At 47.4% G+C, this 288358-nt stretch overlaps 3 protein-coding genes, 1 non-coding gene and 1 pseudogene across 4 annotated transcripts; 3 read left to right on the top strand and 2 right to left on the bottom strand.

Moving 5' to 3' along the window:
* Positions 1-29788: 29788 nt before the first annotated feature.
* Positions 29789-103955, bottom strand: Hsd17b2 (hydroxysteroid 17-beta dehydrogenase 2). The gene is made up of 5 exons (XM_027933292.2): positions 103691-103955; positions 67773-67985; positions 62542-62727; positions 34009-34146; positions 29789-30132 (listed from the first exon to the last, which is right to left on the bottom strand). The coding sequence occupies exons 1-5, from the start codon at positions 103953-103955 to the stop codon at positions 29789-29791; spliced, it is 1146 nt and encodes a 381-aa protein (XP_027789093.2).
* On the top strand, positions 39014-39081 carry Trnav-cac (transfer RNA valine (anticodon CAC)). The gene has a single exon. It is a non-coding gene; the product is annotated as a tRNA-Val (tRNA).
* Positions 103956-128226: 24271 nt separating the features above from the next.
* Positions 128227-138783, top strand: Sdr42e1 (short chain dehydrogenase/reductase family 42E, member 1). The gene is made up of 3 exons (XM_027933153.2): positions 128227-128306; positions 135278-135371; positions 135821-138783. The coding sequence occupies exons 2-3, from the start codon at positions 135304-135306 to the stop codon at positions 136929-136931; spliced, it is 1179 nt and encodes a 392-aa protein (XP_027788954.2). The 5' UTR covers positions 128227-128306; positions 135278-135303; the 3' UTR covers positions 136932-138783.
* A 15021-nt stretch (positions 138784-153804) lies between these two features.
* Positions 153805-278050, bottom strand: Plcg2 (phospholipase C gamma 2). Its single transcript, XM_027933125.2, has 33 exons — positions 277995-278050; positions 273341-273579; positions 231949-232092; positions 228785-228878; positions 227824-227871; positions 218627-218711; positions 217166-217249; positions 210592-210635; positions 208802-208874; positions 205280-205381; positions 204420-204538; positions 203293-203378; positions 201828-201948; positions 198601-198769; positions 195985-196089; positions 194915-195004; positions 194225-194400; positions 193934-194134; positions 192944-193066; positions 190566-190746; positions 189139-189210; positions 185678-185787; positions 182886-182982; positions 181571-181637; positions 179745-179902; positions 176212-176314; positions 174850-175059; positions 172916-173061; positions 171998-172112; positions 171050-171217; positions 166970-167058; positions 154926-155110; positions 153805-154142 (listed from the first exon to the last, which is right to left on the bottom strand). The coding sequence occupies exons 2-33, from the start codon at positions 273534-273536 to the stop codon at positions 154100-154102; spliced, it is 3804 nt and encodes a 1267-aa protein (XP_027788926.1). The 5' UTR covers positions 273537-273579; positions 277995-278050; the 3' UTR covers positions 153805-154099.
* Positions 225035-225412, top strand: LOC114090838 (succinate dehydrogenase assembly factor 3, mitochondrial pseudogene; annotated as a pseudogene).
* Positions 278051-288358: the final 10308 nt, after the last annotated feature.

Here is a 288358-nt window from a genome sequence, read left to right as displayed (position 1 = left end):
TGTCCAGTAACAGAATTTTAATGGAAATAACAATAACCTCAAAGAAGAGTGTGACCTTTAGACCATTACATTTTAGGACACCCACCACATAGGAACCCTGAAAAGATGAGGGAGGTGAAACAGAATGTGTGGGTGTGAATAAGTTTACTAACTGCTGCCTGGGACCAACAGTTACAGAAACAAGTTACTGCCTCAGTTGCACACTGTGTGTGTGCTGATTTCCTCTCTTCCCCTTTATATAAGCTTGGATTCAATTTGCTGTTTAGTCTGTGACTACGTTTTAACTAACTGAGGAGATGAGTGTGACTCCCAGAAACTGATCTACTGGACATTCTTGTCTCATTTGGGAGAAAAGGTGAAGATCTCTTTTATAAAAGGATGTTTGCGATTTATTAAATAAAAATAAAGAGATGCTTCTCTTGCTGCAGGAAGATTAATTATGTTAAGCATTTTGTGTGCAGAGGCTGAATGGCCCACCATGGGCTCTAGCAGATAGTAAGCGATTGCTTCTCAGGTTCCAACTCACCCTCGATGCTGTCATCTTAGCTATCTGTGGGGTACTGGTTCCAGGGCTTCTGGTGGGTTCCAGAATCCAAGGATACTTGAGTCCTTGGCATAAAATGGTATAGTATTTGCATAGGACTTGCACATCGTCTCATGTGCTTTAAGTCATCCTTAGGTTACTTACAATACCAAATACAATTAAATGTTAAGTGACTAATAGTTATGCTGTATCATTTCTATGTGTTGTCCACATGTTCAGTACAGTAGCAAATATTTTTCCTGAATATGTTTGATCCACAGTTGTTTGAATTCATAGATGCAGAACCCACAAATAAAAGCAGACTGTACTCAGCATCTGGGATCTTCCAGTGGAGGCCCAGAAGGAGGTGGTAAAGCTAGAGGAAGAGGGAGGACTTGGTCCATCCTGTCTGCTTCCTTTTTCCTTCCTCCTCCTTCAACATGCTCAAAACTCCTTCACCCTGCAGAGGCCTGTGTGCTGGTGACAGTAATCAACACCAGTTTACAGTGTTACCAAGTCTGTGTCACCAGGAGCATCGGTGTTCCCAGCACTTGCTGGAGCAGCCCGTAGCTCCATCCAGGACCAGCACTGGCACCAACCAACCCCCAGTGTTCCCTCCTCACACATCTGTCGTTGCTGAGTCACAGGCTCCAGCTCAACTCCAAGGCACTGGTACTGATGAGCAAGGCACTGAGGAGCAGCAACTCATCAGACATCTGAATGGCAGCTGTCAGGCCCCCTCCAACTTCTACACTCAACAATTCCACCTCTCCCTTCGGGTGGCAGCTTCCTGCAGGACACCTTAGTGCCTCATTATCCATTCTTTGTATTGATTTCCTCTGTTAAAATAAGAACAGTGTTCCTCAATATGTATCCTAAAGAATCAAAGTCAGTATAATATACCTTTGCACACATGCCCAAGCTTGTCCAACCAAATTTTGGAGCCAGCTAGGTGTCCATCAGCAGAGGAATGGATGAAGAAAATGTAGTTATGTATGCACAATGGAGTTTTATTCAGTTATGAAGAACAAAATTATGTCATTTGCAGGGAAATGGATGGAACTGGAGAGTATTTTGTTAAACAAATTAAGCCAGACTTAGAAAGTCAAGGGTCATATGTGGAAGCCAAAGAGGCTAACATAAGAGTGTGGGGGAGATCTCATGAAAATAGAAGGGATACCAGTAGGGTAAAGGAAGAGGATTGGGGGAAGGGAGGAGGGAAGGGGAGAGGAGGATATAAAGTTTATCAAATTATGTGCATGTACAAATATGCCATGGTGAAACCCACTGTTCTGCATAATTCTTATGCACCAACTATTTTTTTAAAAGGGTGTTGAAGGAGTTAAGGCAAAATACGGTAAGCCATAAAGATTATTTTGGGAGCCATGTCCTTTTCATGTCAAGGCTGGATAATAGCCTTGACCACCAGGGAGTGGTAATTCGGGCTGCAATGAACATGAACTGTCAAACCCTGAAGGAGCGCTTACCTTCCACTAGCTTCTACATTTCCCGCATGTCTCCTAGTGGCATGCCTGGCACTTAGGATCCTGGCACTTCCGATCCTAGTCCAGATCTTTACTGCCCTTCATTCCTGCATGCATTGATTGTTCTTTGCCTAAAAAGCATGTAAGCATCATGATCTGGCCATTCCTTCAGACTTCATTTTCTTGTGAAGATCTGACATACATGCAAAATGAAAACTCTTACACTCTTGTTAATCAGCCTTTGCAATAAATTCCAGTCATGGAACCCTACACAAGAACTACAAGAATTAAGGGATCTTTCTTTCCCTACAGTGTTTGGGATTTTTTTTTCCCTCTCCTGATTTGGTCTCAACCAATATACATTCATCCTAAAGTAATATTTTCATATCATGGGTTTGGTGGACTTAAAATGCTTATTTCTCTAGTTCACATTCAAGTTCCTTACTATGAAAGTAAAAATGTCCATTCAACTTCAACTTCCTGTTGATCAGACTGCCCAATCGTTCATTCTGTCTCCTTAGTTGTTAAGCTACTGTCCTCTAGAGGAGAGACTATATCTTACTCTTTGTTGTTTGCCCCAGGGCCTAACAAGGAATATGTTAAATCATCCCAACTGCTATTCATTCATTTATTCATTCAATAAAGAAACATTTATTGAATAAATAAATGAATGAATAGCAGTTGGGATGATTTGGAAGCCAATTAGCACACAAAGCCTATTTACATGACCATGCTGTGCAAACAAATGGAGACCAACCAAATGAGAAAAGCAAAGGCTATTTATTCTGAGCTTGCTGTAGGAAAGGAGCAAGCACCTCCACTTGCATTTGGTCAGAACCTCAAAAGCAGGCTGAGGAGCAAGAACAGTCAGGTGTGCCCTGGTTGGAGGCTGTTGGCCTGAGGAAGGTACAGGCTGGTGATTAGGAATGGGGACACCCTATTTGATTGATTAGAGATTCATATTTGGCTGTCTCTAAGTTGGTCCTAAATGGAAAGCAGGGGCAAAGATTAGGGAAACTGTCAGTTAAATCCTGGCCAAAGGCTTGTAGCACTTGTTTAGCTTCTAAGATTGCCACAGAGATAGCCACCTGGCTTCCTGCAGGTCTGACTTATGAGCAGAGTGGCTGCCTACGTTGTTGTAGATGAGGGCTTGCTTTCTTAAGCAAGTTGCTTGCAGGTTGTGGGTCAAAACTCCATTTGTACCTATGGTTTGTTCTTTATCCATTTGTAACCTCAGTCTCTCAATGCTCAGGTTTATTTCTATTCACAGTATAAAATACAATCATTTGATCATATCTTTATGGAAATCTGCACCCAACTTCATAGGAAGATGCCATTAGTGGATCAGAGATGCTTTCAGTTCCAGGAGGTGTCTGTTCTAAAGGCAGGTAGGTGATTGACACCACAGAGACGAGGCCATCAAATCGAGTGACTAAAACCCTTTGCCATCACAGATCTGGAGAAGAACACTGTATACTGTGAGGAACAAGTGCATGGAGTACTACATACATAGCACACATTAAGGGCGTCTGAGTAGCAGGCCACTCCCCTCGTGCTAGGAGCGTGAGTGGCAGGCCACTTACCCCGAAGCCACAGCCCTGGGTGTGAGGCCAGGTGTTGCAGTCCCTGCGTTTGCTCCATGGCCCATTCCTTGAGTGGTCACTGCAAGGACAGTTAGCAGAAATTGCATTGGTGGCTGCCTGTAATCTGCTTAGCTCCCGCCTGAGTATATATACATGGTAACTACGCAATAAAATCAGACCTGCTTCCTGCTTGGTCTCCGGAGGTCTTGATTAGTGACTCTGCAGCCACACTCTCCTCTACCCTGTTCCGTGGACCTCCTCGCTGGACTAGAGACAGTCCACGCAGCATACCACAGGCTAATGGATACAAAATTCAGTTTTGCAGCTAATCATGCTTCACTCACACTTCACAAACACCTTTGTGGATTAACCCTCCCAGAGTGGAATATTTGGAGAGGGAGAGAAGATGTAGTCATAATGGCACTATCAAGAAAATTCCCCGGAGAACTTGTGCCATGAGCCATGGGTTGCATGTGGGTCACCGAGCATGGAAGCCTCATGGATAGGGACATCTGGTGTCTGGGAATGGCCAGTGGACATTTCCTCTGGTCAATGCCCAGGGACAATGTGAATCTCTTCCCGCTCTGCCAGGACCCACACAGCAACAGCACCCATCAATGAGATGGGTGTGACCTGCCAAGATGTCAATCAACCCGCTGACAGACTCTTTCAGAATCATATTGTTCTATCAGTTATTTTTAAAAAATTCTTTTTTATAAATTGACTTTTTACAGATAGTTTTGGTTAAATTCACCCTAACAATCAGTTTCAGACACAAATTGATTATTTTTACAAATAGGATATTCTCAATATTAGTGATTCCAAAAGAAATATTATGTGTGTGAATCTTTGGTAACAAAAAAAAAATTTGAAAAAGCTATTATTTAACAAGGTCTCAACTGGCACATGACTGCTTGTCATCACGTCCTTATGCAGGTTGTTTCCTGTGAAATATCATCGTATGTGAAAGAAGAGATTGTGGCCCCACTCTGGTTCCAATCCCAAGTTCTTCAGACTGTGCTTTGCAAAAAATTGATGTTAAACCGATAATAGTAAATTGAATGCAAAACGTTTCCTATTTACCCAACCTCATATAAGTATTTTCAGAGACTCTCTTCTATGAATTCATTAAATAAATATTGGACTCCTCAAAGGCTTTGCATACTTCACTGTTTACCAAGGTAATGCTCTATCTAAAAGCGTCAATTCACAAACTCAAAATCTTCAGTCATTCAAGGCTCAGGAGTAATAGAGTAGAATGTCAGTGTTTTTCCCAGGAGACCAGTGATCAGAATCAGGACATTCTTAGTCTGGGACATACTGTTCCCTTCTGACTGAATCCTATATTCGACTCCTCTGTGAGACAGAGATGCAAGGCCTCTGAGACTGGTTATTCCCAGAAACTACCTTCAGAGTTTGCCTTATCTGATGAGGTCAGGCTGGGGAAATGCCCAGGCAGAAAGATAAAAGTGACAAATGGCATCTTTTGGCTGCTTGTGGGAAAACGCAAGAGAAGGAGAGGAATAGCAGAAGAAACTGTTTTATTTTATATCAAAATTTAAAGAAAATCTGAGAGTAGCCTTTCTAGGAAGCAAAGGTCCTCAAAATAAGAAAATGCAAAGATGAAATCTAGAATATCATCAGAAAAAATTTGGTCCTGAGTGAGCCCTTAAGACTGTTTTCTGAGAGATCAGAAAAATGTAAGGGTGTGCTTCTCGGCTGCTCCTTGCTGTATTAGAGTCCAACCATCTTAAGGCATTGTTGCTAAGTGTTGGGTAAATTCGCTACTTGGCAAGAAGTAACTGCAACACTAACTCCCAAATGTTTACCATCTTAGGGAAATGATCGTGGGCTCATGTCTCCCTACCTACTTCATTTGCATTTCTCTGACTGCTAGTAGGTTTGAGAAGCTTTTTGTGAATCCCCATTCTGTGAGGTGGGTGACAGGGTTTGGAGGAAAGAAAACATTTCTCCAAATTAGCCAGGATAAATCAGCAATTTGAGATATACTACAGTGCAGATGTTAAAAGAAAGAATTTCCAAAGGGAAAATATCCCACAACACCAGATTACTGGAGGGCTCACCCTTGGACTAGATAGTGGTAACACTGTAGATGAATTGAGAACAATTACTCAATAGACGATGGCCACCATGCCCTTGATTCTGAGGAAGCTGGCTTCTGGATTTTTGGAAATTATAATCCAAAATGGCCAAATATACAGGTGTGAGGTTGCTCTTGTCATCTCCAGTGAAAGTGGCAGAAGCAGCTAAGCACCTCCAGCAGGAATCCGACAGGAAACCAGTAGATCAGAATTCTTACTAAAAGCAGGTGAGGTTGCAGTCTTTCAGCTTCATATGAGGCTGGCACTTGAAGTGTTAGGGCTGGGGACACGAAGGCTTGAGAACGCCCTCCAGCACCTATGGGTTGGCAGCCCATCATTTTCAAACCAGGAATTGGATATTTTCAATGTTTAAACCTGGAGTGAAAGAGGAAAACTAAGAAGTCTCCCTGAGCTTCCATTTCATAGATAAAGAGATTAAATAAACCAAGAGGGCCACAAAACAAATGCCAGCAATTTCAGCCATGGAAAGAAGTAATAATTATGAAGCTAAGAAAAGCTCTCCCTGAATATGAATTATGCATGTTGGAAGCTTATTGGTTTTAATACTCAAAGTGTTGGAATTAGTACTGTCTTCTTCCAAAAATTCTAATTTGGATTAAATCAACTCAGTATAAAAATTTGAATATACACTAACTCACTCTTCATTTCTTTGATGAAGAATAAATATTTTCATTGCTAAAAAAAAAAAAAAAAAAAAAGGAGGAGGAAGAATCTTTCTTACTGAATTTTCTGGAGAAAGGAGGCCAAGGGAGAGACTGGCTTCGAGTTGAAGGTTTTAGCAATGTCAGGAGCCCTGTAAAATGTTAGGGCCAAATCTTCACCTTAAGCCTCTTTTGTGGATCTGCCAAACAAATAAAATAATTGTTGCTGTTTTTAGTCAGTGTGGAGTTACAATTTACAATTATACATTATATATATTATATATATATAATATAATTATATATTACAATAAGATGCACCTTTCTTCCTCCTCCTTCCCCTCCTCCTCCTCCTTCTCCTTCTTCTTCTTATGCTCTTCCTCTTCCCCCTCCTCCTCCCCCTCTTCTTTTCCCTCCTCCTCCTCCTGATACTCCTTCTTCTCCTTCTTCTTCCAGCAGGGATCTCACTGTGTTGTTTCGTGAATTGGCAGACTCAAGTGATTCTTCTGCCCCAGTCTCCCAAGTAGCTGGTATCTGGGAACACGGGCATGTATCACTATACCTGGCTCAAGAAGGACCTATTTTCAGTCTGCTGGGCCCTATTTAAATACCTGATACAAAGATCATAAGAAATGGCTTTTTCCAAAGTTGTGGAAGAGCACTTGGCCTGGACACAGCCCGATGGGAGTGCTTGAAACTTAACTTCTCAGAAGAGCCCCCAGCTAATGGCTGAACACAGCTGGTGTCAAAATGCCCATCACTACTCAAAGGAGAGTTTTGCACTATTTTGTAGAATTTCCAGGGCCCAGGCTGCAAGTTCCCTTAGTACTGACCTGACTCATAAGGCAGCTTATTGGCTGCTTTCCCTTCTGACTCCAAGTTTGTCCTGCACCTCCAAAATAAACTGCTGGCACTTGAACCCTCATCTGAGGGTCTGCTTTTGAAGAACTGCAAATTAAGGGACAAACTGATCCAGACATTTGAGCAATTGTTATTGATAATTAAAGGCTAGGCAGACAGATATAGACCAATAGATGAAAGCATGGATGGATGGGTGGGTGGGTAGATACAGAATGAATGAATGGATGGATGAAGATTGGATGGATAGATAGGTGGATGGGTGGATGGGTGGATGTATGTATGTATGGATGGATGGGTAATGGATATATGAATGATTTTTAATGGTTTTATTTGTCAATGGACATTTATTTATATGCAGTACTGAGAATCGAACAGGTGCCTCACATACAAGGCAACCCCTCTGCCCCTGAGCCACAACCCCAGCCCCATGAATGATTATTGAATGGACGAATGGATGATTAGCTGGGTTATGAATGGATGGATGAAGATTTGATAGGTGGCTAGGTGGATGGTGGATAGATAGTGCATAAGTGGTTATTATTGAATGGATGGATTGTGGATGGTACATGAAATTTAAAAAAAGGAATAATTGTAAAGAATAAGCCTTGCAGACATTTTTATCTGGCAATTTCATATTGATTAAATTCACATTTTGTTACTTGCATGTTTAAATATTGTTTTTGGTGGGCACAGTAGCATGTACCTATAATCCCAGGGGGTTGGGAGGCTGAGGCAGGAAGATTTCAAGTTCAAGGCCAGCCTGAGCAAACTAGCAAGAACCTAAGCAACTCATTGAGATCCTATCTCAAAATAAAACATAAAAAAGGGTTGTGGATGTGGCTCATTGATTAAGCACCCTGAGTTAAATCTCAAAATAAATAAGTATAAATAAAAATAAAAATTACTTTTAATTTCTTTCAAAGATTTTTGTTGTAGAAAATTTCAACCCTATAAATAGCAGACAGATTAGTGTTTTTCTTGAATAATTCAGCCTTATAAATTTCAATCCTATAAAAAGGTAGACAGATTAGTTTCATAAATTTCCATATACCCATTCTCTTTTTTAATATTTATTTTTTAGTTACAGTCAGACACAATACCTTTATTTTATTTTTTTTTAATTTGTTGCTGAGGATTGAACCCAGGGCCTTGCACATGCTAGGTGAGTGCTCTACAGCTGAGCCAGGACTCCAGCCCTCCATATACCCATTCTCTAGGTCAAAAATTATCTACTCATAGCCATCTTGTTTCCCATTGTCACTCTGTGTACCCACCCTTCTCTATATTATTCTGAATCAAATCCCAGAAATCAGAAAATTCAATCTCAAAATGTCATAATATATATATATATATATATATATATATATATATATATATATACATATATAAAAGATAAGGGTTTTTAAAAGAACAATCAGTATAATTATCACATCTAAAGTAATTAATAATTCCTTCATGTCACACAATATCCCATTATAATTTTCTTATTATTTAATAATGCTTTATTTATTTTTTTATTATTATTGTTAGTTGTTCAAAACATTACAAAGCTCTTGACATATCATATTTCATACATTTGATTCAAGTGGATTATGAACTCCCATTTTTACCCCGTATACAGATTGCAGAATCACATCGGTTACACATCCACGTTTTTACATACTGCCATACTAGTGTCTGTTGTATTCTGCTGCCTTTCCTATCCTCTACTATCCCCCCTCCCCTCCCCTCCCATCTTCTCTCTCTACCCCATCTACTGTAATTCATTTCTCTCTCTTGTTTTTTTTTTCCTTTCCTTTCCCCTCACTTCCTCTTATATGTAATTTTGTATAACAATGAGGGTTTCCTTCCATTTCCATGCAATTTCTCTTCTCTCTCCCTTTCCCTCCTACCTCTGGTCCCTGTTTAATGGTAATCTTCTTCTCATGCTCTTCCTCCCTGCTCTGTTCTTAGTTGCCCTCCTTATATCAAAGAAGACATTTGGCATTTGTTTTTTAGGGATTGGCTAGCTTCACTTAGCATAATCTGCTCTAGTGCCATCCATTTCCCTGCAAATGCCATGATTTTGTCATTTTTTTAGTGGTGAGTAATACTCCATTGTGTATAAATGCCACATTTTTTAATCCATTCATCTATTGAAGGGCATCTAGGTTGGTTCCACATTCTAGCTATTGTAAATTGTGCTGCTATGAACATCGATGTAGCTGTATCTCTATAATACGCTCTTTTAAGGTCTTTGGGGAATAGTCCGAGAAGGGGAATAGCTGGGTCAAATGGTGGTTCCGTTCCCAGCTTTCCGAGGAATCTCCATACTGCTTTCCAAATTGGCCGCACCAATTTGCAGTCCCACCAGCAATGCACAAGTGTACTCTTTTCCCCACATCCTCGCCAGCACTTGTTGTTGTTTGACTTCATAATGGCTGCCAATCTTACTGGAGTGAGATGGTATCTTAGGGAGGTTTTAATTTGCATTTCTTTGACTGCTAGATATGGTGAGCATTTTTTCATGTACTTGTTGATTGATTGTATGTCCTCCTCTGAGAAGTGTCTGTTCAGGTCCTTGGCCCATTTGTTGATTGGGTTATTTGTTTCCTTATTGTTTAATTTTTTGAGTTCTCTGTATACTCTGGATATTAGGGCTCTATCTGAAGTGTGAGGGGTAAAAATTTGTTCCCAGGATGTAGGCTCCCTATTTACCTCTCTTATTGTTTCTCTTGCTGAGAAAAAACTTTTTAGTTTGAGTAAGTCCCATTTGTTGATTCTTGTTTTTAACTCTTGTGCTATGGGTGTCTTTTAAGGAATTTGGAGCCTGAACCCACAATATGTAGATTAGAGCCAACTTTTTCTTCTATCAGACGCAGAGTCTCTGTTTTTGCTATCAAGCTCCTTGATCCATTTTGAGTTAACTTTTGTGCATGGTGAGAGAAAGAGATTCAGATTCATTTTGTTGCATATGGATTTCCAGTTTTCCCAGCACCATTTGTTGAAGATGCTATCCTTTCTCCATTGCATGCTTTTAGCACCTTTGTCAAATATAACATAGTTGTAATTTTGTGGATTGGTCTCTGTGTCCTCTATTCTGTACCATTGGTCCACCTGCCTGTTTTGGTACCAGTACCATGCTGTTTTTGTTACTATTGCTCTGTAGTATAGTTTGAAGTCTGGTATCAATATACCGCCTGTTTCACTCTTCCTGCTTAGAATTGCTTTTGCTATTCTGGGTCTTTTATTTTTCCAGATGAATTTCATGATTGCTTTATCTATTTCTACAAGAAATGCCTTTGGGATTTTGATTGGCATTGCATTAAACCTATAGAGTACTTTTGGTGAATATTGCCATTTTGATGATGTTAGTTCTGCCTATCCATGAACAGGGTATATTTTTCCATCTTCTAAGATTTTCTTCTATTTCTCTCTTTAGGGTTCTGTAGTTTTCATTGTATAAATCTTTCACCTCTTTTGTTAGGTTGATTCCCAAGTATTTTATTTTTTTTGAGGATATTGTGAATGGGGTGGTTGTCCTCATTTCCATTTCAGAAGATTTGTCACTGATGTATAGGAATGCCTTTGATTTATGCGTGTTGATTTTATATCCTGCCACTTTGCTGAATTCATTTATTAGCTCTAGTAGTTTCTTTGTAGAACTTTTTGGGTCTGCTAGGTATAGGATCATTTCATCCACAAATAGTGATAATTTAAGTTCTTCTTTTCCTATCTTTATGCCTTTAATATTTTTTGTCTGTCTAATTGCTCTGGCCGGTATTTCGAGAACTATATTGAATAGAAGTGGTGAGAGAGGGCATCCCTGTCTTGTTCCAATAATGCTTTATTTTTAAAGTTTAAATCATAATTCCAAATAAAGTCTCTATATTGTGACTGTAAATATTTCTTTTAGGACTCTTTTAATCTATAGGCTCCTGCTTCATCTCTTTTTCTTGCAATGCATTTCTTGAATAATTACCTGTTGTATTTTAATTTAACCAAAATTGGCCAAATCTAATGCAAATTATATTTTTGCCTCCTATGAGTCATGCAATTTATAACCCCGGGGTTAAGCAAGCACCTTAACATGGTTTCTTATAGTCTGCAGGCTAATGTTGGAGACTTTATTTATATTGTGGAAAGCATTCTCAGAATGTAAATGCTTGGAAGCTGTGGAAACAGACATAAGTATGTGAAAGTAACACCAAGGGTTCTAAGAAGCTGGACAAAAAAAGAGAGAGAGAAAGACAGCAGTAAATGCCAAGTTACTTCATAAATTGGGAAGTCTATCAGGTCACTTCTCTGCTTAAAATGTGTCTGTGGGTTTCCATTACACCATGAACTCACAATTCCTTGCTGGCCCTGTGTGACAGGGCCTGCCCTTGAAATCACATCCACAAGCTCCCCGCTTCCTCCCAAGGCCACAGTCACAGGCCTTCTCTCCAAGCCCCTGCTGCACCAGGACAGCACCCAGGCTGTTTTCTCTGACTCAAACCACCCCTGCTCATGGTGGAGGCCCAAACACATGCCGAATAACACTCACGTTTAAAAACCACAGCGCCTAATCAGAAAGCAACAGACAAAATATTCCAGGGGCCACTGGGAACTTAGCCCCAGTAGAAAGCAGAAATCAAAATGCATGGCCCTTGTGAAGATCTGGACAAGTTAAATTCTTCAGGAACCAGACCTTAGAAATGGAACAGCTCCTGATTTGGGGTCATTTGGGTATACAATTCTGGGCTGAAATTTGCTTTTAAAAATAGAGACAAACAAGAATTCCTCTTCACAGTCCCTCCCTGAAAGAAGTGTTAGAGAGTGGACTTGATAAAATAGAGTGTGTAAGACTAGAAACATTAGTAAGGACATAAAATGGCAAATATTGGTTCAAAAATCTAAATACACATTGACTGCAAATTGTGTAATTACTTGGAAAATGTAATTATTCACTACTTGTAAGTAGTTTAATGACCTGGTTTTTAAATAATTCTAGGAAACAAGTTGCATGGAGAATGGGAGGGGAACATTTTGAGGAAAACCAAATTGCGCCAGGGTCTGCATATTATTTACCAGGAGACTAAAAATGTAAACTTATGTAGGTATTATTTTAAATATGTATACATTATGTGTACATGGTATATTTTTGAGAAAACACCAAAGGAGTTGAAATAAAATATGTTAAGTTAAAAATAAGAAGTCAAAGAAAGCTCATCCAATAAAAGATAGAAATAGATCTGTGGTCCAAGTCTGTCGGACCACTTCCCTAGCATGCACACAGCCCCAGGCTCCATCCCCAACACACAGAGAGAAAAATAAATAAGCAAAAAGCATATGGCCTTGGCATAGGGTAGAAATAGAAGAGTCCAGAGACAGACCCACATCTACATAGTCAGTGATTTCTTTACAAAGACATCACAGCAATTTCACAGGGACAAGACTTGCCAGCAAATGGTACAGGAGCAAAGGGACATCCTTATGGGAGAAAGTGACCCTTGACCCCTATTCCCACCTGGGCGTGCGATGCACATATGTGAATATTTTTCAAAACTCATGGAGCCATATGCTTAAGGTTAAATAATTACTCAATTTTTAAATCTTTTTTAGAAATGGTTATATCTGATTCCTCTCATTCTTTGTTCTCAGCCTAAATGATATTTCCTCAGAGGAAGGCCCCGTACCCTGTTCAGGGAAGTAAGATTTTAGACCTCAGCTCTTTACCCATTTAACTTAGAGATCCAACCCAAAATATTCATTGAAGATATAGATCTTATAACATTGCTATCACACAAGCACAGAGACTTTTGAAAGTCTCCAATTCCATAGATTTCTATGGTCAAAGATTCTCTCCTTTATCAACTTTTTATTGAACTACAGTGCAAAACTGAAAATTATGCAAACCACACTCTGAGACCCAATAAATTTTCAAACAGCAAACACACCTAGTAACCAACATCTATATTAGGGACAGAACATGACCCGCCTTCCAGAGGCCCCCTGGAGCCTGCTTTCAGTCTTGAGGCACACCCCCCACCAAAGTAACCACTGCGCCAGCTTCCAAGAGCATGCATCAGGCTTGGACTATTTTCCAAGCTTAAATAAATGGAATTATACATAATTTCATTTTTGGCATCTAACTTCTTTCATTCAAAATTCCATTTGTGAGCTTCAGCAGTGTTCTGCATTGTGTGGATATAGCTGACTCCTTTGCATTGCTGCAGAGTATTCCATTGTATGAATACAGCACTGTTTATTCATTCTGCTGTGGACTGACATTTCTGTTGTTTCCAGGTTGGGATTATCTCAAGCAGGACTGCTGTGAACACTTTCCAATGTCTTCAGGCACCCGTAAGTGTGCACTTTTGTTGAGCATATGCCTAAAAAAAAACTAATGGCTTATAAAATATGGGTATTTTCAGCTTTAGCAGATCCTCCCAGTAGTTTTTCAAAGTGGTTGTTATAAACTCAATTGTATTCCCCCCAAATCCATGTGTTAAAGTCCTCAGCCCTAGGACCTCTGAGTGGGATTGTATTTGGAGACAGTGTCTTTAAAGTTAGTAGGGTCATTAGGGTGGGCTCTCATCCAATATGTCTTTTTAAGAAGAGGAAATGTGGACGCAGACACAGGGAGGACCACATGAGGAGACAGCCATCTAAAAGCCAAGGAGAGGGGAGTCAGAAGAAGTCAATCCTGCTGACACCTTGACGTGGGCTTCCAGCATCCAAAAGGGTGAGGAAATAAATGTCTATTGTTTATCCCACCGGCCTGTGGTGCTTGTAGGTGCTTGACAGCCTGGATGACTAATGCGGTGATTGTGTCAAATTGTCCCATCAATGACGCACGGCCATTCAGGCTGCTGCACGCTCTCACCAACGTGGAATCACCTGCTTTATTCTTTCAGCCATACTGGTGTTCAGAAGTGATTTCGTATTGTGTCGCAGTTTGCACTTTCCTGAGGACGGGGGAGTGGAGCCGTTTTACTATCCATGTGGATATGTGAAGGCCTGGGGCCCCTTTCTTCCTGGCCCCAGCAGCTTCAGCTTTCTGGATTCCACAGACTTCACCTTGAATAAGGCACAACATTCAACAGCCAAGACTCTTCCTCCTCATGGCTCTGAACCCGCCTCCACCCACCACGCTGAGCTTCTCTTGGCTTACTCACTGAATGCTGCCCGTTTCCTCCCGCCACCTCCAGTGCCTTCCTCCATCCAGCCTCCCCGGGCTTCCCACCTCCGTCTCCTCATATTCCACTGGGGATGCTCGGCCAGCCTGTCTCAGGCAAGACGTCAAGGAGAGCAAGGTAAGAGGTAAGGAGTCACTCCCGGCCGCCCTGCCTTCTGGGTGTTCCATCGGAGTCTGTGGGCTTGTTGGGCTCCTGCTACTCAGGATCCAGAACCATGTCTGGTTCCCCCAGAGGTGAAGGCCTCACCAGGGTGTGGAATGCAAGCTGGATGCCACCCTTTCTTCTTTACTTGCTGCTTCCACATTCCCCGGAGTTTGCCAGATGAATGACAGAAACTTCCTGGAGAGCACAAAGCTCAGCAAGGCCTGCATACAGTTTGGTAAATTGCCCACTTCCCAACACACCCTGCCAAGGCTAAGAGGGCCCGCAATCCAGCCTGCCCTCCCTACCACTCTGTGCATTCTCAGAACTCAATTTCACTGATTTGTAGACGGCATCATATGGGCTAGCTTCTACCCAGAAACAGCCTGGGGACGGCAGGAAGACACACTTGCTTTGCCTGATTTAGAAGCCCCACAACACTCAGCAGCCTAGAAGGTTGCTTGTGGCCTTACAGGTTTCTCTGAGGAGTGAAACCAGTCAGCCTAAAGACAGGGACCAGTTTTCAGTGAGACCCATTAACTGTTCAGTGAGCTAAACGATGTGAAATTAGCCCCGGTCCTTGCCCAGTAAATTCCATTCACTCAGCTTTGGTTAGAGCTGCCCTGTCTCCCTGTTGGGCTCTGCACCTGGCCTGTCCTCAGGTGTTTCAAAACCAATTACCAGATAAAATTGATTCCACAGCCTGTCACCTCAAACCAGAACACAGGCTCTTACAAGTGGTCCAGAGCCTTGGACCCGGTGCTGACTCTGCGGTTTGAAGCTGACCTACGATCAGGACTGAATGGAACTGCGTGTCCTCCACAGGTTTCAGACTGGGACTGCAGAAAGTCGAGCAGCAGCAGGCGTTTGAGTGAGGCACTTGCGCAGCCTGAAAATTCCCAGCAGTTATTCGCGAAAGCCTGGCATCCCTCTTTCACCTCCTGGGCCAGTTGCCAAGGGTTTCATCTTCTATTGGCATCTTTTCAGAAGTACCAGCGGTGGTTGGCTTGGTGGGTGGAATACATATATATTTAAGAACCGGCCCTCCCTATCCTTGCCCTGGTGGGAAACAACTAAAACCGGGAACCCTGGTGATTAGGTACATAAAGCTTCCTGAGTCCTCAGCTTAATAGCACTGACCACGAGTTTCAAAGGACTGTATTAAACAGCTAGCTACTTGTTTATTTTCAACTTATTTCTCTTCCCCATTATAACGTCAACTCCGAGGACAGCAGAAATGCATCTTTCATGACCCCGGACATGCCCCCAGTGCCTAGCACAGCACCATGCCCCACACTGGGTCATCTCACCTATGAGATGCAGAAGTCCCAGGCCTCCAGGAGATAGAGATCAAAAAACATGGGCTGCATGGGAGAAGACTCTGGTAATGCAGTGGGTGAGAGATGAAAGAGAAGACCTAAGGAGGGGGCTGAAGAAGATTCCCTCCTGCTTCAGGGCCAGGTGGGTGAAGGGAAAGCTAGGACCTGGCTTGATATCTGTGCCCCAGATCAGATCAGAGAAGGCAGAACCACCAGGAGTCCCAAAGTAGAGACATTTGAGCTCCAAATAGGGAGCATGGGATATATAATACATGGAACATGTGATGAAATTATGACATGCTTCTTGCCTTAGAGTCTACTTTGCCTGGTATTGGTATAGCTATGTCATTTGTGTTAGTCAGTTTTCCATCACTGTAACGAATACCTGACATAATTACCTTATACAGAGAAAAGGTTTGTTTGGGCTCATGGTTTTGGAGGTTCTGGTCCATGACTGATTGCCCCTGTTGCTTTGAACCTGTGACAAGAGAGCACATCTTGGCAGAAATGGATGGCAGGGCAAAACCAATGACCTCTTGACCAGGAAGTAAGAAAGAAAGGCCCCTTTGAGGGGGCATGCCCCCAGTAATCTAAAGGCTTCCGTCAAGGCCCCATGTCTAAGGGTTCCACCATCTCCTGATGGTGTCACACTGGGAACCATGCCTTTAACACCTAGATGGCTAGGAGATATTTAAGACCTAAACCATAGCACCAACTTTCTTTTGACTAGTGTTTTCATGGTGAATTCTTTTAAAAATCATCTCACCTTTGATCTTGGACTGTTTCTCTGATTGGCACTCTTTGGTTTTCACATTAGCCCTGTGGGGTCTGAGGATAGTACAGTTGTCCCTCAGCATCAGTGAGGGATTGGTTCCAGGAACCCCCATGGCTACCAAAATCCAGAGACACTCAAGTCTTATATAAAACGGGGTGGTATTTACATATTCTCTGCACAAGGTCTCTCATATGCTTTAAATCATCTCTCGATGGCTTGAAATACCTAATGCAGTGTACGCTTTATGAACAGTCATAGCATACTGTATAGGAATAACGGCAAGGAAAAAGTCCGTACATGTCCAGTACAGAAGCAGTCTCTTCTCGGGTATTTTCCGTCTGCGTTGGTTGAATCCCTGGATGTGGAGCCTCAGATACTGGGGCCCACTGTCTTCCTACCACCCAGTGACTTCTGGGAGGGGGGGCGACTCCTTTGTTCTGCAGCTGCTGCCCCCTCCCCTGCAGCTGCTTCATCACAGGCTATCTAAGTGGGCTGTCCCCCATCTCTCAACAAGGTGGGGATCGCTCTCTCACCTATGAGATGCAGAAGTCCCAGGCCTCCAGGAGATAGAGATGGCTTACGGTGTTCTCGCTTCCATCATGAGAAGAAAACTGCATTGTTCCCTTTTGTCATTCCATTGAGGACAAGAATGATGACCCTGAATTATTGTTCTTGTACCTTATTTGAAACACTAATGAACTATCTCTTCTCCAATTTTTCAAAGAAATATAAATGTCGAGTGTAATTTTCGAACAGGGGATTTTGACAATTTAAACACTCCGTAGCTCTAAGGAAGAATGTTTCTAGAAGGGCATTTGCATACTGCTTGACTTTTCTCTCTTCCTGCAGATGGACAGGGTTTTATGGGAATGGGCACACAGGCCTTGACAATTTAGAATTTCTTAAATGAGGAAATTCTCCCACTTAGGAAATTGATTACATGTAATTCCAGGTCTCCTGTTCCTTCTGGAAAAGAGACTTCCTGACAGCGGCCAATGGACTTCGGTGAAGCTAGGCCCATAGTCGGTGTCAAGTGGATACCCAGGAATGAATGATGATTTCCTCTCCTCTTGAGCCAGTGTTCCTGTTCTCTGATTACCACAGACCCATTTGCTTCATGGATCATACACCTCTATAAGGTCACTAGCAACACCCAATATCACTAGGATCAAAATGCCCCGCTCCCTTCCTGGTTTATCACCCATTTAGCACAGAACTCTATAATGAGAACAACCTATCAGCATGAGACGCAGTGTTCTGAAGCCACGTCTCTTGTCTTTGAAATCCTGACTTGGGAAGAGCAAGTGAACACCCATCTTTGATAGAAAAGACATGGCTTCCCTAGACCCCCTGCCTTCTCTCCATGAAAGCTAATGTTTCTTCAGGTCTTTCCTCATGTCTAAGCAGCATCTTTAACTAAGCCACTGTAAGCACCAGCCAGTCATGGAGAAGCTGTCTGAAGGTCAAAGCCCATCCACTGTGGTCTCTTAGGAATGGGTGGCAAATCAATTTCCTCCCTGGCACCAGTTCTCATAGACTGTCAGTGGGTATGTGGAACACAATGCCGAGAAAGAGTCCGAGGCCATATCAAGGTTGGTAGAAGAGTGTCCTGAACACTTAGCAAATCCTATCCTGATTATCATTATGAAAAATCATCAAGAATTTGGAACGAAGACGAAAGAAAGATATTCTTGGTATTTTTGTGTGCTCTGACATTGTGTAAAAGCCCGTGTAAGGACCACCTGGCTGAGGAAGTGACTAGGTTTGCCTATTGACTCAGCTCTGTAAAGGTAGATATTAATATGGAGAAAACTGTCAGAATATAGATTATTTTTGTCCAGTTGGGGATGCAAATGATTTCTGATCACTAGAGAATATAGCCCCAATTGCTCCATACCACCTTCACCAATTTTACATGTAATTTAGCAATCTGATTCTAGCATCCTTTTTCTGAAAGAATGCTGTATTTTTTAAAATATTGTTTTAGTTGTTGATAGAGCTTTATTTTATTTATTTATATGTGGTGCTGAGAATCAAACCCAGTGCCTCACACATACCTGGCAAGTGCACTACCACTGAGCCACAGGCCCAGCCCAAGAGCACTGTATTTTATATGCCAATTTCTCATCTCCTCTCTGAGACCACTTTGCCATCTCGCTGGTTCTCTCATTAACGAGGTAAATGAAACTGTGATGTGTGCTAATTGAGTATTTGTACAAGATTTTAACATTTTTCTGAAAATTATTCCCTGATATGATGGAAGGAGGCAGGTGAGGGCACAGAGGTTGTGAGTTTTTTTGTCCCATGCCTGAGTCCATAGGAAGAGAGAATGTGTGGTCCCCAGGCTTGCATCCTGCAGCTCACCCCTGCAGCCAAGGAGCCTCCCCCAGGTGGGGATATGTATTTCAGCATGGTCAGCTTGGACCACCTGCTTGTTTAGTGATAAGAAGACCATGTTGCCTTTCAAAATCACAGAAAACTTTAGTGATCGGATGAAACCCCACCAACAATACGTAAGGACATAATTTCCACCTCAAGCCCAACTCCAAGAAGTGAGCTAACATAAAACTTCACACGGTCCAAAGCCTGCTCCACATCTCAACATCTTTTCTAATGCTCTCATGTCTGAGCTTCCCTCCCATCATTACTATAGCACCCCAAAATTAGCTGCGTAGAATGATAATAACAGATGCCTGTCATGTTCCTACTATTTACCAGGTTCAGTTCTGAATAGTTAAGCTATTTAATACTATAGCTGCTCCGTAGGCAAAGCACCATTCATGATCTTCCTCCCCACTGCACTGTCAGGTTCTGAGATATCCCCAAGATCTCATAGCTCAGCAATGCAACTGTAACTTGAACCCAGGAAACTGGCTCCAAGGAGAGCTCCTTCTAAATTTTTGAAGTGGAACACACAGCTTAAAAGTTCAATTCTAGTATTCATTAGCTATGTGACTTTGGGAAAATTAACTTCATATGCCTGTTGTCTTACCTAAAAATGGAGCTGGTAGTATCACCTACTTCATGGGGTTGGTGTAAGCAATGAATGGGTAGCAGAATTCCTGGTACAGAGGAAGACATAAATGATTTGTTAACTTAAAAAAAAAAAAAAAGACTATGGAAATTTTTACCAAGAGTGTAAGATGTGAGCTTCCTTGTTTGTTCATAAAAGAAGAAAACGTGGCCGTGGGGATTTTGAGCAGGAGGTGGCGTGTGAGCACAGGGTGTGTTCATGAAGGACTCCCCTGTGCCCTTGCAGGAGGAGGAGCATTCGCGAATCAGTGACCAAAGTCCACTTGGATTCAGGTGCTCCTAAAGTCATGGCCGCAGATCCAGAGCCTCCAACCTCAGCCTAGAAAGGACACACTAAGGTGACCTCGTCCTCCTCCAGAAAAGAGAGAAGAGCATGACCACTGTTGCTACCACGTCCATCAAGCCCCTGTCAAATGCCAGGTGCTGGCTAAAGCCTTGGCATCGCCATCAGCCAGTCTTCGCGACAACGTCACGAGATTATCATTACCACTGCCCTGTTTTTAGAGTAGAAAGAAACACTTTTTTAAATCCATGAGGTGCAGAGAAATTAGGCAGATTATTTAAGGTCACCTAGTGGTGGAGCAGCTGGCCCAAGATTGGAACCCAATTCTCTGTGTCTTTGTTCTTGCTGCTGTTGTGACAGTTGCCTTCCTAGGGTGACTGCTACTCTTTTAAAATGAAAAGATCTGAAATAAGGCCATCCATTGTCCTGCTGAGATGCTCTTTAAGTCATTTCTCTAGCTTAGCTTTCCACAGGTGGTCATCTCTTGATGAAAACTAAAGCTGAAGGGAAACTGCACCCCAACACTCTGGTCCCTGGTCCCAGGAGGACACCAGCAGGGCAAGAAGAAGCAGAGTTACAACCTACCTCTGGCCCTCAGCCCAGCTTAATATACATATGCATATTTCTTGGCTTGGGTTCTGTAAGAATGATCCCTTCTATAAATTTTAACACTTTTATGGGTTTAGGAAAGGCAGATTAGCTTTCCTCCAAATTTGACCAAGCTGCAAATAAATTCATTTTTCTTTTTATATCATTATTCTCTTATTCCAGATGAAGATAGATGACTAAATCCATCTTGTTGGGACCCCTAGAGCCAAGTCTCTGGCCAAGGACCCAGGTAACACTATAACAAGTTACCATAGACTGGGTGGCTTAAACAACAGAAACTTGTTTCCCAATGTCTAGAAGCCAGGAAGTCCAAGATCAGGGTGCCAGTGGATCTGCCGTCTGGTGAGGCCCCATGTCCTGCTCACAGGCACCTGCCTTTTCTCTGCATTCCCACATGGGAGAGAGAGAGAAAGGAGTGCTCCACTCTCTTTTCTTGCAAAGACTCCATCCTCTCCAGCCTATCTCTGAAGGGCTGGATACCAACACATGAATTTGGGGAGGACAATCCAGTCCATAGACTGCATACTTCCAAGCCCCTTACCATACTGTTTTACTTCTCTGTCACCAACCGTGAATGTTAGGAGCTGTGCCAACCAGGATTCAAAACACTTCAGAAAAACAACTGAGAAGCAGGGGTGGGAGACAGCAGTCTTTGACCTTAAAGCGAGGTGGAGGGAGATCCCTAGAGTCTATCCAGTTCTGCACCCCCTGTCTAAGCCCCCCGAGGAAGTGCCCCCTCTATCACCCAGCTCCTCTCCCTCTTCTCCAAGCTACTTAGGTCAAACCTTAGTCTCTCTCTTATATGACACCCTCAGGCTTCTTTCTGGGGGAGGCTTCTTGAGGACTGGGAGTTATAAAGATGTTTCTCAGTGGAAACTAAAAAAGAGAGACAGGAATCCAGGGCCTGCCTGAGGCTCCATTCCACCAAGTGCCAGAGAGAAACAGACAGAGAGGGAGAAGGGGGGGGGGGGGAGGGAGGGCGCACTACTGGAACAGTAGCAAGAGGAACACACCTACCATACCTCTCATCACAGGTAGGGGCTTCCGGGAGGGTGTATCCTTCTTGGAGTCATTCACCCCGAGGACTCATAAAGGTGTGGGGCTGCCCGTTAGGAGTGGGACTTTGGAAACTATAGTGAGGGTGATGATGATGATGATGGTGATGATGATGACCAACCAGAATGTCAAGCTTGCAGGGAGAGGAACTGAGTTCCAGCTCTCTTTTATCAAATTGGGAGCTATTTGAATGCATGTGGGTAACATAGTCAAAGCCAGGCTGGAGGATCAGGCCTGAAAATTTGGATTTGCAGGACCACTTGTTTCTAAAGAGCCAAGAATTGGGGGAGCACGCCTGTCATTTTGGGAGGGTGCCACACCACCCTTGATATCCTTGAGTCACCATTCCCTGCCTAGGAGGGTCAGATGCCAGAATCTGAGATGCTGAAAATGTGGGAGAAGCAGGATTTAGACCCTGTGGCATCTATCCTTGGAGGAAGGGCATTGCTTTCCACCAGATCTCACTCGAATAGAAAGGTAAGCGGATGCTGGGCCACACCTCCCCTTCCAAATACAAGATCCAGCAGTAAATGGAAATGACATGCGTTGACCCAGCCCTTTTACAAGTTTTCTGGTTTATTTTGCTATTTGTCATGGGTATTCAAGATGAAAATGCACATTTTGCTTTCATCAGTGAAATTGTCTTGCCCAAACATTTAAGTTTTTCCTGAAAACCATACCAAGTCTAAAGCACAGCATATTTAGGACATTGTTAGGGTTTGAATATGAAATGACCCCCAGAATCTCCTGTTAGGGCAGACAGTGAAAGAATGAGATTATGAGAACTGTCATCATTGATCTATTTGATGCATTCACAATTTGAATGGACTACTAGCTCCTAACTGTAGGCAGGTGGGGCATGGCTGGAGGAGGTGGGTCATGGGGGCATGCCCTGAGGGTTTATCTTTTATCCCTGGTTTGACCATGTGTCCCCTATGTCCTGTCTACTATGAGGTGAGCAGCTTTCCTCTGGCGAACCCTTCTGCCATTAACAAACAATTTAGAACATTTGCCATGCATTTGCTTGTTGATTTTCCTGATTTACATGGTAGGCTTGGATTCTCACTTGAGTCATCTCTATATTTTGCAAGACAGTAAATAAGTTTTATGACGATTGAGGACAGGATAGCTTATCACACTAGACACAATGTACCTTACACTTTTATCCTGGCCAAGGGTGATTCTGATGATCTGTAATTTCCAGTGACCCACTAAAATCTTTGGTTTCCACTGTGGACTCAGCAAGATTTTTGTTTCACCTTGCTACAGGGGGACTGAGCTGTCAGACTTTGGGGATGAGGCTCCAGAATAAATGTTATCAGAAAAGTTGCCGTTTTATAGGGGAGGACTGATGAACAGCAGCGTCACCCACCCTTACCTCCTTCTCTTTTTTGGTCGCTAGTTTCATCGCTTTCTTTCTCCCTTAGGACACTGATGTATTGCCCATTTTCTCTGTCAAGCCTTATCTTATTTCTCATTCTTCACTGGACTGTCCTGAAAGTATGTGTTTATCAGGTCTCAATTCTGTTACAAGATAAAAACCCTACTTGAAATGATTTAAAGGAAATTTATTGGCTCACACAACTTGGAAATCAATCCAAAGGGCACCTCTTCAGGTATGGCTACAGCAAGGAGCTCCAAATACACCACCACACCTTGCCTCTCCTTCGTGGTTGTACTGTGTTCTCTATTCTGGCTTCATTCTCTACCAGATTCTCCTCTTGGTGTGTCCTGGAAGATTTGTTTTAACCTGGACAATGCAACTCAAAAGCTGAAAATGACATCCTTTCTTCCTTTCATCCAATCCTCCCACAAAAATTCTTCGATTAGTCCTTCTTAGGTCTTGTGCCCACTCTTGAATTAATCACAGAAGCCAAAGATGTAGACTGATTGGCTGACATGAGTCAAATGCCCATCCCTGTGGTAGGAGGTAGGGTCCTTTGAAAGAGTCTCACCAAAATACCAGAAAGAAGGAATGCAAGACAGGCAAAAGAATAAGCAGCATCACACTCCAAACATATTGAGATCCCTCTATCCACAGTCTTCAAAGTCGTCCTCCAATCTGCCCACCTTCCTTGTGCTTCCTGTGTCTTGGTGTAGAATTTTAAGTTGGGCATTGCACTAAACCTTTGTTTTGCTTTAAACAAGAGGCATCCCCCAAAAACCTCAGGTGTGAGATAATGCAAGAAAGTTTAGAGGTGAAATGATTGGAGTGTGAGAGACTGAACCGAAGCAATGCATCAATCCACTTGAATGGATTAACTGGGTGGTAACTGTTGGCAGAATGTGGCTGGAGGAGGTGAGTCACTGAGAGCAGGTCTTTGGGTCGGGGGGTAGGGGGTTGTCCCTGGTGAACAGAGTTGTTTCCTATTGCCCCTGTCCTGAGCTGTTTTCTTCCACCGTGTCCTGGAGGGGGATAATGGCCTACAAGACAAATCATACTAGAGCAAGGATCCAGAGATTCTAAGCCCCTGAGTGGAGCACTATGTGTGAGCTGGTTCAGGGACATTCAGTTGTACTGAAACGTCTCCCAAAGTCGGTGTGTTAAAGGCTTGGTTCCCGGTTTGGTGCTATTAGGAGGTGACCGGGTACTTAAGAGGTGGGGTATAATAGGAGGTCTTCATATTATTGGGTGTGTGCCCTCAAAGGGAATTCTGGGACCCTGGTTTCTTTTTCCTCTTTCACTTCTCTGCCGTGAGGTGAGAGAGTTTGCTCCGACATGTTTCCGCCATAATTTGCTTCCTGAAAACACAACAGGCCCACCTGAGCATGGGTTAGGCCTTCCAAGACTCTGCGCCACAGTAAACCTTTTCTCTGCATAAGCTGATCATCTCAGGCATGTGTTGCAATAACAGGAGTTCCACTGACAGGCTGGGCAAGAGTTGTCACCATCCTCTCAGCGCTTTTGGCATGGAATTCAAGTCCTCATTCTCAGAACTGAAGCATCAGAATGGCTTTCTAGAACGTGGCCTATCACAGTATAATGATGAAATGCAGTGTCCTACTGCAATAATACAATTAAGCTAACTTGTACACTTTTTAACCAGCTCCCGATATTGAAATCAACCATATTTTTGCTGTGTGCTTTTCCTATTCCTCCTTACTACCCTGATTCTGTTGTGAGAATGGCCCATTTCCCTGCCAACAGCATTGGGAAAATCCAGAAAGGGAAGAGACAAAGAGGAGCGGGCAGGAGTTGCATGGGTTCAAATACAAATCACCTTCATCCAGTCCTTGCCCAGGACAGCAGAGCTGGGTGGGGGTCATTTTTGCTAGTAGTCCTGTTGTTATGTCACCTTTTCATCTTCCAAGACTGTGACAATGTACTGGCGGCTCCCCACTGCTTTTAGCTGTTACTAGTCTCTCACAGTAAAACCAAGGACCTCAACTGCTGCCTAGACATGGTCAAGGCATGAAGCTTTTTCTATGTAACACTTCTGTTTTCTGAGAAACTGTATGTGCTATTCTAAAAATAAAATATAATTGAAACTTTGTTAAAACTTTCAGGTTACTTAGTCCCTTCTGGTTTAAAACAAGGTCCTCTAGATTAAATGGGGTTGATTCAGGATTCTTTCCACTTCTCTTTTTCCAATTCTTCCCTCCAGGATCTAGGTGTCTAGCCTGCTGTACTTTATTTGTCTCATCCTCCAGTTGAGATTTCACCTCTTACTTTAGCCCCAGCTCAGCGCTGCCCACCCAGTGGCCTCTGTGACAGCCTCCCCCTACTACCCCACAGGTATCCTGATTCTTAATGCCAAGCTCTCTTCCTTACTGTCTTTAGGAATCAGCAACTTTTCCAGACCCCTCCGTTCCCACTCAGTCAAGGGGGTTATAATGGGTGCTATGGTCTGAATGTTTGCATCCCCACAAATATGTATGTTGAAATCCTCAAAGTGGGATTTGAGGATGAAGAGGTAGGGCCCATGGCAGGTGGTCAAGTCAGCCCTACAAAGGTGGCATTGACACCTTTATCCCAGAGGCCTGACAGAGCTTAATCATCCCTTCCTTTGCAAGGACCCATAAAAGGTGCTATCTATGAGGAATGGACTCTCATCACACACCAAATCTGCTAGCCTTGATCTTAGCCTTCACAGCCACCAGAACCCAGGAAAATGAATTTCTAGGGTTAGAAGCCATCTCGTCTACAGCATTTCATCACAACAGCTAAACAGACTAAGACACCTGGGACGCAGGGAGAGGTCATCAGTCTCTCTCTGGCTAAACAGGCCACTCTGTGGTCTACTGTCCTGAGAGGAGACATGGGAGCTATCTTGCAGGGGATCAGACAGGAGCTTCTCTGATCCGGGACTCTCAGACCTGCCTGGATCTCTGTTCAGAACCTTCTCCCTGTGCTTCAGAGAGTTTTCAAGGTCTGGGAAGCTGCAGAACAGAAATAGGCCCCACTCATGGCCCTGCTCTCTGGATATCTTTAGCTCTCTCTCTACTTCTTCCAAGAACTTTCCCCCTTTCCTCTGTAGCCTGATCACGTATCCAGCAAACTACTACCCTGTGGCTTAGAGTCATGTCTCTAACTGTGGGTGTGCGTCACCTGGAGGGCTCCTTGCAGCACAAGCTGCTGGCCTACTACCAGAGCTCCTGGTTCATTAGGTGTAGAACAAGGATCCTTCACCAAGATCACGGCTTGCTGATACCCAGTCCCACAAACATGCTACCTTGTCTGACAAAAGAGGCTTTGCAGATGTGGCTAAGTTAAGAATTTTTTTGTTCCCTGAATTAAGAATCTTGATTTGAGACTACCCAGGATTATCTGGGTGGGTCCAGAGTAACCAGAAGAGTTCTTATAAAAGGGAAGCAGGAGGATCAGCATTAAGAGTGTGATAATGAAAACAGAGGCCAGAGCGATGCAGCCACAAGCACAGGCTTGCAGGACTTCGGAAGCTGGAAATGGCAACAAATGGATTCCCCATAGAACCTCCAGAAGGGACACGGCTTTGCTGACCACTTAATTTTGCCTTCAGAAATATAAGGGAGTATATTTATGTTGGGTTAAGATACTAGATGTTAAAAAAAAAAAAAGATGCTAGGTGTTGTAGCAGCCACAGCAACCTCATACCAGACTAGGGTGGCTCCAGACAATCTGCATCTCTAACAGGTTCTGAGGTCAAGAGGATGCTTCAGGTCCAAGGACCACACTTTGAGAGCCACTGGCTTTTGGTAAAATACACAATCTTCAGTTTTCTCCTAAATTTTGGACTGCAAGTTACACATATCTTTTGCTCTCTCAACAGCACCTGAATCATGCAACTAGCAGCTTTGGCTTTGACAACACATATCTCCAGAAAGTGCCTATTATGGTTACTGACACATCTTGATTTTTTTTCACCTGTTCTGCCTGGAAGCAATGATGGAGAACACTGGACAGTCAACATGGCCGGCCATTAAGATGTACTGTTCGTGTTTCAAAAAATATTTGTTATACCATTTTGACATTATTTTCAGAGTGTTGTCATTTAATCTCCTTCCAGAAGATCTGTATGAAAAATAAAAAAGGGCCTCCATGTTCTAGACATGAAACAGGACAAAGGGAGGTCTGCAGTGAACAAGGTGTCCTGGTACTCTCTGGGGAGCCTCTGCTTACAGCTTGCCTCTTTGCCACATCCAGCTGAACTTGTCACACCTCTATCAGTATCTGATATTGCACCCTTCAATCAGCCAGGTTCCTCTGGGTAATCATTCTGGCTTTTCCAGACTGGGATACTCAAGGGGCCTAAACCAGTCATCTTCTTGCCTTGGGTCTGCAAAGAGGGCTCTGGGTCCCTGCTTGAGAAGAGTCTCCATCCAATTATAACCAGGGCTTCTGGTAGAAGAAGGAAGAGAAGGTACACAGAGCCCTGTTGATTTGCAATGAATGCAGCACCTTGGATACAGTAGTTATGGAATATCAATGCACAGTGAGAAAGATGTTGGGCATCACCCCTGCCATTTCCTCTCGCTCTTCCTTTGCCCCATCTTTCTCTGTCTCTCTCCTCCTCCTCTCTCAGCGGGCAGTGGAGCTCCTCCTGGGTATGAATTTCAGCTTGCTGTTCACTAGCTGTGTGACAATGAACTTCCCTGGTCTTTCATAGCCCTACCTATTAAATAGGGGTCAAGACCCCTTCCTCAGTTCTGGAACGAGACCTGGAGGATAGAGCACAAGCATGCCTCATTTTATTGAGCTCTCCTTCACTGCACTTCACGGAAATTGCATTTTTAGGAATTGAAGGTTGGTGGCCACCCCGTGTCAATCAAATCTATGGGTTGCGCTCACTTTGTGTCTCTGCATCACATTGTGGAAATTCTAGCAATATTTCAAACTTTTTTTTATCACTATTATATCTTGTTATGATCTGTGATATTTGATGTTGCCATTGTCATCGGTTTGGGGCACCACAGGCCGTGCCCACACACAGCGAACTGACAAATGTCGCCTGAGCTCTGACTGCTCTACTGGCTGGCTATTTCCCGCATCTCCTTTCCTCGGGCCTCCCTACTCCTCGACACACAGCAGCATGGAAATGAGACCAAGCAACAGCCTATGATGACTTCTCAGTGTCAAAGTGAGAGGAAGAGTCCCAGGTCACTCCCTTTAAATCAAAAGCTAGGAATGGTTAAGCTCAGCAAGAAGGCCCGGGGAAAGCTGAGGCAGGCTGGAAGCCAGGCCTCTTGTGTCAAGTTGGGATGCAAAAGAAAAGTGCTTGAAGGAAGTGAAAAGTGCCACATGACTGATAAGAAAGCAGAAAGGCCTACTGCTGGGCTAGAGAAAGTTTCAGTGGCCTGGACAGAGGGTAGCACCAGCCATGGTGCTCCCTTAAGCCAGAGCCTAAGCCAGAGCCAGCTCTCTCATTCCAGGAAGATGGAGGGAGGTGAGGGAGCTGCAGGAAAGGCTGGAGCTAACAGAGGTTGGCTCCTGGGGTTTAAGGGAAGAAGCCATCTCCACAGCTGCACTCTGTACTCAGTGTGGACGAAACAGCTTTTCCTTGGAAGAAGATGCCATCTAGGACTTTCACAGCTAAAGGGAAAAGCTTCAGAGGACAGGCTGACTCTCTTGTTAGGGCTAATGTAGCTGGTGATCTTAAGTTGAAGCCACTGTTCATTTACCCTCCCAGAACCCCTATGCCCTTTAAGCAGGTTACTAAACCAACTGGGCCCGTGCTCAGTAAATGGAATAACAAAGTCTGAGGACACATGTATTCACAATGTGGTTTACTGGGAAATTTTTATGTCTGCTGTTGAGAACTACTGATCGGGGGAAAAAAAGGTTCATTTCAAAATATCACCACTCATTGACAGTGCACCTGGCCACCCAAGGGCATGTACAAAGACATTAATGTTGATTTCCTGCTGGTGGATGCAGCATTCATTCTGCAGCTCACGGATCAAGGAGTAATTTTAATGTTCAAGCCATATTATTTAAGAAATACATTTTGTAAGGCTGTGGCTGCCATGGATAGTGATTCTTCTAAAGGACGTGGATAAACCTCCTGGAAAAGATTCACCATTGAAGGTGACATTAAGGACATTCTTGGTTCATAGGAGGAGGTCAAAATATCAACATGAACAGGAGTTTGGAAGAAGTTGCTGCCAATGCCCATGGATGACTTCGAGGGGTTCAAGAATTCAGTGGCAGAAGAAACTGCAGATGTGAAAAATAGAGAACTAAGATTAGAAAAAGCCTGAAGAGGTGACAGAATTGCCACCATCTCACTGTCTTAAGAAACTGCCACCAGCATCCCAACTTCCAGCAGTCACCACCCTGATCAGGCAGTAGCCAGCAACGTAGAGGCAAGACCATCCAAGGCCAGAAAGGACTTTCTTTGACTTGCCCAAGGCTCAGGTGATTGGTAATTTTTTTAAGCAATAAATATTTCTAACTAAGGTAAGGACTTTTTATACATCAAGCTCTTGCACACATAATAAACTAAGTATGGGGCAAACATAACTTTGACATCCACTGGGAAACCAAAACCCTCGTGTGACTTGCTTTATTGCTGCATTCACTTTACTGAGTGTCTGAAACCCATCCGCAGTTATCTCTGAGGTAGCCTGTATCCGAAACAATCCAGGGCATGGCAGGTACCAGGTGTTCTCTGCGGGGTTGTTTCTCGCCAACTCCAAGCCCACCAACACACTTGGAGGGCATGGAAAGCAGGAAATGGCTTTAATGGGAAGCGCACAGTTTTGCTTTCATTCTGCCCTTGTTCTACTTAGGCGTGCTTAGAGCTCTGGGCATGCCCTTTCTTTGGGTATTTTGTTTTTTCTCAAAATAATCAAGGAAGCTGGTAGGGAAAAAGAAAGCAATATTGAGAAACAGGGAAGTCAGTTTCCCGGGTGCATAAAAGGCAGAGGGGCTCTTGGCGGAGACAGCATGCTCCACGTCGCGGATCACCGGGGTGATGTCCGAGGTGGAGAAGATTCCTATCCCACGGAGGAAATTCTTCTGCTGGAGGATGTAATCCCGGCCGTAGTCCTCCTGCAGCTCTGGGGGCAGGTGGTCCAGGATAACCTTCTCTTTCTGGTCCCAGCTCTCACTTGTGCCCGCTATATCTGGGACACAAGAAGAAAGGGAGGGTCAGGGGCCAGGACCTGGCTGAGCCGGGGAAGCAGCTGCGTGTAGAATTGGCCTCTGTCAGGAAGGACGGGAGGACCGACATGCACAAAAGCCATTCCAAATAGTGCTTCCTAAGGGCGTTCGTTGTTGTTGTTGTTGAATGTATATATTTTAGTCGTAGTGAACTCAATATCTGTATTTTATTTTTATGTGGTACTCAGGAGCGAGCCCAGCGCCTCTCGCGTGCTAGGCGAGAGCTCTGTCCCTGAGCCTCAACCTCAGCCGCTCTGGTTGGCTTTTAACCAACATACAGAGCACTCGTGATTGGGTTTTTGCAAACTTGATAATCCGCAGAATCAGCGACCAGACCAAGAGTAGAACAGGACCCGACTCGAGGTCTGTCCTTCAGTCCTCGGTCCCTTCCCAGCGGCTACTGTCCCCACGGACAGGCAGGTTCATTTTGCCTGGGTTTGAACCCTGTATAAATGCAGTCCAGTAGACGGCCACAAGGATGTGTGTCGTTTCTACTTCACACTCTTACAAAAAACAGCTGACACGAACATTCTAGCACATGTCTTTGGTGACTACTACATATAATATGTCTACAAGATAACATATATTACATATAACCTATTTTTGTCAGTATACCTGCACCTATGTAGTATACATATATAATTTGTTAAATACAGAAGTAACACCTATCTCTAGTTAAAAATATACAACTTAAAATATCATATCTCTATATATTTTTAAATGCAGATTAAATTTAATGTTAATATAACTTAAATGTGGATTTAAGTTTTAACATAAGTTACATATGATTAAGTATAAATGTATTTTTAATATAGAGACAATGACAGCTTGTTATATAAAAATTAAATAATATATATTTACTCTAAAATATAACATCAATGCCTGCTTATTTTATGATAAGGTGACTAACAGGAAGAGGTATATATTTTTAAATTGAAAGAAGGACCTGAACTCAGACACTGCACCTGGGGGGATCTGGTTGCTGCTCCTCCATCACATGGTGTGCCAAATACCCGCTCTGGGGCATAGTACTCCTAGCTCCCTCACCTGGAGAATTATGTCAATCAAAACTATGCCTTATATATTTTATAAAAAATATAAGATGGGAGTTCAAAGGCTCCCAACAGGAAGAAATGATAACTATTTAAGAAGTCGGAAATGCTAATTACCCTGATTTGCTCATTACACATCATATACACATATTGTATTATCACACTGTACCCCACAAATATGCACAATTGTTATATGCTTATTAAAAAATAAAACATATATAGAAAAGGTGGAAGTACAAATTGGAACAACATTTTAGGAAACAATTTGCCCATCAAACTGAACCTAGATAAAGTTTTGATCTAGCAGTTGTGATCACTCCTGGGCATATATCACAGGAGAATTCATGTATACCAAAGCCCCAGTTTATGTACCAGAAAGTCCAGAGATGCAGTGTCCACAATCTAGAACTGACCCAAATATCTCATCAACAATAGAAAATTTGTTGTGGCATAATCACAGAATATGCAATAAAAACAAATGAGCCACAGCTACACCCCACATAGATGAGGTGTAAAATCACAGTATTGAGTGACAGAAGGATATATGCATATTCATTCTATTCAAAGCTCAAAAACTAGTAAACCAAACTCTGTTGTTTGAGGGTACCTGGGTGGATGTAATTCTGTAAAGAAAAGCAAACAAATAACCATTAAAAGGTGCAAGAGAGTGGTTACCTCCTGGGTAACCACTTCTGGGTGCTAATGGTCTTTTATTTTTTTTTATCTTAGCATTAAGTATATGAATGTTCATAATAACTGGTTAAACTATACATGTTTGTCTGCCTTTTTCCTATATATGAGATATATTTCCCCATTTAAACAATAAGATCAGCTATACCAGGAATATGTAGTGGGTGAGAAGTGGGTAGCCCATGCCTGATAAGAGCAGATCCCTAGAAATATTAGGTATAATTGTTTTGCTGAATCCCTGAAAGTACAATTTACCTGCAGGGCTGTTCTCTGGTCCAAATGGAGTCTTATATCTGTGTGCCAGAATTTTTCCTGGGATTATGCAACAAACTTTAAATCGTCCTGCCAGGTGGCAAGACCCAGTCTATCATCTCCCTCCTCCACTAGCTCCAGCTGGCTTCCCTCTCTCTGTAATACCCTTTCCCTCCCAGGCCCATTGTCTGGAACACCTGGTTTCATCCTTGACCAACTCCCATTCTCCACCAACTCCCCTCAATTCTCCTCCCTCCCATGGCGTCCCCAAGTTGCAAACCCCTCCCAATGCTTCATCTTCTTTCCACGTCTACCAGCTGCTCCTTCCTCTCAACCTAGATGGCCAATGTTCTTTTCTCTCCACTCTTCCTAGAACAGCCCTCTGGGTGTCTTGAGCAACCCCCATAAGCTATGAAGTTCCCAGCTGCTAAGTGCTTCAAGCCAAAAGTCCATTCTTTCTTTTCAGAATTTATCTTTAGGCTAATATTCGAAGCTTTAGGGCTTATTCTTGTTGTGTTAGTAGAGCTTCCTAATATTTGGTCTTTAGTTACAGATACATTTTACATCTTCACTGAAATTACCGATTAAAATTTTGATGACCCAAAAAAGGACTGGGCCTTGAGGTGGTCTGTCTCTGCTCAGAGTTCAGAAGTTCCAGGAGGAGAGAGGTGAGAATGAAAATCTCCAGGAGTCAGGGGAGGCGGGTCTTTTTCTTTAGGAGGAGAATAACTGTTTTCCAAACACAAAGAAGTTGGAGGAATGAAACCATTTTAGCCAATGAGAATGGGGAATTAATGAATGTTACCAACATATCCACTCAGACTTCTATGGGAAAATAAGTTCTAAATCTAAATCAACAAACCTGATAAGAGGTTCATGGATAACATATTGGAAGAGAGGTTTGGGTGGTGTAGGGAAAACGATCAAAGTTGGTCAAAGTCAGTCAAGACAGTTCTTAGCCGTTTTCTCACAGGTCAAACAAAACTCAGCCCCCAGGAAGCAGGTGTGAGTCCTAGGAAGGCCCTGTTCCAAGGGACACCTGGTTTCATATCCGCATGGCCTCTGCTTGCTTATAGCTTTTACGCTAACTCCAGCTGTCCAGGGAAGGAAGCAGAGAAACAACCCTATGTGAAGGAGCTTGGTACTTACCTCTCGAGTCTTAGGTGAAACCACTCATTCTGAACTCTTTGGTAGACATGGAGAGCTACAGCATGTTGGTCACACGATAACTCTGCCAAAACCCCTGCACTAAGAGACTTGGCCACCCTCTAACATAGCTTCCAGCAAGCCCTGTCCCTCAGATGACACCAGTTCCTCACTAAAATGCCTGCCTGAGGAGCCTCCAGGCTTCCAGGAAAACTATTTGATGGGTTCCTGGATCCACTTTCTTGGAGCATTTGAAAAGGTCTTTTAAGTATGAATCTGTATCTCTTGAACTCAGAAATACCTCCCTCAAGGACCTGAGAGCCATTTCTTTGAAATGGAATCACCTAGGAGGCTGAAGCTTCAGCCTCCCAGCCTCTTTGGGAGTATTGAATCCTACCTTCATTCCATTCACAGTGCCCAGCTCTTTGTACTTTACCACTTGTCTGACTCTACTGAGCCCTGCTTTCCACCCCCTTCCATCTTCCCTTCAACACACCCAAATGCCATCTGCACACATCAGAATGGAGTTTAGCTGTCATTACTACTGAGTAATATATGTTTTCACCACTTTAACTAATACCTGGCTGTGTTTATCTTTGACAACCCCAAGGTGTTCAACTCATGCCCTATCAGGCCCAGAGGACCCTCGGGCTTCCTTCCACATTGAACATCACAGGGCTCTCAGGCTCAGGCACCTACTTGTTCGGAAGCCTCCAGGTTGGATGACAGAGACTTTTACTCCCCACTTGGAAAGCTCTTGTCTCATAACTGATGAGAACATGGTGAGAGCTGCCTTCGATGAGCTGTAAGCTGCCAACTGTTGCATTGGGAACACTCCTGTGGGAGTAATGGGAGAAAAAAAAATCAAATATGATGCGTCTATTCATTCATCCAATAAATATTAAATCAGCACCTAACTGCAGGCCAAGCCTCATCACAGGATTAGTGCTCTTTTATGAAGTCCCACAAGATGGTTCACTCTCTCTCCACCACGTGAGAACACAATGAAAAGAGAGTATCTGCAAGTCAGGAAGAGGCCCTCACCAGACCCTGACCACACTGGCACCTTGACCTCACTTCCAGCATCCAGAACTGTGAGCAATGAATTTCTGTTGTTTATGCCACCCAGCCTACGGTATTTTGATATGGCAGACTGAACAGACTCATATCCAGGATGGGGAGGAATAAGAGCGATTAGGAAGGGGACAGGGATGCTTTGGGCAGAGGATACACCCATACGCTGCTTTGACTGTGGTGATGGTGTCATGGGTATAGACACTTAAAAACTTATCAAACTGTACACGTTAAATATGATCAGTTCAATGTATTCCCATTGCATTGCCCCAATTTAAAAAAGAAAGGGGAGGAGGAGGAGGAAGAGAAGCCACTGTACTTCAAAAGCCCATGGACATCCCAGCAAAAGCTAGAGAGGGTATTTTATTCATCCTCACATAATCAGGACATTTGTACAATATTCAGAAGCGGAAGGAGGAACTCCAGTGTTCCTGGCTTCTATGTTCCCACACCTCCTGGTTCTGCCAGTCTTCCCATCCTCCAGTGATTCTTACCAAATCAAATATGGAGTTTGTATGTGTGTGCATGTGTGTTTTCTCCTGACTATAGCATCTTGCAATTGATACTTTTTCCTTGCAGAGTTTCTTGTCCTTCCTCAGTTAGAGATGCTACATCCATAGGAGAAGAGCTTCTTAGTATTGAAGTCTCTTGCCTTAAGTTCTACCTCCATTCAAAAGTTAAATTTTGCAGAATGAATATTTGAATCCCTAAAACACAGCTCATACTCGCGTCTGACATTGATTAAGGCTCATTGGTTAAGGCTGACCTACATCCTTACCTCATACTCTGCCCTAGGTGGGATGGATGCTTGTTCATCTGTAGGCTTTCAGGTGCTCTAGCTAGACACCCAGAAAAAAACTGGGTTCAGCATTTGCTCTGTGACTCAGGATTCAAGCAGTGAGAGTACTGCTTCTCATAACGTGTGTGAAACAGGGAATTCACTGAAATTCAATATTGGACAATTAAAGTCTCCTAGAGACTCAAAGCTTCAGGGACATTGAAAAAAAGAAGAAGAAAGAATACTCTGAAGGCAAGCCAATTAGAATGGTGGCAGCAAACTGGTTCATCAGAAAGGGGAGGTATAACACAAACAGAGAAACACAGTGGACAAATTTGGCATGGAAAAATCCACAGAATAAAAAAGCTCCCGAACTTAACTAATTTAGAGGCTGCACATCAAACTGGTATTTGAAAAGTGACCTGGGTTTCTCAATTGGCAGATGGAGAGCTGAGGTGGGCGCCATCTTGAGGAGGCCACGCAGCAGCCTGCTCCTGTGGGAACCCAGGAGATCATAGCATACATTGCATTCTTCCCTGGAAAGGGCCTACTGTGTGGCCTAGGGTGTACTTAGCAGAATGTAAGAAACAGTACAGAGAAGATTTTATCCAGGTTTTCCAAGTCAGAGATACAGTAGGAGTGCAATTTGCTTTCCCTTTGAGTCTGGAAGTTCACGTGACCAGCTGAAGAGGGCCAGGAAACAGAATAGGTGGGCATGAACACTCAGGGACTAAGCCTGGGAGTGCCATGTCCATGGCAGCAGGGTGTGAGAGACCTGTGGAGGGCTGGCTCCACTGCCCTGAGAGTAGAATTCTTGGGAAGCTCCTGAGATCCAGATTCCCAGCAGAGATCAGCATCTGCTTGGCCCAGAGATATTTTGATCTGATCTTTCTTTTTTTTTTTTCTTTTTCTTTTCTTTTCCTTCTTTTTTTCTTAACAATCCTAATTGGCTTCATTTTTAATTTTAAAATCAGGTAACACTTCATTCCATAAAACAGAATCAGTTTTCCTATGAGCCAAGCACTCATCAAAAATAATTTGATGAGTTAACATCAGATTATTTATTTTGCTTGCACAAAATAAGGACAAGGGAGCTTCACTGTTTCACCAGTTGAGAATGGCTGTTCTCCCTCCAATCCAGATTTCTCTTGGAGGACCAGATGTGTCAGCTTGGTTTGATTGACTCCATGTTGTTGTTGTTTTTCCCTGGAATATTGTCTCTGTTGAAAAACTGGCTTCACAAAGAAGGTGGCAACAGGAAAATTTCAGAATCCAAAGCTTAAAAATAAGTCTTGGGCAGTGGGGGGTTATTTTCTGTCTCTGGGAGGGATCATCCCTCCCATGTCTGAGGCCTGGGGACAGAGGCAAAGTCCCCAGCCGCCCATCCAGAAGATGTCACTCTCAGTAGTGTCAGGTGTCCTGACCTGTGCTCACCCAGGATGATGGTGGGTAAAGAGCAACAGGTCACAGGGGCCCCCTGACCCTCTAGGAGACAGCTCTCCCTGGGCAGACCCCGGGGCTGAGGGTCAGCGGCCAGGGGAGAATCATGTCAACGATTGTCCCTGCTGTGGTCCCTGAGGTCCTGGGGCAGGGATGCAGGAGGCAGCCAGTGTCACAAGACGTCCCTGTCCCCAGCCAGGCCAGGCGCCTGGCTAAGCGAGGAGAAAGACGGTGTCCCTCCTCAGGGCCTGGCCCCTGCGCCTGGTCTCACTTCCTCCCCAGCACTGCCTGGAAGAGGAGGAAGTGACACCCAGGGGAAGGCCGGGAAGTGAGGCCACCGTCACATTCAAGTTCAGGGTGTGACAGCTCAGTCTGCCCCCAACAGGCCCCATAATCAGCTCCCCTTCATGGGCCACGTCCCTTCTGAGGGTCATGCCCTACCCTCTATAGGCACAAGGACCCAGAAGTTCCAGGGACACGTCCATGTTTAGGCCCTCAGATCCGCAAGTTCCTCAGACATCCATGTTTAGGCTCCCGGATCCGGATCCGGAAGTTCCTCAGGTGCACATCCATGTTTAGGCCGAAGCATCCAGAAGTGCCTCAGATGCACGTTCATGTTTAGGCTCTAAGATCTGGAAGTTCCTCAGGTGTCCATATTTATGCCTACAGATCCGGAGGTTTCTCAGGTGCACATCCATTTTTAGGCCTACGGATCCAGAGGTTTCTCAGGTGCACATCCATGTTTAGGTCCCCGGATCCGGAAGTTCCTTGGGTGCATGTCCATGTTTAAGCCCCCCGGATCCAGAAGTTCCTCAAGCATTGTTTAGGTTCTAGGATCCGGAAGTGCCTCAGGTGTCCACGTTTAGGCCCCCAGATCCGGAAGTTCCTCAGGCGTCCATATTTAGGCCCACGGATCCGGAGGTTCCTCAGGTGCACGTCCATGTTTAGGCCCCCGGATCTGGAATTTCCTTAGTTGCACGTCCATATTTAGGCTGTAGGATCCTGAAGTTCCTTTGGTGCACGTCCATGTTGAGACTCTAGGATCCAGAAGTTCCTCAGGTGTCCATGTTTAGGCCCCCGGATCCGGAAGTTCCTCAGGCATCCATGTTTAGGCTCTAGGATCCGGAAGTTCCTCAGGCGTCCATGTTTAGGCCCCTTGATCTGATCTTTCCAGAGAAGATACCACCCAACAAACTCCTCAAGTCCCAGAACTCTGCAGCAGCCCAAGCCTTTTTCCCTGTGCATTAATCTGGTCTGCGCAGACAAAACTCCCAGCAATGGTACTACTTTATACTGGTGAGAGCTACTTCAACCAGCTTCAGTTTTAGGTCACTCCAGTTTGGCAGTTTGGTAAATGATACAAAAAGAGGATGGGGTTACTAACAAACTCTCCCCCCACCACCCTCCACAGCCCAAGAAGAAACAAAGAAGGACAGCCGGGCATAGGCAGTGACCATCCATCCTCATCAACAACTTTGACCACCTCACTGGAGACAATTCTTATATTTTTCATTAAGATTGTGTGTGTGTGTGTGTGTGTGTGTTTGTGTGTGTGTGTGTGTGTGTTCTTGCTGTGCTGGTTAGTTTGCAGATATATATACATATACATTTTTGTTTCTTTTTCTCATTTTAAATATTTTTTCACAATAGTTAAAAAATTTTTTCTTGTCTTTTAAGAATTAGGGGTTTTCTAAAATTTACTTTGGTTGGGTTTGGTTTTTGTTTCTTTATTTCTCTTTTTCACTTACTCTACTTTATTCTCCCATTAACAGTCAAATCTCTTCCCTCCCTTTGTGTTTTATTCTGTTTAACACCTCCTTCTTTATAACCATCATTGGCTACATCTCTTCTGCATTCTCTCTGTTTACATTTTGACCATTATGAGTATTCTTTATCTTCCTATCACATTTTCTTTTCTCTCAATGAACAGTATTTTTAGCATCTTTTAAAACTATTTGGTTGATAGAACTCCTGCCTCTACCATTCACATTGTTGCAGTTACTAATACTGTGGATTGCACAGTTAAAACCTGCTTTAATGCCAAATCTAGTTCATGGTTATTTATTGTTTTGCTGTTGGCAATTGTTTTGCTGTTGGTTATTTATTGTTTTGCTGTCCCCAACATTTCTGTTTGTGGTAGTTAACATTATAGATGTCATAATAGGCACTAGGTATTTATTTTAATTCTGTACATTGTATTGGTTGCTATTGTTCATTTCCCTCTTTTCAGTGAGATTCTGGGAATATACAGGGACACTACAAATTCACAGGGTACAGACTCAACTATAGAACTAAACCCAGTTAGATACAGCACACCTTGCAACTCACAGATTAACCATACTCAAAGTTAAGTAAAACTTTAATACAGAGCTGTATTAAAGTTTAATACATGCTGTATTAATACTTTAATAATATAGCTCAGTTGGTAGAGCGTTTGCCTCACATGCATAAGGCCCTGGGTTCAATTCCCAGCATCAAAAACAAACAAACGAAAACTTTAATACAAAGAATAGATGAAGCAAAAATTCCAAACTAATGACCTGGTCAAAGTAAGAATGGTTAGCAAATAACATTAGGTTCCATTCATGAACATCCACTTTTACAACAAAAACAGAAAAAATTAACACAAAGGCTGTGAATACCACATACAAGGGGTCTCAATCTAGATTATTCTAGGACACTTTGGCAGGAAAATATTGTGCTAAAAATATCCATTCATAAAAGTAGAAGAGAAATACATCCTAAAAGATGCATAAAACCCAACTCAAGAATCGAAAGATGTGAAAACAAGGTAATACAATGCCTCCTAAATTTCATAATTCACCAGCAACTGACTTCAAATATATTGAAATGAATGAAATATCAGATAAGGAATTTAAAGAATGATTTTCAAATTACCAATAAATTCCAAGACAATACAGAAAACAACTAAATGAATTAAAGAGATCAGTACAGGGTATAAAGAAATATTCAATAACAGATAAAACTATTGAAAAAGAACCAAACAGAAACCTTGTAGTTGAAATGTATACTAAATCAAATAAAATGCTCAGTTGAAAGTCTCTCTAATAGAGTAAGCCATGCTGAAGACAGAATCACAGAGCTGGAAGACAAAGTTTTGGGCCTTGAAAATTCAGACAGTATTTTTAAAAAATAAAGAAGTAATCATGATAGGAATATATAAGAACAACATTAAGAGACCAAGTTTAAGAATCATTGGAATTAAAGATGGATATGAGATGCATGCTAATGGCATGAATAATCTCTTCAGGGAAATAAAAACAGAAAACTTTCCAAACTTTGAGAATGAAATGGACATTTGGATACAGGGGACATTCAGACCCCAAATAGATAATATTGGAAAAAAAACTCTCATGACACATTACAATTAAAATACCTAACAAAGAGAACAATAATAGAATTTTATTTTATTTTATTTTAAATTTTTTAGTTGTTGATGGATATTTATTTTATTTATTTGTACGTGGTGCTGAGAATTGAACCCAGTGCCTCATGCATGGTAGGCAAGCGTGCTACCACTGAGCCACAACCCCAGCCCCCAATAATAGAATTTTAAAAGACTCAAGAGAAAAAAATGTCAGGTCAGGTCACAATTGGAATGGTATGTCCCAAACCCTAAAAGAAAATAAGTCAACAAGACCACCATATGCAGTAAACCTATCTGCCAGAATTAAAGTAGTAATAAAAACTCTCCAAGATAAGCAAAAAACTAAATAGAATTCAAAAATACTAAGCCAGCACTACATAAAATATGTAAAGAAATATTGCACAGAGAAGAATCAAAAACAAACCCCAGAGCTCAAAATTGTACAAATCTTAATTAAAGAGTACTTAAGCAAATGAGAAACAGGACCAAATAATGGACAATAAAATATATAGGAATAAATTTAACCAGGGAGGTGAAAGACCTCCACAATGAAAACTATAGAACACTAAAAAAGAAGTTGAAGAAGACACAAGAAAATGGAAAGACCTTCCATGTTCATGGATAAGCAGAATAAATATTGTTAAAATGGCCAATATTTCAAAAGCAATAAAAAGATTAAATGCAATTCCCATCAAAATACCAATGTTCTTCACACAACTAGATAAAATAGTCCTAAAATTCATTTGGCAGAATAAAAGACCCAGAGAAGCCAAAACAATTCCAAGCCAAAAAAATAAATAAATAATGCTGGAGGTATCACAAATCTGACTTCAAGTTATACTACAGAGCTATAGTAACAAAAACTGCATAATACTGGCATAAAAACAGATACATAGACCAATGGAAGACACAGAGACAAACCCACGCATTTTATAGCCAAGTGTTCCTTGACAAATAGGTTGAAAACATGCATTGGAGAAAAGACAGCCTTTTTAACAAATGATCCTGGGAAATATAGGTTATCCATATGTAGAATGAAACTAGGGCTGGGGCTGGGGCTCAGTAGTAGAGTGCTCACCTAGCACATGCAACACCCTGGGTTCAATCCTCAGCACCACATAAAAATAAATAAATAAAATAAAGGTATTGTGTCCAACTACAACTTAAAAATAAATATTTAAAAAAGTTTTTTAAAAGAATGAAACTAGACCCTTATCTCTCACCCTGAACAAAATTCTACTCTGCTGAGAGCCACAGCCCAGTTAGAATGGCCCCTGGCATTTTGCCAGAAGTAATGGTTGAGAGGCGAGCCATTAAGATGATGATATTAAGTTAAGCTGTCTATAATTGCTGTGACTGGATGATGCTGGATTGAAACAGGTTGTGTATTCAATTGTATATTAGACCTTTACTATCCGCCTCCATCGCCGGCTACTTAGCAGTTCCCGTTGAGTTCTCGAGGGGTTCGAGAGTGAGTGTGCACACAGCCTGGTGGTGTTCCAGGAGAGCTGGGGGGGGGGGGGGGAAGTTCCGGTTGGTGTGTGGTGTGCCTGGAAGGGCCGCGTGGGTGGTGTTCGCAGAGTTTGGAAATAAAGTTCATTCCTGCTTGAGTGGCTCGTGATTTGTGCCCAGCCAGACTGCGGCACTACCCAAAATGGATCAAAGACCTAGGGATTAGATCAAAAAACTATGCATCACCAAGAAGAAAATACTCCAGTGTATAATCACAGGCAACAACTTTCTCAATAGGGCCCCTAAAGCTCAGAAAAAATTCCAAGAGTTAGTATATGGGATGGCATCAAATTAAAAAGTTTCTGCACAGCAAAGGAAACAATTAAGAATGTAAGGAATGAATCTATATAACTAGAGAAAAGCTTTGCTAACTACTCTTCGGACAAAGGATTAATATACATAATGTATACAGAACTCGAAAACCTTAACACCAAAATAAACAAATAACTGAATTAATAAATGGACAAATGAAGTAAATACTTTTCAAAAGAAAAATATATGAATATATATATATTATATGAAAAAAATATTCAACATTGTTAGCAATTAGGGAAATGCAAATCAAAACTACACTGAGATTTCATCTCACTCCTGGTAGGGTGGCAGTTATCAAGAATACAAATAGTAATAAATGCTGGATAGGATGTGGACAAAAAGATTTTTACACTGTTCAGAATATAAACTTGTACAACCACTATGAAAATCAGTATATCAGTAAATCAGTTCTATTCCTCAAAAGTTTAGGAAGAGAAATTCCACATGACCCAGTTATACCACTCCTCAGTATTTATCCTAAAGAACTGAAATAAGTTCCAGGTATTATAAAGCATGCCAATAATCCCAGCAACTCTGAGGCAGGGGATTGCAAATATGAGGTCAGCAACTTAGCAAGACACTGTCTCAAAATAAAGAGTAAAAAAAAACAAAAACTGGGGATGTGGCTCAGTGGTAAAGCACCCCTGAGTTCAACCCTTGTGGGAGGCCAACCTTATGGGTGACTGAGTTACACTCCCCAGCTGGGTGCTGAGGTGCTCAGTCACAGAAATGGGTGTGTCTTGCTACAGCCCCATGGGTGAAGCTATGCTTACCTGTTCCTTTGTAATATAACCTCTTGCCCTGTTTAGGATAGAATCTTCCATGGAAGTGCCTTGTGTGTGTCCCCTCCTCTTACTGTGCCCTTGGGTGTGGCCTACCCAGGTGTCAGTCAACCTGCTGACAGTGGACATCATGAAGATAGACTCAGCCTCCTGAAACCTGACCCCTTGCCTCATTTGAATAGCTTCTCCTCAATAAAAGGGGTCAGCACGTGCTCTCGCTCTCTCTCTTTCTGCAGACCCTTAAGGTCAGAGGAGCCATCACAGCAACCCCAAAGAAAAAGGTATTTGTGTCTCTTGTGTGGTTATTTCGTGCAGCCCAGTTAGCCCAGTTTAATTAGAGTGACCTCTGAGCCTTTTAGTCGCGAGAACAGAAACCCAGCAAACCCTCACTACCAAAAAAATTAAAAATAAAAATCAGCATACTATAGTGGTACATGCAGACCCATGTGTATAGCAGCACAATTCACAATTGGAACCAGCTATAGAACCAGCATTGGTGTCTGTCAATGGGTGAATGGATAATGAAAATGAGATCTATATGCACAATGAAGTTTATCCAGTCATAAAATAAAAGTCCTCTGCAGGAAAAATGGGTGGAACTTGAAAACATTATGCTAAGGGAAATAAGTCAAACACAGAAACTCACAGGTCATATGTTTTCTCTCATATGCTGGAGCTAAAGAAGAAAAAGGAAAAGAAAGATAGGAGTGACTCTCAGGAAAAAAATAATTTAAAAAAATACCGGAAAAAAAACTGAAATCCTATCTACCCATAGAGGGAGCAGGAATCTCAAAGACATGGTGGATTGCTTAGGTCTATTTTTTAAATGTAATCTGAGTGGGGACATTGATCATTTCCAGGTACTTAACAAAACCATATCTTGAATTGGGGATTGAGGCTCAATTGTGTGAAAGTCACACAGCATAATAATAAATAACTTGGAATGATAAAATTATATGGAACCATACATAAACACATATGCGTACATACACATACATGTAGAAGAAAAACTGGGTAAATGTGAAGAAAATTGGTGAATTTTATCAATACCAGTATGCTAATAATATCATACTATAATTGGGGGCATTGGGATATGATATGTAAAGGATACACAAGATCTCTCTTATTCTTGACAGCTTCAGGCAAATCTACAATGATCTCACTAAAACTTTCAATTCAAAAATGAAAAAGTGCATTAAAGTACAGATACTGTGCTAGTAATCTTTCCACCACTACAAGAAAACACCCGAGAAAGTCAACTTAAAGAAGAAAGACTTATTTCGGCTCACATTCCTGAAGGTTCGGTCAGTGGTCACTTGGCTGAATTGCTGTGGGTTTGTGGTGAGGCAGAGCATTGGGGCAGAGAGGATGTAATGGAGAACAGCTGCTCACCTCATGGCAGCCAGGAAGCAGAGGAAGAAAGAGGAAGTGGCTGGGGAGAAGACACACCCTTCCAGGGCACACCCCAGGGACCTATTTCCTCCAGTAGCCCACCTCCTACAGTTTCCATCACCTCCCAATGACGCCATCAGCTCCGATCCCATCAATAAGGATACAGCCCTCATTATCCAATCACCTCCCCAAAGCCCCACCTCTGACAGTTGCTGCATGGGGGACCAAGCTCTCAACACATGAGCCTTCGGGATACATTTCAGATCCAAACCAAAACAGAGAGCCAGCCTAGTTCATGTCAAATGCCACCATTATTCTTACATTATTATGAATGCTTTAGTCTGATCACAGAACTTCCTTTTGGGGCATGGCTCATCTTGATAAGAAGGATATCCGTCAAAGGTTTTGTCCGGCTCATCTAGAAAGAGATGCTGACCAGTCATAATACCCCATTGCCTAGCACGGAAATTGAGTCTATAAAAGGAGAAGAGCGTTTTCAGAGAAGGGTCAAAGTAGTTCTGGAAGGAAGGGGGAACTTGACTCTAGAGCAGTGGACTCCTTGGCTCATATGACAGAAAAGAATTTCAGCATGAGCCAAATAGAGTCATAGAAGTTTATTTAGGAAAATAGGTATACATTTAAGGAAGAATGTGGGCCATCTCAAGAGTAGCAGACATACTTTGGGGTCCTGGATTTTCTTTTAAAGGACACTTGGTGAGAGGTGGGTATGGGAAGGGTATGATATCAACCTGGTGATCTCAAGATGGTTCATGTTGTCTGATCAATTGCAGGATCCTAGGTTGGTGTGGTCTTCACCTGATCAACAGATAATGCTGGAAATTCTATGTTTCTCTTTGCTTAATCTACTTGTTGGGAGGTTCATTAACAGTTTCCATGGAGATTTACAGACTGACAAGATTTTGAGACTGATATGATAGGTCTGGGAGAGAGACTGGCATAGGAAGTGAGATGCCTAGAAAGGTATGTAGAATTTATGAAAAAAAATGTATTTCCTTGTCCTTCCTGTGTCTCTTTTCTACCTGTACTTTCTGATCTCTTCTATCCTACCTCAGCTTGGGGTGGGCACATGACCCACAGTGAGCCAGAGTCCTTTAGGGAGAACTGATATGTATGATGGAGAAAAGATGGTTGGAATATTTTTTCCTGGCTTCTTCAGTACATTGTCACACCATCTTTGGAGGAAGACTGGATTCTTAGGGGGCTGCTTTTGCTACGGGAGAAGGTAAGCTGAGAAATCAAGGTAGAAGGGGGTCAGAGTGGGGGAAATTATGACAACTTCGTCCTGAAGCCTGGTCTCAGCCAAATGGTAAGCTAGTAACTTCTTCCATTTTTGGTTTAAGCTAATTTGAGGTTTGATCCTGTCACTTACAAACAAAGAGCCCCAAGGCTTAACTGATGTAATTTAAATAGAACATCTGGCATCAAAAATCTCTCATTAAACTGGTTCCCTTCCGGCCAAACAGATAACGAGCTGACTTTTATTTAGGTGAATTTTAGTTTACAAAATCTTTGCATAAAAAATCTAATCACTTCCTTCTATTATTGGCAAGAGAAACCAAAGACATTACATTATTATTGAATTGTGTAGTAACCACAGTCTAGGGGATTGATCTGTGTTTTCACTGCTTGGTGAGTTTACAGGTGACAGAGGTTGCCCAGCCAGGAGGCAGGCAAGCAGAGGGCAGTGGTCAAGATCTGGATTCTAGAGCCAACACTGCCTGGGCTCAAATCACAGCTCTGGCATTAGCCACCTGTTCTCAGGAAAGTGACTTTGTTGTTTATGTGACTCTGCCATTTAATCTGCAAATTAAGAATAATGATGATACAGGCATCAGAGGGTTGTCGTAAAGTTTCAATAAATTAATAGGTCAGAAGAGTGCCTGGCAGAAAGTGGGCCCCATGTCAGGGCTTCCCATTGTTAGTGCTACTCTGTTCCTCACAATCCAACCTTGACAGCCCAGGCTCTGTGTGCCCAGGGTTTCTTAGCAGGACAGGCGCCCTTGCTCCAGCGTCTCTGGGATCACATCCTGTGTGGGTGGTTAAGACCCACCTCAACCTGAGTCACCCTCTGCATTTAAAACCTTGAAACCCAGTCCAAGTGACTCTTTTGAACTCCAAAACTTAAAGTACCACATTAGGGTTTTGGTCACATATTTCTGAACGTGCGCTTTCCTGGTGATGTTCCACCTTTTTGATGAGGAGAGTGCTAGTTTGAATGTGTCCCCCAAAAGCATGTGCTGCAAATTTAATCCTCTGTTCAACAGTGTCGGGGGGCTGGGGCCTGATGAGAGCCGACTGGGCCAGGACACTGAGCCATCATGTCGGGAGGAGTTTGTCACAGAAGAAAGTGTGCAGCCCCCCTCTACTCCCTCCCTCTCTCTCCTTCTTTTGCCCTTTTACCTCCTGCCAAAGAAGGCACTTGCCGGATGCCAGCCCCTCAGTCTTAGACTTTTCAGCCTGTGGAACCACAAGCCAATGAGTTTCTGTTCATTATGAATCATCTAGTCTCAGGTATTCAGTTACATCAGCACAAGAGGGACAGTGAGTCTGACATGTGGAGTAATATAAGAGTACATTACATCCCACAGTGTCATCTGAAAAACACGTTTTGGACCAAACATTCAAAACCTATTTGTTTATTGTGTTATGTTGAACCCTGTGAAATTGCCATTAGACCTCTTACTCACAAAAATGGCCTATTGTAGGGTCCAACTCCACAGACTCAAGCTCATGGGTGCTGTCATTGATGCCAATGATCCCTGATGGTGTAAGATGAAATGAACACAAGTGTACCAGCCTCAACAGCCCAGGACCAGATGGATTTTCAGCCGAGTTCTACAAGACTTTCAAAGAAGAATTAACTCCTCAAAGTATTCCATAAAGTAGAAAAGGAAGAAATCCTTCCAAACTCATTCTTTGAGGCTAATATCAACCTAATACAAAAGCCAGATAAAGACACATCAAGGAAAGAAAACTTCAGACCAATATCCCTGATGAACATAGATGCAAAAATTCCCAATAAAATTTTGGCAAATAACATACAAAAATATATTTAAAAAGATAGTGCACCACGATCAAGGGGGGTTTAACATACGGAAATCAATAAATGTAATTCATCATGTTAATAAGACTTAAAAACAAGAATCATATGATCATCTCAATAGATGCAGAAAAAGCATGTGACAAAATACAGCACACTTTCATGTTCAAAACACCAGGAAAAACTAGGGATAGTAGGAACATACCTCAACATTGTAAAAGCTATATATGCTAGCATCATTCTAAATGGAGAAAAATTGAAAGCCTTCCCACCTAAAACTGGAACAAGACAAGGATGTCCTCTTCCACCACTTCTATTCAACATCATGCTTGAAACTCTAGCCAGAGCAATTAGACAAAAGAAAGAAATTAAAGGGATACAAATAGGTAAAGAAGAACTCAAACTATCACTATTTGCCGATGACATGATTGTTTATCTAAAGATCAAAAAAAGTCCACCAGAAAACTTCTAGAACTAACAAACGAATTCAGCAAAGTAGCAGGATATAAAATCAACACCCATAAATCAAACTTATTCTTATACATTAGCAATGAATCCACTGAAAGACAAATTAGGAAAACTACTCCATTCACAAATAAAAAAAACCTGGGAATTGACCTAACAAAAGAGGTGAAAGATCTCTACAATGAAAACTACAGAACACTAATGAAAGAAATTGAAGAAAACCTCAGAAGATGGAAATGTCTCCCATGCTCCTGGATAGGCAGAATTAATATTGTCAAAATGGCCATACTCCCAAAAGCATTATACAGATTTAATGCAATTCCTATTAAAATCCCAATGACATTATTCATAAAAATAGAAAAAGCAGTCATGAAATTTATTTGGAAAAATAAGAGACCCAGAATAGCTAAAGCAACCCTTAGCAAGAAAAGTAAAGCAGGAGGCATCACAATACCAGGCCTTAAAGTATACTACAGAGCTATAGTAACGAAAACAGCTGGTATTGGCACCAAAATAGACTTGTTTCATTTTAATTTTTACTTAACTGTGGGAATATGGGATCTACCCCCTGAACAGAATTTCAAGCATATGATAGGATTAACAAAAGGCATAATGTCATTCAGGAGAGCAGCAGAAGCAGTTCATCTTGCATTACTGGAGCACTTTGAGAGACCTGCTATTGGTGAACAGAATGCCCCTTATTATGAATCGAAGGCTTGCATTCCCCCAAAATTCATATGTTGAAGCCCGAGCCCTAGTGTAGCTGTATTCGCCCTAGTGTAGCTGTATTCGCCCTAGGGTAGCTGTATTCAAAGATGGGGCCTCTAAGGGAGTCATGAAGGTTAAATGAGATCAGGATGGGGGGCTAATCGGATAGGTTAGTGTCCTTTTAAGAATCAGAAGTATTTGCGTGCTTGTGTGCTCTCTCTCTCTCTCTCTCTCTCTCTCTCTCTCTCTCTCTCTCTCACTAGCTGTGTGACAATGAATTTCCCTGGTCTTTTATCTCCCTACCTATTAAATAGGGGTCAAGACCCCTCCCTCAGTTCTGGAATGAGACCTGGAGGACAGAACACAGGCATGCCTCATTTTAGTGTGTGTGTGTGTATACTCCTTTCTCTCCATCCTCCTTCCCTGCCTCCTTGCACATGCACACACACACACACACACACACACACACCAAGGAAAGACCATGTGAGGACAGAAAGAGAAAACAGTCATTTACAAACCAGGAAGAATATCCTCACCAGAAACCCACACCTTGATCCATGGCTTCCAGCCTTCAAAACTGTGAGAAAGCAGTTTTCTGTTGTTGTTGCAGCCCTCAATCTAAGGTGTCTCATTATGGTAGCCCAAGCAGACAAATTCACCTGTCAACAGCAGGACTTGTTTTAACCAACCCCCTACAGCCCTTCCGAGACCTAGTTGGCCAACCTGTGCGACCACTAATGTCATCCCCCTCACCTTTTCTGCCTCTAGGAGCACTCAGTGAATTAGTTCCTTGACCTGTGTTACCTGCCTGGAGAGTGAATAAATCCAGAATTCACTTTGTTGACGACATGAGTGGTCATTGTCCTTCCTTTACATTGTGGTATGTTATCACTAGGATAAAAATAGGGCACCTGAAGTTACCATTTAGGAACTTACAAAAGACTTGAGATGCTCTCTCTTTCCCCGAGATTGGATTCAAAGCCAGTCTTTGGCTCCCTTGGTGTAGCACAAGCCAAAGTTAGCAATGTTCCCTGAAGTTCTACCAGCCGAAGGTCTTGACTTCAGCTGAGATTTCACAGCACCTCAGAAACTCCACAGACCCACAATAAGCAGCAACTCCATAGTGATCCCTCTTTTTACAACAGGAAGCTAAGAGAAAGGGCTTTGCAAGTCAATACCCAACTAACACAGCAGGGGGCAGAAATCTTTCAGCCCTTCAGCCCCAGGCTGTATCCATCAAGAAAGGGGACCAAGGTGCTGAGCCCATGGTGCTCAGGAGAACACCATAAGGGCTTTCAAGCAGCTTCTGCCTTCTCCAAAGTCAAGTAGACAACTCAAGGCAACAAAGTTTGCTCTGCATGGCACTTTTCCAATCTGAAGAATACAAACCAGTTCCATAACCTAAAGAGAGGCAGGTCTGCGAATTTCTATTAGGCTCGAGGAGCAGAAACTTAAAATTGCATCTGGTGGTTTCCTTATAATATGACAGTCTCTGGGACTTTGACAAGCTGCTGAGTATCACAAAGTTAGGACCTTGTCACTCAAAGTGTGAATGAGAGCCTCTTGCAGCAGCAGTATCTAGGAATCTATAGGAAATCCTCAGGTCCCACTCTAAACCGTTGAGTCAGAAATTCTTGGGGCCCAGAAACTTTTATGGTGGTAAAATTCACCACTTTAATTCTCAGATATACAATTCAGTATGCAAATTAGTGGCATTTGATACATTCAGAATTGTGCAGCCATCACCTCTATCCATCAAGAATATTTTCACAGGGAGATCCAACATGGCGGCGGGCACGGAGAGATCAAGTCTCTGACCTCTTCAGCTGCGCGGGCATAGGGAGTCGTAAACCATATAAATGCTGTTTGCTCAGGATCACTAGGCAATGCTGAGCTGACGTGGATCTGGGGCGAACAGTCTGGGCCTCTCAGAACACACACCGAGCCCGGATCAGCTGAATTCAAGCTCCCGTTCGCCTGCGTCTCGCAGCCAAACCGCTGTGACTCAGCACTAAACGATCCCTCTGAAACAACTGGTTGGCCCTTCTGAACCTGCGGAGGTTAATACCAACTGAGCCTTCATAGGCAGTGGCCACAAGATTGAGAAGGGGCTTGGGAGAGCCAGTCAGGACCCACCCGTTGCATTGGTCACCCGGCAAAGGGAATGAACTGTCGCCATTCGCATGGGATACCACCATGGCAGAGAACTGACATCACCAGAATGTGGCAGAGGAGTTAACTTCATTGAAACCAGCAGCGACAGGTGTGTAATCCCCTAGCCCTTCCTCTCCACACAGCGGGGAAACCTTAAGGGCCCCTCCCAGCTCTCCCGTGAGCACGATAGTCAGACCTAGGGAATCAGGAGTGGCGCAGGACCCGCGGCATGGAACCCCCGGCTACCGCTCCCATCAGTGCTGACAACTGAGGTCTCTTGCACCAGCTACTGGAGGCGTGGCTACCGGAGGGCAAGCAAAATTCGCTGAGGGTTCTCAGCCCCAAGCTCCACAAACTTAGGGTCTGAGGGAATGGCAAACGGGGAGAGTGTGCCCAGTCGTTCAAGAAAATAGGGCTCCTGGGAGCAGCAGATCTGGCGTGTAGCCAGTATTGTGGTGAGCGTCACCGGTGAGCGGGGCCTGGCTTGAGGAAAAGTGGGGAAGTGACTAGACACAAGAGAAGGCCCTAGGCACTCAGGATTGGAGACCCGCCCAGTCTGGAAGGAGGAGCTGCTGCACAGTGATTGGTTCCCACATATTGAGAGGAGAAGCTTGGCCCAGTGGGCACAGCTCCACCTACTGGAAGAGAAGTTAATCAAACTCTAAGACTGCATTTATTAATTTTTTTTTAATTTGGGTTTTTTTTTTATTTTCATTTTTTTATTTTTTAAATTTTTTATTATTTTTTTAATTTTAATTTTTATTTTTTTATTATTTTTTAAATTTTTTTATTTCCTATTTTTTTATTTTGTCTTTTCATTTCTTTTCAATTTCCTTATTCTCCCTTCCTTGAATTCTACCTGCTTACTCTCATTCTCTTTAGTGACTTCTTCCCTTCCCTTCTAATACCTTTCCTCCCAAGCATCAAATAAATTTATAGGAGTAAACAGTAACTCAGCAGTCAAACAGAACAAGAAGTAACATAAGCAGCATGAAAAAGCAAGGAAGAAAAGGAGTACAAACAATGCAGGACAGCCTAAGTATTCAGGAGGACCTAGAGGCATCAGAAAAATGGCCAAATAAAGAACTCAAGGAATAACTTAGACAGATGGAATGGAATCTTAAAGAGGATACGAGACAGCAAATTCAAACAGTGAAAGAACACATTGAAAATGAATTACATAAACAGATAAAAGAAGCAAATAAGCATCTTTATCAGGAGACAGAGATTATAAAAAAATCAAACAATAATTCTAGAAATGAAGGAAACTATAAACCAAACTAAAAACTCAAATGAGAGTATTACTAACAGAGTGGAGCAAGTAGAAGCCAGAACGTCAGATAATGAAGACAAAATATATCATCTTGAAAAGAGTCTAGCCAACTCAGAAAGGCTGGTAAAAAATCACGAGAAAAACATCCAAGAGATATGGGATAACATAAAAAAAACAAACTTAAGAGTCATTGGGATAGAGGAAGGTATACAGGTTCAAACCAAGGAAATGAGCAACCTGCTGAATGAAATATTATAGAAAACTTTCCAGAAATAAAAAAGGAAACGGATATACAAATTGTCGATGCATACAGGACACCGAGCATACAAAATCACAGTAGACCAACGCCAAGACACATTGTTATGAAGATATCCAATATACAGAACAAAGAGAAAATATTAAAAGCTACAAGAGAAAGGAGGCAGATTACATTCAGGGGTGAACCAATAAGGTTAACAACGGACTTTTCATCACAGATGCTGAAAGCGAGAAGATCCTGGAACAACATATTTCAAACACTGAAAGACAATGATGCCAACCAAGAATTTTGTATCCAGCAAAATTAAGCTTCAGGTACAACAATGAAATAAAAATCTTTCATGATAAACAAAAGTTAAAAGAATTGGCAGCCAGAAAACCAGCACTGCAAAGCATCTTGAGCAAAACACTACACAAGGAAGAAATGAAAAACAATAACCAAAACCAACAGTGGGAAGTACCTCAGTAAAAACAGAGGGCGGGGGGAAAGCTAATCATGGAGAAACAAACCAAATTTAAAAAAAAAAAAGATAAATAATCAAACATGGCTGGAATTACAAACCATATATCAATACTAACTCTAAACATTAATGGCTTAAACTCTCCAATAAAGCGACATAGGCTGGTAACATAGATTAAAAAAACAAATCCAACAATATGCTGCCTCCAGGAGACACATCTGATTGGAAGAGACATACACAGGCTAAAGGTGAAAGGTTGGGAAAAAATATACCACGCACATGGTCCTCGTAAGCAAGCAGGGGTGGCCATCCTCATATCGAATAAAATCGACTTCAAGACTAAGTTAATCAAAAGGGATAAGGAAGGACATTATATACTGTTAAAAGGAACCATTCACCAACAAGACATAACAATTATCAATATTTATGCACCAAATAAGGGTGCTGCGACATTCATAAAACAAACTCTAACTCAAGTTCAAGAATCAAATAGACCACAACACAATAATTATGAGTGACTTCAACACACCTCTCTCACCATTGGACAGATCCTCCAAACAAAAGTTGAATAAAGAAACTATAGAACTCAATATCGCAATCAATAACCTAGACTTAACTGACATATATAGAATATATCAACCATCATCAAGTGGATATACTTTTTTCTCAGTAGCACATGGATCCTTCTCAAAAATAGACCATATATTATGCCATAGGGCAACCCTCAGTAAATATAAAGGGATGGAGATAATACCATGCATTTTATCTGATCATAATGGAATGAAACTGGAAATCAATGATAAAAGAAGGAAGGAAAAATCCTACATCACATGGAAAATGAACAATATGTTACTGAATGATCAATGGGTTACAGAAGACATAAAGGAGGAAATAAAAAAATTCTTAGAGATAAATGAAAATACAGACACAACATATTGGAATCTATGGGACACAATGAAAGCAGTTTTAAGAGGGTAATTCATCGCCTGGAGGTCACTCCTCAAAAAAAGAAAAAACCAACAAATAAATGAGCTCACACTTCATCTCAAAGCCCTAGAAAAGGAAGAGCAAAACAACAGCAAATGTAGCAGAAGGCAAGAAATAATTAAAATCAGAGCAGAAATCAACGAAATTGAAACAAAAGAAACTATTGAAAAAATTGACAAAAATAAAAGTTGGTTCTTTGAAAAAATAAATAAGATCGACAGACCCTTAGCCATGCTAACGAAGAGAAGAAGAGAGAGAACTCAAATTACTAACATACGGGATGAAAAAGGCAATATCACAATGGATGCTACAGAAATACAGAAGACAATTAGAAATTATTTTGAAAACCTATATTCCAATGAAATAGAAGATAGTGAAGACATTGATAAATTTCTTAAGTCATATGATTTGCCCAGACTGAGTCAGGAGGATACACACAATTTGAACAGACCAATATCAATGGATGAAATAGAAGAAGCAATCAAAAGACTACCAACCAAGAAAAGCCCAGGACCAGATGGGAATACAGCGGAGTTTTACAAAACCTTTAAAGAAGAATTAATACCAATACTTTTCAAGTTATTTCAGGAAATAGAAAAAGAGGGAGCTCTTCCAAATTCATTCTATGAGGCCAACATCACCCTGATTCTGAAACCAGACAAAGACACCTCAAAGAAAGAAAACTACAGACCAATATCTCTAATGAACCTAGATGCAAAAATCCTCAATAAAATTCTGGCGAATCGGATACAAAAACACATCAAAAAAATTGTGCACCATGATCAAGTAGGATTCATCCCTGGGATGCAAGTATGGTTCAATATATGGAAATCAATAAATGTTATTCACCACATCAATATACTCAAAGATAAGAACCATATGATCATCTCGATGCAGAAAAAGCATTCGACAAAGTACAGCATCCCTTTATGTTCAAAACATTAGAAAAACTAGGGATAACAGGAACTTACCTCAACATTGTAAAAGCTATCTATACTAAACCTCAGGCTAGCATCATTCTGAATGGAGAAATATTGAAGGCATTCCCTCTACAATCTGGAACAAGACAGGGATGCCCTCTATCACCACTTCTATTCAATATAGTTCTCGAAACACTGGCCAGAGCAATTAGACAGAAGAAAGAAATTAAAGGCATAAAAATACGAAAAGAAGAACTTAAATTATCAGTATTTGCGGATGACATGATTCTATACCTAAAAGACCCAAAAGGGTCTACAAAAAAACTACTAGAACTAATAAATGAATTCAGCAAAGTGGCAGGATATAAAATCAACACGCATAAATCAAAGGCATTTCTGTATATCAGCGACAAAACTTCTGAAACGAAATGAGGAAAAACACCCCATTCATAATATCCTCAAAAAAAATAAAATACTTGGGAATCAACCTAACAAAAGAGGTGAAAGATTTATACAATGAAAACTACAGAACCCTAAAGAGAGAAATAGAAGAAGATCTTAGAAGATGGAAAAATATACCCTGTTCATGGATAGGCAGAACTAACATCATCAAAATGGCGATATTACCAAAAGTTCTCTATAGGTTTAATGCAATGCCAATCAAAATCCCAATGGCATTTCTTGTAGAAATAGATAAAGCAATCATGAAATTCATCTGGAAAAATTAAAGACCCAGAATAGCAAAAACAATGCTAAGCAGGAAGTGTGAATCAGGCGGTATAGCGATACCAGACTTCAAACTATACTACAGAGCAATAGTAACAAAAACAGCATGGTACTGGTACCAAAACAGGCGGGTGGACCAGTGGTACAGAATAGAGGACACAGAGACCAATCCACAAAACTACAACTATCTTATATTTGATAAAGGGGCTAAAAGCATGCAATGGAGGAAGGATAGCATCTTCAACAAATGGTGCTGGGAAAACTGGAAATCCATATGCAACAAAATGAAACTGAATCCCCTTCTCTTGCCATGCACAAAAGTTAACTCAAAATGGATCAAGGAGCTTGATATCAAATCAGAGACTCTGCGTATGATAGAAGAAAAAGTTGGCTCCGATCTACATATTGTGGGGTCGGGCTCCAAATTCCTTAATAGGACACCCATTGCATAAGAGTTAATAACAAGAATCAACAAATGGGACTTACTTAAACTAAAAAGTTTTTTCTCTGCAAGAGAAACAATAAGAGAGGTAAATAGGGAGCCTACATCATGGGAACAAATTTTTACTCCTCACACTTCAGATAGAGCCTTAATATCCAGAGTATACAAAGAACTCAAAAAATTAAACAATAAGATAACAAATAACCCAATCAACAAATGGGCCAAGGACCTGAACAGACACTTCTCAGAGGAGGACATACAATCAATCAACAAGTACATGAAAAAAATGCTCACCATCTCTAGCAGTCAGAGAAATGCAAATCAAAAACCACCCTAAGATACTATCTCACTCCAGTAAGATTGGCAGCCATTATGAAGTCAAACAACAACAAGTGCTGGAGAGGATGTGGGGAAAAGGGTACACTTGTACATTGCTGGTGGGACTGCAAATTGGTGCGGCCAATTTGGAAAGCACTATGGAGATTCCTGGGAAAGCTGGGAATGGAACCACCATTTGACCCAGCTATTGCCCTTCTCGGACTATTCCCTGAAGACCTTAAAAGAGCGTACTACAGGGATACTGCCACATCGATGTTCATAGCAGCACAATTCACAATAGCTAGACTGTGGAACCAACACAGATGCCCTTCAATAGATGAATGGATAAAAAAAATGTGGCATTTATACACAATGGAGTATTACTCTGCAATAAAAAATGACAAAATCATGGAATTTGCAGGGAAATGGATGGCATTAGAGCAGATTATGCTAAGTGAAGCTAGCCAATCCCTAAAAAACAAATGCCAAATGTCTTCTTTGATATAATGAGAGAAACTAAGAACAGAGCAGGGATGAAAAGCAGGAGGAAAAGATTAACATTAAACAGAGACATGAGGTGGGAGGGAAAGGGAGAGAAAAGGGAAATTGCATGGAAATGGAAGGAGACCCTCATTGTTATACAAAATTATATATAAGAGATTGTGAGGGGAATGGGGAAAAAAAAACAAGGAGAGAAATGAATTACAGTAGACGGGGTAGAGAGAGAAGATGGGAGGGGAGGGGAGGGGAGGGGGGATAGTAGAGGATAGGAAAGGTAGCAGAATACAACTGTTACTAATATGGCATTATGTAAAAATGTGGATGTGTAACCGATGTGATTCTGCAATCTGTATTTGGGGTAAAAATGAGAGTTCATAACCCACTTGAATCTAATGTATGAAATATGATATGTCAAGAGCTTTGTAATGTTTTGAACAACCAATTAAAAAAAAAGAATATTTTCACCACCTCCAAAGGAAACCAGATACTTATTAATACCTATTAAACAGTCACTGCACTGGCAAACACCAATTCTGCTTTCTGTCTCTATGGGTGTGCCTGCTCTGGATATTTCATATAAAGGGAATCACACAGTAGGTGGCCTTGTGTGTGGTTTCTTTCACTCAGCGTCATGTTTTTAAGGTCCATCCATACCATAGCGTGAATCAGTATTTCACTCCTTTTTGAGGCTGAATGATATTCCATTGCATGGGTACGCCATGTTTTATTTATCCAATGATTCACTGGACGTTCGGGTTGTTTTACCCTTGGCTATTGTGAGTAATGCTGCTCTGCAGAGCCCTTCCTGTTCATCTGTTTTCTGTTCTCTCGGGTATACACCTACAGGTTGCATTGATGGGCCACACGGTCCTTCTGTCTACCTTATGAAGATCTGTCAGATGCTTTCCACAGCAGCTTCACCAGCAGAGTTTGAGGGTTCCAGTTTCTGCACGTCCTCACCAGACTGTGTTGTGTTCTGTTTTGTTGTGTATAGCCATCTTAGTGGGCACATTAGTTTACTGTGGCTTTCAATTCCAGACATTGTGTTTGTAGAAGCCCACCTGGTGATTCTCATGCAGCTAAAGCTTAAAAGAGTGGCCCACAGATGAGCAGCATTAACATCACTCAGACTTCTGTGCTAGTGCACAGAAATGCAGAGTCTTGGGCTCCACCCAGAACAACTCGGTCAGATTCTACATTTTGACAGGTGAGTCCCTCAAACATTTGTATGTTTGAGAAGCACTGATGTAGGAGATATCCCTAAACCGCCAACCCTTCCCAATCATCATTTTAATAGAACAGAGTTAGGGTTGTTTTTTTTTTAATGCCCCTGCTTGTCTGATAGGGTCTTCTTTGATGGCCTGGAAAAGCAGGAAGGATGTAGAACTTGGGGCAAAACAGAGACCCCCAGTTTCACACCCTGACTCCATCACCTTCCCGCTATTTGAATCTGGGCTAGCAGAGTTCTCAATCTCTGCATCCTGCAGGTGTTAGAAGTGCACGACTTTAGACATGTAAACACCTAACACCCCAGCGTGGACAGCATGGAAGCGCCACTCAGCCTCACTCTACCCACTGCCCACTGCCCCACAGCCCTGGACAGTGTCGGGGAGGTAAGTAAGCTGGGAGTCCAGCTGACTGATTTTCCAAAAGATTCCCTTGAGGCAGCAAGCTGGCAAGAAGTCTAGGAATGACCCCACGGCCAACCTTAGGCTGAGTTAAATTAAACCTTGAACTCTACTGTATCCCTTGAATATATGGACTTGTAGGGATATCTAAGGCTGCTTCATTTGGTGTAAGGTGATTTTTATCAGCTCGAGATGGTGGGAAAAGATTATTGTAACTGAGAGGTCCCTTTTATAGGGTGGAGATACGATGGGATGTGGTTTGTCCCCCAGAGGTGCATGTGCTAGAAGCTTGGTCCCCAGTGTGTGGGTGTTGAAGTGGTGAAAACTGAAGAGTGGGCCTAGAGAAAGGCAGTTAGGAAACTGGGGCTCCATCCTCACCCCACAGGAGAAGACTGGGCTTTGGGACTGGCTTAGTCCCTCCAAGTATGGGTTGCTATAGAACAAGTTTGGCCATCTTGGACCACTCTTGCACACATGCCCCTTAAGCCCATGGCCATTTCCCTTTCTGCTTCTCCGCCATGTTGTGAGGCTGCCAAGGGTGCCCCTTGCCAAACACTGGCCTCATGATGTTTGGACCTTTCAGCCACCAAAATAAACTCTTTATGAAAAGTGCCTAGCTTGGGTTCTGTGTTATAGCAACACCAACAGACTGAGATGGACACTTTCAATTTATCACTGACTGTGTTCATCTTCAGAGCCTGCAATGCATTTAAACCAACAGCTGAGACCATAGGTTCTCAACTGGGGTGGATTTTACCCCCCACCCTGGGGGGGTCATGTGGCAACAGCTGAAGATTTGTCACCATGGGGGTGGAAAGTGGTACTAGGATCTAGTGGGAGAAGGACATGGACACTGCCAAACACCACCCCCACTACAGGACAACCCCCCACCGAAAGAATCATCCTCTCCCCAAAATGTCAAGAGCACACAGGATGAGAAACACTGCCCCAGATGCCCTAGATGCCCTAGCACCCTTGAAAAATGCTCCCAGGTGTTACCTCACACCCACTTAAAAGATGATAAAATAGAGTCAAGACAAAACAGAGGGCCTGCCCCAGGTCACCCAGCTGATTCAGCAGAGCGCAATGCAAATCAGGACCAACTCAAAATCCCTGCGGCCTGAGACACTTCAGAAGCATCTGCCTTCTCATTGAAGCTCCGCATGCAAATGTGTAGGAGTGGCTACTCTGTTATTTCCCAAGAGGAAAACAGGCAGAGAAAGCTCCTAGGCCTCAGGAACAGGAAGATTATCCAACTGCCTTACCAGGATGGGGGTTAAAGAGCATAATCCTGGTGTGGGAGGGACGATGACTATATTATTACAGGGGAAAGTCTCCTGGAGCAGGCACGGCCCCATCCTGAAGGAGTGGCCTGTTGGGGTTGCCCACTCCTCATATGAGGAACCACGCTAAGAACTTCAGGTGGATTATTTTATTGAAGCCTCAGAACACCTCTGTGCGGTCAGCACTCTGGTTTCCTCCACTTCGTGGGGAGAAAAATGGGAGCTTAGAAAGGCCACAGGAGGATGGGTTCTGGGAGTGTCACCCGATTAGGAGGTGGAGAGGAGCACCCCGCCCCGCAGGGGCCCAACCCTGACAGAGAGGAAGCGATTGAGAAATTGATAAGGAATCATCCCTGGACTGGGGCCTTGGGTAGAGGGAGGGGCCCAGAGAGGGAAGGGCCAGCAGGGAGGAGGAGGAAGGAAAGCAGGAGGGGGGGGGGGGGTGAAGAAAGGAGAGGGGCGTGGGGAGTTCACGGGGATGGCCTCCTGTCTGAGATGCAGACAGGAAGTGAGTATAGCAGGAACTGAACTCTGGCCGGCAAACACCACTTGTAACAAGGGTCCTTTCTCCTCCTGTGCACACTCTTGCTCCTGAGGAAGGCAGAGCCCGCCCGTGGGGGGGGGGGGGGTTGTTTACTGAGCAGCTTAGAGTAGGTGGATGAATATGCTGGGCATTGGGAGGGGGTAGAGAAAGAGCTGGAAAGAGGAAAAGGAAAGGGACCATCAAGATTTGGAAGCATGGGGAAGGGGAGGTGACCCAAGGGAGGTGGCCAGCAACTGAAGACCACAGGGCATTTGCACCAAAATGTGTTGTGAGCCATGGGATGTAACCTCTACTCCCTCTTTCCACAGAGTTTTTAAAATAGAATCTTATTTTATTTGGGCTTTGCCTTTGGGGGTGCAATAAAGAGCTGAGTGTTAATTCAACATGGTGTAAGAACTCTCCAGAAAGTGCTAGGAGTCTCTCCTTGTGTTCCTCATCTGTGAGGGTGTTAGGGACTGCACTGGGGCCCCACCTCCACCTAGAAAAATTTGTAAGTTGAACCCTGGCCCTTAGTGTCTTAAGTGTGACTGTATTTGGAGATAGGACTAGTGGTAATTCAGTTTAAATAGGACCACAGTTCAGTAGGGCTGGCATCCTTGCAAGGAGAGGAAGAGACCCCTGGGATGCAAACACACAGACTGTCTACATGAGGAGGTGGCCATCCACAAGCCAGCAAGGGAGGCCGCAGGAGAAACCCTGATCTTGGACTTCAACTTCCAGAACTGCGAGAAAAGAAACATCCGTTGCTAACATACCTACATTTTCTCCCGGAAGCCCTGACAGACTAACACAGAGCTCCAAGTGTTAGCGTCAATTTTCAGAGCTGTGTTTCTGTCTGCTCACGAGCTCCCTGCCCTGCTGGGCACACAATCCTCCACGTCTCGACTGATCTGCTGGTATGTTGGGTGATTTCTAAGTCCTATCAACGTGATCATTTCTAGAGCTTCTCTGGGGCAGGGATTCAAAGGCGGACATGATGAAGGAAGACTTTGTACACTTCAGGGACACACAAGGAGGAACAAAACAAAAAGGCTCCCAGCTCTGAACCATGAAAAACCGGAGGAAGCCTGGACCGCAGGCTCCACAGCCTGAGAGCAAGACCGGCTTCAGCCATGTTGGCTTGGTGCTGATCCCCAAGAAATGGAATAGTGAGGTCAGGTGTCAAGAGTTTGCATAACCCTGGAGTGAGAATAGATGTGAGATGTGTGACTTATTTTAACACTCAAGGTTACTATTTGAAAGGAATACAAGAAATCAGAGAAAGAATTTCTGGCTTGAAAAGAGTGTTCAAGCCACGCTGGTGACACCCAAAAGGGCGACCTCTGTCCTGCAAGCCCTTCACTCACCCATCTTCCATTTCCTGCTCACTCACCCGTCTGCATTTCTTTCTTTATTAATTGAGCTGGTGCTACCAGACACTGGGCCCACGGCACCCATCCTGCATGTTGGAGATAACTAACATGAAACCTTTCAAATGAGTGAGCCGCTCAAAGTGGGGAACAAGGTAGAGAGAAAAGGAAAAAAACATCCTAGTTAATGTGCCAAGAAGGCCATGAGCAATCATTTCAGTAAATATTTGTTAAATGAGTGAGGCAAGGTGTACTTGAGACTTTGCCAGAAGTACCAGATTGTACCAGGGAGCTGCGAGAGGTGAAGCTTCCACAGAGGTCAAACACATCAAGGCCAAGTTCAGAACAAAGTCAAGGGTAAAATGCTGCTAGGTCATGGTGGGGGAGAGGGGTTCCCTTCAGAATTCATTTGCTTCCTCCAAGTAACAGAAATTGGAAAAAATTTAGGAGTGGTCATATAAGTTAAAATATAACACTGGTTGCTCCTAACCCCACTGGAATCTGTCTCTCTCGCCCACTCCCCATCTTTCCTTCCCTCCCCCTCTCCCTTCTTCTGCCTCAGGTCAACCAATGACACCAACCAAAGACATACACCACAGTGAGATTCAAGGGAGTGACTGAGTTAGGAGACAGGATGCAGAATGTGACGGACAGCGATGATTGTCTCAGAAATACAAATGCCCTACAAAAAAAGAAATTCTTCTAGAACCTTTGTTTATATTGCAAAATGCAGGTCCACTCCTCCCAAACCAAACAAAGAAAAGAAATTACACAAGTTGGACGCAGGTAGGGTTGCAGGCAGGGTGCTGGAGTCCACAGGGCAACCCAGTGACTTCCCTCTCACCCACCCCGTCACTGGAGAGAGCTTGTGGGCGCTCCCCAAAGCTGAGGAAGGATCTGAGGGACCATTTGAAAATGTCTGTTCTAGAAGGAAGCCTATGACATGCCAGGCATGGGTGTTGTTTATGGAAAGGGAGAAGATGAAGCCTTTGAATGACTGAGAAAGTCATCAAATGTCACATCCTGACCCAGCTGTGCCCGTCTGCATGACACCAGTGATCCTGGGTTCAACAATGGTGGGCAACATGGGGGTACCAACAGGACCAACAGAGGGAAGGATTTACTCCCAGCTTGCAGAGAGCTGCAGCAGCATGCTGAGTGCACAGCGGGTTGGACACAGGCTTCCTGCCACACGGGTGTCACCTGTGATGTGGGATTTCCTGTCCCAATCCAGGAAAGCCTTGGTTATTGCAGCATGAAGATACTTAAGAAATCTAAAATCCCCAGTAATGAATAGATTAATTAAAAAGTGGACAAGAGTTTGTGCATGAAAGGATTTGAAAGGAGAGAAAGGTCTCATTGTTGTTAAGATCAGCTGGGGATATTCAAACTGACTAATCCTGACCCAGCCCTGTCCGTGTCTGCCCTGCTTGCAACAGGCATCCATGACCATGTGTGACGAGGCTGACTCACCTCCCATGCTGCTGATATTCACCAGCCTCCCCTTGGATTTCCTGAGAAGAGGCAAAAACGTCTTGGTGACTTCTACGGCTCCGAAGAAGTTCACAGCCATGCAGGATTTGTAGTCGGCCATGGGAATGAGCTCCCCGTCCATAGGGAAGCCAAGGATCCCAGCATTGTTGATCACGGCCCACAGTCCTGGGGGCAGAAAGGAGCAGCTGTGAGGAGGGGCAGGACAGGAGAGCTCTGGAGACCCGCATGTCAAAGGACCAACAGTCTCCACGAGTAACCAAAACCACCCACCATAGGGTGCTGTGTGCAGAATCAATCTGTGAAATATCAAAAAGGGGGGGGGTACTTTGTGGGTCTTTCTTTTTGCCTGGAAGTCCTTGCCTGCACTCAGGAAACTGGCTATGTTTCAAATATGGGAAGGGGCACAAGCAGAGGGTAAGAATACCTTTGCCTGGCTTTGAAGTTCAAGAGCTTCCGCCATTTCCCCCTGGAAGGAGTGGGAGAAGACAGTAGGATGTCTTTGCAACCATGTAGGATGAAATTAGAGCCTGTCTTCTCTCATCCTTGATCTGGTAATGATTCCCTAGTTCAGGGAAACAGAAAAAACTAGATGGGAAGAACAAAGACCTGGGATAATTATGGGTCGCTTTTAGGGTTTTGAGCCCTATACTCTGCCTGCACCAGCCTGAACACCCAGACGTGTATCAGAACCACCAGAAAGGTTCCCACACACTGCTGGCACTGCCTTCAGAGACTCTGAGTCAGGGTGTTTGGGGCAGGGCCTGAGAATCTGCATCTCTAACATGTTCCCTAGTGCTGCAAGTCCAGACCACCCATGGACAACCACTGCACAAACAGTGGTTTTCAACCCTCACTGCACATTGGAATCCTGTGTGGAGCTTTGGTAAATCCCAGTGCTCAGGACTCGTCCCAGCCCAGTTGTTCAGAAACTCTGGGGTGGGAAAGACTCAGAACCCAGGTATGAGGAGTTTCTAAAATTCCCCAAGGTTCAAGTAAGCTTGGGAACTACTCTCTAAATGATAGGAAAGAGGGAACCCGTGGGGTTCTTTGGGGGTTTTTTCTTTTCGTTTTTTCAGAGGGGGTGAGGGGAACAGGAACAGAGGTAAAGATCTGGGAGAAGCAGAGATGCTAAGATTTGATAGAGCATGGTGGGAGATGTCCCCAAGGTATGGTCCCCACCCAGCAACATCAACTGAGAACTTGTTAGAAATGCAAACTTTTGAACTTCACTCTGACCCACTGGATCAGAAACATTGGATCAGGAAGTGTTGCTGAGCTCAGTATCTGTGATACAACTTGCCCTCCATGATCCTGAGGAACACCAGGGGGTGAGGACCCATGATGAGGAGCCAAACAGGTCTCAGGTAGGAAGGACAGCACCGGCCCTACTGGTGACTGTCTGATGGCAATAAGGAGGTGATGCCAGCCAAACTGCATGAGGACTACATGTAGCAGGGACCTCTCAGCAGGGACCAACTGAAAACCCCAGTCATTTCAACACTACCCCAGGGGAATGAGACCTAGCTCAAAGGGGCCCATACTGTTTTTGCCACATGGCAGAAAGATGGCTCTAAGCATAAATTGAGTTATAGAAAATAAAATCGCATTTCTTGCACACCAGTTTGACCTGAATTTGCACACAATGGTGATGGTGAGTACTAAATGAGAGGGTGCCTGGCACATAGGAAGAGCTCAACAGCTATTAGGTGACAAGTGGGAGGATGTCACCTTCATAGAAAGTGCTAGTTTCAGCCTACCCAGCCAGATGCACACCTCTGGCCAGTCCACACAGAGCCTGATAATGTCCTAGACTAGACGCTGGGAAAGTAAACATTTCATCTTTGCAGGCCCTGCTGCCCTAACTCCGCTGTTACAACAGGAGCAAGGGCAGCACAGGCCACGTGATCCAGAGTGGCTCTGCTCCGGTGAGAATTTGCACATGGTCATTGACATTGAATACTATATAATTTCCATGTGTGTTCTTCTGATTTCTTTTAATTGCTTAAATTAAAAGAAGAAGCCATTCTTAGCTCATAGGCCACACAAGAACGGGGTGTCAGACCTAGATAACCTTCTTTAAATAACGAAGTTAAAGAGGTGGAGAACAGATTTGCAATTGCCAGGGGTTTAGGGATAACATATACAGCAGCACCAGAACTTTTTCTTCTATCTACCTGAGTTTTGGTACCTGTTAACTGCTATAGAATTCTAAGCTGGCCACTAAGCCCACTATACCTGTGGAACTTAATAACAGCTTAACCATAATTAATATTAGTTAACAATTAGCAGTCTGATAACACTGAGTCAATAACATGCTTTGTAGGAATACAGCACCTACTGGTCTGTCTCCAGGTCCCCAGTGGTTCTTTGACAAATAAAATCCTTGGTCATGGTAAAGCCCTGTCCCTCTGCTCCTGTTCATCTTTGACTTGGGATATGGAAGTTAGAGAGACCCCAAGGAGAACAGATGGAAGGTGTCCTGGCCATCCTGTTCCAGAGGAGGGATGCTGGCCACAAAATAGCCGGTGCTCACACCATGGAGACCAGTCCCCTTCCTGCCTAGACACTGGGATTTCCATTCTCCAGGTGCTCAGTACTGTCCTTCTGGGCCTCACAAAAGGGTTCTGAATTGAACTTGACCTTGAATAAGAAGCCATGGAGCCAGACTCATGAGAGGGATGAGCCCAACCCATGCCACAGCAAGACTCTAGGCCAAGAACCCTGCCTCTCTGCTAAATGACTGCCAAGGCTACACCTGCTGAAAATTAATCCTTAGTGACCAACAACTTAGTTTTTCTCTTTTCATTTCAGGTTTTAGATGTTTACTTAGGATTTACTGCTCTGAATGTTGAGTGAGTGGAAATACAAGCTTTTTACTAAGCCTGTGCCTTGTGCCAGGGACCCTTCTAAGTGTTCTCTGCATAATAGTTAATCCCTTGAGAACAAACCAAGGCAGTCACCATTATCTCTTTATTCTAGGAATGCTTGCTGAAAAGGGGTTGTAAACCGGAAGTGCCAGAGGCCTCCATGGGAAACCTCCAACTGAAGCCAACATAGGAGAGAGCAGAACTAAGAAATGGATACTGGATCCAGCCATGCCTGAAATCAACAAGCCTTTTCAATTATATAAGCAACATATACATCTTACAACTCCATCCATCTTTCTTTTTGCTTTAGCAATTTTGAATTAGGTTACGTCACTTGTAACAGAAAGAATCCTGGCACATATATGGTTCTTGTTCTCAAGGAACATAATGGTGGGGAGTGGGAGATGGGCAGATACTTACAATAGTGCAGTACAAGAGGTGTAAGCAAGATATAATGAAGAAGTGTCTGGAAGAAGAAGCAAATAATGAGAGTTGAGTTACCAGGAAGGTCATGCAAGAGATGTCACGTGTGCACTGGTCTCCTACAAGAGCAGAGTCGACCACGAAGACGCTGTTGAACCAAGGCAATGAACGGTCTTAGGGAAAGGGAGTGGAGGTGAGGGGTCAAGTCAAGCAGGAGGAAGCTGGGTGTGCAGAGGTGGGAATTATACATCCTGTTCTGGAAACACTTCAGAATTTATTACATAGACAAGCAGGTATTGCAGATTAAGGATTTGGCAGGGGCCCTTATCCTGAAAGTCCTTTTAATCCTCATGATGGTGTTTCAGTTCTGTTTGGTGACAGATAGGAAGCCACTGAAGCAGCCAGTGAACCACTGAGAAGGCAAATGTCCATCCCCAGTCCTGGCTCGTGGGTGGAACTGAGCCCGCAGAGGCTCTTTATGTCAAAGGGTTTTTAGGATCATACATGTGGTAAATATTACTCTCCATTTGGAAAGTGGTGGGGAAGGGAAGACGGGTTGCAGGGAGGTCACTGGGGACTCAGGCGGAGATGGCGGGGGTCTGAAATAAGCTGCCACTTCTAGGAGATGGTGGGAAGCAGCTGGACCATAAGTGTCTAGGAGGCGGAACTGATAAGGAGTCAACAAGATGCAAGATCAAGGGAAGCTGGAGGTCACAGTGACCCCTGGATTGCTGGCTTCAGTGATTGATTAGGTGGCAGTACCAGCATCTGAGCTGCGAAACGTGGGACGGCACGTTGATTTGCAGACTGGCACCAAGGGAAAAAGACAACCAGGTCCGTTTTTGACAAGTTGAAGTGGAAGCTTTGAGATATATGGGAAATGTCTGGTGGACAGTTTTCTCTGTGTGTAGATCTGGATGTGGAGAAAAAGAGCCCAGTTGTCCACACAGCTCTGGAAGCCAGTGGCATAAATCAGTGTTTCTCCACCCTCACCAAACTCTGGCATCACCCAGGGACCCTTAAAACCACTGACAGCTGAGGTGCTCCCCAAAGGACACTGATGATTTGACTGGATTTTAGGGTGGGAGAATCCAGGCAGGGCAGACCCCAGGACTGTGGGATCTATGATGTCATAGGGCATGGGAGTTTGGAAGGAGCCCACCCTTGGTTAATTCTCTGCTATCACCATCCTAAATTCTCAACCATTTCTTAAACAAGGGCCCCCCCATTTTCATTTTGCAGCAGGTCCTGCGGGTTATGTGTTCCATCCTGGACCCAAGACTGGTAGTTTCAACCCCCCACAGGTAGTCACAATGTGAGTAGGAAGCTGCGGGTGGAGTCTCGGAGGCACTCGCATTTGCTGGGGAGAAGAGAAAGACGCTCATCCAGGAGAAGCAGAAAGGGTGATTAGAGAGCTGGGAGGAAAGCAGGATCTCCTCCTCTAAGTGCCAGAGAGGAGTTCAGGTGTTGGACTTGAGATCAACACTGACGACCTTGGTCGGGTCAGTTAGAGAGGCATGCAAGAGTCCACTATCACTTGGACATGAAGTAAAATGCAAGGGTGACGGGTTGCAGAGAGCTTGCCGTGAAGGAGAGAGAAAAGAGCAGAGGATAATGGAGGCCCGTGCCGTGTCTTCTGCTAAGCTGGGGAGCCTGGTGCATTTAATACTGCTGGCCCTGAGGAGGAGGAGATGGGGAGCTGAGAGTGACTGAGAGGAACTCAGAGGGAAAGGGGCAGAGACTTCTGCAAGTGCCCCAGGACAGGGCCTGTGTCTGAGTCATTCCTAACATCCGAGTGTCCACAGAGGCCACAGCGTGCGTGCGATAGGGCGCAGTGCAGATGTTCTCAGAACCAGAAAGAGAGCCGGGTGTTGGTGAGGCAGGCACGGGCAACCAAGGGCTCAGGCAGTTTGGCAATACCTTTGTCCTGCACCTTTTCTACGACTTTGCTGTGAGCATCTTTGATCTGCTGCGGGTTGGTGACATCCATCTGCAGCACCGAGAGGCGCTTGGAGCAGGATCTTCGCAATTCCTCTGCTCCCGAGCCCTTTTCATCCAAAACCCCGGCAAATACCGTGAAGCCCAGCTTGTCCAGATGCTTGGCCAAACCATGGCCGAACCCAGAGTCACCACCTGCAAAGGGCCAAAGCAAGACAGCATGAGCACAAACCAAAGCGGCAGGAGAGATGACGGAACAGGGAGAGACTCGCGTGCTGTTCAGGGACGGCCAGGCTCTCTGAAGAGGGGATGTCCTGGGAAGTTTGCTAAGCAGGGAAATGGGTGGAAAAGTCAAGGCAGACAACTTCCTCATGTAATGAAAGGGAGGTCGTGTAGACTTGGGTGTGGAAGGAGTAGACGGACATAGGGACAATGAGCAAGATTGGGGAGACGGTGGAGCTGGATTGGCTGGTGGCCAAAGAAGAGAGTACAGAGAAAACCAGCAGCATGTTGTAGCATTTTCTATTTTTGCTCTAAGTACTTATTTTTCTTGTGTAATTCCATTCTTCAAAGGTCATGCTGATAAGAATGGCGACTAGCCAGCCCTGCAAGGGCAGGGGAGGACGTGAGAGAGAGGCCAGCCTGCCTAGCATCTGCAGACACTGCCTGAGAGAGAGCAGCCCGGACAGAAGGCCATAAGCACACTGTTCTGCGAGGACACAGGGTAACATAAAAGGGGAAGATGTGTCCGTTCTCTCAGAAGCCGAGATGGCGGTTTACCCAGTCCCATTAGGAAGATATTGTGGACCCTAGGAAAAATGTCTCCCACCCACAAGTACAAGATACAGATATCTAAAATTTTAAAGTTGAAGAGAGCGTGGACATGAAATCCCTGAGCATAAGAAAAGGGTGACAATTAGTTATCCCAGAATAACAAACATGTAACAATTAGTTTGTCTCTACAGTTGTAACAGTGAGAAAAATGTTTACATCGGCTATGTCATGTGACCTTTCCTGCAAGCCTTGAGGGGGTCCCTCTTGTCAGTACTTGGGGACTGTAGTCAGGTATCCTCCCCATACCTGTGGCCCGAAAGGATATGAATTGACCTGAAGGTAACGTGGAGCCAGGATTGCAGCCAGTCCACGCCCCTCTGGGGAAGCCAGGTGTTCGCTGCCACTGCCTCTCTGTTCTGCTTCCCACCCTACCCTCTGCTGCATCATTGGCACAGCTGGACATATGGAGGCTCCTGGTTCCCCTCAAGTGGTGTGTGATCTCAGGACACTAACTAGCATGTTCCCTCTGCACCAAGAGAACAGTTCTGCATTACAGAGACAGCTGGCCCAGCTCTCTGCAGCACCTACTGACCTCTGCACGCGGACAGGCTCCTCCACCCATTCAGGCTGCCAACCACAAAGGTACACCAACTGTCCACTTGTACCCAGGCCCAGCCTTCTGTCATCTGCTGCTAACTTTGAAGAGAAGCATGAACTCTGCCCTTTCTTCTTCTCGTCTGGCCTTTGTGCCCCACTCGCAGGTGAGGTCAGTGCCTTTCGTTGTGTGCCCCCGCCCACAATGCCAGGGCTGCCCCTCCCCCACAGGGATCCTCGGGCTCACCAGTGTCCTGTGCAACTCCACCACTGGATGAGGGCTGACCGAGCCAGGGCGACCAGCTTTCCCCACTCAGCACTGTGGAACTGTGACTTGAATGTGCTCCTGCTAAGATTCAGATCTATGTAATGGTGGTAAGAGGTGGAAAACCTTAACAGGCCACAAGGGCACCTCCTCTCATGAATGGGAATAGGTTCCCAAATCAAAGGCCTTGAGGAGAGAGCACATCCTGCCTTCTGCCATGTGAGGAAGCAGCAAGAAGACTCCACTCGACCCCAGATGCCAGTACCATGACCTTGGACTCCCAGCCTCCAGGACTGTAAGAAACTCCTGTTCTTTAGACATCACCCAGTGGGTGGTGTCCTGTTACAACAGCACCAGTGGCCTAAGGCTGTCCAGGAGGACAGGAATCTCACAAGCCGGCTGGGCAGCGACCACCCCTTCCATTGTGAACGCACACGAGGCATTGCTGCGTTTTTCTGAAGCATGGTAACAGGCAAAGCCACAAATAGAGTCTCACGTCCCGTGGTATCCACAGAAGTAGGGCAGTAGACTTCTGGCTCATGACTGCACCCAGCTTGGGATGAACCTCAGGTGACCTCCATCACACGCAGGCTTAGAGACACCCCACATCCTGATTATAACCCCGGCTTCTTTCTCAAATTAGTTTCAGTGTCTTGCCTGAACCCCACCTTTTTTCCTTATTATAGACTCTAACACTTGCCTCTTGGCAGTTCCTCAGAAGGCTAAACACAGAGCCCCAGAGGACCCAGCGATCCACTCCTAGGGTACACCCAAGAGAAGCACAAGAGGTACACAGTGCCCATGGCTACGCTCTTCACAAGAGCCCAGAAGAGGAAAGTAAGCCACGCCTGTCGCCCGGAACGGATCAACAGAACGTGGTCTTTGCCTACGATGGTTTATTCATGATGGAAAAAAAGGAGTGACACGGGCTGTCACAAAGAGGGACCTGGAAGCAAGAAGCCAGGTGGCAGGGACAAGAGCCAAGAACAGCTGTTTTCACCTTGACCCCATTTTCTCTTAGTGTAGAGTGACTTGGCAGGTGGTGTCCAAGGCAGTGCCTTTGACCATCTTCATGAGTCTGAGATCTTAGGAAATTTCCTAGGGCGAGCCTGGCACAGAGCAGGTGCTAGACGCAAACCGCGCAGAATCACAACAAACGCAATTCAAGTCCTTTGATCCCCGAGAACAGCGAGGGTTAAGAAATCCTCCACCCCCGAGTTCTGGGAAGGGCTCACATGAAGGGTTCTCCTCTCCCTGCGGGATTTAGATATGACTCAGAGCGCCCTTGTTCTAGACCAGAGCTGCCAGACTCCTCATCTGTCACCTAGTAAGAGATTAGCTGAGCTGCTCGTTCCCACTGATCAACTGCAGCTAAATATCTCTTAACCTAAGGATTCTCTCCTCCTCCTCAGGTCCTGGCCCACCTTCAGCCTGAGCCAGAAGGCCACCCCCTTTCCACAGCCCCTCCTGATCTTGCAGCTCCAGTTATCTGGACTCCCAGCGCCCAGTCCTTCTGGACTTGTTTATTCCTCCCTATGAAAGCAGACTCCTTTTGCCTGATCCTTGAGATGTTTTGCAGATCACAGGGTCATAGCATGGCCCGTCCCATAGGCTCCTGCAGTAATCCTCAGGCATAAAGTTTCTCCTAACTACCCATGATCTGTTTTGATCTGGAGGAGAATGAATGGACCCAGAGTTTACAAGAGACCATCTGCTTGTGCTCAGCTGTGTGGGTGCAAGCCGACTCCACATCCCTGCTGATGCCATCCGTCCTACCTCCCTGCCTGAGCTTCCTTATTTGCAAAACAGGTTTAATAATAGAACCTGTATCGTTAATATCTGTGAAGTGCCTAACAGCATCTCTGGAGTGATTACTCTATAGGTCTGTTTTTAAAAAACTGTCATCCTTCCTGCTTTTCAGGACTTTGAATAGACAATGTTAGGAAATGGAGAGTTTTTCCCCATGATGGTCTGCTGAGCGTCCTGATTAAAAATAAGACTGCCTGGCTGCCTCTGCACCTTGGGAGACAAAATGGCACCTTGTGGAGCCTCCCCCTCCTGTGGGAAAGTGGGGTCCTCACAGCATTCCCCACTCCCACCTAGGTCAACTGAGGAGGTCACAGAGACAGAGGGCTTCACACAAGGCCTGGCATGTCAGCAGTAGCAGTGACCAGCCTGCTGACTCCAACCCCAAGTCACTTCTGATGTGCAGGGTTGGAGATCAGGCTGGGCTGAGGTGGGCAACCCTGAAGCTGTGCGGGTATCAGGGGACCTTGGGAAAGTCTGTGGCCAAGAGCCCCTCTCCATTGAGATAAGCTTTATGTACTCTGGAAATCCTGAGGACAGAGATGCCCATGTGAGAGAGCAGAGGATGCCCCAGGAGATGCACAGCTGCTGCTGGTGAAGTAGTCATTCCTAGAATGGTTGACGCACTTCCTGCATGCCAGCCAGCCTGGCAGAGGCCCACTCCCTGAACGCTCCAGCCACCTCGGGACAAGTAAAGCTATTATGACCAGAGGAGGAAACTGAGGAACAGAATGTTCCATCTCTTGGCCAGGACACAGCAGAGGTAGTCTAGACCCAGACATGGCTTAGGATCAGAACACCTGGGGTAGAAATTATTAAAATCCTTCACGACCCAGTAGGTGGTCAATAAGAGCATGTGTTGAATGAATGAGCATTTTAGAGGTCTCTGGAAGGTGAGTGCCTCAGAACAAAGAAGGTCCTTTTTCACCAGGCTGAGGATACCTGATGCATAAAGTGCTCAACAAATCAACTAATGTTTGTGGAGTCAGATGCCTCTCCTAAGAGAGGGCAGAAAACCGCTGAGGCTGGTTTTAGCTGTGCCCTTTGAGACCATTCTCTCTCTAGCGGGCTGGAGACCCATCAACTTAGAGCAAGCAATGAGCCTAGAGTCTGGTCTGTGCACTACTGGAGTAAATCTGAAATCGCACTTGATCTTTAAAGTATTGATAAAGTCTTGATTGATGTGCAAAATGGAAACATTGTGAATCATCTTGAATATGTAAGAGTTCACAATTGTACAGTTTCTAAGTGTGTTTGTGCTCCTGCCACCGGGGTGCTCTGTGTGGGCTGGGGAACTCCTCAGTCAGGTCTTCCAGGGGGCAGGCTGTGAATAACGCAGGTTGGGGACTTCTTCAGGCCACACGCACCCTACCTACCGAGAGGGATGGGTGAAGGGATGTGAAGGCTCATTGACAAAAGTGGGGGCCCTTCCAGAGAGAAAGAAGAAGGGAGAGGAATTAAAGATCTGTGAAAGGTATCTAGTCTCTGACGCGTCGTATAAGTAATGAAACCTCCTGGTCAACAAGACCAATGGAAGAGGCATTGTCCATGTCCTCAACAATCTTGCATTGTTTTCATAATTTTCCCCTTTTTTTTCTGGTCTTTTTCGCCGTACAGGTAGTTCTTTAACAGGATTATAGCACACATAAAATTTGCCAGCTAATTTTTAAATTAATACTATATAAAGCAGTTTTACATATTTTACATAGTCTTCAGAATCCTAAATTTTTATTGGTAGATAAAAATTTCTGTATTAAAATGTGGCCTGGAAGAAATGGTGAAAGTCCACATTCTAGAGCCAGCAGACTTGGGTTCAAATAATTCTGCCACTTACCAGCTGTGTGCCTTCAGCAAGTCACGGGGCCTTTCTGTGCATTTGTTTTCTCATCTGTAAGATGAGTGCTGCAAAGGACCTGCTGAGGACCTGCTCAGAGAGTTGTTAGGATTAAATGATTCAATATATTAAGATAATTAGAATAATGCCCAGCACACAGCAACTGCAAACTTGGTGCTTATTCACTGAAGAGTAAATTTTTTTTCTTTAACCCATGCTGCACTTTCATTGGCTACTTCTAGTTTCTAGAACAAAAAGGGTTTCAGTTTGATTCTCCCTGCAGAAGATTGTCACGGCTATCAGAACCACAGCAATGAATCAGCCAAAGACACGGCTCTGTCCCAGAGTTCCTTTGAGCCCCTCCTGTGCCAGTGACATCTCCAACCCACAGCAGCCCCACGCAGAGCCCCTCAGGGGCCTGCTGCTTCAGAGGCTCTAGACTCCTTCTCATAGTGAAGTCCACTTCTAGCAGGGGACAGCTAGAAATTGAAGACCTACTGTGTTTCGGGAAGAGGACATGGTCTGAATATGTGTTCCATTTGGCCCACACAAGGTTACTTTGTAAAAATGTGAACCAAGACTCAAAAGCAGGAGAATTTTCACCTGCAAAATCCAAAACAACAGCTTCTCTTGATCAAGCAGGCCCATCTCACTGGGGACTCACAAGCTGAGGCTCGGAGCCCCAGTGGCACCCCCTCAGATGGGAGCAAGGCTCCCCACGTGACCTGCCCTGCCTGGGGCCCTGAGCTGAGACTGTGACATACATTGTCCCACTTACAAAGTTCACTTAGATCAGGAATTGTTTATCTGGTTGGAAGCCTGTGGGAGAGAAAAGCCTTTCCCCTCCCTTGAAACCAAGGCTTGGGCAATCCATCCATTACCACCTCATGTTGACATTGCCTGGGCACCATAAAATGGCTAAGGTACGATAAGCTGGCAGGTAAATAAAACAAAACTAGTGCATTTTAGACTTCCCTGAGGCCCCAAAGGGCTCAACTTCTAAATTAGGAAGAATAAACGGTTGGCCCCCCACCTCCCTTGTTGGAAGCACTCCTAAGAGATCCCTTCTGCTGGGTGGAGAGACCCTGGAAAATAGCTTGCTCCTTCATGTTTCATCTCTAATGGAAACGAGTATATTTTCCACGGAACATAACCTCCGGGAGCGACGGTCCCATAATCTGTCCCTCTGTTAACACGGGCAACTGAGACGCAGAGAGAATCCTTGTTCAAGGCTACCCGGGGGATACCTAGGGTCAGCCCTCAAACCCAGAGGCACTCTTTCTGAAGTTGTTCTTTTACTGCTGGGATTCATCATCTCTGTGAGCTCCGGGTGGGTGAGGGCAGGCATGAGCAAACTGGGGACCAGTGATGGCCACTCCCTTCACAGTGGGTGGACGCTGGGCACCACTGCGACCGCGCAGACTCCCTACCACTGCTCTCCCAGCAGGGGAACTGCAATGGGTTTGTGCTCAGTGGTGTGTGAAGAAATGCCTCTAAGCCTTGCCAAAAAAATAAGCAGCCAAAGTGGGCCAGCTGGATTTGAGCAAATGATGGTGCTACGGTTTGGATCTAGGATGTCCCCAAAAGCCCATGTGACAAAGGCTTAGCCCCAGTCCATAGTGCTCTCGGGAGATAGGGAGAACTTTAAGAGGCGAGGCCTCAGGAGAGGGCTTCTGGTCATCAAAGGGGATCGTAGGACCCTACCCCTTCCTCTGCCCCTCTCATTCCCATCCATGAAGTGAACGGTTTGCTCTGCCATGAGCTCTTGTCATGATGGCCTGCCAGAGGCACAAAGCAATGGGGCCAGTCATGGGCTGAATCCTCCAAAACTGAGCCAGATCCACTCCTCTTTATAAACTGATTGTCTCAGGTATTTGGTTACAGTCATGGAAAGCTGACTCATGGAAATGGATACTCAAGACACAATTCAACCTCTCCTGAAACCCACCTGCTGCTCTACTCTCACCTGTTCAATTCAATGCTGCTCATGCCCAATGCTTCACCTTCTGAAACTCCTTGTTCTACACATCCGCGATCACAGTGACTTCCCACATGGGCTTCTCACCTACATCCTTCCATCATTCCTTAATCTTTTAATTTTTGAAAATTTTTTCTTAGAAAAGAGAATTGTACAAAGAACTATACACCCATCTTCCAGCCACAGAATCATCAACATTGTCTTACCCATTATCAACACTTTCTCTCTTTCGGCAGTATCTTCTGTTATTCAACACCTGGTTTTATGGAGATGTAATTCACCTATCATACAATTCACCCACTTAAAGTATACAGTCCAACAGCTCTTAGATGACCACAGAGTTATGCACACATTGCCACAATTTGAGAACATTATCATGGTATAAAATAGAAACTCCAAAACCATTGTTGTCATCCCCATTTCTCCCCCTCCCGACACCTATCCTTTCTCTCTCCCTTCCTACTCCCAGAATCATGTGTTGACTTTCCTTTTTGCCTATTCTGGACTGTTGCCATAATTTAATAAATCCCACACTTAATATCATAAGTGTTACCTATAAACCTGTCAACCTGTTAATATATTCCACTCATAGATGAGGCCATTCTAAAATGTAGTATCATTGCAAACCTGGTCAAATCAACACTTCTTTAAGATCATCTCACACCCAAAATGTACTCAAAATTTCTTCTTATGTTTTCCAAACATATTTTCTCAAGATCAAACCAGGTCTACCCATTGTATCTGGTTTTCACACCTCTGAAGCCTCTTTTAGAACAGCCAATGGTGCATCAGAGATCTATTCTTCCAGATCCTTTCTTTTTTAATGACAATATTCATCCATTCAATTTTTTTCATATGAGCCTATTAAATTTTTCTCAAATTTATATTTGTAAAGAAAACTGGAATCCAGTTGTCTCTGGGATTGAGGGACTGGTTCCAGTATCCTTGCAGATACCAAAATCTGTGGATGCTTAAGTCCATATATAAAATGGCATTGTATTTGCATATATCAAATACACATCCTCCCATATATTTGAATCATCTCTCGATGACTTACAAAACCTAATACAATGCAAAGGCTTTGGAAATTGTCAGACTATATTGTTCAGTAAAGCAGCAGAGGAAAAAAGTCTGCACATGTTCAGTACACATGTAATTTTTTTTCAAGTATCTTTGACCTCCCAAAGCTCAAGTCTACAACTATGAACCTACAAGTTCAGAGAGCCAGCTGTACAGATATGACTTTAATTCAACATTCAGCTTGGATCAGATCACCATGAAAACCCACACTGACTTAGGACCCAGGTGGAGTGACACAGACTTGTAGAAATGGCAGGGAAGGTAGGCACTGAGGACATTCACCCAACTAAGGGAACTAAGCCCAGTGGGTGTGGGAGCCTGATGTTTAAGTGTGAAATTTCATGCCTGTGATCGCAAGGTAACATAGGTCTTTCCCTGTGCTTTTTAAAGAGCAATTTTAGAGTTACAGAAAAATCAGGAATGTAGTATTTGAGAGCTTTCATATTCTTGGCCTATGGATTCCCTTATTAATATCTTCCACCAGTATGTTGCATTTTCTACAACTAATGTCAACACAGTATCATTAACTAAATTCCACATTTTATTAAGATTTCAGTACTTTTTACCTAATGTCCTTTTTCAGCTCAGTGTCCCATCCAGGACCCTCCTTATATTTAATCATCCGGACTCCTTAGGCTCCTCTGAGCTGTGACAGTTTCTCAGACTTTTCCTTGTGCTCAATCACCTGAAGGAGCCATGTGTGTCAGGTTTCTCCTCACTCTTTCCCACTTGCCGCCTGACACCCTTGGAAAGGAGGTCACTGGGTGCAGCACACATTTCAGGACTGAGTGGTCCTTATTTCCCTTAGGGCAGAGGAGCTACATCAATTATCTGCAATTCTGCATAGAAGATTTTTGTTCTCACTTATTAATTCAGTCAGTCACTTATTTATATCAGTATGGATTCATGAATATTTATTTTATACTTTGGGAGAAAATCCAATACTATTTTATTTTAGTGCCCAAATTTTTTCAGCTTTAGCCATTTAGAGCTTTTTTTTTTTCTGTTAGCACCTATCTTTCCCCCATTTTACAGATAAGGAAATGAAGCTTCAGGAAGCATATAAAAAGTTGCCAATGTCACTCAGCTAACAAGAGAAGAAGTTCTATTTGAATCCACCGCCACAAGATTCTAAAGCATGAGTTTGTTCTTCCTACCCTAACCATACTCTATCTAAATATAGTCAACCTCTGCAAATAAACCACCAGTGTGTATTCACCTGATAGAGACATTTAGGCAGTAACATTGAAACCACCATTATTGAGAAACTTCCTTCGTTATTTAAAAACTTTTCACTAAAGTAAATATACACAAAGAAAAGTGCCCTAAAAACATAAGTGTACAGATTACTGAATATCCAAAGTGAACCTACTCATGCAACCAGCCCCCAGATCAAGAAACAGAATATAACAGACTCACCAGAAATCTTCCCGTGCCTCATTTCCCATCATCCCCAACCCCCAATGATCCTATCCTGACTTCTAAAAGCGTAAATCAGTTTTGACCATTTTTTGCTTTAAATAAATGGATGCATGCATTAGCCCTCTCTGTGGCTGGATTCTTTTGCTCATTTTCCCATGTCTTCAAGCTGTTTGGTTGGTGGAATTTTTTTTTAAAGGTTCCAACCATATATTTACAAGAAAGGTTACAAGCAAAGTAACACTTGTAAAAACATGCTAAGTAACTGCATAAAAATAGAACAGTACTATAGGAAGAGTAAATTTACTTAAGATTAAAATAACCAGAAGGGAAAACTACTTAGAGATATGGCCCATTATCCCAAGGTGGCTTAGTTCCCCTTCGCTATTCTTATCTAGAGTCTTATTTCCCAAGGTCAGCCTTATTATTGTCCCTGAGAGACGTTCACACAAGAAGCCTGCTTCCTGACTGACAGGGTGCCATTCTTACCAGCACATGGTCAAAAACTTACTCAGCTGCCTCTAACATATAATGTTACAAAATGTTGCTTGCCAAATTTGACTAAAATACTGCTCATAAATCCAGAAGATCTATGATTTACATATGTCTGCATTTTCTGTCTCACTAATAATCACTGCCTCAGACCTGATGTCTCACACCAGGGATGGCAAACCCTTGGCTTCATGCCGCAATTCATTCTCACGTGGCCATGGATATTGTTGAATGAATGCACCGTCCTCTTGGCATCTCCTCGGCCCAGCACGTCTCACCAATGAGAAGGAATCTATTTACCAGCTCTCTCTACTCACGCCCAAAACATTGGAGTAATTTTCTACTTGGCTTCTGGCTTTCCCTGCATCATTTTTAGGCTTCTCACTTTTATCACATCTCTCTCCTACTTATGAACCTACTCTGGCTCCCACTTGCCCGATAGGTAGTAGACAAGGTACCCTGCCTAAGTTTCAATAACATCTGTAATTTGCCTACATCCTGTCAAGCTTTCCATATTCCCCAACCTCAGAATTTACTTTTGTTCCAGTTGGCTGGCTCCTTCACCATCTCACCCAAGTCCTGTATATCCCATGCTGTGTGTTCCCACCTGCCCTTCTAATCATTTATACAACCCATTCTTCCAATGTCATTTTATGAAGCACCTATTATGTGCTATGCTCTTTTCTAGATCATGGGGGCATAGAAAAACATAAAACCATCCAGGTCCCCACTCCATAGAGCCTGCGATGTAGAGGAAGATGGGTGAATCCTAAAAAACAAACAAATGCATATGGTATATCATGATGATGAGCATCTGAAGCAGCACAGTGACTGTGGATGTCATTTCCTGCATATCACACTCTGTGTAGGGGTCAGAGAGGACACCTCTGAGAGCATCACAGTTGAACAGTTACTCCAGGGAAAAGCTTACCAGGCACAGTGCAAAGCAGGTGCAAAGGCCCTCAGACAGGAACATAATTATCAGAGGAAGCCAAAAAGGTCATTTTAGCCAGAGCAGAGTGAGGGAGAGAACAGAGGGAGGTAAATCTGAGCAGTAGCTCAAGACTAGTTAACGTGGGACTTTTAGATCAGTGGCTCTCTCCTTACAATTACCCCCATGCGCCATCCCAGGTGACATCTGACAATGTCTAGCAAAATTGGTTATCACAACTGGGACATGCTACTGGCTTCTAGTGTTAGGGACACTGCTGAACATTGCACAGTGCATGGGACCATCCCTGCAACAAAGAACCATCTGACCTCAAGAGTTAACAGCACCCAGGTTGAGAAGCCCTGCCTTATGTCCTGCCCAAGACTGTGGGTTTCATTGTAAAATGAATTGAAATGCCATCAGAAAGTGTCCAACAAAGGAGGGACCCCAACTGACTTGGGTTTTAAAAGGATCAGTTTAGACACGGTGGAGTGAATCATAACTTAAATAATAGTATCAAAGGCCACTATTTACTGAGCACTCACTGTATTTGAAGCACTAGACTGATGACCAAGCCCCAAGACGTCTCGGCATTTCCTTCATCATTTCTACCACCACCTAATGTTATATTAAATGTTGGTCCATTAATTTTTATATGTTTGCAGTAGACACCAAGCTCCATGAGCCCAAGAACTTTGCCCTGCAGTTCAATCTCCAGCACCCACTGCCTCGCATACTAGGTGCCCTCTATTTATAGCTCGCAGGGTTGATCCCCAGTTCAGACAAGGGAACCAAGTTTCGGTGTCTGTGACCTGAACCAGGGCTATGAGCAATTAAGTTTCCCTCCTATTCCCAGGACAACAATCTCCCTGAAAAGGAAGTCTCCTAGTGGATAATATTCTGGGTGAGTTTTCTAAGTAGTTATTGCTGCACCTTGCTACTCTCTACCTGTAAGAATTCGTTTATTCATTTATCAAATGTGCCCTCCGGTGCTTGGCACTGGGATACACTCATGAGGAGGAAGGTGTCACCCTCCCTTACTCTTCAGCTCAGCCTGAGATTGAAAAACTATCATAGAACAAACAGGTGGCTTAAACAACCAAGTCCATTCTCCCACAGTCGTAAGCCAAAGTCTGAAACCAGGTGCCAGCATGGCCGCATTCTGGTAAGGGCTCTCAGCCTGCAGATGGCCACTTCCTCCCTATGCCCTCCCATGGTGGAGGGAGGGAGAGGAAGAGCAAGTGTGCTTCGTGTGTCTGTCTCCTCATCAGAGCAGTAACCCTATCATGAATCCCCTCCCAAGAGGCTCGTCTCCTAAGGCCATCACATGAGGGGCTTGGGCTTCGACCTATGAATGGGGCAGGGGGGACATACAGTTCCATCCACAGCATTGTCCTCCAAAGCTTCCCGTCCAGTGCTGGATGCAGACGCCACACACACGACAGGAACAGTGAACTCTGCCTGTGACAAGTGCCAAGAGGAACTAAAATGAGCCCTGGGAGGAATGATTGGGGTGGAGCTGGCCACAGAAAACCCTCCCGAGGGAGCACCTTGCAACAGCAACCCCTCAGCAAAACAGCTGGTTCACAATGAGTATATTGACAGATTGTGGAGGTGATACACTGATACACTTCATTAAATAAAAGGTATTGCTAAAATTATGTTCACCTATTTCTCTTTCTACTTTTTAAAATATGACTATCTGAAAAATTTAAGTTGTGGCTTGTGAGCACTCTCTCTGTCTCTGCCTCTCTCTCTCTCTCTCTCTCTCTCTCTCTCTCTATATATATATATATATATATATATATATATATATATGAGCTTGGGAACTGTCAAGCAGGCTGGGAGGGCCGTGGGTTGTCACATGGGGCTCTAGCACACGATATCTCCACCTCCTGGGTACGGCGCCATCTGAGTCCCTGATTATCAGCAACAACTGCTGAGTTAAATAAAAAATAACAAACTTCTACCTACCTATGGTTATACATATCTATATCTATATATCTGTATCTATATATATATATATAGATACAGATATATAGATATAGATATGTATATATATATATATATATATATATATAGAGAGAGAGAGAGAGAGAGAGAGAGAGAATGACACCCCCAAAGAGATTAGGTGGGATGGGCAGGGATAGAAGGCAACCCACCAGGAGTAGAGAAGGTGAGTTGGTAGAAATGGCTAGGTGGCATTTTAAGAATAGGGCAGGCTGTGCCAGGTACGGGGCTCTCTCCTGTAATCCCAGCTACCTGAGAGGCTGAGACAGAAGGATCCTAAGTTTGACCACCTTGGGTAACTTAGCAAGACCCTGTCTCAAAATAAAAAGGGACTGCGATGAGCTCAATGGTAGAGCACTTCTGGAATCAATCCCCAGTACTGCAGAAAACAAAGTTAAAATTAAAATAATAAAAAGAAATAATATAGGCTGTTTATGGGTTTCTTTTGATAAAAGCTGTAATTGGTAGTTATGGTTGTATAACTTGTGATTCTATTTTTAAAAAATTACTGAACTGTACTCTGTGAAGGGTGAGTTTCGTATGTCAAGTACATCCCAATAAAAAGTAAGATAAGAAAGGAACGGGCAGTCTAATTTTAAAATCCCTGATATGCAAGAGGAGCCCTGAATTCTCCAGTCAGTCACCCCCGTCTGATCTAATGCAGCTTTTCTTTATCTCCTTTTAAATGTGCAGGTTGAGGGTGAGTAATTAAGGGACGGGCTCTGGCATGTTTGGGGTGATAACGGGAGAGGACACAAGAGTTCACCTTCAGGAGCAATCAGAGCCAGAGGTGGCCTGCAAAGGTGAGCTTGGGAACTGTCAAACAGGCTGGGAGGGCCATGGGTTGTCACATGGGGCTCAAGCACACGATATCTCCACCTCCTGGGTACGGCACCATCTGAGTCCCTGATTATCAGCCACAACTGTTGAGTTAAATCAAAAATAACAAACTTCTACCTACGGTTATGCATCCATGTTAGAACTTCCTCATGTGATGCAAAAGGGGACACTCTACCCTTCTGCCACCCCACATCTAGTGTTGTGTTGTTATCCAGGAGCAACCGGAGATGAAGCTTTCTCTCTAGACTTTGCACAGTCTCCTCTGTGCAAAGTCTCACAGTTAATTTAGAACATCTTTAGACCCCAGCCATCACCAAGTTGTCTCCACTGGCTTCTCTGCCCCACAATGGGCTGGGTGCTGCAGGTAGATAAGGAGCCAGGTGAACCCAGCACCTGGCCAAGGGGCTTGCATCCAGGAGAGGACTCAGAGTCCACAGCCAGCACCTTTTTCTAATCCTGCAAAATTTATCATTGGTTATGCCAGCATTTCTTGTTTTAGTTTTCCATTTCTGCTATTTGTTTTGAATTCAGAAGAATGAAAAACTGGTGGTACTTCAGTGGTCTCTTTGCTGTAGTCTCTGCCCAAGAGGTCTACTGAAGGTAAATTGTCTAGAATGCTTGCCTCTCCCAATCTTCCTTCCTCGAAGACTTTTGGTTTGGCTTCTTTTCCCTGTGGTTCAGGAAAGATGGCTTTTATCACAGACTCCCAGATGCGCTTGGATGTGTTGTTACTCTGCACCTGCCACACTGTGCCACTGGGAAAAGGATTTCTTACAAAGCATTTTAAGTTTAATGACTTATGACGAGTTGCCACTCCAAGAAATATTGAGACCCAGAAGTCACGACCACGGCCCATCAACCCAGCGCTAGCAAACCATTCAGGTCATCAGGAAATAACCATAGAATTGGCATCTCCTAGAAGTGTGGCGGTCACCTTTTGCTTTTGTTGCTGTACCAGGATCGACCGTAAAGGAAAGACAAATGGGGTGATTTAGGAAAGCTTAACAAGGAACAAGGGAAGAGTCAAACCTCTAGGCAAGTACAAGTCCAGATCCACTCTCCAAGGTCTGCAGGGGCAAAAGAAGGAATTAGTTCCTGGAATCCAGAAACACTGAACCTTCAGGCAAGGGACACAGGAAGCCCATAGTGACCTTGTAGGTTGGCACCAGGGGGAACTAAACACTGTGATTTCTTATTCCTGCCTTTCTACAACCTCCAGACCATGCTGTGGGCAGGTGTCAGACACAGTGAAGAAGATGGCAGAGGAGGCGGGTTCTGTGTGGATCACCCATAGCCAACACATCGGCTCAGACTCCACATCCCGCCCTTTTTTTTCCTGGTATTGCAGACGCCATCTTGTGTAGGGGAATGTTATGAGTTGAATTGTGTCTTCCAAAAAGAAATGTTGGAAGTCCTGGCCCAGGTCCTGCAGGAAATGACCTTATTTGGGGACAGAGTTGCTTCAGATGTAATTAGTTGAGAGCATAATGCACAAGAGTGGGACCTTCATCCAGTAAGACTGGTGTCCTTATTGAAGAAGAAGAAGGAGGAGGAGGAGGAGGAGGAGGATAATTTGGGCACAGACACAGAGGGAAGACAGCCATGTGATAAGGGAGATGCAGCCACTAGTCAAAGATGACCTGGGTGCCCAGAAACTGGAAAATGCAGGAAGGAGCCTCTCCCAGAGACTTCAGACACCATATGGCCCTTCCAATAGCTTAATCTAGAGGTCTGGCCTCCAGAACTGTGAGATACTAAATTTCTGTTGTTATAAGTTTGTGGTACAGGTTGAACATTCCTAATCTGAAAATCCAAAATCTGAACTGCTTCAAAATCCAAAAATTTTTGAGAACCGACATGATAATATAAGTGGGAAATTTCACACCTGACCTCCATGTGACAGACAGCAGTCAAAACGGACACAAGTTGTATGACTTTACCTTCAGGCCACCTGCACCCAGTATATATAGGAAACATAAATTAATATATAGACTTGGGTCCCACCCCCAAGATATTTCCCTATGTACATGCAAATACTCCAGAATCTGAAACCTTCTAGTCCCAAGCATTTTGAATAAGGGATACTCAACCTGTACTTTGTGACTTCAGCCCTAGGAGGTAAAGTTACCTTTTCCTCCTACATGTGGCCTTGGATGACAGTCAACCCCACCCAAGCTAAAGAAAGGGGTGCTTTTCTCCCTCAATTATCAATTTTGATCATTAAAAAATTTGAGATGTAGGCAAGGCCTCAATTTGGATCCCAGCTTTATCACTTAGTGACCCAGTGGGACTGGGGTGACTTGGTCTAAGGAAAAGCTTGCCCTGGGGGCTGTGCCTCCTTGACTCAATTTCCAAACATCTAGAAGTGCCTTCAGAGGGAGCAAAGGAGCATCCCACTGTGGACAAACTGGAACTCACTGGCGACTTACACGTGGGAACCCCTCTTGAGCACCACTTTGGAAACATGAAGATAACTTTATTCTGGCCAAGGAGGAGCCGCTGGGTATTACTGCCACACTCAATTCCCAGGAGTGTCAGAGATGCTCAGTCAATATGATTGTTAAATTCACTATTTGCAAAGGATGTGGCATAAGGAAAGAGAGAGAAGTCCCGAGATGCTGGCCTACCTTCCCAGTTCACTGCAAGAAGCCAGAATCCCAACGTGAAGAACAGAGAGGAGTGTGGCCTCCCCAGTTCTTCAGTCCAACCTGGGAGGACCTGGATTGGTTCCTTTTCTCAGGACCAGCCCCTGTGGAAATTGTTTTAGCAGACTGTTAAGTCATGGATACAACTTGGCTCCTGGCCATGCTGCACTGAGGCCATCTCCTGAGCATCTACCATGTGCTTGGCTCTGTATGAAGTACAAGCATTCAGTGAGAACCTGACCCTGGCAATGGTGGACCCTGGAGACCTGTGCCAGATTCTAAGGGCACATGGAGGAGCATCTAAACCACAATGGGCCCAGGAGTTAGCAGGGAAAAAGACCACACAGAGCATCCCCAATCTGCAGATGAGTAAACTAAGACTCTGAGATGTCAGTTAAGCTGCAGTAGAAGGCAGAGCGGTGAAGCTGGAACTCAGTGACTTCAAAGTCCACATTCTTTCTGCTGCACTAGAACACCACCCCGCAGAGTTGCGTCCGTGGGCAGCGTTCCCACATGCTCCTACGTCCATTCTCCCAGAGCTGCACTTGTTAGTTCACTTTTCTAAGTATATGCTGTATATGAAGGAGCTGTATTCAATGCTGGTATCACAGAACTGAGTGAGAGTCAAGGTAGTCTAGAGGGGCTGGGGCACAGATCTTAACAGCTAATTATAGATGTAATTTCAAGGCAAGAAAAAGGTTATGAAAGTAACAAACAGGACTTGGGGATTGAGAAAAACAGCTGGACTCTTAAAACCTAGAGACCAACGAACACCTGTTCTAAAAGGTAATGCTTAAGCCAGTAGTTAGCAGCAATTTGGGGCATTTGGCAGTGTCTGGAGACCTTTCTGTCATCACAACTGGGGAGTGGGATGCTACTGGCATCCAGTGAGGAGAGGTTGGGGAAGCTGCCAAATACACCCCAGAGCCCAGAACAGCCCCAGCAACACAGAACTCTCCAGCCCGGCACATCAATGGTGCCAAGGCTGGGGGACCTGGGTTTAGACTAAAGTGTGCAGGTGGTAAAGAAGCCAGCCCTCTAAAGGATGGAGGAGCACTCCAGTGCAAGGAACAGCATGAGGCATGGCTGGAAAACCATGCTTCAAGTTCAGGAGGATGTGGAGGGATGTGACAGGAGGGGCCAGACCACACACAGCCTCAGTCTTGTACAAAAGTTGCCCTTTTCATTCCCCGTAGTGGAAAACCTTTGAAAGGTCGTAAGTGACCAAAGGACACTCTGGCTGCTCTACAGAGAAGGAGGGGGGAAGGGCCAAAAGCAGAATCCCAGAGGCCAAAGTGCGGCCCTGAAGAAATGAAGGTAGATTTGACCAGCACTGAATCTTGAGATTCAGGTCACTCCACAGTGCTGGCTGATACAGCCCACCAAGGGCCAGGTAAGAGAGGGATCAAGAACTCAGCCTCAGACTGTACAGTGTGAGCCACCCAATGAAATTGGGCACAAAGGGTGCTGGAAAGAGCAATCGTTTATGCAAAGTTATGAGCTGTAGTTTGTTCTCTGTATAGGGCTACATCAACTTCACCTGGTATGGGGGCTTTCAAAGAAACACCAATGCCCAGGCACACAGCTTAGATCAGGTTAGCCTGAGCTCCAGGAGTAGGTCCAAAGCCTCAGTGTGCTTTAAAAGCCCCCTGGTGATTCAAATGCACAGTGCTATTGACATCCATCTTCCAGCCTTGAGAAACTGTCCCAAGGTGGAGAGCTCTGTTCATGGCAGCCCCTAAGCGGGCTGAGAAGCCTCACCTTTGTGCATTACCAAAGGAACTCTCTCTCTTTTGTGTCTATTTACAATTCTGTCTCTGCTGCTTCTGTGGGTGGCTGAATTCTATCTGTCAAAACAATGAGCTGCAGGTAGTCTCGGGTGTTCTTGGTTACCTGCAGTTCCAGACCTTTGGTTCTGAGACTCTCTTGTTTATAGCAATGTCGGTCACCTGGTGACGCCCTGGGGCTGATTCCTCTCTTCCATCCTCTGAGAGACAGAATATTTGCATTTTCCCTTGTGAACTTTCTTTCCAAACAACTCCTAGCACCCTGTGCCACTGTGTACTCAAAGCAGAAGATAAAGCAAACCTGGCCTGTTCTTCAAGGTCCAGTCCAATCTCCATTTCCTGTTATTATTGGGAAACCAACATGTGACTTTCTTTGTACCTGGTGCTTGGGGGTACCACGATCCATGTGAATGTCATGGTCCTGGGTCTAGGGAGCTCACCGTGTAGGTCAAGGTGTCTCAACCTGAGAGCTATTGACAGTTGACGTGGGGTAATTAATGCTTTGTGGTGGAGGCTGTCCTGGGCATTGTGGGGTAAACATCCTGGCCTCAGCACAAGATGCTGGTTCCCATGCCTCCCAATGTTGCAACCAAAATTACCTCCAGACATTGCCAAATGTTCCCCTAGGAGAGCAAAGTGTCCCCATAAAGATTTAGTGCTCAAGGGGGAAGACAACAGCAAATAAATACTTACTCATAGAAAATGCTGATGAAGGTAATGAACTGGCATAAACAGGAGAGAGATAATTGAACTTGGCATGAACAGAGAGATAAGAGCTCAACTCAAGAGGCTCTGTTCCAGCCCAGAACATAGCTGGTATTATCTCCTTAATGTTGCTTCCTCTGACGGCCTTATTGCTTTTCTCCATCTCATTTGATTGTTTGCTATGCAGCCAGGTATAATACTGAACATTCACCCAGCTCTATTTCATTTTATTCTCATAACTATCCAATGACCACAACTGGCACCACAAATGATTGAAGTTTTTTTTTTTTTTTTTTTCTTGGTACTGGGGATTGAATTCAGTTGTGCTTTACCACTGAGCTATATCTCCAGCCCTATTCTATTTTTTTTATTTTGAGACAGAGTCTCAGTAAGTTTCCCAGGCTGACCTCCAACTTGTGATCCTCCTAACTCTGCCTCCCAAGTAGCTGGGGTTATAGGCATAGACCCCTATGCACAACTTGTGGATTTTATATATAAGTAAATTTCCCTTATAATCAATAGCTGAGAGGTTTTTCAAGATGGCAGAGCAGAGAAGGTCGCTTTCTTGGCTGCTCCCTGATGTGAAGCCAAGAAAGCAGGCACGCAGCTTCTCAGCAAAGTGGGTAAACAAACAAAAAAAGTTGGGGAGGACGACTTTACTGGAATTTAAAACTGGACATACAAAAGAGATCATGGCTCAAGAGGTTGGATATGATAAAATAAGGAAGAAATCTCCAGCAGCACAGCCGCTGCTTATTACAGGTGTGCAGCACCATGCTGGGCTGATCATACCGTTTCTGTTTATTGTGATAATTAACACTGTAGATGTCATAGTAAAAACTATTTTGTTTAATGCTGCATGTTTTTTGCATTGGTTGTTATTATTATTTGCCTCCCCCTAAACAGTGAGGTCCTGGAAACCTTCAGGTACAATAAAAGTCCACAGGGTAGAAACTCTACCACCGCAGATCCATACTGTTAGATGGGTAGACACACAAACAACATGAAAAATCAAGAAAACAAATCACCCTAAGCAAATCCATGTACTCCAATAAGGAATTCATTGACACCACAGTAGAAAAAATGTCAGAGAAGGAGTTTAGAATATACATAGTTAAACTGATCTGCAAAGATCAGTATAAGAGCAGTATAAGGAGTGAAATCAGAGAGAAATTCGGGAAGTTAAAGATTAATTCAATAAGGAGATCGAGATTCTGAAAAAAAAACAGAAGCCTAGAAATAAAGGGATCAATTAACCAAATTAAAAATTCAAATGAAAGCATCACCAACAGATTAGATCACTTGGAAGACAGAGTTTCATGCAATGAAGACAAAATTTATATTATTGAAAACAAAGTTGACCATGGAGAAAAAAAATCTTAAGAGACCATGAACAGAACTTCCAAGAAATACAGGATAAACTAAAAAGTCCAAATTTAAGATTTATTGGGCTAGATAAAGGCTCAGAGATACAAATGAAAGGAATGTACAATCTTTTCAATGAAATAATATCTGAAAATTTCCCAAATCTAAATAATGAAATGGACAATCAAATACAGGAGGCTTACAGGACCCCAAATATACAAAACTATAGCAGACCCACACCAAGTCACATTATTATGAAAATGCCTAACATATAGAATGAAGATAAACTTTTAAAGGCTGCCAGAGAAAAAAGACAGGTACCATTTAGAGGAAAACCAATCCAGATCTCAGTTGATCCCTCAACTCAGACCATCAAAGCTAGGAGGTCTCAGAACAACATACCAAGCTCTGAAAGAAAATATGTGCCAACCAAGAATACTATATCCAGCAAAACTAATTTTCAAAATTGATGATGAAATAAAAACCTTCCATGATGAACAAAAGTTAAAAGAATTCACAAATAGAACGCATGCATTACAAAACATACTCAATGAGATATTCCATGACGAAGAAATGAAAAATAAAAGTGAAAACCAGCAAAGGGAGGAAGAACAGTGAATCAATGAAGAAACTAATTCAAATCAAAAACCAGAAATAAGTCAAAATAACTGGTAATAAAAATCTTATCTCAATAACAACATTGAATGTAAATGGCCTAAACTCATCAATAAAAAGACACAGACTGGCAGATTGGATTAAAAACAAGACCCAACAAAATGCTATCTCCAAGAGACTCACCTCATAGGCAAAGACATCCATAGATTGAAAATAAAAGGATGGGGAAAAAACATATCACTCACATGGATCTCATAAACATGCAGGGGTTTCTATTCTCCTATCAGATAAAGTGGACTTCAAGCCAAAGTTAATCAGAAGGGACAAAGAACAACCTTTCATGCTGCTTAAGGGAATTTTATATCAATAAGACATAACAATTGTAAATATTTATACCCCAAACAATGGAGCATCTATGTACATCAAACAAACACTTCTCAATTTCAAGAAGCAAATAGACCATAACACAATAATACTGGGTAACTTTAACACACCTCTATCACCAACTGGATAGATCCTCCAAATAAAAACTAAATAAAGGGGGCTGGGGATGTGGCTCAAGTGGTAGCACGCTCACCTGGCATGCATGTGGCCCGGGTTCGATCCTCAGTACCTCATATAAACAAAGATGTTGTGTCCGCCAAAAACTGAAAAATAAATATTAAAAAAATTCTCTCTCTCTCTCTTCCTCTCTCTCTCTCTCTCTCTCTCTGTCTCTCTCTCTCTCTCTCTGTGTCTTTAAAAAAAAACTAAAAAAGAAGCTATAGAACTAAAAACTACAATTAGTAATTTAGACTTAACAGACATATATAGAATATTTAACCCATCAATGACTGAGTATACTTTCTTCTCAGCAGCACATGGATCCTTCTCTAAAATAGACCATAGCTTAGACCACAAAGCAGCTCTTAGCAAATACAAAAAAAAAAATAGATATAATACCTTGCATCCTATCAGATCATAATGGAATGAAATTAAAAATCAATGATAAATTTTTTTAAAAAGGTACTTAATACCTGGGATAATATGCTATTGAATGATGAATGGATAGCAGAAGAAATTAGGGATGAAATAAAAAATATTTAGAGGAAAATGAGAAAAGTAACATATCAAAATCTCTGTGACACTATGAAGGCAGTGCTAAGAGGAGAGTTCATTGCATTGAGTTCACTCATTAAAAGAATAGAAAGTCAACAAATAAATAACCTAACATTACATCTCAAAGCCCTAGAAAAAGAAGAAACCAACACCAAAAGCAGTAGAAGACAAGACAGGAAATAATTAAAATCAGAGCTGAAATCAATGAAATCGAAACAAAAGAAACAATCCAAAAAATCGACAAAACAAAAAGTTAGTTCTCTGAAAAAAATCAATAAAATTGTTAAACCCTCAGCCAACTTAACAAAGAGAAAGAGAGAAAACACAAATTACTAAAATTTACGACAAAAAAAGGAAATATCACAACAGATGCTATTGAAATACAGATGATAATCAGAACCTATCTTGAAAATTTATACTGTAATAAAGTAGAAAATCTTGAAGACATCGACAAATTTCTAGAGTTATATGGCCTACCCAAATTGAGTCAGAAGGACATAGAAAATTGAAACAGTTTAATTTCAAGCAACAAAACTAAAGACGCCATCAAAATCCTACCCAGAACACAAAGCTCAGGACCAGACAGGTTCTCCGCTGAGTTACAACCAATAGCTTTTCACTGTAAACTAAGTAGGGCAAAAGTTGAGACACCCTTGGCTTCTACTTTTTCTTTTATCTTCTACATCATTAAGTATCACAATCTTTTTTTACTTGGTCAATGTCTTCTTTGTTGAGTTCTTTTGTGTTTGTCAACTTTTTGACACTGCGACTGAAACATTTGACAGGAACAATTTAAAAGAGGAGAAGTTTATTCTGGACTCACAGTTTCAGAAGTTCAGTTCCTGGTCTGTCAACACCATTGTTCTGGGTCCCAGATAAGACAGAAGGGCATGGCAGAGGGAAGCAGTTCAGCTCATGGCAGCCAGGAAGCAGAGGACCCAAGGACAAGATATATAATCCCCAAGAGCATGTTCCTGGTTACTTAATTCCTCCAGCCACATCACACCTACCTATAGTTACCAGCCAGTAATTCATTCACATTATTAATCCATCATGTGCCTAACCCACTGATTATTACAGCTCTCAGAATCTGATCATTTCACCTCTAGACATTCCCACATTGACTAACATGAGCTCTGTGCAGGATACCTCATCTCCAAACCATAATACCTTTCTTTGGACCTCCAAATCACTCCAGATTTTCTCCTTTCCCCAATTTTTTTCTTTTGATGTTACTGTGTTATTGTTCCCTACTGCTGATCTACACCGTGCTCCTTCCCTTTTCTACTGGTGTTCCAAAACTTCAGCATTGCCCAGTAACATCTTCTACTCACCAGCTTTGCACTGGGCCAACCTTCCTATACCCTTCACTAGACCAATTCTGTTGTGGGATGCAGAAGTAGTTTCTCACCCCATCAGTCTCTGCTTCCAGTCAGATGCTGTTTATAACTCTCTCCCTTGGAACTTTCCTCTTCCTTGGAACACTATCCCACCTTCCACCTCCTAGCCTGTAAACATAGGTGGACTCGGCTGCCTCGTTCCTTGTCCTAATCTCTGTCTATACTCTATGCTCAGATGTCCTTTTAGCTTCCTGGGCTTTATTGGTCCTACCCATGTGGAAGACTTAGCCTAATTTTATCTCCTATCCTGGGCTCTTTCTTAAATTTTAGTCTGACTTCTCCATTTTCATCTGAACATCTCCATATGAATAGAAGAACGATGGCCTGTCAAATCCAACACCTCTCAAACAAAAGACATTGCCTTTCTCCAAAGTCAGCTCCTTCCTCTGGCTGTCTCAAGAACTTCTCTTCCTCTTTGTGGTAAAAATCGTTCTCTGCATTTCTTTCTTGGAGCATCCCTTCCTAGAGCCTGTTGTGGACGCCATCCACAACAGGGGTCAGTGCCTCCTCTCATGGAGCTGTAGTCCACCTGTCAAGCCAGACGTTCAAAAGAAGGATTACAAGAGGCATTGAGGGAGTTGCGATGGGGAACTGCAATGGTCAGTGGGTCTCTCCTCTGCTAGGTCTAGTGAGCAGCAAGTCCTGTGATTCTCCCATGATAAAGTCCCTCCAACCCGCTGACTACTCCCCCAACTCATGGCCTCTGCCCAGCCACCTCTTACCTCCTCTCACTTCTGCCCATTTCTCTGAATTGTCACATGTTACACTGCCTTGTAATGTCCTGGTTTCTTCCCCATCCCCCCCCCACTACATTATAAGCTTATGAAATATAGTGGATGCTTGCCATTTGCCACTGTATTCTCAGTACCTGTCACAGAGTGCTCAATAAATATGGGTAAAATTGGGAGGGCATGGATTCTAAGCCCTTTTTGGAGTTCTTGTTTCTTTTTAAGCCCTCCTCTGCAGAGTTCCCTTCTCGGGCTCTTCCTGAAGCTTCACCTCAACAGCACGCCATGAAGGTTCTGAAATAAGAATCTTGAGGGAGCCAAGTCACAACAGCACAGCGGGGGATATTTGAAAAACAGTGATTGGCAGATGAGTAATGAGAAGGCTCCTCGCACAGGGCACATGTGGCTTCTCCTAGAGAACTGCTGGCCCTGCTAGTGGAGGGGGACATGCTTCACCTAGCTGCTGCGTCTTCAGTGTCCTCTGGTGCTGTTGAGAGGAGCCTTTCTGGAGGACCCAGCTCTCCTTTCATTGCCAAAAATCAGCTTTGCTACAGGACCCAGGGTCTGAATGCAGAATCCCAGATTCCTGAGGCCCTTGGCAGTCACCATCCTATCCCTTCAGAAGTGCACACACTTGTCCTCTGCCTGACTGCACTGCTTATTTTATTTCCATGAGCTAAAAGAGAGATGGCATACAGTGCACTTGGATCCCAGCACTGTCACTTACTTATTCCTTACGTGATCATAGTTATGTAAACTCTGAAAATCCTCAACGTCTCCTTCTTTGCAAGGGGTTAATAACAGAAATCATCTCATTGACATCTTGATCATGGTCATTTTAGCATATGAGTATTGGTCATATTGTGTCCATTGGCTCTTCTTTTTGTATAGTTAAAGCTTTAAAAATTATCTTATAAGCTCTTTGGGAGAATTAAAGGAAGCTTGATGTGGAAAATGCTCATCACCATACAAGGGAAGCCTTGGTGACACCACTGTCCTTGCCTGGAGGGTCTTGTGGTACTGAGATTGAAACAGAGCCCTTTTAAAGTTAAAAGCAAATTTCCTGATAACTGATTTTCTGCATCTGGAGTTTCCTCATGTTGAGAACAGAAACTGAGAAATGATTCTCTGACCCAGATGGGCACCAAAGAAACTGCACTGCGGTGTCTTCTCTCACTGTCACATCCTATTGGAATCTGCATGTGTCTTCCTCCTGGCTTCTGTTTCTGTGATTTGTAGTCGTGTCTGTAGGATTGGTGGGAAGACAGACTAGCTGCCTTTTCCCAGTTTGGGCAATCCAAATGGCATTAAGTGCACTTTTCCTTTTTTATATTATTTATTTTGCAGGTGGTGATCAAATCTAGTCAACCAAAAACAAAACAGTGTCCTTGTCTTGGCTGCTGGAAATAAAATTCTTTACTCTGTTCGTTGGTTTGTTTGTGTCATCTTTGCCCACTAGAAGTCAGCTTCATGAGGACAGGTCCTTATCTGTCTCTCCCCCCATTGTATGGCAAGTGTACACAGCAGGCAATCCACAGACGGTCATTCAAAACAACTGCACACCCTGCTCCTCTCCAGCACCCTCCAGCCCAGCCTGAGAGGGAATGTCCTGTCATGGGGAGCTGGGATCCCAGAGGAAAAGAAACAGGTGACCATTTTGCCTAGATCAAAGGTTTGTGCAATCCAGTGCCTCCCTTGGAACCAAAAAGACAACTCAGAGTAAGGGATCAGGGCTGAGAAGATTCAGAGGAGGAAACACGGGAGGCTGGAGTGGTCACAGAGGGATGCTCTCAGATGAGGTCCGGGTTAAAAGGGAAAGAACCAAGTGTCGACACAGCACACAGCCAAGGGACCAGATGCTGGAGAAGCCCTGTCCACAAGCAGGAAAAGCATCTGTAAGTGAAAACCTAAATAATACTTGGGCCTGAGGGGGAAAGTTAGCTGCAAAAAGAGGGTGTGCCAGCCAAAAATGGCCAGAATGCAAAAGAACACAGGAGTGGGCCGCCTCCTAAGGCCCAAGAGGCCTCATCTAGAATACATAAAAGGTGGAATTGCTGAACTCCTCCGGTTGCCCTTTGGTCTCTTTGTCAAGGGGATGGCTAGACAGGAAGAGATAAGAAAAGGATTAAAGACTTTATTGTTGCATGAATCATTCACTATGTTCAGTCGGTGACACAACAATCTTACTTAACCCTTAGAAGAGGTAGCAGCCATGATTCCCATCATATAATGAGAGAAATCAACTTCAAAGAGATGGAGCAGATTGCTCTAGAGCCCAGCCCTGGTGAGTGGTCTCTGGCTTCACCTAGATATCATATAACTTAAGACAGAAGCTTGAGGTGTGTGGGAGGGGTGGCTGTGGGCCAGCAGTCCAGCCCTGACTCCATGTGTGTTTGCAGTCATGCTTCCCTGGCCGTTCTCACACAAGCTGCAGTTTAGACATAGGGTCCTCCACCCAGAGTTGATTTTCTGAGCCCAAATCGAGGAAGGAACACTTCTTCCCCACTTCTTATGTTTCCTGCTGTATGGGGGGACATTATCAGTGTGACACTTTTAGCTGCTGTGGCTCCTCCCTCTCTGCTCCCTGAGGAGATGGAGTAAAGTAGCTGATTGGTGAGTTTGACAGAAAGATCTGGACCAAACACTCAGACTTGTGCAAAAGTCTTTCTTTCTCCGGCAGAGAACCAAAAGGACAACTCAAAGCCAACAGTGAGGGCTGGGAAGTAGAGAGGAAACCCAGGAGGCCAGAGTGTCCCTCGGAGGCTCTCCTCTCGGCCTCATGGTCTGCAAGGTGACCATGCTGAGCTACCGTGAGCACCGCCAGAGACTCTCCAACCCTGCCTTGACCAGCTGCGCCTTTGTCACTACAGCAATGCTGCTTCCCCCAGGAAGTTTCAATCAGCAACAAAGGTGACATCTGATCATTGCCTGTTCCTCCCGCCTTCTCATAGTGCGGGACTCACTGGGGAGATGGGAGTCGTGAATTCGCCCCACCAAACTAAGCAGTGACATCCAGTGAAGAACTCCCTTTAGTTCTGATTTAATTCATCTCACTGGCACTACGTTAACCCTGAGTCAACATCTCAGAGGAGTCAAGAAACAGGAGTTGGGCCAGAAGAAACCCAAGAGAATGGTGAAAGTTCTGAAAACTGGTCCATGGGAGAAATGGTGAGAAGAAGAAGAATATTTAGTTCAAGGAAGATTTTGGCTATGGTAGGATGCAGTCCGTCTTCACATGCTTCAAGAATAGCCAGGCAAAGGAGTATTCGACTTAGGCTATGTGATTTCCAAGGGCAGAACTAAGTCCCAGGAAGAACCGGCTCATTAGAAGGAAGATGTTTACAACTGTTCTCGTTGTATACAAACAGAACGATTTCCCTCAATAGGCAGTGAGCTCCCTGTCACTAGGGCTATTCAAACAACCTCACTCCGTTAAATGGAATGATCCCCAAGAGGACATTCTGGTGTTGGGAGTTGGCCAGTTTAAAATAAAGTTCATCTGAGCTTTTTTAAACCACATGGTAGCAGAATGAGATGTTCTTGCCTCCTCCCCATTTTCTCTCCCCAGGATCACAACTGGCCTATAACAAGGAGAGTGGGCCAATTGCCAATGTCCATACTCTGCCTGGGAGGCAGAATACAAGCCTGCACCAAGCTCATCACAGTGGTTGGGGGAGGCTGTGGAAGCCTCAGCCCACAGGATCCAGGGGAAAATATTTGGCTCAAGAACACCTTGACCCTCCCATGACCCTTCCTTGAAGGAGTCTGCAGTAAGCCTAAGAAGAAAGAAGCCCTGACAGCAAATCCATGGATTCTACCGGAAGAGAATCAAGTGATGTAAAGATATGCAGTCATGGGAGCAAGAGAAGATTTCATTCTCTTCCTGCTCCTCTCTAAAGAATTTAAAGAAAGCAACGCAGAGCTTGCAGCCTGACATCTGGCCATGAGGATATGTTTTGTTGGCCCAATGGGATTGTTTAAAATATAAGAAGGAAATAATTACCACCTTTTTTAAATAGGAGATTTTTACACACAGAAGTCCACAATTTCCGGCTTCTCATGAAGAATCACAAAAATCTAGCCAGCTGGCAATACTTGGCGGGAGGTGAGAAGCAGCTGCCTTCTGTGGTCAGGGGCCATATCCTCCAGTTTGTGTGGGACTCGCCACCCTGTACCCACTCCTAGATACTGAGGCCAAGTATCGAGGTATCAGTTGCCATTTTCTGCAGTCAGTTCTGTCTCTATCCTGTGTTGCTATGGGAACAGAAAAAACTCACCTTGCTCAGGAGACAGGTAGTGTTTCTTACACTCCTCCTGGCTCACCACCCTTCATCCTCTCCCCAGCGTCTGGGTGTCAGGACCAGTTGACATCCCTGGGTGTCTGGTTTACAGCTTCAAACACTGATGCTACCTTCGGAATGGAGCTACAGGGGCGGCAGGTGAAACTGTGGGGGCATCATGGGAGCAAAGAAAAAGAGAGAGGCCAGAGGCAGACAGGCGCTGCCAGGGGCCATCTGAGACAGTCTGTCTTGGCTGGGCAGGGAAAAGTCAATGTGTTTGACCCCATCTTCTGCCATGTGTGTCCTGGGAAGCTGATGGTGACTGAATGGAAATTTCTCCTGGTCATCGGGGTTTTACATTCCCCTATGATGACCTCTCAGGTCACTATCTGTTATTTAGACACAGCCTTTATGTGGTTTATTCTAGAGGCTTCTCTAAAACTTCAAATGGGAAAAGGTGTGGGTGTTGGGTGGGAGTATCCTGAGTGACCACCCCCCCCCAGTCTCATACCCCACGGTCCGCTGCAACCCCACACACTCTCATTCTTCCCTTTCCAGAGCTGGAGCCTCCTTCGGGACTCTCATCAGCATCCCCACCCTGTCCTCTGAGAAGAGTGGCCAGCTCCAGATGGCCCTGCATATATGTTATCTCAAGTACACTATCCTGGGGACAACCCCAATGGGATCGGTATATCAGGACTGCCCCATTTTACAGGTGAGGACATCGAGATTCAGACAGGTTAATTAACTTTCTTCTGGCAGAAAGCTATTAATTGGCAAGGCAGGAGCTGGCTGCCCGATCACTCTCCTAAGCACATGATTTTAACCCCACTGCCTCCCCCCGTGAAGGACGAGGCTGGGCCTGCAGCCAGGATCACTGATGCATGTGTGTTATGACTTTGTTTCAAGAAAATAGCAGAGTTTGGGTTTTGTTTTCAGTCCTCCTGTTGGTGATGCCAAGGTTTGCTTTGACTCTGTTGGCCACAGAAGCCCTATAGATGTGACTCCGAAAGACAAGTTTCAACAAATTCCCAGGTCCCTCTCTGATACTTCAATTCACCTGTCACACCTTGGTCCCATAAAAAAATAAACAAATAACTTGGGTTTCATTCCCTCAAAGGCCATGTTGGGCACTGACTGGCTCAAATTGAAATGTATCCTACGCAGTCCCTGGACCTTGAGTTCTCTGACATAAAGAATATGCTATGAAAGAGCCACAATAACTCCTCTTCTTGAGCTTGGGATTTGTTCTCTGATGGAGGCATGTCTTTTACACATCCTTTCCTTGACACGTAGTCCAGGGGATTTGGCAGTGCTGATTCAGAGAAAGATCTGAGCATGGCCACGGGTCAGGGCAGGCCAGGCCAGGGGGTACCAAAGTAGTATATGTAGTGGGTCTTGTGTTAAAAAGAGGTTGTCACTTTGTGATGATGGGGCATGGACAGAAGCCCCATGTGACCCCAGATCACCCAAACAGGACACGATCTCCTCCTGGAACTGGCTGAGCCACTGGCCTGTCCACCTTATTGTTGCACTGGTCTTGCCTCAGAATCTTCACCCTACCATGTCCTAACACAAACATCAACACTCCCTGGTCTAACTTAAGCCCCCACCCCGAGGGCCCAGCGTGGAACACCAAAATCAGGAAGGCAGGGGTGGGGCACAGGAGCCACCTGGGAAGGGTTCGTCTTTAGGAGCATAAAGCATGAAATCTGTGGGGCAACAGAGGTCCAGACACTGACATGAACAAGAGGACAGGCAGCCGTGGCCAGGAGGCTGTAAACAAGATACCCTTTGATAATTTTCAAGACCAAGACAAAGCAAAGAAGAACAACCAAGACTCTATTACAATAGTTCAAATGAGAAGTGACAAGACCTCAGACACAGGGAGTGGCAGTAGGGATTGAGAGGAGAAGAGAGAGTCCAGAGGGAATGAAAGGCCATGAAGCATGAGCAAGCAACTGGTTGGACGGGACAGGAGAGCAGAAGGAGCTCTCGAGTTCCGAGTGGTAGATTAATAGGAGGATTAATAGGGGGCAACTGTGAACCTTCTGACTTGGGCAGGCGGGGGTCGGCAAGGGACCCATCGGCTGAGCAGAGAGTGCAGAGACATGGCAGGACTCAGCAGAAAGTTGGAGTGCAGGCTGGGGCATGTTGACTCTGGGACCTTCAGGTGGTGGCTTTCAGGAAGCTGTGGATAAGCATCCAGAGAGCAGGAGACAAGTCTGGGCGAGACAGAGAGATGTGAGCACCACCAGAACACAGACGGTAGCAGAAGTCCTCCATGCAAACATGATGGCTACAGGACAGTATGAGAAGTGTAGGTGGCACCTACAGGACAATGCAGAGAACTGGGGTACAGGGAGTGCTGGCACCTGGAGGGGAGACAGAGTTAGATGAGCCTGTGAAGAAATCAGCAAAAAGTGAAGTTGGAGCTGGAGTGTGACTTGGCCACACAGCACGTGCTTAGCATGCACAAGGCCCCGGGTTCCATCCCCAGAACGTGCAGCATCCTGGAGGCAAAGCAGGCCAGGCCCTGGAGGAAATAGGGTCGGCAGTGCTGGAGCCGGAGTCAAGCTCTGGTGACCCTGGAGGGCAGCTTCAGCAGCTGTCCCGCTCGCTCGGGCCACGTGCTGGGTCAGTAGGAGCCCACTCAGAACCAAGTAACACAAAGCCCTGTGCGGAGCAAGCCATCAACTAGGTGGCTGGAGAACAATAGGGCCCCCCCAGAGCCCTGCCATGTCACACTGCCCTTTCTGTACAGGTGACACCAGCAAAAAGAGCCAGCAGAGATAAATGCTGAACCCGTGGGCAAATTGGGACAGTCCTATTGTGTCCAGCCAATGACCAGAAAAGGGGGGGAGGACATTTCTTCAGCATGACTCACTATACATGGCTCACTCATTCTCATCGTCTTGAGTCCACTGTGCCTCGAGTCTGAGAAGGGGGACGTGGACATAGAAGAGATCCCGTCCCTGCCCTCAGGCAGCTTACAATACAGTTGGACGGATTTTCATCCCATGGGAATATCCCCCCATCAAAACTCCTCATCCGCAATGCCCGGTGAAATCACCACTGGCGCTTTTTCAAAACGACCTGAGTGTAACAATCATTTCCATGCTTCCCTGGAGACGGTTAAATTCAAACTGCATGATAAGAGAGGGATGTGGCTCAGTGCCCAGCATGTGCAAGGCGCTGGGTTCAATTCTCCAACACGGCCAAACATAAATAATCTGATAAAGATTCTAGACTCTCCCAGGCCCGCGTTGCCTCCCTAACAGCAAGGTGCCGCAACATCCCTTCCCTTAGGGGCCACCTTCACGGCGCCACTCCTGCTTCTCCAGCCTCCACCCCCAAACCTAGCAACTTCTACTTCTGTGTTTCCACCTGTCAGTGACATTCTTCTTGAGCCACCTTCACTGCCCTCAAACTCATTCTGAAGTCACACTTACCATAAGACATCTCTCAAACTGTCACCCTCTTCAGACATCACTATCCCTCTCCATGATACCCTCCTCTCATCATCCCTCCGATGCGTCTCCTGCATTGTTCAACTGTCAAGTTCTGGGCAAAGCAGAGTCATGTGCACATGGTGGGTGTTCAGTGTTTGCTTGCAGATTGAATGTGTATGTTCCGGTAGCCTCACGGTCTACTGCCAACTGTGGCTACAGCCCTGGTGGTCGAAAGGATGGCTTTGGGAACAGGTGGGTCAGAAATCCAATAACCCAAAATTGAGTATCAAAGACCACAGACTAGTAACAGCTGTGTAGCATATGATGCCTGAGGCCCCTGCCACTTTCACCAAAGCCTGCTGCTCCCTTTCCCCCAGCAGCCCCAGGATGTAAGAGCCCGCCGCCAGTGCCACAGGGAGCCAGAAGTGGGCACTCCCAGGGACTGGTGGGCCACAAGATGGGCAGCCCTTAACTAATGGTTGGCAGATGTGATGCGACTACTCCGTGACCCTAATGGGGTAGCTCTGATGTGAAACCCACAGAGCCCCACACTCACCTGGGCTGAAGGCCTCACTTGGCATCTTCCTCGTCCCGGTCCATCTTCCTTAGAAAAACCTCACCATCACCACCAAAAAAAAAAAGTCTTTCACACCAGGCCGCTCACCTCTTGCCCTGCCCCGGGGAGCAGGGTTGGAGGAGCACAGTCTAAGGCAAGGTGGATGAGGCTTCTGCCCACACCTGCCTAACCATGCTGTGCTTGAGATGTGCTTGCAATCACTCTGCTCCGCTCTTCGTTAATGTTACCGCCATTTAAAAAGTCAAATGACCATTGTAGTTCCAGGAACCTTGGAGACAAATCCATTCAAAACACTCTCCGCAGGCTTATTTCTTCTTCTTACTATAATTATATTGTCTCTGAAGTGAAAGAGCTTTGAACATCATAGCGAAATAAAATAAAAGACTCAAAGGGAGAAAAAGGGATTTTTTGAACTTGTCTTTATAATTGTCCTTTACCTGGGTTGATAATTAAATAGAAACTAAAATGAATTTGACCAGTTTAATGTTCTCTCTCTTAAACGTTTTTATGATACAAGTCATACGATGACGGTAGAGAAATCTGAAATCCGGGGTGGGGAAACATCTCAATACTCTAACCATTTACAAACTATTTTCTTGGTACTATGCCTCCCTGCTCTCTGCCCTTTACAAACTACTTCCTTCCAGCTGTTCCCGCGGCGTTTCACCCAGGCACCTTTTGCTCAAACACTTGGCTCTCTGGTGTGTTTTCCTGCAGCCTGGACCGTTCTCCATGCTGTAACACAGTCCTCGTGGTTGTCAACATCAATGGCTGCATGTTGTCACACCGTGAGGATGTGCAATAGACTGTTAACATTTTGGTTGCTTTTGATATTTCACTATTTTAAATAAGACTGTGCTGAAGAAGGCACTTTGTTTTGCATCTATTCTTTCTCGATTTCAAGTATGTGTGTTTGTTTTGTTTCTGGGCTGTGCTGGGGATCGGATCGAGCCATGGTCTTGCAAGTGCTGGACAAGCACTTCACCGCTGAGTAACATCCCAGCCCCCAGATGATATCTTTAAGAGAATTTTCAAGATTTGAATTATCAGGTAAAAGAATGCTTAAGCCTCTTTATGTTCACTGTGACATCTTCCACCACCCCATCCCACCAAAATGCATACCAACTCACAACACAAGCTAGCTTGAAAACAAGATGATTCCAACTCAGGGTGGTTTCTCAGATTTTAAAATGAGTTCTATCTAACTAAAGGAATTTGTTTGAAGTTTCTTCATTTAGTGCAAAGGGTACAAGTCCTCTCTAGCATGACACTTAGACTGTAACTTTCTTGAAAACCATAAGGAACCTGATTGTGACATTCCAGGTCCTCAAGTACACACAGCTCTCTTCCTAATTCCAAATTTTCTAATTGCTGAGAATTTTATTTAGAAATTAGTCAGGGGACTTGAAGTGCTTAATTGATTCAGTTATTTTACTGGACAATGAACACAAAAATTTCAAAGGCTGTCATGTGCTCCTAGATTGGGTATGGGTTTCATTGGGTATGGTGCTACGTGTTCTAAAGCACAGGATGAAAAAATGTTGACAAGATAAGCAAGCAAGAGTGGATTCCTATTTTCTCAGTTGCCCTAAAGTTGGCCTGAGTTTGTCATAAGATTAAATTTTTCCATTTTTGAACCATGGAAGCGGTATCCCAAATGGGATTCCCCAGGAATGATTGGACCTGTAGGAAAGACACACCTTGAGTGGCAACCATGGCATTGCTAGTTGTTTTGAAGCATGCTTAATTGTTCTGTCTTCTTCCATGCAACTGGAAAAGCACAAACAATAAATTTGACCTGGAATTATTTGGGTGCCCACTATTCTACATAGAACAGAACTGTACTCCAGCTCCCCCTCCCCCACCACCCATTGGCCATCTGAGATTCTAGTGATAAAGTGAAAGACCCAACAGCCTCCCAGACACAGACCCCCTGGTGAGACCAGAGTCCTGTAGATAAATGTCCCATGGATTGGCTGAATTGCCTACTTTTGACTTTTCTTCCCTTAATCTAAAGAAGCTCATCTTCTGTTACACTTCAAAACTCCAACAAGAACCAACTTGCATTTCATGAGAGAATTTTGTCATTGGGTTAAAGTAAAAAGCAAAACAAAAAAATGTCACTTTAGAATCTGTTTCTCAATGACTGTCACCCCACTGACTTTCTTTAACCACAACCAATGCTGGCCTCCACCCCAGCAGGGCACAGGAGGGGGTGATCACCTCCCAGCACCTCCCAGAGATTCTGCAGCTGATGGCCTTTCTGCATCTTGCCAGAACTTCCTGGGTTAGGATAACTCTGGGTAATCCTAAACAAAGCTCTATCCAAGCTACAACTTTGCGACCAAACAAGCCAGTTTTACAAGTCAAAGGAATTTAATTTGGTCTCACACTTGCAGTGAAATAAAACACAAAAGAAGAGAAAAGCTGGCAGCTTTGCTAATGAGCAGCTAGCTTTCTGGACACACTGCCAACTTAGTCTAATTAAATAGCATTAGCAGTCTAATGACACACTTAAAGAGGAAAAGTTCAGACAGGATGCAGGGTTCTTGACAGCAGCAGGGCAAACCTCAAAGTCTCCTGCACAGGTGAGTCCCCAGAGACACAGCAAGGTACAGGGGAGCCTGGCTCTGCAAGCTTTCCTAGGGAAGAAGACCAGGCACAGAACCTAAAGAAGTCCAAGTGCAAGGAAACCTGAAATATTGCAGTTTTGAATTTATTAATTCTTATTCCTGAAAAACTAACAAAAATATTGGTAAAGTGACTTCACCTTCACTTTCTCTCTTACCACCAGCCCCTTCCAGTTCACCTCCTGAAGAAAGTGCACCAAAAATGTATGGGAACCACAGATAAAATTGGCACATTATGTGCATGTATGAATATACGCCAGTGAATTCCACTTTGATGTCTGTCTATAGTGCACCAATTTTAAATACAACAAATTAATAGAAGGAAGACCAATAAAGTAGAGAAAGGGGACCAAGGGAAGGGAAAGGCCAAGTACTGGAAATTGAAATGGAGCAAATTATATGACATGCTTGTATGAATATGTCAAAATGTACCCTACTATTACATGTAACTATAATGCAGCAAGAAAAATATGCAAAAAGGAAAAAAAGAAAGAAAGAAAAACACTTGGGTCTGTGCTCTGATTTAGTCCATGCCAAATATATTACACTTAAGCCAAATTTGACAAAGTCCTGCAAAGGCAGTGCCTCCACTTACCTGTCACCAGGACGGCCTTTTGATCCACAGGTAACAACTCTTGGCTCGGTGAGCGCATATACAAGAGGAAACATGACAGGGAGAAAAGAAACAAGATCCAGAAGAGGGACAGTCTGAGCAGGCAAATCCCTCCCCAGAGGGCTGAGAGGCAGACCGCTTGGCTTCCCAGCTGCCCAGGGCTCTTGTATTTGCAAAGAGCTATGCCTCCCACACCTGCAGTGACAGCCAGGCACAGCCACACTGCCTCTGAGAAAGGCATGCTCATTCTCCACGACTCACTTCACTTTCACGCACTCAGGGACAGCAAGCCTAGTGGGCAAAGGCTAGCAGGAGGCAGCTGGGGTTATATGAATGGAGAGGAGAGAAAGGGGGCGGACACAGGCCCAGCACCCTTTGAATGAGCATGGATTAAGTGTAATCACCCAGACACATATTCCCACTGGCTAATTTAAACCCGTGTGCATTGCAATATAAATACCAGGGCCCTTCCTCTTTGATCAGGCCCCCCTCCCGCCCTTCTGTGCACACAAAACACACACACACCCACACACACACACACACACACCCCACGCTCTCCCAGAGACAAACATGCACATTTGATTATTTTAATGATGGTTCCACCTCTGGAAAGATGATTAGTTGGATAATAATTGACAGACTTGGAACCGAACAGAAACTAACAAGCCCTCCGGTTCACAGGGGCATAGTCTCTTATCCTTTGAGAGCTCACAGTGAGTCAGTCTCCGAGTCCTTTTTCTGACTCAGGAGCGTGTACGTGTGTATGTGCGCGCAGCGCGTGTGTGTGTAAACCCAAGCAGTCAGTGAGATTTGGAAGGTGGATCGTGGTCGGGGGAGGCAACCCTGATCTGGCCCATGTCCACGGGACTCCTGCCTCTGATAACTCAAGAGGCTTCAGGGCTGGACGGAGGAGAGGGGATCCAGAGGAAGAGAGTCCTCAGTCTTACCAGAGGGGAGATATGCCAGGGAGAAATGAGAACAATGACAACAGAACTGAGCACAGTCAGCACTGGTGCTTCATTGTGACAGGGCTGTGTTCAGCTACTCCACTCATTCATCCTCTTTATTGAGAGGCTCCTATGCCACGCTCTGTTCCCGGCAGGAGGGCTCAACAGTCAACATGCTCAGTCTCTCTGAATACAAAAGCCTTATAACAGATTCTGTTATTGTAGTAGTTTTGGAAGAAGCTAGAGCACAGAGAGATCAAGAGATATACCCAAGATCACACAGCCTTGGAGCCAATCAGCCTCATCTCAGCACTTTAAAGCCTTAACTATTCCACTGCCCACTTTGGGTTAGAAATGGAACATAATCAGCAGGTTCACAAGCTTGCTCTTTCCTGCTGCTGCCTCATCTGCACTTTAGGAAATACTTTAAGGTAGAAATCAACACACTCAGTTTTTAAAAGAGAAAATTCAGTCTGGAGAGGCTAAGCCACACTGAGCCAAGACTGGTGAATCCAGACCCATATCCACATTTCAATAGCTCAAAAGGCATGATGTGGCTGCCACTGCATGCAGGTCACAGCGCAAGGCTGATGGCCCCAGGGGGAGCTGCTCCCCTGGACAAGGTGGGCCTTGACCTTGCCACTTTCCTGGGAAGGGTTTAGAATTCTAATAAAGTCCTGGTGTTGGGGAGCCTGAGAGACAGAAGAGCTCGCACTCGGAGTTCAGATTGCCAGAATGAAAAGCCAGACCTCGCTCCCGGCTCATTAACCAGGTAGTCTTGTGGGGGTCACTTCATCCTGTGGTCTCATTCTACCTGGAATACTAGAAAGAGCCTCTCAAATGCTAGTGGTTTGCTTTTTACAAATAAGAAAAAAAAAACATCAAGAGGAGGTCATGTAGTGTCCAGTAGAACACAGTGAATGGTCCTGACCATGGGCTCCTCCAGGAGTGGCGGGGAGAAGCCAGGTGCTGCGGCTGCCGTGGGGGAGGCAAGGTTGGCGCAGGGTCGAATCCAGCCGCACATGATGTGAGAAGACAGCTCAGAGGCCAGGTCGACCTGGTTTAGGCTACCTCAAGACCCAAGGGAGAGGGGTGGGAAGCAGCAGCCTGAGAGCTACACCTGCTGGGAGCTGTGTGATCTTAGAACCCTCGGGAGGTGGCAACTCACATCTGCCCTCCCAGCTTCGTGGGTACCATGGTAGGAAGGTTTTGCCAACTCCAAGCCAGAAAGCTTCAGCCTAAGGATCTGGGATTCTCTTTGGCTAGCCTTGGACTCTCCCTCTCTCCCCCCACAGACCCCACTTCTGCTGTTGACTGTGCCACCGAGGGTCGGGGCACCTTTCACAGGTCTTGTGCCCTCACGAGCCAGGAGGATTCTGTTGTCAGATCCAATGGACAAATGCCTTCCCTCATGGACATGCCAGACAAGTCGCAGCCCTTTACAGGGGGCTTTGGCACTTTGTCAGCGACCCCCACATCTGGGCTGGGCCAAACATACCTGTGTAGGTCTTCTGACAGGTGCCCACCCACCTGAGACCAGGTGACTCTTCTCTGGGAGGCAGCCACGTGGCTCTCCGGCTGGAAGCCCAGTCCTACAGCAGCCCTCATGCGATGTGGAAGCCTAGATGAGGGTGTCCCTGACCCTGCTGAGTTGGAAACCTGGCTCCACCACTTGCTGGCTGTGAGGCATTGGGCAAGTTAACTGCCCTCGCTGAGCCTCAGTTTCCCCATCTGTCAAAGCGGGGTGGAGAGAAGTCCTGCTCCCTGTGGTTGTTCACAAAGCAAACCACACAGTTCCTGCAGGGCTCCTGGCATAGACAGGCAGTCATCAAGGGAAGCCACTTTCCTCATTGTCAGCAGAGCTTAGAAGTTAAAAGAAGCTGGAGTTAGAAGAAGCCAATCTCTTCCCTAGTCACGAGTTCTCCATTCCATCCACCCCTCAGCTCATCCCCTTGGGTCCTTCAGACTTCCGCTTGATGTCACCTCTTCACCTCCCACCCGGAGCATCTTCTGTGCCCACACCTGATCCAGCTGCTTCGTGACACTTAGCCCAAAGTACAATTACGGACTCCATTAGTTCATTTAAGGAAAGCTCTCTGTCTCTTCTTCTAGACAGTGGACTTCCTGAGGGCGGGGACCTTGTCTCAATTGTCCTCATTGTTGTTTTCCCTCCGCTCTTCTCTTCTCGATGCCTCTCCTGGTGCCTGGTACACTTGGGTACCAAATCATAAGTGGCCTCAGGGAGGAGCGAGTCTCTACTGAGTGCCTTCTAGGTGTCTGGCTCCGCACCAGCCGGGGTGGAATTCAGTAGGGAACCATAGGGACCCAGCTCCTGACCTGCAGAGCCAATGACCAGAGCTCTCGGGAGGCTGCCGTGGTGGGGTGAAAAGGAAGGCTCTCTACCAACTGGGGGGCAGGTGGAATTGCAGCATTTCCAGGCTGACAACTCTCCCGACCCCTTCTGAGCCCTGAATTCCTCGTCCATCTGAGAGCTGCTCTGGTCTGGATGAAGACTCCTCCACCCAGCTGGTGGAAGCCTGTCTTCTTTTTGTCCCCATCATTTTGTCCTGGAGCTAGATCCTCAAGGACATCCGTGCTTGGCTGGTGCCCTGTGCCTGGCAAGCCTGAGTGCAGCTTTCCAAGAAAGAGAACAATTGGATGAATTATTGCTATTGACGCCAGTGTGTTGGTGTGCTAGGTCCTTCTGCCAGAGAGGGGGCGGGGGGGCCTCTTTGAAAACAAGACAGTCTTACCAAAGGCAAGGATTTCTCAATCTGGGCAAAAGAAAATAAAATTAAAATATTGCTGAGAATCCTCAAATGTACACTTTCTTAGAATAAGTGACTCAAGTTTAGACTGGAATTTGAAGAAGTAACTTCCCATCTCGAGTGGGGAATAACATGCCCACCAAGTGGTCATCCTCACTATTGCCTGAGAACAGGCCCTTCACTGCCCCTGCAGGCTACGTATTTAGGTCCCCAAGGAACAGGGTGACACAACATTCCCCTCTAGGCTCAACTCAACCTTGGCCTTTGTCTTCCTTTCCCACTTGGAGACACACAGAGGATGGCTGGTTCTATTGTTCTCAGGTATTTGAAGACTGCTCTCATGTCTTCTCCAGGCTGATGGTCCCTGGTTCTCTCAAATATCCCTTGCACACAGTAGAATATGTCTTACCTTGTGCTAAATTCCTGAAACAGCCACATTTTTTAATAGTTCAAACATTCTTTTAAAAATTATGTTGTTGCAATAACTGAAGAATATTTTGATATGGTGCGTGTGTAGCATGGCACCATTCAGCAAGCAGAGAACAGCCACATGTTGGTGTTAAAGTTCAAGACACGAACAGATCGGTACAGGTCATAACCGATAATCTCAGGGACATTGGGGAGATGTTGCCAGTGATGCACATTATTATTGGTTTCATTGAATGCTTGGGTAATAATTAATATTTTAAGTATATAATTGTAATTGAGCAAATATTAAGCATTTCTTTCATACAGTGAGAGGGACAACCACAAATGCAGTGAACAACCAGAAATTGGAGCTGGATCAAGTCTTTTTTTCCCCCCTGTTCTTGCAACACTATGTAGTGAAGATGTCTAAACCCCACAATTATCATTAATTCCAATCTCATTTATCGTAGGACATAATTCACGTTTCTTTAGCAGCATGACCCTTCATAGAATGGCAGCTATCCAACTGCTAATTCCCCCTGAAAGACTGGACCCAGAACTGGACACAATAATTTTAGGACAGTGCAAACATCACAGAATAGAATCAGATTATCACATCCCCATCCTGAAGCTATGTTTTCCTTTATACGTCCAAAGAATCATTTGCCCTTTTGACAGTAGTGCCCTATTGGCTCCATAATAGGAGTTTATCAAATAAAATTCCAGATTTTGTAGGTATTTTTGTGTCATTTTAACTTTTTGTTATAAACTATAATACATGTGAAGAATTGTCCAAAACATAAATCTAAATAAATTTCCATGAGTCCATACTAATATAAATAAGTAAGGGGGGGGGGCGCAGAGAGAACTTTATAAAATTCCAACATGACAATCTTCTTCTCAGCCAGATTGACTTATTTACATTTAATGCAAATATTGATGTGTTTCATTTAAATCTGTCTGGCCTAATTTCTAAGTCTCTGATTCATTTCCATTTCATTTTTATGCAGCATGAGAGATAAGGGTCCAGTTTTCCCAGCACCATTTGTTAAAAAGGCTATCTTCTCTTCAACATATATTTTTGGCACCTTTGTTAAGTAGCGGGTGGCTGTAGGCATGTGGATTTTTCTCTGTGTCTGGTATTCTGTTCCACTGGTCTTCGGGTCTATTTGGTGCCAATACATAGGCTGGGTTTGTTGTACAATTCTGTAGTATGATTTCAGGTCAGTTATTGTGATGCCTCCTGCTTCGCTTTGCTTGCTTAGTATTGCTTTGGCTATTCTAGGTCTCTTATTCTTCTGAATGAATTTAAGAATTGCTTTTCTAGTTTTGTGAAGAATGTCATTAGTATTTTGATGGGGATGGCATTGAATCTGTATATTGCTTTTGGCACTATGGCCATATTGACTATATTAATTCTTTGGTAGTTGTTTTATTTCAGCATTTTGATGGCTTTGAGGAGATCTTTTTAAAAATGTTTTTTCAGGCTCTGTTCAATAAACTTTCAGCAAGAATGTTGATCCCAATTACCTTGTCTGCCATCCCCAGAAGCAAAGTTCTGAAGTCTTTTTTTAATATCTTGTGGTAAGGATCAACTCCCTCTATTCTTAAGACATTTTATTTGACTCAAAGTGGAAACCTTCTAGATTTCATTCTATTAAGACGAGGTCCACTGTTCTACCCTTTCAGCACCATGTCACTAGAACTAGAACTCTCAACCTTCTCTTCCATAGCATTTTCTATGTATTTAAGATACTTAATAAAACATTAGTCCACTGAATATCTATGAGAGTTCCTACTATGTGCCAGGAACTACTCTAGTACTGAGAACATAGTGATGAATAAAATAGACAAGGTTCCTACACTCACAGAGCTTAAATTCTAGGCAGAGAAACAGACCAATAGGTTGGCAATTCTAGCTATGAGAGACAGACCACAGGCCACCTTTTTCCAAGTTGAATTAATCACGTTTCTTTATCTTACCAAATATGAGACCTGAGTGACCTTGTCAAAACCCTGGTTGAAATGCAAAGTCACTGTTTTTATGCATCCTTCTTATCAGTACAGTCATTCTATCAAAATGCAGAAGCAGGCTAACCTGATCACTTATTTATTTATTGACTGTGTTAATACCTAATGACTGCCCTTTCCTTTTCTAAGATTATGGGAGCTGATGCTGATGGTGTCCCTGCTCCTGCAGCCTGATCTATAAAACCCTTGGCACAGAACCGAGGGCACTGCGTCACTCGTCCAGCCAGTCACCCCTGGACAGATCACCGTGAGGGAGAGGGGCACCATGAGGGACAGGGGTGCTCCCTACCAGCGTCACCACGGCACTCTTCCTGGGGCAGTCTCTGGTCTCTTGTAAGCCTTCCCAGTAAATCCTAGGTCTCACTTACTGGCTCCGGGCACTTTCTCTGGGCTTTCGGCAACCCACCTCACTGCCCTGGCACGATGGCACTGTGGATGTGGCAGCGACATTTATGATTTTCAGTTTCTAGGTTATAAACCTCTTCCTGCATATTCTTCTTGGAAATCCTTGATGTGATTCTGACTAACAATTTCCCAGGGCTTTAACGAAATAATTGGACTTCAACTAAACAAAGGAACCGCCTGGCTCAGCAGTTCCCACAGCACATGGAGGCCCTGCTGCTGTGTAAGGGCTGTCTGCTGAAGTGGGTGAAGGGCAGGGGATGGGGCCGTACAGAGCCCTGGGCAAGAACGGCCTGAGCACACGACCCCTCCGTCTGCTCAGGGACGCCCCTCGGCCACATCTGCACCTGGTCAGCCCTTTCTCCTGGAGCTGTACGTTCACTTGTCTCCAAACTTTTAAAGACGGGGACCCTTTCATGCAAATAAAATCGTTCAGTGAAACGCAATGAAGGGCAGGGGAGAAGTCTAGCTGATCTGGTTTAAGCCCGAGATGCAAGCGCCAATGTTCTAGACTATTCCCTCACCACAAGGCAGGCCCAAGGCACATCCCCAGGGCATATAATCAGATGGTCACCAATTTAATCCAAACTTGGAGTTTGCGGTGAAGCACCCAAGGAACAGGAAGGGGACAATACCTGACTTCACTCAGAGAGGAAAGCATATCAGAATTTGGTGCATAACTGGGGCTTTTGCTCTGGTGTGTGTCTGTGTACACAAGTGTGTCTCTCAGAAAGAGTGTATATGCATGTGTTTGTGCATGTGCACTTGTGTATGTGGGGGAGTATATGTGTGTATGTGTGTCTGTGGGCTGAGGGGAGTAAGTGTGAGGAGTTTCTTTTTTTTTATACTGAAACTTTTTTAGAATATTTTTTATAGTAGATGAACACAAAGCCTTTATTTTATTTTTATGTGGTGCTGAGGATTGAACTCAGTACCTCACACGTGTTAGGCAAGCGCTCTACCAATTGAGCTATAACCCCAGCTGAGGGTATTTCTTTATGTGTATGTGTGTGCATGTGCATATTATAGATCTAGAGATAGAGACACAAAGTATGTGGCATAGGTGTTTGTTTGTGCATGTGAACACATGTAGGGTGTGTGTCTGTAGCTGTATGTGTGGAGGATACGGACAGAGTGTCTATATATATGTGCACATATGTGTGCAAGCATGTGTATACATAGGTAGGGGTGTGTGTGCATGTGTCCCTGCATCTGTGTTTAGGGTATGTGTGTGCGTGTATGTGTTTGTGCACATGCATGAGCTGCCAGTGAGTCAACGGTCAGTCTGCCTCCAAGGCAGAGGCCTTCTCACACCTCCTGTGGGAGGCCCGTGCATTCCCAGCTGCTCAGCATATCCTTGGGCTCTGCGCTCTTCAACCAGGGATAACATTAGCCATTCTCCCTCATCCTGTGCATCTGAGATTAATGCTGGTCAAATGTTTAGTACAAAATCTGGTCCAGGGTTTTCATTCAATAATGTATAACTTCAGGAATTTCATTCTTACGGTAAGTCAGAACATCTCCACTTGCATTTCTTTCTTTCCTTCTTCCTTCCTTCCTACATTCCGTCCTTCTTTATTTCCCTCCTTTCTTTCTCTCTCTTTTTTTTTTCCTTCTTCTGGCAGTGCTAGGGGTCACACCCAGGGCCTCGTGCATGCTGGGCAAGCGCTCCACCACTGAGCAACACCTGGGTCCACTGACCTGGCTCTCCTTGACCTCACATCTGACCTTGTTATCTACAGAGACCGCACACAAGCCAACTTTGCTTTCATGTCCATAAATCCATGACTTCAACAGCAGGGTGAGTTGGGACAACAGCTGGGGTTAAACAGTAGCAGACTTACCTAATAACTGGCTTTTAGTGGTCAATTATTTACTGTGTTCATTCCAGGCCAGCCACTCTTCCAGCATCTCCTTGCTCAGGTGTGTGAGGACGTCCTCTTGCAAATGTGTCCTTGCCTCTCACACACTGAACGGGAACAATGGCATCACTGGAAGGCCAGCATGAGAGTCTCCCGAGTTCTATGCTGGCTCATCCCCTTGGAGAACGGCAAGGGTTCTCTGTACAGCTCTGCTTCCTAGGAACCCATGAAGAGATCCTCGTGTATAAACATCTTGCTGCCCACGTGTCCATCTATTTCTCTCTCTCCCCACTTTTGCCCTCCCCTTTAAATTACTTGAATTTCAATCTACTCTCTCCACTCCCTTTCTTGGCAAGGACCTGAGTGTAAGAAATCCACCCTGAATAGAAGGAGGTGAAAGCGTGAACCCCTGCTGTCACAGAGGGCAGGTGTCAGCCAGACACAGCTCCCTCTACACTGGCTGGCCAGCCACTCCGGGGTCACCGTCTGGAGGAACAGTAAAGATATTGACAGCACAACCTGTAGACATGCTTTGTAGAGAGTGCCCACTTCTCCCCGGTCCATGGAGAGATGATGATCAACAATAAAGACAATATACTTCATTTCCACCAGATTGAACGCTCGTTATTATAAGGACTGTCCTTCAGGGCACATAGCTTTCCTTTTCTTTTTGGCATGAAAATACCTTTCAGTGTGTGAAGTCATGGTGGCGACAAAGATCATGGCTTAGTGGCTGCTCAGCTTTGGAGCTTGGCAAAATTAAAAGTGGACACACCTAACCAGGCACAGTGATCCAGGCCCTGTAATTTCCAGCTACTCGAGAGGCTGAGGCAGGAGGATTGCAAGTTGGAGGCCAGCTTGGGCAACTTAGCAAAGCCCATCATCCCTAAAGAGAAAAACAGTTGACACAACTCCATGGCTTCTTAAATTTTGATCTGAAACGTTACCACTATTCAAAAGGCAAAGACACGGGCACCCCACGGACACACAACAGGGTGGGTTTGAGTCGAACAAATGTGGGCTAGAATTCCAACTCTGTTACTTAACTGACTGTGAGGTTGGCACCCTCTGAGGAGCTCCAACCTGTCCTCAATAACAGATGATAATATGTACCTCAGATGGGTTATGGTGGGGGGGCTGGGTAAGTCACCTGGCATACCACAGTCTTCAGCGGCAGCCACAGTCACAGGAATCTTTTTAGTCCCAACAAAAGCCCCTGGACTGTACTTCTTTCTGTTGTCTGCCCCACCCCCTTGGCTTTTTCAAGTTGAGAAATAATTTTGTGGCAACTAACGCAGAACTTCAGCACTGCTTTTCTCCTGGGGTCAGGGCTCCAGGCCATAGCTGCATAGGAAACGCATTTGCATCTGTACCTCCAGAAGGGAGATTAAACCTGGGATGACTCTATTAGAAAGAAGACATTTCAGAATTGGAAAGCACAGCTGAATACCAAAAGTAAATTACGCCATAAGCCAGATGTTCCAAGAACTTCTTTTCCATTTTTTTTTTTCGCCTCAAGGAAAAGTTTTAGTTCATAAAGAAAACAATGAGCAGAAATTGCGATCACAAAACAGCAATTCATGGTTCATGGTTATTTAAAATGAGCCCATTTGAAAATAATCAAAGATGTGCACAATGATTTATAAAGAGAGTTGTTCATTTCAGTGGTATTTATCACATGTACAATGTAGCCCACATGGCTTTCTATAAAGGATTCGTTATATAAATTACGATACTTTCATTTGATGAACTGCTATCTGGTCTCTAAAAAAAAAATGTGTTGTTGAAGAATATTTTATGATTTTTTTTAAAAAGTTTGCAATATTTTTAAAGCAAGAAGAGCAGGTTATAAAGTAGAATAAATGGTCTAATCATATTTTACATCATTATAACCCAGATATCAATCAGAACCTCCTAAAACTTGGGATCCAAATAAAACTGGCTCAAATTCCCCATCCCATGGCCTTGGAAAGGCTTGCCAAGATTTTTTTCAAGTTCTTGGAGACCCACCTTGGCAGTGTCCCTTCCACCTTTTCAGTCACCACCTCCTCCACCATTTAGACTTCAACGTGCAACTCAACCTCTCTCACCTGAGGGCAGAAGAGAAGTCACAGCCCTAAAGTCAAACTTACTGACATTCCTCCCACCTTTGATGCCTGCGAGTTGGAGTGAGATACATAATAAAGCAGAGGAAGAGTTTGTAGCACTATAGTGGCATGAACAGTGACACCCCCACACACACACACTAAAACACACCCATGCCCTAACTCCAGGATCCTGTGAGCGTGGTCCTATTAGGAAAAAAATGGATCTTTGCAGGTGTAATTAAGAAAAGACTCTCCAGATGAGCTCCTCTTGGATCAGAGTGGACTCATCCAATGACGCATATCTTTATAAAAGACAAAAGAGAAGACAGATAGGATTCAGGGCAAAGGCCAACTGAAGACAGGTAGAGATTAGGTGCCACACCCAGTCAGTGGGGCTTAGTTATAGAAGCCCAAACTATGACACTGTCTATCAGAAATGAGTGGTTTTCATGAGAGTCCCGTTCACGTGCCCGTTGGAACTGAAGCCACCATAAGCTGAAAGAGGCAAGAAAAGAGCTTCCTCCAGAGAACATGGCCCTCCCCACATGCTGACCTCAGGCTTTTGGCCTCCAGAACTTGTGAGAGAGCACACTGCTGTTGTTTAAGTCACCCGGGGAATTTATTATGGCAGCCCTGAAAACCAACACCGTCACCATCAACTGCGAAGATGACACTATGAGGTCCTTCATCTCCTCCTGCCACAGCGGAGTTCCACTCCCCTCACGGATGCCTCCTCGATGGCCTGAGGGTCCTGTGTGTTTGCTTCCTCCTCTTGTCCCCTCCTACACGGTCCTTCTCCCCGACTGCCGCGTTCCTGAGGGACGTCTCTCGCAGTCTCTCCATCTCAGGGAGGACAGCTCCATCCTGATTCAGACACTGAAACCCATGAGCTGCTCTTGACTCAACCCACACCCAGGCCACCTTGCTGGCTCTGCCTGACCACTCCCACCCCCTCTGATGCAGCCGACCTGAGCCGAGTCCTCTTGGCCTGCGGCCTGCATCCTGCAGTGGCCCCCACCAGGTCCCTCCACCACCCTCGCCCCACCGTCCATTCTCCCCTCAGCCCTGGAGAGAGGCTTTTCTATCCTTGGTCCTGTCTTCCCCAGCATCTGCTGAAAACCTGGCAAAGGCTCTCATTTCACCCAGAGTAAAAGCCAAAATCCTTAGGCCCCTCTAGCTCTTGGGCCACATCTACGACTTCTGTCCCTCATTTACTCCATTCTAGTCAAAAGGGACTCAGCCACTTCTCAAACCCACACACACACCCTCCCACCTTGGACCTTCCCTGCAGTGGTCCCCTCCGCCTGGACACGCTGTCCACTGGCCTGATTCCCCCGTGTCCTGTAATTCCTGGCTGGAGGAGCCCTGCTCAGGACACCCTTCCCCACTTAACAAGCTCCCACTCTTCTCATGAGGATTAATTAACCTATGAACACATGGCAACAACAAACTTCATGCTCCGTCTGTCTGTGTGCCATGGATTGAACGTTTGTGTCCCCCAAAATTCATGAGTTGAAGTCAGAACCCCCAACGTGATGGCACTTGGAGGTGAGCCTCTGGGAGGTAACTCGGCATGCGTGTAGAGCCCTCATGGATGGCATTAGTGCCCAGGGAAGAGTCCCAGGGGGCTGGCGGTCCACAGGGTAGACCAGGGCTCTCCACAGAACCACTGGCACCCTGTCCTCCAAGGTCCAGACTCCAGGACTGTGGAAAGTAAAATCCTGTGGCTTAGAAGCCACCCAGTCAGTGGGGCTTAGTTATAGAAGCCCAAACTATGACACTGTCTATCAGAAATAAGTGGTTTTCATGAGAGTCCCGTTCACATGCCTGTTTGAACTGAAATAAAGAATCATGTTTTTCCCAACAGCTGACTGTTAAATATGATTGGACCATATAACTCCAAAAAATTTCAAATACTCTGAGTTGGCAATCTACAAATCATGGCTTTGCTAATTGTATGTTGACTATTTTCCATAAGATCAATGGATCAATTCTTCAGTTATAAAATTGTTTTAAAATAAATTTAAGACACATAAAATCAAAGCATTTTGTCAAAACTACTGCATTCACAATGTTGTATTTGTACAGTTTTGATTTTCCCAACTCTGAGAACATGTAGTTAAACAAGATGCTGTTAACTAAGAGAATGACAGGTATGACTATCATTTGATTTGGGTTTAAATTCACTTTGGTCTTCTTTCCAGAAACTGAGATGCATTGAGTTATACATTCTTTTCTGATAATATTGTTTCCTATTCTCAGCTTTCAGAAAAATTGAAGAAGGACCTAACCTAGTTGTCAATTGATCGTTAAATTTCATTTGGGATATATAACTCAAAAGAAATTTTTAAAATTGAGTATCCCACCTATTCCTAATTTACTAAGAATCTTTATCATAAAGATGTTGAATTTTGTCAAATATTTGTTCTCCATCTATGAATATGATCATATAGTTTCTCTTCATCTATAAACATTGTGAAATATATTGATGGGTTTGAGAAATACTAGGTAACTTTGCTATCTATATCTGGTTGTATTCCTATCTACCAAACTCTGCAAATGAGACTTCTCGGAGATTCATATATAAAAATAAAAATATAGTAATAGAATTCATGCTGAACTTATTTATTTACTTCCATAAAAATAAATAGCAAAAATAACACTCATGATGACCCTATCTGAGACTATTAGTAAAAAACATGCAGTCATGAATACGTGAACAAATTGGGGTGGGGAGTTTTAAAATTGGGATGGGGAGTTCCTACTCTTTATATTTAATAATTATATTTGTAATATTATTTTATTTGTTGCATATGACTTAACAGAAATTTGAGACTGAATACCTATGGTCACAGGGCATAAAAACTAAACATACATAACACACACACACACACACACACACACACAATTACAGAGAAATAGGAAGAGGAGCTAATAAGAAATAAGTAAGGAATATTTTGCATGAAAGTCTTTAAAAGCAGTAGACTAGAAATGTGGGTATAAGAAGATATATATAAAATTTTCAACTGCTAAAAAAAGACCCTTCTTATAATGTGTCTTATAATGTTGTAAGATGCTGAAAATATTAACTGTCAAGCTATTTATATTCTTCAAGATATAATTAAAATGTGATATAATAGTTTATCTGGTACCCCAAAAAATAGTTTATCCTAAAATGTCATCATTTATAATATGCTAGTTATCCCATTCTTTACAACTATTTGGACATTAGCCAAAATTTTGAGACATTGGCTTTAAAATGTGCCAGGAAGAATATAATATTTTAAATTCCCTTTAGGGATAATGAACAAAAGTGTTTGATTTAAAATATCTAAAAGCAAGCTATTCCATTGTGTTACTGTTTTCTGTCACTATAATGAAATGCCTGAAGCAATTAACTTATAAAGAGAAAAGGTTTATTTTGGCTTACAATTCTGGAGGTTCCAATTCAAGCTCAAGTGACCCCATTGCTTTGGGTCTCTGTCAAGGGCAGTACATTATGGCCCAGGGGGATTCTGTGATAGAGAAATGTGTCAGGAAGCCAAGCGACTGATGGTATTCTTTCAAGGGCACACAACCAATGACCTAAGAACCTTCCACTAGGCTGCCCCTCCTGAAGATCCCATCATCTCTCCATAGTTGCTACTCTGGGGATCAAGCCTTTAATACATGGACCTTGGGAGGCTGGCCATACTCAGACCATAACACCCACTTATTGGCAAAAAATTCAATGCAGTATTTTTGTAAGTAAGCAAATAGAGTCATCCTAGCCGACTGTGCCCTGGCTTGTCATTCAAGTTCCCTTCCAAAGGAGATAAGAAACTTTCCCAATGTATCAACCAAATGTGCCCTGACTCATGTGGGGCAAATGGCTATGGGAGGTGGAGACTGGATGTTCTTCACCACATGATCAACGAGGGCACCTGAAAGGGTCCTGGTTTACCTGCCTCCCCTCTCACCGCGGTTCTCTCCTCTGTGACCCAGCCTCAGGGAAATACTCCTGGGCCCCTGACATCCCAGTTCCATCATACTTTGTGCCCCTTGCTGCTCCCTCCCCATCCCTTCTGCTCACTCCCTTTTCCCTCCTAGACTCAACTTATACACCACCTCCAAAAGGAAGCCATCTATTATCCCTCCACAGGTCCTAGGGTTAGGACCTCCTTCCGTTCCCGATGCCCACCACCCAGGTTCTCTGCATTATGACATCCTATACTTATGGCAGATCAGTTTCAAAAATGCAGTGAGAAAACAGTTTCTGTGGTATGTTTCCAGGAAGGCTAACTCCCAGGCTGGGTGAAGGTGGGGTCCAGGAAGCGCATGTTTAAGACACACCCGGGTGATCTGTTCCAAGTGGCACAATGAACACCTCTTGAGAAATTTTATTGTTATGTAATTGCTTGTTTATTTGTCTGAGCCCACACTAGCCTCTGAACTCTTTGAAGAATCAGAATGTCTTGTTGATTATCATCTCTTTTACAGTCTTAAAACACTCCCTGGCACATAGGAGACACTCAATAAACGCTTGTTGAATGTATGAAAAAAACGAATTAATTAACTGGCCAGTGCTTCCATTCTCCTCTCTCTCTCTCTCTCTCTCTCTCTCTCTCTCTCTCTCTCTCTCTCATATCAAGGCTTACATTAACCCAAGTCAACTAAACTAGCATGTTCTTTGGTTGGATTTGAGCTACATTCACTGAGGTTAGTCAGGTTTACCCTTATGGATCAGAAGCTATGTGCATCTCGGATAGTATAAAATCCAAACCACCCTAACTTTCACCAATGATTCTTTTTCGTCGACACCAACTTGCATTGTCTAGCATCCTTAGTGTGCAATAAAAGTTTGAGAGCTCTTGCCCAAGCAGCCTGTAAACTCTGTTTATGTGCCATAGCTTGTGTAACCACCTCCCTCAATTCAGTGCAAAAAGGAGCCAGGTGCCAGGTGGGTGGCAAACGGCTGGATGCTTGTGTGGAACCCAGGAGAACTTACAGAATCTAGGGTGGAGCCATGCACCACGCCTTGGCATCTGCAGGGGAGATTCTGGAATGACTTTCCTCCCTACTTCGCTCCTCCCAACCTCCCACCACCTCTCCACTGGCTCCAGTGTCCCGGGGATCACTCAGTGGGGATGCCCACAGGCAGTCCAGCAACCTTTCCACGGCTGTCCCAAGGCCCTGAAGTCCCTGGTGTCCCTTTGTTTCTCACACCCTCCCCTGCCTTGGCCCAACTGTCATCCTGCTTTCTGACCCAAGGCTCTGTCTCAACTTCGGCTCATTCTATAGGACTCAGGGGAGTGGTTCAGGGGAAGGTATCTCTGCACCCTGGGAGTGGGAGTGAGAAACTGATGTGACTCCATTTTTTAAAATAAATAAATAACAGCAGCTTTTACCTCAAGGCCTGTCCTAAGGAAGGAAACGTGACCCTTGTCCTTGGAAAAACCCACAGAGCCTTTCTAGGCACATACCCACCCTGCTGAGTTGTTTGTCTGCAAATAACAGGAGAGATCTGCGGTGCCAGGTGACCCTGACTCAGTCAAGCTAGGTGAGGACCCATAGCAACCCCCCCAGCAACCCCAATCAGCATGAGACAGGGAAAATACCTGGGATGCCAGATGACCCCCCTAGTAGTTTAGGGTGGTTGATAACATGTTGGGAAACCATGTAATTTAGCACGTACACCCCCCATGGCTTAAACCAATCAGTTCAAAGGAATCCTCCTCTTGTACTAACCAATCACCCCTACCCAACTTGTTCCCGCCAGTGAATGTGCTAATCCATGTTAAGAGTTGTTGTTTGATTTTCCCGAGGTATGGAATGATTTGCTGTGTGATGTTGTGACGCATAGTGTATCCCCCCAAAACCTATAAAATCTCACTGAACAAAGGACTCACTCCCTGGGACCACTGTGTCGGAAACAGTTGTGGTCCAGGCTCAAGCTTGCAATAGACTTGTGTGATTGCATCGGATTTGGCTCCTGGAGGTTTACTGGGGTCCCACGAATCTGGCATTATAGGAGAAAGGCGTGGAAGGCAGCACAGTGGTTTGGCCCCAGGATGGATTGTCCAAGAGGTTCTCAAGCCCTACAGGCCATGGAGATGAACTTTCTGACACTCTGGGGTGGGACTCTGGTTAGGAGTCCATCAGGAAATCAGGCAGCTGACAGAGAGAATGGACAGAGAGAAAGAGTCCAAGAGGCTTTGCAGAGTCAGATTAAACTAACCTGGAAATGAAAGAAAAGAAGAGAGTGTCAAAAGAGTCCACCAATGCCGGGTGTCGCTGCAGTAAGGAATCCACCCTGACATCAGTCAAGATAAACCCGATCCCCTCCATGACCACCGTCCAGCTGCAAGTTCACATACATCTGGGGGTCATCAGCCTCGGGTTCAGAGGTGAAAGAAACTAAGGGGGTTGAAATGTTCTTTCAGGGAAAGGATGTAGATGTTGAAAGGGGAAAGGCTGGAGGTTGATTCTGGGGCTTTCCCCAGGGAGGAGCTAGAAAAGGAGTCAGAGGAAGGAAATGAAGACGGAAAGTCTCAAAAAGTGGTCGGTTTCCATTTGTCTTCTATAACTGAATCCCTAACAAAACATCTGTGCTAGAATCACAGGGAGCATCACATACTGAGCCATGGGACCCTCAGCGCTGCCCCTAGCTCTGCAGAAGCATCTGAATACTTCCACCTTGCTCCCCAGGAAACACCACCTGAACGTCCTTACACACAGGGGCGAGGAACTGAAAGGAACAGCGTCCCGCACTGCACCACCTACTAATATTATATTGTGCGACCGCGATCTCTGGGGAAGAAAAAAACACGTGGGTATGCCGCGGGTTAGGCAAATACCCACTAAATATTGATGCAGGCATAATTAGAATGACTAAAATAAACCTGGCATAAAATTATCCTCCCAGTCAGAGGAGAGACAAAATGAAGTAATTTGGTCATGAAAATTAATACAAGTTGACTCTCAATTTTCATTGCAGCTAATTGGAAACCACTTATTATTATTCAAACTTCGCTTTTGCCTCCTGCCTGGTACTTTTTTTTTTTTTCCTCCTTGCTCTGAGAATGAGGAAGGTGAGACGGAGGCCTCAGGGGCAAAGTCAGGATATTAAGATAGTGGAGCAAAGAGAGACATGCTTATTTTTCTAAGGTGGTGGCTTCCAAAGTTTCACCCATGCTAATTTTGCCATTCCACACACACCTCTGTGGGCATGGCCCAGGAGATATGCCATCCTGTCCTCTCCTATTCAAACATTAAAATTAGAATGAGATTGACACCATTATAGGTGTGATCGCTTGAATGACAGCTTTATTGTGATATAATTCATATATATATTATATGTTATCTATTCATTACAGCGTTGATCAGTGGCTCTCAGTATTCAGAGTTGTGCAGCTGCCTTTACATTTCATCACTCCAAAAAGAAACCCTGATCCCATCAGCAATAACGATTCACTCCCAGTTTCACCGCCAACTGCCAGCAACCACCCATCACTTTCCGTCTCTATGGATTTGCCTATTATGGACATTTCCTCTAAATGAAATCATGTATTCGAAGGCCTTTGTGTCTGGCCTCTGAAAATGGCTGATGAAAATATCAGCATGATGTTTTCATGCTTCGCCCACATGGTAGCACACACCAGTATCTCTCTGCTTCTTACAGCCGAATCATTCATTCACGGGATATAACAGACTTAATCCGTTTGTTCATCTGTTAATAAACAATAGGGTCCTTTCCACCTTGGAGCTCTTACGATAATGCTGATATGACTGTTCCTATACAAGTTTTACCCACATAACCTTGAACCTGATCTGTGTTGAGGGCAGCTCACCCGCCCAGGGGGGTCTGTGTGGAGTGTGGGCACCCTCTGCTGCAGCTCAGGACTTCAGTGTGCGGAGACAGATCCACGTCTCCCCTGCTCTCACGCCAAAGTCCAGGCTTCTGGTCTTGCTTTACTTCCTCCAAGTTAAGAGATTAGAAAGGGCCCATCTTCCATGACTCTGGATGAAGTACTAGACTCTAAGTAAGACACTGGTTACATAACTCGGGGCTTATCCCAACCATCCTGTTGGAAACCCACGACCCCTAGCGTGTGGCTCCCTGGAGGAAACACTTGGAGGGGTAGCAGGAGTCCCTTGGCGGATATGGAGATAGTTGTCAGCTATTGTCACTCTAAAAGCTCTCAGGAGGTTTATTCTCAGAAAGAGGATAGGGTAGTCTGAATGTTTATGCCCCACCCCTAAATTTGTGTGTCGAAATCCTTGCCCCCAGGGTGATGGTATTGGGCATTGGGCCTCTGGGATTATTTAGCAAAGCCTCATAGACAGAATTAATGCTCATGAAAGAAAAGGCCAGAAAGCTAGCTCATGCTGCTTCCTCCACGTGAGACAGACCCAGCAAGAAGCCAATGTCTGTGACACAGGAGGATGTGTCACCAAGAGGGTGGCGCATGAGGATCCAGGCTACACCCTCGCCCTCCCAGAGGCTTCCTCCATCTTGCTTTGGCTTATGGGACAGTTCCAGCGGGTGGACAAGGTCTTCCTTTTCAGATTAATCATGACACATACTGTACAAAATAGTGCCTCCTCCAACCCCCATGACGAGACACCCAGCACCTCTCCATGCCCCAAGCCCAGTCCTGACTCCATGCCTTTGCCCCATTACTTCCACCCAAATTTCCCTTGCCTCTCTTCTCCCTGGGCAAACTCCTCCAGTGCTGCAGGACTCACCTCACATGACACTTCCTCAATAGACATTTAAAGAGCTGTGCCCAAGAAAACCACCTCAATGGGAGGCAATGGAGAGGGGCTGGTAGGGCGACCCTCGAGGGCACAGCACTGTGGGATTACCATGTGTAGCAGGTACTATGGGTGCCCCGTGGCCTTCCCCTCAACCCTCCCCTGCATGCCAACACAGCTTCCAGATGCCAGCCAGCAGCTGTGTTCTTGTGTGTTGCTTTCTCATGGGGTGACTGGTAATGACAACAAATGAATTCACCTCCCACACATACACCCTCAACAATAACAAGTCAACACTGCCCATGCTGCGACATGAATGGAGAGAGCAGCCTCATCCCGCAGGTAGGACAACTCCCCAGAAAGGGGTCACACTGCACTCTAGAGCTTCCCTGGGGGGTGGGAGGTGGGGAGGACAATGCTCTTTTCCTTACTAATGCTGGCTGCCTTCCCCTCCCTGTCTCACTTCCCCGCTCCTCCTGGTATTTCCTTGGATCACCTCCCAAATAAGCTACTTGCACTTGAATTCTCTCAAGGTCTGTCTCCAGGGAGACTCAAACTAAGACACAGTGGTAATCTCTTGCAATCCAATCACACCAGGACTTCTCGCAGGGACTCCTGAGATACTCGCTCCTTCCTGAGGGAAATGTCCCTCCTATAAGAGAGACGTTTGTGCTTTGTGCTTCGTTGTCTAAGAAGGTTCAGAAGATGCAGGGCAGGAGTGCATGTTTCCTGGGGAATGCAGACATTATGGAATGAGTATATTTTATATTCAGGTGGCTGCAGAGCATCAGGAGCAGGTGGTGGAACCTGCGCTGGATGAGTCACAACCACTGCAGCCATTGTTCCTGGGACTATCTAACCTCTTGCTGCATTCTCCCAGCACTTAACAAGATACTTGGTACACAGCAGGTGTCCAATACATGCTGACTATCTTCAGTAAAGACAAGATTTGCAGACCAGTGCACACAATACATTTCAGGATCTTTGCCTTTGGACACATCATTCTTCTTTTGTTATTTTTTTATTTGTTTTAATTAATTATACATGATACTAGAAAGCATTCTCTCTTGGCATATGTTTTACTATGTTGCATTTACATAAAGGTTAAACTACGGAACAAAAAAACCAAATCCTCAAAATATAGTAGCTTAATACACAAACCTACACGTGATAAAATCATCAAGACTAAACACATACACATGCATACACACACACACACACACACACACAAGTGGGTACAAGTAAAAAAGAAAATCTAAATAAGATCTGTAGGTTGTACCAATGTCAATATCTTGGTCATGGTATTTTTTCAAACTATTATCATTAGGGGAAAGTGAGTGAAGTGTATGTATGTAGGAGTTCTCTGCATTGTTTCTTAAAATGGCATGAGGATCTACAAGTATCTCAAAATTTCAATTAAAAATATATAAGGCCATAAATAAGAGTACAGGTAATCTAGATTTGTGAGCCTAGTGAAACAGCTCCACTTCATAAGGTCATTCAGGGATCTAGGTTCCTTCTTCCTGTGTCCAACATCAGACCCAAACCTTGACATTAGCCTAGTGAAAGTGATTTCTAATTTCTGGCCTCCAGAACTATAAGAGAATAAATGTGTGTGGTTTTAAGCCACCCAGTTTGAAGTAACTTGTTACAGTTGCATTAGGAAACTGATACACCATCCCAGAGTGGATCAAAATTCAGTTTCAGTCAGTCAGAATGTATCATCTCCAGCTACAATGATCAGTTAAGAGGTAGTCACATGGCTCATGGACTGCCCAATCACAGTCTTCCCTGGGAGTTTTACTGGAACATTCTGAAGGATTTGGAGAATAAGGAAGTTGTTGACTTTGGCTACCACAGGGAGAGGCACACAGCAGCAGCTTGGAACTGAGAGGTGGAGACAGAGAGCTCTGATGAAGTTTGAGACCCTGCAACTAGATCCATCTTTTGAGCTTCCAGTTACTGGAGCCAATTATTCATACCTTTGACTTTCCTGTATCAGAGTGAATTTCTGATTTGCAGTTCAAATATACCAAATTAATCTTGTTGTGGATCCATGTTCCTAAATTCCTAAAATCACTAAAACAGCAGACAATCCTCAGCATATCAGGGAGTCCACTGTGTCCCCTCTAGGAATGGTCCAAAGGCTTGAGCCCTGTTCAGCCAGCCCTTTCCCAGTTTTAATCAGCACTACTGAAACACTCAGATTCATCAGTACTGAGAAAGGCATGCATACTAACAAAAAGATATTTCAAAAGCTTTTGAAAGAAAAAAGAAAAACCATTGACCCAAATAGGATGCTTGATAATTCTTAATAAGTGCTATAAAACCTTATAAAAGAATGTTAAGATGCTTAATTGCCAAATAAATGAAATATAAACATTCATTATATTACTTGGATAGTTCCTTAATATGTGGTGGGAAAACATTTCATCAAATGCACTGTAAGTAATAAATGCTTGTTGCCTTTTCCAAAACAAATCAATTATTGAAATCATTAACCACCATTTAAATGTAACTTGAATTTTTTTCTATTTATTCCCCTTTTAATTATTTCTTGTTATTGAGTAAAAATAGGTAGATCCAGGAGATAGCACAGAATAGAAAGAGTGTGGAGTGTAGAAGAACTTGGAGCCAGAAGCTCCAATTAATAACCAACCCTGTCATTAATTAGTTCTGTGGCCTGGACCAAGTCATTTAACCTCACTTGCTTCCAGGGGTCATCTGGGACTATCATAAGGACCTTCTTACCCACTCCAGAGAGCCACAGTAGTACTACTACTAGGTCACAGCACCTCTAAGGCAGTGCTTCTCAGACTTTATTGTGCATAGGAATTACCTGCAAATTCTACTAAAATGCAATGTATAGAGTTGGTCAGATTCAAGACCCAACATTTCTAATAAATTTCCAAGGGATGGTGATGTTACTGGGGCACACTCTTAAGTAACAAGCCTTTGGGGTGTCTGCCAAGCACATGACGATTACCTTTCTTGAGAAATCACCTCAGTTTATAGTGGAAAGGCACTAATAGTTGTTTGTACACCCCCGAGTTGTAGCTGACTATAGTAGAGATGATTCTGACCCAAGCTGGGCCAAAAGAAGGCCTCACCTGCAGACATGAAGTTTTGAACAGGAACAACCAGAGACATGACATTTATTTACCTGCTCATTTATTCAGCAATTTGAAAAAAAAAAAAAATGTCTCTGTCCAGACACTCTTGTAGGCAGTGGAGATGCCCCATCAATAAAGCAGTCTCTGCTCTCTGGGAGCTTTCACTCTCGCAATGTGCAAGATAATTTCAGATGGGCTAGGTGCTACAAAGGGACTGAAGAATTTCAAAACTTCAATCAGAGTTTTCAAATCCAAACTCGTACATGCCCCCGCGAGGCAAGCCTGGAGTCGACGTGTTGAAGATGATGACGGTACAGCAGGCGAAGGAGGCCTGGGTCCTTGAGTGACTGTATGGAGCACAGCCCTCAGTTCTTCCCTGCAGACCCAGTTAAACTGCAGTGAGAGTCAGAGTCACACTTACTGCACAAAACTACTGAGATTGCAGGGCTTCCTGTTACAGAAGCTAACCATGCTTACCAAAAAGTAAATACAGTTGTTCCACCCTTTCTGAGACTCTACAAATTGCACTTTTTAAAATTATGTTAGCTGGAGTTACTCTCTACTACTTGAAATCTTAGATCCTCAGCATCACTATCTGAGAGAATTTGATGAAATAGTAAGTGTGAATGTACTTTGTTACAAACAAAATGTTGTATCCCTATAAGGAAGTCTGACAGCATAGTTGTGTGGGGTTTTTTTTCTGAAATGCACCCATTGTCTGAAATTTTTAAAGGGGGGAAACAAAATTAGATAAGCAATGACATAAGTTCACACTGAAGTCAAGTTCTTTATCTAGTCATTTCTAGCCTAGATATTACACTTTTACAAAATCAACTCACTAAATTGCAGCTGAAACTAAGAAAGCAATTATACAGTTTATAATTTTCCTTCAAAAATAAGTGTTTATATTTGGAAAGAGTCCTGGGTGTCACAGACTATTAACACTTAACTTCACCATTTCTCATGTTTATCAACACACACTAAATCACTAGCCCCCTTGGAGGATCCCGGGGAATCTATCCTCTGTGCTGCATCCTCATTTTCTTCTTTGTCTGCTGGTCCCCAGAGCATCTAGCTGGTTTCCCACCCCCTAATAACCTTCCTCTTCTCTTCTAATCTTTCTATATAAGCCACAGCAAAGCCATCCCTTCAAACCACCCGGGAACCATCTTAACTCAGTCGCTCAAAACTTACAACTGGATCAAGCTGAGGACCAGACAGGCAGGAAAGTCAAGGTCTTATCAGAAGGGTCAATGTCTCTCTCCATTTTCTTCACCTGGCCCTCATTAATTTTGATTTCCCAGGGCTTCTTTGCCCTTGTGACTTCATTTGTGTTCTTAGTGAAAACTGAGCAATAAATGGCATAATTCATATGAGCCTCTTTGTGTCTAAATGTGGGAACAGTGCAAAAGCAGCCCAGGGAGTCAACACCTCCAACCTCTGAACCCACCAAAATGATATCCTCCCAGCCAGGGGTCCATGTGTGGGGAGGGCAGGAGGAGCGTCCACTGAGCCGCTTTCCATAGTTCCCCACTCCTGATGGGGGAGAACTTTGCGTGAGAATGTCCGCCTTCCTTTCCTCGTGGCTTTTAAGTCCTGGGTCCCTTCAGCAACAAAGTCTTGGCATCATCGCCTGTTCAATGACCAGAACAAGTGGAGCTGGAAAAACAGGGAAACCAGGGACATGGGAAAATGTAAGAACACACAGAGATGTGGACACTGAGATAACAGACTTTAAAGGACACATGGAAAGTAACTATTCAGTCATCAGTGGAGCTCATCCCTCACTCATCCATCCTCCACCCATCTATCCATCCAGCCATCAACCAGCCATCCACTGCCCATCCACCTCCCCAGAGCAATACTACTGAGCTGAGCGCCTTCTATCAGCCCTGTACTCAGCACTGGGGATACACAAAGACAGAGGGAAGTCAAAAGACAGAAATTGCAGGTGGGAAAAGGAGTAGAGGTGACCCTCAAAGGACTCTTGCGACACGGGAACGTACGGGCTGGGAAGGTCGTGGAGATCATGGCCTGAACCTGCGCCCCAGCCTAGGTGAAGGTGGACAAGACACCTGCGCATCATAGAGAGGCCGACACCTCCAGGCTTCCTAGAGAGGCCCGGAAGTGGCTTCTGGAGGCCGGTCCGACGGCTCCGGCGCCCGGCGTGGGCTGCGGGCGGAGCGGGAGGCGCGGACCGTCCATCCTCGCGCAGTTCTCGCCGCGTAGCTGTCCCCCGCCGCCGTGAGTGGGCCAGGGTCGGGAGGGCGGCCCTCGGGGATCCGGCCTGGGCCGGGTGGGCAGAGCCCCCGGGGCGAGGGGCGCGGCCCTCCTCTGGTTCTGATTCCAGAAGCGGCTGGCTCGGCTTCACAGTGTCGCCTGGGCCTCCGCGGCGACCACGCCCAGGGCTCCCTACCTTGCCTAGCCCGACTCTGCCCCGTCCTCCCGTTTCATCGCACTTTGGGGGAAGCCTTGCCTTCTCTCTGCCAGATGATCGGAGTCCCCATCTAAGGAGGCAGTGTGAGGTTCCCGTTTAACCTGAGTTACTTACTGTAAAAAAAAAAAAAAAAAAAAGTGTTGGAGTCAAGTAAAACCTAGCAGGCGAGTCATAGTACCGGGCAGGTAGGGCAGGCCTTATAGAGGTCAGATGATGCCCCAGGTGAGCAGGGCCTCCTCCCAACCCTAATGTGAGGCCTTGCTCCTCGGCCAGACCCTGCTGCAAGCCCTGGATCCTCACCTCTTAGGACCTGTGTGATTTGTGGGCAAGATCCTCCACCGATGAGCTGAAGGTTATCTCTGAACGAAGTTTGTCTCTGAAAAGCTGGTGCTAATACTAGAACTATCTCCAGATTGCCCTCAAGCATAAATTGTGGCCCTCTAAAGCACCTAGCCCACCATGAATTAAAAATGTAGCCATGGTTGCTGTTGTTTTTAATCAAAGAGGTATAATGAGTTGCCCGGGGTCACACCGGGAGCTGGTGGAAGAGCCAAGATTTCCTGATTTCCAACCTAGGAATCTCAACCCTGCATCACTAGTCTCTGCCTCATGGGAGGAGATGGGAAGCTCTTTCTTTCCCCTCCAGGAATTGCAGGGCTCCTGAGGTGTTGTAGAATGCCCTCACTGTGAAAACACATATGGACTCAGGTCAGCAGGGACTCTGTCCCCAAAGCTTCAGGTCAGGGCTCTGCCCAGCCCCAGCTGTTGCTTTGGTTGTGACATGAACCAGGCAGTCAGATGCACCTGGGTTCCAATGGTATGTGGAGCCCTGTTCTACCATTTACTAGGGTGGGACTTGAGGTCACTCTGTATCTCTGAGCCTCCAATTTCTCATCTGTAAAATGGGATCCACAAATTAGTACTCATCTTGGGCATCAAGTGAAATCATTTGTGGACAAGAGTGTAGCACAGGCCTAGCACAGTAAGTGCCTAAGTGAATGGCAGGCTATACTACTTAGATGTGTTAAAGTGGCGGACACACTGACCTTGGGGGAGGACTTCTCTGTACTTGCTCTCCCTTGCAGATGTGGCAGATGGGGACATGTGGAAAGCCTGCTGGTTCATCCCATTTACATTACTGGGTCTACAGTCTGCCATATATTCCCTGTCCCCACAGATACCCCTGCAAAAGTGCTTCTGTGCTCACATGGAGCTTGAATGGAAGTTTGGGAAACATCGGTTATAAAATTATGTACCTCCTTTTCTCATCAGCTTTGTGAAGAATGGCAAGAACCTTTTGTGCAACAGTTATCTGAGTAAAGAGGTTCACATAGCTAGCTGTACAAGAAGATTTGATATAGGTATAAGGTGATGACAATGAATTAAAGAGAGCTGCCCGGCCACCCTCACTTACATTCAGAGTGGTGTGCACAAATACCACATGTCATGAGTACACCAATTTTTCTCTTAATGCTGTGCTGTCAGTTAAATTGCCTCCCAAATATGTTTGGCCTTTTAGGTGTTATACTTCCCATTCCCTTTCATCTGTATCTGGTTTCTATCCTTAATCTACTGTGTCTTCGTTGCTTTGGTGGCAATGCCCCAAGCATTGTGTTCCTGAATGCACAGAGATGCACCAGGACCGAAGAACATAATCCAAGGTTTTCCTGCTGTCCGTCTTGCTAAATTCCTGCACTTTCCTCACCTTTCTCTTCTGACCCTCCTAATCAGGTCAGTTATATAAGTTCTTGCTTCAGATCATTCTGGAACTAGTTGGAAGGTAATGAAGAGAAGCATCAATAGATCTGGCAAATTTCTGAAGCATTAATAATCTGTAATTGCACATTAAACACAAATAGATGAATTTCACCTCCTGCATGGAGTCTGAACAGCTCCATCTCATAAACCCTGTAGCTTCAACATGTTTTCCAGGTCTCAACACACATGAACACAGGTCTGTGCAAAAATTTAAGACACCTAATCACAGGGTCACACCACCTGGAGGTGTTTTTATCTTCGTTACAGTGAGTATAATACTTTTTGTTTTTATGAACTGGTCAACTTCCCTCTGATCCATCCTACTGCTGAAGGGCTAATGGTGCCTTGGTTTCTACATGGCTCTGAGCTAGGAGTGAGAGCATTGTGCTTTTTTTTTTTAATTTTTTTTTTTTAGTCGTAGATGAACACAATACATTTATTTTATTCATTTATTATGTGGTACTGAGGATCAATCCCAGTGCCCCACATGTGCTAGGCAAGCGCTGTTCCACCAAGCATTGTGCTCTGAATGCACAGAGATGCATCAGGACCGAAGAACCGTGCACATAATCCAAGGTTCTTACTACTGATCCTTAGCATTTAATTAGGTCTTTGTAAATCTAAAGTACTCACGGTCATCTTTTATTAGTTTCTTCTCCTAACTTCCCTGTGAGATGTCAACTTTATTACCCTCACTTTGCCTTGGCATTATCAAAAGGTCAGGCAGGCAAATTTTAAATTTCATTTTTTCCTTGTTTGTAATTAAGATTCCTTTTTCTTGATCATGTGCTTAACTTTAACCTGTTTCTGCTAAAATGACAGCTGAGGTCAAAAGTGACCCTCCCCCACCCCAACAGGAAAGCAATTACTGAACAAAGCCACATTTTGGAAGAGCCTTCAAGCAGTTGCCATTAAAAGGCAGGTCTGAGTGCATGGCCCTAGAAAGAATCAGATGAAAACTAATTAATAAAACTGGCTGAATAAAAACTATGGACACTCTTTTTCTCCCCTCTGGCTTGTCATTCATGAGACTTTAGGGGATCTGAAAAACATGTTTGCTGAGATTGTTTTTGCTTGTGGATGTGAGAACCAGGAAGGAGGAGGTGGCTCCCTATGGTTCCATGAGGGCTGGTAACCCGAGAAAGTGTCACTGATCTAGAGGATAAGCTGCTTTTCCTGCTGTCTGTCTTGCTAAATTCCTGCACTTGTCTCACCTTTCTCTTCTGACCCTCCTAATCAGGTCAGTTATGCAAGTTCTTGCTTCAGATCATTCTGGAACTAGTTGGAAGGTAATGAGGAGAAGCATCAATAGACCTGGCAAATTTCTGAACCATTAATAATCTGTAATTGCACATTCTTGACTTGCTTAACATACACATAAGCCATGACTGACCTGTGGTCTGTAGCTGGGCTGGAATGAGTAATTTTAAAAACAACAAGTGATTAGAAGTATTTTTGTTGGAATTTTAAAAACTGGATTCTTAGAAGCCTTATCCATTTCTGGATCCCTTATGGTGGAATTCGTGTAGAGACATTAATAATATCTGTAACTTATTTGACATCCTGTTAGCCAGATACAGCTTTCCCAAAACCCTATGTTCCATTTAACCCTGTCACCTTCCTCTGGCTTCTCCCAGCCTCTGCCTGTCACAGTGTCATTCAATGCCTTGCCACCTGTCACCTTTCACCCAAGGTTAGTCCTCACTGTGAACACTCCAAGTTAGGTCTTCACCAGCCTGTTTCCAGCCTCTCCCTCCTGAAGGAAAGGCTCATTCCTCAGTGGAGGACCAAGGTGATCCTACTGTTCCCTGCCCTCAACCTACAGAATAGGGTTCAGATCCCCAAAAGGGGACGCAGAGCTGTCTCTAGGGTTGACCCAAGGCTGTTCTTCCACCCTGGAGTACAGCTAGGTGCTGGCTTCAGTTTGTACCCATCTACTGGTTGCCCAACACAGCCTTCCCTGTGGCTCATCCTAACCCTAACACCTTGTCTTTCAGATGTTTACAAAAGCCTCTCTCCATTAATTTCAGGACCCCTATTTTATTGAGCCTTGTGTCTTTTTCATTTCATAACTGTACTTTTTAGGAGGTTAAATGAAAACGGCAACATTAAATGATATACTTAACAATGACTGTTGGACACTGCAGGGCCTTGCGTAATTTGTGCTCATAATTTGTATAGTTTTACTCAACTGGATGTAATTTATGGTGTTCAGAATCATCCATAAATTCAGAAAATATTTGTTGAGCATCTTCTAGGCTCTGGGAGGGACATCCCAGTGGAAAAGACTGCCGCAGTCTGGCTGGGCACAAATCACGAGCCACTGAAGCAGGAACAAACTTTATTTTTTTAAACTGCAGGAAAACACTTCACACAGCTCCCGGGGAATCCTCCCGAACGCCACGAGGCTTGTCCAGGAACCCCCAGCCGGAAATATCTCTCCCGGAAAATCCCTCCTCCTGCACTTCCCCAACCAATGGGAACTCTCGGGGAATCCCTGGAAATCCCCACGAGAACTCCAAAATAGTGCGAGAACTCAAAAGTTGAGGCAGAGGCGGATAGTAATGCCTCGCCTGTCAATCAATACTGTTGGCAAAATGCCAGGGGCCATACAGACTCGGCCGTGGCTCTCAGCAAAAGACAGGCCTCTGTTCTCATGGAACTTACATTCCATGGGAAGGAGAGCAGTATATTTCTCTATAGTGAAACGTGCCATGAAGGAAATAGCAGCATTTACAGCAAGGGGGACCTCTGTTAGATGGCATGACCAGGAGCCTCTTTGAGGAAGTGACACTTGAGCAGACCTTAGTATCAAGAAAGCTGCAGCCAGGCAAGGACCTGGAAGAGCTGTGTGTCACACTAAGGTGAGAACAGGAAGCACTACTGAGCTTGGCATCCTTAAGGAGAGGAAAGAGAGTCCATGGGGTTGGAGCACAGAGTACCTCGGTGGAGGAAGGGCAGCTGGGCCCAGATCATGGAGGTGAAAGTCGGAAGTCTGGATTGAAATCTCAGTAATTGACACCTACTGTGTTTGTAAATAGCATGTGTAATGAAGTCATGTGACTCTGTTAATAGCAGAATTGACTACATTTGGTTTTATTGGTACTCAGAATCCAAATTGGAGCATTCTGCACTCAGAAATGGGAAACAGTATGGCTCAGAGGCAGAGGGGTTCCCTGGCATGTGAGGCCCAGGGCTGCAGCAGCAAGGAATCGGGTGGGCAGTGGACTGTTGAACATACCAGAGGTGGGCTGAGGCAGGCAGACAGGCAGGCAGTGGACTGTTGGGTATAACAGTGGTGGGCTAGGGCAGGCAGAAAGGCGGGCAGTGGACTGTTGGGTATACCAGTGGTGGGCTGGGGCAGGCAGACAGGCAGGCAGTGGACTGTTGGGTATACCAGTGGTGGGCTGGGGCGTTAATCTATGAACTTTCTTACAACTGTGGCAAATGCGAGTGGAAATTTGTGGCCCAAACACCATCCTCCACACCATTTTGCTCAGTTTCCCTAATATTTCTTCTCTCTTTTTCTGCATACCCTCAAGCTACTGAAACTGCCACTCAGTGAACCCTGTCTTCAGTGTCACACCAACTGATGCTGCATGAATGATCTGATTAGCCTCATGGGCAATCTGAGATACTCTGACAGGTCTCCAGAAGAACTTGTGAAACTTCATAACTCTGTGCATTTGAGAGATCTGATCATGGTGTATGGGAATGTCATAGATGTCAAATCCCCAAAATTTAGAGCTTGAAGAAAAGGAAATCTGAGAAATGGCCCCTGTAGAACACTCATGCTGAGTCAGACTTGCCAGGTGTTTTGAGGGGGCATTTTGTCCTCACCTCATTCAGATCTCGTAACCCTGGAAGCTTATCCTCAGCTGTACATCTGGATAAAGCAGCAGGCTCAGAGTTCACTAACTGGTCCAAGGCCACACAACTGGATATGTCCTCATTCAAAGTCCATGTTTTCCGGGTTAGGTCATGGACTTCTGGGGCGAGCCTTCTAGTGGTTATGACTCCAGGTCAGCTTGAGAAATTTATTTAAGTTCCTTGTTCAAGGACACTTACAGGTGCAGTGGCTGCAGTTATGGACACCCCCACTGGGACTGGGCAGGGATTGGGCCCTTGGTTGCTTGCCATGCCTCTGACTTTGGAGTGTGCACGTGTGTTCAGCGTTTATTCCCAGAGCCTTTGAGGACTATGTGCCTCCGGTTCTGTTCCCTCCCTATGTGGAAGGAGCTGGGTAGCCCCTTTTTTGTTTTTGCCAAAAGGGAGTCTTAGAGTCTTGAGAGGATTTTGCAGGGGACATAGATGAGGGGGAAAGAAAAGCAGGACCCCAAAGGCATTGAGCACTGAAGCACTTTCAGGATTTCTGAGTGGGAATGTACTTTGCTACATAAAGGAGGTTTTTTCCTCATTTTTTTAAATAAATGTAGGACTAAAGCCGTATTAAGCAAACCTTGCAGCAGTATGCCATTTTAAACAAAAGATGTCTGGAAGCTTTCTTTAGAGTTCTATCTTTTGATTTTCTGGTGCATGGGGGAGAAGTGCTTCTTCCTTCCAAATTTGAATGAATTCTTTTCAAAAAGACTCTAACCTTTCCCAAGAATTAACATCATGCCTTTCATTTGAAAAGTGCTTTGTGGACCTCAAAGCACCCCCAGTGTGTTATCCTCTTTCTCCTTCATATTGGCCTTGTCAGGTAGGCGGGCAGATGTTACTGTCCCATGTTCTATGTAAAGAAATTTGAAGCCAAAATGTGGAGAGAGGGGGTGGCTATTGTCACATACCTATGACTAGCACCCAGATCTGAGAGTCTCACGCTACTAGATTATACTGCCTGTTAGGTTTTCTGGTTTTGTTTATTTGTTTCAGTGCTGAGGATCAAACCCAGAGCCTTGAGCATACTAGGCAGGCACTCTACCACGGAGTACAGGCCCAGCCCCTTTTTGTTCTTTTAACTCTAGGGTGAACCGTATTTGCATTTGGGTCATAATAATTTTCATACTTATTCTTTTAGGTCCAGTTACCTTTTGACTGCCACATATGGACTCCCGGAGATCTCCAGAGGAAACTGTCCTCATTACAGGAGGGAGTGGCTATTTTGGCTTTCGGTCAGTTCATGTACAAAATATGTGTGTTGAATTACCTTACTGGTACTTGTTGAAAACAGTGTGGCTTTCGATTCTGACATTAACACTGTGTAGACTTTTGGCCATTCACGTGTGTTAAACCAGAAATGAACCAATTGCCTATTGCTGGACGTTGAAATTGAGAACCACAGGCATGTCCCGTTTCAGGAAAAATTCTTTATAAAGCCAGTAAATGGAGGAGCATGACATCACCAAAAACAATTTAAGAAATAGCTATTCTTTCACAGCTGTGTCATTGTAATTTGAGTAGATGAGAGGATTCTCACTTTTTAAATTTTAAATAAATAAGAAATAACAAAGAACGTGTGAAAGTGAGGCACTCAGGATGAGTCAAGAAGACTTGGATCGGCCACCTTGACTGATACAGCACAAGGAGGACTTGATCTAACTCTTAATTCTTCTCATTTCAGCCTCGGCTGTGCTCTGAACCAGAAGGGAGTCCATGTGATTCTGTTTGACATCCATAGGCCTGCTCAAGACATTCCAGAAGGAATCAGGTTCATATGTGGAGACATCCGCCACCTCTCTGAGGTGGAGAAAGCCTTCCAGGGCGTGGATGTGGTGTGTGTGTTCCATGTTGCTTCTTACGGTATGTCAGGGCGCGAACAGCTAAACCAAACCCTGATCGAAGAAGTCAACGTGGGTGGAACCGACAACCTCCTCCGTGCCTGCCAGAGGAGAGGGGTGCCCAGATTCGTTTACACCAGCACCTTCAATGTTGTCTTCGGAGGTCAAGTCATCAGAAATGGGGACGAGTCTCTGCCATACCTGCCTCTTCACCTGCACCCTGATCACTACTCTCGAACCAAATCTATTGCAGAGAAGAAGGTGCTGGAGGCAAACGGTTCCATCCTGGAAAGAGTCGATGGTGTCCTAAGAACCTGTGCTTTGAGGCCAGCCGGCATTTATGGGCCTGGAGAGCAAAGGCACCTTCCCAGGATAGTGAGTTACATTGAGAGGGGCCTCTTCAGGTTTGTGTACGGGGACCCCAGGAGCCTAGTGGAGTTCGTCCACGTGGATAACTTGGTGCAGGCCCACATTCTGGCCTCAGAGGCACTGAAGGCTGACAAGGGCCACATTGCCTCTGGGCAGTCCTACTTCATCTCAGATGGCCAACCTGTGAACAACTTCGAGTTCTTCCGACCCCTGGTTGAGGGTCTGGGCTACACCTTCCCCTCTACCCGCCTGCCATTGACCCTCATCTACTGCTTTGCTTTCCTGACAGAGCTGATCCACTTCATCTTGGGTCGATTGTACAACTTCCAGCCCTTCCTCACCCGCACTGAAGTGTATAAAACTGGTGTCACTCATTACTTTAGCTTAGAGAAAGCCAGGCAAGAGCTGGGTTATGAGCCCCAGCCCTTTGACCTACAGGAAGTGGTGGAGTGGTTTAAGGCCCGGGGTCATGGCAAAAGTCCTGGAAGCAGAGACTCCAAGTGTCTTATTTGGGGTGGTCTGCTGGCCTTCCTCTTGGTTATGTCCATGCTCACCTGGCTGCCCTCTCTGACTCTGTCAGCGTGAAGGGAGAGCCGGAAACACAGAGCGGCTCACATGTGGTGGGATGGGTTCGGGAACTGGTTTTGGGATGTACAGTGTTCTCTTTGGCCAGGTTTGGGCGCTTCAGATTATGATTTGAGAACAGGGTCTTGGACTAAATATTTCCATCCTCCTCACACTGATGCTGCTGAGAGAAGAGAAGAGGCAGAGGTGAGCTAGGAGTGTGGCTTCTGGTGTCCCTGCATCCTAGATGGGTGCAGTGCAAGGCCTGGAGCCGCAGAGAGAGGCGGCATGGCTGGGAATGTTATACTGGAGTACATCAAAGGCCAAACATGCACTTCCTTCTGTTTCATACTTTCTGCAGTTACCTGAAATAGACTAAAATTCTGACTGATGTGGGAATGCAAAACACTCACGGACTTGAAAAAAGTGAAAAATACCAAAATAGGCCAGAATCTTAACAGACTTCCCCTTAGGATGGCCACTGCTACAGGGAGGCAGCAGCCAGCACAGCCGAGTCAGGGCACTGCCCCTTTGTGCCCACGTGGTCATGTGGGTGTTTAGACTAGCAGACTTCTATCCTGCCTCACTGGATTCTTTTAAGGATTAAATTAAACAAAGATACAAAACACACACATAAGCCATTATTTTTATAGAGTTGATACTGAACATTCCTTATGAGAGTTTTCTTTCTCAGAATGTCATCTCTAGAGGGCTATTGTTAGTGAACTTTCTGGAATGTCTGTGGGTGTGCATTCAGAGCCTGCAGCAGTATATGCTCAGTGTTTATACAGTTCTGGCCTCCCAGGATAGACTGAAGTTTAGCAAACAGCTCAAAATCTGATGATTAAGGAAGATGATCAAGCTGATGATGCTATCTTTAATTCTAAAATGTAGCATGGCTTAGTGTAGCATGATTCAACCAATGGCTTTCTCACTGGGGAGAACTTTGGCTCTCTGAAGGCCATGTTCAAGGAGGAACAATGTCAGCCTTCTCTGTCCACCCATGGGGACTACCACGGAAGATGTTCAAGTTATATGGTTGCCTAGGAACCAGAGTAGGAAGCGGACAGAGTCTCCCTGTGCCAGGCTCTCGCCCCCAGGAGGGACAGTACTAAAGCCCGGGAGTTTCCATCACTGTGGACAGTTATACTAGACTTCCTCTGGGAGTGGTTAAGAATACAAACAGATGAACAGCCTTTGGGGAATGCTGCCCAAAGGATTTGGAGGAAGCCTTGGACTTAGTGTCAGAAGACCTGCACTGGGAATGTTGTATGGCCTTAACCAAGTATCTGAGCCATTTAGAACTTGGAGATGAGACCACGCATTGCCCTTTTATAAACCAACCCCCCACACCTCACAGGGTTTGCTATGAGCCTAAAATAACATGTGGTGAAAGTACTGTTAATAAATTGCAGCATAGATGTGAGGTGGTGGTCATCATTGTTTCCAGGATCATGTTGCTTGAGTCTTATATCACAAGGAAGTGCTTGCTTTAGTCTTGAGAAACTTCAGTGAACACCACAGCATGTCTAAGGCTCAGGGCGCCCTGGGGCAGGTTTCTCTGCCCTCTGCACAGTCACAGGCTCGAGTGAACAGCACCTCCACAGGACGGGGTGCTGATTCACAGGCAAGCCCAGGAGAGCATTCCATTGTCTTTGAGAGGCAGCACCAACTTTCAAAACATGCTTTCCGTGACACCCTTCAAAAGAGTCAGAGGTGCGTCTAAGTTTTCTCAGACCAAGCACTCGGAGGAGAGTGAGGCCCTCATTGGTTGGTTTGGGGAGTTTTCCCCTCATTAATTACATAAGTGAAATTCATGATCGGTGTTTGTAAAGTTCATGCTCAGTGTTTATAAAGTTCTGGCCTGTTGTCAGCCTGGTGTTTTAGCTTATTTTATTGCTGTGACCAAGAGACCTGACAAGAACAATTAGAGGAGGAAAAGTTCATCAAGGTTCATGGTTTCAGAGGTCTCAGTTCACAGACAGCCAACTTCATTGCCCTGGGCCCAAGAGGAGGCAGAACATGTGGCGAAGGGCATGACAGAGGACAGCAGCTCAGGACATGGCAATCAGAAAGCAGAGAGAGTTGTCCACTCACCAAAGGCTCACCCTCAGTGACCCATCTCCTCCAGCCACACCCTACCACCCTACAGTCACCACCTGGTTAATCCCTGTCAGGAGATTAACACAGTGATTGGATTAAAACTCCCATAACTCAATCATTTCACCTCTAAACTTTCTTGCATTGTCTCACACATGAGCTTCTGGGGGACACCTCATATCAAAACCCTAACACCTAGCCTGCGACCCGCCTGGGCATTCTACAGCACTGACATCATTGTCTACTCCCTCCTTGAAGCATAGTTTATTTGTGTTTCAAAACACAGCTCTCCCCTTCAGTTATCTATTATTACATAACAAGTTACCATGCCCTTCAGTTTCTGTGGACAGGAATTTGGTGCCACTTGGCTGGTAGCGCTTCCTTAGGGTCTGCCACGAGGGTCATCTCATGAGGTTGCCTGACAGTTTTACTGAAGCTAGGGGACCCACTCCAGGATGGTCTGTCCCTGTGACTGTTGGCAGGAGGCCCCCCTTCCCATCCTAATGAGACAGTATCTGGTCTCCCCTCCAAAGGCGATCCAAGAGGGCGAGGTGGAAGCCACACTTTCATGCCTGGCCTCAGACATCACACATCCTCACTCCACAGTGTATTGGTCACATGGATCAATCCCATGCTGTGTGGGAGGGACGTACACAAAGGTATGAATACCACAAGGTGGGGACTGCCAGGGTCCCCAAGGAGGCTGGGCTCTTGGCCCCGCCAGGCCCTCCTCCTGTTTCCAGGAAAGGTGGCCCACCTTGCCCGCTACCTGGCTTCCTCAGCCTGCTTTCTGCCCCTGGGATTTCAGAGGTCTGAAGACGCTGCAAGGTTTTGTGCTGGGTCTCTTCCAGTCCAAGCTGGCAGTGTCACTGCAAATATAATTACTCGGAGCATTTTCTGTTTCCCACGAGTCCTATCGCAGTTCACCCCAACTCACAAAAGCTTCACCCACAGACCTCTTTGAGCTTCTGTTGGGACTACTGAGGGACATGCTCAGTCAGAGACTTACTGGATTACTAACAACTTTCGCTTCTGAAAAGCCTTATCAAGCTCGCTGTCTGAGTGGTCCTCTCAGGAGCCCCCTCAGGCCTTTCTGAGGTCTTAAAAGATTCCATAGCCACAAACTCAGCCCTGCACTGTCATTTCCACAATGCCATGCCTTACGCAGGCCTGATGGGTTTGAGAGGGAACTGCATGAGGCCATGACATCAGGAGGCCAATGTGGAGCCTGCCTGCCTCACTCCGAGCTTGCTTCCTTCCTCTGAGGGCAGTTACTCTTCTGGCACAGAGGTAACTTGTTTTCTCTAGCCAACCCACACTAGGACTGTGTTAACTAAGTCAAGCCTAAAGGAGGTCGAGTCCGTAGCTGAGGTTGGGACTACTGAGGGACAGTGAGTTCAGGGAAGGGAGGAACGTGAGCATCTCAGATGGAAGCTGATGGCTTTACAGGACCTACCCTGCTTCCTTCTTAGCTCAGGAGATGTGCAATTAAGGAATTCCATCCATTCTAGGGCTTCCAGCTGCCTTCCCCTGCCCTCGGCTTGGACGGGCTCACCAAAACCTGCGCAGAGGGAGAGGGGTCTGGAGGGCCTGTCAGGAAATCTAGTCAGATTCCCTCAGTGCTGGTCACAGGGGCAAAAGGCACTGCACTGTGAACAGTAGCAGTTACAGTAAGACCAAAGAACCATATATCATACAATACAATTAACCACTGCCCAGCAATTAGAACAATGAAATTATGATGATTATATTTCAATTAAAAAGTAGAAATTTTTGAAAATTTTAATAAATTTGAAATTTATTCTAGCACCAGTTTACCTAGGGAGGACATTTTTCAAGCCCAGGGTCCAGGCCAGGGCTGTGTTCCAGAGGAATCACCAAACAGTGTTGCTCAGTCAGGGACTTACTGGATTACTAACAACCAGCAGGTGCCTCCTGCCCTACATGCCTTTCCAAACCCCTGTCCACCCAGCCTCACAGACATAGGGGCCAGGCAGCCTGCAGATTTTGCTTGTGGCCTCAGCACCCTGTGCACCCAGGGCCATGGGGTGAATGGCACCCCCATTGGGTGCCCCTGGAAGCCAACATCACACTTATGTCTAATTAAAGCCCTGTTTACTAGCATCCCCTGCTTTGGCAGTGATACTCCACACTCATTTTTGATGAGGAAAAACCCATGTCCGCCCTTCTTTTCCCCGAGAAAGAAATGGAGCTGCCCTCCAGGTGTAGCCAATCAGGACACCCATCATCCTGCCCGTAGTCATTGGGCCCACGTGGGCCAGCCAGCGTGCTCCAACCTCTCTCCCCACCCACTTAAAAAGGACTTGCTGCTGGGGTGGCTTTGTTGGGAGGATCAGCGTTTGCTGCTCCCATGATTCTCCTACCCTGATGGAGAGGACTGAGCTCTGGTGACAGTGTTTGGGCTTCTGGAGCCTCCGTGTCAAGAGAGTAAAGAAGTAGAAGCAGAAGGTCCCGGCTGACATCACTGCAGCTACTTCCCCACGGTCATCCCGCCATGTGAGTCACGGAACATTTTCTTTTCTGCTTGAGGTGCTTTGAGTTGGGTTTTTCTCCAGGAATTGGTAAAGTCCTGGCTTAGGGTCTCCACGGTCCATAAGCCCCTTGGCACGAGGGAGGTCACCTTGCAAAGGCGGTCCCTCTCTGCTGGTCTCTGTGCTCCCTTCCTGATAAAAGGGACCTTCTTTTCTCCTCTGGTTAACTGAACATTTGCTTGAGTTTTTCTTCCAGAATCAGATTAATTTTCTTTCTTGTAATCATGTTTATTTGAATCTTGTATATTTAAACCATGAATATTTGGGCTCAACACATCTTTAAGCAGTCTATTTCAAACTCTCTTATTCCATAAGAAAATTAACAAAGTGACTTCTTCCCAGAATGCAGACACCTCATTTTTATGTGTGTTTTGTCTGCTCTCATATCCAGAGATCACAGAATATCCTTCATGTGCCCAATAAATGCAGTTGACTAGGTGGATGAGTCTATCCACCAGGGCTCTTATCTGATATTACAGTTGATTTCCTAATTATCCTTTTCCTTTAAACCTGTGGCTCTTCCTAATAAATACATTTAAGGTTCAAGTTAAAAATACAGGCTCCAGAGAGCTGACATCCACATTAAAAGGCAGACAAGGAGGCTCTGGTATTGGTCCTCTACTGTAACAACCAGAAAACTAGGAGAAGGACAGTAACTAAATTCATGATTTAAAAGCTCTTTATGTATATCTTACTATAAAGAAAAAAAAGATACTCAGACTTCAAACTCTTCCCCTGGCTGTTCTGATTTGGAAAATCTGTGTTGACTGGGAATCCACACTCCAGGTGCTTTTTATCTTCCCACAGTGAAAAATGCTGCCAGATACCAAACACGTGCTCCTTTGCAAAACGCTCAGTACGAGCCTCTTGCATGGCTTTTCCCTTTAGAGTGCATTGCTATAGCAGGTGCTGAGTGTTTGAAGGGGGAGAAGGACCTTAGATTCAAGTGACCTCCCTCCTGCCAGCTTTTTATGCAGGGCCTGAATGTCTCTCTTACCTGAGAAGCAAGCCTTATCCCTATGCTAACTTTTCCAGCCATCCCAGAGCCCTCATCCTTTGACCAAAGGGATTTGTTTTTTAAGAGAAAGAGAAAGAGAGAGTTTTAATATTTATTTTTTAGTTTTCGGCGGACACAATATCTTTGTTTGTATGTGGTGCTGAGGATCGAACCCGGGCCGCACGCATGCCAGGCGAGCACGCTACCGCTTGAGCCACATCCCCAGCCCCGCTTTTTTTTTTTTTTTAAACCCATCTGGTCAAATCTGGCTATCTAATATTTCAGCACAGTCAGTCATTGGCTAAGGAAACTCTAATCAGAAATGGCTAGTCAGTGGAACATCTCTAAGCCGAATATACAGATTGATAGAATGTTATCCTCCTATAATTTAGAACCCATATACACCAGGAAAAATACCTTTGTCGTTGAACTCGAGTCATCAAGTCATTATGACTGAGGCCACATCTAGAAAGAAATTATAAGTAGCAAAGTAATTGGGACAAGTGTCTTTAAACCATAAGGAATTTGTCTGCAATAATTTACAACTAAATAACAAGTCTCTAAGTAATGAGACTAGTTAAAGCAGGCCAATAATTTAAAAAACTCTATATTACTAAAATATAGGATTTTAATCCTAGAAAGTATTATAGGTATCTTTTTTTCCAATGGAGACTTGTTACAGATCTAAAAGAAAAAAAAAATATATACACACACACACACACGTATATGTACACATACATTCACACACACACAAAAAAATGTCTTTTTAATGTTGTAAGAATGTGTCTTCTTGTGCTCCTAACAGTCCCTTAGAGTTAGCATCTTGAATAGCCAACAGGGGTCATTTTGAAATATTGACCAGTTTCAAGAGGAAGTCTTGCTAATGCTGGGACACTGGGTTCTTGGCACAGGGGATTTTTCTCTACATGCTCAGCTTGAGGGTAATGGTAGGTAGTAACCTGTCACCCCAGTCAGCTAAATTACTCAGGTGACTCAGATCATTCTTCATAGTTAATTGTTGCTGTTTGTTGAGAGCTTGCTCTTTGTGACATTCTCTATATTTCTTGGAACCATTTAGTTTTCTCCATATTTTAAGAGATAGGTACATTATAATCTCTAGTTTACACAGGAGGAAACTGAGGCTTGGGGAGATACCTTGCCCAAGGTTATCCAAAGTCACCTAGCTAGCAAGTGACCAAAGTTTGGATTTGAACCAGGCGAAAATGACTCCTAAGGCCAAACTCTCAACTATGGTGTATGAGGTGGCTTTATTGTTTTAGCCAAACATCATTCAAAGCCAAATGTCACACAAACTGCATTGGTAATTAAAATAAGCTGCTGTAAAAGATGAGTAACTATCAACAGTAACTTTTGCTCTACAAACTCATCCTAAGTTATATCAACAAAGCATTATTTTACTGTGTGTTCAGGGGGTGACAGTCACTGAAATTCGTTTGTTCTGTGAGGAGTATGGCATGTTGGAGCCCTGGGGCATCTCGGAAGACCTCCCCCAAGAACACTTGGTTTTATGCCTAATCACATTCTGACACTGGTGTATTGTACATGTTCTAATCTTCCTAAATCAGATTCATGGGAGCAGAGTCCAGGTGTGACTGGGGGCTGGTATTGCCTCCTCTGCAGTCTCTTACACCATTCTCAATGTGGAGCACAAGCCTACTAGAAAAATCTGCCACAGTGCTGGCTGGCTGGCTGGCTGGCTGGCTGGTGGTCGTACCAGGGCTGTGACCCGCCCAGCGGGGACATGTGGGACACCAGGCCAGCATCCAGGCCACCCGCCGACTCGCACCCTAATGTCACACGTGCCTTACTCCTGTCAGGCCAGGGCACAGCGTGTTGGGAGTCCACTGGAAGCAGCCTGTCTCGTTGGTTGTGAAGTGGGGTGGTCAGGTTTTAATTCATGACTGCAGCGTTTTTTAAAAGTTAGAGGTCAGAAGTATGTGTTCCTAGAATGGAGACAAGATGTAAACAGTCTTATCCTGTAGGCTTTTTATTCAATTGTGTAAAAACCATGAATCAGGTACTGTATTTTAGTTAAATATTGCTTTAATTGCAACAAAACAGCTTTTGTGGCTGTGAAATGAAACCTGTAAATAAGAGGAAGAGCTTAAGCCATCCTGACTGAGCAGTTTTAACTGCAGGCTCTAAAATGTGTCGAGGAGTGGAGAGAATATTCTGGAAGCTAACTGTTTACCACAGAGACAAAGCGTTTGAAAACAAAACTGTACTTGGGTGACTCACGGAGTGTGCAGTTGCAGTGACGTGGTCACGGACACGTTCCGTTTCAGGTCTTTGCATTCAGGGTTACACGGTCTGTTCATTCACTCAGAGGTCCCTGTCTGTCCTACTCCTTGAAATCAGAGTCCCGTGTGTGTCCATGCTAAGGATTCAGCTGGTGCAGAGCGTGGCAGTGCAACAGGGGGCCCGTTGACGGCGTCGGGTGCCTCTGACAGGAGCGTCCCTGAGCAGTGGAGCTCTGTGTGCGCTGACCCAGGTGCTGGGACATGGCCGGGCCCTGGAGGCAGTGGTGACCAACAGGGGCGTCTGGCAGGCTACAGTGGTGAGGCTAGCCTTAGGCGTTTAGATTTTTCTTTTTTTTATAATAGGGAAGATTCAGCCATCACTGGGGTATTTTAGAATCCCAGGACATCAGAGTGAAATTATCAGTTGTCAGATTCAGTTGTCAGTGTTTGCTTTAACATCTGAAAAATATTCTATTCTACGTCTCTTCAGACCATTGGGTGCTATGGGTGAGGCCATGTGCTCCTCTGCCATGGCCCCCCAGGAAGCTGTCCTTCTGTTGAATACTGTACCTTCGCTCGCTCTCAATTCGAGTGGACTGTGCTTTAGTGTATTTATAAATGATGGATTCAGTTCCTGAAATTAAACTTTTTATTTGCGGTTTTCAAAAAAAAAGAAAAGAAAAATCTGCCAGAGGAAAGGAAATGCAAAGTCCAACTCGCAAAGCTGCCCTAAAATGCTTAAATTCTCCCCGTAAGAAGTGAACTTCTTCCAGATGCTTGAGAGAGACACTGTCTCTGAGCCCTGGGACACCTTGGGCTTTCACTCCACCTTCCTTTGGTGGTGGTGGTCATTTGCTTGCTTGCAGGTCCTTGGGCCTCTCTAGGATCCATCTCTTATTTGCAAAGTGACTGAGAGAAAATGGCCCCCATCTGTGGAGTGGAGATAATACATTCCCTGCTCATCTCCTGGGGGAACTGTGTGGATTAAATGGCACAAAGGCTTTTTGTGACCTGCAAGGCATGGTGCACATGGATCCTTAATTAAGAAAGGCTCCTCTGGGAGAGGCGGCAGGGTGTGGAGGGGGAGCTGGTGGTTCACAGCAATGGATGCAAGGCCAGCTAGCTGAGGGTGAGACGGTGAAGCGGGGCGTTCAGTGAGCAGCTGGCCGCAGAGGCTGCGGTGTGAATGAGAAGAGCTCGTTCTCGGTGGCTGTACAGACAACATGGTGCTAATGAAAGCTCTCATTGATCGCTGCTCTGCAGCAGGTGCTGGCTTGTTTACCATGGCTTTAAATACATCAATGCAAACATGTTTGGGGCTGTAAACTGAAAATGGGAACTTACTTTCTTTTTTATTTTTTGATGTGGCAGAGATCATACTGGAGGAAAAATGGTCATTTGTGTCTTTCTGCTCACCATGGTGTGTCTTGGTTTTAAATCACCCAGCACTAGAAAGTCAACCCCAAATAACATGTTGGTCAAACTCTTACTTCTATACACTTGGAGTACATTTTTAATATTTAAAAATCTAATGACAGGTCATAACTGAGCATATTTATAGAGTACAGTCTGATATCTTAACACACGTGTACAATGTATAATGATCAGATCAGGGTAACTGGCAGATCCATCACCTCAAACATTAATCATTTCTTTGTGCTAGGAACATATTAAATGTTCTCCATTAGCTATTTTGAAATACACAAGTAAATATTGACAACCATGGTCACTGTCCTATGCCATCAATGTCAGAATCTGTTTCTCCTATCCAACACCACTCTTTTTAAAAATTTTTTTGTCTTAATTAGTTACACGTGACAGTAGAATGCATTTATGCACTTTCATATATCATACATAGATGGGATATGATTCCTCATTTTTCTGAGTGTACATGTTTCAGAATCATATTGGTCATACAGTCACATATATACATAAAGTAATAATGTCTGTCTTATTCTACTATCTTTCCTATCCCCACATCCCCTCCCCTTCCTTCCTATCACTTCCCTCTATCTAAGGTAACACTATTCTTCTCTAGTGCCTTCCTCCTTATTGTGAATTAGCATCCGCATATTAGAGAAAACATTCAGCCTTTGGTTTTGTGTGATTGGCTTATTTCACTTAGCATGATATGCTCCAACTCCAACCATTTGTTGGAAAATGCCATAAATTCATTATATACCACATTTTCTTTATCCATTCATCTATTGAGGGACACCTAGGTTGGTTCCATAGTCTGGCTATTATGAATTGAGCTGCTATGAACATTGACATGGCTGCATTACTGTAATATGCTGATTTTAAGTCCTTTGGGTGTAAACCAAAGAGTGGGATAGCTGGGTCAAATGGTCCACACCCCCCTTGTACTTGTTAACCATCCTCCCTGCATTCCATCTCCCCCTACCAGCTTCTAGTAACCACTGGTGTGTGTGTATGTGAGTGTGTGTGTGTGTGTGTGTGTGTGGTTCATTTGCAGTACTGGGGATAGAACCCAGGCCCTCGTATGCATGCTAGGCAAGTACTCTCCCACTAGTCACACCCCTAGTCACACCTCTTTTTCTTTTTTATTTGAGACAGGGTCTGGCTAGGTTGCCTGGGCTGGCCTCGAAATTGAGATCCTCCTGCTTTAGTCTCCCAAGTAGCCAGGATCACAGGCATAAGCCACCACTCCAGCTTTCAGTAGCCACTAATCTTCTCTCTACTTCTAGGAGATCAACATGCTTAGCTTCCAACTATGAGTGTGTCTGACTTATGTCAGTTAACATAATGTTCCCCAGTTCTACCACGTGGCCACAAACGACAGGATTCCACCCTTTATGGCTGAACACACTCCCATTGTATATGTGTACATGACATTCTCTTTCTCCGTTCACCATGGACACCTAGAGAACGCCTCTTTTCAATTCGTGAACATAGATTTAAAAGTGACTAAGTAAAGTGTGTGAACACCTCCTTACAGAAGGCTGAAACCCTGCAGATACGTCCAAGACCCCTTTGCAGCATCCCAAGTTTGTTGTGTATGTTTCTGTAAAAAGCAGGGCCACTAGGCTCCTGTCTCCCATGCCCCTGCCCTGTTGCCCTCTGCTACTTCCGTATCCCGTTCAGTTGTCCATCGCAATGACCTGCCTGTATGGTGTGACACTCCTCTCTGCTGACATAAGGTGTGACCCTGGGTCCCAATTTTCCCAGGACAGTTCTATTTTATGCCTGTAGTCTTATCCTAGTTTTTAATAATGTCCCTTTTCACTCTCAAATGGGTCCCCTTTATATAATAAATTATATTGTCACTCTGTGTGGAAGATAGACCCTCAATTCTTTACGTATTTGTACTTTTTTCTATAATCTGTGTACTAGAAGTTATTGTAAACTGGCTTTGAGGAAGTTTTATTTTGTGCATACACAGTAGAACACAGGGTGAAATCTCAAAGTCTAGATTAGAGCTCTTTGGGGGTTTTTCCTATTTTGAACAGCAGTACTATGAACACTCTGGTACACATCTTTTTGTGCACATATATGTGCACACATATAGGCACATTCATATTAGGCATATGTTTAGGAGCAGAGTTGCTGGGTCTTAAATGGGTACATGTTTAACTTCAGTAGAGGGTCTGTGGATTTTGTACCAATTTACCTCACAACCAGTGTGTTCCATATTCTTGCCCCCATTTGCTATCCAGCTTTTAAATTTTCAACACGCCAGTAAGAATATAGCAGCCTCTCGTGGTTTCATATTGTATTGCCTTGTGAATAATGAACACCTTCTCTGCTTCCCAGCCATCAGGATGCACTCTTGCAAGGGGCTACTCATGAAGTATGCCCACTTTTTCCCTACTGGATTTCTGTCATTGACTTGGAAAGATGGAGTCATGCTTTGACTGAAGTCTGTTTGTTGTCTGGTATATTATTGCAAGTGCCTCCTTCCACTTTCCCATTTGCCTTCTGATTTATGCCCTTTGATACACACAGCCTGAACTTTGGTGGTCAAACTCAGCAGTCTTCCTAGGGTTAGGTTTTGCTGTTCTGTTTGAGCAGCCTTCACCTACTTCAAGGTTTGATGACCTTGAAACATTGCCTTTCTTTCCATTTTGGCCTATAATCTACTGGGCTAAACCTGTATATGTGGTGTGAGGCAAGTGTTAGATTTCAAGTCATGGATGATACTAAAATAATTTGCTTAGTGGATACCAAACTGGCAAGATCAGTGGTCAGTGTCCACAAGGCAATGCATAACTGAGTCTCCAGTCACAATTTGCATTTCTGCAGACAGGAATCAATTGAGTTACTTAATGAGAGGTGTAGAGACCCTACAGAACCAGGCCCTGGCAGCCTGTGTATGCATTGTGTACCTTGTTCTTTCAATTCTCCTTTGCTCCAGCTGGAATGTTTTATGGGTCCCCTTGAGGATTAGTGAGTTAAACAGAATTTTTGACATATGTTCCTTTTGTATCTTTCAGAGTTATGGCTGCATCATTTTTTTTTCCCCAAATGATCAAGCCACTACTCTAATTTCCTCTCTACTTGTTACTGCTCCATCTCCTAATGCAGGTTTGGCATAGGCCTTTCTGAAGTCTTGGGGTGGGGTGACTGATCGCTGGTGGTGGGGGCCAGGGTAGAACAGTCATGGGACATACAACAGGGCTTCTGTGCACCAGGGACTGACAGCCCCAGTGACACCCATCACTGTTCTGAGAAATCCACTTACACCGACCTCAGTGCTCCTTCTAGCCCTACACATTCTTCCAAAGCAGATAAATTGAAGAGTCACATATTCATTGTATATCTGAGTTTTGCCCCCAAAAAGACCTGTAACCTAGAAAATGTGATAAATAGAATAGGAAATAATGTTTTTAAAAGAATTATAACTATAACTATCTGAATCATTCCATTGTTTCATTAGGGAGTGTAAAAATCAAATAGCAGTTTAAAACAAGAGTTCTGGACAGATTACTGTATTCATTCAGGCCAAATTTTTATTTTTTTAAATGTGATACAACCATTTAATTTTCACAAGAACCATAGCCAACATCTGTGTGACTCATTCACATAATCCTTTATATACACAGACAAGCACATATATTTATATAAAAAAATAAATTAAGCTTTAACAAGGAATTGAGTTTACAACTGCAGCTGTGTAAAGCCTAGTGAAAAGTAAGAAAGTGGAAATTTCTGAAAAAAATGGGATCGCTGTGTGATCTGGCTCTTCAAGAAAATATTTTGATCAACTAAAAACCTAGAACAAATCACTGAGTATTTTTTTGTAGTTGTGGATGGACAGAATGCCTTTATTTTGTTTATTTTTATGTGGTGCTAAGGATCAAACCCAGTGCCTCACCCGTGTTAGGCAAGCGCTCTGCCACTGAGCTCCAGCCCCAGCCCTAGCCCCTCATTGAGTAATCTTAAATGTCAATTTTTTAAATTCTGCATACTCCTGAATCTAATTAACTTTCTGTTGGCTAGAGTACCACATATAGGCACATTCATATTAGGCATATATTTTTGCTCCCAAAAAGTTAAATGTCACACAAGTTAAACGCTGAGTGACATTCCTTTTAAAGTAAAAAGCATCAGGGCCCTTTGTAGCCATCCTTGCTTCCAAATACAACTCGTCACTTAGTGGCCCTGGATCAGTGATCTTAAAATGTCATGCTCCGATATCTCTTAAATTGACATCTAAAATTTTTCCTCACAAACAGTTGCAAGGATGTAAATGCTGGCATATTGTAGTACAGTATGTTCAAATAAAACCACTAAATCCTTTTTCAAATTTAGCCAAGAGGCTCTAAATATAAAAGTTATTTGACAGACACTCCTTCTTTCAAAAATGACATGAACAGGCGATTTTTAATAGGAAATCCACATTTCCTTTTATATCCTGAATGTGTAGTTTTATACCTCTTCCCCCTCGAAATTTTAGCCTAATTACATAGGGCTTTTATATTGTTTAATTTTATTTTTAATAAAATTACATAATATCATATAATCATAAGGCCCTAGGCTTTTTAAAAAATGCCTTCTGGATGGAGCTTGATTAGCAAACACGGAGTACAAATTTTACATGAATTATTAAACATAGTAAAATTTCATTGGAAATGTATTAATGGAGATTGATTATTAATTGGAAATGATGAGGGCCTTCTCCTCCAATTATTTTATCTACCTGTGAATTAATGTTTTCAGAATGAGCCAAGGTGCGGATGCCCTTTCTCCCTGTTACATGTGGAAGCTGTGATGACCCTTCTCACACAGATGAGGAACCGGAGCGGAGGAAGTTTTGTGATAGCAGTATCCAAGTTCTTCCGTCTCCTCTCACAGGCACATGTCCAAAGACAGAAATTTCTTGAGTGTCTCATCCATTTTGTGAAAGCAAAGAATTAGGCACTTCCCAGACCTTTGTAAAAGGTCTGCACCCTGTTTAGACCAAACATCCATATTTTGAATTCTCTACCTTGGGTCCTGGTCTCCAGTAGATAGGAAATGAGGGAAACTTGTTTTCTTTTGCAAGATTAAAAAGGGCATCATCTAAAGGTAGATGACTCTTAGGAACAAGTGCAATAGGAGATGAGGATCTGAAAACAGATACCTGAAAGGCTCTTTGCCGCAGGGGTAAGGCTGGCCTGCCATGGCATGGGTGGCTCAAAGGTCACTGGCCTTGGTTTGGTGGCTTGAGGTTAAATTTTTAACCAGGTCAGAAAACATGTAAATTACTAGATTTTGTTGTCTAGCTTCCTTCTTAATAGACCATCAGATCCTCAGATGTTTCCTATGTACACTGATCTCTCAGCCACTGCTTGGCCAAAGGATTCTGAGATTGAATTGGGGAACATGATTCTGGACACCCCTCTTACCTCTTGCATATCTAAGTCTCACCATGGGGAAATTTAGCTTTGTACAACCTAAGTTTCCCAAACTTAACAACCCAACCAACCTCCTCCATTTATTTTTTTTTTTCCATGTAGTAATCAATATTCCCAATAGCACATGTAAGGAATTGGCAAACAAGTCATGTGACACCCATGCACTGGCAGCAGGGGCCCATAGGGCTGCTGCCATCTGTCGGAATGTTGCATCACCCTGCAATATAGCCAGTGGTTTAAGTCGCATGGTGAGCCATCTCAGCTAGATGACTGGGCTTTGTGGCATCCAGACTCTGGGAAGAAACATGATATCATCTATTTCTTTCCTGAGAATTCACTTGGTCCCTGACATTATCAAAAACCAATCAATGCATGACCCTATTAAGGGAAGGACAGAAGAGCCAAAGCAAGTACTCTCTAAAGGTGGGCTCTCACTGGAGCACCAGGAGGAGGAGACGGGTTCTTCCCAGCATCGCTGTGATGGCCCCTGCCTGCCTTTCCCACAGGGTCAGCTGGGCAAGTCTCCACACAGCAGCAGGCAAAGACAAGCCTCACTTCTTCAAGCTTCGGTCTTTCTGCTACTTCTCCATATCTTTGATACAGTAGCCAAAATGATACAGTAGTCAAAAGTCTGTTTTAAGTGAAAGGAGATGTGGGCTTGGAATTTGGCTTAATACAGAGTGATGTGGGAGCTTCTGGGTAGGGTAATGATATGGCTAAAAGGGACTGGGGTACTTGTCACGCTCGTGGGGTAGGCACCAGTAGCTGCCTGGCCACCAGCCAGCGGGGCACTGGCTGGACAGTGTGAAACTTCCTTCCCCATGGCACTTCAGCTCCTTGCCTTTCTTGAAAGTCGCTTTGAACGGTGACTGTTATGAGGACTTCTGATGCTGACTGCCACACAAAGCGGCAACTCACAGAGCAATAAATAATGTCCCACGGTAAGAGCCCCCGACACCCCACCGCCGGCGACAGACTGCTGTTCCTGGCTTTGGGGAAGGTAATTGCCTCTTCCAGGAGCTCACGGATGGATATAGGTCCATGAGACCAGTAACCACAGATATTTCTCATGGTCAAAACTGTCACTGTGCTTGGCATATGGAGGTGCTCAGTAAGTTTTTGCGGACTCGAGGGAGAGTGCCTTTAGGTCAGACAGGGCCTGACTTGCTTGCCAACAATACATGCACACTGAGCCCGACATTTTGTATAACCGGGGGAGGATTGAATGGGTTTCTAGGACCAAATTCCACCCAACCAAAGCACCAGTTTACTGCTAACTAGTTCCTCTACACCGCACTTGTTTTTCATATGTAAACCTGTTTCCTCAAGTTTCAAGTCACTCTAACTTGTGACTCTAGTGACCCAGCATGATCCTCTCCTTTAAAAGGCTTACTAAGTCATTGAAATTGAGCTCAGGATGCAGAGCCACATGTGTAATCATGATGGAGGTGCCTTCCCCTGCTGGGAGAAGCTGCATCTGCAGTTTTCTACAACACTCTAGTGCTCAATCCCTGAGAGTTTAGCTCACTGCTCCAGAAACTGAACAACCCAGAGACATTCCCCCACAAATTCAACTTTTGTCCTCTTTAAACCAGCAACTGACCTTGTCTGAGGACCCAGGGCTTTCCCAGCTGCTGCCAGTCAGCGCCACAGAGCCTGGGCGTGAGGAGTGGCAGAGACTCCCAGCAGGCAGAAGAGGGGTGGGAGGAGCCTCCACAGAACCTGAGCTCTGAAAGCCTTCTTAAAACAGAGGCCCCAAGATTCCCACCCCCAGTAACTCTATTGACAAAGCAAGCCTCTGCCATTAATTAGAAATTGTCCTAATGAACAAAAGCCATCACCCAGCTCTTTCCTGGGGCCTGTGGTGGTCCATGCAGGCAGTTGCCCATGGTAGGGAATGTGCACTGAGCTGGGTACTCACAGGGCAGGCTTCTCTGTGGAACCCAATGGCCTTAATTGTGGAATCATCTGCTTTTTAGTTAAAATTCTTTTCAGAATCTAATTAATTAGTTTCTTACATTTCTGATTCATCTTCTGTGGAAGTCAATTACCTGGGTCATTAGTAGAATCTTGTCCACCAGAAAAGAAATCCTATTCATGGTATAGGTCATGCATAGAAGGCTTAACTGACCAAGATTTTTTGTTGCTTTTATTCAATGAGGTTTGGAATATAAGACACCAAAAATGAGCACATTTGGGCAATTCTCTATAGAGAATATAAGTTAAAAAAAAAAAAGTTGTCCTAGTGAGGAAAAATTAGCAGGAAATCACCCCAACTCATGCCAGCTAGGGCTTCTTCAGAAACGTCATCTTGAAGGCAGACTTGGAGACGGGACAATGTCACAGATTAGCCTCTTCCCAGGAACCAAACAGCACGTTTTCCTACATGCACACACAGATACCCCCACACGTACACTCACATCTAGGAGTAAAACTTGCTGTTACTGACTCTCTTCTCTCTCAACCTGAAAGAAAAGAGATTGTGCTGTCATTAGCAGTTATGATATAATCTCTGCGCTGAGCTCCAAGTCATTTCTCCATCCATACATTTGTAGTCATTCCTGGCTGGATGGTTCAGGGCTGGGAGTCAGGGGGGGCCCCAGGCTCCTGGCAAGACCCTGAAACTCAGATCCACCTCCTTCTTGGTAAAATGGCGTAAGAGCTGTGCTGTAGGCTGGCCAAATGGTTCAGTGAGCCTCTGCGGTGAGGAGTGCAGAACTGTGCTGAGGTTGTCGGAGTCATTTTTAGTTGCTCAGTCACTATCTGGCACACTGGAAGCCACCTGTCAAGTCTAGCTAGCTCTCCGCCATCACGTGCCTGGGGAACAACAAGAGCCTCCCCTGGGAGGATTCTGCCCTGATCTTGAATCACAGGACTAGCCCATTCTTGGGAAGTCAGTAGGACTCCTCTGGAGTCTGTAGTTATTGGGGTGGCAGAGGTCGCTCAGTGGTACGGCCCTTGCCTTAGCATAGTAGCATGCGCAAGGTCCTGAATTCAGTCCCCAGCATCATAAAAAATTAAAAGTTAATGATCATCATTTATTTCCACTATTATTGAAATGTCTGGAAAACAGTTCTATCTAGGGAAGTGTCAGGTGCTTGAGGTCTTCCTGTAAGTTCATCTACAGAGCAAGAGAATTAGAACGAGGGTAACAAAGAATTCCTAGAGAAGCCATGTGGGGGGCTCTCCAGAAGCCTGGCCTGGATACCCGATGTCACTGCCCAGACGCCCAGGATCTGCTAACCTACCTCCGGTTGCACTTCTCCTGGTACAGTTGGAGCTGGTTCTCATTGACATTGAACTCCTTGATGAGGGCATCACGGTTGGCACTGCGCAGGTTCTGGTGCGTGTCGTACAGAAAGAGCTGGTTGTTCAGCTCTTCTTGCCGCCTCCGCAGCTGGCGACAGGAGGAGTAAAGTTCCTCTTCACTCTCCTGGGGGCAGGGACGAGAATCACCTTGAGTTTGTGAAATGACCACATCTTCCAAACCAACACATGGGACATGGGTCTAATGCATGTGCCCAGGCAGAGGCTTTGCAAATGGAACTATCAGAGATAAAGTTCACAGTTAGTCATTACGTGTTCTACAGAAGCTAGCCCTTTTGCAAAGTCCCTGGATCCCACGTCTTAATCTAAGATGCTTTTTCCTTGGTCTGCATCACCTCCCGGCTTTTATCTAAGAGCAAAGGTCAAGCAGCTACTGGCTTAACTAAGGAAAGAGCAGCACAATGTGAGGATAGGCAGGAAGCAGATAATTTAAGATTTTATAAGGACCTTAACGGGGCTGGGGTTGTGGCTCAGTGGTAGAGTGCTTGCCTAGCATGCGTGAGGCACTGGGTTCGATCCCTGGCACCACCACATAAAAATAAAAATAAATAAAATAAAGGTATTGTGTCCTCTACAACTTAAAATAAAAAGGCACAGTAATAGGTTCCACCTGGAAAATATCATGCTAAAAGATGACATATTGTAAGATGCCATTTATGTGAAATCTCCAGAACAGGTAAATCCATACAGCAGAAAGTATATTAATGGTAACCAGGGGAGGGGTAAGTGGTAACAGCCAATTAGCACAAAATTTCTTTTAGGGGTGATGAAATGTTCTAAAATTGGTTGTGGTGATGGTTGTACAACTTTGGATATGCTAAAAACATTGTGTGCCTTAAATGGGTGAGTGTGTGATAAATGAGTTTTATCTCAACAAAGCTGTTATCTCCCTCCCCACTCCTGAAAAAAAGCCAAGGGACCGTAGACTACACCCCCAGGGATAGGCAAGTGGCTCAGTTCTAGGCATCACCGATGTGTTATTCCTCACCATCATCTCCCAGTAGTGACCCCAGCCATGCCAATTAAAAGCATCCACAGGATTTTTGCTGGTGTTCTTAGTATAAAATTTTCCTGGGACTGGCTGAAAGAATGGTGGATGTACCCAGTTCCTAGTGATCTCAATTCAGTCCCTTTGCCGTAATGTAGAGAAAGTTGAAATGAGGCCAGGAGAGGGGCAAACGGAGCTGCAGGGTGAGCACTAGGGTGCAGCCATGACTGGCACAAGTCCCGCCCCTGAGCCTTGCCACCCAGGGAGCCCACAAATTCCCGCCAATGTGCTTGTGGGGTGGGGGGAAAAGAAATGCTTCGCCACCTGTGATTTTTTGAAAGGTCACTGACCAGTGTATGCAGGCTGGCTACTCCAGAGGTCAGTCTAGTGACCACTACTCCCCTACTAGTGGACTACTTTATGAGAGACTCCAGGGCTACAAAATTGTGGATCAATATACATTCTGGGCTGCTCTTGTCATTTGTCTTTACAAAAAGCACAGACTCTGAGGATACCTGTCTCTGCAAATCTTTCCACTTTAATGACCTCCAAAGAGTCGCAGAACATACACACAATGGAATTCTACTCAGTCACAAAGAATGAAATTATGTCATTTGCAGGTAATGGATGGCACTGGAGAAAATCACACTAAGTGAAATAAGCCAGACTCGGTCAAGGGTCAAATGTTTTCTGTCATCCACAGAAACGAGAGCGGCAGAAGGAATAAGAAAGGGGGGTCTTATGAAAACAGAAAGGAGATCAGCAGAGTGGAGGCAGGGAACCAAGGGGAAGGGAGGAGGGAAGAGGAAGGGAGAAGATTAGAGCAGGAAGTTGACCAAATTTTGCTATATGTATATAGGAATATATCACAACGCATTCCCCACTTTTGTACATAACTATAATGCACCAATTTAAAACAATCAACAAACAAAAGGAAGACCAACAGTGTAGAGCAAGGGGTAGGAAAGGGCAAGTGCTGGGAATTGAAATGGAGCCAATTATGCTATATGCAATTATGAATGTCAAAATGAGACCCACTGCCAGCTGTGTCCACTATTATGTATAATTATGATGCATGAATAAAACCATAAAAAAAAGCCACCATGGACATCCCCCAAGGGAACTGTGAGAAGGGAGAGATGACCACCCCATCAAGAGAGTGTTGCCCACCCTGCACCCCTCCCAGCCATTCCCCTCTTCCCCCATAGACGTTTTTAATAACCATTTCCTAGTTTTCTTTTGAGTCTGTTTGACATATTTTTCAGTTTTTTGCTTTTCCAAGTCCCTAGTTAGAAAATACTTTGGTACTAAGTTCTACCTGGCCCTTGATGCAATCTTAGAGTATTTCCTTTTTTTTATCTTTAGCAGGAGGAAAAACATGAAGAAAATTCCCCCCACTGTGCTGCCTTCTCTTGTTTTATATTGAAATTATAAATTGTACAGAAAGGCTGCAGCAGTGGTACAGTTCTCAGATACTGCAGCATCAACCTCTTGCACAACCACAGTTAGGAAGGTCACGATTGATAAACGGACGCTGGTGCGTCACTGCTGAGCTGCAGACTTTACTGAATGCCCTGTTGCCATTCCGAACTCCCGTGCTGTACTCGGCGCCTTGGTCCCCCTAGTCTGTGAGGTTTCTGCGGTCCTCTCTGATGTTTTATGGTGGTGGTGTGTAGTGTTCCATAATGCAGGTGGCTGGTGTGTCCTCGCGATCTGTCTGAGGCTCTTGGTTCTGGGTAATAATGTCACATCAGGAAGGGCATGGATGTGCAGTCACATGTGGCACTAATGTGGATCATCTGGTTCTGATGATCTCTTCTCATTCATTCATGGACAGGTGGATATTGACCCTGTGCGTTCTAATCCAGGCCGATCATTACTTGCTTGCTCACATTGTTCCAGCTTTGGTAACTGGAGCTCTTTCCAGTTGGCTCCTCTGCCCACTTGAAGTGCCCACATCCTTTTTTCAGCACTTATTTATTGATGTTCCATGTTCATTTTACCCCAGCCCTGTAACTAATCACTTGTCCGAGGAGTGTTGATTTCTTTTATTGGGGGATTATATTTAGAAAGCAATATCTAGGTGCGTAGGTGTGCTCATTGCTAGTAGGACATCAGTGGTTCTGGGCTCCCTCAGCAGACAGAGCAAGGATATACACTTATCTAACTTATAAAACACACATTTATTTCTGCAGCTACCTCCCACCTTTCTCAACACATAATTGGTTGGAACCAGTCATCAGTATAAGCTCACAAACATCCATTTTGGAAGGACTGGTATACATTTCTACTTGTCCCGAGGTGGTTTTATCTTTCAGTAAGATTTTATACTTGACCTTATATAAATGCAATCTTTCCTATTTAAATTTCTTATTTAAATTACTGCTAAATGAGGAACTGTTTCTGTCAATGTCATGAACAGAATTTCCCATATGTCCCTGTCTGCTGCCCTACATTTCTACATGTTAGTTCCAGAATAGAGAAGTGATTAGATTTAATAAATGCGAGACAAATATATATCAGACTCCCTTTTATCTTTCTTTCCACAATCTATGCTAATTATTTGGCCAGATACAGTTGTGGCATTTAGTGACTTTTGCTGTTTTTCTCAATTTGTTGCCAACTGTGCCAATGGTAAACTATCCTTGAATTCCTGGAAAAAATTCCACTTAGATTTAATATATTGTGCTTCTGTAAGAAGCTGAAGGTGAAGTTTGGGGTTTGCCAATGCATTTTAGTCACAAGTGACACTGACCTGTGGCCATGGCGGGTGGATGGAGCACTGGAGTCCCATCCACCTCTGGTTTTGATTTGAAAGTTGTGGAACTCAAGACAACTGCAGCATTTCTGAATTGCTGGTGGCTTCTATGGAGTCAAACTGGAATTATATTCTTGGGTTTCAGAATTCAGTTAAAAAGCCATGTAGACCTAAACTCTGTTTTACCCAATAGGTATTTTAATACCCTTCAAGTGACTCCTGTAGGACTTTGTCTCTAACCTGGCTACTACTTCTCAGAACAATTTTAGCCCACTGATACACTTTAAGACAACTGCCAATTTGCTCTGGTTTGAGGTTTGGTCTCCTTTCCAATGCCCATTCCAGTGTGATTTTTGCTCTTACTTTGTTCCCATATAAAATAAGCAAAGAGCTGTTTTAAATGGTCTTTCTGGTAAACCATCATTAATTTTTTCTGTTCTTCTCCTTTTGTGTTTCACTTAATTAGCTTTCATTTTTGTTTCCTATTGGTGTTTTAAAAGTTCTTTAAGATGAATATTTAGGGCATGCATATGTAGTACTTATCCTGTGAGGTTTTAAGGCAAGAATTTTTCCCTTCAAAATACAGGTAAATCTAAGAGACTGTGGGTTTGATTCCAGACCACTACAACTGAGCAGGTCATGTGAAGTTTGCATATTAAAGTTACACTCACACCACCCTGCAGTCTGTTGAATGTGCCATAGCCTAATAGCCAAAAATCAGCATGCATATCAATTTAAAAATACCTCATTGCTAAAAACCACTACCAGTCACCTGAGCCTTCCGTAAGTCATAATCTTTCTAAGGGTTTTTCCATGACCTTGATGGCTGCTGATGGATTGGGTGGTGGCTGCAAAGGGTTGGAGTGGCTAGGGGAAAAAATAACAAAGTTTGCCACACTGATTGATTCTTTCAGAAACGATTTATTCACAGCACCTTCATTAGAAGGAGACTCCACGTCAAGAAACCACTTTCTTTGCTCACCCATTTATAAAAGTCCCCCCCCCCCACTTTTAGTTCTCTTGTTTATATCTAAAGTTCCACTAAAGTTCTGAACCCCTTTAAGTCATTCATGAGGGTTCGGATCAACTTCTTCCAAATGCCTGTTGATGTCGATCCTTTGACCTCTCCTCCCCATGGATCACAAATGTTCTTGACGTCGCCCAGAATGGCAAGTCCTTTCCAAAAGGTTTTCTGTTTTCTTTACCCACATCCACCTGAAGAGTCATTATCCAAGGGAGCCACAGACTTAAAGATGTATTTCTTAAATAACAAGCCTCGAACATCAAAACTACTGCTCTATCCACGGGCTGCCGAATGGATGCCCATCCACCAGCAGGAAATCGATATTGATGTCTTCGTACATGCCCACTCCAGCCCTGGGGTGGCCAGGTGCACTGTGGACAAGTGGTGATATTTTGAAATGAACCTTTTTTTCCTGAGCAGTAGGTCTCAACAGTGGGCTTCAGCTCTCCAGCAAGCCATGTTGTAAACATGCGTGCCGTCATCCAGGCTTTGTTGTTCCCTTTACCCCAAGGCGGGGTCCGTTTAGCATGATCCTTGAGAGCCTAGGATTTTCAGAGTGGTAAATGAGCCGAGGCTTCCACTTAGTCACAAGCTGCATCAGCCCTAACAAGAGTCAACCTGTCTCTTGAAGCCAGGTGCTGACTTCTCTGTGGAACTCCTAAATGCCGCCATCTTCCAGTAGAAGCCTATTTCATCTGTATCAAAAGGCTGCTATCGGGTGATCTCAGCTATCTCTACTGCGGCTCCTATCTCAGCACTTGCTGCTGAACTTCCCACTTTCAGGTAATGGAGATGGCTGCTGAGGGTGTAGCTCAGTAAAAGAGTTGTTGCCCAACATGGGTGAAGCCCTGGGTTCAATCCCCAGCACAGCAAAAACAGAAAAATGACTTTGGAGACAGCTTCTTCCCTTAAACCCCAGGAGGCAACCTCTGCTAGCTCCAGCCTTTCTTGCAGCTCCCTCACCTCCCTCCACCTTCCTGGAATTGCAGAGAGCACCGGGGCTAGTGCTATCCTCTGTCCAGGCCACTGAACCTTTATCAGTCTCGTGGCACTTTTCACTTCCTTCAAGAACTTTTCTTTTGTGTCACAACTTGTCTATTGGCACGAGAGGCCTGGCTACAGGCCCACCTCAGCTTTCCCTGTGCCTTCCTTGCTGAGCTTAACCATTCCTAGCTTTTGATTTAAAGGGAGTGACCTGTGACTCTTACTCTCACTTGGACACAGGGAGGCCATCATAGGGTTATCACTGTGTCTCAGGGAATATGGAGGCTGTAGGAGGTGGGAGAGCAGCAGTCAGAACACTCACAACATCAATCAAGCTGGCTAAATGGTTGCAGCTGTGATGCCCCCAAGCCATTACAACAGTAGCATCAAAGATCACTGTAATAGATAGGAGAATGATGGAAATGTCTGAAATTGGAGAATTACCAAAATGTGACAGTGACACAAAGTCAGCATGTGCTGTTGGGAAAGGGCCCCATGTAGCTTCAGATTATAAACATCGCACCATCTGCCACGTACAGGAAAACAGTACACCTGTACAGTCGGGGATAAATGTGTTATTGCATTCTGGGTAATTTGTTTAGATTGGTTATTTAGGAAATTCTTATTTTCAAATATTTTGCATTTTCAGCATCTTTTTATCTGCCAAATAATGACTTATAAAATCATTAATTTGAAAACTATATTAGGGTTCTCTTTCTGATCAAGTATATAAATGTTTATACAGTTTGAGACAAAGAAGCACACAGAACATATTTTCCCCAGGTAGGATACAAAGCTGTACATCTCTGAAGTCAAATTATTGTAATCTTTGATCCTTTTTGGGGGGAGAGGGGATACTACAATATCATCCAAATTCTGAAAGCCTTTTAGCTGTTGTATTTGTAGATTTTATGTATTCTGGATGTATGCTGTTTCTCTGTAAACCCAGCATTTTTTATCCTCACCCCTCGTTCCTCTTAAGCTCTCCAGTGCTCTTCATATTGACATTTCCTTCCCAGTTTACCCAGTAGCTCTTCCATCAGGTTGCTCCTGGGTTTACTTCTGTAAACACTGCACAGCTGGATCTCCCTTCTAGGAAGAGAATTCAGCCCACTTACCAAATTAAATACAAGCGCTTTCCATGTCATTTTGATTACTCTTTGCTTTAATTCCTTCTTTGATCCTTTCCCTTATTTTTACTCCTGGTTCAGTTTCTGTTTATCCCTCCTCCTCTTCTCCTCCCTGCGCCACTGCTTCTCAATTTTTACAGTGGCTCTCCTCAGTTTTTCAACAATCCAAATTAAAATTACATGTTCCCTTTATAGCAGAAGGCGCTTGTCCTCTGCAGGTGCTCCGTCTGCCTGATAACCCAGGAGCCGGAAGCCTCAGGACACCTCCATCTTCCCTCTCAGCCCCTGGGCTCTTCTGAGGATTCTCTGCAGCTTCTGATTATGGAACTTGGCATCAGAGCGTGTTCGGTTTCAGGAATCCTCATTTAAGACTTGTCACCATCCTGTAAGATGGAATTCTGCAGACTTAGACGTTCCCTGTCTAGAGGTCCCTCTTCTGAATAAAATACCATCTACTCGGGGCCACCTGGAAGCTTCCTTATGTAACACACATGCCTTCCTCCTGCCTTGACGTGGGGTCACCGCAAGCCCCTGTCTTCCTGTGGGTAGGGGCATCCCTCTGTCTTGGGTTTTTAGTGCTGATGACAACAGGTCTGACTTGACTTTTCCTAATAGAGAGCCATTGTGTTGGGAAGTCTAAGGGTTTTTTTATTTACTCTTGGAATTTAAATATTTTACTAAAGTAAGCACAGGGCTGTGGATATGTTTTCTACTCATTCCACCTGGGTCCAAGCGGCCAACCAAATCTGTCTTGGGATTTGCTTCTAGCCTCTCGTTTCCTCCATGGTTTCCATCTCACGGGATGCTGTTTGGGTTGAAAAAGTTCTTCTAATTTATCTTTTCATTCAATAATGTCCATATCTTCTCTTATATAATAAATTCTAAATTCAAAAAGTCAGGGTTTCCTAATGTGTTTCAAATGCCTGAAAGCCTTTTTCAGCGCTCAGCTTCGATGGCTTTGGAAGGTGCCAGACTTACATTTTACGGCTCAGCTTCAACTGCCAGCAGCTGCTCCATGTCCACGTGTGGGTCTTTCTCCCCTGGTCACCGTGCGCCGTTGCTTTTCCCTGCAGGCTGGTGGCTCTGTGTTCAGTAGTCATACCTTCAGCACTGGTGAATTTCATCTGGCGAAGCACAGGAGGGTCTTCCTCTGTGTCTCCCAGGTAGAAAGAAATCTTTTCAACCTCAAAAACTAGGACCAGTTCAGCTCGAGAGTACAGCCCCTGGTCCTCTGGGGTTCTGGAGCGTGCTGGGCCTTCTCCCCAAGGACTCACACATCTGCTTGGCCTGGAATCCCCACCAATAGGTCTTGGCACTGAGCCTCTCCAGCACTTGCAACCAGCACAAAGCAAACCATGTTCCAACAGGATCCAGACCTGAGAAACCCCGGGCAGTGAGTGTCCTGTCCTCAACCCACCCCCAGCACTGCAGGCTGGCCCACTGTGAGGATAAGGGTGGACATTCAGGCTTCCCTGCCTTGCCTAGTCCTATTTTTCTGAATCTGACCAGTTTAGATCAGTTGAGTGGAGGTCCCTTCCAATTAAGGCAAGAATGAGTATAAAACATCACCCTAAAAGAAACTCCTTTCAGAGAACAATTCACTGTGTATCACAGAAAACGGCCCTTTTTTCTTTGATCTATTATGCCATTACTAAATATCTAGCCTTAGGGAATAATTTTTAATTAATAAAGGTCCTCATGAACCATTTTTTATTTATAAACTGCCAACAACCAAACTGTCCATCCGTGGGAGAGTGGCTAAGTGAATTAGGATCTTCAGCTGATGAAACAGGCATCAATGGCTTTGAAAATCCTAACAGAAAAAGTGCTTAAGGTCATCTGTGAAGTGGAAAGAGGGCACACGCGTGAATCTAACTACAGAAATGTTATATGCAAAAAATTATAAGGCAAAGGAAATACAGCAGGGTACTAATAATGGTTATATAATGGCCGTTGATGGTTTTTTCCCCATCCTCCTCCTTTTTACCCTAGTTCTCAAATTAAATATTGTAGGTAATAAAATGGTACTAAAAATACTCTGTATAAACCATATATACAGTTAACGAAGTAAAGGACTGAGAATTGATAAAGTAATTGCGACATGTAAATGGCTTCCTCAGAAGGGGCTTAAAGTGCTTATTGACAGTTTTCTAGGGCTTTAAACTCTGCCTCAGCAAATGTTTTATGAGTAAACTCCATCTCAGCCCTCACTGGATCAATCACTTGCTCAGACAAATCTTGCTAGAGGTTGTTTACCCAAGTCTCTCCCTGGCATCCAGAGGATATAATGATAAATAAAACCATGTTCGGCCCTGGCCATCAAGGAGAGAGCCTGGGCCTACCAAGTGCAGCCCAGTTCGACTTCCAAGAAAGGCCCTCATTCCAGTATGGATGGAAATGCCAAGTGGCACAGAACCAGGTGACAGATGTAGGATTAAGTAAACCTCGAGAGCCAGCAGCTGAATGATATCCTCACACACTCAGACAACCCCTCCACAAAAACGTGTTCAGAGAGCAGATCTGAGAGCTTCCACAGGGAACCCCACCCAAAGCCCCAGCAGCCACTGCACATTAAGCTTCCCTCATCAAGGAATGCAAATCTGGATAAACAAGAGTTTCTTTTAAATATATACTAATTTTCTCTGCTGCTGGTGATACCTAATCACTTAAATTATTTATGATACGGTTCCGGCTTGTTTACGCAGGCTTTGCAGAGCAGTCTCAGCACACACTGTCCTGCCACCACCTCAACCCAGCGCTATCACTTGGCCTTTCTGCGAAGCACCTGGAGATGGGTGTGGTGTACACACGGGGCACAGAGGGATGAGTCCAGGACCTGGATGGGGCAGCTTAACCAGACCAAAGGTCTTCACTTACCTGCTCAAGGCTTCAGTTGAGGGCTCCAGTTCCACCATCCTGCTAAATTAATGGGTCCTAAGCAAATAATTCAGACTTGAAAGAAAAGGGAACCACATAAAGACAGGCTTGGTGGCCTTGTTTGTAACCAGATGGCACCCAAATGCCTGACGTGGAAGAACACAGAGCTCATTGATGTCATTGAGTGTTTGTGAAGACTGGGTGACAGTATGAAAGTGCTTCTAATCTCACTTCAAAGCAGTGGTGACTTTGCCACCAAGGAACAAGTGACCTGTCTGGATATAGTTTGGGTTGGGTTGTTTGGGGGTGGGGGGTGCCACCAGCTCCTGTACATGTAAACATGAATTTTTGTATTGTGCTACATAAGACTAAGAAATGAAGGACGCAAACAGACCCCTGTCCCTTTCCGTGCCCCGCTCTCCCTCTAATTATAAAAATACACACGCCCCACAGTCTAAGGCTGGGGTTTTGTGGCAATTTCTTTATACCATTTATACAAAACAAGAATTCTGGCTTAAATCTTTCAATAGATTTAATAAATACCCCAGTCTCAATGATAAATTAAGAAATGCATGATTCACTCCAAAAGAGGAGAAATTGAAGAACTAGGAATTCTCAACCAGGCAGGGTATGTTGGCTAATTCACTAGCCCTGGTACGGGGGCGGGGGGGGGGGGGTCTTTATATAAATTTTCCTGACCAAGCCTTTCTATTACAGAAAGAATCATGGTAGTTGATTTTTTGGCCCATACTTTAAGGTTCAAGAGAAAACTAGTTTCCATATAAACATTACAGTTCAATATTTAAATTCTGTTTCAAGATAAGAGAGTTTCTATTATACATCCCCGTATCCTCTTAAGACAGAATTTCATCATCATGAGATTACTTTACACCAACAAAAAGTCGTGCCCCTGGCTGAGGGTCTCTGGCCCCAGGCACTGGGCCTTTATGTCTCTGCTCCTGTCTGTATTCTCTTTCATCTCGATGTTTCTGAAACGCTGTGGAGTGGAAAACTACCAAGGTTGCAGAAAAAAAAAACTGAGCACAGGGAAACAGCTATGCAAAGCAGCCTGATGTTCTCGCCTCTCAGTCAAGTTCATGAATTTTTACTGCATGGGCTATCACTATGGCCGTTAAAAAGCACCCCTCACCCCCCAACACCTTCTCCTTCCCCATTTAAAGGCTTTCAGCTATATTCTGAAAGTTGCCAAACCAGCAATTACCAAATCACTGGCTAGTTCTTGTAGCCAAAGAATAACACCACAGGGTATGGACTCTACCCAGAAAAATACAGGTTGAGCAAATACGAGGAGTGTCTGGGGGCAGGACCAGCCCATCTCAACCACTGAGGTCCAGGCCCACAGTTTTGTTTTTGTGTGTGTGTGTGTTTTGTTTTGTTTCGTTTTTAGCTTAGCCAAAGAGAACTTGAGGGATCAAAGAACTCACCTGGCCTTTGGTGGAGCTTTGAGTTTTGTCATGGATAGGAAGACCTTAGGGGAACACACTGACTACAGATCAGGCATTATAAAAACCATTTACCATACATGGGTCTGCATCTATGGAAGAGGCCACCACAAAGACTCTGAAGCTCCAGAATCACAATACATTTCCAGGTCTTCTACCATCGAACCCAAGCCCCATCTACCCAGAGTTTGGTGTTCTATTCTTAACCCCTTTGTCCTGAGAAAACTTATCATATCCTTTAATGCCATTCAATGAGGCCAAGACCTTTCTGCCAAGCCCACCCAAACTGGTTCTTCAAAGGACAGACCCAAGAATCTCCAAAGTTTTGGCAAACCAAGGGGACCAAAAGGAAGGCACCTCCAGTAGTAGAGGGGTACAAAAGGAGTTGGGAATCCATGTAGCTCCTTCCCCAGGACTGGCCAAGGAGGATCTTGTTGGATATTCTCAGATCCTTTGAAGGGATGACCCAAGACCAACAAAAAAAGCACCCAGAAAGATGAGCTTCTCTAGAAGAGCCAGGTTCTTGGTGTCCAACTACACTGCCTACTCTCAGAATTGTGCAGCATTCTCTGAGAAATAGAATGCTAGGAGGAAAGACCCAGGACCTCTGCAGAATTAGATGACGTCTTTTATGACGTCTCGTGCTTGGGCTAGCTGAGTCTCAATGGTCTTAAGTTCATCAGCCAACAATGATCATGAGCCACTTCCACCCCCATGACTCGCTGGTGCTTCTCCACTCACCAGGACGGGCCGCATCTCACAGAAAACCAGGAGGGAAGCCAGCTCGATGTCCTCGCTGTGCCCATTCTTCAGAGGTACAGATCTAAACCCTGCAACAGGATGGGGAAATGCAAAGGCAGGAATTAATGTCTGATCGTGGCCTCTTGGGGTACCCAGAGATCATATGCCCCAAGAACAGGGAGGTCAGTACCCCATGCGGGGGCTGCAGTACCCTCTGAGGGTTGGGTATAGAGGCTAGAAGTCTCGACAGACAGGTCCACACAGGAAGCAAAGTTAAGTATCTGCCATCTAGAAATGAAAAGGATTCATTCAGAAGGCATTAAAGCCCATAGAACACGCTGTGTTGACTTTAGAGTGACTGCAGCTATGGTTCGATTCCTTACAGACTCCAAGGAGCAATGAATCCACAGCCCCTGTCCTCCATATAGGCTTTTACAAGGCACGGGATGGGGGTGTGTGTTTTATCTTTAAAGATTTCCAATCTTCCTGTCCCTTGGTAGCTCATGGCAGTATTGATCATCCCCCTCCAGCAGCCATTCCCTGTTTACCATTAGGACCTGTGTTTGACAGTCCTTTTAATGTTTCTTTTTACTTAGGATTGGGAGGAGTTGGAGCTGAATCTCCTCTCGCCCCATTAAGTAATGTCTAAGTCAGCTCATCGGGAGGGTTGGTTTCCTTGTTTTAATTAAGTAGTATGAAAGAGTGCACAGTAAAATAGAGCTCGCTCCCACCCAGATGCTCCACATCCTAGAACAAACCATTGTTAACCCTTTCCCAAGATGGTCAGTGCACAGAGTTTGTGCTTCTTTTAAGTCACAAATGAATAGGACCTTACAGTTTCCATTTAACATAATTTAGGGATCCACTCTGTGGCCCTGATTTGTCTTCAAAGCTTTTCAATTACATTGTATTCACTGATGCTCCGGATGAGCAATGCCCAGCTAGGGAACCCACACTCTTCCCCCCAAGTTTCGGCTCATTTCTCAGTGCAAAATGTGTTCTATCAATCAATTTACGACTTTTTAACAATATCAACTGACTCTCTCTCACTTTCCGCCACTCAGGAAGAGGGCAGAGGTACCCATCCAACCTTTCTTTCTCTTCCCCTAATTTGGGTAAAAATAACATTTCTTCCCCCTTGACATCATTTGTGGTATTTGCATTCCATTTTATAACCATAATTCTCCCACATTTTATCATAAATATTTTTAAATATGCAGAAAAGTTAAAATAATACAAGGAATATTTGTATACCCCGCACCTAGATTCAACCACTAACCTTTCACTATTTACCCAACCACTTTCCCCTTAATGCATCTCATTAACCAGAGCCCAGTATTACTTTGTATTGTTCTTCTCATATAAAATTTACACATAATGAAATGCACAAACTTAAATTATACAGTGCTCACTGTGGATGTCTTGGTTATGTTCTTAGTTGTACATTTTCAAAAGCCGACTTTGATTTTACAGTTGAGTGACAGTTTGAGTGGGTATAAAATTCTCAGGTCAGTCTTCCCTATAGGATTCTGAGGACATTGGTCTCATAGGATTCTTCTATAGAGAGGTTCTAGTTTTTACCTTATGGGTGATGTTGGCTTGTGTTTTTCTGCCTGGATAGCAGATCACAGAATTCCTACCTTGCAGCTGTCATTACTCCAGATGTGAGTCCCTGTGAATTTTGTTCAAAGGCAGATTCTGACTTGGGGGCCTAAGATTCTGCATTTACCATGAGCTACAGTCTACTGATGACAGGGAAGAAGTCAGTTTAGTGTTGACATGCTGTTGGGTGCTCCAGGAGGCAGTCAGGTACCCCGTGCACTCCAATAGCATGGTTCCGAGCAGAAAGCCACTCAGACACTCCACCTGTGCCTCTGAATCCAGCAGCTGGAGCTCTGCCCCAGACCAGCTGTCTCCAGATCCCCCAATCCTGCTCAGTGCCCACTGTCACTATGGTGCACTGGGAGCTCTTCTCATATACTGGAATTAAGGATGATGAAAGGTGTTCCTCAATTTCACCAAAAATAGAATTTTTATTCTTTTTAATTATATCACAGAGGAAAGAGAAATCATGACATCTTTTAAAATAAGGTCAGTGTTTGGGGCTTTAAGCACCCAGTGGCAGTAAAGAGGACTCAAGAGGCAGCATAGGAGGAATGAGGGGGAGTCCTAGCTCTGGTCTTGCAACCTTGAACTAGTTAATTCACAAAGTGCTCAGATTTTAAAGGCAAACACAACAAAATCCCTTTTGCAGGATTACTATGAGGATTAAAAGAGAAAGACATTAAGGAGCCTAATGCAATAACTGGTGTTTCCTTCCTTCCCGAGCCCCAGCTGGTGAAAGGCTTAAATGCATCCTTCACAACAGCGTGCCAAGCTCGTTTTCGAGTTCAGAAGGCCCTCGATGCCTCATGCGCAGAGGCACTATTCATTTTGTTTTATTCCTCCCATGAATATGGATGCATCAGGTGCTCCTGGGAGCTGGCAAGGGGAGTAAGGAGGTCCCCGGTGTATCTCAGTTAGGGGAGGGTCACATCTATAATCGTCCTTGAGATTTTGTTCTTTGTATCTCCAATTTAGTCATTGTCTAGGTGGACTGCACTTTGGCCGGGACACTGAGGAAGTTCCATCTATTCTGACCTTTCCCCAGGGGACTGGGAGAGAGTACAGGCTCCTGCCCTATTCCTTAGGAGGACATCAGAGTAACAAGGGGTAGCAGTATGGTCAGGAATGGTAGGCACAGTTAGCATAAAAAGAAATCCATTACGGCATTAGAACTGTTAGGATTTACCAAAATCTACACCTCCTGCCTCATTCCTAAGCCTTCTTGATGAGGCTAATCCAAACAAAGCACATGGCAAATTAGAGCATCACAGCTTAACTGCTAGGTTTAAAATCGTTCATAGGATCTGCAAGTTACCCAGTAAGGGCTGCCAAATATCAGGCCTCTGGGACTTACAAATGAATAGGCATTAAATTATGAAATCGGAGGGTTTAAACATTTTCTGAAATGCTTGTTCAACCTACTTGCTTAGGGACTGGTTTTCTCAGTGTCATCCAAAAGCCACTTGAGGAGCTGGCCAAACATGCAGATTCTTGGGCTGATTAGAGGCCCCAGTATGCCTGCTACTCAGAAGCTGGGCTAGTACCCAGTGGAAGAAATGGCCAGATTTATGATACGAGGAGAAGTTCAAGAACACATGACATGTTCCAATAATAATATATCCAGTCCAGTTCTATAAGTGGCCTAAGTTTCCCAACAACACCAAAAGACTGTATTTTTTAATATAAATGACTAAAATGATAGAAAAATTTTTCAAGAGAAAGATGTTACTTAGAAAAGAAGGAAAAGTAACTTCTAGAGGGTTTCCAAACTTACCTCTCATTCATCAGAAACACCCAGGAAGGGCAAGGAAGAAATTCAACATCCAGTGGACACCTGGTTGTCAAACCTCATACACAGAATCCCGTAGGAAAGGAGATTAGAGAAACTGCCCGCCACGTAAGGACAGCCATCTTACAGATCAGCCCTGAGCTCCTGGGCCATAGCCTCTGCCCACCAGGACTCTGGCAGCTGCATTGAGGGTCTTCAGCATTTGAGACTCAATGGGCAGTCTCAGTACCCAGGTTCTTACAAGCTGGTCACAGGCAAACACAAAATGACCCTTCTCTACCCATGAAGGGATTTTGTTCAGCATGAAGGAAAATTAACAACACTCCAATTTTATAAAAGAGGAAGGTGAGTTCTGAAGGCCAGGAGAGTTGGACCTAAGACTGAGCTCCCATCAGTCACCAAATCCCAGCCAGGGAGCTTAGGCAGCAGCACCAGTTCAATGACAGACTAATAATCCAGTTTGCACACGGAAGTCTTAAAGGACACAGCCCCCATCTCACCCTTTGCCTCCCTCCTGTGGACGAAATAAATGTTCAAAGGGGGCCCAGCTCCAAGCCACCCAATCAGTTTTGCACCAATTTAATCAAAACCAGGTAAAATGCTTTTTCATTCTTTTTAAAGCAAGCAGCACAGATCAAAGAACAATTCTGGCCCAAATTAAGTTTCTTGATTAGAATGCCTCTTGCCTGATTTGATGCCTTTAATGGGGTACGTGGCATGAGCCAGGAAGTTGGGGTCGCTGAACATGTCTTCCTCATAAACCACAAAGCGCAGGAATGCAAGGTTTGGGTCATAAATTTCAAATGTCACCTTCTCCTGCGATGCAGCCCAGACAGGGCTGAGGCCATTGTCATCTGCAAGGAGACCAAAGCTCGTCAGAGGCTGCATTCGCACCACCCTCCTGGAACACATCTGCACCAAGATCCAAGAAGATCTGAGCCATCATCTTCAGGTTTGGTTTTTTCCCCCTCTTTCCCAGTGGGCATGGCCCTCAGGGACAGAGGAAGAGAGCACATCTCCCACCTCACCTCCTATGATGGGAGCTGGAAGAAACACGGGTGAGAAGCGGCCTCTGTCCAGTAAGGGGAGTGGGCTGGGGGTCTCTGAAGAGCGTGTTCTAGAGTTGACAGGGAGGACCTAACCTCTAGAAGGCCACGTGGTCAGTATCCAGTCGTGCAGTAGGCTGCCTTTGGCCAAGGACAGTGATTCTGCTCTTAAAAGGCCCATAATTGACAGGTCCTTCCTGCCCTCTATGGCTGAGGTTACCCTAGTTAGACTGAATGGTGCCAAGTCAGCCACATGTGTCCCGCCCCCCACTCTGCTTCTTAGCCTTCAATCCACAGGTGTGTCAGGTCTGGGTTGTCGAAGAGGAAACCCACCTAGTGTCACAAGGCAGAGCGAAAGCCCTGCCTTCCAGCCCTCACCAGGCTCCCACAGGCAGAGGCACAGCACTGGCTCCAGGTCCAGTGTACTAGGAAAGTGGCCTTGCCTTTCCCCTCCCCTCCCAGAACTATGGTGGACAAGAGGGGCACAGGAAAAGGCTAGACCACAAAGTGCACTCGGAGTCCCCTGGGGACAGCATGTATATGTGATCCAACTGGGTGGCATTTCAAGGAAAGGCCCAGGCTACTCACTCACGACCGTCGTCTTAAACTTGCTGTTGTCATACTCGGCTCCACAGACTTCCACCTCTACGAAGGGACAAGCGATGCTGCGCCCAAGCTTGGGGAGATGGCGGGCACCAAGAACCTAGGACACCAAGGTAAGCAGGTTGATCCCCCAGGTCCGCCCATGAGCAGCTGAGCCTGTCCCACATGTCAGCCAGGCCTGGGCTTTGTTTGGGTCTAGAGTCCAGCTGCACAAGTTCAAAGCCAGCCTCGTCCACAGGAGAATCATAGCAACCCCCTAGGGTGTGGCTCCTGAGTGCCCACCATCACTGCTTCCCGCTGGGAAACAAGGAAGTGAGGTGGAGAGTTGCAGGGTTCCCAGGTGGAAGGAGAAGTCTGAACCAAGCCACTTGTCATCTGACCCAACAGGTGGGTCTCCCTGAGCACACAGATATGCACACTCGTGCCAGGTGGGCACCTACCGAGGCTGGGTGCCCCAGAACTGAGACAGGGCAGAGGAAAGCAGGGCACCCTATTAAGCAAAGACCTTAGGTGGCATGCATTTCACTTTTTCTTCCTTAATCTCATGAGAAATGCAATCCACTTCTAGACTTTCCAAAAACTCTTAGAAAAAAACAACACATTGTCTGAAAGTTGGGTTAAATTAAGAAAACTTTGACCCCTAAAACTGGCCAACAGGGGGACAAGCTCTCCTGAGTTGAGACCCAATGATATGTCCACATTGCCTTTCTCTCTCTTCCTGGCCAGAGGCTGACCTCACCCAGGGAGAGATTCATGCCTCTCCCACAGAGGACCAGGGAAGTTCACTGGGTTGGATTTAAGGAGATCCCCTCCTCCCAGGACAGCACTCTAGAGGGGACTGTGCCCCCAGATGCCCTCTGGGCCTCCAGTGCAGCGTGGGCCCAGCCCCCTGGAGGGCTCTACCTTGACAGTGAGAGTCATCAGGATCTTCCTCTGCGACTCTGGTGGCATCGGGTCGTACTTCTCTGTCCGCATGCTCTCCGGCTGTAGGACGTAGCCCGTCCGCCCGTTGAGCGAGAACAGCGCGTGGTTCATCTGCATGTACTTGTCTGCAAGGACAGCCGAGCGAGCACGATGTAAGGCCGCTCGGGGACACGGCCCTGGGCTGGGGGTGCTGTCTGGGAAGCGGTGTACCACTCTCCTAGACAACTTGGGGCAGTCGTTCCAATAGGTATGTGACTTAAAAGACAATGTCAGACGTAGGAACACCTTTCCAAGTATGACAGTAGGACCACAGATGATTAAAACAGGGTTGGGCGTAGCTCAGGGTTAGTGCACTTGCCTAGCATATGCAAAGCCCTGTCTTCCATCCCTAGCACCACAAAATGACGACAGGGAAAAAAGGCTAAAAATTGGAAGCTCAAAATATCTACAAAGAAAAAACAAACTGCATCACAGTGAAATCATTTTAGCTGGGTGGGGTGGCACATGACTGTAATTCCAGTGACTCAGAAGTGTGAGGCAGAAGGATTGCAAGTTCAAGGCCAGCCTCAGCAATATAGTGAGACCCTGTCTCAAAATTTAAAAAAGGACTAGGGATGTAGCTCAGCAGTAAAGCCCCACCGGATTCAATCCCAAATACAAAAAAAAAAAAGTTAAATCACTTTACTTCAAATGACAAGCAAATAAATACATATAAAACTTTAGCCTCTTAAGAGCTGTGGTAAATATACGCTATAAAAACCTACCACATTAGATAAGTCACATGAATGGTATGCATGAAAAAAATGCAAATTCTCCCTAAGTGAAAAATAGATTAACATCATCACTGGTAGGAGAAATGCCTGCAAGAGCAGCTTTAATTGTCTACAGGATATTATCAGTTTTCACTTATCAGCAAGCAAAAATTAAAAAGCTCAATAAAATTACACTGGTGCTGGGTGCAATAGCACACACCTGTAATTCCAGTGGCGCAGGAGGATTGAAAGTTCAAGGCCAGCTTCAGCAACTTAGCAAGGCCCTAAGCAACTTAGCGACACCCTGTCTCAAAAAATAAAACATGCTGGTATGTGGTTCAGTGGTTAAGCACCCCTGGGTTCAATCCCCAGTACCACAAAAAAAAAAAAAAAAACTGACCCTGGTGAAGTTATGCCAAAAATATGAATTCATACTTTCACCCATTTGTGTTCCCCTCCACTGTCTCTAGGGGGGCACTGTCTGCAAAGGGTCTCAGCTCAGGCACAACCCCACACAGGTGCTCAGTGGTTTTCTGCAGGTAAAGCATATCAAATAAGAACACAAGTGCGGGTGCCCCACCCAGTCCTTCTGAGACCCTTGCCCCACAGATGTGCACCTGCATCTGAATGATGCTCACTCAAGGGTCCAAAAGGCAATGCTCCCTCTAAGAGCCAAGGATGGGCAATGGCCTAGATGTACCTCCATGGGAGGCTTGTTAAGTAAATGGCAGTTCCACTCAGTGGCGATGAAGAGAATGGAAGGAGTGAAAGCACTGTGATTTAAGTCCGTGTATGCTGGGTTTCCCCGGCAGCTGAATACCGCTGGAGGAGAGAGTGAGCATGAAGTCCTCAAAGAGGGATGGCCAAGAGGAGAGCGCCCCCGAGACGGCCACTGCACACCTGGATCCTGTGAGCCTGAAGCTACAAATCAGCTCCTAGACCTTTTCATTATCTAAGCCAAGACAGCTCCTTCTCTTAAGCTAGACTCGTGATCACACGGCCAGTGGCCACAGTGCCCGCCCTTCAGTTCAGCTGCTGGGCTTTGCATTAACTGGCATTCTGGTTGAGCCCTGGCGGTTCCTAAGACACATCACTGGCCCCCAGCTGACTTTGCCTGGAATGATGCGGCCACCATCTGGCCCCCGGCTGCCCTCCAGTTACCTGGGGTCTGGAAGTTGAGTGCCACCATCTGGGAGCCACACAGCCACAGGCGGAAGGGATCATAGTTTGAAGAGTCAACTCTCTGTCCCTTCGGGTAGACGCGGGTCAGGCCCTTTTGGTTATACCTCAGGAGATCGAGGGGCTTCTGTCTGACGATGCTGTCGGCCTTCGTCTCCACGAAAGAGCGGATTTCCCGGAAATCGGGGTTTTCTGTGGACAGAGGTGGGTGGGTGGCACTTCACTCTCGCAGGTCTCGCCCAACACATTTTCCTAATACCTGCTGCCATGGGTGGGTGCTCAGGTGGTGAAAGGTAGCCAGAAGTCCCTCGACAGGACGCTTCGGGCAGTGATGAAATGCTGCTATGGACTCCTCCCTCAGGGCCCCCACACAATAAAAAGGAACCTCATCTTTCATACTAGATGTATGACAATTTGTGATTAAAACTATGAGCATCCTTGAAGCACACAGCACTAACGTGGCACAGTGACAGAAAGGTGGGGGGAAACGAGTATGTGGGCAGCAGCAGGAAGGTGCAGATCTTGGGAAGGAAACATACAGAGATGGGCTCTCTCCTCAGGATGCCAGAGCCACAAGTAGCACAAACCCCGCATCGTGGAGGAGTGAGAACCAAATGCTACTGCCTGTGGGCAGGATGTGACAGGAAGGAGTGCCTGGACTGGTAAAAGGCAAAGGCGAGGTGGGAGGGGGTGGACGTGTCACCTCACTTGCTCCCGCCCAGCAGGGGTGGGACAACCAGAAGGAAACTGGCTACACCTGGCCGGGCCCATCCTGCACTTCAGCATCTTCCCCTGGACCTGGAGGGCTGGGACCTGCCTGCTATGGAGAATTGGTAAAGATCCACTTTGTAATTTCTCCGAGGTCGGCTGAACAGTGGTCCCTGGCCCACCCAGGACCTCAGCCCCAGAACCTACGAATCTGCTGTTAAAGGGCAGGGACGGTGCAGATGTGGCTGAGGAGCTTGGAACAGGGAGACCCTGCTGGATCATCCAGGGGGGCCTGCTGCGCTCACAAGGAAGAGAAGGCCAGAAGCCACCAGAAACTGCGCAAAGCAGGAAATGGACTCCCCCTGGGGGTCTGGAAGGACTGCAGCCCCCGGCACCTTCGTTTTGGCCTGGTGACAGGGCCTCAGGACTGTGTGACAACAGATGTGTGCTGTTTTCAGTCACCACATTCATGGTCATTTTTACAGTGGCTGCCCTCCGAGCAGGTAGGGGCCGAGGACAAAGGAGTCAGGCCTCTGCCAGGAGCAGTCAAGAGCCAGCAGGAAACGCTTTGCCCTGAAGCATCAGATTCCACGGGGAGCCCTGCTCATGGCCGGGGAGTCGCGGGGAGGGCCTTACCCAAGTTGTCCTTGGTCTTGCTGGTGGGCTTGCAGTAGACGACCAGGTCCGAGAGCTCGATGGCGATGGACTGGTTCTTCTCCCAGTACTTCATGTTGTTCTCCTGTTCCAACGCCACCATCTGTAGTTGCTGCCGCAAGACGGCGCCCCAGCAACCCCAAGCCACTGGGCCCCTCCTGCCTGCTCAGACCTTCCATGGAGCTGAATGTTCTCTTGTCCTGAAGACGCCCTGCCCCTCCTCCACAAGCAGCTTCCACCCAGATTTGGTGTCCAGCCCTGGCCAAGCTCTCACAAGTAGATGGGGGCCTGGCTGGCAGGGGGGACACCTCTTTGACATTACCCCTCTTTTCTTGTTACCCCTGCCTTTCGCCCCATCCCTCCCCTGAAACCAGTGGTAGTTCATCAATTCCAGATCTCCGTGCCCCGAACACCCTGCAGGCCAGCTCCGCCCATCCTGGCTCCATCCGAGGCTCTCCTTTCTCCCAGGGCCCAGGCCATGGGCCATAGACCCAGGCGGCATTTCCCAGAAGGTTCACTGTTCAATCTAACTCCACCCAGGTAAGGATGAGCTGCTCACTTCACCCCACATCAGGCCCCTCAGATTCTATCAGCCTCTCCCTGGCCTGGGGGGAACCGTAAGAGAATATTTAATATAGTCACCATGGAATGGTGCTCAGCCCCAGGCATGATGGATATTATTTGGTCCACAAATGTCAAGAAGCAGAAATTATCTCCATGTACACAGAGAGGTTAAGCAGCTTACCCGAGGAAACACAGCCAGCTGATGTCAAGACCAGATGCTTAAGAGCAGGGACCCAAAGTCCCTGGAGAAGATGTCACTAAACTGCCCCTACATCTAGCACCACAGTTCACAGCCAGTCCCCAGACTCCTCACCCCTTGGTGGCTCCTGGGCCTGTCCAGCAGAGCTCTTCTGGACCCATCCAAGTCCTCCTTTTCTGGGAAGCTCTCATGGGGCAGGGGAAGGGACCTGGCCCTCCTGAAGGCATCCACGCCTCTCTGCCCCAGCCAGCTTCTGCCAGGCTCAGCCTTGACAATCCCTCTTCCATTGTCCTGCCTTAATGCTAATGTGCAGATGGTGACCCCCTAGGGGAGTCCCTGGGCAGGAAGGCCCTGCAGACAGCAAGTGCTCAGGTGGTTACAACGGTGGAAAGTGGAAACCAGGCCCTGAGAATTACTGGGTCACCTGGGCAAACCCTACAGTCTGAGCCTCAGATCCCCTAATTGTAAAATGAAGCTCACAGGAATGCTCCCTCACGGGGCCATTGTAGGAATTAAACGAGGAAGCCTCGTGGATCAGTCATGGGGGCCACTCAGGAGGCGCCTCCCTAGGCAGGTGAGCAAGCAAAGGCAAGCAGCAGGCTCTTCCGTGCGGACACCTGCACCAGGGTCCTGAGTTAACTCCGCCACCAAAGCAGACTCTGGCAATGCCAAGTCCGCACCTGAGGAAGCACCCCAGCTCCTCTACCCAGCCCGACCCTCACCAGCCCTTCCCATGCTTCACAGGAGTCCTGGGTACAAAGCAACCAGAGGAGGGAGGGAGGCGTGGAGCACGCCGTGACTTCTTCAGACATCAGCCCGCCTCGAGCCAAATGCTACCAGGAGACAAGGACCTTTCCAAACCTCAGATCGGTCGCTAGGTCCTCATCAGCCTGGCTCTGCATTCCTGGTGCATGATCTTCACTGAGTGTGTGGGGGTATAGGACACCCCAGCAGTAACACTGTTTGCCTCCGCTGACGACAGGGTTGCTTAGAACAAAGGTGAGTAGGCGTGCCACACATAGGTAGCCTTCTGGAATACTGTCCCTGCTCATGGAGCACAGCTGTGGGGACTTTACCCCATTTTCAGCCTCACAGGTGACAATGCCAGTTGCTTCTTCCAAATTGCTTAATGTCGCTCTCTGCACTGAAGGTGCTGCCCACTGGGCCACCTCGAAGTGTGGACAGACGCACGCCTGAGCCGGCCCCCAGGCAGCCGTGAGGCCTGCTCAGGAGCGAGGCTTCCAGGGCCGGGATGGGCCTTGCCCCTCAGACCCACACCAGCCCCTCACACAGGGCGGCTGTGACCAGAGCCAGAACGCGGTCAACTCTGCCGACTCCTGTTTTTTTTAACCCTCAATGTAATAAGAAGACTAAGATTGTTCTCACGAAATTTTAGCAAATGTAAAATCCAATTACAGAGGATATAGATCAAAGGCAGCAGAAAGCAGCCTTGAAGAGCTAGGCTCAATTTCAGAAAACTTCACGGGCAGGAGAGGGAGGGGCCAGGGCACCTCAAGTGAAGCCACACTCTTCTCCAGGAGGCGCCAAGCACAGGGGCCAGTCAACGCCCTGTACCAGCCCACACGGAGCGTTCCCCGAGGAGGCTGGTGCTGGGGACAGACTCGCAGGCTGGCTTTCTCTATCCTTGGCTAGAAGGACCCAGACCAACCAGACCCTGCTTAGGAAGGGACATGCCATCAGGTGGCACCACACAGATCACACTGAGGACAGCAAGGAGGATACACCTGGATAGCGACGATTTTTCAAATGAACCTCAGGGCGGTAGCACCCGCCCTGTGCCTCAGACCTGAGTAACTAAGGGACAGATGAGATGTCCCTATCAGGGAACATGGGAACAAGCTGACTTGCTGGCCACAAGCTCACAGGTCACCCAAGTGACTAGTGGTGGTGTGACAAAGCCCCTGAATTTCTAGGACAGGGGAAAGTGGCAGGCCCTGCCAGGAGGATGCCATTGACAGGCCTTCTGAAGACGGTAACTGCCCTGCAGAAAGGGTGAGTCAGTAGACCCCTGGTGGCCAAGGACCAGGGCAAGGGGCTACCAGGCTGCTGGCCGGTGGGCACTCCAAGTACTTTGGAGGAGCAAGAATGGACTGCATCCTGAGATCATGGGGGACTGCAGAGGTCGAGATCTTCCTCAGAAGCAAGCCAGCTTTGTAGTCACAAGAAAGAGCAAAGCACCTCACGCCATCCCTCATGATGTGGCAGCCCTGCCACGTCATCCTGGCACAGGGATGACCAAGGCCATCATGGGCTGCAGTCACTACCTCACCTCATCCTACCAGTCAGGTATTTGGCTCCTCGTTCTGCAGACAAGAAAGCCAAGGCCCAGTGTCCAACCCTGCCAGGCTTCAAAGTCCAGCCTGCCGGACTCCAAACCTTCTATCCCTACCCAGAACCCCAAAACGCCCTAGCCAGGTTCTGATGCTCAGAAGAACCCAAAAAAGCCCATTCCTATCTAGAAGATGATGTGCCGTAGGGTGGGTCTTGGTCACCCCTGCGTTCCAGGGAGGAGAGCTCCGTGATCGCTGGCTGTGGAAGGATCTAGGCTGCTTTGAGAGATGCACAGGACCAGGAAACGGGGAAGAGGAAGGCGATAATTCCTGGGTAGGCTATGTTGGCAGGGGCGACCCTGCACACGCCAAGTCTTCTGAAAGCTCAGACTGGGCCCAGCTTCCCAGGGAGCTCAAGTGTCCCTGCCTGTCACCATGTGCCCAGGTGAGCAGAGGCCTACCTTGGTGTCGATCTTCCAGGTGATCTCTCGGATGCTCTGAAACCACTCAAAAAGCTCCTCCACCCTGTCCGTGGCAAACTCCACAGGAGGATCACCCTGCTTCTTGGGCTCCAGGATGAAGACAAAAGACTTCTGGTTTTTCCCCTGGGGGGCTTTCACTGTGGGGGAGGGAAAGGAAGGTCCTGTTAGAAGCCCCGAAGAGCAGACTGCACGCTGCCCGAGACTTTTCTCCCAGGAACCACCCGAGCCACCTCTGCGGGTCATCTTGGCACTGACTGGAGCATCTGCTTTCGATCAGGCAGTGTCTGGACAACACACGTCCTGCCCTAAGGTGTCTAGTGGGTTCAGCAGTGGTGTCCAAACAACGTCAAGTCCCCAGTCCCTGAGACCTTATTTAGAAATAGATGTGCTCAGTGAGGGATTCCAAGCTGAGACATCTGGGTTTGGGGTAAACCCTAAATCCAAGGACTGGTTTTCCATTAAGAGACAGGAGGGGGAGACCTGGACTCAGACACAGGAGCGCAGAGACACAGAGGCAGACACCAGGGCGGTGAAGCCACAGCAAAGCACCAGGGAGCGTCAGCCAGCGAGCAGAGGCCTAGAGAGGCCTCCACGGAGAACGTGTTTATAGAAAAGAAACTTATAGTTACGAGGGGGAGATGACCTGCCTAAAAAAATCAGCTCTAAGCTTTCTGAGCTCCTGGATGCCAGGTGATACTCTAAGCAGTGACAGGCACTGTGTCTTGCTCGGTCCTCATCACAGCCTTGTGGGGTACCACTACCTTGTGTCCGTTTTACAGGACACAAAACTGAGGCTCTGGAAGAATGAAACTGCGAGGCCACATCGGTGGCAGAGGCAAGATCAGACCTGCTAGCAACTCCCTACTTCGTGCCTCTGCTCTGCAGGAGGGGAGGCAGATGCTCCAGGGTGTGAAGGGGGTTCCCCCAGCCCCGTGCGCCTAGGAGCTCACCTTGGGACCTCAGGTGTGGTGGTCACTAAGGAGCTCGGTTCTGTCATCTGGCAATGGCAGCAAAAACTCCTGTACCCGGCCACCCTACTGGATTGTTGCCAGGGGAAACCAGAACCAGGTGATGCAGGCAGAAAGCAAAATGCTGGGACACTGTCCTCTGAGCCCTCGGGGACCAGGCCTCTCCAGGGAGGGCCTCGTGGGGAGCAAGCCCAGGCTAACAAACCAATGTGCTGCAGCAGAGGGAGGCTGCCAGGCCCTCGGCCCAGAAGGTCTCTCACTGCCTGCACCCTGCTTCGAGGGAGCTGCGACCTGCCCCCTAAATACAGGCCAGCTCCAGCCCCAGCAGCCCATGCAGATCCAACCCTGCCACCCCTGCACAAGCCCGTGTCTGGGCCACACCCTCACTTCGCCCTCGCCCCAGATCCCCTGTGGGCAATCCTGGTTTCCTGGTCCCTGGCTGAACAGAGAGAAGTGTCAGGATGCCATCTCATAGGGGCCAAGTTGCAGATCTGACCTTAGGAAAATGGGGTACAGAGATGACCTTGGATGATCTGCCCAAGGTCAACAGTTGGTAAGCCTCCTGACCCCGCGTTTCATCTGGGCCTGGCCAACAGCTTCAAAAGCCAGTTCCTGAAATAATGACGATGACGTTGGGGACAGCAGCTAATACTCATCAAGAGCTTATCAGGTCAGACACTGCTTCAGCACCCACTGCCTGGCTGGTTCCATCCGCATCACTGACCAGCCCAGTCCAGCCCAGATGTACTAGGCTTCATGCAGGGCAGGAGCCAACATCAGTGCCCACTGCACAGGGCCAGGCCTTGGGGGACTTGCTAAGACAACGTGTGCACGTACCAACATTGTAGGTATTGAGGTCCAAGATTCCTCTGCAAAGAGACCCTAAGGGATTGTCTTCAATAATCTGTGAAGAAACAAGACATAACTCACGGTAGTCGTAACAAGAATAATAATAAGACAACCGGTTTCCAAAGCACACCGTTTAGCAGACACTGCCTGTGGAATCGTTTAAAATGCGTTTTCATTACAGGACCCGTCCACCAGGAGAGCTAAATAACGAAGCTCGGAGATGAAGGGGACTGAGTGGGGAGCAGGAGCCACAGGTCAGCATTTCATTTTCCCCATCCATAAAAACAAGGCCTGTGAATCCTAGAACAGATTTCAAAACACGCCCTAGACCCATTATCTGACAATCCTATGAAATGGGACCCTGGGGCCTACGACACCCCAGCTCGAGAACCCTCTGCAGCTCCCTGGGGCCTATGGAAGCAACAGCTATGCTCTATGATCTTTCCAAGCCCTGGTTGCCCCCACCCCCACCAGCTGGCTCTCCCAGCCACTGCACACCCAAACCATCCAGCGTCCAGCTGAGACAGAGACCAGCTTGTTGCCAGGAGAGAGGGCAGACCTGTGAATCCACCTGGTGGTTACACGGCCCCACCAGGCTAACAGTGACTGTAGACAGGAGTGACACAGGACCCACATGGTAAGAGGGCCGCACCTCGGCCTCAGTGGGAGCTCTCACACAGCCCCCTCTTTGCTTAGCCCACCTCCCGCCATTTTGACTTTTCAGGCTCACATTTCCCTTCCTCTAGGAAGCCCTTCCAGATTTTCCCACCTTCCTTAAGAAATAAATGCTCTGGGCCCCTACAGTCCTCATCAGGAAGATGTCACCCTTGTGCAGCCACAGTCAAAGTAGCTGTTCCCTGAGCCTCTGGGCATAAGGCAGAGGCTGGGGAACAGAAACCCAGCTGGCAAAGTCACACGAGGACCTCTCCCCGACCAGCTGGGCCCACCACACCACTCCCATCAAGCCCGCTCTGCACGTCTGGTTGCCCAAGCTCAATGATTTCCATTGGCAAACTGCTTGAAGCAAAGGGCAGAATCCCTGTTTGGCCTCTTTCCCTCCCGTGGGAATTCTCTGCCTATTCAGAGCCTCCAGCTCAACACCGCCTGATTAAAGTAGGACTGGGTTGTCACAGCGAATTCCGCCCATGACAACTTGGGTTCAATTCCAATTTCCATGTCACCCTGTCTTCCCCATTCCAAATCTCAGAAACCACAACCAGCACGTGTCAAATTTCACCCCCTAAGATGGCTCCAGGACTCCCCAAAAGACAGCATAGGCAGGATGATGGATGGCAGCCCTCACCTGCTTTTCCAGTTCCTCAACATCAACTGTTGAAATGTCCTCGACGTAGTTGGACGGGAAGTACTGCTGGATTCTGGTGCCATAGTCTCCCTTCCACCTGGATAAAAGCAGAGGGCATATCAAGAGCCTTCGCCCGCGGGTATTAATAATCCATTACCGCTCATTAGATCCCAGCTGCTGGCTGGCTGTGATGGGGAAAAGCGGCAACTGGCCAAGTGACCAGAGGGGGCTGTCATTATGTGACAACAGAGGATTTCAAAGGCAGCTTCTGCCTCCTGTTTTAATCACCAGTGAGTTGCTGGGAGCTCGCTGCTCCTCTCGTTGCAACGATGCTGATGTTTAGTCCAAGACACGGAAAGTCGGGCGCTCCTATGCTTCAGTGGAAGTCACAGACCACCCACCCTCTCCGGCTGGCGCCCACCCCATTTCAGGAAGGGCTGCAAATGTAGACATAAAAACCATACAAAGAATGTTCTGGAGCCAGACAGCCCTGAATGAAATGCCAGCTTCACCACAACTGTGTAGAATGGGACAAGTAGTCCCCGTCCCTTCAGCTGAAGCACCGCTCCCACACCCATGTGATACCGAGGACACCTGTGGTCCAGCCAGACCCATCAGACTTTGGTACCGCACATTCTCCCAAGTCTCTTCAGGCGGGCAGGCCTCCCCTTCTAGCTTGGCCATCCTACAGCCAGGGGACTTGTGCCAACATGGACCTCTGACCATGCCACACGGCCCCTCCTCAAAGCCTCCAGGACCCAGACTCCAGTCTGGCCATCAGAGCCCAGCCTAGTATCGCCCTGGGACTCGGGGACTCCAGCTTGACGTCTCCAGGCAGCCAGTCTGCCCTGCCATACCACCAGGCCCTTCCTGCACACCTTTCTCCTACTGGACCCTCAGACTCAGCCACCCAGGCTGAGCTCCAGGCACCAGCTGTCAGCAGTGGGACCTTGTATCTGCCTCCCTACTATTTGAGACCTTTCTTGATGCTGATCAATTCTCTTCTGTGGTGACAGGAAGCACTTTAAATTTGGGCCTGGACAGGCAGAGTGAAGACGGATGGTACCGATGGCCTAGTGACTGCCAGCTCTCAGCCCATTCCACACCCTCCTGCCCTTCATTTCTCCACACCCATCTCAGGTAAAGGCTAGTAAAGGTCACCCTGTATCTAAGGTGACCACACGCACCATCTTCCTAGGGCTGAGCAGTGCCACCTGCTGCCAGGTATAATTATTAGCAACAGTATTCCCTTCACTCTCAAAAGTATCGCCGTTGGAACATAAATTATTTGGTGCCCCTGGCTCTGCAGGAACTAGTCTGGGAGGATGAAGAAAAGTTGGTCCAACACGGGCAACCCACTAGGTGGCACTATGGCCATCAAGGAGTCAGAAGTGACACCTTGGTGGGCAGCTTACCCACAGCCCCTTGCCAAAGGAACTCACGCCAATCTCTTCATTCATTCCAAAGCCTTGGAACTGGAAAACTGAGTTGGGGTCATTATCTGGGCTGTACCCCCACCTCCACAGAAGTCCATCATCTGCCCACCAGTGAGAACTGGGACTCCCACAGAGGTAAGTTCAGGAGCCTCATGGGGAGCACCCGCAGCCCGAGGAGACCAAACTCTGGCTGTGCCACTCTGAGGGGAGGGATCCCAGCAAAGCTAAGTCCTGCATTGGGAGAGGCAGGTGGACAACACTGTTGACAAGAGGAGCAGCAGGTGCTGTGGCAGGGACAGAGCCACCAGCAGGGAGGAATAACAGGCGGCTCCAAACCCTCAGTCCACAGGGAACTCCACTGTTACCTGGATCTCCAGAATAAAAAGCAGTTAACAACTGGTTTGGAGTGAGGGTTCTCCTGGCTTTAAAACAAGTTTGAAAATCCCTGGACTGAGGTCCCTTGCTCAAGTCCAGAGAGGGGCCTCACTATGTATGAAACTAGAGTGTAGGCCCTATAATCACCCGCTGTGTGACCCTGGACAACTTACTATACTTCTCTGTGCCTCAGTTTCCTCATCCATAAAAAAACAGGTGCCAACAGAACTCACCATCATGTGGACAAATGAGCTTTCAAAGGAAATGCTTACCATAGTGTTTAACACAGTAAGATCCCAACACGCGATTGTGTTGGATTTCTAAGTCAGGTCTCACTATCATGTTGGGAGGAAGAAATGCCAGTCTAATGTAGTGCTAGAATCTCTGCCAGTGCCCCTGGTCATCAGTGAGTTCTTACTGCTCTCAGGTAAGAAACCACTTGCCTGGGGATGTATCATTAGGCAACAAATTTTTCTTCCAAGGTAAAAGAAGAGAAGAGGTAACTAAACCTCAGCAAACCCAGGTTCCCCTGCCCTAAAAAACCTACTTTCCTCAGTTTAGGATGAGGCCATAATACAGAGCACAGGACTAAGCAACAGCCTAGGAATTTGAATTTAACATAACACATGGGCTTGTGTAATGGAAGTGCCTGTTGCTGTGTATCCTTGGGAAGACTCATTGGCCACATTGTGAAGTGGGGACAATATCAGGCACAGCTCCACAGGATCGCAATGAGAATTTGGTTAGACGATGTGTAAAAGCAGTTAGCAGAGTGCTGTTGTGACGGCAGTGATACCCGGTACGTGACGATGTGAACTGTGCAAGATCTGGTAACCGTTAACACCGCAGCTTACCCACTTCCCAGTGGAGGAGCATAGCAGGCCAAAATCAGCCCAGGAGGTCAGACAAGGGGATCAGAGGTCAGCCAGCCCTGAGTGGCACCCACCTGCCAAGCATGCCAGCCACCCCCACCAGCCTTACCAGCCCCCGGGCTCCTTGGAGACGTTGTGGATGAGGGCCCCACGGCAGAAGCTCAGCTCGTCACTTCGCTTGGCTTTGTAGTCGTACAGAGCTTTCACGGTTCTCTGAGGCTTTCAGGGAAACAGGAAGGAAAAGGTCAGGCCTGGTGACAGCCGCAGAGAAGAGGCAACATCACTGGCAGCTGTGAGGCTCCTCTTAGGAGCAGAAGGCTTCAGAGGCCAGGATGACAGCGCCACCTGCTGGCCAAAGGGCAGCACTGCAGGGGAGCCAAGGCCCAAATGTCCCCGGGAGGCACTGACAATGGCCTGAGCTGGGTGTGACCCAATATTGCTCAGATTCCTCAACAAGAGAGGACACAACTTTCAGATCACACCACAAGCACCACCTCTGAGCTCCTCAGAGGATCGCTCTGCCCCAGGTGCCCCCAGAAGTTAAGGACAGTCCCATTTCCGGGCCATCCAGGGCCGCACCGCTGTTCTCACTAGGCGGGTGGCCCTCTAACCAGCCTCTCTCAAGGCCTGACCGTTTTACTGGAATAGCTGAGGCGCTGCTCCATGAAACTCATCAGAAGTCAGCTCTTGTTGACAGGAACAAGACAGGACTTAAGATACCATCTTTCTTCAAAGAATTTGCTGGATGCCTGCTGCTTGGCAAGCAGAAGCCCAGACAAAACTACACCCTTGTGGCAAGAAAGTCTTCATGGGCAGAACCGACGAGTCTGCCTAGATCGAGGGCTTCCCTTTCTCTCACCCAAGGAAAATGGGAACAGGGAGCAGGCAACCCGCTCCTCAAGGCAGACAATGGTGTCGACACGCAGGTTCCAATAATCACTCTGCCCCTTCCTAGCTCTACATTTAAGGCTTACTAAGGCTCAGTTTTCCCACCTGTGAAATCAGAATTAAAATTTTACATACCAGGATTGCTGAGACTATTAAATGAGGTACTGCATGTAATGACAGAAATGACAATCGCCTACCACCCCATCAAGATAGACCTGTTCTAAGCCTGTTTTACCTACGGTGTCTCCTTTAGCTCTCACAACTACCCCAATAGGAAGGTAGAAGTGGTAGTATGCTCGTTTTACAGAAGAGGAAAATGGGGTACAGAGATGACCTTGGGTGATCTGCCCAAGGTCAACAGTTGGTAAGCCCCTGAGCCCAGAACTGGATCAACTAGCGTGGGTTGTTGCCATAGTCCATGATGTTCCATAAAAAGCAACGAGGGTTCTAGAAACTCAGGACCTCCAAAAAGAGGCCACCCAGACCTCCTGCCTCTCTCTCCTCACTGCAAATGGAGCAGGCTCTACCTGGGCACTCTGCTTCCAGGCAGGTGGAAGGACCAGAGCTGGGCTCAAGGCTCAGTGGGAAGCAGCCTGTGGCAGAGGGAAGTGCCACTTGGCTTCCATGAGGAGGAAGCCTCCAGCCCGCTGGGTGGCAAGAGAGGTCCCGATAAGCTACAGAGAAACCAGCCATTCCCCAGATGCCCAAGTAGGCACATGGCAGGTCAAATGGCTAAGAGCCAGGCTGCCCAGGACCAGAGTCCAGCGCCACGCCACCGCTCTCCTGGCAGTTAACCTTGAGGTACCTCAGTTCCCTCCTTTGTAAAATGGGCATCAAAATAAAACCTGCCTCATGGGGCTGTCGTGAGAGCTAATGGTCTAGCCAGTGCCTGGAATGTGGTTACCTAGGGTTATTGATCTGTCCTCCAGTTTCAAGAGCTTACGGAAGAAAAAGAATGCAAAACATGCCGGGAGCCTCTGCGTGAAGCGACTCATTTTAGTATTAACTAGAACAACAAAAACCAGAAATGACTCAGTGGCCACTGATGGGAAAACAGCTAAGTGAGCAGAATCGCCAGAATATTTCACAGCATTAAAAACATTTTTAGGTTAAATTCCAATATAGAGATTTTGCTTAAATTGCTCAGCCTACCAGGTTTGACAAAATGGTCACTAAGAGATGAGCAAATGAAACCTAAGACGGAGCAGCAAAGAGGGTCAACACAAGGCACAGGTGGCACCGGGGGTCACCGCTCCTCTCCTCCACGTGCTTTCTTTCCTTCCATCAGTTTTCCACGTGACAGTAGTAATTTTACTTGGAGGTGCTGATCACAGGTGGCAGTTTGGATCAAGTGCTGCACTCAGGGGCTTCTCACGGCTCACACGGTGGAAGAGGAGACTGTCTCTACCCCTTGGCTTAGTTGCCAGAGTTTTAAAATTAGAAGATTTCATGTGAAACACACAGATTACTGGCTTGTCCCAAGAAATCCGAAGAGCCGAGCTGCCCGCCCGCAAGGCAATGCCAGCGGCTGCTGTGGAGCAGTGCCCTTGAGGCAGCGAGCGTCCCTCAGAGGACCGCAGGCTCCGTCACCCCTGCCGACCAGCTGACGAAAGGCCAAATGCCAGTCGCCATTCATCACCAAACTTGCACTATTTTGTCACTGTCGCGGAAGATTTAAAAGACTGAAAATTTCTTACGTCCGGACAGCTCCACTCACCCATGTTATCTGCCTGACCTTCACGGACATGTGAGCCGGCAGCCCCTGCCTTAGGAAATCACATTTAAAAGGAAAATGAGAGACTCAGCCCCGCAAAATAAACTCCAAAGTACACCCCGTCAAGGGCAAAGACGAACAGGCCCCTGGCCACTGCTCCAGAGGGCCCCAGTCAGATGTCCAGAACCTGTACGTCGGGCAGAGGGGCGACCGTTCTGATTTCCAAATGTTCTTCAGTGCTAACCAAAGTCTCTGAGGCCAGCTGGTGCAGGACGACCAGCTCCTCAGGACTTCATTACTTGCTCAAGATTTGTATCAGCCAAGGATGAGAAATTTTTTAAAAAGAAAGAAAAGGGCAGGGAAGGAAGAGAGGAAAGAAGAAAAAAATCCATCTGTATTTAACAGAGGCCACCAGCAGGCTGCTTCCTAGGCAGGGGCTGCACACCAGCCAAGGGCCAGTCTCCCACACAGAAAACCCACTGTGGCTCTCCCTCCACCTGCTCAAACCACATGTGAGACAAAACCAGAGCGAGGAGGAGCCGGGAGCAAAGGCAGACCTCATGCCCACCTGTTTGGAGGTTCATAAGAGCCAGGTGGGAAGGCAAGATAGCGTCTGCATCGAGGAGGTCAGAGAACCAGACAGAACACACACCACAGGCTCAGTTGGCTAGAAAAACACATTTGAAAGACTTCTAATTGGAAGCCATTTGGCCCAAAGGTGGTTCATCAAACCTCAGAGTTTTAGCAAGGCCCAGATGCGTGTGGATGGATTCTATTAACCTTTGCCCTGAAACCAATCATCCTTTCTATTAAAAAAAAAAAAAATGTATGTGTGTGTGTGGAGAGAGAGAGAGAGTGTGTATGTGTGTTTGAAGAGAGAGCATGCGCGCCCGCACGCATGCGCACGCCAGGTTTTCCAGAACCTTCTCTGGTCCTGTATAATTGCCATGGGGCAAGCAGGATCTTACCATAGAAGGGTTGATTTCACTTGGGTCCACGTACATCCTGCTGACATCGTAGAGGGAGTTTATATCTCTTTCCTGAAAAAAGAGAGAAGTCAGTGGACGGCACTGCCCCCGGAATAGCCCTTGGACACAGCAAGGGCTACAGATGTCCTGGCACTCACCCGAGGGGAGGGTAGAAATCGCACAGAACTTACTGTGGCTCATGGGTAGAGATGGTTAAAAGCTACAGAGAAGTTCTCCCAAATTTGGGAACCTCCCCCAAATCACAGGGGCCCTGTGCTGGCCTACTGTGTGCCAGGCACTGTGTTTCCCTGTAAAAACATAAACCTGAAGATCCAACTGTGGAGGGAGCTCTTGGCTCATAGAGCCACCAGCATGTCTTCTCCTGTCCTTGAGTTCAAGGAAGGCACACAGAAGCTTGAAATCGGCCACCGAGGAAGGATTTACACCACGGAAACTGGCACATGCTACAAAGCAGGGCCTTCTTCCCAGAGCCTCTGCCGAGTCCCACCTTCCTGCCTCTGTTCCCTCCCCCACTCACCCCAGCGGGCTGCCAGCCTCTGTCCATCAGCAGCCTCAGGGACCTGCGGTGGCCACTCCCTCTACCTGGTGTCGCGGCTCCCTTCACACCTCCCAGGCTGACCCACTGGGTTTCAACTCACATTCTCAGCCACTTCAGTCCACCTCCTCTGACCGCCTGCCGCAGCGCCACCCTCCCCACGCTATCCATCATCACTTGCTTCACTGAAAACATGCCATGACGTCACTGTGCTGGCTCTCTCCCCTCTCCAGAACCTAAGTTTCCCAAGGGCAGGCTTTGCTCCCAGCGTCTACAGCAGTCCCTGGCACAGTCAGGACCGTCCACCTTTTTTCGGCAAATTAATAAACCCTTCCCAGAGGAAGTGAGACACAGTAATCACAGCAGGTTTACGCTCTGCTCAAAACCCTCCAATGGTCGGAACACAAGCCAGTGATTCATAATGGCCTACCAGGCCCTACCTGGACCGGCCCCACACTGACCCATCCTTATTAAATTCTACCCCTACCTGGGCACACTTGATTCTAGCCATGCCAGCTTCCCCTCTGTGCCTCCAGGCAGGCTCATACCTCAGGACCTTCACACCTGCTGTCCTTTTTTCCCCCAGATACTGCATAGCTCATGCCAGGCCCTTTGAAAACTAAAACCTCCCCCTTAGTATTCTGTATGCTCTTACCCAACTGCCCATCTTTCTCCTGAGCATTTATCACTGACGCTTGCTACGTATATTTTCTTATTTATTGTCTGCCTTCTCCAAGCTAGACTGTACGCAGCAGGAGGGCAGGATCTTTGTGTTCCTTTTGGATCCTCAGACTTGCAGCAGCTGCAGACACACAGTAAGTACTCAAAGTTATGCCAAAGGAATGAACAAAATCACAAGCTGGCCACCTACCATGTTGTAGCGCTCCAGCAGCTCAGGGGTCACAGGGTAGCGCAGGCGCATCTTCCGGTACAGCGCGTGCTTCTCATAGTAATTGACAAGTTCCACGAGGCTCTCGAAGTAGGCAGAGGTCCCCAGCACAAAGTGCCGGCCGTCCCGGTTGATGCGACAGTGCTTCACCTTGCCCCTGGCCCTAGGGGAAGGGGGAACCATGTGGAGTTGGCACACCAAGATTCTGATGGCCATACACTCGCTGTATAGGCCCTGCCCACTAGAAACCACCTGGGCATCCACCCTGAGGGGCCTGGGTCAATAAACAGTGGCCGCCCTCCTACAGAACACAAGACTGCACTGGAAACGACAGTGTGGGTCTTTCTGCACCAGATCTGGCTCCCTGTCCATCACAGGCTTGACTGTGGAAACCCCCAAGGTGTCCAGACCAGGGGTCGGTGCCCAAAGACCCGGGGGCCAAGTCTGACTCACTGTGTGTTTTTGTAAATAAAGTTTTATTGAAATATTTACCATTCGTTTGTTTATCTACTGTGCACAGCCACGCTCTCCCTAGAACAGCAGGGCTGAATGGCTGCCAGACAGACCACGTGGCCTGCAAAGCCTCGAGAAAATTGCTGATGCCCACTCTAGACCTCTGGGACTAGAGTGAATCCAAATGTGGCCCAATAAGGTAACTTCGGAATTACTTTTCAAAAAGGAAATGGGTTTTCTGTTTTTTCATGCATTTGAAAAAAGAGGGGAAAAAAATCCAAACAGAACACTCTTCAGTCTCATTAGCTCTTCTAAGAACAGAAACATTTTGAAAAATAAAATTTTGATCTTAAATTTACAGCCAAGAAGATCTTATAAAAACAAATGGGTTTTTTGTTTTTGTTTTTGTTTTTGTTTTTGTTTTTAAGTCTACCCTGATGTGCTCACCAAGGAGGTGATAAAGTATAAGGTGACAGATATGTAGTCACCCTGAGTTTGCTGCCACCCAAGGAATATATGAACCAAAACATCACGATCTCATAAACAGGTACAAATATTATGTGCCAATCAAAAACTCTTAAATTTTTTTAAAGTCTATTCTAAATAGACAAAGCAATTTTGAGCAGAAATAACAAAGCTGCACTTCACACTCTTTGACTTCAAAACATACCCCAGCTCTTGTCATCAAGACAGGATGGTGCTGGCAGAGAAACAGAGCCCTAGACCAGCGGAACAAAATAGCCCAAAAGTAAGACCAGGCACTTATGGGGAATCGATTTTCAGAAGAGAGGCCAAGGACACACAATACAAAAGGAACAGTTTCTTCAATCAACGGTGTTGAGAAAACTGGAATCCAACACGCAGAAGAATGAAATAATCACCCCAAACAGACTTGAATGTCAGATCTGAAGCTGTAAAACTACCAGAAGGAAACATAAGGGAAAGCCCGGGGCACTAGTTTGGACACTGATATTTTATATACAACCCTAAAAGCACAGGCAACAAAAGGAAAAACCAGACAAATAAGGAAACATTTGCAACCTGAACATCCAATAAAGTGTTAGTATCCGAAATACATAAGAAACTCAAATAACTCAATGATGACAAACTGATTTTTAAAAGGGCAAAGTATCTGAATAAATATTTCTCAAAAGACATATAAACGGCCAACAGGTATATGGAAATGTCCAACATCACTAAAAATGTAAATTAAAACCACAAGAACATCAATATTAGCTCACACCTGTTAGAAAAGCTATTACCAAGAAAAGCTGAAAGCGAAGTCCTCTCTGGACCTCTGTCTCCTCACTGGTAATACCTGTCCCTGCCCATCACAGGCTGCAGTGAAGGGCTCATTCAGATGGGACCTCGGAAGCCACCCAGTTCAGGGACAGTCAGGAACTCAGTGGATGGCATGACGTCACCATGAGCACAGAGCTCAAGGAAACCTGAGGCTGGGAGGTGGCAGGCCAGCATGACGCCTGGGGTCTGAACACCAACCCTCTCCCCCATCACTGGTGGGAGGGGAATTGGGGGTGGAACTAGAGAATCACAGTCCTGGAGATGGCTGGGTGGCAGATGCTGAGGGGCTCAGGCCAGAGCTATGACATCACACATCTAGGCTGTCTGGGTTCAAACCCCAGGCCCCTGCTGCATGCTTCTACAAATACTTACCCTCCCTGTGCCTCAGTTTCCACCTTGGAGAAACAGGGTAATGCCAATGCCACAAAGAGCTGGCACAGGACGTAGGCAGTGTCTGGGACACACTAGCACATGTGGCGCTTGCTGTTACCCTAATCATCAATGCTGCTGAAGCTGGGGAGAGAACCCCATCACGCAGGTCTCTTCCAGAAGCTCCCTCTTGTGTCCCATGCCTGCCCTTCCTTACCTCCCCCTGCCACGCCTACCTGAAGGTGATGGCATAGGAGTCGGTCCCCTCCCGCCGTCTCCGGATGAGGAAGGCTCCGTCACGGGGAATCCTCATCAGCATGTCCTCTGCTTCTCCACGGCTCAGCCTGTCATAGTACCAGCTGTGCCCAGGACACAGAAAAGAGCCAGGTGAGGGCCTCTGGGATGCTGAGCTGGCCACCCACAAGGGATGAAATAATGGGCTCCAGGAAGTCCTGGAATTTGTCCCTAGAAACAGCCATGGGAATCACACTGGCACTTCCCTGGCCATCCGCAGCTCTGAGGACAGTAATTTTTTAAAAGAACACTGGAAGACTGAATGGGTTGGCCCGAAGGACAGAAGAATAAACCCACTGATCTTCACCACCCATCCAGCCCAGTCTAAAAGGCCAGCCTCAACAAGTGGGGCAGAAACCATAGCAGGTCTCAGGAAATCTGAGCAGAGCGCACAGGGGGTTCTGGGGAGACTTTGCTTGGGTCTTGGTTATTTTATCATATGTGAAATATCAAGTTTTAAAAGGTGACCCAAATGAAAACAGACAGGAAAGGTTAAAAAAAAAAAAAAACCTTAAGTTATTCTTCTTCCTCAGAAATAGAATTCTGCTTAAAAGTTATTTACACACTGTGTTGGCCTTTTGCAAGACATAACTTGAGACTCACTTTGCTAAATAAAGAAATGAGGGAAATACCCTTACCATCATTTGCCTTTCCTGTTCAGTGTCAGAGTGAGCTTTGACAGGACAAAGGACATCATTGGGCCAAATTTCACCTCTAGAACGAAGTCCAAGACCTCAGGACTAGCATAGAAAGGAAAGCGAAGGAAGGAGACAGCGGGGGAGGGGAGGAGACAGAGAGGGCCAACGCCATGGCCAGCCGCCTGGCACCTAGTGGTTCAGAATTCTCGTGGTCCCTGGGACAGGCACAGCCCCCTGGCTGGCTGCTCCGACCTATGGACCCGCCCCGGGGCCTCCCACCCGCCGGGGACCTACGGCTTGGACTCGTGCGGGTTGGGGTTGGGCACGGGGTCGGTGAGCCGCAGCTCGAACTCGGCGCAGCGCAGGTGCGACTCGCGGTAGTGCTGGACGAGCGCGTAGATGCTGTCGAAGGTGAGGTTGTCGGTCAGGTAGTACTTGAGGACCCCGCCCTCGGTGGTGGAGCGGATCCGGCAGTGCTGCACGCGGCCCGACCGCCTGCGGGGAGGGGGGGGACCAGGTCAGCGCCCGCCCACTGCAGGCCCCCGGCCATCCCCCCAGCTCCCGGGAGGGCGGGCCGGGAGGTACCAGAAGGACAGGGTGTAGTCGTTGGGGAAGGTCTCGCTCTCGCGCACCAGGAAGGTGCCGTCCTTGCCGCCGCTCTCGGCGCAGTACTCCTGCAGCAGCTTCTCGGCGCTCGTCCTTCTCTCCACCTTCTTGTGGAACCATTTCTCCCCAAAGTGCAGCTCCGTGGGGGGCGTGTCCTGGCCCGCAAAGAAGAGGGGGTGCTTAGGATGGCTCCCGCTGCCCTCCCCTGCCTTCTCCTCGCAGCTCCCATCTGCGCTGGCCTCTTGGAGTCCTGAGACATGGGGTCAAAGGTCCCCAGTAAAGGCCTCGATTCTGCTCTACAGGAAGTTGAGAGCCACACTCTGGGGAGTATGGGGTACGGCCAACAGCTGGACACGGCCAGAAAGGCCAGGGGACACCGCAAGAGAGAGTATCCAAATGTCCATGCACTCCCTGGCCAGCGAGGGCCACCATCTAAGGCCAATTGGGTCCTGGAGACAGCAGGAAGGAGTCTTGAATCTTACTGGTTAAGCCCCTGGGCCAGCCAGCCAATCAGAGAAGAGCCAGCAAGGCTCTGGTACCCAAAGAGGAAGCTCGGAGGGATGAGGATCCTGAGCCCATCCAACATCGGGATAAAAGACCACATGGCACCAGGGCCCAGCAAGAAGGCAGTCCAGGGGAGTCGACAGGAGCAGCGGGGTCTCCGCCTACCTGGGGCAGTTCATCCTCCACAGTCTGTTCAATGTCGTCACTGAAGGACAGCTTGGCATCGGCAATGGCGCAGTAGTGCCGAGTCCATTTCTAGAGGGCAAAGTTGGCATCAGTCCCCCAAGGTCTCCACCCCGTCAACTCTGGGGCCCAGGGCCCTCCCCACAGGGCACCTCCCCAGCATTCACTGGGGATTCCCCCTCCCAGGTTCAGACATTTATGGTGCTTTCGATGATTCTGTTCCCCTCTGAGACATTTCTTTTTTAAGACATCTATTTTTTACTTCTTTTATCATTCTCGGGACTTTTTAAATCAGTGTGTCTAGGAGTAGATACGACTTAATGTCAAATTTTCTCCTGCATATTTAATTTGCAGCCTTTCATGATGGATGGGATTATTTCATGCCCCACATGACTATCTTTTCCTGTCGCGTCTACTTTAAGATTTTTCTGGATTTTTCAGCCAGTGAGTCTAAAGATATTTTCTGCAACATTTAATTATGACTTTTTATTTACCATAAATTTTAACCACCTTTATGTTTATTTCTAGAAATGTAAGAACAGATACATAAAAATACACCCAAATGGATTTGCCTATTAGGTTAAAAGACACGAGAAGAGGCCCTAACAGTTTTAAATGCCTTACTCACACAAAAAAAATAAGATTTCTAGTGGAACTATTCCAGCTTGGAGGACAACTAAATATAGTGCCATGGGGAACAGAGAAAGGACGTCAGCAGACAGACTTGTAAAGCTGAAATAAGGTAAGTTAGCTAACAGTATTATACCATTGTTAATTTCCTGGTTCTGATCATTATACTGTACAGGGTTGTGCAGAAGCTCATATTTGGAGAAACTGGGTGAAGGATATATGGGAGTTTTTCAACTACTGTGTAAATACATATTACATTTAATATAAAAGTATTTCAAAATAAGACAAAAATGCAAATGGAAAAGTTTAATTGGCTTAAAATGGGAACAAGATAGGCACAATTTCAGAGTCCCCCAGTGGTGCTCTAAGAAGGGTGCAGAAAGCCACATCCACAGTGCACATGGGAAGGGACCCAGGCCCACCTGGTCGATGGAATCCCACATGTACAGTTCACCCTGCTGCTTGCGCTCTTCTTTCTTGTCCTCCACATTGACATCAACGTCACCTCGAGGGCCCAGCTTCTTATGCTGAAGGAAAAGAAATTCACACAGTCTCTCTCAAAACCCATGTTGAAAATCTGGAACCTGCGAGAACTCCTCCCCATCAGCCAGCCAGCTACCGCCACCTGCATCCTCCTGCCTCAGAGCTTTGGCTCTGTCTGTTCCGCTGCCTGGTCATCTCCCACTGCATTCAGCTCTGTCCTCGGGGCTTTGTCCTTAGAGGGGCCGTGCCTACCACTCGGTCCAAAAACAGGCCACACCACCTTCCCATCCCTGCCACCCTCCAGCCCTGCTCTGTTTTTCTCATATTCTTGGCCCCAAGGACATCTGCTTGTCTTTAGTCTGGTTTTTTTCTTTTTTTTTTTTTTTTTTTTTTGTGAGAATATAAGCCCATGGGGAAGAGATTCTGTTCTGCTTCCTGTTGAGTTGTGTGCTAGAACAGCACTTAGAGATAGTAAGTACTCAACAAATGCACAGAGAACAGTCACTACCTCATGTGCTCAGGTGAGCCAGGAACAGAGAGGAGCAAATGAGACAGGCCCCCTGAAGCCCCACCTGCCAGATGCTGAGGGAGCCCTGGACCCCTGCCAGCCAGACCCCCATGCACCTGGTCCGCCTTCACCATGCAGGGAGTGTTTCAGTGACAACCGCCCGAGGAGCCCGTGGCGTTGACCCAACAGTCCCAGTGCACTGACACTCTTACCCACAGGACACCAATATCCCCTCATCCGGTGGGCTTGATGAAAGCCCCCTCACACTGTCCAGTCTCTCTCTGTTGGCAGATCTGTCCCCCACAATACCAGACCTCCTACAACAGAGGGACTGTGCCCAATGTTTGTTGGTGACCCAGTGACAATTTAGGGAATGTGCCATGTGCTGGCATGGCCATACCCTCACATTTGTTATTTCCCCCATCTGGAAGGGTATCCCCCCTTCCCTGCCTATTGCTGTAGTTTGAATGTTTGGGTCCCCCCCCAATTTATATGTTGAAACCTAATCATAATGTGATGGTATCAGGAGGTGGGCCCTTGGGAGGAGTAAGATCCTGGGGTAAAGATGGCATGAATGGGATTAGTGCCCTCCTAGGAGGTCCCAGAGAGCTGCCCTGCCCCTGCCACCACATGAGCACAGCAAGAAGTTGGCAGTCTACACCCAGAAGAGGGCCTTTGCAGTGCTACCCTGACCTCAAACTTCCCAGCCTCCAAAACAGTGAGTGGGAAGTTAATTTGTTGATAGACACTCAGCATATGATACTGGTTACAGCAGCCCAAACAAGTGCCAAGGTGGACCAAGGGACCTGGTGAAGACCTGTCCATCCTTCCCTGTGGCCTTGCTAGTTGTCTACAAAATCCATCTCCCTCCTAACAGCTGCCAGGTACAGCATTCAGATTCGGCCCCCATTGGATGGTCATGCACAGAGTTCACATGCACTGACCATGAAAGGAAGAGCCATGGACAACAGACAGCTCTTGCTCACAGGAAATGCTCTGCCCCAGAGGCCCAGCATGCCGCCCTGAGTGAGCTGGACTCAGACATGCCAAGCCTCAGCTCCCCCACAAACGAGGACCAGGTTCCCGGGCAGACTGTCCTCATTTTTGTGCTGTGGGGAAAACTACAGATCCCATTCTCAGAATGTTAACAATGCATACAATTATAAGGGAAGCCAATTATACTGAAATACAATTATTAAGATATTAAATAAAAAATAATTCAATATAGTAATAGGCATGCTTCCTCATTAGCATCTTAAATAAGATGCACAGGCAGATCTAATCACCTCCATAATTCCCACATGGTAACAAACACAATGTTATTTTGAGATATCTGCAATAACTGAATGTGATATGAAAGTATCTGTGCCTTCTGCTGGTGACAAAGCCCAGGTGGCCTGCTGCTGACACTCACAATGGAAGGAAGCCCCGAGCTTTACAGACTGGTTCCAAAAAGAAGATGCAGCGTTTCCCACTCAAGTTCATTTGCCCTCCCCCATCCTAGCCAGGGGCTCTTCGGGATCTGTAGAGCCCTAGCTAAACCCCTTGGGAGATGGGAGAGTAGGTGGTGAGGGTCTTGGGTCACCTTGCAGGCTGGAGCTCAAAGCTCCTAGAACATTCTCCTTCAAATGAATAAGAAATGGTTTCAAATATTCTAAGCCATTGCTTCTGGTCTCCATCCTATTAATACAAATACCCCAATGTTCCCTTGGCATCACTAGGCCCAGGACCGTCGTCCCACAGTATCCACCTCCTTCACAGGCCTGGGGACTGGATGATTGGAACAGCTCCTGGGGTCACTTGGAGAGGGGCGTGGTGTCAAAGAACACATGAGCAATCACAGATTCCTATTAGACCAATCACCAGTCAGTGCGTGGAGAGCACCTGCGTGGGACGTAGCCGCAATTGCTAGTGCACCAAGGCGAAGGAGATAGGTTTTACATTACCCCTGAAACCCAGGGGGACACAGAGGCACCTCGAGGGTAAGTGGCCTTTCCAAGGCCATGAAGTTGGTAAGGAGAGCAGCACCTGGAGCAAGGCGGCCTACCTTGATGATGATCTTCTCCCGCAGCTGGCTGGGCGACGGCAGCTGGTCGGCACTGGCCTCCGTGGGCTTTGTCAGCAGCTGATCGCCAAACACCTCCTTGAAGACCTTGGCCATGTGGCGCTGCTGCTCCACGCAGCAGTGCTCCTCGATGGACAGGATCAAAGGGAAGCTGCAGCAGTAGGGCAGGGTCAGTTCAGGAGCGGGGCGGGCACCTCCACGGCTGCCCCACACGGACCCATGACGCCTGCGCCCTGGCTCAGCCGAGGAGGTGGACACCGCACCAGAACTCAGGCCCTGCTGACCCCAGAGCAATCATCAGCCACTTTCCTATGTTCATTGTGTCTAGGTACAAACTACAGCAACTTTTCTCGGTGCTTTTCTTTTAACTTATGCACATCTTTAAATTTAAAAAAATAAAAATAAAAAAGCCCCTGAAGTTTTAGCTTCTAACCTACAAAAGAGGTGAAAACACAGTACAATGAGTACTCATGTGTCAACTAGAGGCCCCAGTGTTAGCATTTTCCTGGGTGCACCTGCTTATCCTATTTATTTTTTCCCATTTTTATAAAGTGTAATTGTTTCGTTATGTTCATTTATCACACGTATGTGCATTGTATGCACGTGTATATACTGATATATTATTTGTGTATGTGTGCATCATGCACATTTTGTGTGTGCAGGTACAGCTGAATCTCATTGTCTGTGGGTGCCATGGTCCATGAGTCACTGCCAACACTGACCTGAGCCATCTGCTCCTCAGGGGAAAGACTGGCTTAGAATCTTTCAAGCCTTTGGTCACATTTTTATCAACTGTTAATTTGAAGACCTTTTTTAATGAGCTTCTGTTTGAAGACACCTCATTCAGTATATCCTGCTGACTCATTAACAGAACTAGAAGTTGTGCTTGAAGGCAGCTGATCTATCACATGGATTTTCGGGCACATCACAGCCTTCTCGTTCTTAGGAACCCCACCCAGCACTTCTGCCCTGTGCTTGGGGCCACTTCAAAAGGTGAAGTCACCAGCCAAAGTTCAAAAATATGAAAAACATGGCATGAGAGAGACGACCAAAAGGACACTTGTTTGCATTTCAAGGACTGAAAAGAAGGCAAAGCATCTCTGCATCTGAGCTGGGCACGTGCGCATCAGATGACTCAAATTTCCCACCACTTGTCACATGCCCAGAAATGACCTCAAAAGTGCTTTGCAATTTGGAGTTAGAAATAAATTTTAGAATACAGAAGCCACCAATAAGAACTGATTTTATATGTGTGTGTATCATTTGAACAAGTATATCTATGCCTATATATGATTTGTAATGTGCCCAAGGTACATACATGCACACATTTACATTTTTTCCTGAGCCATTTGAAAGGAGGCTCAGAAATCCCCCCACCTATATCTGCTAAGAACCAGGCCACTCTCCTGCCTGCCCACACCACCATTACTGAACTCAGGAAATTATCATTAATTCAATATCACTGAATAGATAGTGTATACTCAAATTTCCCCAACTAGCGAAGAAATGTAATATATAGCTAGGTTCTTTCCATCTAGAATCCATCTGAGGTTTGTGCAATGCATTTATTATGAAGCAAAACTATTTCGAAGGCAGGTGTGTCTCTATCATAAATAGGAAGCCGCAGCACCAGTGGAAAGCAGAGTACACGTGGAAGGGGGGGGCTTTAAAATAAAATCATTTAGCCACGTTTCACCTCAAGACAATCCTGGGAAACAGATTTAAGCCCCCATCCTGGTCCACACAGCCGAGCTTCCAGAACAAAGAAGACACAGAAAACTCCATTGGGAGCCAACTCTGAATGGAATGGATGCTGCTTATAATCTTTTTAAAAATCCTTCTTAATATGAACACTCATCCATTTTACCACAAAACAATGTATTTGACTATAGGGTCCAGCCTTGCAGGTCCCCTTTTTGACCACAAAGCCCTCCCCCAGCTATGAGCAAGGCCATGCCCTGTGACTGCACAGCCACTCCCAGCCACAAGCACTGTGAAATCAAAGCATTCTCCCCAAGAAGTCTGCTATGGCATGAAGGCTGAATGTCCCCAAAGGCTTGGTCCCCAGGTGGCAGATCAGAGGTGAAAACCTTTAAGAAATGGGGCCTAGTGGGAAGTCCTTAGGTCTCAGGAGTGAGCCCTTGAAGGGGACTGTGGGACCCTGGCCTCCTCTTCTTCCTCTTTGCTCCCTGGCTCACCATGTAAGTGGTCTTGTTCTGCCATGAAGTGCTGCCTCACTACAGCCCAAGACAACGGGGCCACTCATGGCCTGGAACCTCCAAAACTTGAGCCAAAATAACCCTTTTCCCTTTATAATTTCATTATCTCGGATATCTTGTTACAGTGACAAAAAGCTAATAGAGTCTGATTGATTTCACCATCTCTGTTAACTCGGGGTCCTTCATGGCTTCACAGACAGTGGAAGTCAGCACAAGCAAGGGCTGAGGCTCTTGGGAGAGAGGCCGAAATGCAGACTGTGTGTGCACTGATTTGAAGGTTTCCTACTGTTGGGAGTCGCCCCAGCTCCAAAGACTAACTTCCCCATCCCCCCCAGAAGAGCTGTCCGATGGTGAGCCCTGCTGGCTCACATGATCCTTACCCACCAATCAGACTAGCCCTGCTGGCTCACATGATCCTTACCCACCAATCAGAAAGCACCCCATGCCAACTGTCAAACCCTTCAACCATTAAACTGTCATAACTGTCAAACCACCCCCGGCTCTATAAATATGCAGAGCCGTTCCTCAATGAACGGGCATTTTCTCCAACAGCAAGCCTTAATCGTTCTTTCACCTACCAGGTAGGAAAAAACACTCAGACACAGTGCGAGGACTGGGTAGATATCACCGTGTCTAGTCTTCACTGCCGCCCTGTGAGGTACGCGTAATTATCACCTCTGTTTTTAAGATGTGGGAACCACAGCAGTGAACGGTGAGTGCCTATCAGGTTGCTAATGAACAGAGCGGGATTCAGACTCCGAGAGAGATCCCAGCGTCCCTTCTCATGGTGCTGTTACCTGCCAGGAACGTCAAAGAGAGCATCACGCCACTGAGGCCACCGTGGACCTCTCACCAGCCCCTGGTAGTGACTTTGGCCAAGAGGAGGTGCAGACCCACAGTGTTTGGGGAAGGAGGGGGTGGGCAGTTCAGTGTGTGTGTCTGTCTGTCCCACACTAGCCACTTTCCCTTAAAGGCAACTGGCCAGCTGACCTGGAGGCAACGAAGGCGTGGTCTTTGATGGCCTGGACGACGTCATCAAACTTGATCTTGGTGGTCCGCGTCCAGCCGTGGTAGATGATGGGCTTCCCGTCGGGCCCGTCCCAGCAGTCCACTACGGGAGAAACAGGGCAGCTCAGCAGCAGCCATCCGGGCCAAGGGCAGCAAGGTCAGGGCTGCTCCCACAGCAGCCCAGGGACCAGGACTCCGAGGAGCACCCCCAGGCACACAGGGATTCACCGTGTACCTGGGGTTACCCGCCCACTCATATAACCCAATGCTTCTCCAAAGAGAAATAGTCCCAACGCCTCTTTTTACTAAGCTCTCCACAGTGTGTCTGCTTTTCCCACGTCCCCTGGGGAAGCCTTGCTTGCCTCTCGGCCAGTGAAGTAACAGAGGGCATGAAAAGACCGTCAAAGGTTCAAGTGAAATATTCAAACAGAAGCAGACTATGGAGGTGAGCGACCCCCAAATTTTCAACCCTCTCCTCACCTAAGCTAAGAGCTTCTGACTTATTTTTTCACATTTGCTTTTTGGGAGAATCTATAGAATAATTACTGTTAAACTTTATACCATGGTGAGTGTTTTTGGTAACACTGGAATCTGAACCCCTGGTTTATGCCTTCTTCCAGCCAAATCCACTGCTATGCTGTCCCAAACACAGCAGTGTTAGAGGCTTGGTCCCAGGGTTGAGGGGAGTGCTAATCAGAGGGGACAGGGCCTTTAGGAGGTGTGGCCTAGGGGGAGGTCTTCAGGTCACTGAGGGCATATCCTTGAAGGGGACTGTGGGACACAAGCCCCTCCCTCCTCCTAGCACATGATGTGAGAGGGTTTGCTCCACCATGCTTTCCCTCCATGATGGGCTTCATCTGAGCTGTGAACCAAAATAAACCTTTTGTCTTTATAATTATGACAGGCCTTTTGCGACAGTAAGCAGAAGCTGACTAATACATCTGCCTAGGAACCTTTGAGATTAAGTGAGGCTGGAAGGGAGAAAGCCAGACAGATGACAAAAAGGCAGCACAGAAATAAGGCCTGTGCCATCAGCCCAGCCATGGAGACCCTGCTTGTCCTTTCCATAAATGCTCACGAATGCCCCAATAGTGGTGAGACGCGGTGCCTGGGCACACGGGAACCAGTGCTAGAAGTAAAGGGCATTGACTTGCCTTCTCTTAAAAGCAGGGGGTGGCCCAGCCTCCCACTCTTTTGGGACACTCTCTGGGTGCCCAAAGCATTCTGGGCGAGGCTTGAGTAGTCATTCCTTGACTCGGGGACAGACGGGTGTCTTCCAGGGAAAGGTCCTTGCCACTTCCCTCACTATAGGTACTCCTGGCACCAGGCCTCCCTCGGCCTGTCCTGCTTGTCTCTGATTCAACCCTTTAAACCCAAAAAGCTCCGAGCAGCTAGAGAGGCAGTGGCCCCAGTGGCTGTGCCACTTCCTCCAGGACGGGCTACTCACGTTCGATGCAGCGGCAGCCCATGCGCAGGCAGCGAATGTACGCTTCCGGGGACGACTCGCTGCGCAGCTGGTCACCTGTGAGGTACCTGAGACAGGAGAGTGGGTGGCCATGAGGGGAGGGAGCACGCAGGGCAGCCATGCACCTCAAGGTGTCCCCTGGGAACATCGGAGCCCTAGTCCCCACAGCTCTAAGTGCTCCCTGTCTAGAAATGCCTGAACCAAGGCCCGGTCAGACACACAGTCCCAGGGCTGCACTGGTCACTAGCTTAGACATAGGCCACCTGCCAGAAGTGAATGATGGCCCCTGGCAACCCAGAGCCTGGGATGGCGTGTTCTTTCTAGAACTTGGTCAAAGGGTTTCGGGAGTGAGAAAGAGCAGATGATAAATCAAGGCCCCGCGGCCGCCCACTGGGCCTGGCTGTCAGCAGTGCTGGCCCTCAGCATGCTCTCAGCGCTGCAGGCCACACAGAGTAGGTGCCCAGCAGCAGCTGGTGGCCTTCATTGCTGTGAGCCACGCCCACCAAATGTCCACAGGGACACTCATACACTCCTCACCGCGGCCACCCACGTGTCAAGGGACTGTGTCCCTTCACTGTCTCCTCCTACGTCTGGGAAAACCCACTGACAAGAATGAACAGGGCAGGGAAGACAGAACCGTGGAGTCGATTTGCCCCTGAAATACTTCACTCTGAGATACTCAGAGGATGACGTACCCACAGGCCTTTTCTCAGTACCCCCCACCACCTGCAGTGACACTTGAGAGAGCACAGCCTACCACCTTTCTTTTCTCTCTCTGCACCCACCAGGGACAGGGCCTGGCCCAGAGCAGACACTCCATAAATACCAGTCAACGGCCAACTGAATTGCTTTGCTATGTCCACTGAGACGCACAACTTGCAAAAAGGCAGGTTTGCCGACTTAGGGTTTAGGGCCATCGACAAAGGATTATTACTCCAACACCAACTTGGAGAGGAAGCTGTGTCCCCCACCCCTTCCAGAAGCTTCTGCACATCCCAGTGTGAGCAACTGGCACTCCCTCTCTACCCTGTGTGACAGGCCTTGCCAGGGCAGCCCCCTGGGGCACCGGCCACTTGGCCCCTTGGCCCCCGGGCTGGCAGGAAGCTCACGTGTTGTGGGACGAGGAGATCCAGTAGTGCGACAAGGGGTTATTCATGTCCTGCATGTCCACCACGTCGTACTTCTCGTCCCAGATGCTGTTTTCTCGTGAAAACAGGTACGTGAGGAACTGAAAGAGAAACAGAGGCAGAGCCGTGGCTTGAGGACCCCGTCTGGCTGTTTCTGCTCTGTGCCCACACAGGGAGAGGGCAGCTCTGACACATGCACCCACACATGGCTTCCCGGATTCTCAACACACCGGCTCAGGTGGCATAAGGCCACAGCCACCCTGGGCTTCCTGCTCTCTGCAATGTTTTCTTTTTTAATGTTTATTCCAAAATGTTTGCTTCCTACACAGTAGTTTTCCGTCATTACAGTAACAAACGTCTGTGAACTCGCCACCCAACTGAAAACCCAGAATGTTCCCAGAATCACATTACCCGAAGGCAGGACACTTCCTATCCCAACACCTAGCTCCTTAAAATAAAAAAAAAAAATCAGAAGCCCAAGTGACCCGGGCTGCACTCTACCTGGGAGAGCCTCCCCCACCCTCCCGGCCTCGGGCCTCCCCTGCTGCCCTGAGCAAGGTGGACACAGCCATCCCTGCCCCAGCCACACTTTTCAATCTTGTTCACAGTGACATGTCTTCCCTGGTGGCAGCGCCCTCTAGTGGCAGATCACACAGCCACACAGGGAACAGGCACAGGAAAGGCAAGGCAGGAACAACCCCAAACCTGGGGAGCCCCTCAGAGACAGAGGGACCCGGGGCAGCTGACGGCAGTGCCCTCCGAGGGAAGAGACCCAGGAAACAAACCCTGGAGGACACAGGCACAGCCAGCCGTGCCCACGCAGCAGCGAGCTCCCCACTCACCTCATCCACAAACAAGAAGGGTTCGGCAGTTTCCCTCACTGTGTCATCGATGAACTTGGTCATCCGCTCCCGGACCTTGTTCAGATCCTGAGCCCACAGCTCCTGGAAATTACAAAGAGAACAAGAAATCACCAAAATGACAACTGACAAAATTCCTCACCACTCAGGATCTATCCAGTTGTAAAGACCAAACTATTGACCAATTCTGAATTCCTTGGCCATCCTTGGCCATCAGGGGCCACATATCAAGGTCTTGGCCAGGGGTCAGCAAATAGACTCTATAAAGGACCTAAGAGCAAATATTTTAGGCTCTGCAGGCCACAGGGTGATAATTCAACCACTGCCTGTGCAAACACAGCCACAGACAATATGAGACACATGGGCGTGGCTATGTTCCAATAAAACTTTATTTGCAAAAACAAGAAGAGGGCTACACTTGACCCATAAGCTGGTTGCCGATGCATGCCCTGAAATAGTCTGCTACATTGGTTGCTATGAAGCAGCCAAGGAGCATGGCGGTTGTGTCAGCCTGCCAGGGTTACCTGCCCGGCTCGTCCTCTCCTTCCATAAGGGCAACCTTAGGCAAGATATATGCCCTCTTTGTGTGTCCACATTCATGAAATTGAAATTATAGTGTTTGCTGCACGCTTCAGCAAGGGACTGCATAGAAGGTGGTTATGGGCTTAACGTGGCACCTGGCACACACTCAATTCATGAAAGTTTGTACAAATAATTACCATTCCCAATGGCCATCTTCAGCCCATACAAGGCTGCAAGTCCTATACTGTTACTGTCATTTTAGAGACAGAACACAGAAGCCCAGGTCCATTAAAAAATGACCCCAAGTCCACAGGGCTCATAAGTGGCAGAGTCCAGTTTCCAAGTAACTAAACTTTGGAGAGTGGAAATAGAATCTGATCATGCCCTCTTTTCAGGGAGTCAGCCAAGCAAGGCTGCTCAGAGATGGCTAAGGCCTGGAATATACCCAGCCCGTTCCAAAACAGCTTCTGCAGTCTTAGAATTCCAAAGTCCTTTTGGAAAAGAACACATCGCATACAGTCACTCTGCTTTCCTCTCCACACCCCCAAACCCCCAAGCCCCCAACATTCACAGGCAAAAGGAATGAACTGTGGCACACACTCCAGCTTTGACTGTGGGTTTCAGATATCCTAAAACCTCTGTCCTTATGGATAATAAAAGCAAATGTGCTGGCAGACGTGAGTGTGGTTGGATGGGAAGGGTCAGAGGAGGGTGTCAGGAAAGACAAAAAGCTGAAGCACAGGTGCAAATGGCGTGGCGAAGACCTGCCTTGCTGGCACGGGATGCAAAACCACAACAAGCCCTGCCGAGGCCTCATGCAAATCCGCCGGGATCTGCGGCACAGAACGGCGGAGGCTGGGAGCAGTGAGTTCATCTCCATGTGGTCCTTAGGTCTCTGAATAGGCAACGTGAAGCTTCAGTGGTAGGATACCGATGGCAATCCCTTGCTGGCCCAGATGTCCCAAAGAGGCCGGACCTGGCTCCCTTCCTTCCATCCCCACGAAGCATTTGATTTTATTAAAAGGCACAGTTCTTAGCAAATATAATCTGACACTGGACTGGCTGTGCACAAAGAGACCTCTGCCTGAGGGAGATGACAATTCAATATTCTAGGAGGGAAAAAAGCATCTACATGATGTGGGTGGCTGCACTAAGCACCTGCGACAATGAAAACGACAAAGAACGATGACGAAAATAAAAATAAATGGTGCTGGCAGTCACCCTGGGCACTGGCTCTGCCGGGGCCTCTGCTGAGCTCTCTCAGCAGAGTGACTCATCCAGGATGTACCAGGACTCCAGAGGGTGTGTGATACTCTCCACGCAACATACACGGGGAACAGAGGCCTCTGTGTTAAATAACGGGACCTAATGGGGAAGCTGAAACCAAACCCAGGCACAGGGGCTCTAGGGGCTGAACTTCAACCCCTTTTTGTGGAGTAACACCCAGGGCTGGCTATACTTAGCCAGGCCCCTGCTAGAAACGTGGATGGCTCCCGGTTTCCATTCCTACTAGAATACTGTTATTTCCTCAGGACATGTGCCTAGGAGGGCAACTATTTAATAAAAGTGTATGCATCTTGGTTCAGTGTTTTCATCTTAACAGCACATAGCCAAATGGTTCTAGAAAAGTTGTAATAATTTGCACAAAGTACTATAGTAGCCATTTTATATGAGCACCACCACCCTAAAAAAATGTCACACAGATCCCCAGGTGCACAGAGCGCCCCTGCCCTTTGCTCCTGGCCCTATGACCCTAAGCTCTAAGGGCACCCAGCCGCTGGGGCCCACCGGGGGAATCCTGCAATACAGTAGGTAACCACTAGGTGGGGCTAAATCTACACCCAAGTCAGCCTACTGGGAAGTTCTGGAACATCCTGGCTACTGGTATCAGTAATTGTATCAACTTAACTCCAAAAGTTCCCTGCAAAACTGAACAATCCAAGCAAAGAAGAGCAAAGAATCTCACAAGTAACTGTGCCCAACAGAATTAATTTTCCCCCTTCCTTTTAACCTACCTCCATCACTTTCCCTGGGCCCTACACAAGCAGGGTATGATGGGCACAACACCCATCAAAGTCCTCTTTCACCATGGCCCAGAGCGCCAGGGACCTGCCGCCACTGCCTGGGCCCTTATGCAAAACGTGCCTCCCTCCTGTCATTAGCCTCTCTACCATCAACGAAACCCAAACCCGGGCAGGGTACTGGGTGGCAGACACCAAGAAACCGCTCACTGTGTCAGGTGAAATAGGAGGACTGTGGCTGTGGTTTTTAAAAACAAGTCCCCTTCTGTGCAAGAGAGCTACTGAAGCATTTATAAGTCAAAGGCTACAAAATCCAGGCCACAGAGTTCAGCAAAGGAACGGAGAAGGGGGCAGGTCAGGGAGACTCGGGTGGAGATGGGAGGGAGGTGAAATAAAACTGGCAAGATGTTCCTAATTCTAAGTCTGAGTAATGGGGACGTATGGTTCGCGATCTACTTCTGTGTATGTTTGAAATATCTGGCAACTCAGTATTTTTATGTAAATGAAATTCATTTTGTCGTGAACCTTAAACAGTTCTAAAACTATAAAGTCTATTCAAAAAGATAAAGAAGTCAAATAAATAAGGGAAAACGTCAATGAGACTCCAGTAATATAAAGAGAAATTTTAAAATCATGCAACTATACTTGTGTGGACAGACACGTACACACAGCCCTACTGCAATCTTCTCTGACCCCCCCATGGTTCGGAGCAGTGTGAGCTCTCATCCCTATTTACCAAGAGGAAATGGGTTGAGAGAGGCTGAGCGCCCTGCCCAAGGCTGTGCAGCGAGGGAGACTTCAGACCCCAGGTCACCACCCGTCACAGAGCTTTCAACACCAGCCTAAAGCACGAGGCACCACGGTCAGAGAGGCTACTGCTGTTCTATGACAGTCAGAGGCCAGGTGGACACGGTGTCCCCTGAAGGCACCCCCAGTCTCAGTACCCTTGCCATTCTCTCACCTGCTGCTCATGTAAGAGAAACCTCTGGAAGTCCTGCAGGTAGACAGCAGAGGCATCCGGCCGATCAGTGTTGCTGCCCTCAGGGAAAGAGAGCACATTAGAGAGAGAAAAATCAACAGAGGGCCCCGCTCCACCCAGAGTGCCCAGCCCCCACTCTGCCAGGTACCAGGCTGGCCCCCAGATGATGCAGGTGAATGACACAGAGTCCCTGACCTAGGAGGACTCAAGGAGGGGCCCTAACACCAGAATCTCAGAAAGTGGAGCCTGGACTCTGCATTTGGCCATTCCCAGTGCCATCCAAGGTCTGGGGATGAAGTATGAAGTAGGGCCACAGAGAAGACCGAGGAACCAAGCAAGAGAGATGAGGCAGGAAGGTGCTGCCCGGGGGAGAGCCCAGAGGGCCCCACCCAGACCTGGAGGGCCAGGGAGGCCTTCTGGAGGAGAGGCATCGACCCCAGAGAGTGAGGAGGGGTGAGTGGGATGGAGATGAAAAGTGTCCAGCAGGGGCCCAAGGAAGAGGGGTAGGGGACGATTCCAGAGGGGAAGGTGGGGGCCAGGAGGCAGGGAGGGCAGGACCTCAGGGCCACAGTGTGCACAGCCCCTGCTGGACAGGGCCACATGTGGAGCCCATTTAGCAGGAGCTGATGCTAGAGGAGCAAATGGACCAGAGCCTGGGCCTCCTCAGAGTGTCCCGAGCCCTCAGGGGCTCTGAAGACGGGAGAAGCAGCTGCAGTGCAGGACTCTGCCAGGGAGCCAGCAGGGGCCCTCGGTCTGGAGACCCTTCCTCTGGACAGAGGGATCCTTCACTCTGATCACAGGCAGGGCCCCTTCCCCAGCAGGCTGTGGGCAGCCGCTTCCAGGAGAGGACATTTGCAGCTACCAAAAGCCCAAAACCTCACTGAATGGGCACAAGCCTCTGCTGGTTTCCAGGGAAGCACACTCCACAGAGGAGAGAGCTGCCCGAGCACACGCGAAAGGGTGGTAAAGAGGTGGATTTACACTACATGGGAGACCTAACGGGCTGGAGCCACTCCCCTTACCAACACCAAGAGTCACAAGTCTGCTGTCTCAGACTTGTTACAAAGACATTCCTGAGCAGCCTCCAGGCCTCACACTAACCCTTCCACCCAAACTCTGAAAGTCTTCATTTGACACCTCCGTTGGCATCTTGGAGCTCTAGTTTAGAGAGTGACAGAGGGAAAGTCACTCCTCACTGAGGACTGTTGGTGCCCTACAGGCCATATTCTAGGTGCCACTTCACTCCATGCAAACGCTTCCGGTCAGACAGGCTTGGGAAACACAAGACCCCTGACAAATCCCCCACCTGAGGACTCCTGAGGCACAGAAAAGTCCTGACGAGTCCTGCAGCACTGACTTTGGATAACGCTGTCACCATAGACCTGAGTCCTCGCCATGTGCCCGGCATCAGGAGGCACTGTACACGCTTCACCCACTTTAATTCAGTGCAACCTGCTTAACCAGGAATCTCCATTAACCTCACTTTAGCTTCTGTAGGAACCCTGCTAACTTGTCAAGTCCAGGAAGCACACTCTAGGAAGGAACCCCGAGGTACACAGGCTTCTTTGTAGAGCCTTTTGGACCATCCACCCAACACTCTCCACCCCGTTGCTGTGGCCCCGCTCCCATGCCACCTGCTCAGGCTGGCCGGTCCCCTGCCAGGGACCCTGTCCCTGAAGATCAGTAATGGCACAGTGGTGTCCCTTCACAAAGGCCAGCTGCACCCAAGGCAGAGCTAACCTGAAAAGCAATGACATATAGAGGTGCCTCACCCCAGGATGAACACCGCGGAGTCCTTCTTGAATTCGTCAAGAATCTGAAAAGGAAAACATGCACAAAATGATATTGGACAAGTCACACGATGCCAACAAAAAGACTTGTTAAAATATCACGGGAATCCATGTTAGCTGTAACCATTTAGATGGAACAGAAACTTCTGGAGCAAAAGGGAGAAGTCTCCCTCCCTCATCAGTCCTCCTCCTGAGAAGCGACCGCTCTTTGTGATCAGATCGGCTTCCTCCTGGAGCTTGATCTATGGGTGTTCATCTACCTAGAGCTCACTTTAGCACATCACCCACGTCTCCCGCAACTTCAGGCTGGTGTCTCCTGCTTCACCCATGATTCTGCAACCTCAAGCAGCCCACTTCACTGGTTTGAAAAGCCACATTTTATTTCATGATACATGTCAGTCAACTTGTTCTCACACCAGTCTTATAAGGAGACCCCTGCTTACACACGTCCACCCTGGCCCATGCTCCAGCGTTCCCACAGGCCATCTTCCTAGAACCAAATCCCAGCGTGAGATTTGCACATGAGCTCCCAGACAATCACTCTCAAAACATCGACCCCGCTGGGTACCCCCACTGGACCATGTCACCTTCCCTCCCAGCATCGCTACATTTCAAATCCTCAGTGTTTCAAAGATGGTATTTCTCATCTTCAAATCCAAGAGCAGGAAGAAAGGCCAGACGGCTTCAGTTCTGCTCTACCAGCCTGTGACATGGGCACCTTCCTCCTGCTTCTACTCACACCAGCTCATCTGCTGAGCACTGGACACACAAATGCGTGCACACACACAGCCCTTGTCTGGGACTGGACACTGCAATTGTGTAAGTATTTGAGTAATTCTTCTGAACAGAAATGGAAATGCAGCCACTGGCCTGTGACTAACATTAATGATATAAAACAGCCACCAGGCCACCTGGGTCCTCTTGCCAAACTACCTGGAATTGTGAGGATGAGGAATATCGCTGATAGTCTAGAGGCAGCCCACAGGCTGGGGAAGCACAGGGGAGGGTCCCCATCAGTGTACACAGGTGTGTTACTTTTTTCTGGAAAGATGATCCATATCTTCCATCAGCATCCCAGAGAAGTAGTTCACCCCCAAAGGCTAAGGGCCACTCTTTAGAGAAACGCAGAAGTACTTCCTTTCATGGCACAGCCGTAAATGGGGGGTGGCTTTGCCAGCTGCTCTTTGAGCTTACTTGGCACTTGGGTCACCAGGTCAAGCTGGTGCTGAAGGCCTGGTGGTCTGGGGCTCTGCAAACCCAGGACACCTGGAGACAGCACAGAGTGTGACGCCCCTGGGGACTGCCCCACCTTCCCGTCCCTGTTGATAGGGTTCAGGAGCTCCACCTCATTCTGTGCTTGAGGGAGATGGATGGTGAAGGAGGTGCCACTGGACACAGAGCTTCCCGGAGCCAGGAAAGACCCTGGCTTCCCCTCTCTGTAGGTCCCAACTTCTTACGGACCACCCTACTTGCTGAATCAACCAAAGACCATGCACAAAGGTGCCTGGATACGCGTTTGCAGGAGCTGCCACTGGGGCACAGAAAGGGGAGGAGCCCTCAAGGAAGAGCTAAGAACAGAGAGGAAAACATTGCTCCCCGTGCCCAGCACTTGGGCAGCCCAGGAGGAAGCAAACCTGGGACTCTGAACTTAGAGACAAAGCTGCCTGGAAATATGTTCAAACCCTGATTGACGGCAGCGGGCGTGGGGCAGGGAGCAAAGGACAGGAGTGGATGATGCCTCCGGGGCTCTTCCAACAGAGGGATCCAGGCCCAGCTTCTCCTCACATCCATCCTAGTAGACAAGTAATAAAATACCCCCTTCTCAGAAAAAAAGGAAAAGGGTCAGAAAGGACAAAGACCTGTGCCAAAAGAACACGCCTAACAGTTCCAGGGTCCAGAATTTCACCAGCTGGATCTCCAGGGCCCCACATGCAGATGCCACCACGCAAGTCAAACAGGTGAGATCCCAGCAATCAGAGAATATTCTAGATGCTCCAGGCACATAATGGAGGCAGCAATTAACTTAACCCAGCATTACCGAGCAGGAAGATGTGGTCAGATCCTCCCTACCCAGGGGACCAGGGTGGATTTTGCACAACTCTGGGCAATGCCCAGGACCCAGCCACCCCAGCAAGGGATGCGTGTGTGGTCGGGGAGCTATGTGCTATGCTAACCTCTATGCACCCTCTGGGGTCCTGCAAGCCTCTGCAGATGAGTCGAACAAATGACTAAAACAACAGACAAGTTCGCTTTCCCTGGAGCTAAAAGATGACAAGGAGACATCACCTTTGAATTGGTCCCAGGAGAAGTAGAAGTCACCAGCTGGAAGGAGACATGCCAAAGGGAGGGGACAGCAGACCCCAGAGGCATGCAGATCAGGGAATGGAGTTTTTCCACATCAATGGAGGCAAGTCCAGCATTTGAGAGCTGTAACTCATCATGCCTGATCACTGCACTTAGCAGGTAGGAACCCTCTGGTCCTAGGAGGCCAAGGGCCAACCAGAGAGTCACTGCCAACTTGTGCCCAGCAGACTCTCCTCCTCTCCAGCCATCATCAACAAGAATATCTGCACCATTCCTGGGGACCCTCGGCCTAGGCATCTTTAAGATGCCTCATGCCCTCCACACTTGCTCCCGTAGGAAAGTTGCAAGCATAATCATTAAACTTCTCATTGAATGTAAGGCACAACCATAGGTAGGTTTACAGGCTTTTTAATTTTTTTTTTTTTTAAGGTACTAGGGATTGAGCTCAGAGGTACTCTACCCTGAGCTACATCCCCAGCCCTTTTCTTTTTTTATTTATTCTAATTTGTTACATATGACAGCAGAATGCATTCATTACAAGTCATATTACACATATAAAGCTCAATTTTTCATGCCTCTGATTGTACACAAAGTAGAGTCACACCATTCATGTCTTCATACATGTACTTACAGTAACAATGTCCATCTCATTCCACTGTCATGCACCACCATGCCTGGATAATTCTCCTTCCATTTGTAAGCATTTTCTCCTTTTATATACAAGGTGTGCTCTACCCACCAGGGACCTCACAGGCTTGACCAGGAGGTAGCTGGGGTTCTATTGTACATGTTTGAAATGACTTAGTATCAAAGTTTTAAGAGTCAACAAGAAGCATCAGTGGTTGGGCATCAAAGTTGGGCAGGAGAACTCAAGTCCTTGATCTGTGGCTTACTAGAGGTGTAACCTCCAGTGAGGGGCCTCTCTGAGCCTTAGCTCCTTCATCCATAAATTGGAGACTAACAATACCCCTTTCACAGGGCTGAGAATTAAATGTTTGTACTTAGCACTTAGCACAGTATCTAACATACAGTCCACCCAAAGAAATGTAAGCTATTATCTGCATAATAATATTATTATAATCTACTTAGATGTATATCCCCTCATGGGGAGGGCACACTTGAAATTAAATTACCTTCCTGCTGCTGCCCAACTTTCAGAAGCCTTGAGGCTTGATAGCTGAGGTGTAGGCAGGTAGGTGATTAACACAAGAAGGAATCGGCATCCTCAAGCTGGAAAGCATTTGGCTACTGATTAGCAAAACCCACTCCCCAGTTTCAAATCTGAGTCCTCAGGACGGCTCTGTCTCTCCAAGGCACCTGAGAAATCCAACTAATGCCCACTCCCCACTCGGTCAGGAAGCTATTGCCTTTCTCTGCCCGGTGCTTCCAGCCAGCTCAGAATTGGAACAGTCTGCTGGCAGATTAGGGGAGGGGCAAGGAGCCCCCCACCCCAGGAACAGCTCAAGCAGCCAGGACACTGTTCACACAGCTGGGGGCTTGGTCATTCAAATTCTAAACCACTGAGTTTGCAACTGCAGCAGAGGAGCTTTATACCCTCCCATGGTAAGACCCAGAACTGCTGTGGCCTGGCAGACAACATGAATGAGGAGAGAGCTGGGCAGGGCTGGGTCAAGCAGGAACGGGACACATTCCTCCCTTTTGCTGACCACCACGGGGAGCTATGGACCCATTTTTAGATGGATCTCGATTTTTTTAAGGATGCCCAAAAATCTGAATTTTAATATATGCTTTCCCAACCTTTAAACAAAAGCTTGATTTTTAAACTATTTAAACCACTGGACAGGACAAGTTCAATCAGATGCAGGCCCAATGTGGCATTCTGACCACCAAGGGGCAACCTTGGGCAGAGTTCAATTTTCCCCAAAGTCCCACCCAGGTGATACTCCTGGGGGTTCAGGGATCCCGCAAAACTCAAATTTCTTCTCTCACACACATGCTTTAAAAAGAACCCATACAGCCAGGCGCAGAGTGGTGCCTCAGGAGGCCGAGGCAGGAGGATCACAAGTTCCAAGCCAGCCTCAGCAACAGCAAGGCACTAAGCCACTCAGTGAGACCCTGTCTCTAAATAAAATACAAAATAGGGCTGGGGATGTGGCTCGTGGTCGAATGCCCCTGAGGTCAATCCAGGGTAACCCCCCCAAAAAAATTTTTTTAAATAAAAAACAGAATCCATATAATAGGTGAAATATATCTTGGGCTGGGGGTTAGATAGAGGGCAGGGTTAGCTTGTGCCAAGCCCTGGGTTCAATCCCCAGCACTGCAAAAACACAATGTAGGTACAATTTTCCCACCGAGGAGGCCCCCACCTGTGCAGGCAGGGGGGGAGCAGCCTTTGGCAGACCTACCAATTCTCAAGCTTTGCCATTAGTCCAATGGGACAGCGTCCTGAACTTTCAGGGCAAATTATGACAGACATTGTCAAGTACATAAGGCAGCAATGGCCATCACCAGGATTTCACGTGCACGTCACCATCAAAACACTTTTGTTATCCTCAAGAACTAACTATGGATAAAATAATAGATTCTGACCTAAAAGAGTATTGAAATATGCAGTTTTGTTGTTGTTATTAAGGTCTCATATTTAAAGGAGGACTTCTATAGATTTAGAAGTTTGAAACCTTTGGTCTGATTTAATATCTTCATTTTGATGCAGAAGCTGCATCAGGGAATAAAGATGGCTTCCCTCAGCATCACTCGGGTCAGTTAGAGATCAAACTCGGGTAGAATTCACTTCCCCCAGCTCCAAAGCCTATGATCTTTCTACTCTTATTTAGCAAACCAATAATTAATTATTATATATGTGAAAAGTGAACACATAGCAATTGAATTTTTTACTCCACAAAATATGAGTCTTCCCCAATCTAGACAGAGAGGGAAGGCTTCTCCCCTTTCTCCACCTCTTGTGAAGTTCCGTGGCTAACAACTACCCACTGCATAGCCAGCCTGCCCTGCATGCAGAAGACAATAATCATCATCTAGTAAAATTCACACAGACACTTGAAACTCCTGGTCTCCTACCCAGACCCTCCCAGTGCCCTGTGGGATGGGACTCATCACCTCCATTGCACAGAAGAGAAGACTAAGATTCAGTGCAGTCAGGGGCTTGTCCAAGATCACAAAGCTAGCTGGCCAGAGGAACCAGAGACCACTGGTGCCAAGTCCCACATGCACCCCGCTCTCTGGAAGCTCCCTCTGGAACCCCTCTACAGTCTGCAAAGCCTTTTCCAGCTGTAAAAAGCAAGAGCTACATTGAACGTGTGCCGCCCACCAGCTACGGCGTGGCATTGCCCCGAATAGCCCATCTTTCAACTTGATGCTTTACAGGGCATTTTTATTACCAAAGTAACATGCAACTTGGAACCAGTCGGAGGAAATAATGTTCAAAGAAGAGTTACTTCTTCCTCCTGCCCACCCTCCCAATCCAGCACATGGATGAAATCAACATTCAGTGGGAGTTACGTATTCTTCCTCACTCTCTCCTGGCTCATGAACTTGCATGCAAAGAGACATTGGAGTGCTGTGGTGGGCCATGCTTTCGTAAACCAGACCTAGCTCCTTGCCCTCCCCACAGGACAGCACCAGCATCCTCCCAGGCCAGGAGAAACAGAACTGACTGTCATCAGCCGCTTAAAGGCACACAGTGTGGAGGGGCCATGAGTCACCAGGCTACTCCTCTTCTGAGAGGCATTCAGAAGACTCCCAGGTATGTTGGCAGCATAAGAAAAGCTACCATAAACATCTGGACTACATCCTTAGTCCCTCATTCCTGCAAAACAGTCTCCAAAATGCCACTTTCAGGTCAAAATGTAAGTGCATCTTAATTTTAAAAGTCTACTGTTTTCATGAAAAAATAAGTCCACATAAAAAATAGGAATAAAAGTGTTAAAATAAGAAACACACGTGACCCTTCAGCGCAGAGACGGCTGCTATGAATAATTTGCTAATTTCCTTCCAGAATGAGATAAGACAGTAGTCGTTGCACTCTGTACCTTCATAGCTCAGATTAGGTTCACACCCCACCAGAAGGGATGCAGGCCTCAAGCCACCACCCTGTCCCTTTCCCTGTAGCTCCCCCACAGTTCTTTTTGCCAACCTAATAAATGAAAATGTATGTCACTGTCATTCCCATCTTATGTTTCCTTGACCAAACGGGAGGTCAGATACTTCCTGTGGGTTTTTCAGACACAAGCCAGGCTTCAAATAGGAGACAGAGCATCATTTGAAATCTTACCGATTTCTGCTGCTCAAACATAAGTTTTTTATAGAAGAGGTGGAACTGTTCAAAGCTGAGTTCATCTTTATGTGCACCAATTTCCTGTAAATAAAAAAAAAAAAACAATGACCACATAGTGTTGGGTGTCCGCCATAAGAAGGCCTCCCCGCCTGCAGGAACTGGACATCATTCCTTCAACGACAGCTCAGAGCCTCCTCTGTTCCTCTGAGCCAAGCTGTCCACAAGTTTCCCAAGTCACCCGTCTGAGAGAACGTACAGGGACCGCCACCAAGGCCAGCCCTCCCTTGAGCCCCCAGGGGAAGAGTCTCAGCCAGGTTTCCAAGAGCCATCGTGAACAATTCCTCCTCCTGTGGGCAGGAGGTACTTTCTTTGGAATTCTGAATCCAGACATACTTATAAAGTATATATACATAATAAATTTTTTAAAGCATAAATTAAAAAAAAAAAACCTGATTGTCAATCAGAAGTTGGACAGAATTCAGCTCCAATCAACTGCTATTTAGGGCTCTGAGTAATTTAATTGACCCTTTCAGACCCTCAGTATCTTCATCTATTAAACAGGAGGCCCATCACCAACCTCCTTATCTTCCCTGAAACCAAGTAAGATAACAGATACAAAATGCCTGGCTACACAAATGCCTGATAAGAACAAGATTCTGATCACTCAGGGATCAATGATAAATGCTCGCCTCATCTCCCTTCTCTTCTCAAATCCCGCCTGTTTCTGTTGAGGACCAGTGTGGGACAGTGGGGTATGTCAAAGCATGGCGTGGTCAGCCATGAAACGGGTTAGCTCCCCAGGCCCTCACTAGGACAGAATGAGCAGAGGAATCCTATGGATGATGGCTGACACTAGCATGGCCACAAGTCCCATGGGGCTCCTGAGATCCAGTACCCACTTCCTGTCAAATCACAAGGTGCCCGTCCTTCATTATCTTTGTGCATCCTTGCCCCACCCAGAGAAGCCCCCCTGACCCTCATGACTCAGGGGCTTCACTATCCTGCTCCAACAGCTCCAGAACACGACAACAAAAGCAAACTCAATGAGAGGTGGACGGACAGACAGCTAGAGGACAGGTGGGGGGAATCCAGAGCCATCCCTCATGAGCACACCAACAGGACTTATCTACAAAACACTATTTTGCAAAAAATAAACATGTTCATGCTACTAGGAAGAAACTACGCAGCAGGAAGACCAGGCGACAGGGAAAAGAGCAATGAGTACAGATGCTCTGCCGCGGACGGCCCAGTGGTCTTCACCACGTCCTTGCAGGGACGGGGAACACGTCCGCAGCTATCACCCCATCTGCTGACTGGACGGGAACAGGTGCACTGGAGGCCAGGACTCTCTGGGCACCGCCCCACAGAGCTCCTGCTCCCAGGCAGCCATGGGCTCTGGGGAGAGGCACCACGTAGCCCTGAGTTCCTACGATTCCCAGGCTCAGCTTTGAAACTTACCGCAAGCTTATCTTTGAGGAACTTGGCACCGCTTACTTTGAAGTTGACCAGGGGTAAGATGGCCTTCAACTCTCGGAGGCTGATGCTGCAAAGGAGAAAAGACCCAGATCCATAGGCCTTGAGGGCTCGGCAGTGTAGGCTTCAGCCGGCCCCATGCTCCCACCTCCCACCCCTCCACGAGCAACCTGCCTGGCAGCTGCTTCCTGAGCAGCTAGGAACCAAACAGTCAGGGTTCAAGGAGGGGACCCCAGTGACGGAGGCTGGCCCCACCCCTCAGGGATGGCCACGGTCGTGGTAGGAGACGGGTGTATGGGGATGATGCCCCATGAGGAGGGCTGGCCTCACCCTCCAGAGATGGCCCGGGACCTCCAATACCAACTGCACAGGGGCTCAAAGCCAGGCCAGGTTACCAAGGCCAGAGGGGCTGGGGGGCGGGGGAGGCAGCATCTGAGCTGGTTATGCCCCAGGCATCAGCGGCCGCCCCCTGTGAAGCCCACATCAGTGGCCCCAGGGTTCAGAACAGGTGGGGGTCACTGGGGAGCCCACCAGAGGCCAGAGCTGAACAGCCAGAGTCAGAATCAAACTCCAGAACAGCCTCACGGCCAGAAGGGCTGCTCCCCAGCCTCCACGCACTTCCCCCAGTGCTCTGGCCCTCAGCTTCACTTCAAGAGGAGAGGAGAGTGCCTCCCAGGAAAGGGGACACTAGAGGTCACCCAACCACAGTGGTGACCACAGCTGAAACTCCTAAGTGCGTGCCGGGCGCAGGGTGCACTCCAGGTGCCCTGTGCAGTCCCTGGCTTCCACAGCCCTTGAAGGCAGCACAGCCACTACCATCTCCTCCGGCAAGGACAAGGCTCAGAGAGGCTGGGACCTGGCCCACGCCAGATTCAGACTCCAGCCCAGACTGCCACATCCAACTGCCACCAGGGAGTGCACACACCACAGGGACAGGTGAGACTAGAGTCTGTGACCCACAGGCAGGAGATCCAGACCCTTCCGGCCAGAGCGCCCAGCGTCTGATGGACTAGAGAGGGTCAAAGGAACCTGCCCCAGGTGTGGGCAGGAAACGACCCAGCTTCCTCCACCCGGGGAACTCAGCCCCACTGTTACTTTCTGAAGGGAGCACAGGTGATCGTCCGGTGGCTGCCCCTGAGGAAGGCTGGTATGCTCTGGCCACCCAGAGTCCCCACCTCCCACCTTCTTAAACTCTAGTTCTGACGCCTCTCTGCCATCAGAGCCCTTGACCTGTGAGCTGCTCCCCTGCCCACCCCCACTGCAGGGGCAGCAGCGCCTCCAGAGAGAGAAGCTCAGAGGAACAGAAAGCCCCCAAGGGCTGGGTGGGGCTTAGTGGGCAGAGAAGCCAGCAGGTGGGGGGCATTACCCCCCACAACTAAGAAACGCCTCCTGACTCATCTCCTGTGGGTGGAGGGGCCGAGGGTGCCAGCACGGCAGAGGCAGCAGAGAAAGGGTCTAGAACAGTTAGTTGGTAGTCCCGGGGGGCTCACACTGGGAGACGTCAGAGTCCCCTCGGGAGCCCAGGTTGCCACTGGGCAAAAGAAGCTTCCCATGTCCGAGAACAGAGAGGGTGAGGTGCACAGAGCTGAGGACCAGGGGAACAGATCTGGGACCCAGAGCATGGGAGTCAGAGCATCTGCAACACCTAAGCGCAACTGTCCCAAAGGCTTCGCCTTGGACCACAAAACCAGAGCCAGAGCTTCTAGAGCCCCCCTCTTCCCCACTTCTGGGTGTGCAGTTCCCAGCCAGCACTGGACATTCCTGGAGCTCAGCTCCACCTTCTCTGGCTGATCATCAGCTAGAAGGTGCCTAGCCCAAGGACCCTCAACTCTGCACCCCATGTGGCCACTGCCAAGCAAGTGACATTGGCAGCTCCCTAAACCCACCCCACCATCGCAGACCTCTACTATGACAATGACAGACACATGATCCGGGCCTTGCCCCAGGGTTTCCAGACCAACCCACTGAACCCTCCCACCAACCCCCAGCTGGGAGGCAGGGCTATTCTCTTTCACAGATGAAGAAACTGAGGCACAAGAAAATTAAACCATTTGTCCTGATTCACCCAACCAGCAGCAGAACTTTCTCCACCGCTGAAGACGTTCCACATCCAGGCCCTCCGCACACCTCGGCACCTCCGGCGGCCTCGTGTGGCTTCTGCAACCAAGGGGCTGCTTGTTTGCTTTTTGCTTTCAGGGTACTGGGGACTGAGCCCAGGGCTACCACTGAGCTACACCAGCCCTTTTAGGGGTTTTTGTTTTGTTTTTTTGAGACAGAGTCTCGCCAAGTTGCCATGCCTAGCCTTGAACTTGATCCTCCTGCCTCCGTTCCCTTGAGTGGCTGGGATTACAGGCGTGCACCACCATGCCGGCTCTGAGATACTATTTTCAAACCGTGTTCTAGGTTCTCTCCACCAGTAGCCCTTAGCAGATGGTCCCTCCAGCTTTATAGGAAGGGCTCGCAGCTGGGATTATGATTTTTTAAATTCTATTTAATTTTCATGATGATAAACAGCCGCGAGTGTTCAGCAGCTCCCAATCTGCACAAGCAGTTGGAGGGTCCTTCTGCCAACAGTTCCTGGACCCGCAGCATCCACCTCACCCAGGAATTCGTTAAAATGCAAATTCTTCAGCCCCAGCCCGGATCCACTGAGTCCACTTCCTTGGCCCGTGCATTCTAACCCTTCAGGGGATTCTGAGGCTTGCTCAAATTTAAAAACCTCTCTCTAACTCCCAACCCCTGCTTCAAGGAAAACTTCTAAAAATTTCCCATGGCGGAGGCAGTGCCCAGAACAACAAAATCTGCCCAGGGAGTTCTACTGTGCTGGAACCTCAACTACTAACCACATGAAACCCATTTGCATTCAGGGAGATAAATGGACCCACACCTGTCTCCCACCTGCAAAAAATGCCCATCCCACACCTCCCTAAAGGCCCAGCTCAGTGGCCCCTTTGTCCCTGCAGAGCTGAAGGAGAAAGGAAACCAATTCTGCTATGCAAATTCAGCGCTATCCACCCAGCGGGCAGGGAGGGAAAGAAAAGTAAGTACTGGTGAGGAGGTGGGGAAAACGGAACCTGCTAGGGGAACCTCTCACGGTGCCACCGCCAGGGAAAACAGGACAGCACTCCTCCAGATGCCAAGGAGACTCACCACCACTCCAGCACCTGCACTGCTCTGTGCAGACCCAGAGCAGAAGGTAGAGATGGCAGAGACCACCACCCCCCTGCTCACACAGCACACTCACCAGAGCAGAAAGCCAGAGCACCCACTGTGGAAGAGCAGACAGACAAAATGTGGTAGGACAGACACACAGCGCACCATCACCTGCCTCGAAAAGGAAGGAGATTCCAACACGCGACAGGGGGACGGACCTTGAAGACACTGCTCTGGGTGAACGGGGCCGAAAGACGGATGTCTCCCCATTCCACCCAGAAGAGGGGCTAAAGACATCAGAGACAGCACGGGGCTTCCAGGACTGGGGGAGGAGTGGGAGCTGCCCCTTAATGGCTCCAGAGTCTCAACTTGGAAGAAGAAAGATTTGTGGAGCGGACAGGGGTGGGGGTCAGCTGCAGACTGGGAACGCCTTAATCCCACAGAACCATGTGCCTGAAGGAGGCTGAGGCGTTATCTTCTGCCACAATAAAACAAAATTAAAATCTTATCTTTTTCATTGTAAAGTGACCAGTCAGGGTGAAGAAGGAAAGATTTCCCTGACTTTCAATAACACAAATTTTTTTAAAAATATCCAACAGCGGGACTACAAACCTTAGTGCCAACCTCAACAAGCGGGGCGGCTTTAAACAACTTCTCTGGCCCCAGGGACCTCATGTAGAAAAGGGGTCCCTACCTCGGCAGTGAGCTAAGAGCTTCCCATAAGTATGCAAAGAGCTTTTTGGGGTTGGGGCTGCTAAGCAAGTTCTCCACAAAACCAGCCGCGTCCATTTTGCTTCTGTAGAAGTTAAGAAGCCAGACGGTGGCTTGGGCCAAGCAAAGCCCCTGTGTTTAGGGCTCCACCCAAACCAGGCCAGCTCCACGCCTGCCCTCCGGTCCTTGTGCTCCTCTTGTGGCTGCTTGGTCTTCACAGCCAGTCAACTGATATGGGCGTCAGGAAAGGGTGAGATATTGGCAGAACTGAAAGGAGCTGCTCTTCACAGCTTCCTTGACCAAGCTCCCTTTGAAAAGCTCCCTCCTGCCCTCACGGAAAAGGTGGGATTGTCCACATGTTGGCAGAGCAGCAGGGCTCAGCCACTGGGAGGGAGATGGGAGCGCCTGACCAGGGCCCCATCCAGGACAGGACGCCCTCTCTGCTGAGGGCCTGGACCAGAGCGCGGAAAGGTGGGTCTCCACACAAGACCTGCAGAATCACCCTGGGCGACAGCGAGGTTGCCAATTCTTGGCCACATAAGGAGGAGAAGCAGAATCTGAAACCAGTACAACAACCCCATGCCACCACGGTGGGGACAGGGGCGGCCAGGATGGCTCTTTCTGTCACCCTTTGCCAGTGTCCATGATGAATCACATAAACCACAGAGAAGGAAAACACAGTGGGGGGGCGCCCCCTCCAAGACTGAAGGAAACCAGGGTGTTCAAAATCTGCAACAGGGCCTCACCGGCTCCAGCCCAGTGTCCCCAGAGGACGGCCATCTGTGCACGAGACAGGGAACATGGAGGGGACAAGGGAGGGGACCCCAGGAGGAAGAAGCAAGGCAGGGGCTTCGGGCTGAGCTGATGTTCCCAGGTCTTAACCACCTCATGGTTAATAGCTCCAAATCCTCCTGTCACCGCACTGAGGGGAAGCCACAGAGGCCACCCAAAGCCCGACTTCGATGAGAGATGGACTCCATAAGGATGGAAAGGCTCTTGGGAAGGTGAGGGAAGTGCTGGCTGTTGAGTTACTGCCTTGAGTATGACAGATATTTCTAGACCAAGAATAAATGAAAAGGAAAAAAAATTAAAGGTCAAATGTGAAGCTAAAAAGAGAAAATCATTGCAAAGTGCACAGAGCCCACCAGCTGAGCGTGAGTGCTCAGTAAATAGCTTCCATCTTTTCATTATTAAGAAGAACTGGATCATAACCCCCAAGAAAAGGAAAGGGGTCAACCCTGCCCAAAAGAAGGATATGCAAATTTAAGCAAAAATACACCCCTGCCTTTCACCCATCAGATTAACAGAGGGCGAGGTCCAATGCTGGGCTCCAGCCTCTGCAGGAAGCACACATTGCCACGCCCAGGCACATGTCACACCAGCGACACTCAGCAGCCCATGTTGCCCGTGGATACCTTCAAGTTCACACAAACACGGCAGGATTTGCAGAGCCACGTTGTTGACAGTAACAACACAAGTATCAGGAACAACTCTGTCCCTTGATAAGGGAGTGATGTTTGGAACTACACCACATTCAGCTAAGGAAAAACCAAAACCACATATTTGTTAAAGAAAATGCCTAGCACAGTGCTGGGTGTGCTGACTGGGATACTCCACCAAGGTCCTGTCCAGCACGCTGCATGGGGTCGCCCAGCGTGCTTGCCCAGCCCAGCCCACAAGCCATGACCAAGTAACTCTGTTTGCCCCTTCACGGTCAGCCTCGCTCCCACCACAAGCTGTAGGCGTGAGGGATCATGCGTCCCACTATTCCCAAGGTACAGAGGTGCTCAAATGTCTGTGAATAGGGTCACGTCCTCTCTGAAGCTGGACTGGGATCCTCCCTGGAATGGAGGCTCAGCCCACACAGAATATACTGTCACCACTAAACTCAGCAGCCCTTCATGATATCCCTGAAGACATTAGGGATTCGGAGGAACCTGCCTCAGCATCATAAAGGCTATAATATGAAAAACCGAAAGCCAACCTCATGGTAAATGGGGAAAAACTGAAAGCACTTCCTTTAAAATCTGAGAAAGGATGTCCCCTCTCACCACTCCTATTTTATATAGTGCTAGAAATTCGAGCCAGAGCAATTAGACAAGAAAAGGAAATTAAAGGGATAAAAATAGGAAAGAAAAAAGTCAAATTATCACGGTTTGCAGATGACAATAAGCCTGTACCTAGAAGATCCAGAAAACTGCACCAAAAGACTGAGAGGTAATAAACAATTGCACCAAAGGAGCAGGTTACAAAATCAACATACAAAAATCAATAGCTTTCCTATATACCAACAAGGAATCTGCAGAGAAAGAAATCAGGAAAACAATTCCTTCGCAATAACCTCAAAAAATAATATATGTAGGAATAAACCTAACCAAGGAGGTAAAAGATCTCTACAGTTAAATAAAAAAAAAAACTATAGAACATTGGAAAAAGAAATTGAAGGAGACCTCAGAAGATGGAAAGACCTTCATGTTCGTGGACAGGAAGAATTAATATTGTTAAAATGGCCATATAGCGCATGGTGAAATGCCTGGTATGCACGTTTCTCAGGTCCATAGCTTATATAGGCGGATCTTGCAACTACACCAGGTTCTACCCCCGGACCTTAAATCTCTGGGTGACCAGTACGTGAAGGACGGATTTAGGCGACATAAGACCATTGGTTCTGACAAGGCCCAGCATTTCTTGCAGGAATGGGAGGTGTATGCATCAATGTTATGGGAACAAGCTAATGAATACAGACAAAATTCAACTGAAAGAGCATGTTTTGGCACCTCCCTCCCAGAAGAAAAACTTAATGACTTTCGTGATGAGCAAATTGGACAGTTACAGGAACTGATGCGAGAAATTACTAAACCCAACAGGCAATTTAGTATCACGGAGTCTACAAAACCAAAATTTTAGTAAATACAGTAAAGGTTTGACAAAATAGAAAATTTAGAACCTTTTAATTATCATTGGTTTTTTTAAAGTTATTATTTCATCCTTACATATTATTTTATTTTTGGCTTTTATGAATGCAGTATATGGACCAGGATCACCAGCAGACAACTGGAAAACTTTAGGACATTGTTGGAATAGCAGTATTTACTGAATGGAATTTGATTTTGTGCATTAAGTAAGGAAGCCTCCAAAATGAAATATTGAGAATTTTTTGTATACAAGTTTGTTTTAAATGCTGATGTTCAAGCATTAGAGACTTTCTTTTGCTACATCAGTCAAGTATATCATAATGAAAAATGTAGAATTTCAACAAATTTATTAGATTGTCATTCTGAAAGTATCATTTCCACTTTAATAATTGCATAGATGATTATTCTGCATGTCTCCTTCTGACTCGTTGTTTATTCACAATGAAATGTTAAAGAGAAGCTTTAATATTCAGTATTATATTATCATTTGCATAGTAGATTGTACAAAGTATAATAATGTTTCTACAGTATTTATAACGAATGGCCCTTCAAATTAAAAAAAAAAATGGCATTATACCAAAAGTAATGTACATCTAAAGACCAATGACATTCTTCACACAACTAGAAAAAAGCAGTCCTAAAATTCATGTGGAGGAATAAAAGACCCAGAGTAGCCAAAGCAATTTTAAGCCAAAAAAGTAATGCTGCGGTGATCAAAGTATGCTATAGAGCTGTAGTAACAAAACTGCATGGTACTGGCACAAAAACAGACACATAGACCAACGGTACAGAAGATAGAGAGATAAGCCCACACAGGTACAGTCACTAATCCTTGACAAAAGTACCAGAAACATACATTGGAGAAAAGACAGCCTTTTTAACAAACGGTGTTGGGACAACCAGTTATCCATATGTAGAAGAATGAAATTAGACCCTTTTGTCTCACATTGCACAAAAGTAAACTCAAAACGGATCAAAGAATTCAGAATTTGACCAGAAACTATTCAACTTCTAGAAGAAAATACAGGGTCAACACTCCAACTTTTTTATATATATATATAATTTTTTTTAAAGAGAGAGTTAGAGAGAACTTTTTAATATTTATTTTTTTAGTTTTCGGCGGACACAACATCTTTGTTTGTACGTGGTGCTGAGGATCGAACCCGGGCCACACGCATGCCAGGCGAGCGTGCTACTGCTTGAGTCACATCCCCAGCCCAACACTCTAACTTTCAAACACAGGCAACAACTTTCTTAATAGGACCCCTAAAGCTCAGGAAACAATTCCAAGAGTTAATTAATGGAATAGCATCAAATTAAAAATTTCTGCCAAGCAAAGTAAGCAAATAGGAATGTGAAGAGAGAATCTATCACTTGGGAGAAAATCTTTGCTAGCTACTCTTCTGACCTCTGTCTTAATATCCAGAATATATAAGGAGCTCAAAAAATTTTACACCAAAAAAAAATGAAATAACCCAATTAATAACTGGGCAAATGGAATTAGACAAGTTCTCAAAAGAAGAAACATAAATGGTCAACAAATACATGAAAAAAAATTCAACATCATTAACAGTTAGGAAATGCAACTATACTGAAATCTCACTTCACAGCAGTCAGAATGGAAGTCATCAAGAATACGAATGATAAATAAATGCTGAAGAGGATGTGGGGGGAAAAGGGACACCTTTATACTGTTGTGACAGCAAATCAGTACAGTCGCTGAGGAAATCAGTAGGACGTGTTCTCAAAAGACTAGGAATGGACCATAGGCCCCAGCTACACCAGTGCTCAGTATGTTTCCTAAAAGTTAAAGTAGTCCCACTACAGATACATACGTGCATCCCATGTTTATCGCATCACAATTTACAACAGAGAAAAATGAAATTACTGCATTTGTAGGGAAATGGAGGGAACTAGAGACTACCCTGTTAAGTGAAATAAGCCAGACTCAGAAATTAAGGTTCACATGCTTTCTGTAATATGTGGAAACCAGAGAGGAAAAGGGAAAAGAAACGGGGGGGGGGGGGGGGATCTCATGAAAATCCAAGGGAGATCAGTACAGGAGAGGAGTGGAAGGCACCGAGGGAGGGGGTAAGCGCTGGGTAGTGATAGTAGCCAAATTATATTGTCATATGGCGTGCATCTAAAAATATTAACAACCAATCCATCCAACTGTATAACGATAATGCATCAATTTAAAAATGTGGAGGAAAAAAAAAAAAAAGAAAATTTTGTCACCACTAACCCCCAGCACCTAGCTTGGTATCTGGCCCTCCATCAGCCAAGTGTGATCTCACGAGGACCTTGTCCACCACAAAGCATGCTCCAAGCCCCTTGGAACATTTGAAGAAAAAATGAAAATTGGAGTCCATGGAAAACAGCAAAACTGTGCAAGAGTCTTACCTGTTTCTTCTGGTTTGATCTACAGAATAAATCTGTTTCCTCAGCCAACTGGAAAGAGATTGAGACAAACAATAAAAAAGAAAGAAATTAGAAAATAGTGAAGTCTAAGCAAGTTCTAAGGGGCGGGGACAAAAGGAAGAGAAGCAAAAAGAATTTTAGACAAGTGTGTTGGCCCACACTGGTAATCCCAGCCACTTGGAAGGCTGAGGCAGGAGGATGGCAAGTTATCAGCCAGCCTCAGCAATTTGGTGAAGCCCCAAGCAACTCGCAAGACGGTGTCTCTAAATAAAACACAAAAAAAGGGCTAGAGATATGGCTCAGTGGTTCAGTGCCTCTGTGTTCAATCCCCGGTACCAAAAACATAAAATAAGAAGTGTTTGGGCAGCTTGGGAAGAGGTTTCCCTATGGCTGAAGACCTCATTTGAGCCAAGAGGGCCCCTTCCACAAGAAGAGGCTGGGCTTCTGCATAACGGTGTTTCCTTCTAATGACAGTTACTAGTCCCCAAATAGCTGGTTAAGAAAAACAGCAGAAGTGGGGCCTTTGGTTTACCGGGGGCAGTAACTCGTGCTCAGATCCCACCGATACCCATCAGCTTGAGAGACAATCCTGAGAAAGCCTCTGTCAACCACGAGGGAGTGACAGGGGACAAACTCCAGCCCTGACTCTGGCTGCCTCGGTTTGGGCCACCTGCCCCCCACTGAGTCCTAACAGAAGGACGCCCTCCCGACATGCCACACCAGTGGAAGTTTCCATTTCAGTCCCAATGCTCTGCTCACTCGAAGGCCAAGGCTAAAGAGTAGCCCGAGAGCCTGACTGGAAGCACTGGAGAGCCCACAATCCCACGCGCCCACGGCCCACAGGCTCCGGGTGCACCTCCAAGATGCAACGCCCCACCCCCTTCCCTTTAGCCCGTTGTCCAAGGAGTGAATGAGCGAGGACAGAGACAGGTAAGCCAGGCACCTCTCGATGATGGTGGGGGTGGACGCACTCATCGCTTCTTGGTGCAAGATCTTCAAGCCAGAGAGCCACTTCATGGCGTCCTCCCTAGAGTCAGCTGGAGAGGGGGACAGCACAGAAGCATTGTTAATCACTGGGAGACTCTGCCTGGAGCCCCAACCCCAGCAGAGTTACAGACCAGGGGGATGGGAGAGAGCTGCGCTGTCTTCCAGGTTGGCAGGACACCAGGGGCGTCTCCTTCACACCGTCACCGTCCTGGGGCCTGCTCCTGACTGAGACGAGGCTGCACTGGAGATGGGCCTCCTCCCCCAGGCGGCAGGGGGGCTCCCCATACCACCTGGACCTGGCCGAGAGTGGCAGTGACTACCACAGAGGCCACTGCTGAACACAGCTGGTGCTATTCTGTGAGCCCCCCTGTATCTGCCTCCTCTTGAACAACGAGCCCATAAGGGACGCGCCATCACTACCCCAGCGTGGAAAAACCGAGTCTAAGGTTTGGTGATGTGTCCAAGGCCACATGGCCCCTAAGTGCCTTGAAGGACTGAAGGTGTGTCCTCCCAGAATTCCTGGGTTGAGGTCCTAATGTGACGGGCCTTGGAGTGGGCATTTGGGGGTGACTAGGCTGAGATAAGGTTATAGGGACGGGTCCTCCACACGGGGATTAGAAGGGAGGACAGACCCAAGCTCCCTCCCTACCAGAGTGCACGCTGAGAAAGGCCACGTGAACACAAAGAGAAGGCGACCATCAACCAGCCAAAGGGGACGTCACCAGAACCCACCAGGCCAGCGGTATGACCTCGGACTTCCCGGGCTCCAGACTGTGAGCCACCCACCCAGTCTGTGGCATTCTGCTACAGCAGCCAGGGCAGACTGGGACCTGCAGCCCACCCTAACCCTAACCCTAATGGCACCCAACTCTGTGGATAACAAGCTGAGGATCCTGAACTCCAAGCCAGGGGTGCTCAGACCCAGCTTCAGAGAATCACTTGGGTGGCCTTCCAAAATCCCAGGGCCTAGGCCCCACCCGGAGATACTACTTCAGAAGGGAGGGTGGGCAACTCTCCCGGGGGTGCTAGTGGGAACACAGGCTGAGGTCTCAGGGCCTCTATCACAATAACGAATTACCACAAATCCAGCGGGTTAAAGTAACATGGAGGTATCCCTTTCCATTATGGAGGTCAAGTCCCCAACAGGTTGGCAGGGCCACACTCCTGCTGGGAGCCCTTGGGAAGGACCCATCTCCTTTCCTCTGGGGGCTGCCTGCACTCCTTGGCTGGGTCCAGCACCACTCTGACCTCTGCGGCTGAACCTCTTCCCTCCTGTGATTACACAGGGTCCTGGCTAACCTGGGATCACCTCCCCATGGAGACCTTAACTCAGTCACATCTGCAAAGTCCCCCCCTCAGATGAAGCATGCATAGGCCGCAGGCATTAGGACGCCTACATCTGGGAAGCCATCATTCAGCCTCCGCAATGGAGGGCCTCTGGCTCAGGGCGTTAACTTCTTGTTTTGTCTCATCGAAGTTTTTTGCTTTTAGCCCAGGGTGGTGAATCAGAAGCAGGGCCAGGGAGATGTGCGCCACAATCCCGGCGCCCTCCATACACATTTCCTGTTTCCAAGGAGGCTGGCGGGAGGGGAGGTAGCACCCTGGACAGAGGGAAGCAGCAACAGGTGGCGCACAGAGCTTGACCTCTCTGCAAGAGGAGGCCGGTCTCTCCAGTCCATGACACCACGGCAGGGTTGTCCATGACACCATGGCAGGGCTGCCATGGGCAGGCCACCTCACTGGCTTGAGCCCCCGAGCCCTCAGGAGCAGGGAGCCGCACCGCGACACTTGCCATCTACTCAGCACGTGCAGAGCACCGGCACCTGGTTCCTCTGCCAGGAGCACCCCAAGACCTCCACTCTCACTCCTTCCCCAGGATGAGAGGAAGCCAGGGCTCAGAAGGGCAAAGTGTCCCAGCGAGTGAACCAAGGTCATGAATTCAGGGCTCTAGAAGGAACTCATGCCAAAGCTTGGTATGCACTCAGCCCGCATGTGGGGCTCCGCGGGTGTGGGGCTCCGTGGCCGGCTGTGAAGGCCCATGTCAAGGGGCCCCTTTCTTCTGCGCCCTCCCCTGCCCTCCACACACCACCAATCGAGTGCTCCCCGTTTCCGGCCTACTACCCCTGCTCAGGCTCCGGCTCAGGCCATGCCTCCTACCTGGACCGCCCTCCCTCTTTCCTTTTAACTCCTAGCAAACCGGCCTTAAAACCCAGTTCAGAAGTCACTTTGCAAAGCCTTCCTGGGTCTAGGCACCCCGTTTTCCTGCTGCAGGGCACTGCTGTGGACTGCAGCTCTCGTGACGGTGTGCTATAACTTCCTGTCCCCACAGCCCTCTCTCCAGGCAGACTGTGAGCTCTGTGACAGCAGCAGCTGGGTCTTTCCTCTTTTCGCCCCACTGACATCTCTCTCAGAGCAAGTGCACACAAGACGCTAGACAGGAGCCATCAGTAAGGGCTGGCCAACCCTAACCGGATGTCCCACACTGCTAGGCTGTCACGGTCCCCCTTGGTCTACTTGAGCAGGATTTATTTTCTCTCCCCTCAGTCACGGCTGTACATACACTGAGGCTGGACCTTAAGCAACCACAGCTTCAGCCCTGTAAAGAGCCCACCCTCTCCATCTGCTCTCAGAAGACCAGAGGGGGCTCTTCTGCTTTGTGATGATGCACAGGGATGACCAGAAACCTCACGTTCGGATATGTGTATCTGTGTGTGCATGCACGTGTAGTGTGTGTTTGTATGCACACGCATGCAAACCTCAGCTCCTTCAGATCAGTACCAAGTTTTCTGTGCAGGAGCTCTGGTAGAAAGCAAGGTGCCTGCCTGTGGCAATCACATTAACCACCATTTATTTGACTCTCAACATGAGCCAGGCTGACACTTAAACTCCTCACAGCATCCCATGATGCAGGCATGATTGTTCTTTCCATTTCACAGCTGAACAGTTGCGGCTCAGAGTGGTTATGTAGCTTGCCCAAAGACACACAGTAGGGCTGGGATTTAAAACCATGATGCTCCAAAGGCATGTTAGTGGGTAAGGATGAGCATCCGCTACCAGAGAACTTCCTCAGATGGAAACTGTGGCTCAGCAAGGGAGAAAAGCACACAAAATGACACCCACCTGCCAAACTGAGTGTGCTGAGGACAAACTGGGTGCCGTACAGGATGGTGAAGCAGCAGTCTTCCTTCTGGCGGACCGCTTTCGCACGCTCGAAATCCTTGGAGTTCTTCCCCGGGCGGATCTCCTTGATCTCCATGATGTCCACTGAGGAAATAAGCACGGGCCAATCAGAAGCAGCCCACCCCTCCTGATCAAAGCTACAGGGCCAGGACAGCCACGGGGCCCAAGGGAGACTCCCTGGCCCTCATAGGATGACCACTGAATGATGGACCAGTCCAAACAGCAGGCCGGACTAGTCCCTTCCTTCCCTTTCTCTGTCCAAAAACAAAGCAAAACAAAACTCCCCCCTTCCTGGGTCAGACCTGTTCCCTGTGCTGGCTCACCCCTTCCCCCTCTGCCTTCAACCACCAGGTAAAGGGGGAGCAGGAGTCCTGGGAACCCCCAGGTTGGCCGTTGACTGGCTCAGTGACTGGCCCCAGGACAAGTCATGGCCCCAGCTGGGCCCTTAAGCCTTCTCCTGGGACACACCTGGCCAGGACCATTTATGAAGAGGTTTCAGAGCTGCCGCCAGGCTGGCCCCGAGTTGGGGTAGCGGCACCCTGTTGCCAGCCACATGGAAAGAGATATCAAGCCCCGTCACACCACCAAGTCGGACTGCTCCCAGTCAGGCTCTGAGGCAGCTCCGCCCTGGGAGGTGCCACTTACGACAACCAATAAAGTCAGCGCAGGTTAGTTGGAGACAAGTTTCTGTCACTTAACAACCAAAAAGCTGCTTCCTACACCTCAGTTGGCACATGGGACAGAGAAACAGGAAAGGCAGGGATTCCCAGATGGGGGTGAGGAAGGCAGGATCAGCTCTGCGCCCAGAGGAGGCAGGCTTGGGGAGGAGGAGGCTGGCTTAGGGAGGAGGAGGCTGGCTTGGGGAGGAGGAGGCAGGCTTGGGGAGGAGGAGGCAGGCTTGGGGAGGAGGAGGCTGGCTTGGGGAGGAGGAGGCAGGCTTGGGGAGGAGGAGGCTGGGTAGATCTGACAGGGGGGAAAGCTCATTTTATGTTTTGTCTGTTAGTTAACAGAAGAACTGCATACATTTGTCACAGAGAAGGTGATGTTTGAAACGGGTATACACTGGGCAATGGCTCCACGGAGCTGATTAGCCTATGCATTACCTCCCAGACCTACTCTCTGCAATTTCCAAAAGGAAATGCCTCATCAAGGGGCTGCAGCCACCATGTTGCCCAACAAGAAAGGGCCCTTCGGAGTCAGATCTGAAGCAGCAGGAAAGACTCGGGCCATTCTCAGGTGACAGGCCGGCGGGATGAGAGGACAGCCTCTGCCTTCTCACCCGGGTCTGTTCAGCTGACCACGGTCATGACAGAGGAGGAGACTGTCAGCACAGCGCTTGCTCTGGACCCCAGGTGTATCTGTCACACGCGGCTGCTCCTGTGATCACTCCATGGGACCATGCACTACAACACCACGGAAGGAAACACCAGACCAAGGTGCTGAAAGCCGCGGGGGTGCACGGCTTAGTCAGCGGTACCGTCCCAGCGACGACACCCTGGTTGTCATCACATTAGGAAACACGCCGTAACTGGGAATCCTGGAGGAACCGGGCACAGAAATGCCACTATTTTTGCCACAGCCACATGAGTCTAAAACAATTTCAAAACAAAAGGTTTTAGAAATCATTTGTCAATTATGGGTGGCCCCACTGTGGTCAGCAGAGCACGCCCCCCTTCTTCACCCAACACAGACACCCACGGGCTTCCGATCTTGGCTCTTTATCTGTTCCTCAAAAATAAATCCATTCCCTGCGCTGGAGTTGGTGACTTTCTAGGGGAAATCCGCCTTCCTGACGCGCCTGCCTTTGCAGTTACCTAAAACCTTTAATGGCATGAAGGTTCGTTCACAAAAACAGCTGTCACCCACCCAGTTAACTGACAGGCAAGAGTCCAGTGACTTAAGTAATGAACTTTTTTTTTCCCCTTGGTACTGAGGATTGAACCCAGAGATGCTCTACCCCTGAGCGACAGCCCCAGCCCTCTGTATCTGGAGAGTCTTGTTAAGTGGTCGAGCTGGCCTCGAACTTGAGATCCTCCTGCTGGGATGACAGGTGTGCGCCATCACGGCCCGGCTCTTTAATTTCCTATCTAGTCTAACTTTTCTCTTTCCCCACAAAATGTCTCTTGAAGGGAATCTGAGCTTTTCACCTTGCATAAGAATAATACAAAAATTGACACACGTACATGAAACTAAGGAAAAATGTCCAAACGATGTAACACTGTCTTCCCACCATCACCAAGTCTAATTCTACTTCCAAAATTGCTCTGAAGCTGTCAAATTCTTTCCATTTCCATGACCAACCCTACAACCCAAGCTGTCATCATAGGCAACCAAGCTGCTCTGTCCCCCGAAGAGCCTCCTGACACACCACCTTCAGCAAAGCCCATCACCAGAGCCATCTCTATGACAGGCCCATGCTGTTCCTGGCATCAGCCTTCCAGTGGTGTCCCGTTGATTCTTAGGACTAGGAACCACAGGCTTTTATGGACACCACCCTCAGCCTGGCCCACTCCCCATGCTCCAGCTACAATTCTCACTCCTACCACAGGGCATTAGCATGTGCTGCCAGCTCACCCAGGAATGGTTCTTAATCCCATTAGCTCCAAGTTGTCCCGCCCAATGTGAGGTCGGTTGCCACTGAACTCGGACAACCTCCCATTGCCTGCCGAGATACATACCAGGCACTGCTCCTCCCCTTCACCCACAGCACTGAACAGGCCAGAGCTTATCCAAGGGAATCTGTGCATCGATAGCCCTGTGTCCCCAACCCCACCCCAGCATGGAGGCTGCACACGGTGGGCCCAGTAAGAGCTGTTAAAAGAGAAGAGAGAGAGGGGACAGAGAGGAAGAACAAAGGAGAGAGGAAGTAACAGGGCAAAGAGGGGCAGAGGGATCAGACTGGCACAGAGAAGGACAAGCCACTGGGCAAGGAAGGGGAGACAGCACAGCCCCCAAAGAAGGATGAGAGACGAAAACACATGAGGAAAAGGAAATGCAGGCGGCCACCCTGAAGGCTCCTCTGTCAAAGACCCGTGGAGGTGACTGTGCGAGTCTGTCTCTGGGTTCCTGGAGGGTGGCATGCCTACAGGGGGTGTGGGAGCCCTACCCTCCTTCCAGCACCCCTTGCCCCGTGCACCTCTCCCAGCTGGCTGCTCGTCTGAAATGTTCTTTACAATAAACCAGTAAAAAGAAAAAAGTACCCCCTGGTTTGTGAGCCGCTGTAGCATCTGAAGAAGGGTCAGGGGAACCGTGATGTGCAGCTGGTCAGTCAGAGGCACTGGTCACAGCCTGGGGCTGGAGAGGTGGGGGTGGTCTCATGGGACTCTGCCCTTAACCCATGGGATCTGACACTACCTCCACATAAACAGCACCAGAACTGAACCGAATCAGAAAACACCAGCCAGCATCCCATCAGAAAGGCGGGCTTGACATGAGGGAGAAAACTCTACGTGTCTGGAGTCGGGAGCCCTGAGCCCCGAGTGGAGAAGAGACAGAGGAAAAAGCACACAGGCTCTTCCCTTCTCAGAGTGAGGCATTTCCTGCTGTCCCGAGTTTCTGAGATTGAGAAAGAAACGCATCTGGTTTTTCCCGTATTCTATCAGGTTGCAACTGGGACTGTCTGGACCTCCGGATCAAGCCAGGAAGAACTGGTCCCTGGCAGCACCGGCTTCCTATCCATGAACATGGGCTGTCTTCACCTTAATCATGAGCCCTGAGCCAGACAGCGTGCTGGATGTACTTAACCTGCCCGCAATGTCTTAGGCACACCTGCCTCATCCTGGAGAATAAAATCAAGGTTCAGAGGAAAACTTACCAAGCTTCCTACATGACCAACGATGCCTTTCTAACACTTTGCAAATGGTTGCAGGATGGTTCCCTGGAAGCTGAGCCACAGTCGGGGATCCCTGCTCAAGTGATGACTGGAGTTCTAGAGCGTGAACCACACCAGAGAAGTGGTCCACCTGGAGGCAGGGAGGCAGGCCTCTTGTCCTCCCTGCTAGGCGGTCACTGACCTGCAAGTACTATCACTAGCAAGCCCTGGGGGGCTCATTAGCATCTTTGTTGACACACCCAGCACCAATCCTGGAGCACACAGGCACACCTCACCAGAAAATGATCCTCCCAGCCACAAGGCACAGAGCAGCAAGGACCAGGATAATCCAAGCCACTGTTCTGACCTCGAGTTGGTGACTAGGCAGAGGGACTCTGGGTCCACCCAGCCCACCTGGGGCTTCAAGCAGTAGCTTCACTCCTCAGTGCCTCCTTTTCCTCGTGTGAACACCAGGAGCAACAGTGCTCACACTCACTGCTTCTGTGAGGATCAAGTGAGTGTGGCCATGTGTGTGTGCATGTGTTTGCCAATGAAAGTAAGGCCGACAGTTTTAACTGACGATATAGAAGCTTCTATCACCTGTCACCTATTCTAAGATTATTAATGTAACTGGACACTTTGAAGTCCCAAGGAAGAACCCAGTGTCTCTAATTCACCTGTGTGAAAACTGAGGCAGAGATCCTTATGTTGGTAACATGGAAAAAACCATGACAACTTCTGTTACTAGGACGTGCTCATCTCTCTGCGAGTCCACACACACGTGTGCATGTGTACACTGCACGGCGTGCCAACACCATCCTCGCTAGCTGAGCATGCACTAGAACTTGGAAAAACCTTCTCCCCAAATGCACCATCCAGATCTCAGAACTGCTACTGAGGCTCCCGGGCAGTCTCCAGAGAAGGTGTGCATCGGCCTGCGAAGGACAGGACAGGAGCAAGCCCACGCTCTAGAGGTCGAGGGTCGTTGTGCATCAAACTTGGTGTCCCAAACACTCTGCTGGGTCCTTTTCAAGTCCTAGCCCTTCTGACACACCTGGTACCAACCAAGGTCCCATCTAAATGACATCTTTAGTATTTTTAACAGATTATTTCATTGCTAGTCTCATTACTGTACAAGGTAGTTTGAGGGTTAAAAAAAAAAAACAGTAATTCAGAACAATTCCTGTATAGTAAATATTTTTTGTAAATATGCCCAGTAATTGGTTTATTAGAAAATCAAATACCTAGGTATCTATTATTGTAGATACTTTGTATTCATGAAAAAAAAAATGGGTGGGCTGCTTTTGGTACCTAGAGCAGCGAGCAAGGCTGAGGAAGCAGGTGGGTGCTGAGGTGTGGGTCACCCGCAGCGTCTGTACCCACTGGATATGATGGAGTGAGCTGCTATCCAAAAAAGTAGCTCTCCGACATGCTTCCAGGCACATGAGCTCAGCTGGGGAGGAATACCCGTTCGTACACTGCACCTGTCTGTGTGATGGGAAGAGGTGCCAGGAGATTCCCAAAAATGGGCATCACTGGGGGAAGGATGACGGGCCAGGACGGACGACATGGTCGGCCCTGGCTGGATGTCTTGCCAACAGCACAGTCATTAAAGCGACTGACATTATTTCAAAGTCAGCTACGGTTGGCTGGCAAAGCTCAGACCGTGCGTTCTTGTGTGGTGGGGCTCAGCCGCCGGGCTTCCTGCTTGAAGAAGCAAGATAACTCGGCCACAAACCAGGCCTGTCTCTGCTCGCCCCACCTCCTTCCCAGCACGGCCTTGGGTCTTCCCCGTCCCGCCACCTCCCCACCACAGCTTCTGGAGCTAGCCAGCCCCTCTTCCTGCCCTCCAACCCATCACCCTCGGGGTTTCCAGCCCCTGGCCATCTCCCCTCTTCCTCTCACTCCCCGCCTCACCCCCCCCCCACACCTGGGCAGGCTGGGCCTGTGACCTTCAGACTCCATTCCCCTTTCTCCTCCCACTCCCTCTGCTCCTCGAGACCCCTGGGGCATGCTGACACCAGGGACGTGGCCCTCCCCCCAGTTCCTATGCCTGTCCTTAGGTGGCACCATCTGCCAACAAACCTGATGAAAATATCAAGATCAAGTGGGGAAAGACAGGCAAGCGACCTGGCGCCCACTTGTCCCCCCACCTCCTGCGACTCCCACATTCAATCAGCCAGACCCTCGAGCTGCTGAGTGCCATGGGTGCCAGGATGAAGCAGACAGAGGTCCCTGCCCTGGCAGAGCTCCAAGGCTGGGAGGGAGCCCAAAGACCTGGGTTCCAACCCGGCAGGTGGACCCAGGTGCGGGTGGCCAAGTGCCTCCTTTCTCTTTCTTTGTGTAAACCAATGAAATACCACAGGGCCAGGCCCTGGGGGCCCTGGGGTCTGACCAGCCTAACTTGGCTCTTAGGATGACCTTCTCTCCCCTCTCAGCAGCCACTCCCTGCCGATGGGTTCACATTAAGTGAAAAGACCAGAGCTGTGGCCCAGCTCAGGCTGCTGTAAAAACCAGGGGTGAGGTCCTTTCACAGTGCAGCATGGACCGAGCGAGAGGCACAGAACGTGGAACTTCAAAGGGCTCCGGGGTCCAACACAGACCAGCAGAAGGAGCCCGGCTCCGGAGAATCTGGCAGACCTGATTCAAAGCCAACTCTTCCTTTCCTGGATGTGCAGTGTGGGTGGGTCCCTGTACCCTGGATCAACCTTCACTTTTTCCATCTGTGAAATGGGGAAATGGCTCACTTCCCACAGGTAGATACTCCACAAAACATCAGCTGTCCTGAGAGTTACAGATGTTAGAAACTGCTATACCCCTGGGGCGGGGGGTGAGGATGCCTTTAACTTCCTATATATATAATTGATGGACGTGAGGACAGCCAGCCTGCTTCCACACGAAGGTAACATTCTGGATAACTCACATCTTTACGTCGTTTGTACTCTAGTGCCTTCTGCTCACACAGAAATATTCCAGGGTCAAGAGTTTGGAGGGACAGTGGGGAAACTGCGGCTCCTCCCCCCAAGGGAGGGGCAGGGAAACTGGTGACTCCAGAGCTAGCACTCAGCTCCTGTTCTGACCCCATCTACACACCAGGCACCCCCTGCCCTGCTACAAGGGCGCTGCCCCCAAGATGCCTGTGGGGTGGACAAGTCAGGGGCCAGGGCTGGACCTAAGCCACGCCCCCTGGGCAGCTCCCTAGCACAGAGCCCACCCACTCCACGCCCTCAGCAGTAGCCTGCGTTTCATTTTCCAGTTGTCTCCACACTCGGGAGATAAAAGAAGAAAGAGCTTTGTGTCCCGGGCTGCCCATTCACCCAGCAGGCACCGTCAAGCACCTCTCCCACATCCCCTGTTGGAGTGTCACTCAGACACGGTGCTCTTCCTTCTGCTGGAAGCCAGAAGAGAACAATCCTGTGCGTGGGGCATGGGAGACAGGTGGCTTGAGGCAGAGCCCACCTCGTCGTGTCTCCATTGCAAGGCATTTTAATACACCTTGGGCAAAACATGCCCCTAGCATCTAGGCTGTGAAATCAAGTTCCCATCCCATACCAAATTAGGTCCTGCGGTAGAGCGCCTGCCGAGCATGCGCAAGACCCTGGGTTCGATGCCCAGCACCACAAAAGAAAAATAAGTGAGTCCATTTTAAAACAAGCATTAGGTATAAAACAGCCCAGGTAGTGCACAGCAGAGCAAAATTTGAAAAGATAATATAGGACGCACTCACTACCTTATACAGCCTGTGAAAATTTAAACTTGTTCTGCTTTAAACCATTGCTGTACATCAAAATTCCTCAGAAAGCCCTTGATATATGAAGACCCCTTCCCCCACAGATGTGGACTGATCCTTTTTTTTGGTTTTGCTGTTTCTGGGTTTCATGGAGCTACAAAGCTCTCAAACGATGTCTCATTTATCAACCTTACAGCTTGCTCTAGCTGCAGGCAGCAGGCACTATTTATCTGTATTTTTCTTGAAATTAATTCACCTTTTTCATTCCAATGGACACATCGTAAGAATGATTTTAGGTCTCTGGCAAAAATAAAACCAGTACCACTCACCATATGTAACAGGAATCACAAAAAGTCAGATCAGTGGAAATAAGACACCGTGTTCAATTCTACCTAGAAACAGGTCTCTAGCCCGGCCAAGGCCTCGGCTCCATGCTCTGAGCTACAAAGGGAGGAAGAGACTGTGGAGAGGAGAAGGGAGCCAAGTCCCCAGGTGAGACTCATGGGTGGAGCAGAAGTCAGAGCAGGGTCCCCTGGAGAGGAGGCTGGTGGGGCCCAGGGACTGTCTAGAGTTGACGGGATGGTCACCAAGGGGCACGCGTGTAAGAACAGCCACTTGCGCTCCATCTGTGCACTTCACCAAGTGTAACAAAGAAATGTTATGTCTTTGATGACAAAAGACGCTGACATTTGAGGAACAGAGGATGGTAGGAACAACTGCAAGGCCTGACCTTACTGTGGTAGAGCACACAGGGCCCTCCGTGTGCCACACAGGTGACGAGATCATACATCACACACACAGGTACAAGGAAAACTGGGGAATCTGTGATATCATACTCTATGGTTCTGCAAGACGTTGACCTGGGGGACGCTAAGTGAAGTCTACTATTCCTACAACCTTATGTGAATCTACAATTATCTAAATTGAAAGGTCAAGGAAAAAATGCTCAGTATCAAGTACACAACAGGTGTTCTTGTCCTGGTCAGAAAGACGGACAGGAACTGAAAAGGAAACCATGCTCCCCGCACTGCCCACGCCCCCAGGCACACCTGGAGATCATGCCAAGCCATGACACCTGATGCACCATCTCTGGGGACCCTGGGGAGATAGGCCTTCACTCCTCCCAGCCGGCCACTCCCAATCCTCCACCAACTCTGGGCTCCACCCTTGCAACAGCCACACTATTTCTAGCTGGGCCAGAAATAGATGCTCTTGCAGCCTCCTGATAAGCCAGGCCTGGAAACCCAAAGGAAGTGCCCACAGGGCCCAGAGCCCAGCCTGGCACTGGGGTCCGTTTCAGAAAGGGTAAAGGTCATGCAGCTACCAAAGAGGCTGGGAACACAATTCCATGAGCGTGAGTCCAGGTATCCTGGGCACCTGCGGAAGTGCCAACCAGGGCTCCCCTCAAGGACGGCCCTTTGCCAAGGCACACCCTGCACTGACCTGGCCCAGCCAGCACCACTGAGCACCTACATCTCATTCTTTGAGCTCATGTTTTGTCTTTTCTGTGTGTTTTTATGTCTTTTTGGAGGAAAAGAAGGATTATAAGAATACTGACATTTATCTCAAATTCTAAAGGTTTGACTGCGATTGAATCCTCCCATGGAAAACACTGGTCCTTGTCCTCCCTCCTGGGACCTCCTGGCACTTGCACACACATGAGGCAGAGATTATTGTCTCCATTCCACAGATGGGGAAAATGAGGCAGAGAGTGTCCAGGACTGTGGGTGACGGATGGAGAGCTCTCAGAGCTGCTGCCATTGCTGTCTGGGGCTTCAGGGTTGTGGCTCCTTCCACGGCTGCTCCAGAGTGAAGGACTGTGGCAGGGACGGCTTGGATGGAAGCAGGGCAAGAGGTCTTCCTGGATGGGGACCCATGGGGGACAAGGCACGGCTCCCCTCTCCAAGGGAGAGTCCCTGGAGCTCCCTGGTTGGGTGCAGAAGGGATATGTTTGCTTGGGCTTCTACAGCTCGTTCGGGACTCTCCTCGTGTGGATGGGGAGAGGCCTTCGTCCATCACAGAAATGGACACTGTACGTGGCTAGTCCTGGCTGCAGTCCGGTTCTGGGCCTGGGTTAGCCCGCAGGGCCAGGGCAGGGCGCTCTGCCCCCCTGGTTTCAGGGTGCTGTTTTTCTCAGCAGAAGGAGGCAGAGGACGATGAGCTTCATGGTGCCCCCTCCTTGGCTTGGGTGTCAGCTCGGCCATATTTGTCTGAGTGACTTAGACAGGCTCCGTGATTTCCACAGCCCTAGGCAGGGGCCATCATTTTCTTGGCCTCCAATCTGAAGAGGAGGAAACGGGCTGAGGGAGGTTGGGTGAGTGGGTTCCGAGCCCTGCCAGTCCATAGAGCCTGTGCGCCCCAGCACCCCGCAGGCTGGCTCCTGGGCCGAGACGCTGAAGCCACCTGACAGCAGCTGTAGAAACAGAGCTGCTCAGAGGTCAGGTTCAGGACAGAAACACCGACTGGGACAGAGAACAGACAGACCAGTCCTTGCTGAGTGCCCAGTGGTACCGGAGCTGACGTCGCCGGCTCCTTCATCTGCACACCAGCGTTGAGAAGGCAGCCTCTCTTCCCAGAGCCGGCTGGGGAGGTGACGTCATTCAGTCAGGGCCACCCAGCTGGGCTTTGATGTCAGAGGCATCAGGGCAGTGAGTGGGGGCATCCGACGTGAGAGGCCTGAAGACAAGGCGAGCCCCGCCACCTCCCCTGCCCCTTCCAGCTCCAGGGAGTCACTCCCACAATGTCCTCTCAGAAACCTTGGGACAGTAGGATAGCTTCTGGCTAAGTGGGACCTTCCCTGAAAGCCAGGTAGGTCTCTCCCAGCAGAGGGATGTCAAGGTGCTCAGGGCTGCCACTGCCAAGGCCACCCACTTGGTGAGTGGGAGCAGGACAGGAAAGGAGTTCCAGGTGCCTCCGCCTCACTGCAGGGACTGGGTCACACTGGCCACATGCTGGCTCAGGCTCCGTGGGCTAACACAGCCAGGCCAGGAAAGGCCCAGGGGGTGGGGGCAGATGACAGAGGGGACCCAGTCTCCAGGAGCCTTTTCTGAGCCCCAGGGACCCTACACACACACAGGCGAAGGCCTACCCAGCCACCTAGGGCTGGAATGCAGCCTCAGGGAGCCAGGGCCCTGTTCTCTTTGAGCCACGAGCCTTCCTGGGCTCTCTCCACCCCAAAGCAGAGTCTTCATGCTCTAAGCACTTCCTGCAGCCAGGGTCAACAAGGAGAGGCATTCAAGGGGCTCAGGAAGGGCAGGGCGCCCCTGACTGGCAGGTCCAACTCTGACAACCCCTCTGGAGGGTCCACTTCCTCTCCTGGACACCTCCAGCTTCTCTTCACACCTTAAGTGACCAGGCATCCCACGCTGCCTCCTTGTTCCAGCACAGGACAGTGCACACAGGGACCTTGGAGTAGTTGCCAGTGGGACTGCGAGCTCCTGCCTGACCTGGCACCTACAGCTGCCTACAGCTAGCGGGTCACCCTCCCAGACCACAGGGCCGTCTCCTTCTCTAGCTTTGCAGGCACCGGGTCTGGCCTTCAGTGGATACCAGCCACTCCCGGACGTTGAATAAAATGACAAATTATCTTCAAATAGGAAAAGAAGAACCTGCACTGGAGGAAACCCTTACCCTCGGGTGCTTCACCTGAGGATTATTTCTAAAGCGAGGCTCCCTGTGCAGGAGGACTTTGGTCATGTCCTCCACTATCACCACAGTCACAAATATCCCTGAGTACTCACAATGAGCCAAGTCTTATGAGCATTTCCTCCTTCAAACCTCTCAGTATCATCATTACCCCATTTATCAGAGGAGAAGACTGAGGCTGGCAGATGATAAGCCCACTGCTGATAACCAGCCACCTCCCAGCTCCCAAGCTCAGTTGGTTCCTGCAAGACCACAGAAGCTGGTTCCTTCTGCTCAGGGTAGAGCAGACGCACTGGCCCCCCGTGTGGCCTCTGCAGTGAGTCCTCCCTGTGGTGAGCAGGCCGGCCCTCCATTTCCCCACCAGACTCAGCGTTTTGCAAACCAAGGCTGGGGTGGCCAGTGTGGCCTCCTGCAGTTCCTGTTACAGAGAGCTAGGAGGTGAGCACTTCCTTCCCTTTCAGAGACGGTGGGATTGGGGCAAGAGGTTGGTCGGGCCTCCAGGGTCCCCGAGCACCCTCCAGCCAGGCAAGTTCAGCCGGAGTTTCCTCTGCACAAGGACCTGAGTCCTGTTGAGGGGGTACAAAAGCCAGGCTGACTGCACAGCCTGGGGACAGAATCCACAACTGGCTTCCTCCTTTCCTAGCAGCAGCTGGGGACACAGGATCACAAGCCTGCCCAGCATGTCCAGTGTGCTGCCCATAAGCCCCTTTACTTCCATGTCCCCACCAGCAACTGGGGGACACCAACAGACTTGACAGACAGGCTGGCCTCCTGACAAGGGCGTTCAAGGAAACAACAGATCACACCAGCAGGGCACCAGGCACAGCTGGCACTCAAACACTTGCTGCTGCTACCCCACAGGTCCTCCAGCCAATGCAACGTCCCCTCATCAGTCAACAAAGTCTCTGAGGGCCCGAGTGCCTAGTGCAGTATGGAAGCTGGGGAGCCAGCAGTGAACAAAGCAGATCAAATCCCTGTCTCCAGGAATGACATTCTGACAGATGAACAAACCAATGCAAAAATGACACCATGGCACAGCAAGGTGCGGGAGTGGGTGAGAGAGGAGGAGCTCCTATGGAAAGTGATCAGGGAGGCCTCCCTGGGGGAGGGGACATCTCCCCCAGGGTTGATGTCTGAGAATATTCCAGGCAGAGCCCATAGAGAGTGAAAGGCTCTGAGATGGAAAGATGTGTGGCATGTTCCAGGAACAGCAGGGTCACTTCCTGCTGCGACACACAGCATCCGCTCCTGGGAGCCTTCTTGAACCTGAGCCTGCCCCACTGCATATCTACTCCTGGGCACTCCCTTTGCACCAGCTCTGCACCTGCACATCCAGGTCTCAGGAAATGATTTTGTGCAGGAGAAATGACAGAGGCTTTATAACCACATCTATCTTTGTCAATAAAGAGCTCAAGCCAATGACAAAAACGTTAAGAACTGCAGAACGGGGTGATGGGTGCATTATTATTCCTGTGCTTTGCTCTCTATGTTCAAAATATTTTGTTATGTCAAATCTCAAGCATGTATTATTTAAAGTAAATAAACATCCCCATAAATGAATGCAAATCACAGACACGGAAAAAGACAGGGCAGGGGGCAGACCCAGGCAGGCACAGAGGCACACCCCTCATCATCCTGAAAACCCAGATTCTACGATTTCTGGCTCTGAGTCTAGAAACGTGTGAGGAAAAGTGCCTGTGGTGAGAAATTCACTCAGTGACCCCCCAAACCCAGGATGCAGTTGGTGAGGGGAAAGCATGCCAATCTACGGAAAAGGGAACTGTGCATATGGCGGAATTCTGCTTCTAGGAATCTACCCTGCAGATGGACCAGCACACGCATGCGAAGGAGCAGGACGGGAAATTTCTATTCTGGATGATCAGAATCGCCTCTTGTCCACAAGCGGGGCACTGACTAAATGAACAGCCATGAGGAATACAGGAGCCACCCACCATGACCGACCAGAGGACCATCCAGGGCACCGCAGGGGCAGATGGCAGGCTGCAGGACCACAGGTGGTCTCCTGTTCAACAGATGAAGAAACTGAGGGCCTGAAAGGCTCAAGTAAATTGCTCAGAGCCATAAAGCAGTTGGAGGTGACTCTGTCCCACTCCTGATTGAAGGAGTCGGGGTTTTTTTGAATATTTTTTTAGTTACAGATGGACACAATATCTATTTATTTATTTCTATGTGGTGCTGAGGATCAAACCTAGTGCCTCACACGTGCAAGACAATGCTGTACCTCTGAGCCACAACCCCAGCCCCAGGTTTTTTGGGGGTTTTTTTATGCTTTAAAAATTGAAGTATGTATACCTGTTTTATAAGCATGTCTGGATTCAGAATTCCGAAGACAGTGGCTCCAGTCTTGTTTAAAAACTATATGTGCATGGGTGTGGAAATACACCTAGGAAAGACACTTAAGAAATAAAAATACCCACTAAATAGTAAATACGTCTGGGATTTGGGAAAGGAAGAGCCCCTTTTGAATTCGCATTTGCATTGTTTGGATTTGTTGCGTTGAGCAGTGCTCCTCAGTAACAGAGCGAGAGCAAGGCCCTCCTCCCTCAGTCTGCAGTGGCCAAATCAACAGACAAAACCCAGAATCACCCTGAAGGTACAGGAACCCGGCCGAGGTGCACCCAGGCCAGGGAGCTGTGCAACTCGCAAAGGGGGCAGAGACCTTTTTTATCTGCATCAGCCAAGTTGGGAAAATTTCCTGAGGTGTCATGGAGGAGCAAGGGCCAAATGTCACTGCTTGGATGGCAAGCCAGAGAGAAGATGAGAGCCAGCGGGGACAGGGCAGTGTTCCAGGCCTGGGTCGGGGTGAAGCTGCGCACAGCGGTTCATCTCATGACGATTCGTTATACTGAATACCTGGATGTTGCTTCCCATTTTAAAAGGGAAAAACAAAGGGGTGAAGAACACAAGATCGAGCCAGGTGCGGTGGCGCACGCCCATAATCCCAGTAGCTTGGGAGGCTGAGGCAGGAGGATCGCAAGTTCAAAGCCAGCCTCAGCAACTTAGTGAGGCCCTAAGCAACTCAGTGAGACCCTGTCTCTAAATAAAACACAAATAGGTCTGGGGACGTGGCTCAGTGGTTAAGGCCCTGGACTCAATTCCCGAAGTCTCTTAATGGCTGCGTGCTCTCTGCTTCCTGGTCTCATTCCCAGCTCCTCTTCCCCGCTGCTTGCCCTGCCCTGGTTTGGTTTTGGTTTTGTTTTTAAGAAAGACCCTGCCAGGATGAGGACCAGCACGTTCTCTTGTCGCACTCACTGTTCCCGTACCCCACACTGCCTCGGACCGAGCATCTCCAGACCACAGCCAGGGCTGCGCGAGGCCACCATAACCAGACAGACAAGAACTCAAACGGTAGGCGAGGTGGCAGGATGCCTGGGTGACGGGCAGTGTCCCCCTGGAGAGAAATCTCTGGTGATGAGCCCCAGGGCTCCGGCCTCTGTCAGTTCCTTTTTCCATTTTTCTTAAGTTTCCTTACTCAGAAAAGGAACGCACACTAAGGATCCACGCTGCCTGGGCTCGCCTGCGTCAGTCTGCCTCTTCCCCAGGCCTCTGGAACGTGGTCCTTGTTCCATCATCACAACTGAACTTTGGAAGGCTGGAGCTGAAAAGGTCACCTTCCACATGAGCAAACCGAGTCTCAGAGGAGTTTTATAACTTGCTAAAGGTCATGTCTCCCCAGGATCCTCCACTGACCCCCCAAGCCCCCAAGGACACATCAATCAACACTGTGGCTGATCAAAGCAAAGGAAGGGACGCTACCCCACCCGACAGCTGCGAGCTGTGAGGAGCTCACGGGCTGAAACAGACCACAGAGCTGCAGGTCTGAGAACCGCAGGGGGCTGCAGATGTGCCCTGCTAGGTGACGAGCTTGCTGTTTGTTTGTTTGTTTAAATGAGTCAACGCTCATTTTAAAAATGAGATTTCACAGTAACAACCTGCGACTCCAGCCACCGATCTGCCTCCTATGGGCCTCCACCTGCCTGCTTTCCAGCTGCCCCGCCAGGGCTGCAGTGTGTATGCAGCCTGCGGTTGTGATCATTCGTCTCCCAGGCCCACTGCTCTAATTCAGGTCACCTGCCTGGCCTCCTACAGGTATCGGAGTCTCCGGTCCCTCAACTGAAACACAGAAGGCAAGATCTTAGAGGAATACACAGTTTTACTTTCAAGTCTAAAAACTCGATTGCACCTGTTCAAAAGAGCCAGCAATCTTTCCCAACTGAAGTGGGCAGTAATGTACTAGGTACCTTCCCGTGTTCCACTGCGGGTGGACCGTGCAGAAGTCCAGTGAGTCTTATTTTGGCATAAGGTCAACAGGGACATGCAACCTGAGTCTACAACAGGAGCCTGGTCACAGAGAATCCATGGGGCACAAGGAAACCCCTTGGAGCAGCTGGGAGGCAGAGGCCGGAGGCAGGTTGGGGCCAAGTGCCCTAATCAGTTACCTGGCTGTCCAGAGGAAGCAGGAGGCTGGTTGAGAGTTGTCCTAGAAATCCGTGGCAGAGCCATTCCAACAGAATGGCTTCAGTAAGTTCCTGCTACCTTTTGTGACTCAGTTTCCCCATCTGTAAAATGGGTAGACTCCTCAAGAAGCATTAGGAGGGCTTTTCAAGCACTCAGGACACAGTTAATAAACAACGCTGGCTACCACCATGTTCAGAACTGAACACTGCACGGAAGGTTCCCCCACAAGCACCAACGCCAATCACTGGACCTGCATCGTTCTGAGTGCTTTCTTAACACATGAAATTCTAAAAATCCCTATGAGGCAGGTACCATTATTATGCCCATCTTATCAATGAGGAGACAGGCACATGAGCAAGCAACTTGACCTAAAGCTTCACTGGTAACCAGAGCTGGAGTTTGACCCCAGGAAGATTGTCTTTAGTGTGCCCTATCCCACCCCCCACTCACTGCTGGGACTCGGACCCAGGAGCCCAGGGCTGCGTTTGTGTGGAGCAAGCCCTCTACTCCCGAGCCACAACCCCAACCTAGGTGCCCTCAGCACTAGGCTGCTGCCCCTCTATGAGGACACCTTATCCTGGGTGCTCTTCTCAGTTCTCCCTTCTCTGAACCTGGAATCAACACAGAAGAAGCCTGAGGTGGATCTGATGTAGGAGACGGGGGAGAGCAGAAGGAGGACTGCAGGCTGTGGCGTGGGTACTGGAGTGTGGTGGTGCACCCCTACCGAGATGGGGACAATGGAAGAAGTGGACTTTACAGAGGAAGATCCTCATGTCTTGGTGACAAGTTCCACTTTGGATGGCTAGGTGTAAAGGAATGATTATGTGATAATTGGACATTTGCAAAGCTTCTACTTAAAGTTCAAAGTTTCTCTCAAGATGTCTGAGGAACCCTCCCTGGTTCCCAGCTTCCTTCTCTCCAATCTCACAGCACCCCATGTGACAGTCTGAGCATTACCATCTTCTTATCTCTCTTCCCCTTATGCCCTGAGCCCCTGAGAAATGGGGGTCTCACTTTGGTCAAGCTGGTAATCCTCTGTTCCCAGCAGAGTGTCTGGCAAGTAGTCAGGGCTACGCAGATACTTAAAGAATGGGTCAAGCAAAGGGACCTCAGAAGATGCCTGTTTGAGAGTGTATGAGTTTCGTATGTCTGCTATAACAAATAGCCACAAACTTAGTGGCTTAAAGCAACACAAATTTATTATCTTATGATTCTGCAGGTCAAAATTCCAAGACGAAAAAACTTGACCTCAAAGTCACACTGGTGAGAAATGCTTAGATTTCACCCCAGAAGTATGTCATTAACTAAAACCAAAGTGTTGACAGGACCATGTTCCTTTGTGGAGGCTCCAGGGAGAAGCTATTCGTTGTCTTTTTCAACTTCTGTGGGTCTTCTTGGCTCAGGGCCTCTTTCTCCATCTTCAAAGTCAGAATCTTTAAATCTCTGATTCTGACCTTCCAGCTCCCTCTCTGAAGGACCTTGGGAGGACACTGGGCCCTCCTGGGCTACCCATGATGATCTCCCGGCTCATGGTCTCTGCCTTAACTGTGTCAGCAGAGTCCCTCTTACTACGCAAGGTCGTGCAATCACAGGTGCCTGGCATCAGCTTCCTGCCCACACAGGGAACCCCCATCCAGCCAGGTGACGCCCCAGCAAGGACAGAGGGCAAAGGTCACAAATGGCAACCAGTGGGACAATTCCACCATGGGACATTTTCTCAGCCTCACTGGAATAACTGTTGGATATTTAAAGGCCCAATCCTCAAAGTCCTATTATATCACAAGGTAGCACAGGAGAAACATAGTAAGAGGATCCAGGACACAGCCAACATGGCCCCACAAAGAGCCTTGGGCCAACCCTAGAGTCTCCTGAAGTTCAAGTCTGGTTTCTCCACAGAAGCTGAGATGCTTTTTTAAAAAAAAAAAAAAAAAGAAAGAAAGAAACAACACTGGGGATTAAACCCAGGGGCACAGAATGACAAAACAGCTGAGGTACATCCCCAGCCCTTTTTACCTCCTTTTTATTTTTTTATTTATTTATTTTTTTGACAGGGTCTCTCTTAATTGCTGGAGCTGGCTTTGAGCTTGCGATCCTCCTGCCTCAGCCACTTGGATTACAGGCCTGCCCCACCACACCTGCCCTTGAACTCACATCCCTAGGGGCCATTTGCTGCCAAATCTAAAGAGAACAATAGCTTGAAATCCTCACCAGACAGGGAGGCTCACACTTCAAAGAGTCCCTGGCCCCAGCTGGACCGGGTGAGGTGGCAGGGCAGCACCTCAGGGTCTGGCAACAGGAAGCCACTCTGCCGTGAGCAGGTGGCATCTGTGCAACACAGAAGGCCTCTCTGCAGCCGTTACTGGCCACCCAACCACAGAGCCGGGCCTGTGGGGTCAGCCCAGGCAGCCAGGGCACCCCTGTCCCAGAAGCCAGACCATCCAAGTCAGGAGCACGGAAGCTTCAAGTGAACGTAAGGCCACCCTCTGAGGGTGACCGTCCCACAAAGCCATCACGCACATGCCTAGCAAGCTCAGCGCCCTGGGTATGCCACAGAAAATGTCCACACGCTTTGAGGCTTAAAGCAACAGAAATTTACTTTTTCAGTTCCCAAGTCAAAACCAGTGTCACGGAGCTCACTCAAGGGCCAGCAGGACTGGCTCCTTCCAGAAGCCCCAGAACTTGCTTCCAGCCACCACCTCCCCACTCCTTGGCTCACGGCCACTCTACCTCTTCTTCGGTCTTCATGCCGTGCCATCTATGCTCTCCAACCGCCTGTCTCTAACAAGATCCATATTGGATGCAGCTAGATAATCCAGAATCATCTCCCATCTCAACCTCCTCTGCTTAATCCCATCTTCAAAGGCCCCTTTGCCAGGTACACACCCACAGGATCCAGGGATTAGCCCTTAGTCCCTCCGGAGGCCACTATTCGTGTCTAGAATGAGTGCCCAAGTGCTACCTGTCTGGCTAGTGACCTGCAGGGGAGGGAGGCTTTGGAAGCCTCTTCCCAAGAAAGCCAAAGCCAAAGCTTAACCCCCATCCCCTCCCTGCCTGCCACGCCTCCAAGCAAACAGGAACTGAGCTCAGGTTCTGGAACAAGCAAAGAGGAAAAAAGGGACAGACCAAGATGGAGATAGTCCCCATGGGCAGCATCTCTGCTGTGTGCAAATGTGGTACCAGCTGCTGCACACACACCTGGGAGTCTGGGCTCACCGTCACTAGTGAACACAGGAAAGAACTGAGGCCTAGAGATGTTAAGGAACTTGCCCCAAATCCCACCGTTTATAAGTGGTAGATTGGGATTTGAACCTGAGCCTCATTTTGACCTTTTTGTATCTTTTTGATTTTTTTTTTTTTGGAGGGGGGAGGTGGTCCTAAAAGGTTGTTTGCAATAAAACCTTTCCTTTTGGGTAGGAAATTATGCAAAGCATTCACCACCACCCCCCACTGGCTCGGCTGCTTAGCAGAGAAAGATCTATTTTGGGGCTTTGCGCTTCAGTGACCTGCTCGCCTGGCCAAGCGCTTAGCACTCACTGCTACAGAGGCCACTTCCTGAGGCTCCAGGGAGCCAAGCTGGTGGATGAGCCCCGATCAGACGCACGCCAGGTTCAGGGCAGGGCACAGGGTGACAAGGAGGGTCCCACCAGGCAGATCAGAGTCCCAGGACCCACCTCAAAACAAAAGCCATTCACCTGGGGAGGCAGTACCTTCCACTAAGCAGCTCCAAAGCCACAGCTACAGATTTGCATTTTTATTGCTTTATTCCTCTGCACTGTTCAGAAAAGCCCTGGACTGAAAGCAGCTCCAATACCCACCACTAAAAGGGGGGCGTGTTTAACACAGCAATGGATAAAAGCCGTCGTCACCTCCGTCAGTCACCACCACTCTCAACCCAAGCTCAGGACCCTCTTGCCGTCACTCACAAGCTAACTCACCGAATCCTCAAAACGATCCCATAAAGTGAGAAAAGTCTGCCCTTGTTTCAGAGATGGGAACTGGTCTGCCCAAGGTCACCCCTCAGGGCAGTGGGTGAGCAGCCCCGGGTGTATTCACACAAGGGAGGGCCACCCAGCAACAGGAAAGAACACCCGAGTTCTCACTGAAAGCTGAATTCGTGTGATTCCGAGTTCCTCCACCAAAAACAAAACAGAAAAACCCAGTGACTCCCCACTAATGTAGGGAAGAGGAAGCAAATCCTCCCATTCCAGATCCACCTAAATACCAGCTCCCTGATGCTCCCTCCCAATCATTTTCCCTCGTGCCAGGGCCATGGTTAGGCAACCCTCAGTTTCCATGGAGATTCACGACAAGGGGCATCTCATGCAAGCCATTCCAACCATTTTCCTCTGCCCACAGCGCCAACCAGGCCTGCCACATCTGATGAAGGGTGTTCCCAGCTTGTTGGCTGTGGCCTGGCTGCTGTCCAGGCCACCAAGGTCTCCAGAAATATGGTTCTTGCTGGACAGACAGTTCCCAAAGCTCTGGCCTCCAGAGCTTCATTGTATTGCAGCAGATGGACGTCCCTTGTGCCCAGGCAGGGGGAGAACAGCATGCCCCACCTGGTCTGTGGTCATCATGCAAGGCTCTGGAGCAACGGAGAGAGCAAACACAGCCCCCTGATAGGCTGAGTCTAAGGGAGAAGGATAGTTAATGTCCCCATAAGTGTAACCACTGGCATAACAAACCTCCAAAAGAGAGAGGCGTGATGGAGTGAGAGACCAACAGGGCCCTATTCCAGAAAGGGGGACAGGAAGTGAGGTCCAAACTGAGCCCAGACTCTCAGATAAAAAGGAACTCGTCTGAGGAGAGCGAGGCTAAGAGGACACAGTGACGCTCGGGTGCTAAAAGCCGAGTACCCGGCTCCCTGGATGCTCATGACAGCCATGCAAAGTAGGTGTTGCAACCTCACTTCACAGATGGGGGCCATGCGCCCACAGGGAGGAAGTGTCTGTGCCGGGCCACGTGACAGGAAGGAAGAGAGGGAATGGCAACCTGGTCCGTCTTGCGCCTTGCCTCTCAGCACCGGACTTCTCCTTTGGGCTCAGTGAGGGCTCACTCTTCTCCAAGGACTAAGGATGCTGGCCCACAGCAAGGGGGCTCACCTGGCCCTGGCCTGATGCACAGCATCTACTCAATAAACATTCAACAGAAGAGTGTCGGTGCCCTCTGAGCTCTGCATGGACATCTGGTGTCTCCTTGAAGGGTAGAACTTCTCTCCTTGCCCGGGAGAACTTCTGCTACCAGCTGTGTTTGCTGAACACCATCACTGATGGGCATCTAAAGCTGCCCCAGGACCCTGTGCCAGGAAAGCAGACCGTGAGCACCCCTCAAGAGAATGGCAGATGAGGGGGACACTGTGGGTCACTGAACCCCACAGCCATGATATCCCACAGTTCCTTTCACCATGAAAACAGATCTAGTTCCCCTCCTTGGCCTGGTGACCTACTTTGACCAATCATAGGAAGAGACAGAAGAGACATCGTCGAGTTCCAGAGCCTGGACCTCAGTACCCACTGAGGCTTCTGCCTGCCACCTCTGAGAATGTCTCAGAGACTCTTGGGTCAGGAAACTGGGCTTACCCACTGCAGGATGAGAGGCCATGCGGAAAGCAAGGGCTCCTACCAATGGCCAGCCTGGGTTCCCTGCCACTACCTCCCACCTCTGTCCTCATGGAGGGCACCAGACCTGCCATTGGTAATAATACATCCAAGGTCAAGGCCTGGTGAGATACCCTGACCACCAGGTCTCCATCTCTAGTGGGTTACAGACAGCTGCTCTTCCCATCAACAGGTGGAGTCCATTTCCCATCCCTCTACTCAGGCTGGCTTTGTGACTGACTATGGCCAACAGAACACAGTGGAAGCAACACTCTGCCAGTCTCAGGCCTAATCCACCTGGCAACCACCCTGGCAACACCAGGTGAGATGGGGCCCCCACCCCAAGCCCTGCCCCACAGTGTTCTGGCTGTTTTAAGGCCCCGTGTGCATTTGTTACGCAGCAAAAGAAAAGTTAAACAACAGCCCAAAGCTGGTCTCCAGGCCTGGAGGGCACATCTTCCTCCCCAGTGATAGCCACTGGTGATGGTCTTGCCCTTGGGGAGCCCGAGACCCAAGAGAAGCAAAGCCACCCCTCCTTATTGGTAGTGCCAACCAAAGTGCCCAGCGGAGCACTGAGCCAAAGATTGCACATGCCAGCCCCCAGTCTGACTCCAGCCCAAGGTCAGTGCCACCATATCCCCGATTTACTGATGCAGACACTGAGTGGGAGAGCCAGGAGCCAAGACCAGGCTTGTGAGATGTGATGCTACGTGACCTCCCAAAGCAGAGGGACCACATCAGGGTCATTCCAGGAAATACACGCTCACACCCTTCTGGGATCACAGATTAGATGTGGCTGTGGGCCAGAAAGGCCACCATTAGTCAGTCTGGTTGCTGTTTCCTGGGCTGCCATCAGATGCAGAACTTCCCCCAGACCCCCTTGTCGAGAAGCAGAAACTACTTTCACATGCACTGGGAACACAGTCACGAGGACATCTGACCAGTGCTGGCCTACTTGTCACCACAGAACAGCAGGGCCTGGGACACTGAAGACCCATCCCTTTCAATCAGAACACAATGCAGTCCTCGGAAGCCGATGGACAGAATGAATGAATGACAGGAGGGGCCATAAAGCCCAGCAGAGCAAGCACTGGGCCTGGGGCTATTTGAAGCAGCCCCGAGGCCAAAGCACACGAGACCACAGAAAACAGGGCACCAGAGAGAAGGCAGAGGACACCTGTGTGCAGCAGAGAGTCCTGTGTGACCTCGGCTGGGCACACGGATTCTTCACTGCACCATGTCGGGGGACCGTGCGCAGTGGGTGACCACAAAAGCGAGTCCTGGTTAGGGCTCACAGATCACTGTTGGTGAGTGGGCAGATTCACAACCACTGACTCCACAAACCATGAGCGAAGATGCCGAGAGGAAAATGTGCCCGCGCGTACACACACACACCCCAAGGGACAGAGAAACAGGGAGTCCCGGTGTAGCCAAGCCCACGTGTTTCCTGACGCAGGGCGGAAGTGGATCTGTCCTCACCCACGCTCCCCAGAACAGGCCAAGATGGCGTGCGAGCAGCTTCTTTGGGAGGGCACCTCAGGAGTCACTGGAAGGTGGGGGGGCGGGCAGTGAGAAGGGGAAGGGACATGCCCTAAGGGAGTATGTTATCAGGTCCATCACCCCCCCTGGGAACTCGGAGCCAGTGCAGAACACGCAGAACTAGTGATGTGGACTGAGGGCCACGGAGGGGATGGAGGAGTCTGGGGTTGGATGCGCCAACTCCACGCCCAGCACGGGCACCCTGCAGGCGACACCTCCCTGGGCTTCCAGGGCATCTGCACACAGCTGGGTGGTCACCCCCCAGGCGTTTGCAGCCAGCAGCCTGTCGGGCAGGAGGGAGACGAGGCCCAGCTCAGCACTGGCATCCCCAGCCACTCCAAACAAACACACACCCTCCTCCCTGCCCGGCCGTGTGAGTGCTCAGCCTTGGACAGACTCCAACAAGCACAGTCCAAAATGCCTGGAGGAAGTCACCAACCCCATGGTTGATCTTCACCACTCAGGGCCCTGCGGGCTCTTTTCTCCCTTCATCTCATGGGAGCCTCATGGCACCCCGAGGATCCCCATTTTGCAGGGGGAAGCAGAGGCTCATGGAAGTTAAGGTGTTTGATCCAGGCCATGTGGTAGATGGCAGAGCTGGGGCTCTGCTGTAGGATTGGGACCACATGGCCCTCTACCATACACCGTTGGCCCTCCCACTTCTCTATGAGGGTCTTCTGGACATTTTGATCTTGAAGCATCAGGGTTCGACCCCAAAATAGCCCAAAGAGCCATGGAATGCAAAATTGCATAGCCTCTTTGAAAGCCAGTCTGGCGGCCCCTCCAGAGGTTAAACCAAAGGAGACCATGTGATCCAGCGAGCCCATGTCCAGGCACATGACCCAGAAAAGTGGAAACACTAAAGCCTGCATGTGGATACTCCTGGCAGTACCATTCACAGAGCCAAAAGATGTCCATCAACAAAGGAATGGCCATGTTGAATGCAGTCCAGTCACACAATGGAATGCCATTCAGTTATAAAAAAAAGAACCAGGCACTCACACATGCCACCCCATAGAGCAGCCCCGAAAGCACAATGCTGAAGACGCCAGACACAAGAGGCCACAGCATGTGCTGCCCTCCCACTGCAGAATCCACAGCAGAAAGCTGATCAAAGGTCGGCAGGGCTGGTGGAGGGAAAACATGAGGAGTGTGGCTGCTGAAGGATTGGGGGGTGGGGGGGGCGTCCTACTGGAGGCTACGAATATGCCCTGGAGTTACAGCATTGGCTGCACAGCCTTGAGAACACTTGTACCTGAAAAGGGTGAATTTTATGGTGTACAAATTCAGTCTCGATTCTTTGAAAGCAAGTAGGAGTTCAGGTGGTGAGACTTCCAACCAGGCTGGCAGCTGCCCTGTGACAACCCCAGCAAGGATGAGGCTCCTCCACGGAGACGAAGAAGCCCTGGGAGGAACATGCAGGCTGCCCTTAGGCCTCACACACCAGCTCTGGAGGGACAACCCAGAATGAAGACAGGCTGATCCAGGGAGACCCGACGCAAGGAACAAGACTTTGGGCTGTATCAGGACAATAACCAAGAAGATTTCTCATCTGTCTGCTCGTGATGGTGGGTGGTCAGGGAGCCAAGGGAAAAGGAGGCTCAGCAGCCTGGCAGTGGTGGGTGTCCAGACATTCTGGGTCTCAGCTGAGACCAGGATCTCTGCCCCTCGAGGACTCTAAGGTAGTGGCTGCAACCCAGAGCCTTTGGGTCAAATGCACTTGTCTAAATGTTGCCACTGTTAACATCTTTAATTGAGGGAAGCCACACAGGAATCCAGAATTCTAACATCCCTTGAAAAATCAGAAGTCCTGGGTATCGATTAGCAGGCCCGGTAAAAACACCAAGCCCCCTCCCCGGGCGGGCATGCACCCCCGTGGGCACAGCGCTGCCCAGTGAGGGCTGCTCATTGTGCTACCAAACAGCCTTGCACCAAAGAGGAGTTGCACCTTTGGAACCCACCTCTGGTGCTCCATTCCCTCCAGATCCCCAGAGCAAACCCAACAGCTCAGTGTGGACCATTCCGTTTTCTTCCTCGCCAGGGCCAGGGCCGGTGATGGAGTGAAAGGGCAGCTTGCACACAAGTGTGTCCCACGTGATGGCACAGTGGAACAAGAGGCAGCAGAGCATGACCTGGCCAGTTCTGCATACCTGCCCTCAGATCCAGCTGCCCACTTCCTAGCTGGGTAACCCTGGTGACTGCCCTCTGTGCCTCCCTTTCTTCATCTATATAATGGGGATAAGTATGACCTTGGATTGTGGGATCGAGCAAGCAATAATACATGGATCCCTCTCAGAACAGGGCTGATCGTATATTAAGAGCTCTACAAACACCAGCTCTGGCAATGCAGGTGGTGACAGCAACGGGGATGATGATAGGTGGGCGGTGGATGAGGGTCCTGCCTTGCATGAAGCCAAAAGTGGCCCTTTTGCCTACAAGTGGCTCTTCTTTTGCTGCCTGGACCTCAGCCCTCCTCCTATGGACCGCACCACCCAGCCTGTGGCTGGCCAAGGATCCCACAGGACTGCCCATCTCGCCTGGGCCTGAGCCTCCTCCCTCTTTCTGGTGTAAGCAGGGGACCAGGCTGGCTCAAGACACCAAGTTACCACATCAATCACCATGTCCAGCAAGACAGGCTCTGCTGCAGGCCCCCACGGACCACCTGACATTACGTCACGAGACTCAAAATGGAAATCTGGACTTGCAATGTGAACCGGGGAGCCTGGGTGGCAAGGAGATTGGCCAGGCTGAGAAGCGGCAACGGCAAGGACCACGTGGTCCTCTGCTGCAGACTCCTGAGGCTCCCAACTTCCCTGGAGGAAAAGCCCAGGTGCCGCAGCAGTGGCCTCCAAAGCCTCACACCATGGCCTCCTTCACCCCCACTGCCCTGCTTGGCCTCCTCCCATCCAGAACACCCCGCCCCTCGGGCTTGGTGCTGCTGCTTCCGGGTCTACCACATGCTTCCCCAAGTACCCACCGAGCTCACTCATTTCTTCTAAGTCTCTACCCAAATGCCACCTTCTCAGGAGAACCCCAGCCCCAGCCCTCGCAGTCTCCCTGCCAGGGCTCTATTTTCTCCCACACACATGTAATTAACTCTATCAGCTTTACAGTGGTGTGACTCTGGGACATGTGTCCACAGACTGCTCTATGTCCTTTTGATATTGCAGATTGCTGAGTCTCAAAGAACACAGAAGCTCCCAGCTACAGAACCCAGGCAGCGCCTAAGAGAAGGTCCCCCAATCACCACCCAGTAATTTGCAGAAGCACAACTCGAACCAGATGCCCAGACCCAGCCACGGCACCACACCTCAGTCCAAGGTAGATGCCCAGGTGAACGAACAGGCAGCAGATGTCCAGGAGTCCACCTGTTCAGGCTCCAGGGGACATGAAAACTGTGGGACCTCACCAAGTAGAGTGACAGCTCGGTCACCACAGCACCTGCCACGTGCAGAAAACTGGGTCATGCAAAAGGAGAAAAGAACTGTATTCTAGAACCGCGTGTCCACGGTGGCAGCCACTGACCACACAGAGCCTTGAAATTGACTTGGTCTGAATTGACATGTGATGTAGCTATAAAATACAAACTAGACTTTGAAGATTCAGACCCAAAACAATAACATTAATTGTCTCGTTGATTATATTGTATATGTTTAAAAAATAACTTTGGATATACTGAATTAAGTAAAATGTATTTTCAAAGTGAGTTTCACTCATTTCTCTTTTCAACTGCACACATGACTGACACTGGTGGCATATGTCATACTTCCCCCAGACAGCGCTGGCCCAGAAGTTGCCAGCTGTGGCTTCACAGGGTGGAGAGGTGGTGGGAATGGGTGGGGTAGGGAGAGCGGGCATCTCTTCAGATCTTTTTTCCCACATTCTACTTGGGTTGCTTTCTCACTGTTGAATGCTCGGGGTTCTCTGTCTATTTTGGATACAGATCCTTTATCAGCTGTGTATTTTGCAAACATTTTCAGTCTAAAGCTTGTCTTTTCAACCTCCTAATGATGTTGGGCACACAATAATTGAGGCTGTCTGGTACAGCCCCTCCCAAGGGCCTGGTAACCTTGTCAAGGCACTCAAGTTCACTTATCAGTAAAAGGGGCAAAACTCACGGGTTGATGGTGATGACCACAGGCTATCCACGAACACACACACACCCAAGCGCCTCGCTGCACACATGCTGGTCAGGGCCAACGCAAAGGGCAGATGCTCCATCAATGCAATAAGTACCACGCCTTCCAGGTGACTTCTGCAAACACACTCCCCTGTCCCAGTGCCCACAGTGCTTCCAATGCCATTTTCCTGGCCCCTCTTAGACGTGGTCAAACAGGAAGCAGAAGTGCTCAAGTGGGCAGCTAGGAAGGGAAGAGGCAGCTCCAGGACTTTGCACAAAGGGTCACTAACTTTGGACACCCTGGGCTGAGGCATCGAACCTTGAAATGATGGAAGCCCGACTCACTTCATCCATGACACAAGCCTGAACATCCACTAAGCAAACAGACAGATTACCATCTGCAAAAATGGGTCCACTGGAGGGCTGCGGTGGTATCCTCAGAAGGGACAGCACGTCACCTCACTGGGATGGTATGACAGGTAATGACAAGTGTTGGGAGGATGTGGAGAAGTTGGACTCCTTGTGTGTGGCTGGTGGGACATAAAATGCAGGACTTTTCTGGAAAATGATTTTCATGGCCCCTTAAACAATTAAACAGAATTAAAAATGACCTAGCAATCCCACCTTGGATACATAGTTAAGAGAAATAAGAATATATCCACACTAAGCCTTTAACACAGATGTTTACAGTAGAGTCCTTCATAGGAGCAGAAAGAGGAAACAACATAAATGTCCATCAACTGAAGAACAGATAAGTACCATGTGGTCCCTACATACAGTGAGCTTACTCACTCACAGAGAGGAATGGAGTCCCAGTGCATGCCACTAGGCCGAGGAACTTCAAAAACATGTCAAATGAAAGAAGGCTTATGCCAGAGGCCACAGATACGTGATTCCTTTATAGGAAATGTCCAGAACAGGCAAATGCAGGGAGTAGATTGATCATTGTCATGGGGTAGGGAGAAGCAGAGACGACAGTGTTAGGGAACAGGAGCTGAGCGTGGTGGCACATGCCTGTGATCTCAGTGGCTCGGGAGGCAGGAAGGCTAAAAGTTTGAGGCCAGATTCGGCAATTTAGCAAGGCCCTGAGCAACTTGGAAAAACCCTTTCTCAAAATTAAAAAAAAATGAAAGAAAGGGGAGGGGGCTGGGATGTGGCTCAGCACTCATTGGATCCAATCCCCAGTTCCCCCCCCCCCAAAAAAAAGAAAGAATGGGAAGAGGATTTTGTAAGGAACAATGGAAACATTCTAAAAATGACTGTAATAATGTCTGTGAATACACTAAAAACTCCTGGGTTGTACGCTTTAATAGGTGAATTATATGGTATCATAATTATGAATCATGAGTCAATAAAGCCGTTGTTTCAAAAATTAAAATGATAAAATCTTAGGTTCCTTCTTAAAAAATATAAATCAATAACTCAAGGTGGCAGTTATACATTCAACAGCAACAGCTCCCGAGTACCTACTGGGGGCAGCTGGACAGAGACAAGACACCGCCTCGCGGAAGCGGCTTCTCGTCTTTCCATCCCAGGCTGAGCTCCTCTGGCAACTCTGCACAGCCATATATTTTCAGAACCAATTCCAAACTGGAAGGTCACCCAAGCCTTTCTCTTGGGGAAGGAAAACACATGCAGTCCCCCCATCCCAGCAGTCAGACCAACCAGGATTAAATCCCAGCCCCCAACCTTGGAGCGTGACCTCTCCGTCCACATCAGAGTTCTCCTGGAGAACTAAGAGAAATATCGGCCTTGGAGGTCGATCCTGGGACCAAGAGGCAGATCAGCAGCCCAGGACCCAGCAAGGGCTCAGCCGCCAGCCTCCAGCCGCAGTCCTGGTGGTGCTGGGGCGGATCAGCGAGCCTCCAGCCAAGAGGGGCCTGACGGCTCCTGAGGTTTCCCAGCCTGGGCCAGAACAAACAGCCGACAGGAGGGAAGGAAGAGGAACCACACCCGCAGGACCTGGTCTGTGCGATGCAGTTGTGACTGTGAAAGCTGCGGCCCAACACGGGCAAGGGTGGAGGGGGATGCTTCCTGGGAAACAGGAGCCCCTGGGCCCAAGCCCACCTCAGAGCCTCCCCATCCTCCCAGAAGCGACTTAGAAACACGTCCCGTGGAACACGACAAGGACAAAACATTCCCAGGATGAATCGAAAATTATAAAACTACATAATACCCCAAAACTAGGGCATTGGTTTAAAAAATAAGCTGGAAAACTCTAGTCCATCAAAACAATATGGAAGGGCCTGGGGCTGGGGCTCAGCAGGAGAGCACTCACCCAGCACAGGCGAGGTGCTGGGTTCAATCCTCAGCACCACATAAAAATAAGTAATAAAATAAAGGTATTGGGTCCAACTACAACTAAAAAAAAAAAAAAAACTAAATATGGACGACATAGATTTGTTGGAATGGAGATTTTCACATTTGAAAACAAACTAAAGGTCAGGCATTACAAGGACAGACCTAGCACACGTGCTCGTCAAGTAGAACTGTTCGTGGCAGTTCAAATGAAGCCACTGACCCGTGCGGACTATGGCAAGCCCAAATGCAAGCTGTCAGAGGGCCACACACCATGTAGCGTCCGTTATGTAAAAACACAGACAAAACATGGCATGTCAATTGTTGGACCAAATTTTCAAAATAAGGGGGGAGGGGAGCATGGAATGATAATACTGAGTCGTGAGAATTACTAATACTCTAAGGAGACTGCAACTACATGAAAGATCTGAAGTAAAATCACACAGTCCCATCAGTTCACAGAGCTGAGAGAGAAAATAAATCATTGTGTGAAGCCACTAAGTTTACAGTGGTTTGTTATATACTAAGAGAAAATTAGAACTTCTTTATCAGATTAATAGTATGACCATATTTTTCTCTTTGTTATCATTTTCAATTTATTCAGCAAGCATGTACTAAACGTCATGTACTGTGACAGGCTCAGGGCATAAATAAAGTACACAAAATACCAAAAATAATAATAATAATAATAATACTCTCTAGGGAGCTAGTGTACACTCAAGGACTTTATTTATTTATATTCTATTTCTTACAAATAAAAAAGATCCAAAGCCAATATTATAACTTGTCCAAGTTGACTTGGAGAGTGTATTAGTTTCCTGTTGCTGCTATAACAAATTATCAGAAACATGATAGCAAAAGACAGCTCAAATTTATTATCTTACAATGCCAGAGGTCAGAAATCCAACACCAGTCTCACTGGGCTAACATCAAGGTATCAGCAGGGCTGGTTCTCCCAGAGGCTCTGAGAACTAGTTCCCTTAACTTTTCTAGCTTCTAGAAGCCACCTGCATTCCTTGACTCCTAGCCCCTTACTCCATGTTTAAAGTTAGCAGGGTCCCATCTTCCAATCTGACTCAGACCCTCGAGCACCCTCTTATGAAGACCCTTGTGACTTCATCAAACCCACCTATGTAATCCAGGATAATCTCCCACCTCAAGATCTTTAACATAATCACATTTGCAAAGAGCTTTTTACTAAATAGGGCAAGATATTCACAGGTTCAGGGGATTAAGACATGGACATCTTTGGGCCAGTGCAGCATTAGGGGACCCTATTAGTATAGAACTACTACCCCCGCTAACAGCAATGGCGGCTCACTCTCATCTAAGCCTTGAGATCCGTGGCAAACACCATCTCAACACGCCAGACATAGTTACCTCCCCCAATCCAGTGAGGGAGACCCCATTGTGCAACCCATTCTACAGATGGGTACACTGTGGCCATGGTCACAAATCTGGGAAGTGGCGGGGCTGAGATTTGAATGCAGGGAGTCAGACCGTAAAGCCCTCCCCTCCTGAGCCTGGACCGTGTGTCATATTATTCTCTAGACCAGCCTCAACATTTAAATTCATTATAATAAGATGGTCACTATAGAGTACCAAATGGAAAAGGCAGATTACTAGCATGTCCAGGGAAAGATTGCCCTTTGTGAAACATATCTACATCTTGGGGGAAAAAAATAGGCGGGGCAGGAGGTGGGGATGTCGCATGTAAACACTCAGGGTGGAAAAGGGGATTTTTCCTCACCCCAAGGTAGTTTATTTCTACTAATGAATCCTATTGCTTCTAGGGGGCAGGGGGAATAGGAGTTGTTTTAATCAGGAGAAACAAGGCTAAGTCAGAGAGACCCGACCAGAGCTGCCCTGAACAGGAAGCTGGTACGTCACCTGCCCCGGCACCCTGGCCTGACCCCTTGCTACTCCAGGGACCCCACCCTTCTCCAGCCATGCCCTGCGGAGGTCCTTCCACACACTGAGCTGGCAGCAGCCAGGGAGAGACCAGGGTGGCTGGTCTGAGGAAGCCAATAGGACCAGGCCCCAGGCTGCAGCAGAGACCAGCACCTCCTCCCTCCGCTCTGCAGGGTCTCTTCCTGCTAATGTAATTTTGCTGGTTTCCATTCTACAAATTAGTAAGTTCCCATTTGTTTTCTCAGAACACATCCTTTACACACCGAGATACTTAGCCCCCAAAACTCGCGCCCACCCGTGGCCACCAGCACACACCACCTGTGCAAGATGAAAGCAGCAGCTCATGGCTTCTTCCCAGTGGTGCCGAGACAGGGGCTCAAACAGCAGCGCAGATGCTGCCCTCAGAATTTCCCGCCTGTGCACACCCCTCCTGCAGCCTGCACCCTCCTGCAGCCCCGGCTTCCCCTCCCTGCAGGAGGGAGGTGAAAAGCCAGGCTGCTCGTCTCATACAGCCTCAGACCTCAGGGACCTTCTCCAGCAGGACCCCTCACTGTGGCCACAGCCCAGCAGGAGGACCCTCCACACGTATGGGCTGTCCCTGGGCCCCCTTTGTGTTCCGAGCACACTTGAAGGCAGGTACCTGTCACCTACACTGTTGGCACAGCCTGAGTGCAGGCACCTGGGGTAGGCACAGCCCATCCACAAACTGATGAATGTGATCCTCACAACCAGCTAATAGGGTGAGATCTACCATCATCCTACCTTCAAGTCAGAAATCTCAGGCTCCAAGAGGCAGGTCAAGCGGCCAACCTGGGATCACATAGTAAGTGCCAGACTCAGACTGGAAGTGTGATATACCATTCAAAAGGAGGTGGTCTCAGAGGAGCCCTCTCTTCACCCCAGATACAGCAGGTAGCAGAGGCTCAGGGGGTGCCCAGGTCATTTTCCTGACTAGTTTTGTTTTTTTTTGTTTTGTTTTTGTCTTTGTTTTGGTACCAGGGATTGAACTCAGAGGCACTTAGCCACTGAGCCACATCCCAGCCCTATTTTGAGAGACAGGGTCTCACGGAGTTGTTAAGCACCTTGCCATTGCTAAGGCTGGCTTTGAACTTGGGATCCTCTTGCCTCAGCCTCCCTAGCTGCTGGGATTACAGGTGTGAGCCACCACGCCCGGCCCTGCTTGGTCTGCTGATGGGTACCCGAGGAGCACCTGCTGCAGGCGGGCTTGGTTGGTGCTGGGAGCCCCTCCCAGCTGGCACCCAGGAGCCCTGGCTGGGACGTCACCGCCAGGGTGAGGACCACCTCAGGCTGGTTCTGGTCCTGGTCCAGCCCAGAAGCAGGAGGAGTTGACCCTGGATTTCTAGCTTCAACCCAAACGACACAGCGCTTAAATCTCTTCCAAGACAAAACAAGACACGTGGCTTTTCTGGCCCACTGTGTCCGAGGCAGGCGGGGCTGGAGGTGGGGATAATTTTCCTTCCAAAAGGATTCACCCAGGGGCACCTCTTTTTTTAAATATTTGGTTTTTAGTCATAGGTGGATGCAAAATCGTTATTTTATTTTTATGTAGTGCTGAGGATCTAACCCAGTGCCTCACGCGTGATAGGTGAGTGCTCTACCTCTGAGCCCCAGCCACAGCCCCAGGGGCACCTCTCAACTGATCACTCCCCCTCACGGACTGTGTAGGTGTGTCCTGCACCCACCACTCAGCAGCCCCAACTACACCAAGCAGGGCACACCTGCATTCTGGGGCTGGGCACTGCTTTGACAGACAGTCCCTCCCGTGTCCCCAGCCTGCCTTCTCAGAGTGGGATGTGGCCTCAGGCCACCTGCTCCCCGTCCCATCTCTCCCTACTGACAGAGAGCCTGAGTTCTGGGCTGGGCCATCTAGCTCCCAAAGCCCAGAGATAGATGCTCTTCAAGTCCCAAAGGAGACCCATGTCAACACCCCGTTCCACAGGAGCCAGCTACCTAAACCGTGGCTAGGAGGAAATTCAAGGGACATGTTTCCAAGAGAAGGGAAAGCAGCATGGGCCATGGTGACGAAGGCTTAGGAGTGCCTCCCAGGTCACCCACAACAGCCCTACTGAAGTAGGTGCTGTCACCTGCTTATTCCACAGATAGGAAACAGAGGCACAGAGAGGTTAAGGTCACACGGCTAGTGAGTGGGTCAGAACTGAGACCCAGGCAGGCTGGCCGCAGGGTCCCCACCTCTAACCCCCCTGCTCCTTAGGCCAGCACAGCTCTGGCCGAGACCAGCATGGCTGGGAAATAAGGTGACACTGGGGGTGACGCAGGGCTTAGGAGTTCTCTGATGGCAGCTCCAGCTCCCAGGTGACGCCCAGTCACACCAACATGCCCATCACCGTCTCTCCTCCACCTCTCCTTTAGCAGGCTGTGCTGAGCCACCTCTAAAGTACCCACCGGGACACCTCCAACGACGGGTGCTTGGCCCTCGGTCCTGAAGGCCAGAAGCGCGAGATCAAGCAAGGCTGGTCGCTTCTGGGGGAGATGGCCCCTGCCCTCTGCTGGCTTTGGCAATGGCCGGCACCTTGATGCTCCCTGGCATGCAGCTGGGTCTGCCTCTCCCCACGGGTCTCTGCTCTTCTTGTGGGGACCCCAGCACACTGGATGAGGGGTCCACCCCAGCCCAGGATGACCTAAGCTATGCGAAGACCCTGTTTCCAAGTAGGCTCACATTCTGAAGCCCTAGGATTGGGACCCTGACATACGGACTTCAGGGGGACACACTGTAACAGGCACCTGCCCGCAGCCCCCCACCTGCATGTCCAGCCAGAGCTGCCCAGGCTAGAGGACACTGACCTCAGGACGCACCAACTCGTGCCCACACCATGGACAGCTCTTGTGGGTCTCCCCCTCCCCTGAGAACCACAGCCAGGCAGCCAAGGTGGGGACAGAGGGGTTGTGCTGGGCGATCCAGCTTTGGCTGCCAGAGAAGGACAGAGGAGGCAGAGGAGGCTGTCTGCAGGGGACAGTCACCACCCCGGGCTGCCACAGAGCAGGAGGCACCCAGCACCCACAGCCTCCATCTGCCTCCTCAGCCGTGAGGCTGCTCATCTTCCTGAATTCCCACAAGACCGCAGATTCTCACAACCTCCCTACTTGTCAGGGGCCATGGAAGAGCCTCGAAGGATGCCCAACAAACCCCCTTCCCTTCTGGCCCACCCTTGCAGCTAGTCACATGCCAGGTCTGTCACCAGGAGGTGGGAGGAAAGGGCACATGGGTTCCAGGCCCCACCTGCACAAAGCTAGTGAACCACTTTCCACTCTTCCTCCCCCACGTGCTAACCACACAAGGATCTTACAGTGAGTGGCCTCTACACCTTAGGGGCTGGGTGACAGCAGACTGCACAGTCCTACCACAATCCCACTGGACCGTGACTTGAGCAGGAGGAACCTGTATCAAGAAGTAATTTACAGCTGGGTGTAGTGGCACACACCTGCAATCTCAGTGACTCAGGAGGCTAAGGTAGGAGGATCACAAGTTTGAGGCCAGCCTCAGCAACTTAGTAAGACCCTGTCTTAGAATAAAAATAAAAAGGGCTGAGGATGTAGCTCAGTGGTAGAGTGCCTCTGGGTTTGATCTTCAGTGCTGTTAAAGATAGAAGAAGAGGAAGACGAAGTAGGAAAATCGAAGGGAGATCAATAGAGGAATATAGAGGAAAGAGACCAGGGAGGGAGGAGGGAAAGGGGAATACTAACAACCAAACCACACCGTCGTACCGTGTGTGTGTGTGTGTGTGTGTGAATATTAACAAACCTGCCATTATGTGTGGTTATAATGCACCAATAAAATATAGGAAAAAAGAACCCAGTGAGAAAACAACTATCACATTGTTTCACAAACTTTCTAATCTATTATTCTTTTTTTTTTTTATTTTAAATAAATGGGAACCCAAGGATGCATTCCAGAATGAGCCAAGGTTCACAACAACCTCACTTGACCGCCCCGGGCCCCGCGGGCCCTTTCCCACACTTGGCTCAAGGTGGTCTCCGGGGGCTCCCTTCCAACTCCCCACGGGGCCAGGCCCCCAGATGAGGACTAGTCTCCTTCCCCTGGCACCTCCAGCCCCAGGCAGAGCTCCGGGCTCACAGGCGCTGACCCGTTGCCCTCCTGCCATGGCACAGTGTGAACAGGCCCCTGCAGGCTCCCAGGCAGGGCGTTTTGCATCCTTGGTCACAATGTGAAGAAAGTGACAACTGAGCAGGAGAAGGACCTGAGCTTCCGACAGGAGGTGGAATGGGCTCCAGTCGTAGTCCTGCCCTTTCCTGACCTCTCCTGGCCTTGGGCATGTCACCTGGTCTCTCCGAGTCGCGATCCCCACATAAGCAAGATGGGAATGATCCCCGATTCTCAGGATCGTCTGGAGGTGAGAGTCGCACAGCACACGCTTGCACAGGACTCCTGCCCAGAGCACCCTCAGGTCGTCGACGTTACTACTATTACTAGGAGGCAGGCACCAAGAACCTAACTCCACGGCCACAGCGTGTGCTTGACAATCTCCTCCACCGGCGGCCACACTTGCCTGAAGTCAGCAGACAGAGAAACCGTGCCTGAGCAAGGGTGCCAACTTGAAGAGAAGCTGTTCAGCCGGGATGGACTCGGTCCCAGCCCCCCAAAGCAGCTCGTGGCCCGGCCAGCCTCCGCAGACCCACCAACAGGCTCCCACGGCACATTCCAGGCCTCCCAAAGGCCTGGGATCAAGGTGACAGCCAAGGCTCGACCTAGAGAGGCCCAGAGGCAGCCCCTTCCTACCAAGAGACGGCGCCACTGGGCCCTGGAAGGGAAGAGCAGCCACACATTGTCACCCACAGACCCCAAGCTCCCCCCACCTGCAGCAGCCCTGACTCAAGAACAAGGAAAGTCCTCTCCTTAGCTCTCAACGCAGAGGGTCAGAGAAGGCGGGTCCAGCCCCACCCGCTGTGCTGCAGATGGGCCTGAGTGTCCCCAGGGGCCCGTATGCCAAGGCTTGATCCCCAGCCCGTGGCACCCCTGGGAGGTGGCGGAAACCCTGAGAGGTGGGGTCGAGGGAGGCCTTTAGGCCACTGGGTTGTATCCTTGAAGGACACACTTTCACTTTCTGGCCAAGAGCAGCTGTCCTCCGCCATGAGGTGCCACCGCAGGCCCAAAGCCACAGAGCCAACTGATCATGGACCAACACCTCCAAAACTAGAGCCAAGCAGACTTTTCTCCTTACAGGCCGACATCTCGTCCATGTGGGAAGGAACAGGGAACTGATGGCCATGAGCTCCTCAAGGTCCACCCCCCTCGCCAGAGGCCGGGCCTGGACTCCCCCCCAGTGGCTTTCTACTTTTGGCCCCTGTTGTATTAAGTTGCCGCGATGCAATGTTTCCCACATATAGAAAAGTACAGAAGATGAAATCCACTTAATTCTCACCCCATAGGATAGAAACTACCAGGACCTCACTTGATGGACACGGAAACGGGACACGGAGTGGCATGTCCACTTCCAGCCACACCTCCAGCCAGTGGCACAGCAGGAACGTGAGAAACAATTCCAGGTGTAGAATTGCAGGTCCTGTGACAGCATGTTGCCCACCCTGGATGACACGCCACTCCCTCTCCAAGGGGAGCACCCCTGTACTAAACCTGAGCCGGCTTAGTGACCTGAGCTCGTGCAAGGGATTTCCTAGGACTTCCAAGGCCGTCCTAAGATGCCTCGCAGCTGCTGCCCCACCCCACTATGTGGTAAGCCCCTGGTCAGCTAGTCTCACCGAGCCCTTCCAGCCTTCCACACCAAGGTACCACATGTGTGAGTGAGGATTCTGGAAATTTCCAGACCAGGTGACATACCAGCTGAGCACCACAAATGACCATAGCCCAGGCCAAAAAAAAAAAAAAATGACTCACCCAGTGGGGCTGGTCCAGATCTCAGCCCCATCTGCATCATACGGCACCCACCAGACACCTGGCCAATCTCTACCTCACTCACCACACTCCATCAGAGGCCTCCTCCAATCCCCACCTGGTCCCCACCCCAGAAGGCGAGAACCTTCTCTGCTTGCCTGGTATCCGGCGCTCAACCTAGCTGTGCTACCAATCACGTGGTCTTTCAGTGGCTGGACTCAGCATCTGTCACCCACTCCTACGGGCTGGAACTCCATCCTCCCTCCTCTGCAGAGTCTAAAGAAAACCCATTTCACCCGGTGACACTCCAAAGCTCTAAGCGAGGCAAGCACAGGACTTTGAGCAGTTTCTCGCCTCAGAACCACCAGTACTTTGTCCCAGGTAATTTTTTGTCCTGGGGCCTGTCTTGAGCATCCCCAGACAGCATCCCTGGCCTCTGAACTACAGATGCTGTAGCACTGTGTCCCCAGCTGTGACCACCAAACACCACCAGACTCTGCCGAATGTCCTGTTGGGCAGGGGGGAGGTAAAATCACCACGGCTGTGAACCATTCACTTCCTTAGACGTCACCCAGGTGCATTGGTCAGGTGTAGGTGTCACCCAGACCTACACTGGGGTTCTGATGACCGTCTAAAAGGCAGGGTGGGCATTCCAAGCAAAATCCCACCTCGTGTGCATTAGAATAAGCTTCTGGAGAAGGTTCCAGCGACAGGAACTTTAATACCCTAGCTGGTGTTTCTGCGGGCCAGCCAGGCTTGGGGCCTGCAGGTCTTCAAGAGAAGGAGCCCGCGGCCCACTCTCCATGTGGCACACCGCGTCCACCTCAGCATCTCCCTCCCATCCCGCAGGACCCCGCCACAGCTGCAAGTCTTGGCTGCCTGGGAGGTGGGGAAGGCCAGTGGGAACTCACTGCCTAAACATAAGGGCCCTTTCAAAGCAGGGCTTCCAGGTGTCACCTGAGACCTGCAGTCTCTGACGCCCACCTGAGACCTGCAGTCTCTGACGCCAGAGGAACCTTTCAGAAAGCTCGTCAGCCTCACTGGTGACAAGAAATCAAATTCAGAACCACGCCAGGCTGTCAGAATCCACCTGTGAATGGCCAAGTGCAGAAGCCGGTGGCATGTGGGGGAGGGTGTGGGCTCTCGCGGAACTTGTGGCTGAAGTGGAACATGCAGCAATCTCTTGTGAGGTGTTGCCAGGCCGCCCTTTAAGGTTGAAATACACTGTACCCTTGAACTCTCATAAGTCTCCCAGAAAGCCGGCCCCACCGATGGTCATATGTGCACATAATAATGCAAGGACACCACACCGCGGGTGGCAACATAAATGTACAGTCACTTTGGAATCTTGCAGTTCCTAAAATGACTAAACTAGTTAGTATGTGGCCCAGCATCTTCACTCCTAGGTAAATACCCAAAGAAAGAAAACATACATCTACACAAAAACTCGTACACAGCCAGGCGAAGTGGCCCATGCCTATAATGCCAGTGGCTCAGGAAGCTGAGGCAGGAAGATGGCAAAATTCAAATCAGCCTCAGCAACTTAGCAAGGCCCTAAGCAACTCAGAGACACAAAATAGGGCTGGGAGGTAGGGCTCAGTGGCGGAGTACCCCTGAGTTCAATCCTCAGTATCAAAAAAAAAAGAAAAAAAACTCTTACACAAATGTCCATAGCGGCATTATTCACATTAGCCAAAAGGTGGAAATAACCCAAATGTCCATCAACAGATGAATGGAGAGACCAAGTGTAGAATATCTCTATGATAGAATATTATTTAGCTGTAAAAAGGAATGATTGGCCCATACCACAAAGAGGATAAATCTTGAAAACATTGTACTAAGCCTGTCACAAAAGATCATGATAGAATCCCATTTGTGTGGAAACATCTAGGACAGGGAAATTTAAACAGTAAGTTAGGGCTGAGGTTAGTGGGATGGTTAACAGGCATGGGGTCTCTTTTCTTAATCTAGTTTTTATTGGTGCATTATCATTACACATAACGATGGGATTTATTATTGCGTATTTGTATGTGCGTGCACTATAACGATTTGAACAAGGGATCTCTTCTTGGGGAGACGAAATGTACTAAAGCTGACTGTTGTGGTTACTGAATATATTTGTGAATATTCTAAGAGTTCTGCACTGTTCATTTTAAATGGGTGAATTGTATGTAAGATATGGCAATTATCTCAATAAAAATGCTTTTCCTTTCTTTGAAGAACGCAGGGGTAGCTACTGCAGCTAGTAATAAATGCCTAGAAACAGCACAAAATGCCCATCTGTGGGCTGAGCTGTACACTGTGACCATGCTCTGGAATGCTATGAGGCTGGGAAAGAATGAGGCAACCCTGATAAGGAACCACTCCCAAGTGAAAAAATAAATGAAGGTACAGAAATGTTACGTAGTAGTTCGCATTTGTGGAGTTGTTTTTTTTTTTTTTTTTTTAATCTCTTGTGAATTGAGCTGCTAAGAACATTGATGTGGCTGCATTACTGTAGTATGCTGATTTTAAAGTCCTTTGGGTATAGATCAAGGAGTGGGATAGCTGGGTCAAATGATGGTTCCATTTCAAGTTTTCTAAGGAATCTCCATTCTGCTTTCCAATCGATTGGACCAATTTACAGTCCCACCAGCAATGCATGAGTGTGCCTTTCCCCCAACATCCTCACCAACATTTATTGTTGTCGTATCTTTTTTTCCTGTATTCTTGATAACTGCCATTCTGACTGGCATGAGATGAAATCTTAGAATAGTTTTGATTTCCATTTCTCTAAATACTAGAGATGTTGAACATTTTTTCACATATTTGTTGATTGAATGTATGTATATCTTCTGAGAAGTGTCTGTTCAGCTCCTTCACCCATTTATTGATTGGGTTGTTTGTTTTTGGGGTGTTATGTTTTTTGTGTTCTTTATATATCCTGGAGATTATTGCTCTATCTGACATGCATGTGGCAAAAATTTGCTCCCAAAATGTAAGCTCTCTCTTCACCTCACTGATTATTGCTTTTGCTGAGAAGAAGCTTTTTAGTTTGAGTCCATCCCATTTATTAACCCTTGATTTATTTCTTGCGCTTTAGGAGTCTTATTAAGGAAGTTGGGGTCCTAGATGCCCTTCAATAGATAAATGGATAAAGAAACTGTGGTATATATGCACAATGGAATATTACCCAGCATTAAAAGAGAATAAAATTATGGCATTTGCAGGTAAATGGATGGAGTTGGAGAATATCATGCTAAGCAAAGTAAGCCAATCCCCAAAAGACAAAAGCCAAATGTTTCCTCTGATAAGTGGATGCTGATCCATAACAGGGAGTGGGGAGGCTTGGGAAAAATGAAGGAACTCTGACTGGGCAAAGGGGAGGGAGGGGTGGGAGGGGGCATGGGGGCAGGAAAAATGGTGGAATGAGATGGACATTATTACCCTAGATACCTGTATGACTGCACATAGGGTGTGAGCTGCATCATGTACAACCAGAGAAAAAGGTATGCTGCAATTGTATACAATGAATCTGCATTCTGCTGCCACATATACTTAATTAAAATAAATTAATTATTTTTTAAAAATCTCCCATTACAAAAGCACAGGATATTTCTGGAAGACAAAAGAAACTGGTAATGAGCTTGCCTCTGGGTCCTGGGGGAGGTAGAAGGGGAAAAGACATTTATAAGTTGACTCCCAACTCCCAAGAATACAGCTTAACTCTTCAATTAAAAAGCAGTTAATAAAAATAAAAATTAAAGCAATATTCTGCTACTGCAAATGGTTGAAGTGCCCTTACTCTTATTTGTTAGAAACAGTCTTAGAAACTTCAGAAACTGAGCCAATGGCCCAATCTACCAGGGCTGGGAAAGGACAGGGACCTCCACCAGGACCAGAAGGTTATTGGAAAGTGACAGAGGGTTCAATGACATGCTCTCAGCCCCTGGACACAGAAGCAAAGGCCTGGGCTGCAGCAAAGCCCAGCAGGCATCAGCCCCCAGCTGGGAGTCTCAGCAAGCTGGGCTCCACCAGCCCCGACAGCTGCCATCCCCGACACTGGCCGAATGTCATTTCCAAGTAGGCAGCTGGGCCTCTGGGACTTCCCAGGACTTTCCTGGCTCGCTGCCCCACCTGCTCTAGACCTCCCCCCACTCCCCAAGACCCCTGACAAGTGGCAACACTGGGGTCCGTGTGTTTTGTTCCAAGGGTGCTGGGAATGGAACCCAGACCCTCCCCTGTGCTAGGCAGGAGCTCTACCTCTGACCCCCAGCCCTCGCTTACATCAAAGATGCGAAACCAACATTCAGCCTCCCCAGCTGGTACTCACAGAAGCCCTCGATTTTGTCGGCAGTCTTGCTCCAGGCCACCTGCCGCGTCTCCATGATCACCTGCACCGTCCTCCGCTCAGGAGTGGACTTGCGGAAGCTGAACACGGTCATCACTGTCCCCAGCTCCAGGGCTCTCTTGATCTGACTCTTCTCGTATTCTGGAAGAGCGTCCACGTTGACCATGGTGGGCATCATTGGTCCCTCCGGGGAGGTGGGAGAAGGCAGGAGAAATAGGAGGCTGGAAGAGCAGAATAAAGGGGTGAGTCGCTTTTAATAACTGAGGGGTTGCTTAGGTAACAGGTCATGGAAGTCAGGCCTATCGGGATGCACTTTAAGAAAAGGTTCTGGAGATGGAGAGTCTCTGGCCACCCAAAGAGTCTAGGCAGGCCACAGAGGTTTAAATGAAGTCAGGTATGGGAGGAGCCCCCAATCTCAATGACCCAACTGTCAAGCGGGCTTTGAATAACCAAATCACCCCAGCATGGTGGTGGTGACCCGTTCTCTCCCTGTAGAATTATTTGACTAGCCAAAGCAGCCAAGACTGCACCCACCCCACCGGCCTTTTCTATCCTGCTAGGGAATTTCTAACCATCCCTGGTCTGTCTGCCTCTGCCCTGGCCCGCTGTGGTCACCAGTCCAGTGGTCAGAAGGATCATTTAGAACATGAATCAAATCATGACACTCCTCTGCTCAAATCCTGCAGTAGTTCCCTGAGCCCTCACTCTGCACCTCCCCCACTAACCTGCCCCAAATGTCCAAAGGCACAGTGACTGTCCCCTGAGGTGGCATCTAAGAGTGAGGGGAGCTGGACCACCAGGGCCCACCTTGCTAGCTGGCTGCCACTACAAGAAGTCTCCTAAACCCCCTGGACCTCATTCTCACTCCTGTTTAAAAAAAAACAAAACACCTAACATTATCTATCTTTTATAAGGATTAAACAAGATGCTATGTCTCAGGCCCTTAAAACAATGACTCTCCTTAGATTTAGCCAATTTGACTATTACCATCAATTGTTCTGTGTGTCCTTATCTCCTCCCTTTTCTCCAAATCCCAGAGTTGTTGTTACTCTGTAACCTCCAAGGTTACAAAGTAGCAATAGAGAGAACTTTCCCAGCCCAGAGACCAGGAAGTGAGCAACAGAGGTCCACCAGGCGGTATGGCCTTCCAAACTTCTCAGCCTCCAGTTAAATTGCTCAAAATCTGTGGCCCCTCGCTTGTAACCTGGGGCAAACTGCCCTCAAGGAGCAGCTGGTAGAGGAGATGCTAGAGTGTGTGCGCCACTGGCGGCACGTAGCAGGGTCTCAGTTAACATTAATCAGCCCGTTGGTGCATACATTAACCAAACGTCCAACTCCATGCCAACAGGATGCAAATGAGGGGGAATGGGGAGAGGCTAGGCCTTGCCCTTTGCCCCTTCCTCCTTCCACTGCATGCCCTAACCAGAGCCACCTTCAGGGTGTGCTAGCATTGCATAAACTCACTAATTGCACCTGCTCTCTGCCAGGTGAGCACCTGACAACCTTAAGGCAGAGCCAAGTGCAACCACAGAGACACACATGGGCCACAGGGCAGGGAGAAGATCCCCACGTTGGTCTGGGGTGGGGTTAGGAGCTTAGAAGGCTCAGAGAAACCTTCTGGGGGAGCTCTGGATCCCATCTTTAAAAAAAAGATGAGCCAGGAGGGAATGAGATTTCAATCAGAAGAACCAACTAAGCAAAGACTGGGGCGGGCCCAGGAGGGACGCCAAGAACTCTGCGGAGCGCTCAAATGCATCTCCTCAGGGAGCCCGAAGTTAACCCCCTGTTCATCAGCCAGGAAAAGGAATGAGCGGGGTGCCCCATGCCCAGCTCACCCTTGGGAAGCACCCATGACCGGCCCTCCCCAGGTGCCACACCTGTCCATCTCAGCTGTCTCAATGAGAAATGCCTGAGGGGAAAATGAAAGTCCTGAGAGGAAATCACTTGCTCAAGGTCACAGACCAGGGGCGGTGCAAGACCGGGAACCCAGTCTGAGTGCCACGCCCCTCATTCTTCAGCACCTGCCTTCTAAACCTCAGAGTCCCATGGCAGAATCCGGCCAGATATTAACTAAACTGGCAGCCCCTACCCCTTTCAACAGAGGTTAAGGGACTTGTCCAAGGCCACACGGCCCCCGAGCTCCCCACTGCTAAGTCGCCAGGGCAACTTGGGTCTTTCCAACTCTGACCCTGGGAGAGACTTGGACTTAACCTTCCCCAGAATCCAGTTACTCCTCACTCAGAAGCCCATGGATCAGCTCAGCCATCAACACCAACTCTTTGATGTTGCCTCTCACCAAGTGGAAACAGAGCCTTTCAGCCAAAGATCTTTAGAGTCAACCACCAAAACCAGCCGGTTCTCAGCTGGGGCTTCCAGAGTTCCATGCTTTAGCACCTAAGGCAAGGTCTCCAAGGCCCTGACCCCAAGGAGGAGCACAAGTCACCAGGCAATCTCCACTTTGTTTCTGCTTTTTTATTTTAAAAAATGAAATAGCCTGGAAATCCTTTTATTTGTTGTTGTTGTTTTGTTTCTCACCCTCGAAGGGGAACTGTGCGATATGATTTACAGTGTAAATACAAACATGGCTGAGATATACTGAGAGGTCTTGTCAATTTTACATTTCATGTCCTTGGCTTTAAAGTGAACTTGATACACAAGAACCCCAGCCCAAGAAACAGAAGCTTTCTTCTCTTCAAAGCCCTTCACATATTTGGGGCAGTACAGGATTTCATGAAACAATTTCTGTTAAAATCTGGCCCAGCGGAAGCCTGAGCAGTGCCTGCCCTCCCTCCTACAGGCCCCAGCCACTGCTGCAGCGGAGATTTTCATAGAAGGAACTGAGTGTGTGGGCCGCCACAGGCCAAGCGGACCTTGGTTCAACTTTTTCTTTTTTTTTTTTTTTAAGGGCAACCTGTGAGAATCTTTTAAAATATGAAACATGCATGTTCTCTGATCCAGCAAGAACACGTGTGCAAAAAGAGACACGGGGAAGTTCACCGAAGGGTTATTTGTAGTAGAAAAAGAAAAAAAAAACAGTAAACAATTCCACTGCTCATCAGGAGGTGGGGAGAGGGATCTCTGAATGGAAGATGCACACAAAAGAATTGGGGAGCCACTGAAAGGAGGAGGGAGATCTATAACCAATTTGATGTGGAAAGATTCATGAACTACTGGACCGGCAAGTTGCGAGCCCCTGACTTAAATTACATTTCCTTAAAAGCTGTCTGTTTACAAACCCAAGAAAGGGGTCACCAGTGGAGGCTAGGAGAAGGGATGACTCCATTTTATGTTCATTAAAGTGGTGACATAAGGATACCCTTTTCTTTTTTTGAGTTTTTAACCATTTTCTAAGCTAAGAAATGTTTCCAAAAATTTTCTCACCAGTAGTTTTCCACTGACTCCACCAAGAGGGTGCAGAGGGGCTATTCATGGGGACCCTGCTTTAGCTCCTCCTCCGCCTGCTGCACCTGGCCTGGTCGGGGAGGCAGCACCAGCATTAGGCAATTTAAGCATCAGTGAGGCTGGTAATGCGAAGCCCTGGCCCACACGAGTTAGCAATCAGGACCACTACTTGGGGCCAACGTGAACGTCCAATTCTGTAAAGCCTCCCTGCAGGTCTAACAATAAGGACGATGGTCCGCACCTATGCAAAGGCCTTTGGCCAGGGGTGGAAACTGCCAGAGTACCCTTCCCATGGAATGGGCTCCCTCTCCCCACCCACACCACACCTCTCCCCACTCACAGCCCTGAGAAGCGGGCTTGGAGACCTGCAGTATTTAGGGGAGAAACCAAGACTCAGAGGGCTCTTCAAGGTACCCCAGGTCACACAGATGGAAGTGAAATTCAAATTAAGTTCTGACTGACGAGGCCACCTGTTTCCCTTTTGCCGTGTCACTCCCTCGCCCCACCAGCCTCTCACTAAATTCAAAACGAGGTGCCAAAAGGACTGGGCCCCGCCTCCGACGGAGTCCGGGCACCAAAGGCCTTGTGCAAAAGGGACCCATCCCACCCTCGAATTCTTCCGCTACGAGGGCAGTGACCTCTCTGGGGTTCCCAAACGTGAATCGCACAGGCGCGCACACAGGCTCCTGCGCACGATCGTGGGGCGCGGGAGGGACTCCCGAATTCCCTGGAAACTCCGAGCGTCTCTGGGGAAGGGCTACGCCTTCCGCGGAGTCGCTCCCGCCCCCCACCACCTGTGTAATACGGGAAGTGCGGTCCCCAGGGTCAGCGAGCTCGGCAGAGGCGATCAGGAGGGACCGCGCCACCCGCGCATGACCCCTCGGCTGCAGGAACCCCGAACGTCGGCGCTGGCGCGACCCTCTATCCAGGGACCGCGCCGCGTGGCCCCGACTCCCATTCAAACCGGGGCTGCCCGGCACCGACCCGCGAGGTGGCGCCGGCCGGGGTGAGGAAGTGGCTGGCGGCTGGGCCGGACCCACGCCGTCACCACCCCGGCCCCGGGCACTGCTGGCCGGGAGCCCCGTCGGCGCGCCCCACCCCTGCCCATGCCGCCGGCGCTCGGGCCAGGTCCCCACCGGACGCTGCCCACCGTGCGCGGGTGCCCCCGGGACGCAGGTCTCCAGGCGCAGGTCCCGGGTGTCCTGCGTGCGCTCCCGCCCTGCCGGGCGCTCACCTGGCCGCGCCGCCGGGGCGCAGCCGCCCGCTCGCCGCGGGTCGGGGCTCCGGGACTCCGGGGTCCCGCGCGCCGTCCGCCGCGGATCCGGCACTCCCTGCAGCGCACCCCGCCGCCGCCGCGCTCCCACTTCTGCTTCGGCTGCGGCCCGCGCCACGTGACTCCGCGGGGCCGTCCCCCTCGCCGCCCCGGTCCGAGGCGGGCCCAGACCCGCCTGCCTCCCCGAGCGCCCCAGCGCAGCGCCCCTGCCTGGAGCCCACCTGGGCCCGCAGAGGGAGAAACTGAGGCAGCGCGGGGGCTACCTGTCTGCCCCTGTCACTTGGCCAGGTGGAGAGAGAATACCCCACCAATGTAGCACTTATAGGGCTCCTGCTGCACGTGTGGCACGCACTTGGTGAACTCTCCTAATCGCCCTTCCAGAGGCTGCGCTGGAGTGGGAGCACCTGTTACTACCCTAAGGCGGTCACTTAAGTACCGCAGCTTCAGTTTCCCTTTCTGCAAAACGTGATCAAAGTAGTGCCAGTCCCAAAGATGTGTTGTAAGGAACAAAGAACACCAGATATAATTGATGCCCCATTTGCCCAATGAGAATGTAAAAATTCTTCAGGAAAAAACTTGCTTTTTTCCATTTCAAACCCTTCCTACGCACATTTGATGGAAGTATCCTCTGGGTGGCTTTAAGTCACCTTCAGAGCTGCCAGGGCGCTCCAATTGCACTTCTAAGTTGCTTGGGTCACAGCATCTCTGAATCCACGACTGTCCTCTCGTTGTAAATGCTGCATCGGAAGTCACTGGATTTGTGCTGCTCCGGGGACCCTTGGCTTACCTTGTGACTGGGGTGAGAACCAGGGTTAGTTCCCACAGGTCTACTGCTTTCTAGATATCAACCACTTGAGACCATGGAGCCAGTTCCCCAGGAATCATGGCCAAATCTGACTGAAATTCGCCCCTTGTTTTTTATTGGAATTTGAACTTCTTTATTTCAATCAATCCTTTAAACAGCACTTCTGGTTTGGCTCATATTTTGCAATGTGCATAAAGTATTAGCTAAGTCACACCTGTGTAACTCATTAATACAAACCTGCTTATGTATATGAGGAACTGACCTGGAAGAGGCTAATTAATTTCAGTTGGAATTTTCTTCCCTCACTGGGAGCCAAGCAAGAAGAGAACATATGAAACATGCCGCAGTTTTCGTCCTGACTGAAGCCTACAGCATTTTTGGACTTCAGATGCCCATGGTGCATGAGGCGGTGGGTATGGTAACCCCAGTTTGCTTTGCCTTTTTCTTCATATTTTTAATTCTTTTCTTCTTTGCCTCACTTTTTAATGACCCTCTCCCCACCCACACCAAGGTGAACAACTGAAGGAATGCAGAGCAAGGAATGGGAGTGTGTGGGGCTCCTCATCTCTTCCTCAAACTTCCATTTGGTTGTTTAAAATAAAAGTAATTGAAAGGTCAGCCCCAGCTCTGGGAGGTTTCAAACATAAAATTATATTTATTTTCCAAGGGATAATGGAGGGGGGCACTCTGCACATTCAGGCATGTAGGTAGCTGTCCTGGGCCCCAGGTGTTAGGTCAGTGGGTGGTAGAGGCAGGACTTGAACTAGAGTCTGGTGCCAGAGCCCGCGGGCACCTGACCCTTTGCCCAGCCCCAGCATTAATAGGAGGTGCTAGGGCAGGGAGTCATGAGTTTGGAACCACCCCACAAGTTAATGAATGGGTCAGGAAGTGACCTCAAAGGGTGGAGGGAACTTTCTTTTCCTTTTCCTATAAAAAGAAAGGAGGAGGAGGAGGAGGGCAGGGGAAATAACCTGAAAGAAAAGTCCCGTTCATCCACATTAACTCGGCTCCTTTTATTCTGCACCCCTCACCTGCCCTCAGGTACACACATGCTTTCCCCCACCTCCCTCTTCTGTTTGCTGGTGGCCCTGGTACACTGGACCATTAGCCTCTCTGTGCTCCAATTTCTTCTCTTCGAAGTGGGCATCACGGGGCTGGGGTTGTGGCTCAGCGGTAGAGCGCTCGCCTACCATGGGCAAGGCCCTGGGGTCCATCCGCAGCACCACATAAAAACAAATAAATAAATAAATTGTATTCAACTACGACTAAAAATAAATAAATATTTTTTAAAAAAAGAAACAGGTATCACCACAACCCACATCCAAGGGTGAGCATAAGGATTGAGTGAGATGATGGGGTTAAAGGCCCACCACAAACAGCGCTGGCTATTTTTAATATCATTGCTATGAGAAGAAAAAAATCCATATTTTTAATTCTTTTCTTCTTTATTTTCCAAGGGATAATAGGGGGCACTCTGCAGGGGATCTAAGCTCAAGTCCCAGATCTGCCTCTTCCTTAGCTGTGTGACTTTGACCTGCTCCCTGCTCAGTGACCCTCTCTGAAACTCCCAATTTCCCCACCGTAACACCTACCTTTGGAATATGCAGAATTAGCAAATCTATAGAGACATAAAATAGATTAGCGGTTGCCAAGGAGTAGGTGGGTATGGAGGGTATTGAGGGGTGATGGAGAAGGTGTACAGGATCTCTCTTTGGCGTAGTGAAAATGTTCTAGAATTGACCACAGTGATGGTTAAACGAAAGCCATTGGAATGTACACTGGAATGGGTTAACTGTGTGGTATGTGAATTATACTATCTTAATGAGAGTGAGGGGATTGGGGCCTAAACCCAGGGTCGCTTTACCACTGAGACACATCCCCGGCCCTTTTTAATTTTTGAGACACATTCTCACTAAGTTGCTTAGAGCCTCACTAAGTTGCTGAGGCTGACCTCAAACTTGTGATCCTCCAGCCTCAGCCTCCCAAGTCACTGGGATGCTAGGTGTGCAGCACCACACCCAGCTGTGAAGTATCTCAATAAAGTCTTTCAAACCCTTCCCTTATAAGTTAAAGACTTGAAAATAATGAGTGACCCAGAGTGAGGATGACAATGAGCAACAGTGGCTGGTTGCCATGGTCATTATTTTACTGGGGAATCTTCCCATCCTGGACTCCAGTCTCCACTACGGAAGGCAGTGGCCAGGCTGAGGTCACCATCCCAGCCCAGGGAACCTCACCAACCTTACCCCTTTGGCCTCAGAAACCCCCAAGAGCCCCTGAGCCTGGTTTCCTTTCCTGGCATTGTTCAGAGACGAGCCCCTCCCCTGGGGACAAGGCGAGTCCCAGCAGCCGGCTGGCAGGCTCTGTGAGAGGAAGCACCACCCAGAACCCGGCAGACCTCAGTAGGGTCACGCTGGGCCTGCCTCCAGCCTGCGCATCAGAACAGCCCCCTTGGCTGCTGGAGCCCAGGCCTGCTGCGTGGAAGAGCCTCTGGGTCTTCCACGGAGCTTCTTAAGCCTGGGGTCCTGCTGGGCCCTTTAACCCATTCGGTCCCAAGTTTCCAATTCTGCAAATATTTCAACAAAAAATGTTGCATTAAAAGGTGCATTAAAATGGATTGGGAATCATAATCCAGAGCTTATATATCATAGTGATTAATACTATGTTAAATATAATTATATTATTAGTATATAATTATATACTAGTTTTTATAGGTGTTCCACGTGTGGGATAATGGGACAAAGTCATTTCACTCAGTCAACAAACACTTGCTGAACGCCTGTGAGGAGCCGGGCACTGCTGGGCTCCGGAGGATGTAACAGCTGTCATCAAAGGCCCCCAACCATGGCATCAGAGACAAACTCCCCTTAACTACCACTTCACTTGATCACTCATTCAATAGATTGGTTCCGTCAGTCCACAGCATTTACTGAGCACCTACTAGAAGTCTGTCGCTCCTCTAGGGTCTGGGGATAAGAGGAAGAAAGATGCATTCTGTCAGGAGGCCACAGACTGGTGGAAGAGGCCAGCGGGAAGCAGCTGACTCCACACCCACTGAAACGGCCAACATGACCGCTGACCGTGCCCAGTGCAGGTGGGATGCCAAGCAGCTGGGGATGTGAGCGGGGGCGGCCTCGTGGGGAAACAGAGGGCAGTTTCTTAAAAAGTTAGACGCACACTTCCCACAGGCCCCAGCCATCTCACCTGTGTTGACCCAAGGGAAATGGAAACATATGTCCATGCGAAATCCGACGGTAATGTTTACAGTAGCTTCATTCATATCACTGAAGAGCGGAGATTCCCACGTCTGCCGGCTCCTGAGTGGATAAACAAACACGCACCAAAGACGCAGCCCTCGGCCGGGAAAGTCACGACCAGCACACCTCGAGGAGCTCGCAGCGTGATGCTAAGGGAAGACCCAGCAGCAAGAGGCTGGGGAGAGCCTGATTCTACTCACGTGGCCTTCAGGAAGGACGACAGTGTAGACAGGGGCCGTGGACGCCAGGGGCTGGGCTGGGGGCCCGGCTGCCGCAGAGGAGCTGGGGGAGAGCTGGGGGGGCAGTTGTTAGGTTGTTTAGTTTGTTTGCTTTTTCGTTGTCACTATGGTAGAATCACCCAACTTCATAATTTGCCAAACCTCACAGAAAAGTCCACCCAAGGGGTGAGTCCTGCTGAATGGAAACCGCAGTCTGTAAGAAGGTGGAAAGGGATGACCAGGGGAGGCAGAAGGAACGGTGGTGCAGGCCAGAGAAAGTCAGGAGGGCTTCCTGCAGGTGGGGGTCCTCCAACTGAGACCCCTGAAAGGGCCGAGTGGGTCAGCCACAGGAGGGGGGAGGGGAGGAGGGCTGGAGTCCAGAAAGCAGGAATGGTGACAACGGTGACAATGACGTGCCCCTGGGAGGGACTCTGGGTGCTGGAGCACAGTGTCTGTGGCAAAGTGACACTGGTCAGCTCCCGCAGAGCATGCAAGTCCTACTAAGGGATTGGGGGCAATAGGGAGCAGAGGAGTGGCCTGGACGGGCTCTGCTTTGGGGAAGGCACCCTGTGAGCGGCCGGGGGTGGGGGAGGGAGCCAGGCCTGAAGCAGGAGGGCGCTCAAGGTGCTCTTTCCCAGGGGAAGGTCCCATTCTCAGCTGAGACGCGTCACCTGAGGAACACTGACAGACGCTTGCTGGGTGCCCAGCACTGGTCTAGAAGCCGGGAAACCAAAGGAACAATGAAAACATAGTTTAAAAACCAAACACTCCCTGAGGCTCTGCCATTCTACATGGAAGACAGACCCAAGCAAGGAGCCCAAAGAGGGCCGTTTCAGATGGGCCTGACCATTCCAGACAGCAGCTGACCGCCCCAGGAGAGGCAGGGGAAGGGACTCACACATGGCCACGGAGGCTGGGAGGAGGGGACATTTGGGCAGCCCGAGCAGGAGGCAGAGGGACCTGTGAAGTCAGAGCCCAGAGGCTGACCTCCCGGCCACCGACACAGCGGTGCAGGGGGCTGGGCAGCTGGTGCACAGCCCGGGCTCCCCCAATCCCCAGGGGCCTGCCAGGGACAGCCAGGTCCTCCCTAAGGGTCAGCCTGGGGAGGGGCAGCAGAGCCTGGCTCTGGGAGCAGCTAGGCCTCACCCCGACCTGCAGCCTCCTGCTGGGTGAGTGATTCTCTGGCCCTGAGTGTTGGAGAACCAGCCCGGTCAGGACAGGCAGGTTTCCTCCTGGCCCTGACAGTCAAGCTGTTGCCATCATAAACAGTGCCCGTGTTGACAAAATCACGCCAGCTCCAGAGACAAATTGTAAAAACAGAAAGTAATAAAAGACCCAAGCGAGCAAACACATATTGGCGCCTTATGACTCAGGGGAATGACTGTCCCTGGGTCCTCTGTCAACAGAGCTGGCTCCTTCTTGGGCCCTGCAGGACTCTCCAGTGTGTCACCTCCTCCCCCCCCCCCCCGCCTTAGCCACACAGCACAGTGTCCACAGAGAACATCTGCTGAGGTTCTGCAGCCCGTCTGATTTAGCTGCTGACCACCAGCCAACCCTCCACTATGTGGGGGGTCAAGGTGTCATGGTGTAGGAGTTCCCTGGGACGCTGTAACAAGGGCCACACCTGCTGACCTGCAGGCTAGACACCTGAGGTAGGTGTCAGTAGGGCTGTTCCTGCCCCAGACTCTGAGGGAGCCTCTGTTGGGGACGTGGATTGGGATGGGGCTCAGTGGTAAAGGGCTCCCTGTCCTTGGGGTACCTTGGCTCGTAGATGCACCACTTCAATGTCTGCCCCTGTTGTCACTTGGTCCTCTCTGTGTCTCTGTCTTCATAACGTTTTCCTTCTTCACATCTCTCTGTGCTCAGGTTTCCTTCTCTTCCTAAGGACAGCAGACGTGGGTGTCCACCCAAATCCAGTGCCATGCGTAAACTTGACAGTAGCTGCCAAGAGTCTCTCTCCAGATATGGTTACATCCTGAGCCTCCAGGTGGACTTGAATCTTAGGGTCACTATTCAACCCAATTCTGAACAAGATGGAGAAAATCAGGCTCACCAGACCTCTGAGATGACCGGGTGCCAAGTGTTCGCGCAGCTTGTGACTGCCAAGGGCGGGAAGCAGGGGTCTCCAGGCAGCGTGTTGATGATGGGCAGGGCTGACCTGCCTTTGAAGGAGGGTCTATCCAAAGCCAGCTGTGGGTTTCCAAGCACCCCTGCCCAGCACCTATCACGTACCGCATGCTCTTCCCCAAGGTGACACCGACGTCCCTCCTCTGAGGGGTGGGGTCTGGGTTCCCTTCCCTTGAAGATTCTGGTAACTTTTTCTAACTGCCCCAGTGGACAGTGGCAGAAGGAACAACGCATGACAGCTTCTTCCTAGCTTGGGACACATGTCCTAGAGCCCAAAGCTGACAGCACAGCCAGCTCCTCTACATTCATTACGCTGGGAGACCACACAGGGACACGGGATGCCCAGGAGGCCCGGGTGCTCCAGCCCCCTGTCTCAAGTCCCCCAGCATGGGCACCAGGCCTCGGGGAGGAAGCCTGTGAGATGAGGGACCCTTGGTTGGCAGCGCCCTGCCACTCCCAAGTTCTCCTCCCCTAGACCCCATGAAAGACAATCGGCAAGCATTGTTGTTTTAAGCCACCGCCTTCTGGACTGGATTCCTGTGGAGCAGTAGGAACTGATCCAGGGGTTTGTCTGCTGAGTGAGGCTTGCAAGTTTGGGGCAAAGCAGAATTATCCAGGGCAGTGGAGGCGGGCTGGGTTCTGCCCTCCTTCCACCCTCTGAGCCCTCCTCTTCGGCCCCTCCTCTCAATCAACCCGAACAAGTGCTTTAAAACATCCACCTGAAGGGACTCCGTAAGGTCAGCCTCCGGAAAGTCGCACCTCAGAGCTGCCCTCCCGTCATAGGGAGACCCTGGCCTCCCCTTCAGCTTCCCTCGACCTGAAGAATCTGGTTCCATCGGTATGGCACTCTGTCCTATGTTAAGGAAAGAATACAAATTCTACCTACGTGTCATTTAAATTAACAGTTGAGAGCTGCTTTTTAAAAATAACATAGACACAGTGGTACAAGCCTATCATCTCAGTGACTCGGGAGGCTGAGGCAGAAGAATTGCAAGTTCAAAGCCAGCCTCAGCAACTTAGCAAGACACTGTCTCAAAATTAAAAATAAGAAGGGTTGATGTGGCTCAGTGGTAAAATGCCCTGGGTTCAATCCTCGATACACACCCCCCCCCAAAAAAAAAAGAAAGAAAAACCTTAAGCTGCATGGAGAGATGGATAAAGACAATGGGCCAGGTTCCGTTCTAAACCTCACGCCTCATTGCTTTGCTCAGCCCATCCCATGAGGGATGTGCTTACTGTCTCCATTTACCACGTAGGAAATGGAGGCATAAAGAACTTTAAACCATGACTGAGGACATAAGGATTGTCAGGGAAAGAGGTATGACTTGAGCGGGTCCCTCAGCCCCGAGACAGCCCACACTGGACCATGACAGCACTCACCTTGCACACATGCACTGCTTTCATGTCAAGATGACTATAATTTTACACCTGAAAACCGCTTACACTGAAGCACCACACAGTGGGCTTCTGCCATGCTCTTAGGCTGCCCAGTGAAACTGCCCTCCTGTATTTGGGCTCCCCACTTAGGAGGAGAATGCACCTTACCAAGGGGGAGCCAAAATCTGCTTTCCCAGACTCCCTTGCAGCTAGGGTATGGCCATTCAACCAGCCTCATGTTCAAAAGCTGGCTGGCTACAACAGAAGCAGGTGTCAAAGGGCATGTACCTGGCAGAGGTAGTGGCAGAGACACCTGGTGTCTGGAGGCAGCAGGATCAGAGGTTGCAGCACCCTGAGCCCCAAAGAACCTGCTTTGCTGTCTGAGCCAAGTCCTGGCAGGGGCCACTCGACAGGAGCTATTGAAACGTGATTTTGCCTTGGTAGGCCCAAGATTTGGATCTCTGCCCTCCTGGAGACTCAGCAAGCCACCTAATACCCTTTTTCATTAAAATATTTTTTGGTTGTCAATAGACCTTTATTTTTATTTATTTATTTGAAGTGCTGAAAATTGAACCCAGTCCTCACACGTGCTAGGCAAGCACTAACCACTGAGCAACAACTCCAGCCCCTAGTATCCTTTAATAAGTACTTGTTTCTGCTAAGGTGAGAATGGGCTCCAGTCCCACCTCCTACAACAGACAGATATACTATACCTTCAGGGTGTTTTATCTATGCAAAGAAAGCTCTGCAGAGCTAGCACCAGAAAGGAGCTGCTATGAGTGGGTGCTCAGGAGAATGGATAATACCCCGTTATGTATTTATGGGAAAATGGGCCACATAAGTCCATCTAGTCAGCCACCTCGGGGAGGTGGTAACAGTGGCTGTGCCTAGGAGAAGTTTGAGTGACAGGGCTCAGGGGAGAAGAAGGCTTATTTTAGACTTGTATAATTTTGTATCTGTGTAGATATTACCTGTCAAAAAACAAAAACATAACTGAGTGTATTCAAAAGACAAAAGGGAACATGATTAAATATTAACTAGACTGTTCTTGGGGTGGTTATTTTTTCATCTGTCTATATTTCTGCATTTCTAAAATATGAAAAGCGAACTTTAAAAATCGACTTTAAAAAGGACTGTGGATGTGGCTCAGTGGTAGAGTGCTGGCCTGGCATGCATGAGGCCCTGGCTGGGTCCAATTCCCATCACTCCAAAAAAAATAATAACAAAAATCAAACAAAAGATATGATGAAGAACTGGAGCCCACAGAATGGGAGAAGATACTGGAAAGCCGTGTCAGATAAGCACTAAGTGTTTATGAGGAACTCTTACAACCCAGTAACAGGAAACAACCCCATTAAAATGGGTGAAGATGAATAATGGCTACTAGTGACATGTAAAGGTGCCAGCCAGGAAGTGCACGTGGACACTATGCTGCAACCCACCTCACACCTGTAGTGAGCTGAGTTTAAAAGACAGACGAGACACCACAGGAGAAATACTCCAGGAGGCGGAGGCGGCGGCGGCTGCCTCATTAGGGCTCCTAGAGCTCGGGAAGAAAGCAAAGCGCTGGCCAATGGCATGAAGTCAGACTAAGAAAACCTACACAATGGGAGAGAGCATTTCCAGTTACTCTTCCTACGGAGGATGAATAGTTGGGATATATAAAGAACTCACTGGGGGCTGGGGCTGGGGCTGAGCGGTAGAGCACTCACCTAACACGTGCAAGGCCCTGGGTTTGATCCTCAGCACCACATATAAATAAATAAAATAAAGGTATTGTGTGCAACTACAACTAAGAAAGAAAGAGAGAGAGAGAGAGAGAGAGAGAACTGGGCCAGGTGTGATGGCACATGCCTATAATCCCAGCAACTCAGGAGGCTGAAGCAGGAGGATCACAATTTTGAGGTCAGCCTCAGCAATCTAGCAAAACCCTAAATAACTTAGTGAGACTCTGTCTCTAAATAAATAAATAAATAAATTATTTTTTTTTTCTTAAAGGGCTGGGAATGTGGCTCAGTGGCACCCCTGGGTTCAATCCTTGGTACAAAAAAAAAAAAAAAAAACTAAAAACCTCGCTGGAACATAGTTCAGTGGTACAGCACTTGCTTAATATGTGCAAGACCTGGGTTCAATTCTCAGTTTCATTAAAAAATAATGATAATAATAAAGCTGGGCACAGTGGCACATGCCTATAATCCCAGGGACTTGGGAGACTGAGACAGGAGGATCTCAAGTTCAAGATCAGCCTCAGCAAAAGCAAGGTCCTAGGCAATTTAGTGAAACCCTGTCTCAATTAAAAATAAAAAGGGCTGGGGATGTGGCTCGGTGGTAAGGTACCTCTGGATTCCAGCTCCAGTACCAAAATAAATAAATAATAGGATATATAAGGAACTCAAAAAACTCAGCACCAAAATTAACAAATAAATAACCCATTAAATAAATGGGCAAATGATGGGGCTGGGGTTGTGGCTCAGTGGTAGAGCACTTGCCTAGCATGTGTGAGGCACTGGGTTCGAATCTCAGCACCGCATATAAATAAAT

Source organism: Marmota flaviventris, chromosome 18 (assembly GCF_047511675.1).
Source record: "Marmota flaviventris isolate mMarFla1 chromosome 18, mMarFla1.hap1, whole genome shotgun sequence".
Taxonomy (NCBI): domain Eukaryota; kingdom Metazoa; phylum Chordata; class Mammalia; order Rodentia; family Sciuridae; genus Marmota; species Marmota flaviventris.
Note: the sequence above shows the minus strand (reverse complement) of the source record. Positions and strands in the feature narration are given on the sequence as shown.

Bases quoted from the DNA above. Each gene is read 5' to 3' on its own strand.
- Sdr42e1 (XM_027933153.2), top strand. From the start codon at position 135,304: ATGGACTCCCGGAGATCTCCAGAGGAAACTGTCCTCATTACAGGAGGG. The intron at 135,372-135,820 runs GTCAGTTCATGT...TTCTCATTTCAG, and splicing joins AGTGGCTATTTTGGCTTTCG to CCTCGGCTGTGCTCTGAACC.
- Hsd17b2 (XM_027933292.2), bottom strand. From the start codon at position 103,955: ATGAGCATGCCTTTCTCAGAGGCAGTGTGGCTGTGCCTGGCTGTCACT. The intron at 62,728-67,772 runs GTATTGCCAAAC...TTCTGCCCCCAG, and splicing joins AGAAAAGGTGCAGGACAAAG to GACTGTGGGCCGTGATCAAC. The intron at 30,133-34,008 runs GTAGGTGCCTGA...CTTGTGTCCCAG, and splicing joins ACCTGGAGGCTTCCGAACAA to ATATAGCGGGCACAAGTGAG.
- Plcg2 (XM_027933125.2), bottom strand. From the start codon at position 273,536: ATGATGCCCACCATGGTCAACGTGGACGCTCTTCCAGAATACGAGAAG. The intron at 228,879-231,948 runs GTGGGTGTCATT...CCCCCTCTCCAG, and splicing joins CAGCACACTCAGTTTGGCAG to CTGACTCTAGGGAGGACGCC. The intron at 208,875-210,591 runs GTGAGGCACCTC...CCCTGAGGGCAG, and splicing joins TCCGCGGTGTTCATCCTGGG to CAACACTGATCGGCCGGATG.